Below are 236,346 nucleotides of genomic sequence, written 5' to 3' on the forward strand. Positions count from 1 at the left end.
TATTCATGAGCGACACAGAGAGTGAGAGAGAGGCAGAGACACAGGCAGAGGGAGAAGCAGGGTCCACACAGGAGTGCGACATGGGACTCAATCCAGAGATTCCAGGATCAGGCCTTGGGCTGAAGGCAGGCACTAAACCAATGAGCCACCCAGGCGTTCTGAAAAAAGAAATTTAAATCACCCATAGGCAACTGCTATCAATATTTGGATTTACAGTCCTAGGTTTTGTTAGAAATATATATTACAATGATATATATGATATATAATATCATAAAAACAGGATACAAAAAACCAGGATACACTGTACATAAACTTCAGTTTGTAAAAACTTTAATATGCTGCACATTTTGCCACATTTAAATATCTGTATATAACAATATCATTAATGGCCACTTGAGATTCTATACCATGTGTCAGAAATACTCAATTAAAGGCCTACTATACATTGTTTCTTCAATATTTAGTGAACACCTGTGGTGTGGCACGACTTTGCTTGGAAATTTAGGCTGACTCCAAGATCCTACTATTATCATAGTAATATTATTGTAATATATCTCTATCCTGGGTCTCCAGGATCACACTCCACGCTGTAGGCGGCAATAAACCACTGAGCTACCCAAGCTGCCCTGGATTTCTAGATTTAAGAGGACACTTAAAGGTCACATTCCCCTCCAGTTAGGTTTTACCAATTTACATTCACACCCACTTCCTGTGTTTAACTGCTCGATAGATAATGTCCATTACTTACTTTCTCTACTTCCTTCTTTCATTCTTAAACTCTGCAGGCTGACTTTTGTTTCCCCTACTCCACTGCAATTGTTCTCACTAAGGTCATCAGATATCATCAAGAGTGCCAATTTCAGTGATTGATCTATTTTCTGGCCTTATCTTCATTGACCTGTTTGGGCCATTTAATACCTCCATCCTCTCTTCTCTTCCTGAAATATTTACCTTCCTTGGTCAGGTAAAGCAGATCCAGTCTTACTAGCTTCATTTTACACTTAGGAAACCAAGGCCGGAAGGAGGTACCCAGTCTACTAAAGAGGAGGTAGCACCGTGCTGAGCCTCTTGACTCCCACTGCCTTGAACTTCTTTTTGAGTGTTGTTATTATTATTATTATTATTATTATTATTATTATTATTAGGAATCCTTGGTGATGTTTGCAAAGTCTTTAGTGTTAAGAGGGCCTCACAAAGAGAACTTTTTCTGGTTCTACTTTCTTTCTTTTTATTTATTTATTTATTTTTCTATTTTTTTTTCTACTTTCTTTTTAAAGAGATTTCTTCTTTTTAAACAAAATTTTATCTTATTTATTCATGATAGACAGAGAGAGAGAGAGGCAGAGACACAATCAGGCTCCATGCAGAGAGCCTGACGCGGGACTCGATCCCAGGACTCCAAGACCAGGCCCTGGGCTGAAGGTGGCGCTAAACCACTGAGCCACCGGGGCTGCCCTTTTAAGAGATTTCTATTGCATTTCATAGCCGCCCGTCCCCACTGCTGCTAATCTAATCAGTCTTCACTGCCTTGCCCGGAGCAGGGTCCTAACCAGGGCTCGAGGGCTCGGTTGTGCTGTGGTGCAGATGGGCCCCTAACTGGGCAGGTTTCCATCGCTGAGTTCAGGGCTGGAAAAAAGCAGCCCGGAGGACCTGGTGGGAGGATACCTGCCAAGAAGCCCTCAACCAGGCAGCAACCTGCGGGTTCTTGGGCAAATGTGTTGTGGGCTTTCCTGGGTGACCTGGGCAGTTACTTGTCGGAGCAGTAGCACCCTCATGTGATGTAGAGCAGCTGCTTCTCCCTAGAGTTTTTTTGAGGATTTAATAAGTTCAATATATACATGTCTCTGGGCTCTGCCTGACACGCGATAGGCAATAGCTGGTAGTTATTTAGGCCTTTAGTTTCGATCTAACAAGCATTTTTCTCTATTTGACTTCATTTGGGCCTTCCAATTATCCAACCAAACTCTACCTCCGCATATGGATATTTTAAATCGCCATTCTATAGAGGCGGAGACTGAGAATCAGAGGGCGAGCACTTGGACTAGAGGTGGCTGCAGCTGGGGCCGGCTCTCTTGAGAGCACCCAACTTCTCAGCGGGCTCTGCAACACCCCAGACCCCACAACTCGTCAGCCCGCCGCGGTCCTAGCCTCGCGTCCTGGCAGCCTCTCCTCCTCGTCTCTGCGTCCGGTCGCTCATCGCCATCTTTGAGCCTGGCACGGGGCCGCACTTCCGCACTACGCTCCCCAAACCAGGGGTAGCCGCGCATGCCCAAGCATGCCCCTACTGGGATGACGTATCCAAAACTGGTCATGCTTGTCTCATCCTGGCCAAGAATAATAATTTATCTCGTTCTCCAAAGTCTTGGAGGAGGCGATCTGACCAATTCAAAAATGGTGCGGAGAGCTTCACCTCCCCTCTCTTCCGCTCCGGAGGCGCAGGGACGAAGGTCACGTCGCAATGCGCAGGCGCGGTAGGGCGGAGCTATCTCCATGGCAACCCGCGCTCAGCCCAGGCTGCTTTACCCGGCGGGAAGCGGGGGAGCCGAGGCGCTGGCTACAGGCGGGGCTGCGAGCGCCGAGGGGCCCGGGCGGTCAGGGCCGCTGCAGGACGAGACCCTGGGCGTGGCGTCTGTGCCCTCGCAGTGGAGGGGCGTCCAGGGCATCCGCCGGGAGACGGTGAGGGCCCGGACCCGGCTCGGGGCGTCGCGGGCGGGAGGGCGAGGGTCCGCTCGCGGTCTCCGGGCGGCCAAGTGCTGGCGAGCCACCAGGTTATCTCTGTACTTTCACCCACAGAGGCTAACCCTTGCGGTATCCTCGTGCCAGTTGCCCCAGACTCTGAACAATCACAAAAGCAGTTTTTCTTCAAGACTTCTGAAGACCTCATGTTTCGAAGGATTTAGTGTGAACAGCAATGTTTAGGCATTTCCAACTGACTTTACTTAAGAAAAAGACCAGATTGCATTTCGAGGTCGAGATAATCCGGTTTTCTAGCAGCTTAATCAAAAGCACGCATGGCGGGGTGTTTTGAGGAGGTGAGGGGCAGAGCTCCTGGGCACAGGTCTTCTCCGGAGGTGTCTTCGTGCAGACTTTTTTTTTTTTTTTTTTTTTAAGATTTTATTTATTCATGAGACACACACACACACGCGGAGGGAGAAGCAGGCTCCATGCAGGGAGCCCGCCGTGGGACTCGATCCGGGCTCTCCAGGATCACACCCTGGGCTGAACGCGCCGCTAAACCTCTGAGCCACCCAGGGATCCCCATTTTTTTTAGACTTTTTTTTTTTTTTGTAAAGATTTTATTTATTTATTCATGAGAGACACAGAGAGAGAAAGAGAGAAGCAGAGACAGGCAGAGGGAGAAGCAGTTTGTGCAGACTTTGAGGGCCTCCTGTGTGCCAAGGGCTTTTTTGGCACTGGGACCCCCTTCCTGGAGCTGACATGGGGCCATTTGCAGGGTACAGCCAATAGGCAACTTATGTAATAAGTAAATTATGCTGTGTGCTCCCTAGGAGGTGAATAGTGCCATGGACAAAAGCAAAAGAAGGGTGAGGGATTGAAAGGCTGAATTGGAGAGTGAAGGGGTGGGTGAGCCTCACTGAGAAGGTGACATCTAAGGAGCGAGTTAGTCAACAAGATACCTAAGGTAGAGCGGCCAGGCAGGGCAAACTGCAAGTGCAAAGGCCCTGGGGTTGGAGGGGATCTTGCATGTTTGAGAGGGCAGAGGGACTGGAGAAGAATGAGGGAAGGGGAAGTGGTCCCCACTGAGGTCAGAGAAGATAAACAGAGGCAGGTCAAATAGGGCCTTACAGATCATTGTAAGGATGTTGGCTTTTCCTCAGTGAAAATGGGTGCATTGTAGGGTACGGCATATTTACCAGTAGAGAACTCTTAGCTTGCCACCCAAGTGGCCAAGGAGAGCTGAGATCCTCACCAACACTTGTGAACTGTCCATGAAATCTTACTTGAAGACAGATTTCTTGCCTTAGGCCAAAAGTCTGCATGCAGGATTTGATCTGGCTTCAAAGTATTCCCTACTTAACTGTGCTGCCTAGAAAGGGTTCTAGTGCAAAGCCAAATGGGTATTTTAATTAAATCTGTCCATCCTTATCACAGGTAGATGTATACTTCTTCACATTCGCTTTTAAGAATACTTGAAATAGGGCAGCCCAGGTGGCTCAGCGGTTTAGTGCCGCCTTTGGCCCAGGGCCTGATCTTGGGGGCCTTGGATCGGTCCCACGGAGGGTTCTCTGCCTTTGCCTCTGCCTCTCGCTCTCTTGCTGTGTCTTTCATGAATAAGTGAATAAAATCTTAAAAAAAAAAAAAAAAAAAAAAAAGAATACTTGAAGTAGCTCGTTTGCTGAAGACCCAGATTCTAGAAGACTTTAGGTTGGAAACCCTGATTCCGGCTAACTTTTTTTCTTACAGAGAATGAAATGTAGGCAGGTTCATTTTCTTGTGACTATAGTTTTAGCCTGTAGAGTTCTAAGAAGGAATTCGAACTCTTGAGTTGTAAGAGCTTTTATCTGTGAGGGTTGTTTCCTTGGACTGGCATCTCCGGTCCTATTAGAGATTTTTGATTAAGTTGTAAGAATGTTGCAAGGGTTGGGAGAAGAAGGTAAATTACTTTTTTTTCCAAATTAACTTTTATCTCTTTATAAAAGTTAATGTGTTCAAAATTTAGAAAAAAACTGGATATGCAGAAAAAAGAAAAATCATCCCGTTCCCCGTTCAGTTTATACTTGTTCCAACTGTGTTGTCTGTTTTGCCCCATTAAAAAACAAACAAACCTTCCATGTTAAAATTTTTTTTTGTTGGGAGGGACGCCTGGGTGGCTGAGCAGTTGAGCATCTGCCTTTGGCCCAGGGCATGATCCTGAGGTCCTGGGATCGAGTCCCACATTGGGCTCCCTGCATGGAGGAGCCTGCTTCTCTCTCAGCCTGTGTCTCTGCCCACCCCCCCTCTGTCTTTCATGAATAAATAAAATATTTTAAAAATTATTTTTTTTAAATAATTTCATTTTATTTAGTATCTTTTGATGGGTTGTTAGGCAATTTCGAATTTTTTTTTTAAGGTCATGCTTATTTACTTTTTAAAAAGATTTTATTTATTTATTCATGAGAGACACAGAGAGAGGCAGAGACATAGGGAGAGGGAGAAAGGCACCCCAGAGAAAGGCACCTCAGGCACCCCAGAGAAAGCCCAGTGTCTGGGATCAGGATTCTGATCCTAGGAATCCCTGGGACCTGGGATCATGCCCGGTCCGGACCCTCAACCACTGAGCCACCCAGGTGTCCCTCATACTTATTTATTTGAGAGAGCACGAACAGGGGAGAGGGGGCAGAGAGAGAGAAGGAGCAGTAGACTCCCCACTGAGCAGGGAACCAGATGAAGGGCTTGGTCTCAGGACCCCTGGACCATGACCTGAGCCGAAGGCAGACACTTAACTAACCGAGCCAGGCGACCCTTGAATTTTCCTTTTATCAATAAACCCCATGATGAATGTTTTAGCTAATTTTTATTGAAAACAACTCTTTGAGCTAATTTTATTTTTATTTTTTTAAAAACCCGACAGCCCACAGCAAGGAGCGAAGGTTTTTTTTGTTGTTGTTTTTTTATTTTTTTATTTTTTATTTATGATAGTCACACAGAAAGAGAAAGAGAGAGAGGCAGAGACACAGGCAGAGGGAGAAGCAGGCTCCATGCACCGGGAGCCCGACGTGGGATTCGATCCCGGGCCTCCAGGATCGCGCCCTGGGCCAAAGGCAGGCGCCAAACCGCTGTGCCACCCAGGGATCCCTAAGCTAATTTTAAAATACAGTTCCTTAATTTTCTTAAAAGTCTTTTTGGAAAAGTTGACCATTGGTCTCTGTGTGGCCCATGTAGTGGTGCAATATTCGAATGTGCTTCCATGTTCCAGTGATGGGTTTTTTCTATTTAATTTTTTTGAAATACTTTAATTATTTATTCTACAGAGAGAGGGTGAAGGGTAGAGGGAGAAGGAGAGATAATCTCTAGCAGACTCCTCACTGATCATGGGGTTGTCCTCATGACCCTGAGATCATGACCTGAGCGGAAACCAAGAATCAGACACACCTAACCAACTGAGCCATCCAGTCACTCCTTCTTTTAAAAATTTTTAAAAAGATTTTATTTTTTGGGATCCCTGGGTGGCGCAGAGGTTTAGCGCCTGCCTTTGGCCCAGGGCGTGATCCTGGAGACCCGGGATCGTATCCCACATCAGGCTCCCAGTGCATGGAGCCTGCTTCTCCCTCTGCCTATGTCTCTGCCTCTCTCTCTCTCTCTCTCTCTCTGTGTGTGTGTGACTATCATAAATAAATAAAAAATTTAAAATAAAAAAAAAGAAAAGTAGTATTCTTTAAAAAAAAAAAAAAGATTTTATTTTTTAAGTAATCTCTACACCTGATGTGGGGCTCGAACTTACAAGCCAGGTACCCCTTTTCTTTCTTTCTTTCTTTCTTTCTTTCTTTCTTTCTTTCTTTCTTTCTTTCTTTCTTTCTTTCTTTCTTTCTTTCTTTCTTTCTTTCTTTTTTTCCCCTTTTCTTTCTAAATATTAATCGTCTTTGGCCTGACTTGAGTTTTCTTGTCATATTCTAATCTGTTCACAGAGGGATAGTGTCCTGGACTTGGTTTGAGCCTGGAATGCACAGTCTTTAGAGCTTTGGGCCAGTCAGGTGATCTTCTTCTGTAAAGTGGGTCCATGTGAGAGTACTTGATGAGGGGTTAAATGAGATCATGGGTGAGAAAGCAGTTTGAAAGCCTGGGGTTGCTCAGGTGGATGGTATAGGAGTGTCAGGCACCAGTCCAGCTGCCTGAGATGTAGGGTATGTAATTATCTCCTTGTTCATCCCGCTGTTTCTCAAACTTGGCTGACACTGGAATGTCCTGGAGACTCTTGAAAAATATGGATGTTTGAGTCCTACCTTCAGTGATTCTGGCTTAATTGGCATATGGTGTAACTTAGGAATCTGATTTTATTAATTATCTTATTTTATTTTATTATCTGATTTTTCTCAGGTCATTTTAATGGGTAGCAAAATTTGAGACCGCCAATTAAATGCATCTTTCTTTCCAAGAGCATTACTTTTCTGAAGCCTGATTCTGATCCTAGGAAAATGTGGGTGTGTTTTTTACTAAAAAAAAAAAATGGTGGTGAGGTGCTTGGCTGGCTCAGCTGGTAAAGCACATGACTCTTGATCTCAGGGTTGTGAGTTCGAGCTCCATGCTGGCTATAGAGATTACTTAAAAATAAGTAAAATTGTGATAAGATTCACATAATAGAAATTTTACTATTTTATTTTATTTTTTTAAAAGATTTTATTTATTTATTCGTGAGAGAGAGAGAGAGAGGCAGAGACACAGGCAGAGGGAGAAGCAGGCACCATGCAGGGAGCCCGACGTGGGACTCGATCCTGGGTCTCCAGGATCATGCTCTGGGCCAAAGGCAGGCGCTAAACCACTGAGCCACCCAGGCTGCCCAAATTTTACTATTTTAAGAAAAAGATTTTTATTTATTGGGGAGAGAGAGCGTGTGCATGCACGCACTTGCACGCTTGAGAGCATGAGTCTGAGCAGGAGGAGGGGCAAAGGGAGAAGCAAGTTCCCCACTGAGCAGGGAGCCCAATGCAGGGCTGGATCCCAGGACCCTGGGATCACGCCCTGAGCCAAAGGCAGACGCTTAACTGACTGAGCCACCCAGGTGCCCCAGAAATTTTACTATTTTTACGTATACAATTGTCAAGTACATTCAATTTTCAGTGATCACCACTATCTAGTTCCAGAACTTTTCCATCCATGGAATGCATTTTGGACATTTAGATCTTGTCTTCCGTGGACTGTGAGCTCCCAGAGGGTAGGAGAGTGGGTCTTGTGTACTTTTGCACCTCCCAAAGGCACCTGGGAAATACTGGATTGAATAATTTTCCTGTGTGCTGTCTTGTAGGATACATCTCTCCTCTCCTGCTTTGAATTAAATTAGCTGCCTACCTGCGGGCTCTTCTTCCCAGATGGGCTGCTGCTTTCTCATCTTGGTGGCTTCCGTAGGGTATGTCACCCCCTGCTGGAAGGTGTTTGTTTTAACCTGGAGTCTGGCATCTTACAGATTTTCAAGGAGAATTAAATCTGTGGCTCTCTACCTTTGAGTTTGCTAGAGTGTAGATACTAGATTTTTTTTTTTTTCCCCAAGGAGCATGAGAAAAGAGTACGAGGTTAAGATGACACCAAGATAGTCTGCAGTAATTGCAGCTCCAAGGTGGTCTAGCACGTCGGCAGCTCCCAGCTTCTATGGAAATGTCTGCTCTTTCCCTCCTCACATGGCTGGCTCCTGGCTCCACGTCAGCCTTTGAATAGCTGTTTTCTGCCCTGATATACTCAAGAGGCAAGTTCACCTGGACAGGAGGTTGTGCCTTGATGTTGGTTCCAGGCTCAGTTATTCTACACTCACGGGGAGGCATCCTGGGACAGTTGTCCATACTGCACTACGAAACTCCTTCAGCTCAGCTTTGCATTCCTGCCTCACCTTGTCTGCTCATTTGCCATGAATTGTGCCTCACACTTGGGTCCAGTTGAGGTGGTGCTCACATGTGGGCTTTATAGTGTGTGCATGGAGAGCTGCTGACCTACGCCAGAATCTTCTCTGCTCCTGTCACACCCGCCTTCTCCTTGGGTGTGCAGGACCTGATGGGGAAGGAGGTGGAAGGAAGAAGGCCTTGGGGCTAACAGCAACCTGAAGAAAAGGGAGACTCTGGGGAGGACTAGTGGAAGTGGGCCTGCTGGAAGTGGCAAGGTGACAGCGACAAGCCATTCCCAACACAAGAACCCAGCAGCACCCCTCAGGTGGGCTTGACAGCATTCCTTAGCCTCTGGGGATGAGCCATGTGCTACCCCACCCCAAGTGAAGCCCCAGCCCCCAGAGTAGTGGAGATAGAAAGTGGGGTAGATGTGAGCATGGTCTGTACTGGGTGAGGGTGAAGGGTGATGGATCTTGGGCTGTGGCCCTGGGAAGCATATAAACGGGTGAGGCCAACATGTGGGGGCTGAGTAACAGCAACCCCCCCCACCCACCCCCCGCCACAGCATCAGCATTACCTGGGGGCTTGTTAGCACAGCACTCTCAGCCCCACTCCAGGAGGCTTGTGTTTTAGCAGGCTTCCAGGTGATTTTGGGGCCTGCTCATTGAGAGTGCAGAGCTAGAAAGATCTTGAGGTCTTTTCTACTCTGGAGTCAGATGTGCTGGCTGAGGCTAGTTGGGAGGATGAAATGAGAAGCGGTGTGCTTCTGGTATTTGGTGGCGGTGGTTACTTCCCAGGGGAGTAGCAGGGGCCTCGACCTTCAAACATGTATTTTCTCTGTGGTGATGTATTTCCTCAATTAGAAGACACACCCTGATCCTCAGCCATTTTAACAGATCGTAAGAATTGATGTGTTTCATAAATGACTTGTTTATTTTATTATATTTATTTATTTTTTAAAGATTTATTTATTTATTTATGATAGACATAGAGAGAGAGAGAGAGAGGCAGAGACACAGGAGGAGGGAGAAGCAGGCTCCATGCCTGGAGCCCGATGTGGGACTCGATCCCGGGACTCCAGGATCGCGCCTTGGGCCAACGGCAGGCGCCAAACCGCTGAGCCACCCAGGGATCCCCATGACTTCTATATTTAATATAGTTTCTCCCCTGAAGAGCTACTATAAAATAGTTGGAATGTTTTTTTTTTTTTAAGATTTCATTTATTCATGAGAGAAACAGAGAGGCAGAGACACAGGCAGAGGGAGAAGCAGGCTCCCTGTAAGGAGCCCGATGTGGGACTTGATCCCAGGACCCTGGGATCACGATCTGAGCCAAAAGCAGGCGCCCAACCTCTAAGCTCTAAGGCATCCCAGTTGGAATGTTTTATAATCAATATGTCCTAGAGTCAAGAATATGTATATGTTTTATCCTTTTTCTTGAGAGGGTGGGGGGAGGGGTAGAGGAAGAGAGAAAATCTTTTTTTTTTTTTTTTTTGAAGAGAGAAAATCTTAAGCAGCCTCCACATCCATCTCAGAACTCGCGGGTGGGGTAGAGGGACAGCTTGATCTCACAACCCTGAGATCATGACCTCAGCCGAAATCAACAGTCAGACACTTAATCAACTGAGCCACCCAGGCGCCCCATATCTATTTATCTCTACACCCTACGTGGGGCTTGAACTCATGACCTGGAAATCAGGAGTTGGCATGCTCTATTGACTGAGCCAGCCAGGGGCCCCTAGATGTTTTTATTTTTATTTTTTTAAAATATTTTGCTTATTCATTCATGAGTGACACTGAGAGAGGCAGAGACACAGGCAGAGGGAGAAGCAGGCTCTCTGTGGGGAGCCTGATGTGGGACTCAGTCCCAGGACCCTGGGATCATGACCTGAGCCAAAGGCAGATGCTCAGCCGCTAAGCCACCCAGGTGTCCTGAATGTATGTTTTTAATAAGAAAGTGACTGTTCTACTCATGACTTTGAAGTTGTCCTGCTCCATGTTGGTATCCCCTGGAAGGGTTTCTCTGGCTGGCCGGTTTCTGAATAACCAAGTTGCCAGTGGCACTGGTCAGTCTTTGACCTCAAAGGCAGAGCCCAGTGTTCTGTCGGTGGGTGGTGGCTGGTCTCTAGGCCCAGTGGGGCCATTTCCTCTGTCAATGATGAGTGTTCTGAAACTGATCAGCCAGTCCTAGGTGCCAGCCAGAGACCCCTTATTTCAGAAGTGAGGCCTTGATGGGTGGTGGTCTGGGGGTCAGAGCCTTCCTGGAGGTCAGTGTCGGACTCTGGTGGCAGATGACAGCAGTCAGCCACACCAGGCACTTCTCTTCAGGAGGCAGGGGAGTCTCCTGGGCCTCTACGTGGCAGTGCAGGTGGTCCTGAGGAATCAGGCTTTGGGGGCCCACTTCCTCTCAGCTCTGCTCTTGCCATCCCTGCCCTGAGCCCCCTCTCTGCTTGTCTCCTGGTCACACTGTGGCACTGGCTGAATGTTGGGGCCCAAGTTTCCAGGTTGCAGTTCCAAGCCTGTGCTGTCTAACTCGTAAAATCTTTGTCTCTGTTGTAAGGTTCCCAGAGAGACCTAGGTTAGGTCTCCTTCCCATCCAGTGGGCATGATGTTGGGGCATGTTTTTTGTGGCTTGGGTAGGAGTCCTGACATTCTTGGTGTCTTCAGACTCTCTTGGGGGCAGAAGAGCTGGGCTCCCACCCTGGGCTCTGCTCTCTGAGTCTCATTGCCTCCCTCTCTGAGGGGGGCTTCAGACTCCAAAGCATGGAGGAGCCTGGTCATCTTGGTTTGAGAATTGTTTCCCTGAGCCACGCCTCCCAGTGTGATTAAAGTCTGCCCCCCACCCCCCAATAAAGTCTGGCCCCAGTACCTTTTTCCCTGCAGTACCTCTGCCTGGGAGATGTGGGAGGCAGGCTACAGCCCAGCATCCCTAACACTCTCCTTCCTGGCCTTGCCAAGTCCTAGGAAGCAAGGATTCCCCCTTGGCTACAGCTCCTTTTCTGACATCTCAGATGGGAGTGTTGGTCCAGTCACACACTGCCTGGAATGAGAGGTACCATTGATACAGGGTGGCCTTGGGCAAGCCCTTACCTTCTGGAGGCCTTGGAGCTCCATCCCCAGATAGTCTGGGCTAGATCAGGGTCAGGCCAGATACTTGGGTCTTTTTTTTTTTTAATATTTTATTTATTTATTCACGAGAGACACAGAGAGGCAGAGACACAGGCAGAGGGTAGGAGAAAGAGGCTCCATGCAGAGAGCCCAATGTGGGACTCCCAGGAATCCTGGATCCTGCCCTGAGCCCAAGGCAGATGCTCAACCACTGAGCCACCCAGGCATCCCCAGATACTTGGATCTTGAACCATAGGAACCTACTTCTGTGTCCCAGAACTAAAAGAGTAATGGTGGTTTCCTTCCAGTTCACAGAAAAAAACATTGCTGGTGCAGTTTCATTGGTTTTGAGTTTTCATTTTCTCCCTAATTTTCTCTAGTGTTTTGACATTTGTTACTTGCCTGAGTAAGCAAGCAGCAAAGAAGTATTAGTAGAGATAGCGGGGAACCTGAGTAGCTCAGTCGGTTGAGCATCTATCTGCCTTTGGCTTGGGTCATGATCCCAGGGTCCTGGGATTGAGCCCCATGTGAGGCTCTCTGCTCAGTGGAGAGTCTGTTTCTCCCTCTCCTGCCTGCCCCACCCCACCCCCTTTGTGCTCTCTTACTCTCTGTAAAATAAATAAAATCTTAAAAAAAAAATAATACTAGTAGAGATAGTTGGAGAGGTGACAGCTCGCTGTCTCTTGTAGACATTTTTGCTTTACATTAGGACACTGGGTAACATTCTTTTAGAAACATTTTTTTCCGGGGATCCCTGGGTGGCGCAGCGGTTTGGCACCTGCCTTTGGCCCAGGGCGCGATCCTGGAGACCCGGGATCGAATCCCACGTCAGGCTCCCAGTGCATGGAGCCTGCTTCTCCCTCTGCCTGTGTCTCTGCCTCTCTCTCTCTCTCTGTGACTATCATAAATAAAAATTAAAAAAAAAAAAAAAGAAAAGAAACATTTTTTCCGAGTTCATCTGACATGATTAGTGGCCAGGACGTGGGGCTATTTGGGTGTGAACACCATGACCCAGAGACAGTTTGGTGTTGAGGGGGTCAGAGGACCTGGATCCAAGCCCTGTTTATGTGTTTATGCCATGTGAACTTGGACAAGTTACTTCTGTGTCTCAGTTGTCATGCAAAATAGAATTTCCTTCATGGGTGATTGTGAGCATGAATAAGATAGGTGAGAACTCTGGGGACAGTGCCTGAGTGAGTGCTTAGTGACCAACCATCTTACCATTCTCGTGACTTCTGGAACTTTGATTTTCACCCAGTCTCTTAGAATTTTGGCTCAGCCTGTATACTTTTTTTTTTTTTAAAGATTGATTGATTGATTGATTTATGATAGAGAGAGAGAGAGAGAGGCAGAGACACAGGCAGAGGGAGAAGCAGGCTCCATGCAGGGAGCCCGACGCAGGACTCGATCCTGGGTCTCCAGGACCACACCCCGGGCCAAAGGCAGGCGCCAAACCGCTGAGCCACCCAGGGATCCCCTCAGTCTGTATACTTTCTGATCCCCATGCCCATCCATGAACTCCTCAATGTGCACACTCCACTGATACTGCGGGGCTCCTCCAGTGCTGTGGCTTCAGGTCATGTCTCTGTTGGATGCTCTCCAGAGCCTCATGCCTTCTGACCAGTCTCGGGATCCTTGACGCCTCCACTGCTTTTATGTTCTCTTCTTCCAGAATCTGCCATCACATCCCACTGTGGTCACACCTGCTCTCCGCTCCTCACTCTGCCTGAGCCGCCCAAGAGGCATGGCCCTGCTTTCAGCCACTCTGTGGCTCACACCTAAAGGTGTGGCTCTCAGACACGTCCTGGCCTTGCCTTTGCTCACATGCCGCCCTCCTCACCCCGTGCGGCCGGGCACGCTGCCTGCTCCAGTCTGAGTGTGGGGCCTTTTCTACTGTAAGGTTTTGCTCTGGGCTCCCCACCCTCAGCCCCTGCCCCTGTCTGGGACCCTCTCCTGCAGCTCTCCACTTGTCCTTCACACCTCAGTTCAAGTGCCACTTCCCTAGAGGCCTTGCCAGCTGGTCCCTTCTCTCCCACACCTTCACTGCACTTAGCGCTGTAGGTAGTTGATGGGTTTTTCTTGTTTCTATATCCTAGGCCCCTGTGGAAGCTCCTTGGGCACAGGAATCTTGCATGTTTTTGTTTTCTGCTGTATCGATAGTACCCAGACAGTGCCTGGCAAGTGGATACTCAGTAAATAATTGTGTGTGTGTGTGTGTGTGTGTGTGTGTGTGTGTGTATGTGTAGCATAGTGGAGAAATATATAACATATATATAGTATATATTTATAACATATAGTGTATATAGTATATGTATATTTAAAACATATATAGTATATAGTATATATATGTAGTATATATATATTTATAACATTAATAGTATATATATAACATATAGTATTATGGTTTTTTTTTTTTTTTTTTAGTATTATGGTTTTAATGAAATGAGTTTGTGCCAAATACCACACAAAGTGCAGGGGATATAAAGAGAGATCAGACCAGGTTCTGAAGCTGGAGCAGCTCAGTTTAATGGGAGGTAGATAAGCAAAGAGAATTTTGTGGAATGTGAAGGGGAGCGTGGGGACAGATGTTTCATGTTCTAGCAAGACCTGCTCTCATGTGGGTTCAGCTCCCTTCCTTCAGGCATACTAGCGCTGGCCTAGTGCTCAGCACTGCCCAAGATGGGGGCACAAGGGTCTGGGCCTCATCATTGCCCTGTGTGTTCAGGTGCCTGATGAGGGGCCACATGAGCAGAGCCACTTGTAAGACAGAGATGTGTGGTAGAGGGCCCCTGTTTGGTAAATGATGGGTCGTGTCCGTAAGAGAGAGGCTGATCTGTTGTCTGTCCCTGTGCCCAGCTAAACAGGGGCAAGGGATTGGAGGCGGATGGCAGGGTGGAGAAAAGAGGCAGCCGGGGAGAAGCCTGCCTACTAGCTCATTACAGACATACTCGCTTTTTTTTTTTTTTAATTTTTAAAATTTATTTATGATAGAGAGAGAGAGAGAGAGGGGCAGAGACACAGGCAGAGGGAGAAGCAGGCTCCATGCACCGGGAGCCCGACGTGGGATTCGATCCCGGGTCTCCAGGATCGCGCCCTGGGCCAAAGGCAGGCGCCAAACCGCTGCGCTACCCAGGGATCCCGACATACTCGCTTCTTTTGATCATGGGGGGGTGGGGATCTTGGACAGTGCCTGCCAAGGGAGGGAGATGCCATGGGGTAATTGTGCTGGTCGCCAGGTTTGAGGTGCTTCCATGTGCTGGTTGAGATGACCACTGCTGGCTCTAATGTTACATGATTCTTATTATTGTCAGTATCTTCAAAAGGGTGCTCTTAAAAAAAAAAAAAGGGGGACACTTCTGCATCCTCTCCAAATAGTGTCATAGTGTTAACCAAAAGTCCTGAGTCAGGCTCTTACTGGGTCATGTTGGCTGACCCTGGACCACTCACTGTGACTCAGGGCGCATAGGAGGTTTGGGGAGGTCCTCTCCACCCACAGCACACAGATCGGCTCATCCTTTGGAAGATGGGCCAATTACAAGAGGAAGGGGGCAGACAGGGTGACCAGAGGCCCAGGGCCTGAAGGTAAGTGGCCGCATGGGAGGCAAGTGGGCGGGCGGGTGAGGCTGGGTAGTAACTGCTGGGTTGTGACTTCTGCAGAAAAGTTGCCAGACGGCGAGCATTGCCACCGCGGAGGCGGCTGCCCAGACCTGGAAGCATGTGGATGCCGAGGTGCAGACGGAGGCTCCTGTGCCGGTCGGTGTGCTGCCCGCATCCCAGTACGACGGCCCCCGGCTTGCAGCCTTTCTTCGGAGGGTGGAGGCCATGGTTATTCGAGAGCTGAACAAGAACTGGCAGAGCCACGCTTTTGACGGCTTCGAGGTGAATTGGACTGAGCAGCAGCCGACGGTAGGGAATCGGCCAGTGCGGCCTGGAATAGCCCCTCACCTTTGCTGCTGCTCAATCCTCAGCCCTGTGTTTTTTTTTTTTTTTTTTTTTCAGCCCTGTGTTAAAGTCCTTTTTTTAACCGCCCAGATATTGATAATAGCAATCATAGTAACAGCGTTTACTGAGCTCTTATATTTTGCCAGATGTATAGTTTTTTTGTTGTTGTTGTTTTAAATATTTTATTTATTTCTTTGAGAGAGAGTGAGAGAGGGATCCCTGGGTGGCGCAGTGGTTTAGCGCCTGCCTTTGGCCCAGGGCGCGATCCTGGAGACCCGGGATCGAATCCCACGTCAGGCTCCTGGTGCATGGAGCCTGCTTCTCCCTCTGTCTGTGTCTCTGCCTCTCTTTCTCTCTCTGTGACTATCATAAATAAATAAATAAAAATTAAAAAAAAAAAAAAAGAGAGAGAGTGAGAGAGATCACAGAAGAAAAGTGAGAAGCAGACTCGTCACTAAGGGGAGGGCCTGATGTGGTGTTCAATCCCAGGACCTTGAGATCATGACCTGAGCCAAAGGCAGACACTCAACCCACTGAGCCACCCAGATGCCCCAGCCAGGTGTATAGTTTTATAAGAGTAAGTCATCGAGGGGCACCTGGGTGGCTCAGTCGGTTAAGTGGCTGCCTTTGGCTCAGGTCATGATCCCAGGGTCCTGAGATCAAGGACCTGCATTGGGGTCCCTGCTCATTGGAGAGCCTATGGCTCCCCCAGGTTATGTGCATGCACTCTTTCTCTCTTGCTCTCTCTCTCTCTCTCTTTTTTTTTTTTTTTAAGATTTTTATTTATTCATTCATGAGAGTGACAGAGAGAGAGGCAGAGACACAGGCAGAGGGGGAAGCAGGCTCCATGCAGGGAGCCCCACGCGGAACTTGATCCCAGGACCCCGGGATCATGACCTGAGCTGAAGGCAGACGCTCAACCGCTGAGTCACCTGGGCATCCCTCTCTCTCCCTCTCTTTTAAGATTTTATTTATTTACTTGACACAGAGAGATAGATAGATAGAGAGAGAGAGAGAGAGAGAGAGAGAGAACACAAGCAGGGGAAGCTGCAGGCTCTCCACTGAGCAGGGAGCCCAATGCAGGGCTCAATCCCAGGACCCTGGGGTCATGATCTGAGTCAAAGGCAGATGTTTAACTGACTGAGCCACCAAGGTGTCCCATCACTCTCTCTGTCTCAAATAAATAAATAAATAAAATCTTAAAAAGGTAAGTCATCAAGGCTTCCCTGCTGTCAAGAAGTAAGTGCATGGTTACATTGGTCCACAGCTAGGAGGTACTGGTAGGTACAGGTGGAAGACTGAGCTGAAGTGACTTTTCCAGGATCACACAGAGCTAGTCAGCAGTAGAGGCAAGATTTGAAACCAGGAAGTCTGTGGACCGAAATTTTTTTTTTTTGGACCCAATTTTCTCACCACTACTTGGCTGTGCCTCCCCATGCAGCGTACAGTGAGTGCTCTCTGTGTCATCTCATTCACTCCTCAGCCCTGGGATGATCTCTATTTTATGTCAGGCCCAGAGAGGCTTAGTGACTTGTCTGTGGTCACACCGCTTTCATGGGGCAAGCTGGGATGTGAGCCCTGGTCGGTATCACCACTTTGCTCCAGTGACTTCAGCGTCTCCAAGGCTCCGTTCAGAGCTGTCACCCTGTCTACTCAGGTGTCCAGCCTCACTGACATCCCAGGCTTTGAGATAAGGGAGCCTCTGAATGATTGGGGGGCTCTTGGCCCTGGCTTCATGGGCCTCAGCCTCTCCTGTGGACAGGCTGCTTGCTCAGTGCTACATGCCCTTGACCAACCCCAGAGCCTTAGTGTTCTGGGCCAAACTTTTTTTATACAATGCTTTCTTCCTCGGGAAACAGAGATGAGTAACTATGTATTCAGAGGTCATAAGCCCTGCTCTAGCCCCTCCTCCTCCTCTGCCTTCTTCCCACCAAGTCATAGGAAGGCATGGGAGAGTCAATTTGTTTGAGGGAAATCCTCAACATCATTCTGGAAAGCACTTGCTGAGGCCACACCCCATTGGGCCATCCCTGAATCTTTGTAAAGCTGAGCACAGGAAGGGCTCAGTGACCAGGTAAGATCTCAGCACGTCCTTCATCCTTCGCGCCTTGCCCTCACTGATGCCCCACACTCCCCATTTTACAGTTGCATTTAGAGGTTAAGTTTCTGCTCTTTATTTGTAGCACTTCCCTCATTTCTATGTATTAATTTGGTCCAAGCCTGTATTACTTTCTCCCCCTTTACAAAATATCTGACTACAGAAGCAACATGTGTTCATTATAACAAACCCAGGCATTACAGAGACACAGAGCATATACTGTGTGGACAGAGGGAGGGAACACGGTGTTCCCAGGCCTCAGCTGTTTCCTGTAGTACACGCTACACTAACACAGCATCCCATCATTACTAGTGTTTGTCGTTGAGAACATTTCTTTGTTTTTTTTTTAAGATTTTATTTATTCATGAGAGACACAGAGAGAGAGGCAGAGATACAGGCAGAGGGAGAAGCAGGCCTCCCGTAGGGAGCCTGATGTGGGACTCCATCCCGGAACTCCAGGATCATGCCCTGAACCAGAGGCAAGATACTCAACTGCTGAGCCACCCAGGCGTCCCAAGAACATTTCTTTTTTTAAGATTTTATTTATTATTTATTTGACAGGGAAAGAGAGAAAGAGAAGGGGCAGGGGGAGAGGGAGAAGCAGGCTCCCCATTGAGTAGGGAGCCCGACTTGGGGCTGATCACAGGCCATCATGACCTGAGCCGAAGGGAGACTCTTAACCATCTGAGCCACTCAGGTGCCCCAAGCACATTTTAAACAAAAAATGGAAAGCACTATACGTTTTCTTTATGAGTTTTCTCACTTGCCAGAACTTTCCATGTTAGTTCCTGTGCAGTGGCTGCGCTGTGTCCCACCGCAGACATGCCATCCTTCATCTCAGTCCCCTGTGGGACTCAGCGAGGTATCCTGCAGAAACAGGCGGACTGGTGGGCCATAGGGCAGCACCCTCTGAGTGGCAGCATGGTAGCTGCCTCATGGCCATGCGTCTGAGCGGGTTTTGGAATGCCAGGCAGACCAGAGCCTACAAGTTGGCTATCGTATTAACAACGTCAGCGAATCTCTCTCTCTCGTTGCTTCTTTTGCATCAGTGTTGTATTGATTTCCTCAAAGCAGGGTTATTATTTTGGCCGTTGGGGGTTTTTCTGTGTCTACTTCTGCTGTCACAGTGTTGGTCTTATCATGACTGTCCTTGGCACCACTGCAGTGGCTGCCGAAGGGCCGGCATGCTGCTCTCATAGAGAAACCATGATTTCAGATTTCTCAAAACAATGTAACAACCTTGGAGGGACACTTAGAAATCAAAGATGAGGGAGTGATCACCCCAGGGGCTACCACCAGGACTTCTGAACTCCTGGCTCTGCTGGTTCCTTCCTCTTGTTTTGCACACATGTGTGGACAGCTGTGTGTCACGGTAACTGATCTTGGGGTCTTTTCTGGTTGGAAGCAAAGCCCATTCTGTGTTGTCAGGTAGCTCCAGAGACTTCACACTTGTCTGTCTGTCTGTCTGTTTGTTTATTTATTTATTTATTTATTTTAAAGATTTTATTTTTATTTATTCATGAGAGACACAGAGACATAGGCAGAGGAAGAAGCAGGCTCCGTGCAGGGAGCCTGACGTGGGACTCGATCTCGGGTCTCCAGGATCACACCATGGGCTGCAGGCGGCGCCAAACTGTTGTGCCACCAGGGCTGCCCACGCTTGTCTTTTTAAAATACCACCTCCTGTTTCATCCGCACACTTTATTTTTTTGAGCCAAGTTTATCAAGGTGTGTTCTCTATGCGGGTCAGCTCACCGTTAGTGCTGTTCTGAGTCTTGGCAAACACACAGCCACCGTGTTGAAGGTGCGGAGCATCCCCATCTTCTACCTGCAGTCCCATCTTCAGATTTTCAGTTGTTCTGGTTGTTGCACTTATAAGTAGTGTTATGACAAACACTTTATTGGAACCAGAACCCAGATCAGGAAACCAAAAGTAGGGGATCCCGGTGGCTCAGTGGTTTAGCACCTGCCTTCGGCCCAGGGCATGATCCCTGATAAGGAGTCCTGGAATGGAGTCCCACGATCGAGTCCCACGTCGGGCTCCCCGCATGAAGCGTACTCCTCCCTCTCTCTCTCTGTCTCTCTCATGAATAAATAAATAAAATCTTAAAAAAAAAAAAAAAAAAGGAAACCAAAAGTAGTGAGACCTCAAAGGTTTTCTTGAGTTCCTTCCACTTCCTACCCCACCATACAGCTTTTCTTTTCTTTTCTCTTTTCTTTCTTTTCTTTTCTTTTTCTTTCTGTTTCTTTCTTTCTTTCTTTCTTTCTTTCTTTCTTTCTTTCTTTCTTTCTTTCTTTCTTTTTTCTTCCTTTCTTCCTTTCTTCCTTTCCTTTCCTTCCTTTGCTTCCTTTCTTTTCTTTCTTTCCTTTCTTTCCTTTCTTTCCTTCTTTCCCCTTCCCTTCCCGTACAGTTTGGGGTGCCTTGGTGGCTTGGTTGGTTAAGCATCTGCCTTTGGCTCGGACCATGATCTTGGGGTCCTGGGATTGAGCCCTGCATTGGGCTCCCTGCTCAGCAGGGAGTCTGCTTCTCCCTTTCCCTCTGCCCTGCCTCCTTCCGCATGTGCATGTGTGCTCCCTCTCTCTTTCTCTCAAATATAAATTAAAAATCTTAAAAAAATAAAGTGTACAGTTCAATAAGTGTTTATGTTTCTAGAGTCGTACGACACTGGCACAATTTTAGAACATTTTCATTACCCCCCAAAAGACAGCCCATATCCACTAGCAGTCACTTCTCATTTCCCTCCAGATCCCTGGGTGTCCCTCCTCTCTCTGTCTATAGATTGTCTAATGTGGATGTTTCACATAAATGGAGTTGTATACGAAGCAGTCTTGGTGACTGGCTTTTTCACTTGGCAGAATGTTTGGCGAGGCTGGTTGTGTCCTGGCTCTTTCCTTCCTGTAGCTCAGTAGTCCTTCCCCCACTGAGAGATGCATCGCATTGGTCAGCTGGTGGACATTCTGGCTGGTAGGAATAACACTGTGAACATTTGTGTACAAGTTTCTGCGTGAACAGTGTTTTCAGTTCTCTTGGCTGTGTACATAGGAGCGGAATTGCCGGGTCATATTAGAGATCTGTATTTCAGCTTTTGAAGAAACACCAGATTGTTTTCCCACGGTGGTCATGCCATTCTGTCCTCTTGCTAGCAGTGAGTGACAGTTACCACCATACAGCGTTTTACACTTTTTAGGTTCTTTCTATTGGATACTTTATTTATATGGGGTTATGAGGTCAAGGAGCAGTCAGCTTTTCACACGGGTTTTGATCTGTGCTGCAAATCCTGTCCCAGAAACCTTGGGCTGACCGCTCATGGTGGCCAGCATTGCCAGCCTGCTCTGGGCTGTGAAAGAAGATGCTAGACCTTTGCGTATAAAGGCCTGTGGCACCAAGTATAGTCATTTTGTTGTGAAGCCATCACTACCATCCAGTTCCAGAAGCTAAAGCTTTTATTGTTGTTTTGAATGGGGCGGAGGGGCAGAGGGAGGGGGAGAATCTTAAGCAGGGGTCATCCTTGAGTGCAGACCCCAACATGGCGCTCAGTCTCATAACCCTGAGATCATGTCCAAAGCTGAAAACGAGCCAGACCCTTAACCCACCATGCCACCCACGTGCCTCAGAAGCCAAAGCTTTTGAAATGGTCTGTAGAACAGGGTCTAACTCTGATCCACAACCTGGCATCTACCCTGGTTTATAAGATCCTTTCTTCTGGGTTTTTCGAAGTATCCTGGTGAGGAGTGGTGTTCGTTTTTTATTGTTTTTTTTTTTTTAAGTTTTTTTTAGTATTTTTTTTAAGATTGTATTTATTTATTCATGAGACACACACACAGAGGGAGAGGCAGAGGGAGAAGCAGCCTCCATGCAGGGAGCCTGATGTGGGACCCCATCCCAGGTCTCCAGGACCACACCCTGGGCTGAAGGCGGCGCTAAACTGCTGTGCTACTGGGGCTGCCCGAGGAATGGTGTTTGGATGAAGCCTCCACATTTCCCTCCAGGACTGGGCAGTAGACTTTGATGGCTGGGAGGTCCAAACCTCTGTGTATTTTTTTAGGTGCCTACAAGGTAACCTGTTGGTTGGCTCTGGGCTCAGGGTTGGGGATGGTCTGTCTCTTGCAGGTGACCTGTCTGCACACCCTGGGCTACCCTCCAGCCCAAGGGCAAGGTCTGCATGTGACCAGTGTCTCTTGGAATACCACGGGGTCTGTGGTGGCCTGTGCCTATGGCCGGTGAGTGGCAGCAGGGGAGGCTGCAGGGCAGTGGAAGGTCTGGAGACTGGTCTAAGCCTCTTTCCCTGTCTTTTTGGTGAAGGGTTGACCTGGGGCTTGGCCGTTCTGGAGTCTTTTTTTCTCAAGGCTGCCTAGGCACCAGGTTGGCTGGAAAGAGCCGAGGAGGGAGGGGCTTAGCACCCAGGAGTCCCGGTGCCCACCTGCCAGCACAGGGCAGTGAGCCCTGGGCCTGCCTCCTTTTCTGTATGAGCTCTTTCCTGATGTGCCAGGGCTCCCCCACCCTGCCGTTGTGTAGACCCATCCTTGGTTCCCTGGAACCCTTTTCTTGAGGTCATAGCCTTGAAGTGCCATGGAGATTCCTGTGCCACTTCAGTACCTGGTACAGTCTGGGTGTGGCAGGGACGCAGAGGCTGATTTGTTTGGGGTGGGCTGGGGGATTGTTGGGTCAGGAGATAGGAGTAAGGGGGGGATGAGTCCTGGCCTCGAGGCAGAGCCAGCTCGGGCTCATTCCTGTGCAGGTTGGATGATGGGGACTGGAGCACCCTGAAGTCCTTCGTGTGTGCCTGGAACCTGGACAGGCGAGGCCTGAACCCCCAGCAGCCATCGGCAGTGGTGGAGGTGCCCAGCGCCGTCATGTGCCTGGCCTTCCACCCCACGCAGCCGTCCCATGTTGCAGGTGAGCCTTGAGCCTGCCTCACTCTGCTTCTTTCTGTGCAGAGGGTGGCCAGAGGTGAGCTCTCCACTGCGCCCTGAGCCCCCAGGCACGGCTAGAGCGAGTCCGCTGTGGGGGAGAGAGTGTGGAGAGAGAGTGTAGGTGGCCGTGATCCCTGGGCTCAGGTGAGGATGCTGAGCGGGCTGTGCCAGGTATGGCATTCAGAGGAGGAGCAGGAGGCGGGGAGGCTGCAGAACTGGCAGAGGGTTGTCGTGGAGTCTTGTTGGGGTGTGGGCTGTGTAAGGGTATAGCCCAGTCAGGACCAGAGGCAGGGTGATGTGGGCACCCTCGGGGAGCGTCAGTTGTGATTGGGGCCACACGTGTTGGGAAGAGGGGGTTGTCCTGGAGGGAGGAGTTGGGTACCGGGCCGAGATCAGCCTGGCAGCAGGAGAAGCTTCCTGGGGCGTGTGAGGCTTGCAGGGGGCTGGGGTGTGAGGCTGAGGCCCAAACCAACTTTCCTCAAGGTGGTTTTGGGGAAGTGGTTCCACATCTTGGCTCCGCAAGTGGGAAGAGAAGCCGGGGTGCAGGGTGTGAGTCAGCTCTTGGTCCCACAGGTGGGCTGTACAGTGGCGAGGTGCTGGTGTGGGACATGAGCCATCCTGAGGACCCGCTGCTCTGGCGAACGGGCCTGACAGACGACACACACACGGACCCCGTGTACCAGGTCAGAGCCGTGGGCTGCTGCTTGGGGGGTTGGAGGAGGCCCCATCCCTTTCCCCCCAAGCTGTGCTGTCACAGGCCTGCTTCTCGAGGCCAAGTAGGAGCGAGGGCGCCCGCCTGGCACAGCTGCGGCCGAAGGTCACCGGGGAGTTGGCGGCTGGACAGCTGCTTTCAGTATTCTCAGAGGCCTCAGGGCATGAGTCACATTCCGCCCCCTCTCTTGGCCCACCCCCAGGGCCCTGGGCCGCTCCGGCATGCCCCCCTCACCCCAAGCTGCCACAAGAGGCACCCTGCTGTCCTGGCCTGCCCGCTGTCCTGGCCTGCCCGGGCTCAGGGAGGGACCTCTGCAGCCTGGGGACTGCCGCCTGCCCCGGAGTGTGAGGTGGCTCCAGGCCTACCCCAGAATCCTCCTTGTTTTCCTAGAAGGGGCAGGTGGGGCAGAGGGGGACCGTTGGGTCTGTTGGGAGGTGGGGGGGCAGGCTGGGAACAAGCAGCTTTTCCCCAACCTTGGACCCGCATCCTGTCGCCCCAGGTGGTTTGGCTTCCGGAGCCCCGCCACAGCCACCGCTTCCAGGTGTTGAGCGCGGCCACGGATGGGAAGGTGCTGCTCTGGCAGGGGGTCGGGGCAGGCCAGCTGCAGCTCACGGACGGCTTCGCACTGGTGGTGCAGCAGCTCCCGAGGAACACCAAGCTGAGGAAGGTATGTGAGGCCCCATGAGCAAGCCTCCGGTGGGAGGGGGCAGGCAGCTCCAGCACCGGTGCTACCGGTCGGTTGAGAACTTACTTCTTGACCTCCTTGGGCCACGGCGCCCATTCGAGTGACGGGCTCTTTGGGACTCTGGGCCTGGATTCCCTTGGCTCTTCCCTGCCGTTCATCTCTCCACAGCCTCCCCGGGGAGAGACTGAGGTGGGCGCCACGGCGGTGGCCTTCTCCAGCTTTGACCCCAGCCTTTTCGTTCTGGGCACGGAAGGCGGCTTTCCACTCAAGTGCTCCCTGGCGGCGGAAGAGGCCGCCCTCACGCGGAGGCCTAGCTCCGTGCCCCTGCGGGCGCCGGCACAACTGATCTTCTCTCCTCACGGGGGTCCCATCTACTCTGTGAGCTGTTCCCCCTTCCACAGGTAGAGGAGGCCACCGGGCACCGGGAGGGCGAGGGGGCCCCACAGAATTGCTGAAAGGGCCTGCAGTCTGTCTTGGGCCCAGCTTTTCCCCATTTGAGCTCTTGTGCCCAGAGGGCATTGGGCCCTCATTCCCTAAAAGGGTCCCTGGTTTGGGGGGTCCAGGGAGGCCCAGTGGACCAAGACACCCAGCATTCACCCCCTTGCCTGGCTCTCTGCCTTGCATCCTGTCTAGGAACCTTTTCCTGAGCGCAGGGACGGACGGCCACATCCACCTGTACTCCATGTTGCAGGCCCAGCCCCTGGCATCCCTGCAGCTGTCCCACAAATACCTGTTTGCTGTGCGCTGGTCCCCAGTGCGCCCTTTGGTGTTTGCAGCCGCTTCTGGGGAAGGTAGGAAAGAGGACACCAGACTCTGATCCACTTAAGTGCCATGGGCCCTGCACATATCTGGAATTCTGAGCCGGGAGAGACGCACGGGGCCAGGAGGACTCCCTCGTGTGGGAAGGGTTGCTGAACCAGGCAGTAGCCTTACTTTGTGCTGTGGCCCATAGTTTCTCTTCCCAGGTGCACGGGGAACTTAGAAGAGAGGCAGAGGCTATTGGTTGGGGCCTCTTGGCCCATGAGTCTCTCTCATCTGCAGGTGATGTGCAGCTGTTTGATCTCCAGAAAAGCTCCCAGAAACCCACAGTTTCAATCAAGCAAACCCAGGATGAAAGCCCTGTCTACTGTCTGGAATTTAATCACCAGCAGACTCAGCTTCTGGCTGCTGGCGACGCCAAGGGCACAGTAAAGGTATGGCAGCTGAGCACCGAGTTCACAGAACAAGGACCCCGGGAGACCGAGGATTTGGAGCAGCTGGCAGCTGAGGTGGCCACCTAAGTGACAGCAGGGCTCCGTGGGTGGGGGTGGAATGCCCCCAAATATGGGGGCAGGTGGGGTGAGGCCACACCTGTGCTGAGCTGTGGATTTCTCATAGAAGCTCAATGAAGACAACATGAACTTACGGGGGGAAGAGTCCTTTATTTGTCTTTTACATGAAAACAAAATGGAGGGGGGAGAACAAGAAGGGAAACAGCCAGCTGTTTAGATTTCTCGAGTCGGAATGGGGCAGCTGGCTTCACAACAGGAATCTGGGTCCCCACAACCACAGGGCAAGTGCCACTGGACCAGAAGTGGCTTAGTGAAGCACCATTTCTACTGTCTTATCCCAAGCTAAGCAGACATAAGCTTACAGTGGGAGGTGACACTGGAATACTTGAGCACAGAGAGGAGGTGACATGCAGCAAGGTGACGGTGGGGCAGGCAGCGCAGGCCAGGCTAGGCTGGGAGCAGGATCAGTTCACAAAGAGCGAGCGGGTGAACTCCACGTAGTCGAAGGCAGTGGGGAGTTCGCGGCCCTTGCCATCCACATAGGGCTTCATGTGGGAGACGCAGTAGTCGGCTTGTTCTCGAGTCAGGTTCTGGTAGGAAAGAGGCTGCGGTCAGCCCAGCCCCACTGCCCTGGGGTGTTGGGGGACATGGGGAACACCTGAGCTCGGAGGCTGCAGCTGGTTCTATGAGCTTGGATGGACAGGTCTGGGCTGAGTTTCAGTGGTAAATAGGGATAAGATGCCCCCAACACAGAAGTCAAAAGGGAGGTGCTGTTAATTTAGATTCTGGTCTGGCCCTGGGGCAACCTCAGGTTTTACTAAAGATTTTATTCATTTATTCATGAGAGAGACACAGGCAGAGAGAGAAGCAGGCTCCATGCAGGGAGCCTGATGCAGCAATTGATCCTGGGACTCTAGGATCTCGCCCTGGGCCAAAGGTAGGCACTAAACCGCTGAGCCACCCGGGGATCCCAGGTTTTACTTTTCAAAGGAAACCTCCAGCCCCATCCCCAGGGCAGAGATGTAGAGCCCCAGACCTGATACAGCTCCTCCTTGGTCACGTAGGGCTTTCCCTCGGAGCTCAGGGCCCGGAAGGCGCTCTCAATCTCCTCACTGGATTTAACGTTCTCCGTTTCACGGCTGATCATGAAGGCCATGTACTCTTGCAGGGAGACGTGGCCATCCCTGGAGAGGGGCATGCGCAGTAAGCCAGGAGAATGCGGGAGGAGCTGGAGGCAGAGCCACTTCTACTACCCTCCCCTCTGGCTCACCTGTTTGGATCCACGGTGTCTAGGATTGCCTCAAACTCGGGGTCAGGCTCCCCTTCCTCCACCATGGGCAGGTCATAACCCAGGGAGCGCAGGCAGGACTTGAACTCTTGGTGGTTCAGCCGGCCTGACTTGTCCTTGTCGAAGTGTCTGCCACACAAATGGAGGGCTACTCAGCAGGGGCCCCGGGGCTGAGCCTGCTGAGTCCCCTGCCTTTTGGCCTGGGGAGGCCATACTCACTTAAACATCATGCTGAATTCTTTTAGGGCCTCCTCCGTCACTCCTGTTGTGTTCCTAAAAGAACAGGCAGGAGTCAACAGGTGGCTCATTCTGTTCCATCCCAGGAAAGTGACTGCCAGACCCTGGGGGTACCCGGGGTCAGGCATCTGAGACCTCCTCCTCCATAGCCCGTATTGCTCGACTGGGGCAGGTACCTGGCCTGGATCTGCTGCTCCAGGTTGTGCTGCATGCGCATGCCCAGCTGGTCGAGCTGGTCCCACTGCTGGGCCAGGCCCACGGTGCTGTGCTCTGTATACTTGTTATCCAGAATCAGGGCCTCCTCCATGGCAGCCCCCAGGTCCTCAATCTTTTTGAGCTGACTTCTCATGGCTCGAATCTCCTGGTGCTTGCGCTACAGATGGGGGAGCAAGGATGTAGGCAACAGGGGCTCTTACCTCCGACAGCAGGCCCCAGAGCCTGTTTGAGAGGCCCTCCCAGCCTGTGGGGCTGTGTGGGATGGTGTGAGGTCAAATCCAACAGCCTCCATCACAAACCAGGGGCAGACTGCCAGGAAAACACACTAAACCAAAGGTTCCTCTGTTTGCAAGTAAGACTGGGTGGCAATTGTCTGAGACAAAAGACCTTCTTTAAGATGATGGGGTCCTGTGCTGCTTTATGCTAAGGAGAAAAGGATACCTACCCAGCCTACTTCCTGCCTATCCTTAAACCAGTTAAACCAGGCAGGCTGCTGAGGATGCTAGGATGGAGGGCCTCAGCACACCCGGCAGGGAGCTGTAGGGGCACTTACTTTGGTAGCCTCAAGCTGGGATTCCAGGGTCCCGGATTCTTCCACCATGCAGGACCTAAACACAAGAGGACAGTGAGGCAAGACGGCCTGGTCATGAGCTCAAAATCAACCATCCCCAGATAACCATGACTTTTTATTTTTTAATTTACTAGGAAGCTATCTTTTCCGAAGTGGCCCTGGGAGCAAGGGAGGGCAGGTTGTATTTCTCCTGCTCCACAGACAGGACACTACTGCCCCAGGTGGTGTGCCACCTGTCCAAAGGCCCAACTGGGGGGCCAGGGCCAAGTCCCACACAGCCTCTCCTGGGCTAGGATCCTTTCTCATGTGGCTCCTTAGGCCCAAGCTACGCCCTGAAAGGTGCCTGAGGAACTGAGCTGAGGTTCCTCCATGGGCCTGACAGCATGCCCGCCTGCTGCAGCCACTGGGGAGAAAGCTGCTCTGTACAACTCTGCCACCTGGACACCTTAGGGAGGAGAGGCTGACAAATGGAGAGCCACCCCCCAGAAAATCCCTGGAGTCTCCTGCATGTTCCTGAGGAGGGAAGTCACATTCTAGGGTGGGACAGCCGTGGAGGAGATGCAGTCAGATGACCCCTCAGACAAAAAGCCGGGATGCTAAGAGATTATGACCACCAGATTTGGGTTTTGAAAGTGTTTCTACTGCCCAAAGAAGGGAAGTGACTGCAGTTAGGCCCCAGTTTCAGGCTCCATGAGACAGTCAGGCTCAAGGCTCCCAGGGCCAAGTTCTGAAGAGCAGGGATGCCCCAGGGAGCCATCTTCCCAACGTTACAGTGTGACGTCACAGAAGGCCACCAGTGAACGAAGACAACAAACAAGTTGGGGTTACGTGCAGGGATGAGTCACACTGTGCGCATGTCTTGGGATTTTGGCCCAGCCTCCCCTGCACCCACATGGGCCCCTGCCTACCCCTGCGGCACCCTGCGAGCCAGGGCTAGCTATGAAATGTCCCCAAGTTCAAAGTGCTCGAGCAAGGCAAGGCACCAGCTTCCTCCTACCCCAGCAGATCAGACTCACAGTCACGCCATGTCCCCCCGGGAAAAGCCACACCCCTAGGACCCGGGGGCAGGAGGCTGGGTGCTGGTGCAGTGGGAGGAGGACACACCCCTCCTTCCCAAGCGGCCGAGGGCGGTGGGTTAGTCAGAAAGCGGAGCCGCCTGGGGAAGTCAAGAGTGCATTGGTAAAACCACAGTGAGATAAGAGAGAAATAAGAGGAGAAAAACCTTCCAGACAGATCATCCCCAACTTCATACTGATAGACACGAATGACCCGACGATACGCTATGCTAGTCAAAGAAAAGAAACCAAATGAATACACCGAAGGCACGGGCAGGCAAGAGCAGACCGAGACAGACACGCGCCACAAGGCCCAAGCTGGCAGTGCACAGGCGGGGCAACCTGGCGCCCAGGCAGAGGGACCTGGTGGGGCTGGGCCGCCGGCCGCAGGGACAACAGGTGGCCTCGGGGCAGCTCACACTGGGACCAAGCAAGACGGGACGGGGCTAGGGAGGAGCCATGTGGGAAGGGGAGCATGGCACCCACGGAGACAAGACCAGATGGGCAGACACAGCCATGGGGCTGGGGAGGGGAGCGGAGGCCAGGTGGCTAATGAACTCAAGCTAGAAACTGCGACCCCCCTCAATCCCACCCCCTCTGCCTTCAGCACAGGTGGTGGCGGCAGCAGGCACCTGCTTCTCCCAGTACCGCACTCAGACACCCCAGCTACTGTCTGCAGAACCCCGGGAGCACTGGTCTAAGCCACTGGGGTCGCCCTTTCCCAACCATGGCTTTACATGGGCCTGGCAGAGGCCAAAGACTCTAGGAGAGGCCGCTCCCAGGACTGGACTGGGCAGGGCCGCCCTGCTTCTCCTGGGCTCCTCCAAAGCCTCATCTCTCCATCACTCAAGACCCCAGGCAGTGCTGCCTTCTATTAGGGCAAATGATGCTCTTCCCCTTCCCCTGGAACACTGGGGTGTGGGGCCCTGGGGGAAGGGTCGTGCACAGCTGGAGACTCACTGCACCAGCTGAATCTCCTCCTTCATGACCATGACCTCCTAGGAGCTAAGTATGGCCCCACTGGACACACGGGGGGAAGAGGCAGAAGAGAAGTCCAGAGAAATCCCAACGGCTGAACAAGCATGGGGATTCTCAGAGGCTTTGGACTCCAGCCCTGGCCCTCTGGCTTGGTCACAGTCCCTACCTGAGAGAACCCATTGAATCTGAATAGGCAGGTGGGAGTGGCTCCCTTCCCCAGACCATAGGCTGTCAAGGACCATGTGCTGTGTGCTGTGGGGCAAGGCACGCACTCCTCATAGGGGGGACAGGGACAGAGGTGGGGCAAGAGAGGGACAGGGGAGGTGTGCAGCCCGCCTGGGGCAGGAAGGCCCGTCCTGGGATCCTCTGCAAGCCAGACCATATGGGGACCGAGGGCAGGGGACAAGCACACGAGACACCACCACACCACGAGCCCGGAGAAACAAGAAGACAATATTAACCCATCGAGGAGATATGTTCTGTGCAGATGGGATCCAAGCAGCCGCAAGACAAGGTGGTGTCCAGACAGCAGCAGTCAGGAGGTGGGGGACAGAGAGACACGAGAAAAAAGAAAAACAAAACAAAGAAATCAGTACCCACGCTGAATCCAACTCTGCTCCACGTGTCACCGAGATGCTGAACACGGACCGCCGGCCACACCCAGTCCCCACCCAATCCAGGACACCTAGCACCCTCCACCTTTGGGAAAAGTACTTTTGAGAACTATGCCCACCCTACAGGGCAACCAGGACCAGGGTGCGCCCTAACCCTTCTTTCCCTCTTGCAAGTGTGCCCACCAGTTTCCCGCAGGGCGCCCCACCCCCTGGAGCCACAGTGGACACCTGGTTTCCTGTATCCACTGGTGGAAGGCGTTAGCGTGCTGGGCGAACTCCTGGCGTAGCTTGTCATTCTCCTCCTGTCGCCGCTGCTCCTTTTGCAGCTCCAGCTCCCGCTCCTAGGGCCCAGAGGAGGCAAGGCTGTGTCACTAGGACCTGTCCTTCCCAGATGGATGTGGGAGGGGGACGGTCTGCCGTCGGGATAACGGACCAGTGGCCCTATGACGTCAGTTTCTGGAAGCTAAGCATGACCAGAAACCACCGCTTTGTGGGGCAGGGAGGACCGGGTGTTGATGTCAACCCAGAGGAGGAGCCTGAGAGACCCTCAGGGAGCTCAGAACCCTCTGTTTCCCAGGTGCTCACAACCCCCCCCCCCCCCCCCCCCCCCCGAGAACTCTGGTGAGAGGTGATAGGAAGTGAGTGATGGATAGTTCTGTGTAGGCTGCCAGCTGGCACCCGCTGTCACTTCTGGAAGAGACAATGGACCCCCTGCAGCCCCGCTGGCCCTGAGCTCCCAACAGACAGCCCCGGGCACCTTGATGATCTTCTGCAGGTTCCTCCATGTCTCCTCCAGGGCCTCCATGGTGAACCAGGTGTAGGGGTTAGAGGCCACACGGAAGCTCTTGATCTGGCGGTCCAGCTCAGCCAGCTGGCTGAAGTCGGCCTGGGCAGAGCTGAGGGATGAGCGGAAGGCGTCGTGGGCCTCACGCAGAGCTCTGATCTCCTCCAGGGAGTTGCAACGCACAGGATCAGTCAGATCCTCTTCGGCGTTTTCAAACCAGCTGTTGAAGGCCGATGCCTTTTTGGCAAAGGTCAGGAAGAGGTCTTCCACCTGAAAGCAGAGCAGCCTGAGTTAGGGCAGGCGCCAGTGCTGGAGGCCTGGGGGTGGGGGTGGACAAAGGATGGGAAAGGCAGGGGTAGTTTCTGGGGCATCTGGGTCAAGATGGGGTGCTCCCAATTCCACTTCTCAAAAGGCCTTTCTTCCCTCGCGACCCTTTCTTTCCCCTTGCTATAGATGAGCTCATCTGTCCTGGGTGCTTCAGAATGGCCCTCTGCTGCTTGGTTCAGGCTGACCCCTGCCCCGTGCAGAACCTCCCTGCAGTTGGCCAGGGCGCACAGACAGGAATTGGGTTTGCTGGCCCTGCACAGCGGGCTGGGTGAGCTCTTGCAGGGCCCACCCTTACCTTGCGGAAGTGACTCTGTGCCTCCAGCAGCTTCTTCTTGCGGGTGGCCGAGTTGGCCAGAAGCTGGCTCCATCTCTTCATGAGAGAGGCGTGCCGGGCTTCAATGGCCTTTGACTGAATGTGCTTGGCGGCCAGCAGCTGATCTTTGAGGGCAGTGATGTTGGCAATGCCCTCCTGCTGGAAGGCCTGTAGACCAGCGTCAAAAGTTTCCTGGAACAAAGAGCAGTACACTCATCTGTAGGGTCTCCAGGAAAGGTAGAACTCACCCTTTCTGGGAGCCACAGCTTGATGGCACCAGAGTCTGTTCATCCAGCTGCCCAAGCCAGACAGCCCAGAGTCCCTTCTCCTGACATCCTCCCGCCCCCTGCCCACCACAGACTGAGGTACGGGGCTCCCTACACATGCACACTCTCCCCACTGCCTCTCCCTAGAATGAACTCCTGCCTCCCACCCCCTGACCACCTGCAGTTAGCCCTTCACGATCTAGCTTAGATGCATCTTCTCTGGAAAGACCTTCCCCATCAACCACTGCTTGCTGGAATCCAAGTCAGACAGCTCTGGGTGTTAAGTCCACAGCACGTTCTGCTGCACTCCACCCTCTGAGCACCTATCAAGCTGTAGCACTGGAAGGCTAAGCACAGGCTTAGTCTGGAAGCTGAGGACCAGAACTATCTTTCTCACTGCTGAGTCCTTAGGGCCTTTCTTAATGAAAGATGCCACCCACTGTTCATCTACCAGGAGGTGCTATTTGCATACATTGCAGTCAATCAACAAAGAGACCACAACTGACCTGTTTGGTGAGGAGAGTCTGCACGGAGGACAGGTCTCGGCCATAATCGTCTGTCTTCAGGCTGTTTTCCTTCTCACCTAGGAAACCATGCAGGGGAAGCAAATCAGCCTTCTTGACACAGTGACGTGAATTAAGAAGATAAAAACCGAGGCATGCTATCACCTGGCTGATGTTTACATCCCGGGATTCCTAAGAGTGGGCTCTGACCCCCCCCTAGCTGGCTCCTTCCTCCCTGCAGCCCAGGCCCCGCTTCCAGCTCATCCTAGACATGCTTCAACTACCACTTATGTAACAGCAATCACCAGGGTCACAGGGTGCTGACATCAGAGTCCAGCTCCACCCGCCTTGGGAGCTGGATTGTACCCTGGACCTGGGCTTTTGGGCAGCGGCACCACTGGGGGTCTGCTGCTGTGCCATTTTGTTTGTGCTATGATGCTTATTGCTCCTCCCAGGTATTAATGGTTTTTGTTTTGTTGACACTGGTGCCGGCCCAGTGCCGAGCACAATGGGGGCCCCTGTTCTCAGTCACAGGGACACGGCCTCTTGTTCTGATATGCCCGCATTAGATCCATCTCTTCTCTGGAGAAGAAAACCAACTGCTTAGGAAACAGACAGCTATGGCTCTGGAATAGTCTTCCTGGCCTGGGGAGGCAGAGAGACTGGGGCCAGGCCGGGTGGGGCAGCACTCACCGATCCAGGATTCCACTACATCAGCCTTCCAGTTGAACTGAAGGAAGGCCGAGTTCTCCTCAAGCTTGGCCTTCCTCTGGGCAGCAGCTTTCTCCAAGTCTGACACTTTGCCATTCAAGCCCTTCATCTTTGAAGAGATGTTCTCCTCGTGGTGATTGTTCTAGGCCACAAAGAGAAGGCACACTCTGGTCAGCCCCACCTCCTGCCATGCTAGCTAATCCAAGGCCTGCCTGCCAGGGAAGGTTCTCCAGTGCTAAAAGGCAGGCCCTGCACCCCCCACCCGCTGCCAGGGGGGTGGAGAACAGAGAGTAAAAGCCTTGAAAGGATGAATGCCAACAATTTCACTGACGGGAATGGATCCTAAGGAAGTAACAAGGAACGAGCTGGAATATCATGATGTGCTCATTAATACATCTGATCGCAAAAAAAAAATAGAAAACACATAGCTAAGACTTAATAAATAAATAAAATGCTACGCATTCAAACAATGGCTCCTACATGTAAGCAATAAAAACAGTTCAGAAAAAGTGGACCTGAAAATTCTTAAGCCCCAAACACTTGGATTTTGTCTCAACATAACTGTATTTGAAAATACACACAAGTCAGCTTAGAATTCAGAGAGAAACTCGAGGAAACAGACTGTTCCTGAAGGTAAAGCACTGGGCTCTCTGCTGGAAGGTGCAGAATATTCACAGACTGGTCACCGCACACGTGGAAAAGACAGAGACCGCGAGGCAGGGCTGTGTGTGCGTAGCGGTCATACACAGGCCTCATCTCTACCTGTATGAGGTCTGGACTGGAAATTAGCTTCATGTTATCTTATCTGCCTATAAGGGCAAGGGGAAAAGCTCTCTAGTGAACATGAACTGGAACATACTGTTACCTGTTATGACCAACTCTCTGGTCTTGAAGCTATGCTTATTAGAGCAAATCCTGTGATGAGAATCTTATCTACCAGTTATGTTTGCAACAGAAAATTATAGTGGTTAAAAGTTGCTTGTTCTGCGGTACTGAATATTTGTCACTGCACCTAAGTGATCAGCGGTGACTAACTTGGGGCCAAGGGCAGCACCATGTTTAGTCTGGAATGCCAACGTGCCAGTGACTTGACTTCATTGCTGGGGAGAAAGCCCCAAGACCCCTTCCCATCTGCTTTCTTGGTCAGGGGCCGTTTGAACAAAACGAACCTTGTGATATTATGACATTCATTTCCAAAACATCCTGGACAGCAGCCAGGCTTTGTTGAGCAATGTTGCGGAACGGAAACTATCCTGTGTAGGGGTGGCTCTACATGCAGAGTAGGGAAGGTTAGGCATGAAAGCCTTACTAGGGATCGATCCTTCTGGTGGTATTTTAAATTTTTCCTGTATTTTCAACTACTATTGAGAGCTTATACTACCTGAGAAAGAAACTAAGACAACGGTTTTGTGGGGTTTCGCTGAAGAACAAGCTGGGATGCTTCCCTGCTTTTTTTTTTTTTTTTTTTAATTTTTTTATTTACTTATGATAGGCACACAGTGAGAGAGAGAGAGAGAGAGAGAGAGAGGCAGAGACACAGGCAGAGGGAGAAGCAGGCTCCATGCACTGGGAGCCCGATGTGGGATTCGATCCCGGGTCTCCAGGATCGCGCCCTGGGCCAAAGGCAGGCGCCAAACCGCTGCGCCACCCAGGGATCCCTGCTTCCCTGCTTAAGGCAGAAAATTTAAGTGCTGCAAAGTAACTTTGCTGACTGGCTTTGGAAAGGGGGAGGCATCCAATTAATCACAATCTTTCTCTTCTTCAGACATCTGGGAGTGGAACTGCTCCTGGACTCCATGCAAATCTTTCTTGGGTGACTATTCCAGGAAGATGAATGCCAGCATGGGATGGGAGCACCCTACCAGCAGGCCAGGCTTACCTTCTTGATGAGGTCTTGTCCATTACTGCAGACGTCGTTCACACGATCCTTGTGCACAGTGAAGTCTGTCTCAAAAGCTTCATGTTTCTTCAGTAAGCCCTGGAGTGGAAGCAGAGAGGCCAGCAGCTGAAAGCCTGCATATGCTGGCCAGTCAGGCAGCAGGGACAGAGGGCATTTAGGCTGTAAGGTGCCAGCCTTCAGATGTGCCCCAGTCTAGCCAAGGGCTAGGACCATAGGGGCCAAAGTAGGTAAGTTATGACAAAGGTGGTAAAACCTGGATGCAGCAAGAGTAACTGGCAGGGGCCTGAGCTTGAGAAGGGCCGTCCAGGAAGAAGTTCTGAAGGCGCTAAGCTCTCACTAATCAACCGCTACAGTGCCCTGCTTCCCCTCTCTAGGAGACCATACAGAAAACACCAAGCAAGCTTAAGACAAAGTCTAGCAGGTTTCCCCTGAGTACAGCTTCCAGGGGACCTTCCTAGTGGTCCTCTCCTCAGTACAGGAAGGCCCAGAAATGCTTCCATGTGGGCTTCCCGGGAAAGGGATCATGCAGAGGAGGGGAAATCTCTCCATCTAAGCCACATGAAGCACTTCAACCAGCCGAACAGGACACCCACTCCGAGAACATGGCTCAGAGGCTACCCAGACTCTTGGGAATGCAGACTCTGCCTCCACAGCTGTTGGCCCAGATTTGGGAATATTCTACCACAAGGTGTGGCTCCTCCCAGCAAAAGGGGAGGCTGTTCATCCAGCTGGTGGCCCCTGGCTGCTTGCAATCACTCCAACAGAATGCAGTGCAGATCATGTGGTGTGACATCTGAGGATAGGCCTCGAAGCTTCTGCTTCTGCCATTTTGAATGCTGCCTACGGAAGATGGGCAAGGCTGCTGGAGGCAGGAGGAGGGGAATAGAGTTGTGCTGTGACATCAGTGTGGTTCTCTTGGTCTGCTACTCTGCCTTGGCTCAGCAGGGCAAGTGGCCCTGCTCAAAAGCAGCATAGCCTCGAGGAACAAGACACCTGCTGCCAGAAGGGTCGTCAAGTAACCACAACTACCCTGTGTACTTAGGGCACAAGCTGAGGTGTGTCCCCCAAAATGACATCCTAACCCCTGCCACCTAACAAATGTGGAAGGCGCAGATATAATCAACTTAAGATGTTCAGATGAGGTCACTGGGGTGGGATCTAATCCAGGATGATATGTATCTAAGAGGGAACTCTGGACGCAGACTCGCCCGGAGAAAAAGTCGCAGGCAGACACCCAGAGGGAAGAGCCATGAAAAGCAGAGGCAGAGACCACAATGATGCCGCCACAAGCCAAGGAATGCCAGGGAGAAGCTGGACGAGTCAGGAATGAGCCTTCCCTAGAAGTTTCAGAGAGCGAGGCCCTGCCTGTACCTTGATTACAGACTTGCAGCCTCCAGAACCAAAGGGCAGTAATTCCTGTTGTGGTACCTCCCACCCTCTACCCCCAGCCGAGGGTGCATGGTGGCAGCAGCCCCTAGGCCCCAGGGCTGCTGGCTGCACCATGTTTGGCCAGAGGGGCACCATCTCTAGCCTGAGATCTGGAAGACTGTGACTAACCAGGGAGACCGAGGCTGCCAGCCGGTAAACAAAGCAGCGGGGCTGTGCCAGTTTCTCTGACCTGGATAGCGGCAAGCGTGTCTCCATAATCCTCACTGGCTACCAGGGTCATCTTCTCATTAATCCAGGCTTCTTCTTCTTCCACATTGGCTACAAACTGCTGATACTCCAAGGACTCCTCTAGCCGCTGACCCCTAATTACAGGAGACAGGAAAAAACCAAACCAAAAGACCATTAATATTGTCAAACTTTAATTCCGATAGCTAACATGTGCTTAAAAATACTCCTGACAAGTATGGAAGTGATTGGTTCCATTGAACCTTCTCTGTAATATGAAGCAGAGACAGTGTTGTTCACACATCAAATTCCAGAACCATCTTCTGGGTTCAGATCCACATAACCGGACCAGCCTAACATGGGCCTGTCAGGGTGGCTCTGAAGCAAGCCAACTGTGGTCCCTGCACGCCCAGAAAAAGGGCCCAGGAGGTGACAGGAGGGCCTGGAAGCTGAGCCTGGCCACTCGTGCTACATCCACAAGCAGGACAAGTGCTCCCTCCCCTGGCCAGTCACCGAGCTGCCGCCAGCTGCTTCAGCTCCTTCCAGTGCTCCACGAACTGGGCCAGACGCTGCTGAATCTCCTCCTTGCCAATGGTATTGTCATCAGACAGCTTCTTCCCAGTATCCAGGACACCCTGACAGGCAAGAAGGATTAGATTAACAGCTATCACCTGCTTCTAGACATGTCCAGGAAAAGGCCTCAGCATGGAACCCACAACTTCTCTGGGTTTAGAACGAGGGGTCATAGACACTGCAACTCACAGTGGAATGAATGAGAGCAAAGGGTTTCTCTGTATGTCATGTGGGCCCACTGGGTGCCCACGGCCCTCTCAGCTGGGAAAGACCCCCTCACCTGGATCGCTGGCTCATGGGCAGCCAGTTCCGCCTCCAGCCGCTTGTGTTTCTTCCTCAGGTTCTGAACTCCTGTAAGGTCTCGGCCATAGTCCTCTGAGCTCACCAGCAACTTTTTCTCCCTGGACAACACAGAGAGACACCCTGCACCCCTGTGCTTTCGACTGGACAGGTTTGGTCAAGAGTTGTGATGTCTCCAGACCCCATGACATCCTGCACCTACATCTACCAATCACTCCACAAAAATCCTTGTCAGTCTTCTGGAAAAAAAAAAGCCTTTATTTCCCAAATGAGGAGCATCCACGGATGTATCGAGGAACACCTACCGGTCAGGGTATGCTGAAAAACAAGGAGGCGCTAGTGGTGTTGCCCTACCAACCCTACTTTACCAAACATGCAGGCATCACACGTAAAAACACATAAAGATACATAGAGAATTTTTTACGGAAGTGAGGAATAAGAGACAGGACTTTGGGATCCCTGGGTGGTGCAGCGGTTTAGCGCTTGCCTTTGGCCCAGGGCGCGATCCTGGAGACCCGGGATCGAATCCCACATCGGGCTCCCGGTGCATGGAGCCTGCTTCTCCCTCTGCCTATGTCTCTGCCCCCCTCTCTCTCTCTGTGTGACCATCATAAATAATAAATAAAAAAATTAAAAAAAAAACAAAAGAGAGACAGGACTTTGTCCTTAAAAATGGGGTGTTTAAAAATGCTATGACAACTCTGACTGCAATGGAAGGGACGAAAAACAACTCTTCTTCCCTTGAGGACTGATCCTGCCTAGGACACCAGGCTATCTTTTCCAGATGGGCACTCACTTATCTCCCTGGGGATCCCAGGGCAGGGTCTAGACAAAGTCTAGCTCCATTGTCGTGTACTGCTACCATGTGGAGGCCATCAATGGCCCTATCACTGCAGACTCAGGCATCAGAGGAAGCCAAGGTGTCCCATGGTGAGCATGCGGCAGAGCAGGGACCCAGCCCAGCAGGTTCTGCTACACTTCCCTGTCTTGGAGAGAGCGAAACCTCACGGCCAAGCAGCCAGGGGCTCTGGACTCCCACTCAGCCTGTGGCTGCCAGTGCCTGCCATCAGAGGTTCAACAGGCATCCCAGAGGACCCAGAATGCAGAGTCCCAAGGATACATACTTGATCCAGGACTCCTCATCATCCATGTCCCGGAAGAACTGGTGTAGGCGATGGGATTCATTCAGCCTGGCTCGCCGGGAGGCCGCCATATTCTTGATCTTCTGGAAACGACCATTGATGGTGTCCCGCTTATCCTTCACTTGGGAGGTGTCGAAGGCACTGCTGGTCATCAGGCTGTCTGCTTGGCTATTCAGGTCCTTCAGGCGATCCTGGGGCAGCAGGGGACACAACAGGAGGGATGAGGAACCTGGGTCTTCCCTGAGTATCTGCTTGCAAATAAGAACTTTGAATTCTTCACTGACAGGTTGAATCTGCTGATGTTCTCTCAAAGTATAATATGTGGATCCCCGGGGTTCTGAGAGATCAAAATTATTTTTGTCATGACACATAGATCTTGTCTGCCTTTTTCATTGTATGGACATCTGCTCGTGGTACAACATCTGTGGTGGGGGTGCTGATGCCACAGCTCAAGACAGTGGCACATCATGCCAGCAGGAATCTGATTAATTCACTGGCACCCACCCTCTGTAAAAATGCTCTTTCGCTTAAGGACATCCTTATAAAAGCAGAAGTTGTTAATTTTATTGAATATCCATCCTAAAGTACATGTTGATGTTAATACCCTGTGTGGCAAAATGGGAGATGCACAAAGCACTTCTGCTGCATACTCAAGTTCAGGGACAGTCCCGAGAAGCCTGTGTCATGAGCTGAACTCACAGCTTTTTCACAGGCTGTCCTCACTGAGAGAATAATGAGAAGACAAACTATGGTCATTCAAACTCCAATGTCTGACAATGACTTGCTCAGAATGAATAAAGTGAACCTGTCGCTTTCAGGAGACAGTCTGTTGCTACTGGTAAAACATGAACTTTCAAGCAAAAAAAAAAAAAAAAAAAAAAAAAATCAGATTTCTGGAAGGAACTGCATTCTCCATGAGGGTGACAGCTGCTCAGCTCAGTTTATGAAGATTTTCCTGTTGAGACTGGCTGTGATGTGGGAGCTCACACGTAACAAAGGGTGCTAATGTTTAGAAGTCCCACATAATTCAATGTTTTCCAAATGATTTTGTAACATCATGCGTGGGGGAAAAAAAATCCATGTCTAAGATGGACCAGTAGATTTTAATATTAAATGGTAAGAAAACTGGTAGAGTCTCAGAGTCCACTTTGCAACTAACCTTTAAGTAACTACCATGCATTGAGTCTGGTGTCAGAGTATCCACGATTATCTGAATGAAAATACTGCTCCCTTCTCTAACTCCCTGTGGGAGGCTGGGTTTTCATCACATCTGACACACTCCCACAGCCCAAATTCCGAAGCAGCTATGAGAATCCAGCTGTATTTTATTAAGCTAGATGTTAAAGAAATTTGCAAAATACAGCCAATGCCACTCTTACTATGTATTGTTTTGGTTTTGAAAAAATACAGCTATTGTTCATAAAAAGTGCTACTTTTGTTCATTTATAATGGGCTTACTATTACTTTCAGTAAATACAATTTTTCAGTTTTATTCTTAATTTTTCATTTGAAATAATTACAGACTCACAAGAAGTTGTTAAAATAGTCCAGCTCCTGTGTGCCCTTCATCCAGCCTCTCCCCAACATAGCAGCTTGCATAGCACACCAGCAAGACCAGGACATGGCCACTAGTGCATCTACAGACCTTACACAGATTTCACCAAATTCATGCACATCCCCATCCAGGTCTGCGTGGGTGTATGTAGTTCCACACAATTTTCCCCTACGTGTGGTTCACATAACCCAAATCAAGACACATTGTTCTGCGAGTACAAAGGGACTTGTCTATCCCTTCCTGGCTGTACCCCGCCCCACCACCCAGCCCTGTGCCTGACTCCTGGCTACCACTGTTCTGTTCTCCATGTCTATCATTTTGTCATTTTGAGAATGACAAAAAGTCTTTGAGATTGTCTTTTAAAAATTTAACTTTTAAAATGTGATTTTTTAATAATGGTAAACACTGATAGATGAAACCCACATAAACAAACTCCCTCAGGGACCTTCAATAATAGCACAGGTTATAAAATGGCCCCGAGGCCACTATGTTTGAGAACGTGGCTGGAAGGGTGGGACACCACGCTCCTTCCCCAAATGTAGCAGGTTCCCTTGAGGAGTCAGGCACAGTTGTGTTCCAAGCAGGACCTGGCCACCCCCTCTGATCACCTCATGGGCAGATATGTCCGCCTCTAGCAGTTGATGTTTCTTCAGCAAGTTGTTCACAGAAGCCAGGTCTTTGCCGTAGTCCTCAGATGCCAGAAGGGCCTCCACCTGGCAGTGAAACAGAAAAGGGAGAAGGTCATCACGTGGAGCATAGAGTATACAATGCACATTTGGTATTCTGGAAAATCCAGGAGGCCTGGTTGTTGGGCTGGGTCTTTGGCTAGCTACAAACTTGTCAATCACAGTGACTCAGCCTGGATCAGCCCAGCCTGAGCTCTCCTCCTTTCCTGTCAATCACATGCAGACTTAAAACAACTCAAGGCAGGTCCCAGCACCTTCACGGAGGTACAAACTGCACAGTAATCTGGCTCCGAGGAACCCCCAAGGAAAGAACTGGCAGCAGGGGCAAAGATTAACACATAAAGATGTTCAGTGCAGATGTGCCATGAAAAAGCTGGGATGGGAACACCTGAATGTCCAACAACATGGGAATGGTTAAATCATGGCATGACTACGATGAACTTACGCAGCTATTCAAAGGTTTAGGAAGAATCAGGATAATATGCCCAATACAGACTAATGAAAAATTACATTCTGAGCTCAGCTCTATAAAAATACGGCTACACTACTGTTGATGGAAATATGTGTAGGCTGGAGAGAAATATTAATAGTAGTCTCTAAAAATTTGTTTCTTTATGCTTTCTGTACTCCTGAATTTTCTACTAAATCTACTAAATCTGGTTTCCTGACTTAACTGCTGTTTTGGTTTCTATCTGGGCATAGACTCATTAGAGCTGCCTGCCACACAGACCCTATCATCGTTTCCTATTTGCTTTCCCCATGGAGAGGAGGAAGCTACAGTCTAATCCCCATCTGTATGCTCTCTTCTCAAAACATCCATTCCCTCTACAAATAGACCTCTTACAGCATTAGACTCCTCTGCGGAAAGGAAGATTTCTGTGAAAAGGGGCATCAGGGGTGCCCTGATTTTTTGCATGGTTTGGGGCTTGCTGACTGTCCTGTTATCCCGAAGGACCAGAAATCCTCTGATGGTGAGAAGGAAAATCTGCCATTACCTCAGAAAGCCAGAAGTCAAAGTCCTTGATTCCAGTGTTGAAGTTCTGCTGCTTGTTGGCTTCTTTTAGTTTCTGGCTCTTTTCGGCTGACTTTTGCACCAGGAACTGCCACTGGTCAGCTAAGGCAGCCAGCCGGGCCTGGGGAAGAGAAGAGGGTGATCAGACATGGTGAAATCCATGAAGAGCCCCTTCTCCTAAAGCCAGAGGATTCATGGTGAGAGAGCAAAAAGCCTTATGGGAATGGTTCTCACCAATACTCCCCATCTGTAATGTAGGCAGAAGTCTCCTAATCTGCTTACGTTTTTTAAAGGTTTTATTCACTAACCTGACAGAGAGTAAGAAAGCACAAGCAGGGGAAAGGGCAGAGAAAGAGGGAGAAGCAGACTCCCCACTGAGCAGGGAGCCTGAAGCGGAGCTCAATCCTGGGCCCCCAGGATCATGACCTGAGCTGAAGGCAAACACTTAACCCACTGACCACCCAGACGTCCCAATCTGCTTACGTCCTTACGGCCGTATGTCAAAGTCGTCATTACATTGACCATACCTTGACAGCATCCTCACTGCCAGCACAGGCCCCACGCTCGATGAGGGAGTTGCCCGTGTCGATGACCCCGCGGATCCGGTCAGCATTGGCATGCAGTTCCGCCTCAAAGGCCTGGTGCTTCTGGTGTTTGCTCTAAAATTCCAGAAAGATGACCTTTCAAAACCAGGTTCTGTGAGGTTTCCTCTTTTTAGGAATGAGGGACTCTCAGAAGGAAGGTAAGTGATAGGAAACTCAAAGAACAGGGACAAGTGTCAACACTGCTCATAGAAGGAAGTCACCGAGTTTATGACGTATTTTAGGGATTGGTCCGCTGGGAGAATGAAGATGGACTGGCTCAGGAGCAGGTGAATGGAGTCAATTCTTCAATCTGCAGGACTAGCTACTTGGGAGTGGAGCCCAAGAATTATGTACTTTTTACCATTCTACAGTAAATGCCAGCAGCCAAGTGGAGTGTTTAACCTACTGGGACATCAATTTCTATCCACGACCTTCTCCCCCATGGACAGATGATCTAACAGATACGACCCATCTGGCTCGCTCATCATATGAGGCCTAGATCACTGCAGCTGCAAGCTGACCCTCTGTGGCGGGAGGAGACTTTACGGCTATCGCAGACCTTGGCTTAGGCCACCTTCTCATTTAGTATCGGTCATTAATCAAAACTCATGGATACTGTCAAAATCCAAGCTTGACTGCAGGTAGGAAATTATTTTTGCTAGGAAAAGACAGGCCTGCGAGATTGACAGGCTCCTGACACTAGGGCTGAAGGGGATTTTAAGAAACCACAAAGAAACAGGAGATACGGGAAATGCTACAAGACATGGTGCAAGGACACAGCTATGGCATAATTCTGGGTGAGAAAGGCAGGGTCTTGGGGGAAAGTATTATTTGGTGGAGAAAGAACTAAAGGGAAAAAAAAAAAAAGAAAGAAAAACCAGTATGGTTGGGGAAGGATTCTGCATCAAATGTTTCATTTCAGGGGCAGCAGCTGTCAAAGGATGGAGCCGCTGGGCTTGAGCGTGATGCTCACATCGAGAGTCCTCCTTCTGGGCTCCCCCACTGGAGCCCAAGACAGGTCTCAAATACCCAAGTATCCTGAGCTAAGTCCAATTCCCCTCTTCTGTTTCTTGCTCTGATCACTCTTTGGTTCAAACCCCACTTATTCTGTTTCTTTATTTCTTCCATCTGTGAGCTACATTCTTACTGAAAAGTCCCCTTGACTCCCCCTGGAATAATGACATCCTTTTTCCTTAACCCTGGTTCCCGTCAGATTTGGAACAGATCGTCTGCTTCTCTGAGGCAACTTAACTGTCCCTCTCCAGGGACCATCATCTCTGGATTGGGCACTCTGGGTGCATCATAAAACTCTCACGCCACACTAGACCCCTCCGTCCTCAGCCACCAGGAACTGTGAGCGGAAGTCCACACAGAAAAAGCCGACTGTTTCCATTTTTTAAAAGAAGCACCTCTGGAAAGACAGCAATTAACTACAGCCCCCAAATCAAACATGGTACAGAACTTGCCTAAGTGACACATGGGGAAAGGGAAAGGGGAAGGGGCGCAGGGCTGCAGGCTAATTACGACAGAGAAAGCCAAATCCCACAGGGACACTTGAATGGAGTGTGATGGGTCATTAGAAATGAGAAGCGTGGATGAGGAGACACGAGCTGACCGCATGTGGCCACAACAAGATCTATGCAGAAGAACACAAACACTGGAGCGCATTTAACTAAAACTCTTTAAAAAAATCAGAAACTTACCAGCAGCTTGGAAAGCTACAAAAATAAATTAAAATAACAAGAGTTCAGTACACTGAGGTGAATGCACATATCAGCTATTAAACAGCAGCTCACTCTTCCCCTGGGAAGCTCAGCATATGGGGAGAGCTAATAGAGGGGACTCTAGACTTTTCAGGGCAGACATGGCTTCCATGAAGACCAGTGAGAAAAGTACTTTCTCATGTCTGATCATTTAGTGGTACTTTTCCACAAGCTCAGCTTCTTATAATAATTTTCACTGGCTTCAGCATGGACACAAGGAAATGGTTTTCTACTAGGTAGAGCCCCCTTTAAAGATGCCTTCTTTACCGAATCCTACCCCATAACCGAGGCCGCCTCAGAGATGAGTAGCCAGCCACTCAGTTCAGCTCACCTGGATGTTGGTGGGGTCTTTGTATGACTCATCACTCGCAGTCTGTAATTTCTCACTGATCCAAGCCTCGATCTCATCCACGTCCCGGCTGAACTGCTGGAGGGTTTGTGATTCTCCCAGCTTCGATCTCTTCTCGATCATCTGAGCTTTTAGGCGTCGCCACCTGAGAAAGTGCAGCCAAGCCTGAACGTGACCCTCCCTGAGAACAAGACGGGCTGGGCTCCCACTTGGGGCCATGAGCACACGCAGCACCCACCTGTCCAAAACCTCATTGCGCCGACTGCAGATGTCACCCTTGGCATAGTGGCCGGCAGCAATAAGTTGGTCAGCAAAGGACTGCAAGGCGGCAATCTTCTCCTCCTGTTGGCAAACAGAGGCGAGGGGCCAAGGTGGGCAGGTCAGCTCAGCCTTGCCCGGACCACAGGTCTTGTGAAGAGAGTGGTTATTCTGGGTGCCTGGGACCTAGCTGGTGGTGGGATCAGAATACACTGACACTTTAGAAGGGGGAGAGCAGAAGGCCAGAAGAAAGCTTGATTTCGACCACTGAGAGTAGAGTTTAACTCAAGAAAACTCCAGGTCACACTGGGGACAGGGGCTATGACACCAGGAGTTATCATACACAAAATCAAGCTGAATGGGAAAAAGGGGTTAGATTTTCTCTTTTCTTTTTTTAAAGATTTCATTTATTTATTCATGAGACACACACACAGAGAGGCAGAAACACAGGCAGAGGGAGAAGCAGGCTTCATGCAGGGAGCACAATGTGGGACTCGATCCCGGAACTCCAGGATCACCCCCTGAGCCAAAGGCAGACACTCAACCACTGAGCCACCCAGGTGTCCCGAAGATTAGATTTTCAACAAAATGGGTTATAAATCAAAAAGGTTCCCATCTTCCTAAGTTGTTAGTGTTTATGCACTTTTTTTTTTTTTTTAAGATTTTATTTATTCATGAGACTTACAGAGAAAGAGGCAGAGATACAGGCAGAGGGAGAAGCAGGCTCCATGCAGGGAGCCTGATGTGGGACTCAATCCCTGGACTCTAGGATCATGCCCTGGGCTGAAGGCAGGCGCTAAACTGCTGAGCCACCCAGGGATCCTTGCACTGTCTTTTCTTATCAACATGTTTACATTCTTGCTTTGACCGTAATTTTTTGCCATGTGGCATCCCCATTATTAAAACTCAGAAGTATCAGAACCTAGAATATTTAAAAGGCGTTCATATCCGTATCATTTTCCCTAGTCCACACAGGTACTTGATATGGGGGTGAAGTGGCCGTTCTTCCTTTGCATGATCAATGTCAAGTATTTTCATTTTAGGGAGCAGCGAAAGCTCCCTGAGTGAAGTCAGTGACTAGTTTTTATTCTCATTTCTGAGATAGGAGAAGCAGCCAGAGAGTGTACCGCCCATCTGGACCAATGTACATGGAGACCTGATGGCAAAAGGGCCTCACCTGGACATTGATCGCTTTGTCAAAATCCTCGTGTTTTTTGATCAGAGCCTCCACGCTGTCCAGTGAGTCTCCTTTGTCCTCAGTATTCAGAAAGGCCTCCCGGGCGGCCATCCAGTTCTCAGCTTGTTCACAGTCCCGATGAAACAGCTAGAGAGAGGGAGACAGGTGGGAATATGGGGCCACTGGCCATGACACTCATCAGAAAGCCTGTGGCAAACGGGAAGCAACATCCTCCACACATACCTGCAGTTCAAGGCACTGATCCAACATCATCCTACGCTGGGCCCAGGCCTTCTCCAGACCCGCACGCTCCCGATCTAGAATATCTAGTTTCTCTTTGACCTCTGGGCTGGCGTAGTGCCCATGAGCCAGCAGCTGCTGCCCAAACTGCTCAAAGGCCTGGAAAGTGCCAGCCCTGGCATCGATTTCTGTCCGGTGCTCCTGCCAAGAGGAGGGAAGGGGTTAGGTAACTGGCACTAAATGCCCACTGTCATGTCAACCACTGACTTGCAGCGAAGGGTGGTGCTGGCTGCAGTGGGATGGTGATGGCGGATGAGGTCTTCCCAGCACAGCAGTGCAACTCCCCTTCTGCTGCTCAGCGGGCAGTCTACCCACCTGGTGCCGTTCCAGCAAAGCTTCTGCTCCGGTGACATCTTTGGCTAACTCGTCTGAGGACACCAACCCTCGTATTCCATTGATCCAAGACATGAGGTCCCTGGCAACCAGACCCACAAAGGAATAGTTATTACATTTCCTGGCAAGTAGGCTTTCTGTCCAGGAAAAGAGAACTGCACACTTCTGGTCTCAAAAGATGATTTGGAGTCAGCTAGCTAATCTAAAGGGTCAATTAGTTAATCCATTAACTAGTTAATCTACTAAATGGTTAGCTAGTTATAATCTACATCCCTGGGCAAAGTATTTTAAAGTGTTTTGTTCATCTTAAATGTTTCTTTTCTTTTTTTTTTTTTTTAAAGATTTTATTTATTTATTCATGACAGACACACAGAGAGGGAGAGAGAGAGAGGCAGAGACACAGGCAGAGGGAGAAGTAGCCTCCATGCAGGGAGCCTGACGCAGAACTCGATCCCAGGTCTCCAGGATCCGGCCCTGGGCTGAATGCAGCGCTAAACCGCTGAGCCACCGGGCTGCCCGTGTCTTGTTCATCTTATTGAGAGGTTAAGAAAATTAAAAACAACAAAAACCAAACATTCCTCAGAAGACAACGAACTAGGTTTGTAACTAAGGTCTTCTGACCCTACAGAACAGTAGGTTCTAACACAAACAACCGTGGTTAAGTTTTCCAGAACTTCAGATGAAATCACTCTTCCTTGTGCCTGCAGCTGTCCCAGGCCTCTGTATGCGCTGACCCCAGCTTCTTACTGACGTCTGCACATAAGGGTATAAAAATCAGTGTGTAAGGTCGCAGGCCCTATGCTGCTTTTGATAAAATATACCCGGAACAGGCAAATCCAGAGACAGAAGGCAGACCTGATGAGGAGAGGGGAATGGGCAGTGACTTCACATGGGTTGCAGGGTGTTTTTCTGTGGTGGTGAAAAGTTACACAACTACCACCTTTCTGTAATTAACACTGCAAACGTTCTAATTACAGATGAATCACATACTTTAAATTACGTAACAATTATGTTATTTGACCTTCACCTCAAAAAACGAAAACAAAAACAAAAGAACAAAACCCCACGAAGAACTCCTACTAGAGGCCTGGAAAGGTGAAGCACATCACTTGCCTAGTCTTATCCCACAGAGGAAATGCCAGGATCTCCGCCCCCCCCCCCCGCCCCCAACACGGATCCTTTCTTAGCACAAAAGTGTGATGCAAAGAAACACTGTCCTGAATGGGTGCCCTGGGTACCAAGTTCTAAATCACCCCCCAGTGAAGTGCTATGCAGCCTAAAAAAAAGACTGAGGTCCCAGGTCATGGACATTCTGCCAGAAACCTGGCCTGGACTGTTGAAAACTGTCAATGCTGTAAAAGACAATACACAGAGGATGGAGTGGTACTGTTCTATATATTAAGGAGACAACATTACTTCTGCAATAGGAATTCTTAATTGGATCCTGGACCAAAAACCTGGGCTACTGAACACAATCATAAGACAATTGGAACATCAGGCTCCCTGCATGGAGCCTGCTTCTCCCTCTGCCTGTGTCTCTGTCTCTCATGAATAAATAAATAAAATCTTTAAAAAAAAAAAAAAAGACAACTGGAAGAAACTCAGTGGGGGCTGGATATAATACTGTTGCATTGGTCTTGGATGTGAGGGTGGAGGACAGAAATGCCTGGCACAAGGAGGCACAGGCCCAAGTATTTAGGTAGAGGACCAACTATCTGCAACAGACTGACAGGTGGGTTAGCAACAAAGAAGTGTATCCTTGGAGGTAAAGCCAACTGGTGACTGTGGGTGAAGGTTGTCACTATATTCATTGTTTCATCCTTTCTATTTTTCTACAGCAGTGAAATGTCTCTAACTACAGTAAGTTTGTGAAAGAGACTAAGGTACAGCTCTAATGAGTGAGAGATATGCCTAAGGAAGAAACTGAATGACATCTGGCAGGAAACGGGGGAGATGATGGACACATGCACGCCCATCCATGGACAGGGAAAAGCTGATTTATTTTTGACTAGCTGACATTTGGTAGCTGGGGATTTCACAGTGGCCATCAGTAATGGATGTGAACGACCATGCAAAGGCTTCTGGGTTTCATACCGGAAATCACTAAGGAAGCGTTGCAGGTCGTGGGAATCACCCAGCTTGGCCTTGCGCTGGTCTGCACGCTTCCCCAGGCTGCTCCACGCCTGGTCCAACTCTGTGCACTTTTCCTGCAGGTCCTCGGCTGACTCCGGGTGGGACTGGATCAGGCGCTCGGCTGTTTCCCCCAGGGAGTTGACCTATAGGAGCAAGGCGGCGAGACAGCGAGTAAGGGAGCTGTGCTCTGCCAAGTGGAAGATTCTCTGCCCCAGGGCCAAAACGCCGATGGCACTATCACCTCTCACCTTATCACCAAGAGCCGCGAGGTCCCTCTCAAAGCCCTCGTGCTTGCGCTGCAGAGCTTGTACACTGGCCAGATCGTGGCCATAGTTGTCTGTGTTTAGGGCCTGATTCTTCTCCTCAATCCACTCTTTGGTTTCATCGGCATCTCTGAAGGGAGACACATAGGCAGTTAGCGACTGCTGAGCACAGCTACCCTAAACATAGGGTAAGCACAACAAATATATTTAGCTGGCACTTGTACATTTGTCAGTGGCTACTACTAAAAGCTCCAAAAAGTAAAAGAACACACATTCACTCACTCTTTACTAAGCAATCTAAATCTACCCCATGATAGATATGGTCCCGCTGCCAGAGCACAAATATCAACCAGATCTGAGTCAGCAAATTTAGGGACCGCCAAGGTCACCCCCTCTCCAGCCCCGTGCTCCTCCTTACCTGTGGAACCTCTGTACTTCATGGGCGCTGCCCAAGAGCTGGCTCCGCTCCTCGGCCAGCTGCTGCAGGGACCGCCAGCGCTCGTTCAGCTCCTGCAGGAGGACAGCAGTCAGCTGAGCCGCATCCCTCTTCCACCACACCCATGCCAGACTCCCAACAAGGGGCAAAGGACCAAAGGGCTGATGCTCAGCTTGCAAGGAAAGGCTGGAGAGCACAATTTCCTGTCTCCAGCCTTTCCAGCTGAACAAATTAGTACAGACACTACAGCAGAGGTCCAGAAGATAAGAACCTCGTCAAAGTTAGCCACATCTGATGGTGTGAACGCTCCATGAATACCTACCTGGAATCACCTCGGATGCTGCAGACACATGCAACCGACCTATCCTCACTCTCAACTCCTAGCTTGGTGCACTCCACAGGGCAACTGCTTCGTAAATAACTACTATGTGGAGGCGTCTGACTTTGGCTCAGGTCCAGATCTCAGGGTCCTCGGACTGGCCAGGGTCGGACTCTCTGCTCAGTAGGGAGTCTGACTTTCCTTCTTCCCCTCTCTCTCTCCTGTGCTGGGTTTCTCAAATAAATGGATAAAATCTTAAACCAAACCAAAACAAAATAACTACCAGGTGGAAAAATCCCAGAGTCTACTACCCCAGAGCCCTGAACCCAGCTGCACCCAAGACCATGGTAGGCCAAGCAGGGCCTGGTGCTCAAGGAGACAAAATGCCATGGGGACCAGAAAGAAGCCAAACCTCTCCTGTAAGGAGGCAAGAGAGGCATTCCCTGTCTTTTGGACCCTACACTTCGTGCAGCTCCCGATCCCACCAGAACTAAAGGAAAGGCTAACTTTACTGCTAAGACTTGCTGAGTTCCTGACCAGGAAAGCCAACCTCACCACCCTCCTACAAGAGTAGAGCTGACATTTTCCCCAGGATACCATTGGCCCCAGGAGAGTGACAAGTGCAACAGCTCATGTGACTACTCAGGACAAGAGCTCGGCTATAGAGTCAGGAGAAGGAAAACTGTGAGGGAAACTGGCCACAGTTTCTTACCTTGATGGAATTAAAGGTGGCCACGGTATGAACCATCAGACGAGCAGACTATGTAGGGGAGGGAAGCAGAAGAGCAACACTAATCAAGTGTCTGCCAATTAAAAGACAATTCTGAGAAGCAAGTGCCATTCATTTGGTCCCAATTGTCAACCAAAATTATCTTAGAGGGACACTGTCAAAATTCTGAGCAGAGCCACGAATAAAGGATCAACCACCAGGGGAAAGGCAAGAAACACCCAAGTGTACAATTTAATTAAGTTCACTTGGTGAAGAGTCAAGAGAGAGTAGTGACAACCACAATTAAAACAGCACGCTGTGGGGAGCACCCAGCTGGTTTCATTTGTGAAGCACATGACTCCTGATCTCAGGGTTATATGTTTGAGCCCCACGCTGGGTGTAGAGATTGCTTAAAAATAAAATCTTAAACCCCACCACCCCAAACCCAGCTGGCTGGACACTAAATATTAGTGTCTTCTTCCTATTCATACTATAGAACAGTCCAGAAAATACTCAATTTAACAAATGCTGGCAGCTGAGACTGTTTGAATAAAAATACCAGGAACTTAGCTCTTTTTTAGCTACCAGCCTGCTCTTCTCTTTAACAGTGTCCCCCTTGAACTAAGGGCAACAGCCTCACCAGATGAGGGGGATAATAAACCAACACAAAGACCAGTGAATTAGCTTTCTTCTCATCAATGCGCAAATCAGACATCTCTTGAGATTGCAGAGCCTGCTCAGTTTTATCCAAAAGAAACCCCACATTGCAATACCTATAAATCTTCAAATATGTTAGAAAAAGCAAGGGTCCTGCTGAGATGCAGGGAAATCAGGCTCATCAGATGCTCCTGTGACACGCCCAAGTGACATTTTCAACCGGTATGGGTGCGGACAGGGTTCAAAAACCAAACCCAATCCATATACTTATTAATTTCGTGACACTGGCATTTATGAAGCCATTTGAAATACACTTCTAAAAAGACATTTGTTACCAGAAAAACTCCACCAGGAGGTTAGAGAGGTAAGGATGTTGCCCACTCAAGCTACCAATGATCATAAGTTGCCATATAAGACCAATTAAGATTGAGAAGAAGGGAGAAAGCTGAATCAAGGGGAAAAGGCATGCTCCCCCCAATGAGAAACCTCTTTAATGAGCAGAATAATGAGGGCCAAGGAGGGGTGAGGCCAGAAGCAAAGGACTCTAGTCAAGCACCCTCCCTGTGTCTGTTTGGAATAGTGTCTGCTGTAGTAGGTACATCTCTTTTCGTTCCTCTTTCTGTATCTCTCTGCATGATCTAGTATCTTTGAGGAAACATTTCTTAGGCCACTGGGGAAGTGTCTAGGCAGAGGTCATTTTCTTCCTGTTCTATACTCCGGGACTGCAATTCCATGGGTGGACCACACCTAACTACACAGGGCAAGGTTTATTCTGGCAGTGACGTGGGTATCAAATGCCATCTAATCAAACTCATTCTCAGCATCTGCATGTGAACACCTTACTTCTCTATATTAAGGATCATATTTTAACATGTGACAGAGTCAAAGAATGTAATGCCAGGGTCAAAGAAAGAAACCAGCCCAAACAACTCCAGAAATGACCAAAGACTCCCAACAAGCCTCAACAGTCAGAACAGACACATCAGAAAAACACATGAAATATTTCTATTCCTGAAAACCTTTGGAAACAGTAATTGGCAAAGTAGTTCCTACCTTCCAAGGGGACGCAGTCTTGGAATCCGCTTCATCCTATTCAAAGGAAGAGGCAGAGATTAGAGAGCTATGTAGTTCAAAACAACACAGCCCCCGCCCCACCCTCTCCTGTCTGAGGCTGCGTCCCCAGAGCCATCCATCAGAGTGGCATCCCCTCTGGAATCCATATCTGCTGGCTCAGAGCACACCACAAGGCCACCTGAGGGAAATGAAGCCAACAATCAGGACAGGAAAACTCTAGTTTATGGAGTGGACAAAAAATGAAGAGAATGAGGAAATTTGGTAAGAAAATCACCAATTTTTGTCTCTGTTCTACTCATAGGATTCTTGGAAAAGGATAATAAAACAAACAGCTGTGGAGGGCAGCTCTGGTGGCGCAGTGGTTTAGCGCCGCCTGCAGCCCAGGGCGTGATCCTGGAGACCCTTGATTGAGTCCCACGTCAAGCTCTCTGTATGATGCCTGTTTCTCCCTCTGTGTCTCTGCCCCTCTCTCTTTGACTCTATGAATAAATAAAATTAAAAAAAACAAAAACAAAAAAACAGCTGTGGAAAAAGTTCTAGAAAACTGAAGAGAGGACACCTTTTTTTTTTTTTTTTAAATCTTTTGGAGAATGGCAAATAGAAACCAATTTCTGCTAATTCTTTTCCACAGGTTTTTTTTTTTTTACTAACAAAAGGCATCTCAAGGTTTGGGAAGAGAAATCCTTAATAGGCTTGTGACTTATATTTTTCCCAACACCTACTTCTCCTCACATTCAAGTTCCGCACAGACTTACCCTGGGCATCATGCCATACACCTCCTACGAGGAGAGAGGGAACAAGTTTCATTATTAGAGGAAACACCCACCACTCAGTGACACTCATTAGTGTCAAACCCAGAGACAGAATTACAAAAAGAGAGACCACAGGCTAGGAGAACTTTTCAAGAGTCTAACAGACCAAGTGTTTATATGAAAAACCTTTTATTTACTTAAGAAACGGGTGAGTTTACTATTAATTAAGGGCCAAATAAACAATAACTAACTTTCACAATATTAAATGGACATATGGAGAAGACAGGAGCTTCTTTCCCCTGATATAGGAAGGTAAACAAAATGGAGAGGACTTGACCACACCCAGCCCCCACCCCCAACCCCATGCTACAGGACATGGCATATTGGGCTAGCAAGGACACAGGAAGGAACCAAGTTCCTTTCTGCCAGTCACACAGCTTCAGTGTAAAATCCAGATACTTGCCTGCTGCTGTACTGCCTGCACCTCCTCAGCCATCAGACCTTCAGACTCCAGGTCTTCAGCCACCTTGTTAATGTCTTTCAGCCGTGACTCATTGGCCTTCAGATCCTTTAAAGCAAAGCCCATAATAACTAAGACTCCAAGAATAATTCAAAGAAGGTGGGCAACAGATGGTTTGAACCAATAAATCCTGTCCAACAGGTATCCTATGAACTAGTTTATCTATTCCTCAGCAGTCACCTAAATCAAGAACTCCTGACTGTCACTATCAAGGAAGTAAAAAAATAACAGGGCATTGGAGTCACTCTGTCCCAAACCTGATTAACGACAGTTCATAAACCATTACTCTGTTGGCATGAAAATTTGCTTTCATCTTTCTTTGGAGAAATGTTTTTAAAATTCTGAAATTCTGGGGATCCCTGGGTGGCGCAGCGGTTTAGCGCCTGCCTTTGGCCCACGGCGTGATCCTGGAGACCCGGGATCGAATCCCTCGTCAGGCTCCCGGTGCATGGAGCCTGCTTCTCCCTCTGCCTGTGTTTCTGCCTCTCTCTCTCTGTGTGTAACTATCATAAATAAATAAATTAATTAAAAAAAAAAAAAGGAAGGTAGGTGGTTTCTTTAAAAAAAAAAAAAAAATCTGAAATTCTAATGCCAGCCCCTGTGGAAGAAATAGCCCATCACCCATATTAACTGTTATAAACCTCTTAAAGTAGGAATGATAAACAAGATGTGGTTTATACATGCAATGGAATTCTATTCGGCCATAAAACGTCATGGAGTCCTGAAAACCACCAGGGTAAGAATGAACTGGGAAGAATGTTATGTTCCATGAAAGCAGTCAGTGGTAAAAAGTTACATTAATATAGGATTCCGTTTATATGAAATGTACACAATACATCAGCCCAGGACAAAAGCCGATCTCATGCTGCCAAGGGCTGGGAGTCCTGGGGAAGGACTAGCAGGTATGCAGCTTCCTTGTGACATAGGAAATGTATCAGAACCAGACAGAGATGCACAGCTGTGCTGAATGCTTCCAAACCACACACTTTAAAACGGTTAACTGTGGGTGCCTGGGTGGCTTAGTCAGTTAAGCGTCTGCCTTCAGCTCAGGTCATGATTGGGATTGAGCCCCACATCAGGCTCCCTGCTCAGCGGGGAGCCTGCTTCTCCTCTCCTTCTGCCTGCCGCTCCCCACTTGTGCTCTCTATCAAATAAATCTTTAAAAAAAATTAAAATGGCGAAGTGTATGCCAACTTTACCCCAATTAAAAAAATACCTTTACCTATTTTTGTATTTTAAGTTCAAAAAAGTTCTTCCGGGATCCCTGGGTGGCGCAGCGGTTTGGCGCCTGCCTTTGGCCCAGGGCGCGATCCTGGAGACCCAGGATCGAATCCCACATCGGGCTCCCGGTGCATGGAGCCTGCTTCTCCCTCTGCCTGTGTCTCTGCCTCTCTCTCTCTCTCTCTGTGACTATCATAAATAAAAAAAAATAAAATAAAAAAAAAAAGTTCTTCCAACAAGTAGAGAAAATGGCATCTATTTCCTTGGAGCCAAACTGATCAAAGTTCCAATTCAAGTCATTGAGAAATGGCCACCCAGCAGATGGAACACAATCTGTACCATATTTGTTCTAGTAAAGCACAGTCACAAGTCCAGAAAACCAAGTCTTTGGATGATTTTCCAGCTCAGACCAAGACCTCCCGTACCTTCTGGAAGTCATCGAACTTCTTCTGCAGCACTTCAACCTGCTCCAGGTCAGCGCCCACCTCCTCGCTGGTCAGAGCTGCCTCCTTCTCGTTGATCCACTGCTGCAGCTCGTTCGCCTCACGGAACAACATGAACCGCTTACAGCTCTTCTCCAACATGCCCTTGCGCTTCTCGCCCAGCTCCAGCAGAGAGTGATACCTGAAGTCATTGAAGAGAGTGACAAGAGGAGGCAGGCAGGCAGTTAGCTTCCTACAGGTGCTAACCTAAGGGCAAACCACTGGTGTCTCTGAGATGTGGATCCCATGAATGTGTAATGACAGTGCCCAGGTGACAAGGTGTCAGAACACAGATGAAGATGAAGCTCCTACAGGTCAGCACTACAGCCCCGAGGATAAGTACATGCTTACTGTTCACCACTAGGTGGCTTAGACAGCCAGGCACACTCATCCCCGGGCCAGTTTTGCTCTGAGAACATCACAACCACAAATGACTGGAACCAAGCGTCTAGCATGGGGGTTCATGCGAGCACAGCTGAGAGACGAAATGAGTGTGCTGGGTACAAGGCATACAGAATTCCTCCTCCGCTCTCATAACTCTCTGAGCCAACCTGGGCGGTGGGGGAAGGCATACCCAACTATACAATAGCCTCATCCAGGACATTAGCCTCCCTGAACAGTAGGTAAGTGATATTTATTTCTCAGAGAGTTTTGGCAACTTCAGAAGGAAAATCAGGTCGAGTACAGAGTATCTGCACCACTTCATTAGTTGGAAGGTTTCTCAAGAACAATCAAAGAATTTTCGTGCTCTCAGGAACTAAAACACAGAATGCTGAACTACTTACTATCTTTGGAGATGTGAACATGACAAACTTAGTAAAACTAAGTTAAAGGTTAAAGAAAATCCATCACCATCAAATCTAAGTTTCTCAGAATGAAATAAAGACAGCAACAAGGTACCAAGACTCAAAGCATTTGAAAGGGAGGAATTTCATTTCCTTCCTACCAAGGAACGCCAGGGACCCGGCCATCAGTTGGGGACTAAGAGTGGCTGGCCCACCACCAAAGCCAACAGGAGGGGAACCAACAACATTCTGAACACACAGCTGTGTGTGGAAGAGATAAGTGGCCATTGACTGACACAGCAACACCGACACCTCTTCCCTGGTGAGGGAAGCCAGCTGCACAGCAGCACAGTCCCCGCCCCCTCCCCCACCTCGTCTTTCTGGATGAACAAGTGCTCTCAAGAGAAGTGGCAGAGGGAGAACCGACATGGGCACTTGGCAAGGCCGCCCGCCTACTCACAGTTCCTCCACCTGTTTCATACGCAGAGACACACTGCCGGCCTCCTTAGTTATGCGCGTCCTGCACAGGGGGGGCACAGCAAAAAGCATGCACAAATTAGTGGGATTAATCCATAGGAAAGAAGAGTGCAGCTCCGAGGCCACCAGGAGGCTGGATGCTTCAAGTGGGGGCAACTGAGGAGTCCTTGAAAAGCTCTCAGAAGCAGGCCGGGCCATGAAGGAAATCAGTAAAGAAACAGCCAGGAAAGTAAGTTAGAGTAGTTAGTTCACTTTTGTTTTCCTGAAAAGTCTGCCAGGCTTAAGGCAGGCAATTTTCCTTGTACAGGTGACTCTGGTAACTTTGCAGAGCAAGGCCAGGGAAGGAAAGGCCTGCCCTGAGAGCTAGTATGCCCTTCCAGCCACATACCGGGCCACCTGCTTTGCTCCCCCCGTTACAAGCCAGGCACAAAGCACTCTCCTGTCTCAGCAGTAACACAAAAGATTTGTAAGTGGACAAATAACTGATCTTTTCAGGGATCGCCAGGGTCAGAAAAGTTCCATTACACTAAGGTCTAGTGAGAACATATCTTTTGAGTGTTTTTTCAAGTGTCCAAAACTTTTGAGCTCATTAGCAGAGCAAGACATCCTACAGGAGGGACATAGGTCAATACAGGAGCTTAGCTAGGTAGGGGACAGAGGACAAAGCCATTTCATAAAAAATAACCTCCATCTCAGAGCAGAAAGCAGGAGAGAGCCACTCTCCCAATAGTCCTCTAAAAAGGGCAGAGCTGTAGGGGTGTGGAACCTCTAAAAATCAATCCCAGAGCATCTCCCCAACTGAAGGACAATGGTTCAGAGAGTGATGTCTAGAAAATGCTGAAGAAAAGAAACTCACTTTAGTAGAAGAAACTAAATAAGGAAAATAAGGGTATTAATCCAGAGTTTTAGGTCCAAATGAAACACCATGGGTTAAAAAAAAACTTGGGGAAAGTGTCTGGAAGAGGGTGTTCTGAGTTCACACGGGCACCAGAACAGTCGCTCTGAAGCCTCTGGACACTGCCTAAAGCTTGGCCTACGTGGGATGTGAAGTAAGCCCCAAGAGACACCTAGACCTTTGTGGTCACCAGTATGGCCCTTACTGGTGGTCAATCTGCTCCTGCCGCACAGCTATGCTGCCCTGCTCCTCCAGAAGGTTCTCTCGGGAAGCAGACTGGGCAGGGTCCAGCTTCTTCACATACGCGGCTGGCACGAAACCCTGACGGTCGTTCACTTCCACCTTCCACCAGTCCTGAGAAGACAAAGGGACAAATGAAACACGAGTTCCCTAGAAAGAGAGAAACCAAGGAGGCCTGTGCATGTGCACACATACATGAGAGCTTTGGCCCTGTTAGGAGAATCTCGTGACAGCGTCAAGGTCACTTTGCTCAAGGACTGAAGTGTCAGTCCTCTGTCACCTGCCAAGTAGAGAGCGTGTCACAAGGATGCCATAAGGACACCCAACATGAAGGGCATTCCCTCTCTTCAGCAGACACCCCAGAACTGCACTAATAGTGTGGCCATATGCCTCATGTGGTTATGTAAATTTAAATAAGTTAGAATAAAATTAAATTTAAAAATTCAGTTAACCAGTCACATTTCTAGTGCTTAATAATTACTTGTGGTAACAGCTACTGCAGAGCCAGCACACACATAAAATGTCCACTATCGCAGCAAGTTCCATGAGACAATGCTGTTGAGTAAACCAGAAATAAACTGGAAGGTGGTTTAGAGACAATGGAAAATACAAATCACAGATTTTTCTCAAATGCTAATGATCAGGGTAAACTGTGGGGTATAGAGTATAGGAATAACTGTTTTTAACAAGGCTGTGAACATCTCTCCAGCCTGAACAAGTATCTTTTGCAATCTCTCAGATAACGTGTGGAAAACCATCCACCTCACCTCAAAGCCTCTGTCAAACCAGCATATATATGTCAAGGAAAGGTGGCTGATGAACCGGGAAGCATTTAACTTCCAGAGCCTACGGGGTGACACCGCAGCTATCTTCAACTAGATTAAGAACCAACAGCTTTAAGTTCCAGAAAAGCAGACTCTGGCTCTAGAGAGAAAGAACACCACCTACAGGTGTATAATCATGAAAAAAAGTGACTCTTTAGAGTATGTGCCACCACACCACCTTTGGGTGTTCAGGAAGACGGACTGATTGCCTTCTCCATCACCCACAAAATGAACCTATATCAAGAGGGAGACTGCCTGGGCAACTCAAGTCTCCCCTCAAATTCTAACCCAGGCTCATTTCAGACACAATGGCCCACAGGCACACAACTGAACAAAACTGGTAGTGCTGACGGAAAGAGACACGTGACTGCTTCAGACGCCTTGCCTTGTTGGTGCTGTTGAGTAAAGTGAGAATGTCCCCTTTCTTCATGGTAACCTCTCGAGGGCTCTTCTCCTGATAGTCGTAGAGAGCCAAGACCAGCTCCTTCCCAGTCTCATCATCCATGGGGGCCACTTGTTGCTAAAAATCCCAAGGAAGGGCAAACACAGTTAACGGATGTCCATGGTGTGTCCCGACACAGGACAGACTCCAATTTCAACAGCTGTACCAAATTTACCAAACACACGTTTATGAGAGTCCATCTCTGAAGCAACCAATAAAATTGATTCCCAAACTTTAGCTGTTCAGTCTTTTAAAAAAATCTCATCTTGAACGGTTTATACATCTTGGTGTTACAAGACTTTGGTTTTCTTTTTTTAAAGATTTTATTTATTTTTTTATGAGAGATACAGAGAAAGAGAGAGAGAGGCAGAGACACAGGCAGAGGGAGGAGCAGGCTCCAACCAGGGAGCCTCATGTGGGACTCAATCCCAGGACTCCAGGATCACTCCCTGGGCCAAAGGCAGGCGCTAAACCACTGAACCACCCAGGGATCCCCATGGCGTCACAAGACTTTATAATGAGGCCGCCAGAATATTGCCGATGGCTGTCACACCTGCCAGAAGTGCCTGAGCCTGGCAACTTCCCCCGCCCCTGCTGTGGAACTGCTCAACTAAAGCCCAGCTTACCCGGCAGGACTGAGCCTGGTCCCTCAGGGCCTGGATGCTGCTGCCGTAGGCACTGAGATCTGACATCAAAGCTTCATGTTTCTTCAGTAGAGCCTAAAACCAAAAATCACACACTCTGACGATGGCACAAGGAGCAAGGGCGCCCTAGACATGACGCCTCACTGACCTGCCACCCTCCTAAGATGTGGTTTAGTTACACGCTGATTTTCTCAGCTCCTGTTCCACACACACACACTCTCTCTTTCTAATACTTATTATAGTATCTTTTCTCCCTGCTCTCTGTGCCTCTGCTGGAAACAGAAAAGGAGACAGCACAGTATCACACATACAGCGAATCCACCACCCATCAGAAATAAACATCACCAGCAAACAAAAGCGTGTGGTGGACACTGCCCTCCGTGTGGAAGCTCCCTCCACCCTGCCACATGCAGGGCTTCAGCATTAACTACTGCCACCGCTGCCCAGGCTTTTCAGTTCTCCCCTCCTCCCTCTCTTGGAGAGTCCTAGAAGCTGCATGTCAACACTCAAGTACTCTAGTTTCTGTGAAGACTGGTAAGCTATGAGGTCCAGGAGCTATGCGTTGACCTTTATTGAATAAAACAGAAGAGCTTCACTCAAAAACACTAATTACTAGGGGGGAAAAGAAAAGGTGATCACGTACACAGGCGCACATACGCATGTGGAGAGAACAGGTGGACAAGAATGGCAAAATGCTCACGGTGGAAGGCAGTGACAGCTAGTATCCTCTCTCCTTCTGGCATGACTGCATTTCCACAGCAGGAAGTGAACACCGGGTTCTACAACGCCTTCATCAAACCAACAGTGCAGAGGCTGCACCTCCCACATCCAGGGCTCCAGTGAGAGCCCTGGCAGACTCCCCACGCTCGCTCACCTCAGCGGAGTCCTCGTCCTTTCCGTAGTCAGTGCTGCCCACGATGGGCTCCTTCTCTCGCATCCAGGACTCTGCCTCGTTGGCGTCAGCAAAGTACTGCTGGGCCTGCAAAGAGTCTTCCAGGTCCTGCCGCCGCTGGGAGGCCTTGGACTTGAGGGACTCCCACTTCTGGTTCAGTTCGCTGAGCTTAGCCTTCACATCCTCAGCGGCAAAATGGCCTGGAAGGCGGGTGAGGGAAGGGAGAACAATGTTTAAGGGGGCTGCCTGTCGCCAGACAAAAAGGTCTTCCGTGTGTCCACGGCACCTGTGCTACACCACCGTGGCAAGCCAGGCCCCTTCACGATCCTGTTTTAGGAGGAGCTTGCCCCAGCCTTTTAAGTGATTTGCTCAATTTTTGTCTCCTCAAGCCATGATCTCTACCCAGACTCTACAAAGCAGGTAATTCCAACCAGTACCAGGGACTGAACCATCAAGACATAATAAAAGCTTAACAGTGCCATCCCCAGTCCTCAGTCACTGGGACATGCACCAGGCTGTTCCACACTGTTCTACTTGCTCTCACTTGGCCCTCACAACTATGTTAGAAGTAGGTGTTATTACCCACATCTCACAGGTAAGACACTCAGATCGAGAGAGCAGGGTTAGTCAAGGTTATAAAGTAAAAAAATGGGATCCCTGGGTGGCGCAGCGGTTTGGCGCCTGCCTTTGGCCCAGGGCGCAATCCTGGGGACCCGGGATCGAATCCCACGTCAGGCTCCCGGTGCATGGAGCCTGCTTCTCCCTCTGCCTATATCTCTGCCTCTCTCTCTCTCTCTCTCTCTCTGTGACTATCATAAATAAATAAAAATTAAAAAAAATAAATAAATAAAGTAAAAAAAAGAGAACAGGGAAAACACTCAACCCCACAGCCCAATCTGACTTAAGTCCACACACTTTACCAAAGAAAGGACACAGGAAGAATGATAGCACAGAGCCACTGCCCGATGACAACCGCTCACCTTCCTCCACCATGGCATTCCCCTTCTGTGTAACCGCTTTGATGCGGGGTTCATGCCCAGCAATTTCTGCTTGTAGGGCTTGGTGTTTCTTCAGCAGATTTTGGACTCCAATCAAATCTTTGCCTGAAAGCAGAAACCGCTCCCTGGTCATCCAAACCATCAAGAGAGAAGTCAGCCCTGTCATTCTTAAGATTCTACTGGGGTTCAAGTTTAAGTTAAACTTGACCTTGCTTGTTCTGATATGTACCTCTTTTATGGTCAAGGGTAGAGCCCATTCTCAGATGTGATTCTTATCTGATGAAAATAGACTAACCTCTGTTGGTGGACGCAGCGATGGGCTCTTTCTCCCTAATCCATGTCTCCTCATCCTCAACATCACGGAAGAGCTGCTGTAAGCGTAGAGAATCAGCCAGCTTCTGCTTTCGGGCAATCATGGGTTCCTTGAGAGCCTCATAGCGAGCCACAAGGGCTTCCTGCTTCTTCTTGATGTTTTCAGCATCAAAGTGGCCAGCATCCTGGAACTGGCGGGCCTGAATTGTGATGCCATCGATTCGATCCTGGGAACAGGAAAAGAGAGTCTTGAAAAGCATGGACCAGCCTTGGCAACAAGGTTCTGGACTGATCTTACCTCAAGGGTGGTTTGAGCATATACAAAGAAAAAGTAACACAGTTGTTTTCCCAGCCCAAAGAATATTTTTTCTTGCCATCTCTTTCTCTCATTTTGAGCTTCCAGAAAGCTCTGAGGAAAGAGTTTAATTGGAGAAGAATAGGGAACACACAGGACTACCTAAGAAAATCAACACCTTTTATCCCTCCAAAAATGAGGGATTACTTGCCACTCTTCACTCCTGTTTCCATACCACAAGCCTGACAACAGCCCCCAAGTCACACTCTTACCTGGTGAGCAGCCACATCGGCCTCTAGCAGGGCATGCTTCTTCTGGAGGTTCTGGACATTGGTAAGATCTTTGCCATAATCGTCTGAAGCCAAGTGACCTTCCACTTCATACAGCCATAGCTCAATATCCTCAACATTGCGGTTGAACTGCTGCTGCTGGTTTGCCTCACGAAGCTTTATCCCTGGTCAAAGGAGCAGGTCTGATTTTCTATTTGTTAACACTATCCTTCTGCCAAGATTACTCACTAAACAATGGCATCTTAGTGAAGGACCATGAATCAGGATTGTAGTCCTGCTTCACCTCTATCACAAAAGTAAAGAACACAAGATGCTGACTTGAAAGTTCTACAAGAAGCATTCTAACCCACAGGAGAGGAACACCTAATAATTACTGAATGCCCTCGGCTCTCAACTGAGCTTTTTCAGTGTTGGGGCCCAGTTCAGTCATGGCTGGCTAACTGAATCTCTCCCTTCTCACTCAGGCTCCCCCAGTAACCAGCAATGTCAACCACATTTGCCACATTAGCAAAAGTATTGAGAATGTGAGGCAAGTAACTCCTACATGGGAGATGAGCCTGCTCACCCAAGGTCTCCTGGTCTACCTTACCTAGGTGGTGTATGTCCCTACACTTAACTGGGAAGGGACACGGAATCCCCTAGCATTTCTCTCACAGTCCAGACACCTTCTCTTACCCTTCAGTTCAGTGGCTTCAAGCAATTTCTTCCACAAACTGATGACCTCATTCATACGAGCTGCTACCTCATCTTTGGCATAGTGGTTGACATCAATCAGCTTTTGCCCTGCTTTCTCCAGGGCATCAATGCGGCTCTGGTTGGCCGAGAGCTCAGCCTCAAAAGCCTGATGCTTCTGTACTTTTCCTTGTAGGTTGGATGGGTCCTGTCAATAAAAGGAAGAAGGGAGTTCTACCTCGAACCTCAGTATGTCAAACTACTCTGTGTTATCTTCTTACTTCTCTTTATTGGCGGGGGGGAGGGGTGGAAAACAGCCTACACTAAATAGTGTGATTTTGGAATTTCCTATTTCTTTCTTTAGCTACAATTTATCTGTGAGAACTGCCTTTAGCTTCCTAGCCAAAGGCTACATGGCAATGCTGGCAGAACGTTACTTTATAAGCTTCATCTGTGGCAGTTTTCATCTTCTCATTGACCCAGCTCTTGAGCTCATCAGAGTCACGGAAAAATTGCTGCAGGTGGAAAGAGTCTGCCAGTTGGGCGCGACGACACATGGCTCTTTCATGAAGGGCGTTGCGGCGGCTCAGGAGCTGAAAGACAAGGAGCCACGTGAATCTCTGGCTCCTACTCCCCAGAGATTTCTGAATCAAGAGGCTACATGGCAACATGCATCCCAGAAGGGAGAGCTGGGGACAGAAGGGCAGGAGCATGGAGAACCTGGAAACGTACCGCATCTCGGCGGGTAGCCACGTCTTCCATGGCATAGTGGTTGTTCTGAATCAGCTTGGTTGCAAATTCATCCAGTGCCTACGAGGGAAAGAGGGAAGATTAAGGGTTTCTCCTTGGTAAGCATGTGGCTGCACAGCTTGGCCTCCAGAGCAAAGTAACTGAACAGGTCACCAAACACTCGGAACCATAACACAGTTTTCCCCTTAATTCTTGAGTTTTTGCTTGACGTTATTAGTCAGATACAACACTATCATGCTAGCTCCCTTCAAGACTGTAGATGATTTCATGACACACCTGATATGATCAGACAGGGGTCAAAACAGGTTAGCAGCCTTCCAGTTCCTGCCTCTAAGAACTCTTTTTTTTTTTTAATATATTTTTTTAATTTTTATTTATTTATGATAGTCACACACAGAGAGAGAGAGAGAGAGGCAGAGACACAGGCAGAGGGAGAAGCAGGCTCCATGCACCGGAAGCCCGACGTGGGATTCGATCCCGGGTCTCCAGGATCACGCCCTGGGCCAAAGACAGGCGCTAAACCGCTGCACCACCCAGGGATCCTAAGAACTCTTTTCAAAGGGGAAAATACCTCTTCTATGAGCTCCAACTACTTTTTCAATTTTATTTTTTGAAGATTTTAAATAATCTCCACATCCAAAGTGGGGCTTGAAATTACAACCCCAAGATCAAGAGTTACACGGTCCACTAACTAAGCAAACCAGATGTCCCGAATTCTTTTTTTTTTTTTTTTAATTTTTATTTATCTACAATAGTCACACACACAGAGAGAGAGGCAGACACACAGGCAGAGGGAGAAGCAGGCTCCATGCACCGGGAGCCCGACGTGGGATTTGATCCCGGGTCTCCAGGATCGCGCCCTGGACCAAAAGCAGGCGCCAAACCGCTGCGCCACCCAGAGATCCCTCCTGAATTCTTTAACTACTTTTAGTGAAAGGTAAATATCGTCACGGAGGTTGACGTCAGGAAAAGATCTCATCCTGTAAACTGGGGCAGGCCTCCTACCAGGCCATGCTCCCCCACCACCATGAGATCTGAAGCCCCCACGGAAGTGCCTCTCATGCAGATCCTGTCACATCTGCTCAGAAACCCTTCAGAAGAACAGACTCTGGGCTGAGTCCAAGGATCACCCAAAGGTACAACAAGAAGGGGTCTTACTGTAATTTTTTCCTCCTGGGCGCTGAGGGATTTCTCAAAGTCCTCGTGCTTCTTGAGGAGCGCCTCCACGCTATCCAGAGAGTCTCCCAAGTCCTCATTCAGCAGGAAGGCCTTGAGAAAGAAAGCAAAAGCACTCAGAGGGACACCCTAGTCCTTTCATCTCTTAAGGCTTTCGGCAAGCAAAGCTTATGCTGGCCAAAGTGTGACAAGAAGAAAGGAGCCTCATGTCCTTTAAGATTCACTTACAACTAATCTAACAATAGCATGAAGTATTAAGTTCCAGACCCAAAACCAAACCAAACTCCAAAAACTCCTCTTTGGTAAGAAGTCATTCCACACCAACACACTCATCTCTAAACCGGGGGCCTGTCTTGTGGGTCTTGCAACCCCAGCAGCAGGAGGAAGGCCGGCAGAACTGCCAGAAGCTGCCCCAGCTCTTCACCCGATGCACAGCTGCAATGCTAATAATTTCCTGCCTGAAATAAGCCACCTGAGCAGCAGATGAAAGAGCAAGGAAGATGCGGCAGGTGGGTGAACAATACCTCCTGCTTGCTCATCCAGTTGTCCACCTGCTCCGTGTCGCGGTAGAAGAGCTGCAGGTCCATGCACTGCTCATACTGCTGCCGGCGCAGCTCCCATAGCTCCAGCAGGGCGGCCCTCTCCTCAGTCAGGATGCTCAGCTTGGAGGAGGGGGGAGACGAAGGATGTGAGGGGAGGGGACGTGAGAGGAGGGCAGATCTGACACTCACCCTCAGGCAAACAGAAAGGCTGCCCTGGAATTTCTAATCCTCATGCTAATCTTTGGGCTTGTTTTCTGGTTTGCAAAAGGGGACAAATTACAGTCACTTATGTCAGCCAACTCATGGGAAACCACACAAATCCTGAGCAGCTGGCATGTTTATGCTACGTAGGAGAGGGAACCCTAGTTAACCTGGAATTAATTTACTGCCACGTTATCAAATGATGTTAGGTCAAAATGCTAAGTAAAGTTTAGGTAGAAGAAAAAGTACCTCTTTCTTTTATTTTTATTTTTATTTTTTTAGATAAGTCTTTTTTTATTATTATTTTTTTAAAATTTATTTACGATAGTCACAGAGAGAGAGAGAGAGAGAGAGAGAGAGGCAGAGACATAGGCAGAGGGAGAAGCAGGCTCCATGCACCGGGAGCCCAACGTGGGATTCGATCCCGGGTCTCCAGGATTGCGCCCTGGGCCAAAGGCAGGCACCAAACCACTGCGCCACCCAGGCATCCCAAAAAAGTACCTCTTTCTAAAAGGTGAGGAGCAAAAATGGAGTTAAGGAGTCTCAGCTGAGACTGAGAAACGTCAACTCAGTGGATGTTCCATAAAATACATAACTTTTTAGGTTCCACAGTTGACAATAAAGTACGTCCTTGAAAAGTAGTCAACATGATGCTAAAACATCATTCTCTAACATTACTCAGGTTATCTTCATATTCAGATACTGTGGAACCTGTACACACTTATATACATCATCTAAAAGCCATTTCCTCTTGGCTTCACCTATAATGCAGGACTCAACTCCCCGTGAAGTCCTAAGTAGGAAATGTCACAAACGTCCCAAATGAATGGAACTTTTTTTCTCTGATTAATCACCATACTACACACAGGTCTTCTTTTTCAGTCTCTCAAGAAGCCCCCCCCCCCCCCCCCCCCCATCTTCCCGGCACAAGCTCTGTGTAAGCCGTTCGCACACCAGAGTGAAAACAGCCTGGACGCTTGAGGGTGGATACCAGCTTTCAGAGACTTTCAGTTGAAGAACCTCTCCCCTCTTACCTTCTCCCTCACTTCATCTGAGGCATAATGCCCAGCAGCAAGCAGGGCCTGTCCAGACTCATCTGCAGATTTAAAGCTGTCCTCGTGAGCATCAATCTCACCCTACAGGGAAAAAAGGCACAATTTATGCCTAGCAACTTATATAGACTTAATGTGTTTTTGTGTGGAACTGTACTGATTGTAAAGATCCTGGGGAGAATTCTTCCACCTTTATAAAAGATCATGTGTAAGATAAGACGTTCCCCTTTAGTCTTTCTTCAGTCTTTCAACAAAGCCAGAACGCCTTTTTTACAAATAAATTACTCAACTTTTGTTTAGATGTATTCCCAAGCACATTATACTTTGAAACAATTATAAGTAGCATTTTTTAAAAATTATGTTTGTTACTAGTGTATTTGACATTCTATATTGACTTTTTCACAACTTCCACATTAAAACCTCTCAGAAGACTTACAGCAATAATTACTTCTAAAATCCTGCTTCATGGTGTTTTCCAAAATTACTTAGTCATAAAAAAACCTTTGAAAGGGATTCAAGGGGAAAGGAGAGAAAATGAGTGGGAAATACCAGAGAGGGTGACAGAACATGAGAGACTCCTAATTCTGGAAAACGAACAAGGGGTAGTGGAAGGGGAGGTAGGCAGGAGGATGGGGTGACTGGGTAATGGGCACTGGGGGGGCACTTGCTGGGATGAGCACTGGGTGTTATACTATATGTTGGCAAACTGAACTCCAATAAAAAACATACAAAAAAAGAAAAAGCTCATAAAACCAGTTTTCTGTAGGACATGGTACGGAAAAAACCCAGAATAAGGAAATTACAATAAATATGACATTCAGCATTTCAACAAAGTTATTATTTAAGACAGTACATGACTGATGCGCAGAACTGAAGGGCTTCTCTCTTGCCAGGGCGTGGCCCTTCACTTGTATGGACCACTGTCTCCTGACACTTATCCAGCTTCACCACCTACAAGAAGCAGGCAGAACCAGTCTCCAAAGGCAAAGCCAACAACAATCCTGTGGTAAGAGCCACCTGTAAATGTTTCAGCTACTCTGGCCATAAGGTAGAGTACTCCCCAAATGTGTTACAAGTTACTGCCTTTCCTTTGGGAAGACGTTGGAAACGCTACCTTGTGTTCTTGATGCCTGTCCAGCAAGGCTTCGGCGCCGGCCACATCATTGGCAAGCTCATCTGCATTGATAAGGGCTTTCATCTCAGTTACCCAGCTGGTAAGGTCACGGAAGTCAGCAAGGAAGCGTTGAAGCCTGGGGAAAACCAAGATAAGTCATCAGATGTTGCCAGTGGAGAGCCCAGGATGAAAAATGCCTTCCTAAAGCTCCAAATTCTGTCCTCAGACCATGCCAATTCTATCCTGGGACACAGAGGCTTCTTCAGTTTGATTGTAAAGGAAAGCAAGAGAAGGCTGCAATCAACCCTTTAAAATCTAGGTTGTGGGATCCCTGGGTGGCGCAGCGGTTTGGCGCCTGCCTTTGGCCCAGGGCGCGATCCTGGAAACCCGGGATCGAGTCCCACGTCGGGCTCCCGGTGCATGGAGCCTGCTTCTCCCTCTGCCTGTGTCTCTGCCTCTCTATCTCTCTGTGACTATCATAAATAAATTAAAAAAAAAAAAATTAAAATCTAGGTTGTGTCCATCACCATAATTCTCCAATCTGGTCCCTTCTCTCCAACCTCCTGTTCATTCCCCAGTTCTAGCTCCGGTTAGTAATTAGCATTCTTTCATTTCCCAGTCTTGATTTACTCAATTTTAATAGTATATTCATTGTGCTCTGATTGCTAAGGAGATTTCCACTTCTACTGGCCATAATGCACCAATACAGAATGGAGGAATATTCATAAAGTCATAAATACTATGTACACACACACACACTATAGACTGACCAATCTCCAAACAAATATAACATCGGTAGAAAAAATCACCTGCATTTTCTTTCTTAGTACAGGAACCTGGCAGGTGTACAGCAGTGCTCTCAGTATGTAGAAGTGACCCCTAGGCCCGCCTTCCCTCTTCTCTAAGAGAGGTGCAACAACACAAGTTGCTGAGCTCCAGGAGATTATTCCCCACCTGTAGGAGTCATTGAGGCGGGCATGTCTCTCAGCTGCCAGAGTCCGGATCTGCTCCCAGTTGGCAATCAGCTCCTCTCGCTTCACTTGAATCTGTGCAGCACTCAGAGGGTGGGACTGCTGTAGGCGGTCGGCCTCGGCACATAGGGCTTTGACCTGGAAATGCACTCCATCAGACTGTGCTCATGCCCCTTGCTAACTTACTTATGGCACTGGCTGCTTTCAAAACCCACCTTGTCCTCCAAAGCAGCAAGATCTCTCTCCAAGCCTTCGTGCTTCCGCAGCAGAGCCTGAACACTTGCCAGGTCTCGGCCAAAATCGTCAGAGGCCATTAATTGCTCCTTTTCTTTAATCCAGCTAATGGTTTCATCCACATCCCTGTGGAATGGGAGGCACACCAGTGCAGCCACTTATGGCAACTGTCTGGAGCTGGGGAGCCTGCACTGGGCCAGGCCCCTGGCAGCTCCAGTACCTCCTTGGCATGTGCCATATACTTAACCAGGTCCCTCAGGTATGTGCCCACACCTAGCAGCCCTCTTTGGCTTGGTACCTGTTAAAGCGCTGAACCTCAGCAGCTCCGAAGAGCTTCCCCTGTCTCTGAAGGGCCAGTCCCTTCAGCCGCTGCCAGGCCGCATTTACTTCATCTTGCTTGGTCTTGATGGTCTCCTCCTCAGGGTGCTGCTCCTACATGAGGGAGAGTGGAGACTGGCCTGGATCCTGAGCCCCTGGCTCCTCCAAGTCCCCACTTCAGTAAACCTTTATCTTTCTGAAGAAATACTGGTTTTATGTGTGAAATGAAGCAAAGCTTGTTCAAATCTAGCTTCTGGGGTGCCTGGGTGATTCAGTCAGTTAAGTGTCTGACTCCTGATTTTGGCTCAGGTCATGATCTGGGGTTCATGAGAGTGACCCTGCTTAAGATTCTCTCCCCGCTTGCTCTCACTTCCTCTAAAACAAATAAATAAAACTGGCTTCCATTTCCTCTTAATAAAAAGAGGAGACACATTATCTATCCCTTGGAATAGATGGTGAGGTCATAAAGCAGTGATGGGTATCAATACCAAAAACCTTTGTGCGGGCAGCCCCAGTGGCTCAGCGGTTTAGCGCCGCCTATAGCCCAGAGCTTGATCCTGGAGACCCAGGATCGAATCCCACGTCAGATTCCCTGCATGGAGCCTGCTTCTTCCTCTGTCTCTGTCTCTGTCTCTCTCTCTCTCTCCTCTGTGTATTCTCTTGAATAAATAAATAAAATCTTTAAAGAAAAAAAAAAAAAAAAAAAAACTTTTGTGCTAACACGTCAGGTGCAAGTGTGTGGTAGTCTCACAAATGCACCCATGTCTGTCCCAAGCAGTGGAAAATCCACTATTTCCAACATTCATGAGCCTATCAAGCCATTCCTGCCTATATACTTCATCTTAAAGTTTGCTCCTGACTTCAGACTGGAGCTAGGTCTTTAAAAGCCTCTTACCCCACCAGCCACATTTTGGTTTTAATAAAAATAACATGTAAGTAATAAATGAAGCATTTGAGGGTTCTGGGATCCATCTGTGAGATCTTAGGCTTGGCCTGACTGCTTTTCTCAGCACAACCTCAGGATGCCCCAAGATTCTGGGGCAGGGTGAGGGGGCAGAGCACATCTCTCACTGTGGAAGGGTGAGGCATTTCTGAGGAATGTTGGCTCTTCTTTCATCACTGGCCAGAAAGGGAACCAGTACCAGCCCTGAAGCAGATCCATAAATTTAAGATTTATTTCCCCCAAATCAAATTTCTCTGAAAGCAAAAATGCTAGTTCCTACTGCTTGACATCTCCGGAACCTCTGATCCCTACAGAGGAAGCTAAGGATAAAGAAGCAGAGTATGGAAGCAAGCATGAAGGCAATGGGAAAAGGGTGCACTTGCCCCTCTTAATGGCTCGGAGCCACCATTGGAGAGCCCATTCATTACAAGGTTCCCCAGACACCCAAGAGAGCAGTCAGGCATCAGTGGGTGCCTGCCAACTGTAAGCAGCTCTCAGCACCACACCCTCATCTGGGAACCCCTGACACCTGCCTGTAGCAACCCAATAAAAGCATCGCCAAGCCCTACCCGAAAGTGCATGGAGGAAGCAGATGAAATGAACTCTGCCCTTCCTGCCTGTGGCCACAGGTTAGCAAGCAGTTTCTTTTTTTTTAGTATATGTGCTGCCGAAGCAAGCACTAGCAAGCAGTTTCTACTTTAAGAGTTACCAGCATGGCTGTCAATTCTAAACAAAACTCTTAGACAGGCTTACCAAACCTTGCTCACTCAGAAATTAGGTAATACAATCAAAATCTTCTTCTGAAAACACCAGAAAGTTAATACTATGATCTGGGAAGAAGCACACAGCACACTGCTACGTACCTGAATGAGCTTGGCAGCAAACTGATTAACTTCGTTAACTCTTTCTTCATGGGCAGCCATATCTGTTTGAAACTCTTCAAATTTCTTCTGTAAAACCTCTACATGCTCCAGGTCTTGGCCCAGCTCCTCAGAAGTCACAATTGCTTCCTATTTGGGGACCATTACAGAGCCAGAGTCACCAACAAAACAACAGCTCCCAGAAACTCAGCATGAACAAGACCCACCGGGATGTGCCTTGTTAGCTTTAGTGGATGCAGCTTCCTGTGTCATCTGATCTTAGCTCCCCTCCTTTTAAAAGGCTGAGCTCATGGGATTTTGGGGTGAAGACTCTGGGCTTCAGAATTATAGAAGAGCACACCCCGGAGAGCAGATGGAGCTAGAGCAATTCCACTATGTGCCTTCTGCAGCTCACACTGGCTCAAGGCTGGGCCTCGGTCTCACTAAGGTTTACTCCGCAAACCTTCCCCCTGGAAAGATACCTTGTCGTTGATCCAGTCCATCACATCCTCACACTCTCGCAAATACTGCACCAGCTTCTGGGCCTGCAGCAGTTTGACTCCCTTCTCTCGCATCTTCTCCAAAAGCAGCTCCCACTGGCGGTGCAGCTCCATTAAACGGGTCTGCAGATTAAAAATCAGCCCCCGAGATCACAACCATTTCTATGGGATCTGGCTCCTCCACAGACTTCCCACAAGTCAGAAACCCCACAAATCAGAGCTCAGAACAAGTCTTTTTAAAGATGATCCCCCTTTCCCCAAAGATATGCCCCAAACTGGGAGGAAACCAGAAGTCTGAGAATAGGAAACAGCATACACCTCACAGTAGTTTGGTAGGTCTTAAAGAACAAAATTACTGACCTCTGGCAGGTGGATTTTTTTCCCCAGTCTACTTCAGGAGACTTAAGATCAACTATTACCAATATTATATTATTTATAATTAATGTTCTTAGTAACTGAATCATTGAGTGGGATTCCTGGGTGGAAAGACAAGAGGAACTGACATGAAAACTGAGCAGAAATTACTGAAGGGGGGCAGCCCAGGTGGCTTGGTGGTTTAGTGCCGCCTTCAGCCCAGGGTGTGATCCTGGAGACCTGGGATCGAGTCCCATGTTGGGCTCCCTACATGGAGCCTATTTCTACCTCTGCCTGTGTCTCTGCCTCTCTCTCTGTGTCTCTCATGAATAAATAAATATAATCCTTTAAAAAAAAAAAGGAAATTACTGAAGGGTATGTTCTGAATTTGTGGAGGGAAACAACAAAACAAGAGATCCTACAGGCATCGTGAATGCTAAGAAATAATGATGAGGGCCAAGTCAATAGGAACACCTTTGTATATAAGTAGAAGAGATGGGGTCCTGAAACATATCAGCGATCAGAAAGGATTCTTGGCAGAAAAGGTTTTGGAACTTCAATGAAAAGGCATTTTGCAGGTGGGGGGGGGAAGGTACTTTGTGGTCCAACACATCTCAGGTTGGATTTATTTCAAACTTCATCCAAGTGGCAGCCCCAGACCCAAACATACTTCCCAGCATCTTTGGGTACCCATGGCACAGTCCTAGTAAGGACACGTAAACAACTGGAGGGAACCAATCATCAATTCAAGCTTCTGTAATGCTTTCTGGTATCTAACCCAATCTCAATGTGTTGACTATACCTACCGAAGATACTGGGAGTTTCTGTGTTAACACTGGGAGACAGAAGTAAAACCCACAACGAGGCTGAAGCACTCACAGAAGAGATCCGCCCATGGTTGAGATGCCCCTCCCAGCCAGCTAAAAACTTGAAAGCCACGGGACAGCCAACATGGGTGGATCCTCTTAGAAACAAGGCTGTATGTTCTACTTGAAAGGAGAAAACAGCAGGGGGAAATAAATGCTCACACAATTCACTTCCACCACTGAAGGCTGCAAAAGCAGCCTGTCAATGGGAAGGAAGTGAAAGGCATTCCAAGGCAGGGGGGGGAGGAAGAGGCAAGCAGCAGCAACTCAATACTCCACCTACTCGGATGTGGGACCCAATGTGGGTGGCGGTGACTATGGGGCGCCACGCCGTCCGGTATGGTGTGAAAGTCTAAACCAGCAACAGACAGGTTATCCATGAAATAGAAGCAATCTTCACCTTCCACCCTCCGCCCCCACATTAACCTACCTGCCAAACGCAGTTACTGAGTTATGGGGCCAGATCAAGCACCAGGATCACCATGGGAGCATGACAGTAAAGGTTAAATCAAAGTCCCGTGCTAAAATTAAAAAGACCACCAAAGGCTGACCAAAAACCTCACCCTCGAGTCCATTGTCAGTCTCCCACAAAGTTCATTTTCACACCCTCAGGTAAAGGACTAGGGCAAGGCCCACTCCAGTCCTGAGACAACCCTCTCATTTCTGGTGCATCTGATCTCGTAAACACAGCAGATTAGAGAGTCCAGTTTCCCAAGTGTAGTGCTGTTGGAGAGCATGAGGGAGCAAGCAGGCAGGTGCACTTGGGAAACGCACTGAAAGCTAACAGGGTGGAGATGAAATCCTGGCTCTGACTCAGGTGGATTTCTCAATAGGGGCATGAGCAAACAGCAGGAGTTTTCAGAGAAGCAGCTGGCAAGAAAATAAGGAAAGCCAACAGGAATGAAGTATAGCTTGGAAAAATAAAGTAACTGTCGACAAAGAAAGGCATGGACTGGAATTCCAATTGTCATCTACTAGCTGTGGAATTTGGATAAGTTACTCAAACTCCTCTGAGCTTCAGTTTTTTTCCCTTCCATCCCAATTAGGGGTACCTAGCAAGCTTCCAGTGAAGATCAGACACTACCTTATATCAAAGTGGCAAAGGGTTTGTACATAAATAGCTATTCAACAAACAGTGGCCAACAGTACTTTTAAAAGTTGCTTTAATAAAATCTTCAGGAGGAAGGTCGTTACTAACAGTTGAATGAAGTAAGTATTGGGTCTCCACCTCTTCAGATTAATCACTAAAGTCAAATGCATCATCTATTTCTCATGTTCCCCACCTATAACCTGGTTATACTACGATGGAGAAGCACCAGGCACTCTGGGAAAACAACTTCTATCAAACAAATACTAAGGGATGCTGCTTTCATTTAAGACTATATATAAAATAGGGAGAAATGAGCAGAGAGATATTTATATTTAATCAAAGAGACACATTACATATTTAATTGCAGAGACACGTTACATTACCCAAATGGGTTGACTATAATTAAATAGCTGGTTATGTGGCATTTGAAATTTACTCTTCTTTCCTACTCACAATCATTACTAGTAATAGTTAATTATTAATAATAAGCTTAGGGCTGATTGCAAGTCTTCAATATGAAACTGCGGAGTATCTTAGTACAAAAGAGAGACAACAAATATTTATTGTTGAAAAACACCAGACCAGATCCTACAGGAATGAAAGCCCCACAAGGATGTCAGGGAACAGCAGGGGATGGGAGGGACATTTCTAGCTAGGGCTTATGAATCTAGTTCATCTAACTCTCCACAATTGCGTTGACTGGTAAGGGACTGAAAAGGCCAGTCCCTCAAGGGAACGTGTGACCTTGGATGACAAAGAACAAGATACATAGATAGGTATAAGGTAAATCAAAAATAGGTAAGAGCATCCGGTTGTGAGAAACTAAGTATGCATACTTCATCCTGAAGAGGTTTGCTTTCCCTTGATACTTTGGCACTGGAAATGTTATCAGTGAACTGGCACCAAACAAGCCCAATCAAAGACTGTGAGGACAAGGACGCCTAGGTGCTCAGTGGTTGGACATCTGCCTTCGGCTCAGGGCATGGTCCCGGGTTCTGGGGATCAAGTCCTGCATTGGGCTCCCTGTGAGGAGCCTGCTTCTTGCTCTGCCTATATCTCTGCCTCTCTCTGTGTGTCTCTCATGAATAAATAAATCTTAAAAAAAAAAAAAAAATACCGAAGACGCCTGTTTCAAAGTTGGCTTTATCAATCACTACAGCTGTGCCATAAGTCACTGCTCACAGCTGGACCTTTTTTTTTTTTTTTTTTTTTTAAAGATTTTATTTATTTATTCATGAGAGAGAGAGAGAGAGAGAGAGGCAGAGACATAAGCAGGCTCCATGCAGGGAGCCTGATACGGGACTCGATCCCGGGACTCCAGGATCACGCACTGGCTGAAGGTAGACGCTCAACCACTGAGCCACCCAGGCATCCCTTACACCTGGACCCTTAACTGGCATGGGAACTGGACCTCACCAAACCACCTCCTAGGGCAAGCCACTGAGATCCAGACCTTGAATTTTCAACAGATAATTTTATGGTATCTGTGATTAATCCTACTGATCTTTCTGTCCTGATCCCCAAACTCAGCAATTTCACTAATATGCTCTCCCCTCTACTATTTATGTAATCTTTAAAGTATAATCAAATTCTAATTTGTTCTACAAAAAGAGTATTCACTTCCCCACTGAATAGACACATACTAGCTTATATTCATATTGAATCATCATATTACAAAGGCAAGATGTGGGTAACCCCTTTAGGAGACTTCACAAATTCTTTTAAAAGGCTAAAAAAGTGGAGTGCCTCGATGGCTCAGCTGGTTAAGCAACTGACTAGTAATTTCATCTCAGGTCATGATCTCATGGTTTGTGGGATCAAACCCTGTATCACCCTCCATGCTCGGCAGACAGCCTGCTTGAGGTTCTCTCCCCACCCCCCTCTAAAATAAGTAAAAATCTAAAAAAAAAGAGGCTAGAAAAGTATTTTTTTTAGAAACCCTAACTGGCATTTAATCCACATTGGTTGGCCACCAACCAGATGGCCACACATACCAGATGGCCTCCCATACCAGGCATTACTCCTACTCACCCTTATGGTTTCAGACGCAAAATGCCCTTCTGAGATCATCAGGTTTCCAGTTTCATCCAGTTTAACAATGGCTCCTGAGTTGGCCTGCACTTCAGCTTCGAAGGCCTGATGCTTCTGAAGCTTGCCCTGTTGGTGGACCATGAAGTGAGCCACAGCTGCAACCACACAGAATTCACCATTCAGATCCCCCAGGTCCCTTTATTCTCCCCTCTTGAATTCGCTCCCTCTAATTAGGGACTTTCAGCATCCCTCCCATCCCCCAACCTGCTTAATTATTTAATTACTCTGACCTCATCTATACCAGCTTTTTTTTTTTTTTTTAAGATTTTATTTATTTATTCATGAGAGACACACAGAGAGAGAGAGAGAGGCAGAGACACAGGTAGAGGGAGAAGCACATGCAGGGAGCCTGACGTGGGACTCGATCCCGGGACTCCAGGATCAGGCCATGGGCTGAAGATGGCGCTAAACCGCTGAGCCACCTGGGCTGCCCTATACCAACTTTCTGGAAGTGCAGCCACAGAGGACCAACAATTTTGCATTGTCTTACTTTACTGTGTGTCAAGAAATTAGCCTTTATGTGGACATCCAATCCTCTCTAGAAATACAGAGTCACAGCAACAATTTTCTTAGCATGTACAATTTGGGTAAAAATCTATCCACATCCACTCATTATATGACACTTTTTTCTCTTCCTGGACTCTGGTATAGTAAGAACCATGTGCTCCACCTGCCAAAAAAAGTGTTTCACTAAAATCAATAAGATGGGATGCCTGGGTGGCTCAGCGGTTGAGCACCGCCTTTAGCCCAGGGCCTGATCCTGGAGACCCGGGATCGAGTTCCACGTCAGGCTCCCTGCATGGAGCCTGCTTCTCCCTCTGTGTCTCTGCCTCTCTCTCCCTGTGTCTCTCATGAATAAATAAATAAAATCTTAAAAAAAAAAAAAATCAATAAGAAAAGCTTTGTCTTTAAAAAAAAAAAAAACAGCTTTACTGAGGCATAATTTATACCACAAAATTAACTTCAGTTACAATTCAATGATTTTTATACTTGCTGACTTACCAGTGAGTTGCTTAAAGAGACACCTAAATATAAATTCCCACCAGCAACACTGTTAGCATGCCTTTCTCGAAAACACCTACTCCAAGAGCTCAGCCCAGACCTTCCCTGAATCATGCTGAAGGACCACGAATGGTTGCAAGCCAGTGGTTTGAAAACCATCAGCGTGAAGCATCCAAAAAAGATAAATACCTGCAAGATTTTACATACACCCTTAATATGTATAAAACACACACCAAGGGCTTTTCAGAATAGTGAGTTAGTCCTGCTACTTACGTCTGATCTACGTTCTTCTTGCTCAAGACATAATTAAATGACTGTGTAATTTGGGGGCAAAAACATTTGAACTTGTTCTGGTAGAAATCTCAGGGAGAGGAGACACACCTGCAAGTTGGTTGGGTCTTTATAATTCTCATCTGACGCGATCTGAAGTTTCTCCTGAATCCATTTCTCCAGCTCCTCAGCATCTCTCTGGAAAAACTGGAATCGATAGGAATCTTCAAGCTTCTGGCGCCTAAGGGTTGAGAGCTCCTTGAAGCGGTGGTATCTGTCTAGGACCTGCTGCCGCCTCTCTTGGATGTCCTCTGCTGTTTCCAGTACTTTGACCCCACTTGGGTCCATTTTCTGAAAAGACAGAATGCCCTAAAATAAGCACTGTAAGACCAAAGTGGATTTCATGGAATCAGCCTCTATGAAAGAAAGAATTACCAGATAGCCCTGGCAGACAAATCAAAGAAGGTAGTCCATTCTGAGGCTAGAACAATGAGCCTAGATTCTATTCCTCTGTGAAAAATAGCCATCCACTCAATGCAACACCTGCCTATATGGGTCCCTCAGAGGATGCCTAACCAACACTGCAGCCAAATTCAGCAGAAAAATACAACCAGGAGAACTAGAGTTTACAATTCTACAAGGGCTTTGAGGAGTCAAAGGAAATGCCAAATTGGTACTCAAATGACTGAAAAATCCATTCAAAAGTTCTTTCACCTGGTCTCTGCATTCCATTGCATGGAAATTAGAATTTCCTCGTATTTACATCAGTTTTTTTTTTTTTATCTTTCTAGATCTCAAGCCCATTATTCAATGAAAAAAAGCAAATGATTACAAAATAACAGAGTCCTTAACGTGAATAATCAATAGAATTTACCTAGTCAGAGCCCCTGATTTCTCAGTTACTGGGAAATGTCAATCCTACAAGTATTCCTCAGGCTACTAGAGTGCCTGCGCAAAGAACAGACTGTGTTTCCCGTGAATGTGCACAAAAGAACAATCACAGTGCAACTTAAAAAGTGTGGTGAGGGCAGCCCGGGTGGCTCAGCAGTTTAGTGCCACCTTCAGCCCAGGGTGTGATCCTGGAGACCCGGGATCGAGTCCCACGCCAGGCTCCCTGCATGGAGCCTGCTTCTCCCTCTGCGTCTCTGCATCTCTCTCTCTCTCTCTCTCATGAATAAATAAAATCTTTAAAAAAAAAAAATAAAAGACTCCAAGCTATTTACCCAGGCGTCTTTTGTATAGAATGCTCCGCCCTTCTGCCTAGATAACTATTTATATCTCAATACCCAGCTGAAAGGAGTAAGCTGTACCATCCTGCCTCCTCCCCAAGCCATACTCAATGCTCCTTCCTTCCCTCCTCAGATATAACCACACTTTTCTGCAGATTTACAAAGCACTTGTATATACTTCCCACAGTATAATTAGACTGAGCAACCTAATCTTTGTATCTCCGATTTCTGGCATACATGGACCATTAAGAAATGTGTAAAAAAAAAAAAAATGTGTATTGATCGGTGACCGAGTATAAGCTGAGTGCTGTAGCTGCTATGCAGAAGATCTGAATTCATTTGTAAATGGGGTGGACAGAGCTCCATTATCCACCCAAGGTATATTTTACGTATTGTCAATTTGGAATTCCACCCAGGTAAAAGCCAGATTCGTGACAAGAACTGCAAATGGAGAATGAAGCTCTACAACTAGGTGTCAACCTACTGAACAAATGGGAACTACTAATTAATCCTGGACTGAACACACGGCAGTGCATTTTGAGAAATGAGTTGGCCTTTTCACTTCAATAAGGTAGGCCCTTGGTGAAACAGAGCTCAAGAAGACAGTTCTGTTATCAATAGATAACTGTGTCTGAAAAAAAGTATTTTCTATCCTGAAAACCAAAAACTGAGGGTAACCTTAAAAAATTAAATGTCTGGGAGCACCTGGGTGGCTCAGCCAATTAAGCATCTGATGCTTGGTTTTGGCTCAGGTCATGATCTCAGGGTCATATTGACTCCCAGTCGGGCCCTGAGCTCAGCATGGAGTCTACTTGAGATTCTCTCTCTCTCTCTCTCTCTCTCTCTCCACAACCCCATCCTCCCCCCTGTCCCTCTCAAATAAATAAATCTTTTTTGGGTTGTTTTAGATTTTTAAAGATTAATTTTTTTTAAGATTACTTTTTTTTAAAAACGTAAGCAACTATTCACAATGTAGTGGAGTTTCTGTAATAATACTTCATTACAACAGGGCAGTTCCGGTTCACATTGCTACCTACGAATCTCAGCCTCTTTGGGTGAAGGCTGATTTCTGGCAGGGATTTTGACAAGAATCACTACCACCGCCAGCCATATCTACTAGAATGTAAACGTGACTTCACTCACTAGCCTGCATTGTCTGCTCCAGCCTTATCTCCTATCAAACTTCAACTTCAACCCCAACCCTGGCAGCAACTATTTCCCAGCTCAGAAAGTCCCCTTTGTTTTTTTTTTTTAACAACTTTATTTTTTTTAATTTATGATAGGCACACAGTGAGAGAGAGAGAGAGAGAGGCAGAGACATAGGCAGAGGGAGAAGCAGGCTCCATGTACCGGGAGCCCGACATGAGATTCGATCCTAGGTCTCCAGGATCGCGCCGCCGTGGGCCAAAGGCAGGCGCTAAACGCTGCGCCACCTAGGGATCCCTTTTTTTTTTTTTTTTTTTTTTAAGAAAGTCCCCTTTGGCAAGAATATTCTCTTCTGCTCCAGCTCCACCACTGAATACCATATAAACCCCTCCAAGTCTAAAGCAACTGCCTTGTCCTCTCTGCAGTTCTAACTCAGAAGTCTTCACTCCCTCCATGCTCCTCTTTAGAACACTGTCACATTCTGCCAGGTTTTCTCCCTGCCATTTAAAAAATTCTTTTGTGGGCAGCCCTGGTGGCTCAGCCTTCATCCCAGGGCGTGATCCTGGAGACCTGGGATCGAGTCCCACGTCAGGCTCCCTGCATGGAGCCTGCTTCTCCCTCTGCTTGTGTCTCTGCCTCTCTCTCTCCTCTCTGTGCTTTTCATGAATGAATAAAATCTTTAAAAAAAAAAATTCTTTTGTAAATTTAGAATTCCTAAGGGCCTATATAAAAAAGACCTTATCTTCCTCTTCCTCTCTGACCACAGAACTCAGCACAGTTAGAGTCAATTACATTCTGAACTTAGAGAAACTGCTGTCAGTTCGTTATTAAGTAGGCAGGAGACACAAGGCCATCTAATAACCACGTCACAGAGCCTACCTGGGGCAAGCTGGGATCCTCTGGTTCTTAAACTAGTGTGCCAGAACCAAAGATTCTGGACATGATAGCAGCTAGCATATTCTTTTTTTTTTTTTAAAGATTTTATTTATTTATTCATGAGAGACACAGGGAGAGGGAGAAGCAGGCTCCATGCAGGGAGCCCGACATGGGACTCCATCCCAGGCCTCCAGGATCAGGCCCCAGGTTAAAGGCAGTGGTAAACCAACCACTGAGCCACCCGGGCTGCCCTGGCATATTCTTTATTAAAGGCTGTTTGCTTATTCATTATCTCTTATCTTTTCCATCACCACTTTGAAGGGAAGAAAGGGGGAGATGGATATATTAATTATTCAAAAATTAAAAATTGGGCACCTGGCTGGCTCAGCCAGTGGAGCATGTCACTCTCAGCATCATGAATTTGAGTCCCACACTAGCTGTAGAGATTAAAGAAAACTTAAAAAAAAAAAAGTTTTTTAGTTGATAAATAAAAATTGATTTTGTTTTTGTAAGACTGAGTCTTCTTCAGTTAGTGAACAATCACGGTTAAGAAATTACATACTTCCTTTGTTCTTATCCCTTGGGAAACCATTTAAGATGGAAAAACACCAGGAAATTGTGTCTAATTTGCTCCCTGACAAAATTTTCTTGCAAAGAAATTTGCCAAAGAAGATGCAGTTACATAGGAAACCACCACAGAGCATAGGAGTTTCTTCTACAGGATGCCTAAATCCTTATATTAAATTCTTAGAGTGTCTGCCTCTTCACACACAGGATTCATTGCATTTCTAAAATCCTTTAGCTGCCACGGAGATTTCTAAGAAATCACATTGGGGAGCAGGCCCTTTATGACGAAGCCAAGAATCCCCAACATAATGTGGCGAGGGCACCGCCTCGGCAAGTCCCCCTGCTCGGGTCCTGCTTGTGGATTTGACCCTACCAATCCAGGGAGACAGTCCAGCGAGGCCCTGCTGAAATTAACCAACCTAAAAGGCCCTCTTTGTCACCCCAGTGAAGTAGAACAAGTCAATTCTATACCAAGTGCTTTGGTCAGGCAATAATGGACTTTTCTTTCCTGCAGATCAGCTGACGTCAGTAGGTGGGAGCTCTGCCAAGCCGCCACTGGCTGTCCCTGGGGAGCTGGGCATCTGAAAGTCATCAAAGCTCTCCCACTGCTATGGGCATTCAGGATCCTCATTAGCATGGTTACAGGAGGCTAAGATGATGCGTTAATAATAAGAGTTCCCCACCCCTAAACCTGAGATGGAGCTGTCTCTAAGTTTATCTATAGAGGCTCCAGTTTCTTTGCTCCTAAGTGGGTCATCTCCATTGATTATGTTAAAAACAGGAAAACTGTCCATAGGACCAAGAACTACTGCCATTGAAAGATGTGACAGCCTCTCACCCAAAAGTATGTGAGGCAGTTAGTGGAATTTCTTGGACTCTGCCTGTGTGCGCAACATTTCCCCTGCCTGGGCTGAGGCTACAGGCTCCAAGAACTCCACCCCTGCCCTGAAATATGCAGCTGATAGGGCAGACTCCACAGAGAATGTTCCAGGCTGTTCCTAGCCTTAATGGGATTAATGCCTTTTGAGAGCTAGAAAGGAAGACTTTGGGAAATGTACCATTAAAAATCAATCTCCAACCATGCTAGCCTATCTATTATTTCACTAACTGCCTAAAAACTCACAAAGGAACCAACTTCCTAGGACTGTTTATTTCCAAGTAGCCCATCAACTCTGATTTTGCCAATCAGGTCTCTGTGCAGAATAAAGGAAGGGAAATGAACAGTTAAATATATTCTCTGTATGTTTAAGGACAGCTTCCCATTGAAGATAACAAAGAAAAAGGTCGTATTTTTGCAAATATTTTTCAAGAAGACTAAAGATGCAGGCTATTTATAAATGCTGCAATGCAGCAGCCAAAATGTTAGCCACATCATTCAGCAAGTAACATGAATTGATCTCAGGGGATAAAACAGGAATTACAACTATGTCCTCTATTGTAATAAATAAAAAGAACTTGTCAGCGTTCTTACAATACTGCCAGATCTCTGGGAAGAAAGAGGGGAGGGGGTCTAAAAATATGAATCTTGGATAGAAAGTTCTAGTTTAATCCAAAGACATATCTGAGGGCAGCCCTGGTGGCTCGGTGGTTTAGTGCTGCCTGCAGCCCAGGGTGTGATCCTGGAGACCCGCATCGGGCTCCTTGCATGGAGCCGGCTTCTCCCTCTGCCTGTGTCTCTGCTTCTCTCTCTCCTGTGTATTCTCATGAATAAGTAAATAAAATCTTAAAAAAAAAAAAAAAACCTTAAAAAGACACATCTGATAATGACTCCTCATACATGACACAAATTCACACATATTATCAACTGAAAATGGATTCCTACAGAAAAGCCTAGACACTGATTAATAACCATCTTCTTGCAAATGCCAAGAGACAGCTGTCTGAGGCAGTTCTTGGTATTAAGGGAATTTTTAAATGCCTTGGCCTCACCTACAGAAGCTATCTGCCCTGCTGTGCAAGAGGATCCGTCTCTGAAGGGCGGGAGAGGCAGGAGGTAAGGACTCTGCTGTTAGGCAACAGAAAACACTGCAGATAGAAACCGTTCTCAGACCAAAGGTCAGATGCTTCCAACACTGTGAACCTGGCACCTGCAGTGAGTTGTTTAAGGCCCCCTCGTGCAGATCTTGGGAGAGTGGAGGAATTCAACACAATTTCCCTGTGGAACCCCACAAGAGAACCCATTTGTAGTGAGGATGAAAGGAGTCACTGAGACATAGCACTGGTTCTGCCACGGAATGTGCTGGATGCAAGATGCATCTGGAAAACTACACAATGAACTCCAATTTCACCAGATACACTCTTCTGTGAGAAAAGGGATTTGGCGGGGGGGGGGGGGGGGACTAAGGGGATGAACAGATCATTTGGCTCTATGGAAAAATTCATACACATCGCTCAAAGCAAAAAGTCAGAAAAAACATTCGTCAGACTTACTCTGGTTGCTTAGAGCTCAAAGGTACAGAACTGCCAACGCAGGTTTTTTCTCTGGCTCAGAAAGCCAACCTATTACTAAATTTGACATGTGCAAAGCAGGAGAACTACATGTACAGATGTGGAAGGGCTTCTCTGGAGAACAAATCACCAAAGAATGATTTAGCACCCATTAACATTTTATTTTTTATTTTTTAATCTTTTAATTTTATTTTTAAAATTTATGATAGTCACACAGAGAGAGAGAAAGAGAGAGAGAGGCAGAGACACAGGCAGAGGGAGAAGCAGGCTCCATGCACCGGGAGCCCAATGTGGGATTCGATCCCGGGTCTCCAGGATTGCGCCCTGGGCCAAAGGCAGGCGCCAAACCACTGCACCACCCAGGGATCCCCCGTTAACATTTTATACCAACTGATTCTTAGATCAAGCAAATGAACTCCAAACCAGCTTAGCTGCAGATTTTAGTGGCAGACCTGACGGTAAGTAGAGAGGCAAATAATACATAAGAGTTTTAACCATGAATAAAAAACAAGTATTTTTGCTTATGTGGATCTGCATGTCAGCCTTCAGACTGATTAATTCATTTCAACTCATAAGCACGTTTCTGTAGAGGTGAGCAGGGACTTAGCTTTCAGAAAGCAAAAGATTCATACTGCATTGCATCAAAATCCAGAATTGCAAAGCAATGTTGAGAAAACTTACTTCTGAATGCTTCCCAAATACTATGTTGCTGCTACTTACCTCTTAACCTGTAAAATTCAGATGAGAGGTATTTAAGTGCAAAATATTGTTACTGACATTCAAAACAGGAAAAGGTTATAACATGGCCCATTTTTATAAACCTCGTTTCAACAATTCACCACTCTGATTTATAAAAGGGCTTGCCTTGGATTTATCACCCATAATCGCTAGAAATTTGCAAAGTTTATATTTCTCCTTACAGGATATCAAGACATTAATTTTAAGCATTTTTCTTTTTGAAAAAGTTCCAGTTTGGCAAACATTCAAAAACCGTATACAAATAAAACATACATAGTGAGCTTTTGTTTCATCAAAGAAAATGCAAGCTCCATTTCATTACAAGGATTGTGGCAGAAGAAAATCAATCAGTGGAAATAGGAAACAAACCCAAGTTTATGGTATTTGTCAAATTTAAAAATACTATTTTTATGACACATTTTCAGATTATTTTTTCCAAATAGCTAAGATAATCTGTTTAGTCCCTTGGTTCTTAAGAACCAAGAAACCATCAATAAAAAAAGTCAGCAAACACTACATGCAAACACTAGTAGGGTAAGAAGAAATTAATACATTCATGCCTGAAAGAGAGGAAGTAAAAAACAGGAGGCTTTGGAAATTTTAGAATAAATTTACTAAGACTTCTGTTCATGTAACACCAAAAAGCAATAGAAAAAAAAAAAAAAAACCCAACCCTAGCCAATTGGCTTAAAAGAAAAAGTCATGCAGGCAGGGTTTTTTCCCCCTCTCTTTGGATCATTCCACCTCTCTGCCAGAAATGTGTCTTCACTGCAAGCCAGGCAAAACCAAAAGGCAACCCCGTTTCCTGCATGCTGGTCAAATACCTGGACTCTGCGTTTACGAAACGATGACAACATGATGGAAGAATGTGGAGTCTAAAGAGGGAGGGGGAAGAGCAAGATAACAAGCTTCTAAGGGCAAACTGAACAAAATAATTTCAAAATGAAGAAAACAGACCATTAGGAATATGTGAATACAAGTAAAAACCAAATTCACGGTGTTCTTCTGGAAACTGCCTTGTTCTGTAGAGCTTCTGAATCCCACCAGGGATTTAAAACGTGGAAAGAGAACCAAAGTTCTCTGGTCCCTCAGCGGTTCCTATTCATCTAGATGTGCTGCCTTGGCCAAGTTATACCCTCTTTGGATCTCAGTTTCCCCACTTTTCAAATAAAGAACACTGAATATGCTTTCTAACACTAAACATGCCTTCCCCAGATCCACAGTCCAATAAATTGAGACTCCCAGGACTAGTGGATTCCTAAATCCCCTTCCATTCAGTAATAAAATAGCATGATCCCATGGGGGCGGGGGGGGGGGGGGGCGCTCAGCGGTTTGGCACCGCCTTCAGCCTAGGGTGTGGTCCTGGAGTCCCGGGATCTGGGCCCATGTTGGGCTACCTGCATGGAGCCTTCTTCTCCCTCTGCCTATGTCTCTCTGCCTCTCTCTCTCTCTCTCATGAATGAATAAAATCTTTAAAAAAATAGCATGCTCCCATGACATCATAAGAAACAATAAAGAACTCAAGCCATAAAGATCTGACTTCAGCCTCATTTACTGGTACACTTCCTGTTCAAAACTCATACAAGAGGGATATGCAAAAAAAGGTGGAAGGGAGGTAACAAGCAAAGCTGCTCTGGGGGCTGGACTGGTCCCCGTGGCCCCAAGTGGTGGGCTCTGTGCTCCTGCCTGCATTTCCTCGTCCTCGGGCATTCCCAGAGTCAGCACTTGCCATTAGGGCGGTGCATTCTTCTACCTACTCTGACCACAGCTGCAGCAGCCCAGACCGCATAGCTAGCGGAGTCCTTGCATAGCCCACGGAGGATTGATTACGAGGCCGGCCTCATGCCCACTATCCTTTGTGCGAGTTCAGCAACGACAGGACCGTGAACTACTCCTGCCCTACGCTGCTCAGGATCTGTAGTCGGCCCCTCCCTTTGGGATGAACGCAGGTAAGGAAAAAAATAGAGCAAATTCTAACCCAGGGAACCAAAAGATATATATTTAAAAACCAGCTCTTGCCACCTTAAACCTGTTCATCAGATTATTTGACAAGCCTGTGACATATCCGATTTCTCCATTGCTAGATCGCTATAAAACCCACTGCCAAGACCAAAAGCATCCGAGGATGTTACTCAGCTGATGGATTATTCTAAGAACTGCTTCACACCGGTCCAGCATCAGGCAAATCCTCCTTGCGAGGCTCCTCTCTCCCTCTCTCCGCAGAGGTCCCCAGATAACAGCTAACACACTTTGAGGCTCCCTTTGGAGTAATTACTGGCCCAGATACTAAAAAAGGCTTATTGTTAATCTCCTGCAGAGGCCTTACTGCAACACTTTTTACCCCCCTCTGCCACATTTTTAAACTTTGACTTCAATTTGACCTTTGAAAAATCTAAGACATTAGCTGCGATAAAAGGGAAAAGACTAGTTTAGGAGGTGGAACCTTGGCTCAACAGCTTCATACAGCTGAGTGTTCCCACTGCTATTCTTAAGATTTTCTGTTTCCTGGCTGCAAGACACCCCCACCCTTCCATCTTTGATACATTCTTTTTTACTTAGGTCCAATTGCTATGACTCCGCAATTTCGCCACACATTATTAAAATACTTCAGATGGTCTCACTTCTATTCCTCCCTAACAGCCATGATGGTTAAGTTTTTCTAAAATACCATGATGAAGAAGGAACAAAGGGCCTACGTATTTTAGAATCTATTATATAAAGGAGATTCGACAAGGTGTTGTGTCAATTCAATCGTCTCAACCCAGTTTTCTGGGCTACTGAGGCTTTTAATTTAAAATGTATGCAACCCTTAACCTCAACAAGCCCCTTAATTTAAAATATTTGGTCCCAATCCATCAAAGAGACTCTTAACGGCAATTTTCTGTAGGAAGCATCTTACCAAATTCGCAGGGCTAGCTTTCAAACAAAAGGCTGCTCTATCATCCAACAGCGGCGTGGCTGTAGAATTTTTGACAAATAATATAATGTCCTCGAATCGAAAAGCCCCCGTCTCGGTGGGGCTGGGGTGGGGGTGGGGGGATAACTCGTAAGCTATCAAGTTACTGATTTGAGTCTCCTACAAAGCAAGCGCCGCATCTGTTATTTACAAGCAAATCACAACTGAGTAGGAAAGAAATGTTTATTACGAGGAAGGAAAAGGACACGGCCAGTATCGGATCCTTCTGCGTCTCGACAGAAGAGCAAGAATCGCCACACAGGATGAAATTAAGGTCAAAGAGCCCTCTGCTCTCTGCCCTCGGCTCTTCCTCCCTCGAGGGCTGGGCCGGCACTGCCGGGGGACGGGGACGGGGACGGGGAGCGGCAGAAGCCGCTGCCCGCTGAGGGAGCGCCCTGCAGGGAGGGGGTGGGTACGATCCGGTCGGGGGCCCCCGCCCCACCTGCCGCAGCCGGACGGGGCAGGGCGGGGCCGCAGCCGGGCTCGGGGGTGGGGAGCAGGACGCACCCCGCGGCCCCGCACCCCCCCCCCCACCAGTCAATGACATTCCAGCGGCCGGCGCCCGGGCCGCCCCGCTCCACGGGCGGCCCCCCCCACCGCCCACGCTCCACGGGCTGGTCGCGGCCGGCCGGCTGGGTCCGCGCCCGTGTGAGGAGCGGCGAGGCCGGCCGGGCTCACCTGTCCGCGCGCCGGCCCCGCCCCGCCCCGCGGGCTGCGCGGCTCCCCGCCCAGGGTCGACGGCCCTCGGGCCCCGCTCCCTCCCCGAGCTCCCCTGCTCCCCCTTCTCACCGGCTCCCGTGGGGTGAGGGCAGTGGGTGCTCCGGGCTGGGGGGGGGGGGGGGGTTGCTGAGGACCGACGCGCCTCCGCGGCCTCTCGCCTCGCCGTTCGCTCCGCAGCGGGTAGTGGCGGCGACGCGCGCGCCTCGCTTCTTTTATAGGCGGTCGGGCGCGAGCGCGGGGGAAGTGCCGGGGCGCGGCGCGAGGGGCGGGGGCGAGCGCCGGCCGAGCTGAGGGGGCGGAGCTCCCGCCGCCTCGCTTCCCGAGCGCGCGACGGAGAGGACCGAGCGCTCCCGGAAGGAGCCGAAGCGCGGTTGCGGGGGAAGAGCCGAGTCCCGGGAGCGCGGCGGGAGGATGGGAAAAAAGGGCGCGCGCCGGGGGTTGGGGGGCGATGGTGCAGTAGTCACTGCCTCCGCCCGGGTGGGCCGAGCTGCGGCAGCCGCCCCGCCCTCCCCGCACCTCGGATCCTCCAATCCCGCCCCTCCCCGCCCTGCGGAGAATCTTCTGCACCCACCCCGCCCCTCCGCCCCTGGGAGCCCTTCCAGGACTGCAGCGAAGGGCGGGGCTGGGGCGGACGCCGCAGTCTGGCGGGGGATGCTGCGCACCCAGAGCGGTAAAACGCCCAGTCCTGAAGGGTGAGGTCACCCCCAGGCTTTTCATCCTCCTGCCCTCTTTCCCTAAGAGATGGCTGGCGCCGGGACCCACGTCAGCCTACTCTGCTGGGGGCTGGGGTCTAGAAACCCAGGATGATTTGGGGGTCCAGGTTTGAGGTGGTAGTAACAAAAGGCCAAATCCAATCCCCTCAAAATAAAGACTAATTTGGAGTTGAAATCTATCATTTGGGATTTGGAGAGTTAATTATTTCTTATATTCTTACAGCAAAAGCTTTCTGACAGGGTTGCCGGTGAAATAGGATGCATTTAGTCGTATTTTATAAATAAGACATTAAAGTTCTTCAGGCCGCAATTAATTGAACTTTCCTTGTGTATCACGCGCTGTGCTAAGCATTTCATGTGTAACCCTTTTTTTTTTTAATCTGTGCAATAATTTTACGAGGTAGGTATTATTTCTCCATTTTACAAATGAGCACTCTAACATGGAAGCTGGGTCTCTTGCCCTAGGTTAGGCAGCTAGCAAAAAGAAAAGCTAGGATTTGGATCCAGTCAGAACCTTATCTTAAACAGCATGCTCTGCTGCCTTCCCCTAGGAAGGGAGACACTGCAATGGTGGACTCTGGGATGCTGGGGAAAGAAAAAAAAAAGAGAATTTCTGGAGTTTCTGTACCTTACAGTCTTAGCAGTTTCAGGGCCTGGCTCTAAACTCTGCAGTGTAGCCCAAAGCCCTCTGTCGGGAAGCCCTTTCCCCACCCCCGCTCCTGCGACAGCTGGGCCGCAGCCATTGGGAGTAACACCCAGATCATTCCTGTGCAGTCAGGCAGACCAGGAACTCTGCAGCTCTGAAGGCCTCAGCCTCCTGGTTACCAAGCAGCCCTGGGTACAGTGCACCAGAATTTGGGCCAAGGCCCAGCCCTGGCTTCCTGGTCCTCTGCAGTTTGGCTTCTTCCCCTGTGCCTGGGATCCACAATCTGGTTCCTAAGCTGCCCTGGCTGTAGCTCTGATAAGAAAAATTCTCTTATTCCCCTCAACCCATCAGAGTGCAGAGAACAGAAGAGGAGTGGCCACACCCCAGCTTTGCAGAATCTAGAGGAAAAACGAAGGCATTTCCTACAATCTTCTGTAACTGGGTAACTCCTCCCTGGGATGTGCGTTTCTGGAACAGCTGATGATATCGACAGCCTCTTCTGCACCAGGGAGCAGCAAAATGTGTAATCATATATTCAGCTCTGGATACAAAATGGCTTACACAACCATAGGTCTCCAAAATTTCTAAGATCTGCTCCAGCAGGGAATGGGTCTCAAGGGCCTGGGCAGGGACTGTAAAAAGGGAAGATTTTTCTTTTAAATCACTACTACAGCCTCCTGGTGAAATGGGGGTTTTGTTGCTTTTACCAGATGCAAAACAGATTTGGAGCTTTGGTACTGGTACAGAAACTAAAATCTTATTCGTTGATCCTTTGTCTGATCTGAGACATGGCCAAAACCCATTATCTCTCGCCCTCTACGCTTCCCACTCACTCACCCACCCCATTCTGCACTTGGCACTGGAAATGAGAGGTTGAAAAAGCCCTTCTTCGTGTGTTCTGTTGTGTGCCTACCTCACCTCCCACCAATTTCACTGTATGCCTAACGCTCTGCTAGGTGTAGGGAGCGATGACGAAGCAGATAATGGCCCTCTTTGTTTTGGGAGAGAAACTCAGTCAGGAAAAAAAAAAAAAAAAAAAAGCACAGGACAGTGTTGCAATGAACGCCCAGTTCCCCACGTCTTCCTGAACAGCAGGGGGTGGGACTGAATTCCAAGGTTTTTTCTATTCTCTGGTTCTCTGAAGGTTTGATATGCACCCTAAACTTAGGCATACTTTTTCAAGTTCAAAGAGGTCAACTGATGGAAATACACCAAACTGTAAAGATGTTTTCACTTGTTCCAGCCATGGAAAATTACTTGCCAGCTCTCCCTGGAGAATCTCCCTCTCCTTCTCCCCTTCTCCCTTTCTCCCTCTTGCTCCACTTGCACAGCAGTTAACAAGCACCAAGCTCTTCCACTGTTTTTCTCCCCATAAAGGACTTGATTGAGAAGTTACTCTGGCAAGGGGACTGTACTTCTTCCCAGATGACCTTTTGCAGTGTCAAAGCTGGCAAGGAACACAGTAACTGGATGAACCCCAAGGACGTTATGCTAAGTGAAATAAACTAGACACAAAAGCACAAATATTGCACCATTCCACTTACCTGACATCTCCAGAAGAGTCGAATTTATAGAGACAAAGTAGAGCAGGGCTTGGCAGGGGGGCTGGGGTGAGAGGAGGATGGGCAGTGAGAATTTAATGGGGACAGGGTTTCAGCTTTGCAAGAGGAAAAAGTTCTGGACAATGAATGGTGGTGATGGCTGTACAACGTGAATGTACTTAATGCCGTAGAACCGTATACTTAAAAATGACTGAAATGGTAATATTTGAGTGATGTGTATTTTACCACAATTAATAAACAAAGCATGGGTACCTGGCTGGCTCAGTTGGTGGAGAAGGCATCATGAGTTTGAGCTACCCGTTGAGTGTAGAGATTACTTGAAAATAATTAAATAAATAGGGAACCTGGTTGAGCATCTGCCTTTGGCTCAGGTCATGTCTGGGATGGAGTACTGCATTGGGCTCCCTGCAGGGAGCCTGCTTCTCCCTCTGCCTAGGTCTCTGCCTCTCTCTCTGTGTCTCTCATGAATAAATAAATAAAATCTTAATAAATAATAAAGAAACATTTCCTCCCATAAAAAAAAAAAAAGAATGCTGAGGCACCTGGGTGACTCAGTCGGTTAAGCAGCCAACTTTTGATTTCTCTTTAGTTCATGATCTCTCACTGTGTCAGGCTCCTGTGCTGGTCTCAGAGCCTGCTTGGAGTTCTCTCTCCCTCTGCCTCTCCTTCATTACTCTCTCTTAAAAAAATAAAATAAAATAAAATAAAGGAATGCTAATAAGTGTAAAAAAAAAAAACCTCAACAACTAGCCACCAAGTGAAAAATGGTTATGATTCATAAGTTCTACAGACCATATCAGGGATATAGTTCACAATGATGGACTTGAGAAGTATTGGGGATGTTACCGAGTAACAGCAGGTTACAGAACAACATAAACAAAGACTTGGGTACCTTTAATAACTATGTTTGTGGGGATCCCTGGGTGGCTCAGTGGTTTGGCACTTGCTTTCGGGTCAGGGCGTGATCCTGGGGTCCCAGGATCAAGTCCCACATTGGGCTCCCTGCATGGAGCCTGCTTCTCCCTCTGCCTGTGTTTCTGCCTCTCTCTCTCTGTGTGTGTGTGTCTCTCATGAATAAATAAAATACTTTTTTTAAAAAAGAGCTATGTTTGTGTAAGAGTGTATATAATTGAAGAAATGTTCATACTGGGTTTAGAATAAAGGGATTTTTTGGACATTTTACTCTCATTAAAAAAAAATCTCTGGGGATCCCTGGGTGGCGCAGCGGTTTAGCGCCTGCCTTTGGCCCAGGGCATGATCCTGGAGACCCGGGATCGAATCCCACGTCGGGCTCCCGGTGCATGGAGCCTGCTTCTCCCTCTGCCTATGTCTCTGCCTCTCTCTCTCTCTCTCTCGTGTGACTATCATAAATAAATAAAAATTTAAAAAAATCTCTGAATAGCTTTAAGTATCTGGATCAAATACTATTTCCTTTTTTAAAAAATATTTTATTTATTATTATTTATTTATTTCACACCCCAACTCTTTCTTAGGATCCTGCAGAAAAAACTCTCAGGGAAAGGCTGACCTACATGAAATGGATCTATCTTCCAAGCTCCCATAACTTTTAGCTCAAACCATGGAGCACTCCCAGTATGTAAATTACACTCTCCATGAATTAAAATTCTATCTACTTACCTATTTCACTTTAAGTAGGAAGCATTCTGCAAAAACCATTTAGTCAACTTTCCCTCTTTATAGCTGATGGCTTCAAGGTAACAGGCAGAAGGAGAAGCAGGCTCCATGCAGGGAGCTGGGCGTGGACTCAATCCCAGGTCTCCAGGATCATGCCCTGGACTGAAGGTGGTGCTAAACCACTGAGCCACCCAGGCTGCTCTGTTAACTAGAATTTAAATAAAAGTTCAAAAACAAAACAAAACTAAAAGAATAAGAATATTCATTTTTATGACCACAGTACAATGATAAAAGTCAGGAAGTTAATCTTGAGGAATACTATTACCTTTTTTTAAAGATTTTATTTATCTATTAGAGAGAGAAAAAGAGAGAGCACAAGCAGGGGGAGCGACTGGCAGAGAGAGAGGGAGAAGCAGGCTCCCCGTACAGCAGAGCCTGATGCAGGGCTCGATCCCAAGACCCTGGGATCATGCATGACCTGAGCCAAAGGCAGAAGCTTAACCAACTGAGCTACCCAGGCACCCCTATTATCTGACTTACAAACCTTATTCAAGTTTTAGCAGTTGTCAGGATGCCTGGGTGGGTGGGGCTTGAACTCACAACCCTGAGACCAAGTCACATGCTTTACTGACTGAGCCAGTAGGGTGCCCCTAAATTTCTCTCTCTTTTAAAGATTTTATTTGAGAGAGAGTGACTGGGATGCCTGAGTGGCTCAGTAGTTGAGTGTCTGCCTTCTGCTCAGGGCGTGGTCCCTTGCATGGAGCCTGGTTCTTCTCCCACAGCCTATGTCTCTGCCTCTATCTCTGCCTCTCTCTGTGTCTCTCATGAATAAATAAATAAAATCTTAAAAAAAAAAAAAGTGAGCAAGAGAAAGTGCACAAGCAGGGGGAGGGGCAGAGAGAGAGAGGGAGAAGCAGACTTCCCCACTGAGCAGGGAGCCCAACACAACAGGACAAAACATGACAGGACATGACTCGGGCACAATCTCAGGACCCCAAGATCATGACCAGAGCCGAAGACAGATGCTTAACTCACTGAGCCCCCCAGGTACCCCCTAAATCCCCTAAATTTTCTTTATAATGTATGTTATTGTAAATTCAACACTATTCTTATCTGCTTTCTAGAGGAACACAGGAAGTCTAGTGTCAGGAATTCATTTGGTGGTACAGCACAAGGGGAAGTGATAGGCCAGGCCTGATAAGGAACCTGTATGGAGCTCTGTGGCTCGTCTGTCCTGGCAATGATAGAAGACATCCAAACTTAGTTAGGTCATTGCTTTCATCACAGGAAGCTTGAGGAGTAGGGGAAGGAATGCTCCAAAAACAACTGCATTCTTCTACCCAAGGGATTTTTTGGGTTTCTCTCCTGCTGGAATTTTCAACTCATCATCAAACTTGCTTTCATTACTTTCAAATGATGTAGGACAATGATATAACAATGATATAACAAAAATATGTGCACTCAGCCTGAGAAATGAGGTCAAGCTTGAAAGGAAGCAAGCAGGCAAGTGAGTACTTGAATTTAAAAACTGGATGCAGGGATCCCTGGGTGGCTCAGTGGTTTGGCGCCTGCATTTGGCCCAGGGCGCGATCCTGGAGTCCCGGGATCGAGTCCTGCGTCGGGCTCCCGGCATGGAGCCTGCTTCTCCCTCTGCCTGCGTCTCTGCCTCTCTCTCTATGTCTATCATGAATAAATAAATATTTAAAAAAATAAAAAAAAACTGGATGCAAAACAAAACAAAACTGGATGCAGACCTTAGTATTACACTTTAAGGAATCTGATGCTGCTAGCCATCAGGGGTGCATCTATCTATCAGCCAGCAATCATTAACTCTCAAGGCAACACTATCAGTGAGTATCAAAAACCTGGTTTCCCCAGTGCTCTCTTTTCTTGGTTTACCATTGGAGAACCTATTAGTAATTCTAGGCATCGAGTGACATGTGCAAGACTGTGAAACATGTCCAGGGAAAGAACACTGAAATATCAGGAGAGCTGTTTTTTATGGAGTGGTTCAAAGTCGAACAGATCTCAGGGATCAGTTTGTCCAGTGATTTTTCGCATTTCATTTTTGGAGGGACTTTCTTTTTTTTTAAAGATTTATTTTTATTTATTCATTTATGATAGACATAGAGAGAGAGAGAGGCAGAGACACAGGCAGAGGGAGAAGCAGGCTTCATGCCGGGAGCCTGATGCGGGACTCGATCCCGGGATTCCAGGATCGCGCCCTGGGCCAAAGGCAGGCGCGAAACCGCTGAGCCACCCAGGGATCCCCTTGGAGGGACTTTCTCATAAGTAACCTAACATAGAACCACTATCTAAACGGCAGATAAAGCAAAAAACGCTTTGGGATCCCAGGGTTGCCTTAGTGCCCCAGATAAAGCTCTGCAAATGTAAGCTACAAACTCCAGTAGGCCCTGTGCACCTCAGGTGATCACAGATTTTCATAGTTCCATTCCAGCAGATGGCAGCAGTATCATGAGGGAAGGGATGCTTTTTTTTTTTTTTTTTTTTAAGATTTATTTATTTATGAGAGAGAGAGAGAGAGAGAGGGAGAGAGAGACAGGAGGAGGGAGAAGCAGGCTCCATGCCGGGAGCCTGACACAGAACTCGATCCAGGGACTCCAGGATCACACCCTGGGCCAAAGGCAGGCATTAAACCGCTGAGCCACCGAGGGATCCCCGGAAGGGATGCCTTTTGAAAATCTGCACAAAGCCTCCATCTGTCAACCCTGACTATGGGGCTGGGCACCAAACACTCAGCATCCTAAAGTCAGGACTTCCCAACCTGTTCCTGGTCATAATACATAGAAAATGATGGCATGTGCAAAGCACAGGCAAGAGAGGAAGTGCAAATGGCAACTGGTCTTGAAGGCTATGGCCTCTGCAGGTCCTCAGGCTAAAGGGATCTGTGCTGACACATCTGCTGGGAAGCTCTGCCCTAAGGCATTGCTACAAAGCACCTGAGGCTCAGAGGAGGTGAATGAGCTACCCAAGGCCACAAAACCTAAGTGTGAATTGCACAAGTCTACTGACACCTTCCCCAGAGTTCATTCTGTTGCATCCATATGAAAAGACTTCAGTCCTTTTCCATTGCTGCTAGATAAAACAAGGTCAGTTATTGGTACTTAATTCCAGAAAAGGAATGACAGAAAAACAAGTTTTCCCAAGGCGAAGGTCAAGAAGACAAAATAGGGAGAAATACATACTATTCTAGAGCTAGGTTTGTACACAATTGTAACCCCAGTGATGTACACAGTTCACAGTATAGGAAATTGGTTACATCAGCCAACTAGATACCAGCAATGAGTTTTTAAAAATCATGCTTTATTATTTGTTTTTTTTGGCACCAGAGTCAACAATTCATAGAATGTGTCACTTCAAAACACTCAATAGTACCGGGGAATACCCTTGCCCGCCCCGCCCAAAACACAACCCCGCAGACGACATGTAGTACAGAGTAGATCCATGGCTGTTGCCTATGGTACAAAAGACAATGAGCCTTTCCAAAAACAAATCTCAATTCTTAACTGAACAGCCAAGCTCTGAATTTCTATAGTGGCTTTAGTGAGGCCAATCTATCATCCCTCTTTACTCAGGTCATGTCAACAATTTTAAAGCAGTTCCCAATTCCTCCCAAACACCTTTAACCCCTGAATCATTGCATATAGATTCTTGGCTCATGTGTAATGTGGCAAGCCCGTTCCAGTCCATCTTCATTCAAATTAAAGAATAAACACCCCCCCCCCCCGCCCCACACCTGTCCTGGCTCATGCATCCCTAGTCATCCAGGGACCAAATCCCAAATTAATAGGACCAACAGTGCTTCCTGTTCAACGTAACATGTATTAACAGTCCCAGTCCCAGATGCTAAACTATCTCTGATGCAATTTGGGACTTAATCCTTGTCTGTATCAGGCATTTCCTCTGAATTTATCATTACTTCACAAGCTAAGAAAGGCAAAACCACCATAACCCAGACTTGCGTGTAAGGATTTGAGCCTCAACTATTAACACTTGTACTCTGAACAGGGGGCAGCATGGGCTGAGGGAGAGGATGGAGTACAAGTGGTGGGCTCACTTCAGCTCAGAGGGAAATGGTTAAGGTACTATGTACTTTCTGAAAGACACTAGACACAAAGGAAATGAATGATGAGACCAAACACTAAATCACTCTTCTCACCACATTTGCAGAAATGAGAAGAGCTGATGCCATTTACTCTGCCATGCAGACCCCCTTAAGGAGTATCTGGCCTTCAAAGAGACCCCCTGGATTCTGGGACTCCCGAAAAGTATCCTCTCCTAGTTGCAAGGTACAAACATATAAAAACATATACTGGTGCATTTCTAAATCTGACTTCTCCCAAACACAGCTGTTTTCAGTTGCTTTATTCCTGTCCCTCTGAAACAGCACGGTGATGGTGGGCCATGGAGTGCCATCAGGAACGCCAAAAGGAGGAAGTCAGAAAGCCCTTGGGGACAGGAATCTCCTGGCGCTGCAAACATTTCTAGTCAGGGAAAGATGGAGAAAACAAGAATGATTTTCTGGTAATGCTCCTTCCAGCATTTAACATTTGGAAGAAGCTTTGAGGGACAGCAAGCTGAAGTCATAGGAACCGTGGCTACCATCGGGAAGAGTGGGACCAACCGCAACGCAGGACACTTCTGCCTGCATGTGAACTGCAGTGGTGGACAGAGGCGATGCTGCCTGTGATGTGGGTCCCCTGCCCCATCTCCCACAGCCCGGTCCCATCCTTCACAGCTGCCTTCTGCCCACTTGGGCTCCTGGAAAGTGGAAGTTAGTGGGCTGTCCCAGCAGACCCAGCCCAGCAGACTTCTAGGCTGCTGGTCAACCTCACCTCCCTATAGAGGTTTCCAGCACTGGGAAATAGGGAAGGAGTCTGGCTGTAAGTGGAGTCTGTTCTCACGGAAAAATGGGAGCAAATGTCCCAGTTCCCCTGAGTGGAGACCTAAGAAAGCAGCTCCACCAGCAAGCAAGACATGTATTAGTGACACCAGTCATTAAGTATATTTTATTCACCCCTAGGACAGCTTCCCCTCTGGCAGCATAGACGGCGGTGTGCATGAGGATGAAATGCCACCCCTGACAGCAAAGGGAAATCACAGGCAAAAAAAGTAGGATTGAAAAAAGTCAAGATAGGGGCACCTGGCTGGCTCAGTTGCAAGAGCAGGTGACTCTTGATCTCAGGGATGGGAGTTTGAGCCCCACATCAGGTAGAGATGACTTAAATAAATCAAATTACAAACTCAAGAGGAAGAGATGCAATCTGAGCCCAGAAGTCCACGACTTGTCAGACAAAGGCACCCTTGAGGTCAACCACAACTCAGCACGTGCTGGTCTAAGGACATCTTACCTCTAAGAACTGCTTGAGGCGTATGAAGGAACCCATTTGTCCTGAGCTTGTGATGGCTTCAATCCTGCAGGGAGAGGAAGAAGACACACAAATCACAACTGTGATTCCTACCTCCCTCCTGGAGAGGAGTTCGGGACGCTGCTGATCCAGAGGAAGGGATAGGTGGAATGACTCGCAGAGATGACTTCTGGGCTCAGGATGCTGTCATTCGTCCAAATGATCTCAGCTGCCTACTCAAACCAGGAGATAAAGGAGAACAGAGGACATTCCTTTCCAAGGTCTTTGCGAGCAGGCAGGATGGGTGCTGCTAAAACCTCTCCCTCGGCTGAAATGCCAGTGTGCTGAAAGGAATGAGAAGGGCACCTAAAGGCAAACACCATGGCAGGGTCAAGCCAACTGGTTTGTTTGTAAATCAGTTTCTCCAACTGATTTATTAAGGGAGTTTTTTTTTTTTTTTTTTACCTTTTTTTTTTTTTAAATTAATTTATTTATTTACTTACGATAGTCACAGAGAGAGAGAGAGAGAGGCAGAGACACAGGCAGAGGGAGAAGCAGGCTCCATGCACCGGGAGCCCGATGTGGGATTCGATCCCGGGTCTCCAGGATCGCGCCCCGGGGCAAAGGCAGGCGCCAAACCGCTGCGCCACCCAAGGATCCCTATTAAGGGAGTTTTAACTCCTTGGTTAATTCATGACTGCATGTGGTCACCATTCCAGATCAGCTGAGGGAGTTTGGAAAATAGTTAAATGTCGGGTATCTGAATCCAGGATCTTCCTAATTTAGCTTTTTCATTTAGCTAATAGTATTTAAGACACTCTCACTACAATTCTAAAATCAAAGAGAAGGATGAGAGATGTCACACTTGATATAAGTGCATTTAGCTGAGTCAAACCCAGCATGTAACTGCACCCAAGGGCATCTGACACTGTGTGTTTCACCCACTGAATCCCATGTTGTCTATTCAATAAGCCACATACCTGGGGAAGTAGTCTTCTTTGATGAGAAGGATCATCTTCCAGAACTGTACCTGGTACTGCTTCATGAGGGCATTCCCACACACCTACAGGGAAGGACAGGCATGGTCAGAGCAGAGGATGCACATTTATACTCATGCCAGAAATCTGTAAAGCACATCGGCTCTTTGCTTTTCACTCCTACCGAGAATTTCAGCCACAATACCACTTAGATAGCTAAGCAAGGGAATAAATGGAAAGATCCAACTTTTTTCTGAAGCATTTCTCTGTATATGACAATATCTCCATTAAATCAGACCACCAAGAAACCAAGTATTTTAGCAAACTAGAAAATATGAATCAAACTTTATTATTATTCTTTGATTCTACTGAATGGAAACTTTTCTAAAGTAGTGGTGTTCCTCCCAACCATAGTAAGTAGAGCATATAGAACATCACCATGTTCTCAAATTTATTCATAATCTCTGCTCACATCCTGTGACTTCAGGAACTCTAAGATGAATGGAAATGTTTGGCATTGTAGGCTCAATGGCCCACATCTATTACGGTATGTGCACCAGAGCTTTAATTTTTAAGAAATGTCTCCTTTCCACAGAAACCCTTACCGTCACTCCTATAGTGGTGGCCCCTCATAGGCAGACAGAACTATAAGGAATCTTCTGGATAAGGGAGAAACCTGACCCAAGCTGGCTGATCATATTTGCTCAGGTATGAGGGATCACAAAGATGGGACGGTAGTCCCACTACACTGGGCAACCACACTGAGGCAGAGGGCTATAGCCCAGGATGGCTATCTGCTCCACTGTGCACAGAGAACCAGAGAAAGCTGGCCTATGGAGCAAGAATGAGGCAGCCCTGCAGGAAGGGCACAGGAAGGACTATGTGGCCCCAGAGAGACTCTTGGTGCCTGGTAACATTCTAGTTCCTGATTCCAGGCCCACATGAGAGTCAACTACACATCCTGCCTTTGGTTCTGGGAGTCACTTCTCTATCCCTAAAACAAACGTCCCTTTTTGCTTGTGCTGGTATGTACGGTTTTTTTCTTTGTTACAATGAGAAGACAAGCACACAGAGAAGGAAGGCACAGTGGGAAGAAAAACCAAAAGCTAGGTGTGTCTTTAGCATTTGGGGAAAAAAAATGTGTGACACTGAATCCTAATGCTGTTCACCATCAGCCTGTCTCTATATTGCTTCCTGATTCAGGTCACACCATGGCCAAAGGCTGCTTCAACCACTGTCTCGTGTGATAACTGCATTACTTACCTCCAAGAAGTCAAAGAGGAGGGTGGCTGTCACATCTGACAGGGGCTCCATGTTTAAGATTTGTGCCAACCAGCGCCAACCATGACTTAAGCCATGAGGATGAATCTGGGAGGGGAGACACTTGGTCATGATTTGATCTCATTGGATCTAGGGATCTAAACCCCCAAAGTTAATCTCCAGCCATTACTAAGTGACATGAACTCCTAGATCATCGAAATCAAGCACATACCACAGGGGAGAAAGAGAAACATCACAAGATGAACAAATCCTGTCTTCAAATGTCCCAACATGATGGAACCCACACATTCTTTGTAGGAACCCCTAGTCGACATCTGGCAATTTCGGTTTCAGGGATTCTATCAGTTACCCATATAGACATTTTATTTATTATTCTAGGTACTTTAGCATAGAACCTGGAACATAGCAGGTACATGATAAAAATTTGGATTCAATCAACTTACAATCCCTTCTCTTTAGGTCTCCTCTTTAGGTTAATTTCTCCATGTCTCCAATCTGTATCCTTTGTGAAAAGCACTGGGCTGGTGGCTTTGTTACTGACTGTGTGTCACCATAGCTTACTGAGACTCCATCTGCTCATCTGTGACAGGAGGCACCAACCAGGTCTAAAATGACACTGAGTTGGGGCACCTGGCTGGCTCAATCAATGGAGCATAAGACTCTTGATCTCAGGGTCATGAGCCCCATTCTGGGCCCAGAACTTAAATAATAATAATAATAATAATGTATCATTTAGATCACTCTTCTTTTTTTTTTTTAATTTTTATTTATTTATGATAGTCACAGAGAAATAGAGAGAGGCAGAGACACAGGCAGAGGGAGAAGCAGGCTCCATGCACCGGGAGCCTGATGTGGGATTTGATCCCGGGTCTCTAGGATCGCGCCCTGGGCCAAAGGCAGGCGCCAAACCGCTGCGCCACCCAGGGATCCCTAGATCACTCTTCTAATAGAATCTTCTACTTTTAATGACTGGTTCTCAACAGACTGTCATCTGGTAAACCCTCTTACAAACACACTTCTTTTTTCTTTTTTTTAAAAGATTTTACTTATTTGAGAGAGAGAGCATGAGCAGGGAGGGAGAGGTAGAGGAAGCAGCAGACTCCCCACTGAGCAGGGAGCCCAATGTGGGGCTCGATCCCAAGACCCTAGGATCATGACCTGAGATGAAGGAGACGCTTAACCCACTGAGCCCTCAGGTGCCCCAAACCCACTTCTTTAAAGACTCAACTGAGGGGACCTGGGTGGCTCAGTGGTTGAGTGTCTACTTTTGGCTCAGGTTGTGATCCTGGGGTCCTGGGATCGAGTCTAGCATCAGGCTCCCCATGGGGAGCCTGCTTCTCTTTCTGCCTATGTCTCTGCCTCTCTCTCTGTGTCTCTCGTGAATAAATAAATACAATCTTTTTAAAAAGTAAAAATTTTTTTAAATAATAATTTTTTAAAAAGATTGTATTTATTTATTTACGATAGAGAGAGAAGGGCAAAGACATAGACAGAGGGAGAAGCAGGCTCCATGCAGGAAGCCCAATGTGGGACTTGATCCCAGGGCTTTGGGATCACACCCTGAGCCAAAGGCAGACGCTCAACCACTGAACCACCCAGTGGCTCAAAATAATAATAATAAAGGTTCAACTGGGTCAATCCCTGAACAAATAGCTCTGCTGGTCCAAAAGTTTCCTAATACTCAACATCAACTACTCTAAAGCACACCTACAAAACAGTAATACACACTAAGTTTTCATGTAATGACTGCCTCGGCAGCAAGAAGGGCAATAGTTCTCATGGACAGGATACACAAATATGGTCCGACCTCTCACTATTGATAGCAGGTCTTTTCTACTACCTCTTGTCGGCTTCCATATGGCCATCGAAGCTGGATAATGGCAGCATAGAGTCGGATCATCCCAGACATGCGTTTTAGAAAGTTGTCCTGCTGTTCCACTTTGGAGTCCTTCACTTGGTAGCCAAGCATCCTGTGTGGGAAGAAAAATTCAATGTGACAAGGCCAAAGTGAGCATAACAAATCACTGACTTTTTATGGCTAAAAGGAACAATCTAGTACTATTACATTTAGCATTATTATTATTTTTATAAAGTAGGCTCCATGCCCAATATGGGGCTTGAACTCACCACACCTCATGATTGAGAGTTGCATAATCTACCGACTGAGCCAACCACACGTCTCTATTTTTTCTTTTTAAAGTAAGCTCTAGGGATCCCTGGGTGGCTCAGCAGTTTGGCACCTGCCTTCGGTCCAGGGCATGATCCTGGAGACCCGAGATCAGGTCCCACATCAGGCTCCCTGTGTGGAGCCTGCTTCTCCCTCTGCCTGTGTCTCTGCCTCTCTCTGTGTGTGTGTGTGTCTCTCATTAATAAATGAATAAAATCTTTAAAAAATAAAATAAAATAAAAATAAAGTAGGCTCTAGGGACACCTGGGTGGCTCAGTGGTTGAGCATCTGCCTTCTGGCTCAGGTCGTGATCCTGGAGTCCTGGGATCGAGTCCCACATCGGGCTTCCTGTGTGGAGCCTGCTTCTCCCTCTGCCTGTCTCTGCCTCTCTCTCTGTGTCTCTCATGAATAAATAAATAAAATCTTAAAAAAAAAAAAAGTAGCTTTATGCAGTGGCAGTATCATAGCCAATGAGGTTTATCCGAGGTACGATTATTGCTAATTGAAAAAAAAAAAAAAAGTAAGCTCTAGGCCCAATGTAGGGCTCAAACTCACAACCCTAAGATGAAGAGTCACATGCTCTATCGACTGAGCCAGCCAAGCGCCCCTTTTTAGCATTATTCTTACTACATGATTACATTATCATTATCTCTGCACAATAGTTTACTTACAAAGTACACAAATCAACTATCACATCTGTGCATCATGTAGGCCCTGCAAGGTAAACTCATAGGACTTTTTATTTTTTAATTTTTTAATTTTTTATTTTTTTCATAGGACTTTTTAAAAAAGATTTTGTTTATTTACTCAAGAGAGAAAGAAAAAAAATGAGCAGTGGGAGGGGCAGAAGGAAAGAGAGGAGCAGATTCCCTGCTGAGCAGGAAGCCTGGTGAAGGATTTGATCCCAGGACCCTGAGATCATGACCTGAGCTGAAGGCAGATGTTTAACCAACTGAGCCACTGAGGCACCCATCAAAAGGATTTTTTTCTTAAATATTTTATTTTTAAGCAATCTCTGTACCAATATGGGGCTCAAGCTCCCAATCCCAAAATCAAGAGTCGTACACTCTACTGATGGAGCCAGCCAGGTACCCCAAACTTACAGGACTGATGGATATCATTACCCGCATTGGCAAACAAGGAAAATGATGCTCAAAGAGCTTAAGTGATTGACCCATTTTACAAATCATTAAATGATGAAGCAGGGCAAAATCCTAAAACTCCTGGATTCTAAATCCAGTATTTTTTTCCCTAAATGATATTGATTATTGCACCTGAATCCACAAATTCCCAAAGCAGCGAGTTTGCATGAAAGACATTAGATTCTCTGACAGAACATTCCAGGTACATGAGGAGCTGTGAAAGGAGAGAGAATGAACCCCAGTTCTCCTCCCCCCCTTAAGATTATTTATTTATTTATTTTAGAGAGAGAAACAGAGAGAGAATAATGTTCAAGCAAGAGGGAGGGGAGAGGGAGAGAACCTCAAGCAGACTCGGTGCCCAGTGTAGAGCCCAACGCAGGGCTCAATCCCACAACTGTGAGCTCATGACCTGAGGCAAAACCAAAAATCAGATGCTTAACCAACTGTACCACCCAGATGCCCCCAAACCCCAGTTCTATTTGTAATTCATCCAGCTCCTGAGGAGAGTGAGTGAGGAGAAAAATGACCTCACCTTTGATAGTCTTCCAATGCCATTCCCTCCTTGAAAGCTGGGTAGAAGGGAACGGAGTAGGGACACTTCCTGTGGAGGTGAGCAAGGATGAGGTCGCCCACTCTGGGATGCAGCTCCCAGATTCCGGATGCCACAACCGCTATGGGGAATGCTGCTTCATGGTGAGAGGCCACCTCCTCCTCTCCTTGTTTCTGGGGGGCAGAAACATCACCATTTTAGTTACTATGGAGAGGAGCTTAAAGGCTGCATACCAGCCTCTCCCCATACCTGAAAACGTTTCTCACCACAAATTTCTCTGCCAGCTTGTACTGGACAAAGTCCAGGCCCTGTGGGTTCAGGGTGACTGACACAGAATGCCCACCACATTGAACGGGTTTTCCAGAGAGCAGGCTGTGGATCTTGTCAAAGATCTCCTTCAGCTTTGAGCCTGGGTATGACAGAGATAAAGTCAGTTAAAACACTCAACTGCAGACCACTCTGTTTCTCATCACTGCAATAAAGCCTCTTCAAAAAACCTATGGTGCAATAAACAAAAACAAAAACAAAAACAAAAAACACAAACCTGTGGTGCTATGCAGCACCCACAAGGTCAGAACCTAAAGAAAAATACCATTGTGGAAAATTCTATGACACACCAATAAAATGCATGTAGCCTATGGTGCAGAAGTACATAAGATGTGGTACTATTTCAAAGGAATTCCTTGTTTGGGAATGAATAAACTGACACACCAAACAAGAGGGGAACAGTATAGAGGCAAGTGTATGGCTACAGATGGCATGGGCTGTGGCTGATATCTCTAATAGGAGTCATTTGCATCTCTGGGAAAAACCTCCCAGAGATTTCTTCCCAGCTTTCAGCGACTCCCCCTTCTCTGGGACCTGCCTCTCTCCATCCTCAGACACACAGAAGAGGGCTCCTGGTGACTCTATTTGTATTCCAGATCCTGTGTGCCCCAGCCTTGCGCTGGCAACAGTTTGATGAAGAGTGACCAGCTGAGCCAATCAGCCACCTGACTGAGTCACCTCCTGTAAGTGGCTGGCCTGGCAACACACGTGCTCATAAACACTAGGGCCCTGCACCTGCCAGGTGAACCAAAGAACAGTAGTCTACCTAATAAGATCAGAGATGTGTAGAGGCAAGATGAAAGGAAAGGATCCTAAGGTTTGGGATCCCTGGGTGGCGCAGCAGTTTGATGCCTGCCTTTGGCCCAGGGCGCAATCCTGGAGACCCTGGATCGAATCCCACGTCGGGCTCCCGGTGCATGGAGCCTGCTTCTCCCTCTGCCTATGTCTCTGCCTCTCTCTCTCTCTCCGTGACTATCATAAATAAATAAAAATTTAAAAAAAAATTAAAAAAAAAAAAAAAGGATCCTAAGGTTTTTAGCTCGTTCTACTCTCATACTTGCCAGTGGGTTCTGAAAAATATCCCTTTAGCTTTAGAATAAATGTCTTTTTTTTTTTTTAAGCCTAAGTGGATCTAAATTGGTCTCCATTACTCAAACCTTACTGAGATACCAAAATAGTAGCTCCCACTCCTGCTACGTCACATTTCAGTACTACTTTAACTGATGGTTTCAAATTCCCTATCAGCTCCTTTCTCTGTGCCTTTCTGGTTAGAAAAGTCAGCTCCCAACCCTCTGCCTGGCACGGCCTCCCACATCCCATATGCCACACCAGCACCAGAGAGATTTAGATTCTGCTCCAAATCTAACCACTCATGGATGTCTGCTTTTCAAGAGGCAAGAATTATACCATATCTTTCTCTGTACTCAGTATGTACTGAGCACTGACTCTCGAGCATGTCTGCATCTGGTTCTTCAAAGACTTCACAGTGATGGTATAGACAAAGGGATTAAGGTCAGGAAATATGCAGAAAAGTGAAGAAGAGCAAAACTAGAGCCTGATCAGATGCGAAGAATGAAACAGAGAAAGCAGTCGAGGCGAGGAATCCCAACTTCCAGCAAAGGTGCCTGAGCCAACAGTTGTTCTACTGGTTTCTGAGAGCAAAACAGAGGGAAAAGCAGGCATAAAGACGACAAGGAGCTCCGATCTGCATACCTTCAACACAAGGTAGGAGAGAGATGCTAGGCAGAGGTGCCCCTGGGCAGCCCAAGTGAGGGGCCCTGAAACTCAAAGGAAGAATGCTCCAGAGAGAGACAGGACAGCCAAGGGCACAGAGGCAGCATCTGAAAGCCTGGGGCTAGGTGACCTGGGAATAGATGGTGAAAGCAGACTCCTGGGCAACACCAGGAGTGTTAGGGTGGGAGCGGGGGACCCAGGAACCCACAAAGGAGAATGGAGGGCGTGGGTATCAGGAAAACCTGGAAATTCATGTTGCCATGGAAGCCAAAGGAGAGTTCATCAAGAAAGGAATAATCACCAGCGCCAAAGGGAAATGTGAGGAAGGCTAGAAGAGGCAGATAGAATCAAAGAATATGTATTTTAGGATGTAACTCAAGCATGTTTAAAGGGAAAGAAGCCTGTAAAAGGGAGTCAATTTGCAGAGACCAGGTGATAAGCACTGAAGTCTTTTTTTTTTTTTTTTTTATGATAGTCACACAGAGAGAGAGAGAGAGACAGAGACATAGGCAGAGGGAGAAACAGGCTCCATGCACCGGGAGCCCAATGTGGGACTCGATCCCGGGTCTCCAGGATCGCGCCCTGGGCCAAAGGCAGGCGCTAAACTGCTGCGCCACCCAGGGATCCCGAGGCAAGTTTTGAAGGGGAAAGGAGGGTGGACAGCAAAGGCAGAGGGAGAAGGGGAAGTGTGCCAAGGCCACCTCCTCCCTCCACACACAGAAGAAGAGGTACCACTGTGTATGGCTGGAAGGGGCTGGCACCTAAGGATCCCACCCCCGGCATCTAGATGTTCCCCACAAAAGAGGAAACAAATAAGGCTGTCTGTGGTCAGCAGAGGGGTCAGGACTGGGGACAAGCTGGAGGAGAGCAGTGAAGGAGTGGCATGGCTGTCAGGTCAACCTCACCCCCACTGTCGTTGCTAGCAAAGGAAATGGCACTTTCAAGTCTAAAAGTCTAAAAAGTCAAGTTGCTAAGTATTTATTTATCTATACCTTGCCCTGCTCTAGGGAGAACTTCAGGCAGCAGAATGATATGTAAGTTCTGTCATAGGACCTCTCATGGGCAAGAACTACAACTTGTCTACACTTTCTAGGCAACAAGTGAATCAGGGGAACAGGGACCCATGCTAAGTCTGAGCAGCTTTTCAGATGTTCGTGCTCGCCAGCCACTGGGCAGCACAGCTTGGAACCTGGAGCTCTATAAAAATGAACAACTATTTCTGAAGGAGAGAAAGAAGGGTCTTTCTTCTGTCTGGGTCTCACTCTCTAAAGCTCAGTCTCTGGAGAGAAAAGGAAGATGTTCTAAAGTATTAAAGCAGCGATACCTGGGTGGCTCAGCGGTTGAGTGCCTGCCTTCGGCCCAGGGCGTGATCCTGGAGTCCCGGGATCGAGTCCCACATCGGGCTCCCTGCATGGAGCCTGCTTCTCTCTCTGCCTATGTCTCTGCCTCTCTCTCTGTGTCTCTCATAAATAAATAAATAAAATCTTAAAAAAAAAAAAAATAGAAATCCCTTTCACAATGATGGCGCCAAAGGCAAAGAAGGAAGCCCCTGCCCCTCCCAAAGCCGAAGCCAAAGCAAAGGTTTTGAAAGCTAAGAAAGCGGTGCTGATAGGCGTGCACAGTCACAAAAAAAAGAAGATCCCTAGGTCACCTACATTCTGACGACTCAAGACTCTGCGTCTCCAAAGGCAGCCCAAATATCCTCAAAAGAGTGCCCCCAGGAGAAACAAGCTTATCACTATGCCATCATCAAGTTCCCCAACTACTGAGTCAGCCATGAAGAAAATAGAAGACAACAACACACTTGTGTTCATTCTGGATGTCAAGGCCAATAAGCACCAGATCGAACAGGCTGTGAAGAAGCTCTATGACATTGATGTGGCCAAGGTCAACACCTTGATCAGGCCTAATGGAGAAAAGAAAGCATATGTTCGACTGGCTCCTGACTATGATGCTTTGGATGTTGCCAACAAAATTGGGATCATCTAAACTGAGTCCAGCCGGCTATAAATCTAAATATAAAGTTTTTCACCATAAAAAAAAAATAAACAAACAAATAAAGTAATAAGGTAGATTTTGAGCTCAGACAACCTAATGTTACAGGATGAAAGCAAAAAGTGTGAGTCACATCCCAGGTTCCCTGAGTGATGTTTTCAGCAGTGATTTTCAACATCAGGTAGGAGCCTTCCTAAATAACTGACTGCTAATATGCAGCTTATTTATAAAAGTGAGTCAACAAACACATAAGGATTACCTGTGATGAAGAAGAAACAAAAAGTAAGACATGATTTATACATGCCTGATCCACTGTCACTTGTCTGAACTGACTCTATCTACAGGAACCCTACAGACAGGTGGATTTGGAGCCTTAAAAAAATAACAAAATGAAGCGAAGGGTCATGTTCTTAACTCCTCTGACCAACCTGCAATGGTGGAGATCTGGCTCACTGGGATGGTGGCAGCCTTCTGGAGGTCCATCTTTATCTTTTTGGCCTGCCAGGAGAGAACAGTGGGAGGGCAGGCAGTGTTTGGAAGAGCCAAGTAGGTGCCAGTAGGATTAGGGAATGGGACACACTATTGATGTTCCTTTGGGACAGGAGGCTGTTCAGAGCACTACCAGGCCCAGAGTGTTGCCAATGACCTACAGCGCCCCCTACCTGACTATCTTTGCTGTTGGTCAGTTCCTCAAAGGCCAGCACACACTGATTGGAAGCTTCCTGTAGCTGCTGGTACCACTGCATTGTACTGTCTTGTACCTTCACCTGGAGGTCTGAGGAAGAAAAGAGAGGCTTTTGTAATAGCTAGTATTCAATTAACACTTTCTAAAACTTTATTTATATCTCTTTTTTTAAAGATTTTATTTATTTATTCATGAGAGACACACGGGGGGGTGGGCAGCAGAGGGAGAAGCAGGCTCCATGCAGGGAGCCCGATGTGGCACTTGATCCCAGTTCTCCAGGATCACGCCCCAGGCTGAAGGCGGTACCAAGCCGCTGAGCCACTGGCTGCCCTATTTACTTACTTATTTAAATAATCTCTACCCCCCAAAATGGGCTCGAATCCATGACCTGGAGATCAAGAGCTGCACGCTCTTCCGCTCTTCTGACTGAGCCAGCCTGGTGCTCTTTCACTGAACACTTAACACCAACAGGCACTGTTCTCAACAGCTGATACATATGTAAACAAATTGTTTCCTTTCACCTTCTGGGTCAAAGGATGATATCCCCACCAACATCTACCTTCATTCTGTTTCCCTCCTGGGCCCTGGTTGGGAGCTGGGGTCTCTCTGGGGGCCTCTGGCCCCTGCTGCATCTTTGACTCTTGCTGCTTTTCTTGGGCCGCCTCCTCATCTTGCCTCCTCTTGTTTTCACAGGCCCTGGTGATCTCCTGCTGCAAGCTTGTAAGGAGGTCCCGCATTTCCTGCAGGGCTCTCTCCGCCACAGCCTGGTCCTCTGCTGTGGGAAAGCCATTCTGTGAGGGTGACAGAGGCAGAGCTTAGTGTCTGTTCTCCAGACACCCGTGAAGCCAAATCACAGCTCATATAAGTCAGCAATAAGTCTAGATAAAAATGATACTGTGTTTTTTTTTTAAAGATTATTTTATTTTATTTTATTTTTTATTTTTTTATGATAGTCACAGAGAGAGAGAGAGAGAGAGGCAGAGACACAGGCAGAGGGAGAAGCAGGCTCCATGCACCGGGAGCCCGATGTGGGATTCGATCCTGGGTCTCCAGGATTGCGCCCTGGGCCAAAGGCAGGCGCCAAACCGCTGTGCCACCCAGGGATCCCTAACCTGCATTCTGTATGTTAATAATGATTTTTTTTTAAGATTTTATTTATTTATTCGCAAGAGATACAGAGAGGCAGAGACACAGGCAGAGGGAGAAGCAGGCTCCATGCAGGGAGCCCGATGTGGCACTTGATCCCAGGACTCCAGGATCATGCCATGAGCCCAAAGCAGATGCTCAATCACTGAGCCACCCAGGAGTCCTTGTTAATAATGATTTTAAACTTAGTTTCAAATTTACAAGACAATTATACTTCTCCCTTTACAGCTGCCTGTCCTGTCCTTTGCTCAACTTTCTGTTAGTGGGATGGAGATAGAAAGAGTGATTTATTTATCCTTTTTCCCATAGATTGTAAAAGCTCTCTCTGCACCAGGGACATTAAATTTTGGTCTGCTGTATATGTTACAAATATGTTTCCTAAGTTATAATGTGTCTTTAAGTTTTATGTACTTACATCTATTAAACCTTCCCATTTTGACTTCTGCCTTCATTGTTATGCTGACACAGGGCCTCCACACCTCAACATAATTCAAATATTTGCCTACATTTGTTTTCACTAAACACGATTTATTTCTGTTTGTCTCTTCATTTTTATACATCCAAGATTATGGAATTTGATGAAAGAATGCTACAAATTTAATCTTCACTTTTATGGTTCTAATTAATATTTTTAAGATTTTATTTATTTGACATAGAGAGAGAGAGGGAGAGTGTACACACTGAAGCAGGGGGAGTGAAAAGCAGAGGGAGAGGGAGAAGCACGCTCCCCGCTGAGCAGAGAGCCGGATGTGGAGCTTGATCCCAGGACCTTAGGATCATGACCTGAGCCGAAGACAGATGCCCGAGCAACTGAACCACCTATATGCCCCTAATTCATCTTTTCTCCACTGATCTGACACTTTTTTTTTTTTTTAAGATTTTATTTATTTGAGAGAAATAGAGCACTCATGAGCACCGTGAGGGGCAAGGGGAAAAGCAGACTCCCTACTGAGCAGGGAGACTGATATGGGACTCAATCCCTGGACCCTGAGATCTGCGATCATGACCAGAGCCAAAAGCAGATGCTTAACTGACTGAGCCACCCAGCCCCTGAAATGATACCTTTATAATACATTAAATTATCTACAAAAAACATGTCCCTTTCTGGGCTGGTCATTCTATTCCACTGATCTTGCTGCCTGTACCTAATAAGCAGAAATCACTTTAACTGTAGTGTTAGAAAATGTTTTTATGTTCGATCATACCAGTCCCATCACGAGATTTCTTTGTGAAAAGTCCTTTTTTTTTTTTTTTTTTAAGATTTATTCACGAGAGACAGAGAGAGAGTTACAGAGACACAGGCAGGGGGAGAAGCAGGCTCTATGCAGGAGCCCAATGCGGGACTTGATCCTAGGACCCCAGGATCACACCTTGAGCTGAAAGCTGACGCTCAAACTCCTGAGCCACCCAGGTATCCCTGACAGCTTACTTTAATGAAGCTTCAGAAACACAGTAAATCCTTCCACTTATTCTAGTCTTTTTTTATAAATTCAATAAAATTTTACACTTTTTAAAATGTCAATCACTTCTATTTCATGCTAGTTTATTTCTAAGCATTTTATAGTCCACCATATTTTTAACTTTTTTTGTCAGAATACTTTAAATTTTTGCACTTAAAGAGCACCTGGGTGGCTCATTGGTTGAGCGTCTACCTTTGGCTCAGGTCAGGATCACAGGGTCCCAAGATAGAGTCTCACACTGGGCTTCCCACAGGGAGCCTACTTCTCTGTCTGTTTCTGCCTCTCTCTACTGGGTCTCTCGTGAATAGAAAAATAAAATCTTAAAAAAAAAAACCTTTTGTCATATCACCTAATCTCATTTAAGAAAACCTAATAGTTCCCAGCTTTTCACTCTTGGCTTTCTAGGTAGACAATCATATTGTCATCAGATGACATTTCCTCATTTAAAGATTTCTACTGTAATTTGTTTTGTTACCTTGTATTCGCTAAAACTTCTGTTAACTTTAAACAACAGGAACAATGTAGTATCTTTCTTTCCTTACTTTAACAGCATATCTAAAATGTAGTCTTTTTTATTTTTTAAGATTTTATTTATTTATTCATGAGAGACACACAGAGAGAGACAGAGAGACAGAGACATAGGCAGAGGGAGAAGCAGGCTCCATATAGGGAGCCCGATGTGGGACTCAATCCTGGAACTCCGGGATCACGCCCTGAGCCAAAGGCAGACACTCACCTGCTGAGCCACCCAGGCGTCCCTAAAATGTAGTCTGAAATGGATAAGTACTTTGTCATGTTCATTAGCAACACATTTATATTTTTAATTTACTGTAAGTTTTTTTTTAATCTGGAAAGGATGTTGAATTTCAGCATATACTTTTACAGCATCTGACGAGATAAACACATAACTTGGCTCCATTAATCTATAAGTGAAATGAATTTCATGAAAAGATTTCATAACAACTGAACCACCTGTTCAATATCCTTTCAATAGTACCTCTTTGGTTATAGCACATTACTCTTTGAGGCACTGATAAATTTCATTTACTTATCTTTTATTTAGAACTGCTCTTTTTTTTTTTTTTTAAAGATTTTATTTATTCATGAGAGACACAGAGAGAAAGAGAGGCAGAGACACAGGCAGAAGGAGAAGCAGGCTCCATGCGGGGAGCCTGACGTGGGACTCGATCCCCGGTCTCCAGGATCACGCCCTGGGCCGAAGGCAGGCACTAAACCACTGAGCCTCCCAGGGATCCCCTAGAACTGCTCTTAAATGAGAATGTATATAAGCCAGAGTGATGTGCCCATTTCTTTTAGGTGCTGTTTTGCTAGAATATGATTACAAGGGGCGCCTGGGTAGTGTAATTGGTTAAGCATCCACCTCTTCCTTTAAGCTCAGGTTGTGGACTTGGCGTCGTAAGATTGAGTCCTGTGTCAGGCTGCATGATCAGCAGAGTCTGTTTGAGTTTTTCTCTCCCTCTCTCTCTGCCCCTCCTGTTCATGCTCTCTAAAATAAATAAATCTTAAAACAAACAAACAAAAGAATCTACCAGGATTATAAAATGAATCAAGGAGCTTTGTATCATTTTGTATATTCTGTCCTATAAATTTGTAGTTTTGCCTGTTAAATCAATGAGTCTTCTTGTTGATTTGTGGATTTTATTATTTTAAAAGATTTTATTTTTAAGTAACCTCTACCCCCATCATGGGGCTCAAACTCACAACCCTGACATCAAGAGTAGCACACTCCACCACTGACTCAGTCAGCTGTTCCCACGAGGCCTCCCATTTTATTTTATTTTTAAAGATTTTATTTATTTATTTACGATAGACATAGAGAGAGAGAGGCAGAGACACAGACAGAGGGAGAAGCAGGCTCCATGCAGGGAGCCTGACGCGGAACTCGATCCCGGGACTTCAGGATCGCGCCTTGGGCCAAAGGCAGGCGCTAAACCGCTGAGCCACCCAGGGATCCCCCGAGGCCTCCCATTTTAAACCATCTTGTCCAAGGTAGGAAGGGAACAACAACAAAATTCTTCAGGAAATTCACAATAAATTTCCCCTTTTGTATATTAAAATGTATTATAAAGCTATAGCAATTAAACAGGAATTACTCTGGTAGGAGAATAAAAATTTATATCATGGAAACAGAAAGGAATATTGAGAAAGAGTTTGTAGGGACGCCTGGGTGGCTTGCAGTTGAGCATTTGCCTTCAGCTCAGGGTGTGATCCTGGAGTTCTGGGATGGAGTCCCACATCGGGCTCCCTGTATGGAGCCTGCTTCTCCCTCTGCCTGTGTCTCTGCCTCTCTCTTTCTGTGTCTCTCATGAATAAATAAATAAAATCAAGAAAGAAAGAAAGAAAGAAAAGAAAGAAAGAAAGAAAGAAAGAAAGAAAGAAAGAAAGAAAGAAAGAAAGAAGAAAGAAAGAAGAAAGAAAGAAAGAAAGAAAGAAAGAAAGAAAGAAAGAAAGAAAGAAAGAAAAAGAGCTCCTAGAATCTACTGACTCTACTGAGCCTGCCAGGTGCCCCCCTAGTTGACATTTTTATGAATTGTACGTTCTCACCCTCAGTTCATATTTCTATTCAAGTTGTTTTAAAAAACCAGTTAATACATGTTCTAAATATTAAGAACCTTTTTAAAAATTATTTTTAAGGTTTTTTAAAAAATATTTTATTTATTTATTCATGAGAGACACAGAGAAAGAGGCAGAGACATAGGCAGAGGGAGAAGCAGACTCCATGCAGGGAGCCAAATGTGGGACTTGATCCCAGATCCCGGGATCATGCCCTGAGCTAAAGGCAGACACTCAACTACTGAGTCAGCCAGGCATCCCTAAATATTAAGAACTTCAAACATTTCTCATATTTGAAGCAGAAGTTTATTTTTTTTAAGATTTTTTATTTATTCATTTGAGACACAGAGAGAGAGAGAGCATGAGCACGGGGGAGAGGGAGAGGGAGAAGCAAACTTCCTGTTGAGCTGGGAGCCCAATACGGGGCTCAATCCCAGGACCCTGAGATCATGACCTGAGCCAAAGGTAGATGCTTAACCATCTGAGCCACCAGGTGCCCCAAAAGTTTATTTTTATAGCTGATCATTCCCTTTGAATTTACTTTATAGCTTTTGTTTACCTTTCCTTTTATAAAATCTCAAACCTACACAATTAGAACAGCATAATGAACCTTTATGCAACCATTCTCCAGCTTGAGCAAGAATCAACACATGGCAGTCTTGTTTTATCTCTCCTTCCAGCTGCATGCCCTCCCCCAATGACTTTACAATAGATCTTATATATATTACTTCATCTGGAAAATACTTTATTTATTTTTTTTTTAATTTTTTATTTATTTATGATAGTCACAGAGAGAGAGAGAGAGGCAGAGACACAGGCAGAGGGAGAAGCAGGCTCCATGCACCGGGAGCCCGACGTGGGATTCGATCCCGGGTCTCCAGGATCGCGCCCCGGGCCAAAGGCAGGCGCCAAACCGCTGCGCCACCCAGGGATCCCGTGGAAAATACTTTAATATGGATCTCTAAAGATAAAACTCTTTGCTGACATAACCAGAATACTAATACCACACCTAAAAAACTGATAATATGACCAAATATCCAGTCAGTGCTCAAATTTTTTTAAGATTAATTTGAGAGCAGCCCCGGTGGCTTAGTGGTTTAGTACTGCCTTCAGCCCGGGGCATGATCCTGGGGACCCAGGGATCCCTGGGTGGAGCCTGCTTCTCCCTCTGCCTGTGTCTCTGCCTCTCTCTCTCTCTCTGTGTCTCTCATGAATAAATTAAATCTTAAAAAAAAAAAAAAAAGATTTATTTGAAAGAGAAAGAGAACACTTGCACAATCAGCTAGAGGGGCAGAGAGACAAGCAGACTCACCACTGAGCACATATCCCTGAGATAAAGACCTGAGCTGAAGTCAGACACCTAAGTGACTAAGTCACCCAGGCGCTCTTGTCTAAAAGTTTTTTAACGGCTGGAACATTAACATCTATACAAGGCTCAACCTTTTGGTTTATGTCTTGTAATTAAGTCTTTTAATCTCAAGATTCTACATCCTTTATGTTTTTTTCCTTGCCATTAATTATCAAAGAGTCTGGATCATTTGTTCTATAAAATTTCCTATGTTCTGAAAAACTCCAGAATGCAATTGCTAATCCTAACCCTGTGGTATATTCTACTGGGTTTCTTTATTACCTGTATTTTCTGTGAGCTGTGAAAGGACAGTGCCTTCTAACAGAACTTTCTGTAGTGCTAGAAATGTTCCACATTTATGATCTGCAATATAGTAGCCATTAGCCATATGTAGTTGTTGAGGATTTAAAATATGGCTTCTGTGACTGAAGAACTGAATTTTAATTTCAAAAATTTTTAGGGACACCTGGGTGGTTCAGCGGTTGCGCATCTGCCTTCAGCACAGGGAGTGATCCTGATCTGGGGATTGAGTTCCACATCAGGCTCCCTGTGAGAAGCCTGCTTCTCCCTCTGCCTGTGTCTGCCTCTTTCTCTGTGTCTCTCATGAATAAATAAATAAAAATCTTTTTAAAAATTAAAAATTAAAATTAAAAATTTTTTTTTTTTAATTAGGGGTACTTGGTTGGGTCAGTTGTAGAGCATGACTCTTGATCTCAGGGTCATGAGTTTAAGCCCCATGTTGGGCATGGGGCCTACTGAACTGGTACAAGTTTGGGGTAAGAATCAAGACCTTAGGGATCCCTGGGTGGCGCAGCGGTTTGGCGCCTGCCTTTGGCCCAGGGCGCGATCCTGGAGACCCAGGATCGAATCCCACGTCGGGCTCCCGGTGCATGGAGCCTGCTTCTCCCTCTGCCTGTGTCTCTGCCTCTCTCTCTCTCTCTCTGTGTGTGACTATCATAAATAAATAAAAATTAAAAAAAAAAATTAAAAAAAAAAAAAAAGAATCAAGACCTTAAAGGGGAGACCTGGATGGTTCAGTTGGCTAAGCATCTGCCTTTGGCTCAAATCATCTCAGGGTCCTGGGATTGAGCCCTGCATCGGGCTCACTGCTCTGCAGGGAGTCTATTTCTCCCTCTCCCTCTGCCCCTGCCCCCTGCTCGTCTGCCTGCTCTCTCTATCAAATGAATGAATAAAATCTTTAAAAATAAAATAAAAAGAACCCTAAAATTTTTGGGGCAAGCAATTCTGTTTTTAGGAGTTTTTCTCAAAGAAATACAAGTAAGACATATATAAAATGGTATCACTACAGCATTATGCATGGTAGTGAAAATACAGAAACTTTAATATTCAATGGTAGGTATGTTTTTTTTTCTGATCGATTTTGGTATGATTATATGTGGGAGGTATCCTATTCTGACAAGTTCATCAAATACTTACTAAATATCTACTATGTGTCATGGCAATACTGCTCTAATTAAAAACATCAAAATATTTTTAATGGTTATACTAATTATGTGTTCAAAATATAACATTAACAGAAAAAAAGCAATGTGCATTCCTGTGAGGTTTTAACTTTTACCATAGCATAGCAGGAGTTCAATAAAATATTACTCAATTTCACAATCAGAATAAACAATTATTTGTTTAACCTAAGACTGGAAACTTGATATGTAGGAGTCCAACTTGGGGTGAGGATAACTGCCCCCCACCACTCCTTATCAGGGAAGAAAGATGAAATGCTAACGAATGATTATCTCTTTGAGGTCCCTCCAAAGACTCCTCACCTCAGAAGTGGCCCGAATGATTCCCGAGACAAGGCTGCACAGCTGGTTGCCTCGGGTCCGGAAGGCAGACAGGTCAAACTTCAGCGTGTCTCTGTGCTGCTCAGAGGCGTCCAGCTGCTGGTTGAGGTGCAGCACCTCCTCCTGCAGGGCATAGAGGCTCCGCAGGCGGATCTGGCCTTCTTCCTTCCGCAGCCGCTCCTGCTCCACCTGCTTCAGGCGCTGTTGCTCGGCCTCCCTCAGCTTCAGGTTGAGAATCTGCAGGAAGGGCTGTCCAGTTACCTTTCTCTGAGGCACCTCTCAGCCTTCTCTTTCTGTCTCCCCTGAGCCCTACATGGGCTACATATTTTTACAGATGGACCCCAAGCAGAAAGAGGGCAGCCCAAGGTGAGTCACACAGAGGTGAGATTTGGGCCAGGTCCTCCACACCCGTCTGCCAAAACCCCACTTTGGGAGAGTTAAAACTAGACATGGAAAGGCCCACATGGATTCTCCCAGGCTCTGACCTTTGCTCTGTGACGATGCTCAGCTTTTAGCTTCTCTTGGTGCCCCAGGGCCTCCCTGGAGCTGCACGAAAAATGGCAGGGAAGAGTAGTCAGGCATGCCCCATAAAATTGTCTTACCCTCCCTCTCCTAAAAGCCTCCCTCTCTTTGCGATACATGGGTCGACTTTCCAGGGGTGGTCATTTTTCTAGGTTATAAGTTTCACTGGCTATTTTATTTTGAGATTTAAGGCCTCAGAAGAAGTCCAACCCTTTTTCCCTTCGGGTCTAATGCAGCCAAGCACACTGATGATCCCACTCACCTCTTCTCCATCACTTCCCTTAAGTCCTGGAATTCTTTATGCTGTTTCAGTTCCTTCCGTTCATCGAAGCGCTTCAGTTGTTCAGATGCCATCTCAGAGAGGGCTCGCACCTTCCTCTCCTGCTCCTCTTGCCACTGCCTCAGGCCCTCCTGAAAAGGATCAGCACCTGCTCTCTGGAGCTCCATTAGCACCTTGTTCACTTACCTGTGGAGAATAACCTCCTGGCAGCCTTTAGCTCCAGAGATACCCAAAGACATGTAACCACCTGCTTACTTCTCAGAAACTATGCTCGAGTTGCACCTCCCCTTTGGGTAGATGTTTAAACTCGGCTGTTTTAGGAAGCTCTTCCAATTTGCCCCATTTGGTTCATGTCATTCTAATGTCAGCTGAGAACAGACAGGTATTTACCAACATGGTGTCAAACAGCCCTGTGCTTTTAGGCCTCCATCCTGTGCATTCTAATGAGGGTTTCTGACTAACCAACAGAAATCCTCACTCTAACTCCATAAACATGCTATGCACATTCCCACGTTACTCTTTTCTATACCTTCTCATTTCTGCCTACATCTCCTCCCCACCTCAGCTTAGTCTCCTTCCTATATTCCGAAAGGTATCAGGTTTTCCATTTATTATTCATGAGAGTATTCTCATATGGTTTTTAAGGGCGATGTGACATTTTAACTACCAAAATTTAAGGTATACACATCCTTTGACACTAGTTTAATTTTAGGAATTTATCCTGAGGAAATATTTGCATGGGTATGCAAAGATATATGTATAAGGATGCTCACCGCAGGCCTCTTGATGATGGCAATAAATTTAAAACAATTTCAATTAACTGGAGATTGACTAAACATATTACAGTGAGTCAGACTCAAGAATACCTTGCAACCTTTAAACAGGATGAGATGCTATATATACTGGCATGAAGATATGGCAAAATATATTGTTAAGACATTACATTATTCTATTTTAGAGCTTCCAGTACAAGAAGGCAAAGTGAACACAAGCATATATAACCTCTCCTCCGAGCCTCTGTTTAAATAAGACTTGGGAAGGAAAAAAAGACTCAACCACAGAGAGTCCCTGGGATCATCAGCAAGGGAAAAACTTATAATATGCTTCTGGAAGATAGAAAGTTTCTGTAGAGGAATGTGGACTGACAGAGCAGAACTAAGAAAATGTGATGATGCATGCATGCATGCACGCACACACACACACAAGCAGACTAACCCTCTCAGGGAGAAAGCCAACAACCTACTAGAACCTCAAAGAGGCCCAGGACTGGGAAATGTCACATCTGAAATCAGGTGAGGTTCATGGGGCTGAAAACAGAAACATCAGCTGAATGTTTGTGGACAAAATAGTCAATTCTTACTCCCACCCCCAAATGATGAGATCAGAACAGCCAACAGCCAGGGACGTGTGCTGTAACGATTTTTTTTTTTAATTTTTTATTTATTTATGATAGTCACAGAAAGAGAGAGAGAGAGGCAGAGACACAGGCAGAGGGAGAAGCAGGCTCCCTGCACCAGGAGCCTGATGTGGGATTCAATCCCGGGTCTCCAGGATCGCGCCCTGGGCCAAAGGCAGGCGCCAAACCGCTGCGCCACCCAGGGATCCCACGATTTTTTTTTTAAACATCTTTTCATATGCTTCATTGTCTGTATTGGTAAAGTACCTTTATCTTTTGCCCATTTCATATTTGATTTTTCTTTTCACTGTTGTATACTGGGTAACGATTTGAAAAGAGATCTGCACATTCTCTGACACCTTCCCATCTTCTCCACTTCACCTTGAGTAGGACTTTATGACTGTGTTGACCAAGAAAGTGTGGGAAAGAGAAATTATGTTACGTGACTTCCAAGAGTAGGTTACAAAAGGCCACACTGGTTGGCCATTATTTCTTAAGATGCTTGCTCTTGGAATCCAACCTCCAAGCTACGAGGAAGCCCCACCATGTAGAGAGGGTAGATGTTCCAGCCAGCAGCTAACTTCAATTGCTACCTAGGTGACCAAGGAAGCCTTTGAAAGAACTCCAGCCCCTTCGCCACAACTGCACAGCCCCCAAGTGAGAACCACCTAGTTGAGCACATCGACCTCCAGAAACATGAAAGACAGTAATGAAATGCTAGTAGCGATTGTAAGCAACAAGTTTGGGGGTGATTTGTTACACAGGTCATATATACTCCCAGGCAAAAAACAGAGTTTTTCCCTGTGAGAAAATGAATAAACTGTCCAGAAACAACCCTGGATAAGCTAGCATGGAGTCTGGCATTTCAGAACAATACCCTAGGAATTCTGACACTCAGGGAGTCCAAAAGCATTAATAATCTTGTTCCTGACTATGCACCTTGAAGCTTTGGTCCAACCACTGACAAATAAAGGTCATTAGCTATTTGAGGAAACACTATACCCTAAGAAAATCAAAGTGAACAAGCGGAAAATAATGAATCTAAAGGAGGCAGATATTTCAAGGAACATGATTAAATCTGAAAACAAACAAAACAAAACTCCAGGATGATATGAGAATAAAATGCTCTGAAAAAGAAACAAGTGGAGAATAAAAAAAAGCTTGTGAAAACTAGACATATTTTTAAAGTAGATATATACATACTTTTTCTTTTTTTTTTTTTTATACATACTATTTCAAATAACAATGGAGGGGGATGCCAGTAGAAGCTCCATCATTTGAAATACTGCTAGCGGGCAACCCCAGTGGTGCAGTGGTTTAGCAACGCCTGCAGTCCAGGGCGTGATCCTGGAGACACGGGATCAAGTCCCACGTCAGGCTCCCTGCAAGGAGCCCGCTTCTCCCTCTGCCTGTGTCTCTGCCTCTCTCTCTCTCTTCTCTCTCTCTGAATGAATAAATAAATAAATCTTTAAAAAAAAAAAAAAAAAACACTGCTAGCCTTTAGTAAATAGGCAATAATGATGGCAATAAATTTAAAACAGGTCTCCATCCTGTGCACTCTAATGAGGGTTAATTTATATAACAAAATTACATTGGTTTGTTGTTAAATTTATGAATTAGATGTTCTGATTTCTGTTGTATTAATTGTGCTTTCTCAAAAGACCTAGGAATTAAAATCCTTCTTTTTCAGAAAAGCATGAAAAAATCATAAAGTCAAATATATTATTAAATCTATTCTTTCTTGGGATCCCTGGGTGGCACAGCGGTTTGGCGCCTGCCTTTGGCCCAGGGCACGATCCTGGAGACCCGGGATTGAATCCCACATCGGGCTCCCAGTGCATGGAGCCTGCTTCTCCCTCTGCCTATGTCTCTGCCTCTCTCTCCCTCTCTCTGTGACTATCATAAAAAATATATATATATATATATATATATATATGTATATATGTATATATACATATATTCTTTCTTTAAGAGGCTATTAAGAGGGCAGCCCCGGTAGCCCAGCGGTTTAGCATCACCTTCGGCCCAGGGTGTGATCCTGGAGACCCAGGGTCGGGTCCCACACCAGGTTCCCTGCATGGAGCCTGTTTCTCCCTCTGCCTGTGTCTCTGCCTCTCTCTCTCATGCTCTCATGAATAAATAAGTAAAATCTTAAAAAAAAAAAAAAAAAAAAAAAAAGAGGCTATTAAGATCCATCTTCTCAGTATAAGCTTATTTGACAACCCCAGATCATCTTTAAATTCTGGAAAAGTAAACGGAAGCCAGGAAAGCCTAGGTAATTTTATCAAAATATATGTAAAATAGAAAAGCTAGGATTTGAACCCAGATCTCCCTTCAGAGAGCTCACTTGTGACTGCTACATTACACTATCTCCCCAAATAAATCAGGAGCTACTAGCATGAGGCACACAATGATCAGTGTGAGGTGGGCATCCTTAATGCCCGCAAAACTGCATTTAAATATGGCTCCCTCAGTCAAGCCTGCCTTACTACTTCATGGGTCACTTACTGTTCCTCTCATCCTGTGTACCAGCTCATACATTCGGATGCAGCCTTCCACCTTGATCCCCCGGGAGGACTGAAGTACCATAGGTTCTGTATACTGGAACTTATGTTTCCCCTATATAGGCAAAAAAAAAAAAAGGAAAAATTAAGCATTCACAATGGTAAACTTGGTACTATCCCTTTCAGATGAAAACTACATCCCTACTTACAGACAATAATTATAAGAACAACAACAATTTATTAGAACCAGTGTGCGTTTCATGATGTTGATCTTGTTCTAATTGTTTTCCTTAGTAAAAGAAATAATTAGTAAGTTATATTTATACAACAATATACAAACCAATAAATGCTTTGTTGCTTTGGACAGTTTTTTTGTTTTGCTTTGTGTTTTGGTTTTGTTTTGATTTACCCAGCAAAATTTCCCCGCTGGTAAGTGTCCAGTTGTGCTAAGGTGGTTTGGATGGTGCAATCCCAGTCCAAATCCCCAATTCTTCTACCCTCCTCCATCATGGGTAACATGTGACCAGCCTACCAATCAAAGTACTCTATCCTCCTGTGCCCCAGCATCTACTTCAAGAATGAGGCTTATGATCCAAGGTAGGCCAGACTCCGTCTCTGAACTTTTCTGATGGAGTTACCTGGAAAGGCTTAATACTTCTAGGGATGCTAATCTAAGAAGATGTGTGTCTAGGGTTACTAATGGCCATCATGCCACAAGAAGTCATGTGAAAAATGAAACCAAAAAGAGATAAACAGAATTGAGAGGAGAGGCAAAGCCCTGTATTTGGGTCACTGGATCAAGTCAGAAATAATGTAAAGCAGAGACAAAAAGCAGATTGCCTGGATTAAACCAATTATGAATGCACTCACAGACTTCATGGTTATATGAGCTAATCCTTTTTCTCCTCTTGTTTTGCTTAAGCTAGTTTACTATTATTTTTTAAAGACTTTATCTATTTACTTGACAGAGTGAGACAGCATAAGCAAGGGGGGAGAAGCAGAGGGAGAGGGAGAAGCAGGCTCCTTGCTGAACAGGGAACCCAACACAGAGCTCAATCCCAGCACCCTGGGATCAAGACCTGAGCCAAAAGCAGATACTTAACCAACTGAGCCACTCAGCACTCCTGCTTAAGCTAGTTTAAACTGGGTTACTTCGGCAGCCCCGGTGGCACAGCGGTTTAGCACTGCCTGCAGCCCGGGGTGTGATCCTGGAGGCCTGGGATCGAGTTCTGCATCGGGCTTCCTGCATGGAGCCTACTTCTCCCTCTGCCTGTGTCTCTGCCTCTCTCTTTGCTCTCTCTGAATGAATGAATAAATCTTAAACAAACAAACAAACAAACTGGGTTACTAAAGGGAAGCCTGGGTGGCTCAGGGTTGAATGTCTGCCTTTGACAATGGGAGTGATCCCAGGGTCCCAGGATCAAGTCCCACATCGGGCTTCTGGCATGGGGCCTACTTCTCCCTCTGCCTGTGTCTCTGCCGCCCCCCAGCCTCTCTCTGTGTCTCTCATAAATAAATAAAAAATCTTTAACAAAAAATTGGGTTACTAAAACAATAATTAAAAAATAAACTAGGTTTCTGCTAAACACCAAAAATTCCTAAATGACACAATAATCTATTATATGAATCCATCCAAAACTTTATTTAAACTTCAAGAATGGGTGTGCCTGGGTTAGCTCAGCCAGTTAACTGTTCGACACTTGATTTTAACTCAGATCATGATCTCAGGGTCCTGGGAAGGAGCCAAATGTCAGCTCCACGCTCAATGGGGAGGCTGTTTGAGGAGTCTCTCTCTCTCTCCCTCTCCCTCTGCCTCTCCACCCGCCTCATGCTCGCTCTCTCTCTCTCTCTCTCTCAAATAAATCAATCCTTAAATAATAAAAATAAATAAATAGGGGCTCCTAAGTGGCTCAGTCAGTTAAGAAGTCTGGAGAGGACCTCAGCAGTTTGGCACAGTACCAAATTTCCATATGAAGAAGTTGAGGCCTAAGGAGAGGAAGAGGCCTGCCCACAGGCAGGCCACAATATTGGCAGGATCAGAACCGAGAAGCACTTTTTTAGAAAAAACAAATTTTTCTTATTTTAAAATAATCCAAAAAATAAAATAAAATAAAATAAAATAAAATAAAATAAAATAAAATAAAATAAAATAAAATAAAATAAATAAAATAAAATAAAATAAAATAATCCTAATTCTGGGATGCCTGGGTGGCTCAGTGGTTGAGCATCTGCCTTTGGCTCAGGGTGTGATCCTGGAGTGGTTGGATTGAGTCCCACACTGGGCTCCCTGCATGGAGCCTGCTTCTCCCTCTGCCTGTTGTCTCTGCCTCTCTCTCTCTCTCTCTCTCTCTCTCTGTGTCGGTCATGAATAAATAAATAAAATCTTTAAAAAAATAATAAAATAAAATAACCCTAATTCACAGGAAGTCACAAATACAACATGTACAGGGAAGTTTGTGCACTCTTCACCTAGTCTCCCCAATATTAAAATTCAGGAATACAGTAAAATATTATAAGAACAGAGGTAGCTGTTCTGGGTAGCTCAGGAATACAGTAAAATATTATAAGAACAGAGGTAGCTGTTCTGGGTAGCTCAGTCATTAGGTGTCTGCCTTCAGCTCAGGTCATGATCCCGGGGTCCTGAGATCAAGCCCAGCATCAGGCTCCCTGCTCATCAGGGAGTCTGATTCTCCCTTCTCTCCTCCCGCCCACCTCATATTTTCTCTCTCAAATAAATAAACAAAAATGTTTTAAAAAATATATTAAGTACGGTAAACTGACGTTGCTACAAGCCACAGAACTACTTCAGATTTCACCAGTTGTACGAGAACCCATTTGTGTATGTGTATCGTTCTATGCAAGTTTATTTCATGTGTAGATTTCTGTGACTACCAGCACAATCAAGGTACAGAACTGTCCCATCACCATAAAGCTTCCTAAACCCCACCTATCTTTTTTTTTTTTTTATGATAGTCACAGAGAGAGAGACGCAGAGACACAGGCAGAGAGAGAAGCAAGCTCCATGCAACGGGAGCCCAATGTGGGACTCGATCCCGGGTCTCCAGGATCGCGCCCTGGGTCAAAGGCAGGTGCTAAACCGCTGCGCCACCCAGGGATCCTCAACCCCACCTATCTTCATGCCTCTAATCTATTCTCTTTAACACTCTTATCTTAAGAATGTTAAATAGATGGAATCATACAGTATATTCCTGTATATTTGTAAATACGCAAACTACTTCTGGAAGTATACCCCCTTCCCCACCCCAGAAAAAGAGAAAGAAAAGAACAGAACACCACTGTAACAATTGAACTGTAACAATTTAACTGTTTTTAAGTGGGAGAAAAAAAGGCAGGCACAAAATAGTCAAAAAGAGGGTAAAAATGCTTTTTTTTTTTTTAAACAAATTACAGATTTTGTTTTACAAATTACAGAACCATGATAAGGTACATACATCTTGAGATCAGGTATGAAATTTACTGTAAGCCTCCAGCAGCCAATACAAAAAGGGAAACCTCGTGAGTTAAACTCCTGCAATGTTCATGAGAAAAAAAAAAAACCCAACTGCTCACGACATTAATAATTATTCTTGCTACTAAGAACAGAGGGGAATCTTTCTCTCCACTCTTCGTAAAGAGAACACTGCATGAAAAAAAGAGAGAGAGAGAGAGAACGCTGCATGATGTAGTGAATGGCGTCCCCACAACAGCTATAAGAAAGAGCCACCACTATCTTCCCCAGGGTAAGGTCACTGTCATCTGACAATGTTAAACACTTCAACGTTTTTAAAGATTTTTAAGTAATCACTATGCTCAACATGGGGCTCAAGCTCATGGTTCTGAGAGCAAGAGTTGCATGCTCCACAGCATGAGCCTGCCAGGGGCCCTTTAAACACTTCAACTTTTCAGCCACCACTGACTCCTGTCTTAAGCTGATCACAAACCTTACCTCTGCTCCATCTGGTGTTACTGAGGAGCTTGGTGAGAAGGTGGGGGTTCTGACAGGAGATTTGGGACCAGATGAAGGTTGGCCAAGGGTTAAGGTGGATCCAGAGGATGCTGCGGTCTCAGAGGAAAGTGGGTTCTCTTGCGTGTGGCGTAAGACATGGTCTACCACCCATCCAGAGTAGGAAGACAGCTTGGGAAGAGACATACATTCTTCCAAAACATCCTAGAGAGAAGAGGGTGAAGTTGAACTTATACATCAATTGATCTAAGCAATCAAGAATAATTTTGTCCTTACAATCCACTACCTGCCTTACTCGTAATCTAAGAAGCCCTGAATAAATACATACATACATACCAAAGACCCAATCTAATTGTACTAACAATCAGAGATTAAGAAAAAGCGGTTTCTTGATAATGACCCTGATTACTATCCTTTTAAAGCATCAGACTAAATAACTCTAACCACAGAAAAAGGAACAACGCACAAAGTTGGTCATTAAAGCATATTTGAAAGCAATCTAAAACATCAGAACAGAAAAGGACACAGGAAATTTTGACATAAGCTACAGCATACACAATCAGGGGGACGTTAGTCGATTAAAACTACTGAATGTGAGGGCACCTGGGTGGCTTACTCAGTTAAACATCTGATCCTTGATCTCAGCTCAGATCTTGATCTCAGCCCCATGTTTTAAAAAAAAAGTGGGGGATCCCTGGGTGGCTCAGAGGTTTAGCGCCTGCCTTTGGCAGGGGGCATGATCCTGGAGTCCCGGGATCAAGTCCCACGTCGGGCTCCCTGCATGGAGCCTGCTTCTCCCTCTCTGCCTGTGTCTCTGCCTCTCTCTCTCTCTCTCTCTCTCTCTCTCTCTCTATGTCTATCATGAATAAATAAAAAAATTTTAAAAATAAAATAAATAAAAAATATAAAAAAAAGTGGGGATCCCTGGTGGCTCAGTGGTTTGGTGCCTGCCTTCGGCCCAGGGCGTGACCCTGGAGTCCCAGGATCAAGTCCCGCATCGGGCTCCCGGCATAGAGCCTGCTTCTCCCTCTGCCTGTGTCTCTGCCTCTCTCTCTCTGTCCCTCATGGATAAATAAATAAAATCTTAAAAAAAAAAAAAAAAGTACTGAGTGTGAATTCTATGTAATACCATACTTCAGATTCAATTTTTCTCAGTTTTATTGAAATATAGTTGACATACATCACTGTAAAAGTTTAAAGTGACAGCATGAAAAAAAATAATAAAGTGATAGCATGATGGGTTGATTTACATATATATGTATATATATTTTAAAGGTTTTATTTATTTATTCATGAGAGACACAGAGAGAGAGGCAGAGACATAGGGAGAATCAGGCTCCTCGAGGTGGAGCCCCATGTGGGACTCGATCCCTGGACCGGGAATCGGGAATCACTACCTGAGCCGAAGGCAGACAGCCAACCGCCGAGCCACCCAAGTGTCCCACAAATGGGATTTATAATAGAAAGACTACAAAACAAGTTCTAAGCACTCTTTAATATGTGTGTGGACAACTTATTCAACTCTACCAGTTAATTATTACCTCTGTGTAAATGCCATACAGCGCTTCAAACCAGAAAAGCTTATAACATTTCATTGCAAAGTACACAGCAATTCTGGCTGAGAACTTTAATAAATACCAGGAAAATATTACCAGGAAATACGGAAAAATGGTACAATACTGATTAAGAGCACTATTAAAAGTTAATAGTGAGGGCAGTCCCGGGGGCGCAGCAGTTTAGTGCCACCTGCAGCCTAGGGCGTGATCCTGGAGACCCAGGATCAAGTCCCACGTCAGGCTCTCTGCATGGTGCCTGCTTCTCCCTCTGCCTGTGTCTCTGCCTCTCACTCTCTGTGTGTCTCTATGAATAAATAAACAAACAAACAAACAAATATTAATAGTGATTAAAAGCACTGAATTTGGAACCAGCCTTTCTTAGCTTAACTTCCTTTTTTTTTTTTAAAGACTGTTTTTTTTGTTTTTTTAAAGATTTTTATTTATTTATTTATTCATGAGAGACACAGAGAGAGAGACAGAGATACAGGCAGAGAGAGAAGCAGGCTCCATGCAGGAAACCCGATGTGGGACTCGATCCCAGGACTCTAGGATCATGCCCTGGGCCGAAGGCAGATGCTCAACCGCTGAGCCACCTGGGCTTCCCCTCTTAGCTTAACTTCCATCCTGACGTTCCACTTACCTGTATAACCATGAGCAAGTTTACCTAACTTCATCACTTCCTAAACTTCATCATTTCTTTTATTTTTTAAAGATTTTATTTATTGGGGCACCTGGGTGGCTCAGGCAGTTGAGTGTCTGCCTTTGGCTCAGGTCATGATCTCAGGGTAGTAGGACCAAGCCCCACATCGGGCTCCCTGTTCCACGGGGAGTCTGCTTCTCCCCCTCCCTTTGCCTCTGCCTGCCAGTCCCCATGCTTGTGTGCTCTGTCAAATGAATTTATTTTTTTATTTATTTACTTTTTGTCAAATGAATTTTTAAAAAATTGGGAAAAAAAGATTTTACTTATTTATTTATTTATTTATTTAATTTAAGAGAGAGAGAGAGAGAGAGAGAGATAGCGAGAGAGAACATAAGCAGAGGGGAGAGGGAGAAGCAGGCTCCCCACCGAGCAGGGACCCCAGGGCTTACTCCCAGGACTCTGAGACCATGACCTGAAGCCAAAGGCAGACACTTAACCGACTGAGCCACCCAGGTGCCCTGCTTCATCACTTCTAAAAAGGAATAATAAAGGATCCACCTTGAAACAGTTGAGGAGGATTAAACGATAATAGATATTAAGGGCTTAAAAATCCTAGCACATAATAACTACTCAAAAATTGCAAGTTATGGGGCAGCCTGGGTGGCTCAGCGGTTTAGCGCCGCCTTCGGCCCAGGGCGTAATCCTGGAGACCCGGAATTGAGTCCCACGTCGAGCTCCTTAAGTGGAGCCTGCTTCTGCCTGTGCCTGTGCCTGTGCCTCTGCCTCTCTCTCTCTCTCTCTCTCTCTCTCTCTCTGTCTGTCTCTCATGAATAAATAAATAAAATCTTTTTTTAAAAAGTTGCAAGTTATTATTTTACCTAGATCAGTGGTTCTACAGCAGGATCAATTTTACCCCCCAGGGGAAAGCTGGCAATGTCTGGAGACATTTTTCATTGTCACAACTGGGAGGATGCTATTGGCACCTAGTCAGTGGAGGTCAGAGATGCTGCTAAACATCCTCCAATGCAATACAGCAATAGCAGCCCCTCACAAAAAAGAATTCTTCGACTCACCCCAAAATGTCAATAGTGCTGCAGCGAGAGATACTGATCTAGATCGTAGGTACACATTCCATGTGCAATTAACAGATATTCAAACCAAATCTGGACACAGAAGCATACAGGCTGTATGCATACTTTATAAATGAGACTCATTTTCAAGACACAATAGAAATAACGTTGAGACAACACCCTTTTTGTCATTCCTTACACCAAAATATACTCCAGGGCCAAAGTTTCAAATGTTAAAAATAAAACCATACATCCAAAAAAACACCATAAACAGAAAAAATTTCAACTGACAAACCAGAAAAAATATATGTAATACGTATCACAGATAAAAAGCTATTGTTATCCCTAATACATAGAGAACTTGTAAAATTTTGGGGGAAGAAAAACTTCAATAGAAAAATGAACAGGGCAGCCCTGGTGGCGCAGCGGTTTGGTGCCGCCTGCAGCCTGGGGTGTGATCCTGGAGACCCGGGATCAAGTCCCATGTCGGGCTCCCTGCATGGAGCCTGCTTCTCCCTCTCCCTGTGTCTCTCCCTCTCTCTCTCTGTGTGTGTGTCTATGAATAAATAAATAAAATCTTAAAAAAAAAGAAAAATGAACAAAAGACAAAAACTGTCAATTCACAAAGATATAAAATTGGCTCCCGAATACATGAGAAAAACATTCAATCTGAATAAAAAGAAAGGCATTGTAAAACCATCCTGAGATCTCATTCTCAGCTATTAGAGAAGCAAAAATTAAAAGTATTAAAATACATTCTGTTGACAAGGCTGCGGGCAAGAAGGCACCATCAGCATTGATTGGAAGCCAATTTGACGCATCTATTATGTGGGGAGTCATCTATGTTTACCTGTTGACCCAATAATTTCAATTCTCAGTTTATCCTGAAGACATACTTCCCACACAAATGAAAACACACACACAAGGTTACAAGTAACGGATTAAAATTCACTGAATAAAGCAGGAACTCAGGAGTACATCATGATATAAAATATTCGTTAAACATGGGAGAAAAGAAAGCCCTTCCTCACAGCAAACTAGCAGAACTTTGCCAACTAGCAAATGCAGAAGGAATGGTAGATATTGGGCAGCCCGGGTGGCTCAGAAGTTTAGTGCCACCTTCAGCCCAGGGCGTGAGCCTGGAGACCCCGGATCGAGATCGAGTCCCGCTTCGGGCTCCCTGCATGGAGCCTGCTTCTCTCTCTGCCTGTGTCTCTGCATCTCTCTCTCTCTGCTCTCTCTGTCTCTCATGAATAAATAAATAGAATCTTTAAAAAAAAAAAAAAGGAATGGTAGATATTAAAGAAACATTTATGGGGCCCCTGGGTGGCTCAGTAGGTTAAGTGCCTGCCTTCCGCTTAGGTCAAGATCTCAGGGTGCTGGGATGGAGTCCCACTTGTGGGCTCCTGGCTCAGCCGGGAGCCTGCTTTTCCCTCTCCCTCTGCCGCTGCTACTGCCTGCTGTATCTCAGATAAAAAACAATAAAACCTTTAAAAGAAAGAAAGGCCATTCAGTTACCTGACAGGGGTAGGTGATTCAGGCAGAAATAATGAATGACAATGGTGGAGGTTTGACGAGGAAAAGGATATCGGTGTAATCTTGTATTACCTCCCCACAAGGTACATAATCAGTTACATAAAGAAAAATGATGCATTTTTAGCACAGCTATCTGGGAGGTAACAGTGTGACCAAGTGATCAAGGTTAGCATTCCCGGTGTGGGGACGGGTTGCAACATACGTGTGCTTCCTGATATGACTGAGAACAAAGCATCATTTCTGTGGTATTCAGAATGCAAAAATGCATTGCGTGAGTCTACAGCAGACAGACCCATGTTGGGATTCATCCCACGGAATACAAGGTATGCATTCCCTAAAACGGTCAGAGATATAAGAGACGGGGAAATGCTTTAGAGGCTTTCCATACGTCAGTCTAAAGAGACAGGACAACATCCTATCTGTAACTGATTATCAGCAACTCCGGTACAGCAGCTATGCCTTTACCTTGCCGACAGCCCTGGGATCCAGTGCTTGCCTTTGCAAATCCTAGGTACAATGACTACGCCCCCATTAAACTTCCCAAGTCTGCACAGTGTCATCTAAAATCTTGGTCCTTTCCACAGGTTAGGTCCCATTAATCGTTCATCGCTAAATCTGGATCTCCCAGCACAAAAGACGTGTGGTAAATAACTGACCCTGAGCGGGTTGTTTTGACAACGTAACGGAGGCGCCAAACTCTGGCTGAAGGGGGCACCGCAGCCTTTAGGGAGGAGAGGACCTCTGACATAAGGGGAGCTCCCTGAAAGGGTAGAATAGGCAGGAGAGGGCAGAAACCCTAGGACAGGGAGATGCACACACGGGAGTCAGGAAACAAATGCTGGTTGTTAAAAAGAATGCACGTGTTCCCAGCGCAGGACATGCCAGGGGCTAGGGAACAGCAGGGTCCCGTGGCCAGGAGCCAGAAGGGCACCGCCCACTCCGGGGGCCCCCCGCTCACCTCCCCCCGCAGCAGCCAATCGCGGTGGTAGCACAGGCGACCTTTGTCGGAACTGCGCAGCGCCTGCAGGGTCTCCCAGCAGCGACCCTCGGACGGCATGCCCCACCCTGACGGAGCTCTTCAGAGTCTCCGCTTATGACAAAACAAGACCTCGAATCAGCCGCCCGGAAACGGGCCCTCGCTTCCGCTTCCGGGGCGCGCACACAGCTACGCGGCTCAACCCCGCCCCTAACGGCTGCGTGGCCCCGCCTCCGGCGCCGATCCCGGCTGCCTGCGCGGTTGCGCTTGCGCGCTGGGCGTAGTGCTCAAGGCTAGTTTTCTTGCTTGGAGCTGGGAACCGGATCTTCTGAAGGCTGGAGCGTCCAGATTGCAGAAAACCCAGTGTGTTTTGACGAGGTTGTGGAAAAATTGGAATATTGCTAGTGGGTTCTAAAGTGGGGCAGCTCCTGTGGAAGACAGTCTGACAGTTCCTCAGCTTAGCGTTACCATTGATCCAGCACTAACTGTGTATATACCCTAGAGAAATGAAACATGCATCCACACAAAATGTGCCTAGCAGGATTACTCAGAGTAGCTAAAAAGTGGAAACACAAGTGTCCTAAATAAAATAGGGTGATGAATAAAATAGGGTGTATTCGGACAATGGAGTATTATTTGGCCATAAGATGAAGTGCGAATGCAGACTACAACATGGATGGATCTTGGAAAACATTATTCTAAGTGAAAGCACTGGTATGTGTGAGCTCATTTTTTGCTAAATGTCCAGAATCACAAACATGTCCTTAAAAACTTTGTTAGTATAGGGGAATCCCTGGGTGGCGCAGCGGTTTAGCGTCTGCCTTCAGCCCGAGGTGTGATCCTGGAGACCCGGGATTGAGTCCCACGTCGGGCTCCCTGCATGGGGCTTGCTTCTCCCTCTGCCTGTGCCTCTGCCTCTCTCTCTCTGTCTTTCATGAATAAATAAAATCTTTTTAAAAAATAAAGTCTTTAGGGATCCCTGGGTGGTGCAGCAGTTTGGCGCCTGCCTTTGGCCCGAGGTGTGATCCTGGAGACCCGGGATCGAATCCCACGTCGGGCTCCCGGTGCATGGAGCCTGCTTCTCCCTCTGCCTGTGTCTCTGCCTCTCTCCCTCTCTCTGTGTGACTACCATAAATAAATTTAAAAAATTTTTTTTTATTTTTTTTTAATTTTAAAGGTAATCTCTACATGGGGAGATTACCTTTATTTTTTTAAATTTTTATTTATTTACGATAGGAACACAGTGAGAGAGAGAGGCAGAGACACAGGCAGAGGGAGAAGCAGGCTCCATGCACCGGGAGCCCGACGTGGGATTCGATCCCGGATCTCCAGGATCACGCCCTGGGCCAAAGGCAGGCGCCAAACCGCTGCACCACCCAGGGATCCCAAATAAAAATTTTTTAAAAAATAAAGTATTTAAAAAAGAATTTTAAAAAATAAGATCTTTTTTTTTTTTTTTTTTAATTTTTTATGATAGTCACAGAGAGAGAGAGAGAGGCAGAGACACAGACAGAGGGAGAAGCAGGCTCCATGCACCGGGAGCCTGACGTGGGATTCGATCCCGGGTCTCCAGGATCGCGCCCTGGGCCAAAGGCAGGCGCCAAACCGCTGCGCCACCCAGGGATCCCAAAAAATAAGATCTTTTTAAAGAGAAAAACCAACTAACATTCTAAAAATATTATGTACACATCTTATCTTCCTCCATCCTATCCATCCCACCTGACACTGAGCAGTGTGTTTCCTCCAGGCATCTCACGAGATTATGATGTGAAAAAGGTGCACAGGATGGAAGAACTGACCTGGGCTAAAATGAAATGAGAATGCTTGGTCCCAGGCACCAAGTACTTGTTTACTGGCTCTCCCAAAGCATTTTCTTTGATTATTTTTAGAAAAGGGAAGGGGTGGGTAAAGGAGATCATCCAATGGAGCCTTAAATATTGATTATAAAAGCTTTTTGTAAAACAGCACACAAATTTCCAGAATAAATGCATTCCATAGATACAAACCTGGCAAAGAGAAACAAAAATCATTGAGATTGGGGTTACACTTTTAAAAGGCCACTGGACATGAGCCCTGCAGTGTCTGTTGTGACACGCTGGGGGGAAAGTGGCCTCAAGGAAACTAGCACATGAGGTTTCCGCTGGGCGTGGGGGAGGGCCTTGGCGCAAACACCATACCCATGAAATAAAACAGCAAGTGAACATGCTCACAGCCCAGGAAGGGTGGTAAGGAGCTCTGGCAAATAGCTCCTGCTGGTTCAGGTGAAAGAAAACCCGAGAGAGAGATTCCTCAAAAGGAGAGCTGGGAGGGAACTGGAAGAAAAAGTCCAAATCATTTTCTCAGGAAAGGAAGGAGCAAAGTCACGGTGAATTAAAATCTGGTACCCTAAGATTAGTAGATTTAAGGCATGTCAAGGTAATCAAAAATTTTCCATTAGGTGACTGTCAGGAGAAAACTAAATCATTCTGGTTTCGTTCCTCGCACTCCCCCTCCCCCCACTGTTTTAGGGACTTTGCTGGAGCCAGTAGCTCAGACAAGATCCTGCACACACTTCATCAGTGGAACAGAGGGAAACAACAGGCTTTCCAGCTGTGGCTCAGCCCCTCAGTTCCCATGGCATCAATCCAGGCTCTTGGCCCAAGATCGGCTGCCTTAGGCAGGAGGAGACCGGGAGCGGATGGGAGAGCTGGTCAGGTAGGTAGTGTAGGGACTGTCCCCGAACACGTTGGCATAGGATGACTTGAGGAACTGGACATAGTTCTGCATGCTGCGATTGGTGCTCTCCGACTGTTCCAGGCGATCTTTGAGGTCTTGTAGCCGGCTTTGGTAGCGACGGTCAGCCTGAGAAGAACAAGAGTGTGGGCCAAGTGTGCAAAATGTCCAGAACAGACAGATCCCTACAGACTTGATCCGTGTTTGTTGGGGGCTGAGGGCAAGAGAATGGGAGTAACTGCTTATGGATATGAGATTTCCTTCTGAAACATTCTAAACTTAGATTGTGATGATAGTGGCATACCTCCATGAATATACTAAAAACCATTGAATTGTACAATGTAAATGAGTGAATTTTACAATATGTAAATGATATCTTAATAAAGGGGTTAAAAAAAAAGGGGGATCTGCCTGGAATATCCTGAAGGGATGGGGAAGTGATTTAAGAAAGATAAAACCATGTCATATTCATAAAAACCACCATGAAACACCTTGCCCTACAGGCCCTAGGAAGCTAAAATCTCAATCCACTCCCTTCTCTTCTACCCCCTACCCTCCAGCCTGAACTCACATCGTCCCGGCTCCGACGCAGCTGGCTGAGTTCAGTTTTGGTCCTGCTCAACTGGGTCTCAAGGTCCAGAATTTTGTTCTGGGCAGCTCGCTCCTTGGACACTGCATGCTCCTTGGTTTGCTCCACCTGCCCAGAAGGCACACAGGTGGGGCGGGCTTACTTGACATGGGGAATACCTGGCAGAGAAGCCTGGGCCACTTCCACTCTGGTCTCACAGACAGGACTTGCACATCGCTGTGGATACCTCCCTGGAGCCTCAGGACAGGAACTAACTATGGGGATTTCTGGGATTCACTTTACCTGCCCTTTCTCCACACCCCAGGAGTCATCACCTGAGCTGTGGTAAACCTGGCTGAGTCTCACACAGGCTGCAATTGAATAAGCCATCATGAATAAAGTGCCAAATCCTTTAGTATAATTGCTCATTTGATCCTTAGGACGAATTCATGAGGCAGGTGCCACTACTGTGTGCCCATTTTTTTAGATGGGGATATAGGCTCAGAGAGGTCAAATGATTTGCCCAAGGTCACAGAGCTCGTTAGTAATGGAATCAAGACTGACCTGCCTTCTAGCATCTTCAATGGCGCTCTCCAGCTGCCTGGCCAAAGTCCCACATTCTCGTGTTTTCTCCTCTAGCCGTAGCTGGGACTGGTGGATTGCCTCCTCCCTCTTGGCAATCACCTGTAGGAACTCGATATTCTGGGCACTGGTGGCCTCCAGTTTCCTAGGTGAAAACACTTAATCAGACCCTGCTCATACCCCTGCCTGTCCTGTTCCACCCCACCAGGGGGCTGCCAGTCAGCCCTGGACCACGGCTCTCATCACGCCAAGAGTCTCCAAGGAACCACAGGAATAAGTCAAAGAAACCTGCTGATCATCAAAATGGCAGGGAGCTGAGCAGCCAGAACAGCCGGTTAGAGGCCTGTGTGAAGAGTGGGTGGGCAAACACAGGCCCAGCATGCCTGTTGGCACACGTAACATGGCACCTTGCAGCTGAGGAAGGTGGGTGCCACCATTATCCCCACTTTACAGATGAAGAAACTGAGGCACTAGGAGCAGAAGTCATTGGCCCGAGCTCAGCACAGCTGGCGGTCTGTCACCAAAACCCATGCCCTCAGCTTCTGCTTGCAGTTGCCCCCCTGCCCCCAGCAAAGGGACTTCAGCTGGACCTCTCTACCACTGATGTGACCCACCACAGGGCTGCTGTGAGCATTCCAATATGCACACACAGTCCCCAGTGAGCTTCTAGAATACATTCCAGTTGAAAGCTCTGTAAGTCCTGCTGAGTCTAGCTGCATTAATGGAGCCAAGGAGACCTGCTGGCCCAAGTTCCCATATACAGGCTTGTATGAGCCACCTGGGCAGTCACAGCATTCCAGGGCCCCAGGACTTTAATCTCTGAACTCGAGGCTCTACCCATCATTTTACAGATGCCAAAAGCTCCGGAGAAGGACAGTCAGGAGACTAGGTCACAGCTTTGCCAGTTACCAGCTGTGTCACCTTGAGCAAGTCACTTCACCTCTCCATGCTCAGTTTCCTCATATTTAAAATTAGGATAATAGTAGGGGCGCCTGGCTGACTCAATCAGTAGAGCATCTTGGGGTCATGAGTTCAAGCCCCATGTTCAACATGGAACCTACTTAAAAATTGCAATAATAGCAACTAATATACACTATACAGTGCATTTTTCTTTTCTTTTTTTAATATTTTTATTTATTTATTCATGAGAGAGAGAGAGAGAGAGAGAGAGGCAGAGACACAGCCAGAGGGAGAAGCAGGCTCCATGCAGAGAGCCCAATGTGGGACTTGATCCCGGGTCTCCAGGATCAGGCCCTGGGCTGAAGGCAGCACTAAACCGCTGAGCCAACCGGGCTGCCCCCAGTGCATTTTTCTATACCAGATAATGTGTTAAGGCCTTTGAGGAAGGCCTCATGGAAGACTTACAATAACCTCATGAGCTAGATTGTTAACCCTACCTTGATCCTTTTCTCAAGATGAGTAAAACAGGGGTTCAAAAGGGTTCAAGGATTTGCTCAAGATCACAGTACAGGTTAAGTGGCCAAGTGGAGACCCAAGGCCAGGACCCAAGCCCAGGGCTTCTGACTCCAAAAACTACTCTTGACCTGATTGCCTCCGATAATCCGTAGGTAACAGAAGCATCAGATCAGAAAGGTTCTTAGGGAAGGAGGATCAGAAATGAAAAATGATTTGGGAGGCAGGGATGCCCCCTCACCACCACATCCTGATCCTGCTGGTTTGCTGGGTAAAGTGTGCCTTTCTGGTAGGTGGAGACTGTGGATGGTCTGAACTTGACCAAACTGTTCTGGAGCATCCCCCAGTCAAGAGACTGCCTTCCTCTCTCCCCCAATGCTTACCACTGCGATGGAAACGGCTTTTCCTCTGAGGTCTGCCCTGTACCTTCCAGGACCTTGAGTCCCTCAAACACTTCTGCACAGTAAGCCCAGAGCAGCTAAGTGGCTGAAAGTCTCAGGTCCTAGGAAGAGGACAGAGATGGGACCAAGTGCCTCTAACCTCTCCAGTTCATCCACCTTCAGACTCAGCTGTTTATTTTCCTTCTGTGAAGCCTGATGTTTCTCTCTTGCCATCTCCAGCTTGTCCCCCTGATGTTCGATCTAAAATGACAGGAACACAGACTGGTTTATGAAGGAACTTCCTGGTGCAGCCCTCCCTTCCCCCTAGGACCTGCCATCCACACCCAGGAGACGGGCATGCTGCCCTCAACAGGCATCCAAGTCTCAACGCACAACCTGGAGAGAGGAGAGGAAGGACAGGTTAGGCCCAGCTCCTGTGAAGGCTTTCCCCACACGAAGAGAAGTCAGGTTTCATCCCAATGAACCACGGTGACGATTTCTTGATCAGGAGAGGCCACTCAATAGGATCCAGGGCAGACAGAAGACAGAAGCAGATGGCGGGCTTAACTGGCCCCACATGACCAGGCCACGGAGCTTTACCAACTACATTGTTGACACCGCTGATTTCATTCTCCCTTTGATGAGGGACAAGTGCAGGTGAGGCAACAGGAAACCTAGCAAGTCTTTCAGGCTGGCGAGTTTGAGAAGTTATCCAGAGAGCTGCCATATGCAGAAGTCTCAGATGGCAGCCTCAAAAGGCCCTCAGAATGCTCAGGCTCAAGACAGGGCAGGCAACTTAAGAGGACTGAGAACATGGGCTTGGAAAGCAGATGGAGCTAGCTGGGTTCCAAACCCTGTTCATTAAGTATCAGCTCTGTGACCTCAGGAAATTGTATCTCTATGCCTTGGGCTGCTTTTAGGAAAATGGAGAAAATAGTATCTGTGCCTCACAAAGTTCCTGGGAGAATTACATGAGAGAATACTGGAGTACAAAGTCTGTGCTCACAAAAACCACAGCTACGTTTATTGTTACAAGGCAGTAGGTCAAGAGTGGAGAAGGGCCTGGCCCAAGGTCCCACTATAAAGGAGAGGCATAGACCAGAGGCAGGATTCCAGTAACCAAGAGGCAGTCTGCTTCTAGGGGGAAGGAGCCCTCTTTCAGGTCAGAACCTCAGGCCATGGATCTGGTAAGAGTAGGGAAAGGCAGCTCAAGCAAGAGAAAGTTGGGGAAAAGAACACCTCTGGCTGGGTGTCTCTGCTGGAGGCGTGGCCCAGCACAGCAGGAGAGCCTGAAGAGCAGAGGCAGTTAGAGACTTGGAGCTTCCGGGGGCGGGGCAACACAGCAGAGTGACGACTCCTATAACTACAATCACTTTGTGCAAACACAAGGCATTTGGCACACCAGACTTTTATTTCACAGCACTGATGATAGCTCACTCCTTTCAGAAAGCGGCAGCCAAGAAAAAGGAAGTGGTCCTCCCTTGGGGGGTATGTGCAGCTCATCTTGGTAAGCGGGCCCCTGCTCGCGCCAGTTCGTGGGACCCTTTCTGCCAGTCCCTTACCCGGCTGCGCAGGTCTGATATGATGGCTGTAAGGTCGATGTTCTTCCTCTCATAGCCCTGCAGCTGGTCTTGGCACTCTGCCAGCTTAGCCTCTGTGATCTTCAGGATGTCAGGCAGCTGCTGCAGGTCAGCCAGCTGGGACTGGAACTGCCTACGGGCCTGCAGCAGGAGAGAAAAGCCCACCCTTGGGAAGAGTCCCCCTGCTGGTGGGGCTAGCCAGAGTCCTTTGGAGTTAGGGCAGGGTCACCCTTGGTCCCCAGAAGAGGATCCTGTGAGAATACTGAGGGTGTCCAGCTGTTCTCTGAGGGACACACTTGACCTTAACTTGCCCTCAAGCCTGCCATTTAAGAATAATGACTGTTACATAGCAAACACCAGGACCCAGGCACTATGCTAAGGGCTCTCTCAATTAATTCATGCAACAACCTATAAAGTAGATGCTGTTGTCCCAATATAAGGACTCTAAGGATCATAAGAGCAAAGCCACTTCCCTAAGGTTGCTCAGCTAGAAACTGATAGAGCCAGGATTAAGGTCCAGTCTAACTCCAAAGCCCCTAGGAAGGCAATCTTAATGCTACAGGTCAGAGGAGAAGGTTAGAACTCTCTGACTTAGTCCATCCTGTATTAACAAGGAGGCTAGGGACCGGATGGGGATGGGGGACTTGCCCAAGGCTATGCAACAGATTAGTGACTCAGCCTGGACTCAGCCCTTCTCCTAGGTTAATATTAAGATGAAATGATCCCTTTGCTCTAGAATAAGGCTGTCTGGGGAAAGAGGAAGGGGAGGGGAGGCACATCTTTGGGTTGACCCAGAATGAAATAGGCATGCCTAAGACCTGGCAGATTTGAACATTTGAATTCACTTGGATGCTTGAAGCAGGAGAGATTATTTTAAGGGAACTGAAGAAAGAAGAAAACCAGGAGGAAACGGAATAGAACAGCAGCTCAAGAGAGAGAAGGCACGTACAGGGAAGCGTGGACCAGCCCAGCAATGGGAACTGGGCTGAACTCATTAATCTTTCTGGTCTAAATCAGGGAGGCTCACAGGCAACCAAGGGGGACAGACATGGGCCTGTGTGGGTGAAGAAAGCAAGCAAGGAGAGCGGTACCGCTTCGATCTCTTTGTTCATCTCGTCTTTAAGGATCTTGTTCTCTTTGTCACAGCGTTCTAGCTGGGCAGCCACTTCATCAGCTTCCAATCTGGTCTTCATCACCTAGGGGGCAGCAAAGCACTGAGCTGAGTTTCAGTGAAAAACACCTTTGATGGCCAGCTCACCCTGGGAGAGGCTTCATGATTAACATCCCGGTCCACCACCTACCTGACTCTTATAGTTGTCAATCATCCCTTCATAGTTCTTAACTGATGCCTTCAGCTGCTGTACCTCAATGTGCGCCTGATTGAGCTTGTCCTCCATCGGGGCGAAGCTAGCCTGGAAGGGGTGGCTAGTGAGTAACCTCCAGGAAGGTTCCCAGAGCGGGCAGCCATCCTACTCTCACTCCCAGGGGCCAAAGGAAGCCCTGCTACTCAAACCCACACTAGCAGATTTCCTAAGGGAGGTATCAGGGCAACTAATGAATGGGGAGCTTAGAGCCACCAAACTCCCACACAGTTGAAAATGCACCTGTAACTTCTGACTCCCCCAAAACTACGAACAACTTACTGTTGACCAGAAGCCTTACCAACAACATATATAGTCAATAAACACATATTTTGTATGCTACATATGTATTATATACTGTAATCTTACAATAAAGTAAGATAAAGCAAATAAAATGTTAGGATAATCATAAGAAAAATACATTTAGGGACACCTGGGTGGCTTGGTGGTTGAGCATCTGCCTTTGGCTCAGGTCATGATCCCTGGGTCCTGGGATTGAGTCCCACATCAGGCTCCCTTCAGGGAGCCTGCTTCTCTCCCTGCCTGTGTCTCTGCCTTTCTCTGTGTGTCTCTCATGAATAAATAAATAAAATCTTAAAAAAAAAAAAAAAAGAAAAAGAAAAATACTTACAATACTAAACTGTATTTATCAAAAAAATTCCATATATAAGTGGACCCACACAGTTCAAACCTGTGTGTTCAAGGGTCAACTGTAGATGCAAATAAGCAATTCCTGTGTTTTCTTGTCCTTACTACAAAAGTAATACATAATCGTTAAAGAAAATGGAGGTTGAGCAGCCCCAGTGGCTTAGCAGTTTAGCACTGCCTTCAGCCCGGGGTATGATCTGGGAGACCCGGGATCGAGTCCCACATCAGGTTCCCTGCATGGAGCCTGCTTCTCCCTCTGCCTGTCTCTGCCTGTGTGTGTGTGTGTGTGTATCTCTCGTGAATAAATAAATAAAATCTTAGGGGATCCCGGGGTGGCGCAGCGGTTTGGCGCCTGCCTTTGGCCCAGGGCGCGATCCTGGAGACCCGGGATCGAATCCCACATCGGGCTCCCGGTGCATGGAGCCTGCTTCTCCCTCTGCCTGTGTCTCTGCCTCTCTCTCTATCATAAATAAAAATTAAAAATAAATAAATAAATAAATAAATAAATAAATAAATAAATAAAATCTTAAAAAAAAGAATAAAAGAAAATGGAGGTAAAGGGCCCCTGAGTGGCTCAGTCAGTTAAGTGTCTGGCTCTAGGTTTCAGCTCAGGTCAAAATCTCACAGTTGTGAGATCAAGCCCTGAGTCGGGCTCTGTGGGGAGCCTGCTTGGGATTCTCTCCCTCTCCCTCTGTCCCTCCCCCTGGCTGTTCTAAAATAAATAAATAAATCTTTAAAAAACAGGGTGTGTGTCTGGGTAGCTCAGTCAGTTAAGCATCTGACTCTTGGTTTCAGCTCCGGTCATGGTCTCAGGTTCATGAGATGGAGCCCCATATGGGGCTCCCCATTCATCAGGGAGTCAGTCTGCTTCTCTCTCTCTCTCTCTCTCTGTCCCTCTCCCTGCTCCTGTTCACTCTCTCTCAAATCAATAAATCTTAAAAAAAAAAAAAAAAAAAAAAGAAAATTGAGGTAAGACCACAAACAACCAATCATGATGCATGATGCCTTGCTTTATCGCTGTCTGTAGCTGAGAAGATACTTTATTATTTTTTTCAACAGGAATGAGATTATATTGTATTTACTGCTTTGAAACATGCTTTTTCATGTAACCATTATTGTGACCTACTTCTCAAGTCAACAAATGTTCTCCTACAACCTAAATGTTCACCTTTTGTAGAAGGGACAAAAGGAATCATAGTATCTCAATACAAAAAAAACCCCAATATGCACTCATTTTAAAGAGATAAAGCTATAAAACAAAAACCTGACCTAAAAAAAATAAAACCTGACTTAAAAAGATATCCATGAAAGATGGCTGAATGAGAAAAGCAAGCAAGCTGCAGAATAATGGGTGTGTATGTGTTTGAATATCTTTATTAGTATTGGGGGGGGACTGGAAAAATGTGTATCTACAGTAAACAAAGAACATCACTTCTGTATCAGATTTCTGTAATGCTTTCAACTTTTACTAGAGAACATCATCAACAACATTATAGACAATACATTTCTATAAACATCATTTTTTAAAAGATTTTATTTATTTATTCATGAGAGACATAGAGAGAAAGAGAGAGAGAGAGACAGGCAGACTCCATGCCAGGAGCCTGATGTGGGAGTCAATCCCAGGACTCCAGGGCCGCACCCTGGGCCAAAGGCAGGCGCTAAACCGCTGAGCCACCCAGGGATCCCCAAACATCATTTTTTAAAAACATTTTAATTATCTGTACACTCAACGAGGAGCTTGAATTCACAACCCCAAAAGTTTCATGCTCTCCTGATTGAGCCAGCCAGGCGCCCCTACAAACATCATTTTGCATGGCCACACTATATGACCCTCCACAGACACAATTGCTGTAACTAATCCCCTAAACACCTGTTAGGCTTAGAGGCTGCCTTTCACTTCCCAGCAACCCCACTAAAACAAAATGAGGTGGCACCCCTCCCACCAGAGTGGCTCCATTGAGAAAGACAAATACCAAGTGTCCCTGAGAAGACAGGGAGCAACTGTTGCCTCTTGCACACACCTGATGAGAGTATAAATTTGTATAACTGCCCTATTTTATGGTAACCTCTACCAAAGCTGAACTTATATTCGCCATCCAATGACCAGGCAATTCTACCTCAAGGTATTTAACTTATAAAAATACCCCAAATAGGTGCACTCAAAGATGTACGAAGATGTTATACAACTCAAATGTCGATTGACAGGAGGGATAAATATAGTATGGTTACTCCTACAACGGCTGACCAAACAGCCTGAAGAACGAGACCTGCTACACAGGATGGATCATTCACAGACATAACGCTGAATGAAAGCCAGGCATGAAAGTCAAAAACAGGCAAGCTAATCTGTGGTGACAGAAGTCAAGATAACAGTCACCTCTCCCATGGATATTTGTAAACAGATGAGGTCACTGGGATGCTAGTAAGGTTTGGATCAGGGTGACTGATGGACAAAATGTGTTCACTTTATGAATATTCTAGAATGTGTATACCTTTCCATATGTCATACTTCCCTTAAAAATCAATCTCAATTAACAGATAAATCAGTAAGCAAAGATAAACCTGGGGGCACCCGGCTGGCTCAGTTGGTAGAACATGTAACTCTTGATCTCAGGGTTGGGAGTTCAAGCCCCATGTTGGGTATAGAAATTACTTAAAAATAAAGTATTTTAAAAAATAAACACATAAACCTAGATTTGACGGTCAAGTTCAATTAAAAAGGTCCAACCTGGCTCCTGAAACATGAACCCTGAATCCAGTGCCTCTTGTCCCTATTGTGCTAGGAGGGTACACATCAAGTAGTTAAGAGCTGGAGCTTCAGAATATGACTGGGCTATAAATCCTAACTAGCTCTAACACTTCCAGGGCAAAATCTTGGCAACAAACCTGACCCCCCTCTAAGCCTGTCTCCCCTTATTCTATAAAGTAGAGACAACCATTCCACTATTGGGAGGTTGGGAGGTGAGGGGAATGGATGTTTATGAAGGGGGCGGTAGCTTCCCAGGAGTCAGTGCCCACCTCCAGTCGAGTATGTTTCACCCACATGGGCTGAGTGGGAGTGTTAAGCATGTCACACACATTACCATGTTCTCACCAGAGTCTCCTTTCCTCCCGCTAAGAAAATCACAGTGACAAAGGATAAACCGTCTAGCCAGGGGTCTGTAGCTAGTGAAAGGTAGTCAGAACTTGAATCCAGGCCTTTCTTTTCAAGATTTTATTTATTTACTTGAGAGAGAGAAGCAGACTCCCCACTGAGTAGAGAGCCCAATGTGGAGCTCAATCCCAGGAACCCGAGATCATGACCTGAGCTGAAGACAGACGCCTAACCAGCTGAGCCACCCAGGTGCCCCAAATCCAGGCCTTTCTGACTCTAGTGCACACCATCCTAATCATGTCGCTGCCTCCAGGCCCTCTGAAGAGCCTTTAATCATCTGTGGGGCCCCATCTGGAGTGCCCCACCAGGGATCCTGCTGCCCTCCATTCATGGTGTGGGCCCACTCTCATTACAGACCTTCAGCCTCTCGTTCTCTAACTTGAACGCGGAATACTCGGCAGTCTGCCGGTGTAGTCTCTCCACCAGGCTGTCTCGGTCTTCCCGCATCTTCTCCTCCAATGTTTGTTGTTGGTTTACAAGATCTGTCACCCGGCTAGAAGGTCGCAGAGTGAAAGCAGACAAAGGGAAGCAATTACGTGGGTTCTGAGAAGCCCAGGTCTTTGTGTGGAGTGGGGCCAAGTGTTCCTCCCTAGTGCCCTGTCTGCTCCCCAGTCTCCACTCCCTTGCTCTGCCCTGGCATTGCTGCTGTGGCATTCCCACAAACCCCTCTTCTAACAGCCTCTAGATTTGTCTCCCATACCACTCCCTCCAGAAAGAAGCCTTTTGTTTTCTGATCCTCCTACGAGGCCAAGACACTCCCTGAAGATAAGAACCAGAGACAGGGTCCCTTCCCAACTCTTCATGGCACCCTATGGATCTCTTAGCCCAGCAGGTCTTGAAGTTAGGACAGAACTCCCAGGCTGGGTGGTCAGGGACACCCCCAGACATTCCTCTCCCTTGTTCACATGTGTGAGCATTTACCTAGCACAGGACAGAAAAAATGCAGCGAATGTATACAGCACAGAGGGAAAGACGCTAAGTGTCCACCTGCCCTCACTCCCTTCCTTCCCTACCAGTCACTCAGCAGGGCTGTAATCCAGCAACCGAGACTGTGGCCTCACAGGAACATTTGGGCTCTCAGATGCTTGCTTTATCTTGACCACAGACCCAATACAGAAACTTTACACAGTGTGTGCTCTCAGGAATGATCAATTACAGTTCATTTAGCAAATATTTGCTAAGCACAGAGTAGTAGGCCCAAGCAAACACATCATGTTGTTCTACCCGGCAAACTCCTCCTCACCCTTAAAAAAACCCAGTTCAGATGTCCTTCCTTAGAGCATCCCTTCCCCAATTCCTCTTGTCTGTTCCATGTATCCTTCTGCCCTCATTATCTCCTACCAGACAGAGAACCCCAAGAGGATAGCTCCTGGCAGGGGGCCCAACACATAGCAGGTTCTCAGAATGTTTGCTATATTAAGTAGAATACAGCAAAATCAAGAGACACTTTCTCAGCTAACTCCCCCATGATCAGTACACAGCCCTGGGAGTCCAGATCTCTGTAGCTGGGGTTCTCTCCTGGAGTCCGGGGCTAACTCCAAGAGGGTAGGGGATGCATTTGTCTTGTCACTGCTGTGACCCTGAAGGCCAGCACACAGCCTGGTATAGAACAGATGCTCAATAAATATTTTTCAAATGAACGAATACAGGATTATAGATGACACTGAGAATATCTGGTCACTGGTAGCTAGTGACAAGAAAGGTTTGAGTTCCATCCCCTACAACGAGGCCACTTTTGCCTCCTACTCTGACCTACCAACTGCTAGGCAAAACAGCTGCTGTCACTGGGCAGACAATAGAGAGAAGACATGGCATTTCCAGTGGCTCCCGGACCTCTGTGAGTAGAGAAGCCCAGCCCCTCCACGTTGACGGCCAGGGCTGCCACACCTCAGCCCAACGCAGCCCCTGACGGGTGAGACTACACAACAGCTGTGAGGGTGCTGGGACCCGCCTTGTATGCCCTTTTCCCTCAATAGCCCACGTGCCCTCTTCTAAACACACGTACTCGTTCAGGACGATAATTTCCAACTCGAGGTCTCCCTTGTCTTTCACAACTTGATTGTAGCGGCTCCTCCATGATTCCAGAGTGGATAAAGCTTCAGCGACATAAAGATCCTGGGAACATGGGACCACAGGACCCGTCACCCCCGTGATGGGTCAGCACTGAGGCCGAGGAAGCGGGGGGCTGGGCTCACCTGGATGACTCCTCACCCCCACAGTCCCTTTCCAGAGACACCAAGGGTGACTGAGCCCAGCTGTTAGCTTCTAGATTTCTAGCAATAACATGCACTTTACTTGGAAATCTTTCTTAACTATCATTCCCACACGATATTGACTAAAATGTCCCCTTCAGGGTCTCCAGCCAGCCACCCACCCTGCTTTCATCCTTTTACCCATTTACTCACCCACTGCCGCCCCTCCCCCCAGGACATTCGCCCTTTCCACCATCACCAACCCTCTGATCACAGCCAGCTCACAGCCAGTGGCTACCGCCTAGCCAGCACTGCCTAGCCAGCACTGATACCTCTACCCTCTTCGCCCTCCACCCCCATCCCAACCCCGTGGCCACCCTCAGGGAAGGCCCGCCACCTTGTCAGCAAGTTGCACATGCAGCTGCTCAGCATACTCCTCGCTCTTCTCAGCTCGTTCCTTCTGGGCTCGGATGGCCTTCTTTAAGGTTTCTTTGTCTCGGTCTCCCTTTTGCTTTAATTCCTTCAGCTGCTCCATGATGGCCTCCACTTCTGCCTTGTGCTGGTTCCCACTGCGCTCCAGGTTCTGGGAGGAGAGGGCCGGAAGCAGGGGATGGCGGGGAGAGAAGAGTGGAGGGGAGCGAGGGAAAGAGGACCAGCAAAAAGAGAGGATGGTGGAGAAGGAAAGAGAAAATGGGTCACCAACTGTGTGGGGGCTTAGGGCTCTCCAAATGCAGGCCAGGGATAGGGGCCATTCCCAGCTCCCCATGGCACCTCTCCAGATCACTAAACCCATCGAGTCTTAATGCTAGGACAGGACTCTTCTGGAATCCTTCCTTCAACTTCCAACACTGTGGTCAGAAGAATCTCTCAGTCACTTGGCAGAGCCTGACCTCAGAGGGTCCCTGGCTCACACAGGCAAGCAGCATTTGAGACCATTCCCTCCCCAGGGGTAGGCCTGAGGGCCTAAGGGATTAAGTGATTGGCCCTGGGTCATGACACTGAACCCAGTCACTGCAGGGAAGGGTACCCAGGGCCTCTAGGGTCCACTGCTCTTGCCTCTGTCCCAGAATCTCTCTGAAGCAGGAGCGCATTGGCATCAAGTACCCCATAAACCTTTGGGGCCAAGCCTTCCTGAGTGTGGCTCACGGCCCTGGGACTGCCATGACCTGCCCTTCCTTCCCCACCAGTGGGGCCAGCAGGTACCTTGATCTGCATGCATAGGCGACTGTTCTCGGCCTCTTTGCACCGGAGCTGTGCCTGCAAATGCCCACGCATGGACTCCATGGATTTAGAAAGCTCGGATGCTGTCTTTGCTTGAGCCTTTGTGGAGAGATGGAGAAAGTGACAGAGCCAGCATTTGAACCCCTGTTTCCAATTCCAGTGCACACTCTATACACTAAGCTCTACTGGCTCATTAGGAAGAGTAACTGTCAGGGATGGTACCTTCTCACATTGTATTTCCTGGAGTAGCTCTTCTACCTCCTTGTCCTTGTCTTGCAGTAGTAACAGCAGGCGCTAGAGAGAACATACACTGTCATGAGCCCCCAGGGAAGGGCAAAGAAGCCAGGCCGGGGGTGGGGGTGGGGGTGTTGGGGTGGGGACAGCAACTCCTATGGTGCCTGGCCACCAGGGCCCAAGGTCCCAAATACACTGGCCCATGCCACAAAGATCCTAGCAGGAAGCACTCAACATCTGTATTAAAAATTTTTTTAAGACTTTATTTATTTATTCATGAGAGACAGAGAGAGAGAGAGAGGCAGAGACACAGGCAGAGGGAGAAGCAGGATCCATGCAGGGAGCCTGACATGGGACTCGATCCCAGGTCTCCAGGGTGTGAACTGAAGGCAGTGCTAAACCTCTGAGCCACCCGGGCTTCCCTGTATTAAATATTTAAGACGACAAGCAGGTATTGATTTCGCTATTTATTTATTTATTTATTTATGATAGTCACATAGAGAGAGAGAGAGAGACAGAGACAGAGACATAGGCAGAGGGAGAAGCAGGCTCCACGCACCGGGAGCCTGACGTGGGATTCGATCCCGGGTCTCCAGGATCGCGCCCTGGGCCAAAGGCAGGCGCTAAACCGCTGCGCCACCCAGGGTTCCCTGATTTTGCAATTTAAAATAATGTTAGGGACGCCTGGGTGGCTCAGTCCGTTAAGCGTTCAAGTCTCGATCTCAGCTCAAGTCTTGATCTCAGCGTTGTGAGTTCAAGCCCCATGTTGGGCTCCGTGCTGTGGAGCCTACTTAACAAATAATAATAATTTAAAAATAAATAGATGGAGGCGCCCGGGTGGCTCAGGCAGTTAAACATCTGACTCTTGCTTTCAGCTCAGGTCATGATTTCAGGGTCATGAGAAGGAGACTGGAGTCAGGCTCCCCCCGTCAGTGGGAAGTCTACTTCAAGATTCGCTCCCTCTGCCCTCCCCCAACTCATGCGTGCCCCCTCTCCCCCGTCATAAATAAATAAATAAATCTCCTCCCCTCTCAACCAAATACATCTTAAAAATAAACAAATAAGTAAAATAATGTTAGCTGTGGAAAACAATGAAAAACAAAAAACATGCTAAAGAATCTCTATAATTAATTCCCCAGCCAAAGACAAATGGCTAATATGCATTAAAAAGTCTTATGCATTTTGTTCCATAACCTTCAATCCCACAACATTTACCATACTGTGCTTAAATCTTCTATATCTTTTGAAAAGGCAGCTTAAAGTTTTAACTTACTGATGTTCATAATTTGATTCCCAGCCTCTCAAACTGAGGAGATAGACTTAGGCATCATCCCCTTCACTGCCAAATCTCCCATCATGATGTTCTGAGAGGCATTAAGGACCAAGGGCCAAACCCTTGGAGACTCACGAGGGCATTCATACCTCAAATGCTCCAAAAGGCTTTGGAGTTAACTCAGTGAACTTTTTGTACAGGTCAGCCAGTCACTTCCCAATTTATCTGGCCTCAGATCACTGCCTGCTTTTGTGTCTGGTACCCATTAACATTGTGAGGAACTTAGGGTTCCATGGACCAGACTTTGGAGTATGCCGCCTTGGGAGTGATTTCTAGAAGTGGAACTGTTGAGTCAAAGTCCTTTTTCTAGAAGTAGAACTGTTGAGTCAAAGTCTTTTGAATCCATAATACAAATATGGTTAATTCAAGCAACAGACTCTGATGGTTAGACAATCCAGCAGCAGCAGTTCTTATGTTGTGTTCAGTGTCGTAGTTCAAGCTAGACAAGCCCAGCAGAGCAGGCAGGATAGGGGACATCAGCCCATTTTACAGATCATGAAACTAAGGCGCAAATAATTATCAGAGCCAGGCTCCAGCACTACTGCATTGGGCCAGCCCCTCTGCACACTGTCGCCTATAAGCCACTAGAGCCGGCAGGGGGCGCTGTGTTACCGCTTTCTCTGAGTCCGCCTCCGCCAGCCGTTTTAGTAGAGCTCCTTGTTGCTCCATCAGCCTTTCGGAATCCTTCAAGGAAAGACAGATAGAGCCAAGTGGTTAAGCAATGAACCCAGATGTCTACATCCTCCGGATTCTCTTTCTTTTCCAAAATTTATATTTCCAATTATAGGAGTCATAAATAAATTGCAATCTCATTATAAAATATTCAGTGAACCAGTAATGCTAAAGTTCCCTCATCCACCTCCAAACCCCACTTTACTGTTATTAGTTTGATTAGGGTCCTGCCCATCCTCTCTCTATGCATTTATATATAGATACACCTAGAGAAATAGCACCTTCTACGGGTGGGGGGGGGGGCAGGAGGAGAAGGATCTATGGGTGATCTTACCAAAATGATAACATATTGTATTTCTGTGCTACTACTTGATTTTTTTAAAAAACAGCTCTATTGAGGGGCACCTGGCTGGCTCAGTGTGGGTGGAATGAGTGACTCTTGATCTTGGGGTTGTGAGTTTGAGCCCCACGTTGGGTGTAGATATCACTTAAAATTTTTTTTTAAATCTTAAAAACAAACAAATCAACAGGCATGCCTGGGTGGCTCAGTCAGTTAAGCGTCTGCATTCAGCTCAGGTCATGATCTCAGGGTCCTGGGATGGAGACCCAAGGCAGGCTTCCTGCTCAGCGGGGAGTCTGCTTCTCCCTCTCCTTCTGCCTCTCCCCCCTGCTTATCTTCTCTCTCAAATAAATAAAATCTAAAAAACAAACAAACAAATAAACAAACAAGGGCCCCAGGTGGCTCAGTCGGTTAAGTGTCTGCCTTTGGTTCAGGTCATGATCTCTGGGTTCTGAGATAGAGCCCCATATAGGGCTCCCTTCTCAGTGGGATATCTGTTTCTCCCTCTCCCTCATGTTCTATCTCTCTCCCAAATAAATAAATAAGAATATTTATTTTTATTTTTTTTAAAGATTTTATTTTATTTATTCATAGAGACAGAGAGAGAGAGAGAGAGGCAGAGACACAGGCAGAGGGAGAAGCAGGCACCACACAGAGAGCCTGACGTGGGACTCAATCCCGGGTCTCCAGGATCACGCCCTGGGCCACAGGCGGTGCTAAACCGCTGTGCCACCGGGCCCTAAATAAGAATCTTTAAAAAACAAACAGCTTTATTGAGATAAAAATTCGGATACTATGCACAACTCAATGGTTTTTGGCATATTACATTATTAATTTTTTAAATTGTGGTAAAACATTCATAACATAAACCTTGCCAGGGGTACCTGGAAGGCTGAGTCAGTTAAGTATCTGCCTTTGGCTCAGGTCATGATCCAAGGATCCTGGTATGGAGCCTTACATGGGGCTCCCTGCTTACCAGAGTCTGCCTCTCCCTCTGTCCTCCTCGCTGCCCCCCTGTGCTTGCATGTTTTCTTTCTTTCTCTCTCTCTCTCTTTCTGTCTCTCTCTCTCTCTCTCCTTTTCTCAAATAAATAAATAAAATCATTAAAAAAAAAAAAAAGCAGAACAAAAATCTTGCCATTTGAACCATTTTTAAGTGTAAATCTCAGTGGCATACAGTACATTCACAATATTATGCAACCATCACTACTCGCTCGTTCCAGAGTATTTTCAACATCCCAAAGGAAAGCCTGTAACTGTTAAAGCAATCTCCATGTCCCCCTCCTCCAGCCACCAGTAATCCCTAAATGCCTCCTCTCTAACATGCCATTGCATTTTTAACCTCTCCCTATGCATAACCTCTGGGTGATGAGGCTGTTCCCAGGTTGCACAACTGCAAACACTGTAGCAATGGACAGGCATGTACAGTGTCTCTTTAGGGTTGATACCAAGAGGAGGAATGCCTGGGCCAGGTTTGTGAGCTGAAATGACCTACAAAGTGCCTGCACAGATTTGCATTGCCACAGGCAAGACAGGAGGGCCCTGGACAGCAGGCTAGTCTTTGCCAGCAGGACTCCTGCTGTTTTAGCTTGCATTTTTCTAATTATTCATATGTTTATCAGTCACTGAGTTCCCTCTTCCCCCAAATGTCTACTCATACCCATCTTCCCAGTAGGCCGTGTCTGTGAACCTTCTCTAGTCTTCTCTAGAGTGGGGCTTGCCCTCCCTTTTCTTCCCAGGCTCACAGGTTCCCTTCACAAGCCAGGACAGGACTGGGAGAGGAGACAAGCCAGCATCGTGGTTTCTCCAACAACAGGAAGAGGCACAGAACACAGGATGAAAGCTTAGGACTGACGCTGCTCTCACTGCCCTTTATGCCATGTCTTCTGAACTTCCAGGGGGACACCACACAAACAGTCTCACCAAATTCCCCATTCTAAGGAGCCATGCACCACACCCATTCTACAGAAGAGATGGAGGCTGGGAGAAGTGAGGTGAGCTGTGTGAGATCACCAAGTGGAAATGGCAGAGGTGGGCCCTAAGCCAACTGACTCCACAGCCAGAGCAAACTCCCATCCACTGAGCCTCCCTAGCAAGCACCGAGATTGAGGGGAGGGGGCTCCCATCCCAAGTGGACATGGGCAGGAAGAGACGAGAGTCTGAACAGGGAGCATCTGCTGTGGGTGGGAAGTCCAAACTGGCTGACCCGTCATCTCCAATGAGAGATTCTGGGATCCGAGGACAGTAGACGCTAAGAAGTCAGAAAGGAAAAAACAGGGTAGAAAAAGGTTTCCTGGGGGTCCCAGTCCCAGGACAAACAGCAACAGCACCTACCACTTACCAAGCACCTATCATGTGCCAGGCAGTGTGCCACTCCCTCATCTGTACTCACATGATGCCATGTGGAAGATGATATTCTCCTTTTACAGGTGGGAAAACTGAGGCCCAGAGAGGTTAAAATTGCCCACCCAAGAACATTGAGCCAGACATTAAATAAAGATATTATTAATTTTAAGAGAATAATTTAGCTGTAACTAATAAAACTGAAAGAAATATACTCTAGGAACTCTCAGGTACACCAGGACACTGTACATGAATGCCCAAAATAACACTGCTTATAACAGCAAATAGAGAATATTTCTCCATCAACTGAAGAAAGGATAAATTGCAGTATCATCTTAAAATACAACACAGCAGTGAAAATGAACTACCTTAGTCTTTGGGGATAAAAATGGATGAATCTCAAAAATACTGAGGGTACTGAGTGGGGGTGCCTGGGGTGCTCAGTGGGTTAAGTGTGCAACTCTTGGTTTTGGCTCAGGTCATGATCTCAGGGTCAAGAGATCGAGCCCAGGGTCGGGCTCCACACTCAGTATGGAGTCCACTTGAGATTTTCACTCTCCCTCTCCTTCTGCCCCTCCCCTGCTCCCTCTCTCAAATAAATAAATAAATAGATCTTTCAAAAAAATATTGAGGGCAAAAAGAAAACTCTGAAGAATACATGTGGAACAAAATTATTTATGTAAGATTTAAAAGCAGGCTAAACAATACTATCTGTTACTCAGGGATGTATATGTAAATAATAAAAATGATAAGATTGGAGATAAAGGATCCCTCTGATAAGCTTATCACCAAAGGAGACAACACAAGGAGGATTTAACTACATGGATAAGATTTGTTAAGAAAGCCAGCCAGTGACCACACCACTTTATATTACTCTTATTTTTAAAATATTTTTTTGTTCACTTGAGAGCAAGAGCACGAGCAGGGGGGGAAGGTCAGAGGGACAGGGAGAAGCAGACTCCCTGCTGAGTAGGGAGCCTGACACAGGGCTCAACCCCAGGGTCCTGAGACCATGACCTGAGCCGAAGGCAGACATTTAACCGAGTGGGGCACCCATGTGCCCCACATCTTACTTATTTTAAATACTAATTTCTGGGGAGTCCGTGGCTGGCTCAGTCAGTGGAACATGCGACTTAATCTCAGAGTTGTGAGTTCAAGCCCCAAACTGGGTATAGAGCCCACTTAAAAATTAATTAATTAATTAATTAATTATTAATAATTGAACTGATAAGAATAGATACTATACTTGAGCTTAGCCAAAAGGCCAAGAAACAATTAAATTAAAATATTAAATAATTTTTAAAAATCCAAACCAGATGGGATCCCTGGGTGGCGCAGCGGTTTAGCGCCTGCCTTTGGCCCCGGGGCGCGATCCTGGAGACCGGGGATCGAATCCCACGTCAGGCTCCCGGTGCAGGGAGCCTGCTTCTCCCTCTGCCTATGTCTCTGCCTCTCTCTCTCTCACTGTGTGCCTATCATAAATAAATAAAAATTTAAAAAAAAAAAATCCAAACCAGAAGCTGATAATACTAAAAAAAGTAAAATAAACTGGGGCACCTGGGTGGCTCAGTTGGTGAAGCCTCTGCCTTCAGCTTGGGTCATGATCCTGGGATCAAGCCCTGTATCAGGCTCCCTGGTCAGTGGGGAGTCTGTTTTTCTCTCTCCTTCTGCCCTGCACAATCTCTCTCTCAGTGTCTCTCTCTCTCTAATAAATAAATAAAATCTTAAAAACAAAAACAAAACTGGGATGCCTGGGTGGCTCAGCTGTTGAGCATCTGCCTTTGGCTCACAGCGTGATCCGGGAGTCATGGGATGGAGTCCTGCGTCGGGCTCCCGGCATGGAACCTGCTTCTCCCTCTGCTTGTGTCTCTGCCCCTCCCTCTCTCTCTCTCTCTCTCTCTATATATATATATATATATATATCATGAATAAATAAATAAAATCTCTAAAAAATAATAAAAAACAAAAATAAAAACAAAAAACAACCAAACCATACTACAGTTCCTCTTTTGTTTGAACCCAACAGGGAGACAGCTGTTGATACCCAACATTTTTTCCAGAATCATTTCCTAATATGGAATATTGTTAGGAACCATCTTTAAAGAACACCAAGTGCAATCCTACAGCTGGTGTCCCCTAGCCCCGAACCAAGGACCCGGCGCCTCCCTGACACCTCAGCAACTCCTGATGCCATCAGCTCCAGCTTCAATGACCACAGCAGCACCCATGTGCCAGGTGTCCAGCACTTCCCGGGAAGACTGTAGCACATATTCCCATGGCCCCCACAATGTAGGTGCGGAGCGCACTTTCTTATCACAGATGAGGTCCTGAGGTTATCCAGATGAGGTCAAGTGGACGGGCCTGTGGTGCTGCAGGGGTTCAGAGGGAGGGAGGGCAGGCAGCTGTGGCCAGGAGCTAGGAGCTCACTCACCTCTTTGCAGTGCTGTTCCCGCAGCAGGTCTCGGAGGGTGCGGTTGGTCTCTTCAAATGTGCTCAGCTTCTGCAGGAGAAGTTCCTTCTGCCTCGTCAAGGTGTTGATGTCCGTGCAGGTCATTTGTTTCTCCTGGAAGACAGCAAACAGTCTTACAAGATATAGGGGGAGAAGGGGAGAGGGGGGGGAAGGGGGGAGAAAGGAGGAGGCAGTGGAGGGAGGCCCCTCTTAAGAGGCACGGGTGCCAGGAACCAGGGTAAGAAACCCTGGGCCGTGTTAACAGGGCCAGAGCAGTCGAGGGCAGGCTTTCTGGAGGAGGTAGGACCTGGAAGGATGGGGGCAGGAGCTGGGTGGGCTGAGAGCAGCAAGTGGGGGAATGGCTGGGGAGCTCTGTGTGGGCAAGTACAGTGAGGCAGGCTTCCTGGAGGAAGTGGAGGAGGACAACACCTGGTGGCCAATACTCGCAGGAATCAAACTGTGCCTGACACTTGCAGGAATCAAGACTTATGCCTTGACTCACTGTGATCCCAGGAGACCCATGATGAGGTCTCCTCAGAGACCCTGGCCACCAGAGGTCATCCTCGAGGATCAGGCCCCAGAAGTGAGAGTGGGGGTGGGGGGGCTGAGGAGTTCAGTGTGCCCTCCCCTGGCCCAGAGATGTCATAAAGTCAGCCTGATGACTGCGTAAAGACCCCTCCCCAGCTTGCAACTTGCCCACCTCCGGGCCCAGTCCCAGGCTGGGTGGTTCTGCCCGCCACCTACCGTCTTCAGCTTCCCGATAGTATCCTTCAAAGCCATGACTTGCTTGGCAGCAGCAGCTCCATCCATTTCAGCCTCTACCAGCTTGGACATGAGGCACTCCTTCTCCTGCTGGAGGTGTTTCTTCTGAAGCCTGGGGCCAGAGAGAATAGTGCTCTGTGAGCTCTCCCAGGCCCCGGCCCACCCAGAGCTCTGAAGCTCGCCTCACAATGCCCTGCGAGGCTCATCTCCTGGTCAGGGAACAGTGGGGGAGGGGGAGGGATGGCTCCTAGAGGGCTACCTGGGCACCAGAGCAGGGCCTTCACCTCGGGTGACGTTATGCCATCCGTGGCCTTGCTGGCCTCTTGGCCACTAGCATCACCCCTGTCCCTTGCCATCGCCCCAGTCTCGTACCCACCACCTTCAGATCTGCTTTTGAGCCATCTCATCTGCTCTTCACACTGGAGCCCAATCTGGCCCCACCACTCTTGGCTTTGAAAACCCTTCTCTGGCTGCTCAATGCAAACTTCACAAAGCGACCTCTGAGAGTGGCCCTTGCCAGCCTCCAAGGCCCCCCTGCCTTCTGCCCACCCCTCTCCTGGCACTGGCCTGCTTTCTATCCTTCAATCGCAAACTGCTTCCCTGGGACCTTCACGGGAGATCCCTGAATGCCTCCTTCCCTGGGACTCCCAGCTATCTTCTGACCATCCTGCAGGGCTTTCCTTAAATGTCGCTTTTTCAAGAAAGGCTTCCCCACCCCCACTGTACCCTGTGGGGTCCTTGTCCCCTCCCCCCCAACACCCAGCGTAAATCACGAGCGCCAACAAGTAACTAGCTTGCGACCATTGAACGGCTGCGAGTCTGGGCCACACTGTGACCGGGGGACAGCGCCTGGGCCTGCCTCCATTTCCAGAGCCTGGGACAGGGGCAGGCCAGTGGGAACATCCTCTGGGGCAGGGCCACCTTACATGGTGAAGTCCTTCTCCTCCTTGATGCGCTCGATGTTGTGCCTTAGCACTGTGTTCTCATGCTCAGTCTCGGCCAGCTCATGGGCCACCTCCTCAAGCTCTTCCTTTCGCTCCTCCAGGAATCTTTTGGCCATCTGGCGCTCACCCTTCTGCATCTTGACCTGTGCAGGAGCACGCAGGCAGGGGCCACTGAGGGGAGGCTCCTCCTCTGCCGCATTGCTAGGTGCATTGCTTTGGACCAGATAAGGGCACCTCTGATTGACCAGATACATAGGTATTTAGGTCCTGTTGGGCACAATCGGAGTTAATCATCACAGAGATGAGGGGCAGACACCATTCATCTCATTTCCTTGTTACTGAGAAAACCGAGTACTGAGAGCCTACGTGACTTGCTGACTGGGGCCGGAGCCAGGATACAAACCATGTTTCAGCTGGCACACCACAGGAGAGGTGTCACAAAAAGGCCTGAGTTCTGCAGGCTTTGGAGAAAAGTGCTGTGGCCAGGCAGCCAGCCCTAGGTTCTCCAGGTGGGCCTGGTAGCCCCAAATGCAGGGTGAGGAATTAAAGAAACAGGTCACGTTAGCAGTCAAGACCTGGATTTTGAGCCAGCTCTGCCACACTCCCGGATGGGGGCCACGGACTTCCAGGTTGCTTCTAATACCATTGTTAGATCCTGTCCAAAGACACAGCCTGCCAACTGAGGACAAACTTTCTCCACCTCTTTGGGACTTTGTTCTCCTTCTAAACTATTATGTCAAATGGGAAACAGAGGTCCCAGTGTCCCAGCCACTTCATCTCCAAAATGGGGACAATACCACCACCAGCTTCATTTATTGTTGTGACATGTCAGACCAGGGCATCCATACAGAGCACCAGGAGGGGTCAGGGCCAGGCCCGGGCTAGGTGCTCCCTGGAGAGGGAGCCCGGGTTGCCCGGGGTACCTCCTCAAAGGCATCTAAAGCCCCAGGAGGCTGCTGAGAAGGATGGGAGGACCCGCAGGCAGCAGCCTGAAGGAAGCACTCCACCAGGAACCGAGCTGGGTGGTCCATCACATCCTCAGGGCACTAGCTATTCCAGCCCCCCACCTCCCTCACCTCAGACTTGAGACAACCAACCGCATTCATTAGACTGTCAATCTTCTTATCATAACGGTTCATTTTACAGTGACCCGAGTCGTCATCTTCCGTGGAGAGGTCACTTAACCGCATCACCGAGACCAGCTTTTCTGAAGATGGTGGCGTGATCTCCAGACAATGAGGTGGATTCTGATGCAGAGGAGGGAGAGACATATGAACTCATAAGGCAAGGCCACAAGCTTTGGTTCCAGCATACCTGCTTGTCCGCTGGAGACAGGAAGAACTAAAACACTGAGGGCCAACCACAGGGACCCAGGATGGACAGCACATCGGGCCCTCTTGATGAAATATTACCTTCCCCATCTCTACCAAGAAATAAGCCTGTATTTCAGTGTCAATTTTAAAATAAAGGATAGAACAGACGGGCAAAAGTAGTAATAATACCCCAAGTTGGCAAAGGTTTGGGCAATAGATATTTTCCTATACCAAGGGTAGAAGGGAAATGTGTCAAAAGTTTTTGAAGTGAATATGAATGTGTGACAGTGGATAGTTGAAAGTAACACAAATCTGCTATAAAAGGTATTTTAGGGACAAGTGGGTAAATTTGAATATGTAGCAGATATATAATAATAAGAAAGTTTTTAGGACTAGTCACTGTTATTTTGGTCATGTAGAAAAATATTAGAAATGGGACACCTGGGTGGCTCAGCAGTTGAGTGGTTGGTTGCCTTTGGCTCAGGCCATGATCCTGGGGTCCCAGGACTGAGTCCTGCATTGGACTCCCTGCGTGGAGCCTGCTTCTCCCTCTGCCTGTGTCTCTGCCTCTGTGTGTGTGTCTCTCATGAATAAATAAATAAAAAATCTTAGGGGATCCCTGGGTGGCTCAGAGGGTTAGCGTCTGCCTTTGGCCCAGGGCGCGATCCTGGAGTCCCAGGATCGAGTCCCACGTCAGGATCCCGGCATGGGCCTGCTTCTCCCTCCTCCTGTGTCTCTGCCTCTCTCTCTCTCTCTATGTCTATCATAAATAAATAAATATTTTTTAAAAAAATCTTTAAAAAAAAGAAAAATATTAGAAATGCATCCTGAATAATTTAGGGATCAAAGGGTATGAGGTCTGGAATATGTTTATTTAAATATATCAACATAAAAATACATTTTTTAAATAAAATGCATGTGCTCCAATGAAAAGCTTATGGAAAGCTGTATAACACTTTGCTTGTAAGATTCCAGATAGAAAGTTAATACAGCCTGGGAGCCAGGGTTTCCATCGGTTTTTGATATGTTGAACCTGACTCAGTCTATCCTGTTGCATTAAGTAATTGCTATTTCTCACTTTCTGTACAGTTCTGTGCTCCTTTTAAGCTTAAAAGCCAACCTTTCAGTTTCCAGGGGAAGAAGAATAAAAGAAGTATTCAGTAAAAGAGTAACTCTTATGCCAAACAAGTAGGACATACAGGGTACGATTTTAAAACTGCATGTGCCCTTCGTCCTGGCAATTCTGTTTCTACAGACTTATCAAAAATACCTACGAATATGAATGAATATTTAAAACCAAGGCAAGGATAGATACAGATGACAAGATAGTATTAGTTAAATACATCATAGTACAGGGTCATCTGGGTAGCTGTCAGTTAAGCGTCTACCTGGGCTCAGGTCATGATCCCAGGGTCCTGGGATCAAGTCCCACATTGGACACCCTGCTCAGTGGGGAGTTTGCTTCTCCCTTTTCCTCTGCCTCTCTCCCCTGCTCATGCTTGCTCTCTCTCTCTCAAATAAATAAAATCTTAAAAATAAATAAATACATCACAGTACAAATACACAATGGAATACTGCCTTAAAAAAATAACATGCAGTGTAAATATAGCCAAATATATTTTAAAAGAATATGATGAAAAATAAATAAATAAAATTTAAAAAGAATACAATAAGTAAAATATGATCCCATTGTTACAAAAATCAAAACAAGGAGTCTCTTCACAAGAAAAGATCAGGTAGGCTTCCACCTAGAAGTTCCAGAGCTCTTCTCAGAGTGATGGGATGACAGGTGTCTTTTACTTTCTTCCTTGTGGTTTGGATTTTCTAATTTTTCAACAGTGACTATACACTACTTTTTTAAGACAAAAAGTTTGCAATTTTAAAAGGATGATAATAGAACAAAATATAGTATGATGACAATATTTGAAAACCCAAAACTATGCATAGGAAAAAGTGTGACACTAAATATACCAAAATATTAGCAGTTTCAGGAGGGTGGTTCCCCTGGGGAGTGGCAATGATAGCCATCAGGGGAGCACCTGGGTGGCTCAGTGGTTGAGTGCCTGCCTCCCCAGAGGGGAGCTTCTGGGGAAGCTGGTGATGATGGGGTTTCTTAAGTGAGGTAGTAGTTACACAGGTGTATTCAGTTTGTAAATATTCATCAATCAAGCAATACACTTCTTATGTATATACTTTCCTAGCTTTTCATAAAAAGCTTTTGAAACTTAATAGCAGCCACATTAGAGTGGTAAGGTTACAGGTGATGGTCTACTTGTCTGTATTTTCAACTTTCCATAATAAAAATAGATCACTTTTTTTTTTAAGATTTTATTTATTTATTTATTCATGAGAGACACACACACAGAGAGAGGCAGAGACACAGGCAGAGGGAGAAGTAGGCTCCACACAGGGAGCCCGACACGGGACTCGATCCCAGGTCTCCAGGATCAGGCCTTGGGCTGAAGGCGGCACTAAACCGCTGAGCCATCTGGGCTGCCCTAGATCACTTTTAATAATAGGGTAGAGAGGGGGATCCCTGGGTGGCTCAGCAGTTCAGTGCCTGCCTTTGGCCCAGGGCATGATCCTGGAGTCCCGGGATAGAGTCCCGCATCAGGCTCCTAGCATGGAGCCTGCTTCTCCCTCTGCCTGTGTCTCTGCCTCTCTCTATGTATATCATGAATAAATAAATAAAATCTTTAAAAAATATAATAATAATAATAGGGTAGAGAAAAATCCCAGACCTCTTTTCTCCCCACGATGATCAATCTTCTATACCAGAAGGGGTTTTAAAAAATCAAACAAGAGGGATGCCTGAGTGGCTCGGAGGTTGGGCGGCTGCCTTTGGCCCAGGGCATGATCCCGGATTCCCGGGTTCGTGTCCCACATCAGGCTCACTGCATGGAGCCTGCTTCTCCTTCTGCCTGTGTCTCTGTCTCTCTCTCTGTGTGTCTCTCATGAACAAATAAATAAAAATCTTAAAAAAAAAAATCAAACAAGAATATCCACATGTACATAGCAGCTTCTGGGGTCCATGTCCAGCTCACTCAATATTTCCTCCTTGTAGGGTCTCTCTCCCTTGTCCAAAATGGAAAGGGCCAGGGTAGCCTTTTCCCAGAAACATAAAACACCACTGAGAAGAGGGAAAGGCACTGGCTTAAGAGGGCAGAATGAAATACAGCTGCTATTTGAGAAATAAGTCACTTCTCTGGGCTCCTCCATTTCTAGAATTCTGTGGCTCCAGGACTGAAAGTGGACATTGAGCTTTCCAAGGGGTACCACAGCTCCTAGCAACCTAGGTCAACAGGGACATCAATTTCCATAGTGGTATCTTCAGTGTATACTTCAAAGCTACTAAGTCTTTTCTGTTTTTTTAAAAAGCATATTTTTTAAAGATTTTTTTAATGTAATCTCTACCACTAATGTGGAGCGTGAATTTAAGACCCCAAGATCAAGAGTCACACACTCCACCAACTGAGCCAGCCAAGTGCCCCTCAAAAGCATTTTTAATTGTATGCTTGCTTTAATGAAATTCAAGCAGACCATAAAAAAATAAATCATTAAAGCCCTCTACACCCCAGAAGTAATCACTACTTATTACTTCTTGTATATCTTTCCAGAAAGTGTTATGCATAAACAATCACATGTATATACACATGGATACAGATGTCCTTTTTATTTTATTTCTTTTTTTCTTTTTTTAAAGTAATTTCTATGCCCAAACTCATAATAACTCCAAGATTAAGAGTAGCATGCTTTTCAGACTATGCCAGCCAAATGCCCCACAGATGTTCTTTTTTGCACAAATAGGGCCAAACTCTACATGATGTGTGGCTCCGTGCTTCATTATCATATATAAATATCTACCTTTGGTTGTATGGATGTACATTGTATGGATGTATCATAATTCACCAGTACCCTCCTAATAAACATTTGGGTTTTTCCAGTTTTTCTCTCTTACAAATATCTTTATACATGATCCCTGTACTCTTCTGTGGTTTTTTAAGGATAATTTCCTAAGTATAAAACTACAGAATCAGGGATTCCCTGGGTGGCTCAGCAGTTTAGTAGTGTCTGCCTTTGGCCCAGGGCGTGATCCTGGGGTCCTGGGATCAGGTCCCGCATCGAGCTCCCTGCATGGAGCCTGCTTCTCCCTCTGCCTGTGTCTCTGCCTTTCTCTCTCTCTCTGTATGTCTCTCATGAATAAATAAATAAAATCTTAAAAACAAACAAACAAACAAAAAAACACCCTATGGAATCAATTCCTACACATAAAATGATAGCATCCCTGGGTGCCTGGCTGGTTCGGTCAGGGGAACATATAACTTTTGATCTCAGGGGTTGTGTGCTCAAGCCCCAAGTGGGGTATAGAGATGACTTGAACATTTAAAAATCTGAAAAAAGGGATCCCTGGGTGGCGCAGCGGTTTGGCGCCTGCCTTTGGCCCAGGGCGCGATCCTGGAGACCCGGGATCGAATCCCACATCGGGCTCCTGGTGCATGGAGCCTGCTTCTCCCTCTGCCTGTGTCTCTGCCTCTCTCTCTCTCTCTCTGTGACTATCATAAATAAATAAAAAAATAAAAAAATAAAAAATAAAAATCTGAAAAAAAAAAATTTAAAAACAACTATAGCATCAATGTTTAGATAAATGCTCTAGAGCCATTAAATGGTTTCACCATCTTCTCCAAACGGTCTAATAAGGTTTGCTGATTTTTCATATGCTTGCCAACAGGAGATCCCAATGAGCTTTCCAATTACATTCATTCAACAAAAATTAGGGCTTGTGTTTGTTTTCAAAATATAGCTCTTTTTTGGGCAGCTCGGGTGGCTCAGCAGTTTAGCATCACCTTCGGCCCAGGACGTGATCCTGGGAACCCGGGATCGAGTCCCATGTCGGGCTCCCTGCACGGAGCCTGCTTCTCCCTCTGCCTGTGTCTCTGCCTCTCTCTCTCTCTCTCTGTGTCTCTCATGAATAAATAAAATCTTTTAAAAAATTAAATAAAAATAATAAAAAATAAAATATAGCTATTTTTCATTTATATCTCAGTGATTATTAGGAAGGTACATGTGAAAAATGGAAGACAGCATTTTAATCCCAATCTTTTATGTGTATTTATATATATATGTACGTGTATACATATATATACGTGTGTGTGTACTGTGTCCGTACACACACACACACACACACACACACACACACACTGGTCAGAACACTTTTCACTTATTCCCTAGAATACCCTGTACTCCCTTTGTCTCTTAGGTAAAACTGGTAAATCAGGGAGTCACACTCGTGAAGTAGGACTTCAGAGTAATTATTTTTATTTTTTATTTCTAATTGTAAAAGTAATCAACTATCGGCAAAAGACTGAATGTTTTGGAATGGACCAGGCATCATCATCTCAAAGCAGCCTCAGGTCCTTTTTACTTGTCCCGATAATGAGATCTTTGTCTAAAATGCAGCCAAAACGTCTTGTCTCATCGCTAAGGTTTCTCATTGTAATTGACTAGAAGGTAAGCCTAAGGAAGGTACACCTGCCAGTCTGTAGCTGTCACCCCAGCGCCTGGCAGCATCTGGCACAAGTCTCTAGAAACATAAGCTACAAGAATTACTGCATGGATGGATGGATGGATGGATGGATGGACAAGCAAAACATGTTGAGGCATAGCTAAAAAAAAAAAAGGACAGTTATTCTCTTGGCACTTTGACAACTAATATGGAAGGCAAGAGATTAATTCCAAAAGTGGTTTTGATGACATCTGTGGAATACATGTGTGATCTCTTACAGGGACTACCTCAAAAGAGGTGGTGTTTTCTTAGATATGCACCTGGTCTATATCTGTTTGGTTACACTTCAGATACTATCACAGTTACATGGGAAAAGACATGAGGCTCTGCACATACAGATCAGAGGCCAAGGGTACATCCTCTAGAATGAGACCTCCCTCAGCCCTGACTCCAAATCTGCTACTTTCTCTAGGACTTCATCTCTCTGAACCTTGGTTTCCTCATCTGTCCGTGAGGAGAGCAAGAACCACCACATCACAGTGTTGTAAGGACTCAAAAACATTCGCGTACTTCCCGGGTTGAGCCAGACACTCAGTAAACAGGACCTACTGGGACGTCTCTAAGAGCTACAGCCGACCCTGAATCATACCGAGTTTGAGGCCTGCTAGAACCTGACCAGTCCGAGAAGAAAAGCCTGAACAAGAATGAGCCTACCTCCCACTTGCATCCCACATGCCGGGCGGATGATTTTCCAGGGGGCATCCAAGGTACCTTGGTTTTCACCCGGACACTCCGCCGCACATTCACGGTGTCCCCTTTCATTCCGCGCTTATGAGATTTCTGTGGAAAGGGACAAACCCAGGGTCACTTCCCCACACAGCTGGCCGTGGTCTCACTCCGGTGGCATCCACTTCCAACTCTGCAGGGGAGTCTCTTCTGACTAAGGCTACTGCTGCCATTTCTGGATGACAGTGCTGCCTGCCTTCCAACCAGGCAGCTGACCACTGAAAGCAAGTACATTTGTCTCCCAAACCTTTGGAGTTTGAAGCACGAGGAGGCCGTGCTGGGCAGTGTCACCCTGCTCCACAGCCTTCACCTCGCCCGACCGGCATGCTCCTACCTGGCTGTTGGTTGCTGATGGTTTCGGGAGTTTTTTTATGTGGACGTGGACGGGAGTGTTTTCATCCACATGAACATGTAAGGGGGGAGTTGAAGAGCGGTCCTTCATGGTTCGCTTCTGGCAGGCAGGGAAGGATAACACAAAAAAGGTTGATCTGTGGATGAGTAAACTGGCATGAAAAACAGAGCTCACAGCCTCTGGGGGCCACTGAAAGCCTAGCCACCAAGCGAGCAGGACAGCTACCAACTATGGGCATGCAGGCAGGAATCAAGGCAGCAATGCCATTCAGCAGATGCCCGTAGAGATCCCAGCCGAAGACTACCTGGAAGATCTAGGTCCGCTCAAGAGAGGGGTCTGCAAGACCTGCGGGTTCCACCAAAGAGCCTGAACCCAAGCCCCAGGGTCCTCAGAGCTGACTCTCCTTCCCAGCCTGCTGGAAGGCATAGCTCCTCTGGGGATTTAGTGAGCACAGCTGGAAAGCAGAGGAATCCTTCTGCCCCAGAATCTGAGCTGGGCATGCAGATTAGCAGAGACACACAAAATGGTTAGAGTGCAGACTAAATCAGGCAGTAGGCAGGTAAAAGATGGGGAAAATGGACAGCTAAAGGAAGCACTGAAAAAAAAAAAAAATAAAAAAAAATAAAGGAAGCACTGAGATAAGAAGGTTGTAGAGATTCAGAAGAGAGTACAAGCAGGGCAGAACCCCAGATACACAGCCCTTGCCCACCATCTGCAACTATACCCTCCCCATTCTTTTACTTTTCTCTTATCGTCTTCTTTTTTTGGGAAAATGTGTTCTCAGGACGTCTGGAATTTGGAAGAATTAGGTTAAGACAACTTTCTCACACCCAGCAGCCGTACCGCAGGCAAAAAACAAAATAAAAACAAAAAAACCCAATCAGCAGGATATGCACGAAAGCACCTAGCAGAGCACTGGGCCACAGCGGTGCCAGCAGGGAAAGGCAGCCCCTGGAAAAGGTGTAAAAAAGCATTTCTGGTGGGGCCACAGACCGGAGGGCTGCTCCGTGTGCACGTCACCTACCGTCACAGTCACACTGGGTGCGCCACAAGGTGTCCTCAAGACCTTTTTCTGCGTGAGACTTGTTACTCCGTTCTTCCCACACGATGGAAACCTGCACCCAGGCACAAGAACCAGATTATAAGCAGAAAACTAGGGCTCTTCTATTTCTTAGATCTCCCGAAATTACACACAAGTTCACGGCTAGGAGAACCAGTCTGGAATCACTTGGCTCCCTTTACTGGGCCACCGAACACACATGGTGTGCCCAGCAGGGGGATGGAAACAGGGGGTGATGGGCATTCACAGAGCTGGCCTCTTAACCTCTGCCGTCGCATCACACGTATTGTGACCTTTTGCTGAAAAGCCCAGCAGTCATCTGGTCTGTCAGGTGACAAAAAGCAGGCAGCACAGGAGCAACAGGCAAGGTATTAGTTTGGCCAAGTGTGAAAGTGCCCAGGACTGCACCTGGAGCAGAGGTGGCCCTGGAGAAATGCTCTGTGACAGACATAAAAAGAGCAGCAGGCCCAGGAACAAAGTCCCTATGACTCAAATTCATAAAATTAATAGTCAAATCTTCAAGTCAGATGATGGAAAGTTACTATGTCCCCAAATATTCTACTTGCTACCCTTTAAAATCCTGGGAAGCAGGGTTATTTTTGTTTTGGAGAGTTTTTTGTTTTTTGTTTTAAATACTATGTGTAATTCATCACATTCATACATAAATAGCCCCCATCACCAGATTTGCAAATACAGCAAAAGTTTAATCTCCAATGTTTGGCAGCAAAGCATCCAAGAATTCCATGATGGAAAGGGACTTGGAAAATTCATTTGATCCATCCCGCTACCTCCAGACACCCTCCAAATAGGACTTCACCCTCCCCACAAATCCTTAGGGGAGAATAACGCAACCTAAAAATGCAACCTAAATAAAAATGCTCGAGCACTTTCGCATGCATCCTGCTGTATGTGTATCACACCTTGATGAAAAAATATATTTACTGCTCCCTACTCATCATTTTAGGTGAGGAATACCAAGTCTGAGTAGACAGGTTTTTTGTTTTTGTTCCCTGGCCCCTCACTTAAAAGCCAACAGATCTGGGAAATCTGTCTCCCCTTGTGGGCTTGCCATCAAATCACCTGGACTGCATTAACACCTTGTTAACTGCCACCTCCACCTCCTACATTGGGGTTATATATTTACATGTAGCTTCCTTTCAAAAAGGACCTGGGGAGGGAGGGCTGGGATTGCCAGTGAAAACTTTTTTCCTCCTTCCCTTTAAAAAATGACTTCAACGTTTTGATCCAGACCTTCAATACACAGAATGGGGAACCTGAAATGAGAAGCCTCCAGAGAGCCTGGCCTGGGGGTCCCTGGCCACCTTTCCCTGCCCTTCTGCAGAGGCGCCCCCCACATTGGCAGTACCTGGGGGAGCCGCCTGAGGATGAGGCAGACATGGCTAGGCATCAAAGCCGCAAAGGTGGGCAATTGGGTCAGCAGGCTCTGCTCAGGGGGACCCAGAGGGGCTTGTCAATGAGAATCTCAGGGGCCCGGCATCAAACGTCCTCTCTGAGGGGAGGAGGGTGGAAGCTTTGGGGGTGGCAGTTGGATGAAAACTTGGGAGGTGCTCCTCTACTGTCCAAGTCGCACAGCAACTGTCCTGCCAAAGTGGAGGGAGATAGGAGAGGCTGAGCGACATGCGGGCCGGCGGGCTGGTGGCCGGTGGGTGGGTGGGGAGGGAGCACAGAGGGAGCTCCCCTCCCCGGGGAGGGGCGGAGAGCGGAACCTCGGGGGCCAGGACCACCACGCCCAGGCCCCACCCAGGAGCGAAGGTGGGCGGGCCACCAGAGGGAAAACCTGAGGTGCAGGCTGGCGTGCTGGGAGGGCGGGCACAGCTAGGCCCCCAAGCGGGCCCTGAAGGGCCGAACCCAGCGCAGGGAGCTGGAGGGATATTCGGGGCGGGGCCAGGGCAACAGTCTCCTAGGAGAGGGGCGTTCCCGGGAGAATGGAAACCCGGAGAGGACCAGTAGTATTTGAAGGCGGGAGGGGCGGCGGCTGCAAGGCTAAGGGGCGCGCGGCCGCAACTCGGTACCCCCGACCGCTGCAGGAGAATCCTCGCAGGCGCAGCGGCCGGCGGCCACTGGGGTTTAGTGTCCGGGTGGAGCGGGTCAGACGCGGGGTGGTGCGCGGGCGGGGGGCACCCCCTCACCCCGGCGAGGCCCCCGGGCGGGCGATCCCGCTGCCGGGGTGGGGCGGCCGGCAGGCGGCCGCGGGGTGGGGCAGCGCTGCCTACGAGGCGCGGACGAGCAACTGCCCGGCCGAGGGCCGCCGCGAGGGAGACGCGGCCGGGGCGACGCCCCCCGGCGGGCAGGGGCCGCGGGGCCAGTCTCCGTCGGCGGGGAGGAGGGACGACCACCCACCAGCGGGCAGGAGGAAACCAGGTTCTGCCCATAGAGAGAAGGGTGAGGCCCTGCCGGGGGGCGGCAGAGGAGTGAGTCGAGTCCTGCGGGAGGCCAGGTCAGGGGGAGGGGCCGGCCCGCCCGTTAGCCGGAGGAGGAGGAGGAGGCCCGCGCCGGGGGGCGGGGCGGGGGCCACATTCCGACGGGAACCGGACGAGCGCGCCCGGAGCGGGCGGCGGGGGCGGCGGGGGCGGCGGGGGGTGCCGCCCGTGGGGACCGGGCCCGCCGGTGGTGACCGGGCCCGCCGGTGGCCGCAGAGCGCCCGGAGCGCCCGGGGTCCCGCCTGCCGGCGGCCTCTCACCAGGAGCGACACGGCTGCGCCCAGAAACGTCTCCTTATGAAGTCGTTGAAGTCGGAGGCCAGGGTCGTGCCATGGAGACGCCGCGGCGGATGCAGTCCGGCTCCCGCGGCGACTCCTCCCCGCTTCCGCCTCCTTTTCCGACACCCGGTCGGCAGCTCGCCCATTGGCCAGTTCAAACCCCCCCGGGAGCCTCTCGGGTTTCGCCATTTAGGCCCAGCCCCCGGCGTCACAGAGACGCCCCGCCCCGCCCGGAGCTCCGCCCACGCCCGGGCCACGCGTCCCGTCGCCGTGGAGACGCGCGACGCCACCGGAGGGCCTCGCCTCCGCTGGCCGCGCCGTTCACGGCCCCGCTGACCCTGCGCCACTTTTACCCGAGCGTGGTTCTCCTCGAGTTCCCTAACTCGAAGGAGCGCTAAGACTCTGTCCTGGGCCCACTGACGCGTGTTAGGAACCTGGGTTTCAGACGGGGGACAAGGAACCCTTTTGTGGCTGCAGCTACGCGCTGCCTCTGGAAATCCAGCCCTGTCAATACCTCACCCACCCTCTCCCTCTTCCCCAGCGCCGCCTCGTCCCGCCCCTCCCCGCCCTCCAGCACACCGGGTGCTGCCGTGTGTTACAGACCTACTTTGATGAGGTTCTCGCTGGGCCGCCATCTTCTCAACTATGCTTCTCTGTCGACCAATCAAGGGGCGCTGTCACGTGGCTGCTCCCCGCGCCGCCCTGGATTCTGGGCGCCTTTAACATCCTCAGGCCCACCTGGCCTCAATCCCGCGGCGTCCTCACGTCCATGACTTTCCCCTGCACCTCAGCCATGTGCCCACAGGGCCACACAACTGGTCCACGTGAAATCTCAAATTCCAGCTTCCCACCCACTACCCCCTCCACACAGTACCTGCTTTTCTGGCTTCGCTTTCATCGGCTAAGGCTCACCACATCCATTCCCCCGTGTTAGAGGGCCTTCCCTGTCCGTTCATTTTCTCCCTGAGGTTCTGCAAGGATGATACCCACACATCATTGCCTCCACCTTCACCTGAGCCCTCACCACCACTTAGAAGTGTTCCACTTGTCCCTAGATCCGTCTCCCCAAGTGGCTTTTCCAGACCTCTGCCTCTTACCATATTCCAACTCTTCTTTTTCATAGAGAAAAAAAAAAAAGCCAAGTAGAATTCCCTCTACCTTCTCCCTAGTCACCCCCATCCTTTGATTCTCCCTTCAAAAGAAGAGATATCCTTCTTGCTGCTCAAGGTAATCTTCTTGCTGCCACACCCAGGTTAAATACCTGCGGAAACGTGTCTTGCTACTCCCAGCACAGAACTGATCATTTCTCAGTGCTCCCACATCCAGTGAACCAATATTAAGTTCCTACTATGTGCTAAACCCAGTTCCAGAGGCACTAGACCAACACACACTACCTAGTCTCTGAGGAGCCCACGGCAAATCTCTCTGACCTGACCAGATAACATGGCTAAGGCTTTGCCCCACCCACCCACAAAGGATTTTGCCTATGTAGTTTTGTCCTCTCTTCACCATCTGAAGAGGGTCATTGCCTGCCTATGCAGTTCTTTGGGGATTTTGTGATGGAGAATGTGTGAATGGACAGAATTGAGAGGTCAACACATACACACACACACACACACACACACACACACATAGCGCTGGGTGACAGAAAGAAGCAGGAAAGTTCTTCAGAAAATAGGAGAGGGTGAGGTGGCCGAAGGGACACTTGTAGTGTGTGGAAGATATGGGATGGAGAAGAGAAGGGGAATATTTTAAAGGATCCCAGTGGTCTGGGTATCTATCCCTTGAGAAATGCAAGAAAAGAACTTGAATTATCCTGATATTATTTTGGATTGCTGGATGATATCTTCTGAATGCAAACCACTTTGAGCCTGGCTAGGATTGGCCACTTTTTTAAAAGAGCAATGCCCAGCACTGACAAGGACATTGGGGAAAAAGCAGTCTCATTGTTGCTGGTAGGATTAAAAATTGATGTAATCTGGGTCGCCTGGGTGTCTCAGCCAGTTAGGCATCTGTCTTGGGCTCAGGTCATGATCCCAGGATCTTGGGATCGAGCCCTACATGTGGCTCCCTGCTCTGCAGAGAATTGCTCCCTCTCCCTCTTCAGCTCCCCCTGCTTATACTCTCTCTCTCAAATAAAATCTTTTTTAAAAAATTGATGTATGGGATGCCTGGGTGGCTCAGTGGTTAAGTATCTGCCTTCAGCCCAGGGCGTGATCCTGGAGTCCCAGGATTGAGTCCCACATTAGGCTCCCTGCATAGAGCCTGCTTCTCCCTCTGCCTGTGTCTCTGCTTCTCTCTGTGTGTCTCTCATGAATAAATAAATAAAATCTTTAAAAATTTTTGAGATAATCTTTTGACAGAACAACTGGACATTATATTTTGATAAACCTTTGGGATGCCTGGGTGGCTTAGCAGTGGAGCCTCTGCTCAGCTCAGGGCATGATCCTGGGATGTGGGATCGAGTCCCACATCAGCCTCATTGTGAGAAGCCTGCTTCTCCCTCTTCCTATGTCTCTGCCTCTCTCTGTCTCTCATGAATAAATAAAATCTTAAAAAAAAATCTTAGAAAATAATAAAATGAAAAAATACATAAATAGAAAAGAAAATCTTAAAGACTAATAACTTCTTAGACCAGTTATTTATATATATGTGGGTATGTGTATATATAATTTTTTAAAAGATTTTATTTTGAAGCAATCTCTACACTCAATGTGTAAGAGTAAAGCTCAAAATCACAATCCTCCCGCCCAAAAAATAAAATAAAAAATTCCCAACCCCAAGATCAAGAGTCATGTGCTGTACCAACTGAACCATCAGGCTCCCCTAGAAATGAATTTTAACATAAGAAAGTCGGCAAATATTTAGACATTAAAGAGGAATTTCCTTTCAGCCTTTTTTCCCCCTCAATTGTCTTTAGACTGACCCCTCCTTACCTTCTCAAGAGGTTGAGAAACTCAGGGAAAGGCAAAAGAGGTGTCCCTTGGGCTTGCTTGTAGCCCAGGCAAAATAAAGGGCTCCTCATGGCTCAGGAAGTCTTATTGGGGTTGGAGCAAGAGCCAATTAGTAATACACAATATGCATTTGTACAGTGCACACCCTGTGTATATTATTTCTCTCTAGAGGCTGGTGCAAGGATGAGTAGCACAGTGCAGTTACAAATAGAGTAGTCAGAAGAAAACAATCAGTGATTCCTTTGACATCAGTCTCAGCAACATTTTTCTCAAGATGTCTCCCAAGCAGAGGAAACACAAGTAAAAATTAACTCTTGGAACTACTCCAAAATAAAAAAGCTTTTGCACAGTGGAAAAAAAAGAGAGAGAGAGAGAAGACACCACCACCAACAAAAAAAAGACAAACTAGGGGATCCCTGGGTGGCTCAGAGGTTTAGCGCCTGCCTTCGGCCCAGGGCGTGATCCTGGAGTCCCAGGATTGAGTCCCACATCAGGCTCCCTGCGAGGAGCCTTGCTTCTCCCTCTGCCTATGTCTCTGCCTCTCTGTCTCTGTCTTTCATGAATAAATAAATAAATCTTAAAAAAAAAAAAAAAGACAAACTCTGAATGGGAAAAGATATTTGCAAATGATATACCCAATGAGGGGTTAATATCCAAAAATATAAAGAACTCATACCACTCAACAGCAAAAAATCAAAATAAGCGAATTAAAAGATAGGCAGAGGATCTAAATAGACATTTTCCCAAAGAAGACATACATATGGCCCACAAACACGTGAAAAGATGCTCAACATCACTCATCATCAGGGAAATGTAAATTAAAATATCAGTGAGGGGTGCCTGGGTGGCTCATCGCTCGGCACCCAGTGCAGTCAGCTTGGGATTTTCTCCCTCTGCCCTTCCTACCACCACCCTACCTTGCCCACCTTGACTCACAATAAACAAACAAACAAAATCTCAAAACCTCAATGAGATGTCACATATGTCAGGATGTAGTTACCAAAAAGACAAGAAATAAGTGTTGGTGAGAGTGTGAGAAAAAAGGAACCTTGATACACTGTTGCTGGGAAAGTAAATTGGTGCAGCCACTATAGAAAACAGTGTAGAGGTTCCTTAAAAAATTAAAAATAGGGGCCCATGGTTGGCTCAATTGATAAAGCATGCAGCTCTTAATCTCAGGGTTGTAATTTTAAGCCCTATATTGTGGGTAATTACTTAAAATCTTTTGGGACACTTGGGTGGCTCAGTGATTGAGCATCTACCTTTGGCTCAGGTCATGATCCTGGAATCCCGAGATCGAGTCCTACATCAGGCTCCCTGCGTGGAGCCTGCTTCTCTCTCTGCCTGCGTCTCTGCCTCTCTCTCTGTCTCTTGAATAAATAAATAAAAATCTTTAAAAAAAAAAAAAAAAAACTAATCTCTATACCTAACATGGGGCTTGAACATACAACCCCAAGATCAAGATTTGCATGCTCTTTGGGATCCCTGGGTGGCGCAGCGGTTTGGCGCCTGCCTTTGGCCCAGGGCGCGATCCTGGAGACCCCGGATCGAATCCCACATCGGGCTCCCGGTGCATGGAGCCTGCTTCTTCCTCCGCCTGTGTCTCTGCCTCTCTCTCTCTCTCTGTGACTATCATAAATAAATAAAAATTAAAACAAAAATGGATAAAATTAAAAAAAAAAAAAAAAGATTTGCATGCTCTACTGACAGAGCCAGCCAGGCATCCCGATAATGTGTAAGTATTTTTGCAAAGCAATATGTTTATTGTCAGAAAAAAATTAACAGATTACAAACTTGCTGAAGATAATCATGAGGTATTCGCAGAAAAAAACAGGTTGAGGTTGTAAACTGTAAAGTGTAAGGCTTGTGCAAGTGTTTGGGAGGCTGGGGAGAAATCTATCTAGAAATTCATAGGGAAGGGGTACCTGGGTGGCTCAGTGGTTGAGCATCTCAGGTCGTGATCCCACATCAGGTTCCCAGCAGGGAGCCTGCTTTTCCTTCTGCTTATGTCTCTGCCTCTCTCTGTGCATCTCTCATGAATAAATGAATAAAATCTTAAAAAAAGAAAGAAAGAAAGAAAGAAAGATTAGGGCCCGGCATGGGAGGGAGCGCAGCACCGCGGGCAGCGAGGGAGATGCAGCTCCGAGGCTTCCTCCTCTTCGCCCTCCTCACCCTGCAGGCGCTCCCCGCCGCGGTGGTCAAAAAGAAAGACAAAGTGAAAAAGGGCGGCCCGGGGAGCGAGTGCGCGGAGTGGACCTGGGGGCCCTGCACCCCCAGCAGCAAGGACTGCGGCGTGGGTTTCCGCGAGGGTACCTGCGGGGCCCAGACCCAGCGCATCCAGTGCCGGGTGCCTTGCAACTGGAAGAAGGAGGTCGGAGCCGACTGCAAGTACGAGTTTGAGAACTGGGGGGCGTGTGACAGGGGCTGGGGCACCAAAGCCCGCCAAGGCACCCTCAAGAAGGCGCGGTACAATGCCCAGTGCCAGGAGACCATCCGCGTGACCAAGCCCTGCACCCCCAAGACCAAAGCCAAGGCCAAAGCCAAGAAAGGGAAGGGAAAGGACTAGCAGCCAGGTCTGGATGCCCAGGAGCCGGGGGCCGGTGCCCTCCCTCCCGCAGGCCCAGGATCTAACTACCAGCGCCTTTTGTCTCCTCCTTAGCTTTATCAATCATACCGTGCTTCTTCCCTTTCATTCCTCCACCAGCACCCCCAAGTGTCCCCGATGGGGAGGGACAGGGGATTGTGGACAGCTTGAGCCTCCTGCCCCAGAGGGATGTGATTCCCGGTACCCCCTTTTGTTCTTCCCCACAAAGATGCCATTACTAAGAAATAAATAAACCGTCGTTTTTTGTTTTTCCCAATAAAAGCTTTTCCTTTAATATAAAAAAAAGAAGGAAGATTAGATAGATGACAGATAGATAGATAGATAGATAGATAGATAGATAGATAGATAGATAAATTCTAAGAGAAGGAGTGCTGGGTGGCTCAGTCAGTTAAGTATCTGCCTTTGGCTCAGGTCACCATCTCAGAATCCTAGGATCAAGTCCCATGTCCATCAGGCTCCTTGCTCAGGAGGGAGTCTGCTTCTCCCTCCCCCTGTACCTCTCCCTCCTGCTTGTGCGCTCTCTCTCAAATAAACAAGTAAAATCTTTTAAAAAATGAAATTCATAGGGGATTCCCTGGGTGGCTCAGTGGTTTCATGCCTGCCTTTGGCCCAGGGCCAATCCTGGAGTCCCGGAATCGAGTCCTGGGATCGAGTCCCGTGTCGGGCTCCAGGCATGGAGCCGGCTTCTCCCTCTGCCTGTGTCTCTGTCTCTCTCTCTCTCTATGTCTATCATAAATAAATAAAAATAAATCTTTTTTAAAAAGTGAAATTCATAGAGAAAAGAATGCAAGTTTCTGGTAGAGGGTGTTTCTTAGGTCCCTCTTGTATATTCTCTGTGGTACTTTTGAAAAAAATTCTAATTGTGAACTGTATTTTCAAAAGGGGATATGTGGGATCCCTGGGTGGCGCAACGGTTTGGCGCCTGCCTTTGGCCCAGGGCGCGATCCTTGAGACCCAGGATCGAATCCCACGTCGGACTCCCGGTGCATGGAGCCTGCTTCTCCCTTTGCCTGTGTCTCTGCCTCTCTCTCTCTCTCTCTCTGTGACTATCATAGATAAATAAAAATTAAAAAAAAAGGGGGGGTATGTGATGCATATCTGTTTGCTAAGGCTGCTATAACAAAATACAACAAACTGAGTGACCTGAACAACAGAAATGTACTGTCTGACAATTTTGAGGCGAGACATCTGAGATCTGTGAGTAAAGCACTGCTCCCTCTAAAGGCACTAGGGAAGGATCTGTCCTGAGCCTCTCTGCTGGTTTCTGGTAGGTTCCTCGGTAGCAGAGCTCCCACCCAGATAGGACATTCTCCCTGTGTGCATGTCTGGAGCCAACTTTCCCCTTTTTATAAGGACACCAGTTATACTGAATTAGAGGCCTACTCTACTCTGATATGACCTATCTTTACTACTTACACGTATAATGACCCTATTTCCAAATAAGGTCATATTCTGGGGGGCTAGGAGTTCGGACTTCAACATATGAACTTTTGGGGGACACAATTCAAATCATAACAGAGTGCTCATGTTCAGTTTAAAGATGTAATAAAAAAGATAAAATAAAATAAATAAAGATGTAATAGGGGCACCTGGGTGGCTCAGTGGTTGAGTGTCTGTCTTTGGCTCAGGTCATGATCCTGGGGTCCTGGAATCGAGTCCCATGTTGGGCTCCCTGCATGGAGCCTGCTTCTCCCTCTGCCTGTGTCTCCACCTCTCTCTCTCTCTGTGTGTCCCTCACGAATAAATAAATACAATATTTTTTATTTTATTTTTATTTTTTTAAGGTTTATTTATTTATGATAGAGAGAGAGAGGCCAGGAGGAGGGAGAAGCAGGCTCCATGCAGGGAGCCCAACATGGGACTTGATCCCAGGACTCCAGGATCGCGCCCTGGGCTGAAGGCAGGCGCTAAACCGCTGAGCCACCCAGGGATCCCTAAAATATTTTTTAAAAAGTATAATAAAATAGAGATTAATGGAGCTACCACTCAGCCTAGGAAATAAGAAATAAGGGGACACCTGACTGGCTCAGTCCGTAGAGTGTGTGACTCTTGATCTCAGGGTTGTGAGTTCGAGCCCCGTGTTGGATATAGAGATTACTTCAAAATAAAATGAAAAAATAAAATCTTTTAAAAAAGAAGAGATTGGGGGCACCTGGGTGGCTCAGTGGTTGAGCATCAGCCTTCCGCTCAGGGCATGATCCCAAAGTCTGGGGACCAAGTCCCGCATCAGGCTCCCCTCAGGGAGTCTGCTTCTCCCTCTGCCGATGTCTCTGCCTCTCTCTCTCTCTCTCTCTCTGTGTGGCTATCATAAATAAATAAAAATTAAAGAAGAAAAAGAAAAAAATCCTGAAAAAAGAATCCTGAAAAAAAAACAAAACAAAATAAAATAAAATCTTAAAAAAAAAGAAGATATTAAATTTTTTTCAGGGGTGCCCAGCTGGCTCAGTCAGTAGAGCATGTGACTGATTTTTGATATCAGAGTCATGAGTTCAAGGCCCACGTTGTGTGTGGAGCCTACTTAAACATTTTTTTTTCTTGGGCAGCCTGGGTGGCTCAGCAGTATAAAGCCGCCTTCAGCCCAGGGCGTGATCCTGGAGTCCCAGGTTAGAGTCCCACGTCGGGCTCCCTGCATGGAGCCTGCTTCTCCCTCAGCCTGTGTCTCTGCCTCTCTATCACTCTCTCTCTCTCTCTCTCTGTGTGTGTCATGAATAAATAAATAAAATCTAAAAAAAAGAGTCTCTTTAAACAAATTTTTTTTCTTAAAACCAGAATACACTATCTCAAAATGTTAACACTGACAATTTTATTTTCCTCGTTCTGTTTTCCCAAATTTCAGCAATGAGTGTGGGATTCTGTTGTTAGTTAGAAAGAAGCACAGGTGGAGGAGGAGCTAGCCAGCAGTTCCAGCTCTGAGCCCCAATCTTGTGAGCAGCTAACAGCAGAGTGATGCCCCTCAGTACCCTTGCCCCACCCCCTAGCTCAGGCTCCAGCCTCTCCATTTGCCCAAGGGCCTGATTATCTGTTATTCCCATCCAGGAACACCTCCTCCAGGGCCCTGATGCAACTGCCCCAGCACTGCCCTGGGGAGAAGGAATCTGGGCTCCAGAGTGGGCCTGGCTTTTTCTTTCAAGTTGTGGATGGAACTGGGAAAGAAAATTCTTCCAGGCCTTAGCAAGGCTTGGCTCCTCTTAGACCCTTTGTGCAGACCCTCCCTGGCCCTGGGCATTTGAGACTGGACGGACTCTGCACTCACTGAGAGTCCTGGCTCTGCAGCTGCCCAAACCAGTGGTTCCCAACATGGGGTCCCCGCATCTACAACATCAGCACCACCAGGGAACTTGGTAGAGGTGCAAATCTTTAGACCTCACCCTGGACCTACTGAGCCAGAAACCCTGGGATGGGGCTCAGCAACCTGTGTTTTAGCAAGTTCTCCAGATGATTCAGACATACTTGAAAGTTTGGGAACATCCAAACTTTAGTCCCCAGGCCAACAGGGAGGGGCCTTGGAGGGCAAGTCTAGTCATGCCTAGTTTTGCAGAGGAGAAAACTGAAGGATTTTACTGCAAGGAGAAGCACTTGGCTCACGTGGCACAATTAAGTGATAGAGGTGAAACTGGAAGTTAGATTATCTGTTTCCAGAGCCACCCACTCCCTTCTGACTCAGGCAGACCTCCCAAGTCCACCCTTATCCACTCTGTCACTGTCTGGAGGTCGCTGTGATGCCAGCAACCATCAGCTCAGTGGTCCCTCTGTGCCAGGCAGCAAGCTCACCTGCAGGAGAGAGCTCAGTGAAGCCTAACAATGTCCAGTCAGCTTGGCATCAGTGCTGACCCCATTTTACAGAGCAGAAAACTGAGGCTAGAGAAGGCTCAGGACACTTGCCCAAGGTCATAGAAAGGACAGAGACAACTCAAACCAGCTTTCTCTGCCCGGGGTGGGGGGGTGTCCATGCTGGGGCTAGCAGAAGCACTGGGGTTTGCAGAGACTGCCACCATCCAGGGAGGGCTCTTCCTTAGCATCTACAAGTCAGCTGAGAAACCAGAAGGGAGACAGAAATCCTCCTTGAATAGGCAAAACAGTTGGGAAACAGCCAATGCCCCAAAGCTACTGCCATTTACTCAGAGGAAAGCCCCTTGTCTCTTGGTTTGCAAACAAATGTACCAACCTTGGGGCGTGGGCAGAGCAAATTAGAAGCGTCCGCAAGAGGGAGGTGCAGGAGACACGGTTCCTGCCCACTGGTCCCCATCCTCACTCTCTTCCTTTCTCTGTTACCAGTGTGTCTCCCAAGCAGGGGAGGTGCCTCAGGTGAGGCTTCCCAACAGGGCACACAAAGAAACCCAGAGTATTTGCACAGCATCTGATTAACCCGGAGAGTATTGGGAGATACTTGGAAGACTTGATGAAAACTTTCTAACACCTGCTTCCTAATACATTAGGATTAGAAACCATAGTGTAACATATTAGGGAAGGTATTAAAGTTCAGATTTGTATAAAACCTCCAAATAAAACATTATACCTATTATAAAGCAGACACAAGAGGCCACATACTACATGAGTCCAAATGTTGGACATTTTGAAGCAACACAGCCATGAGGACAGAAAACAGATCTGTGGTTTCCAGGGGCTGGTGTGGGGGAATTCGTGGAATATGTTCCATATCGTCATTGTTGCAGTGGTGACAGGGCTGTTTACGTTTGTCAAAAATCATCAAAGTCCAGGCGCCTGGGTGGCTCAGAGGTTGAGCGGCTGCCTTAGGCTCAGGGCATGATCCTGGGTGGGGAATGGAGTCCTGCATAGGGCTCCCTGCAGGGAGCTTGCTCCTTTCTCCCTCTGCCTGTATCTCTGCCTCTCTCCCTCCCTCCCTCTCTCTCTCTCTCTCTCTCATGAATAAATAAATAAATCTTTAAAAAAGAATCATCAGGGATCCCTGGGTGGCGCAGCGGTTTAGCGCCTGCCTTTGGCCCGGGGCGCAATCCTGGAGACCCGGAATTAAATCCCACATCAGGCTCCTGGTGCCTGGAGCCTGCTTCTCCCTCTGCCTATGTCTCTGCCTCTCTCTCTCTCTCTGTGACTATCATAAATAAATAAAAATTAAAATAAATAAATAGGGATCCCTGGGTGGCGCAGCGGTTTGGCGCCTGCCTTTGGCCCAGGGCGCGATCCTGGAGACCCCGGATCGAATCCCACATCGGGCTCCCGGTGCATGGAGCCTGCTTCTTCCTCCGCCTGTGTCTCTGCCTCTCTCTCTCTCTCTGTGACTATCATAAATAAATAAATAAATTAATTAATTAATTAATTAATTAATTAATTAAAATAAATAAATAAATAAAAAAGAATCATCAAAGCCAATTTCTCTGTGTCTCTGTGTGTTTAATTTAGCGGGAGTTTCCAGAGCTGGCAATTACTCTGAAATGACCTGGGGTGGTTTTGCTCAGAAAGTCAGGCCTCACCCACAACCTACTGAACCAGAACCCAGTTGGGGAGAAGCACGAGGGGGCAGTAATATGTATTTTAACATGCTTGCCAGGTGAGGGAGGGGGTTGTGCGGTGTGTGGTTTGGGGCCAGGGCTCTTAGGTCAGGACAAGATTCTCAGCCTCTGTCTTCAGCCCAGATCTGAACCCTGAATCCCAGGCTCATACATCCAACTACTACCTGACATCTGCACCTGGATCCTGCCCACCTGCCCCCAGCCAGCCCTCACCCCATAGTCTTCTCCATTCCTCCCGGGCCCCAAAATTCGACATCATCCTCATTTCCTCTCTTTCTTTTTCTTGTCTGTTGTTTACTTTTTATGTCACAGCTTAACACTTGTGTCCATCTGGACTGGGAGGGGGATAAGGAAAATGTGGAACCCAAAGATCTATTGTGAGAGAATGAAGACGACAGGACATTCATTGCAGGCAGATGGGGAGATAAAGCACAAGCCAATTTATTAGCATGTCCGCGGACAGCACTGGACACTTTGCTGATCTTGCCATTCTTGGATCTAAAACACTCCATGGCTTCTGTGTCCTCTTTCACTTTGCCCAAGACCATGGGCTCACCCTCCAGCCACTTGGGCTTGGAAGCACAGATGAAAAACTGGGTACCATTTGTGTTGGGCTCAGCATGGGCCATGGATGAGGTGCCAGGACCTGTGTGCTTCAGGATAAAATTCTCATCATCGAACTTCTCCCTGTAGATGCTGCCAGTGCCATCATGGTGTGTGACGTCACTGCCCTGGCACAGAAATTCCCGAATCCTTCTGGGGAGCAGGAGCCAAATCCTTCTGCCCCCAGTTCTCAGAGCATGCAAGTTTTCTGCTGTCTCGGAAAATTTGTATACAAACAGCTGGAAGGAGGAGCCCAACAGCTCAAGAACGTGGTGGGGTTGGGGCATCTGGTGGCTCAGTCAGTTAAGTGTCTGCCTTCGGCTCAGGTCATGATCTCAGAGTCCTGGGGTAGAGCCCTGCGTTGGGCTCCCTGCTCAGCAGGGAGTCTGCTTCTCCCTCTCCCTTTTCCCCTCTCCCTACTCATACACGTGCTCTCTCTCAAATAAATACAATCTAAAAAATAAAATTCAGTGGGGTTGACCATGGCTAGGCAGCACAAGAAAGCTCTGGCTGGTGGTGTCAGCATCTGCAAAACCTCCTATCCTGCTCTAGAAATTTTGCTGGCTCTCCTTCTCACTGCCTCACTGCTAGTGAACACCCTGGTAGGAGGCATCACTGTGTCACACCTGGATTATTACAATGGGCTCCTAACTTGTCTCCTTGTTTCTCCCCGGGCCAACCTACAGTTTAGTCTCAGTACAGTAGCCAGGCTCATCATGTTAAAGTAAGTTCGACCATGTCATTTCTTGGCCTCAAACCCTTTAGGGGTTCCCTGTTCCTGAGTAAAAGCCAGAATGACCTCTAAGGTCCTCCTTGCTCTGGCCCCAACCATGGCTCCATCACCTCCAGGCCCTCCAGGCCTTGCTCACTCTGCTCCAGTCACACTGGCCTCCTTGCCGTCTTTTGAACCTGCCAGTCCTGCTCCTGCCTGAGGACTTTTGCTTTTCTGTTCCCTTGGTCTGGAATGGGCTTCCTTCAGATATCCCCACAGCTTGTCCCCTCACCTCTGAATCTTTGTTCAGATGTTAACTTCTCAGACCATACTTGATGTCTCCTCCCTTGTTTTACTCTACAGCACCTGCCACACTAATATTTACTCATTGGGGCAGCCCCGGGTGGCTCAGTGGTTTAGTGCCGTCTTCAGCCCAGGGTGTGATCCTGGAGACCTGGGATTGAGTCCCACGTCCGGCTCCCTGTATGGAGCCTGCTTCTCCCTCTGCCTGTGTTTCTGCCTCTCTCTCTCTCTCTCTCTCTCTCTCTCTGTGTGTGTGTCTCATGAATAAATAAATAAAATCTTTAAAAAAATATTTACTCATATATTTATGTCTATTTCCTTCCTACAATGTCAACCACACCAGGTCAGGGATCTTTGGGGGCACTCTCATTCAGTACTGTATCCCTGATGCCTAAACCTGGCCCATAGGAGGGGCTCAATAAATGACTGTTTCAATGAACGAAGGTGACACCTGAAGCTTGGAGAGAAGGGACTTGCTCAAGGTCATAGCCATCTGGAATTAATGGCTTTCACTCTCTGAACTAACACAGCACCTCCCCCACCCCCACCCCCTCGCCCCCCAAAAGTTTTGACCCTTCTCACAGCCATGACATGTCCCGGGACCAAAGCCAGGACAACTGACCTCATCCCCAGGACAGAACCAAGGGCTAGCCCAGCCTCAGGGGGTGCCTGTCCAACTCTGCCTGGGCTCAGCCCTGTGCTTATAGAACCAAGTCAAGGGGCTGACATGGCAGAGTGGGCTCCTCTGAAGAAGGAAACCTAGACATGCCAGGGCCACAGTCTTGTGCTGGGGGAAGCCAAGGCAGCCACAGCCAAGGTGAGGAGCCAGCTCCCTACCCCTCCAGCTGCCTGAGTGCAAGCACTGGAGACAATTGCTGGGCTCAGAAGCCTGACCCTATGGAGGGGTGATGGAGAGGAAGGCCAGCAGTTCCCAAGCAGGAGAGCAGAAGATGGTGCAGCTGCTGTAGGTAGTGCAGCAGCACTGGGGGCAGATTCCAAAGGCCCCAGGCTCCCTTCCGCTCCCTTCTGCCTCGAGGGCCCCACACCAGGCAGAGGGTACCCTGGCCCACGAAGACCATGTTCTGCTTTCTTTCGCCCTCTGGTGGCTACATGGGTTAGGGCCAGAGGGGAGCCTTGGATCTATCATCCATCCTCCCCACCCCCCCACCCCCCACCCCCCACCAGGGATGGAGCAGAGCCAGAGGGAAGGAGAGAAGGCAGAGGGATAAGGGAGCAGAGACCTCGACACAGCCTGGAAGGGGAGAGAAAACTGAGGCGCACGGGGCTGGGGCGCTCACCTAGAGCTCATCCCAGGGCTAGGGGTGCAGGCTGTGCTGCGCTTAAGTGAAGATTCAAAGGGGAGGGGGCTTGGCAGCCCTGAGTCTGAGCTCACCCTGCCAGGCAAGGTGAGGCTGGTGATGCCTAGGACAGTCCCAAAGGGTGAGCATTCACTGTGGGCTGGGCTCTGAGCCAGACTATACTATACCCACCCGGCCCATGACATGCTTCTCTCCCACGTCCACATCACCACCAAGCAGACTAAGATCCAGGGAGGGATGGGATCCACCCAAAGTCACTTAGCAAGGAGGTGGTGATGCCAGGCTGCCCGCCCCTCTCTGTCTTGCCAACTGGTTATCCGTAGATCAGGAGCCCTTCCCTCCCAGACCTTGTGACACACACAGAGGCTCATCCAGGAGTTAAAAATATAAAGTGCAGGGCATCCCTGGGTGGCGCAGTGGTTTAGCGCCTGCCTTTGGCCCAGGGCGCGATCCTGGAGACCTGGGATCGAATCCCACGTCAGGCTCCTGGTGCATGGAGCCCGCTTCTACCTCTGCCTATGTCTCTGCCTCTCTCTCTCTGTCTCTCTGTGTGACTATCATAAATAAATTTTAAAAATTAAAAAAAAAAACTTAAAAAAATATAAAGTGCAAATACCAGCTGGCTTTTATTGAGGGCCTATTATGTGCTGGGCATTAGGTCTGCAAGGGTCCTCCTCCCACCTCCCTGCACATCCCACTGGCCAGGGGAGAGGATGGGCCCCAGCAGGTGAGACCCAGGTATTGACTGGGAGGCAGCTGAGGTGGAGGTAGGTAACGGAGAGGCCCCAGCAGTTGGGTCCATGGGGAGGACAGGGATCCAGGTGTCTATCCAGCTTGAAACTGAAGGCTGGGGAGCCCCCCCCTCCCTTGACCCCAGGCCCTGAGTTAGGCTGGGCAGGGTGAGAGGGCCTGAGAGCCCTGCCCTTTCTCTACATGATCTTCAGGGAGGGGAGCCATCTCTGAGTGGTTTCTCCCGATGTGAGACGGGGCCAGAGAGCAGAGTAGCTGTGCCTAAGGTGACAGTTGGGTCTCTATGGGGCCTGTGGCTCCTGGCGGCGGTTCCTAGTGCCATCTCCAACTCGGCTCCCTGGCCAGCTGCAGCCTGCTCCTGGACACTTCTCTGGAGTCACCTGGACCTGGTGGGACAGAAGAGGCAAGAGGACAGGAATAGAAAGAACTAGAGTCGGATATCCAGAGGCAGAGAGAGAAAAAGACACAGAGAAGGTCAGAGACAGAGATAGAGAGAGAGCTTGAGGTAGAGACAATGCAGGGAGCCAGAGACAGGCAGAGCAGAGCCAGAGGGGGGAGGAGAGAAGGCAGGGGGAGAAGGGAACACAGAGACCCCGACACAGCCTGGAAGGGGAGAGAAAACCAAGGCACACGGGGCTTGCGCCCTCACCTAGAGCTCATCCCGGGGCTGAGGGTGGAGGCTGTGCCCACTGCTGCCAGCCAGGTCCAGGCGGGGGCCGCGCAGGGTCTTGTGAGAGCCACTCCAGCTGATGATGCGGCCGCTGTCGTCGTCCCAGGGCGAGGATGTCTCCGTGTCGCTGAGCCACTCAGCGTCCCCTGCGTAGTGGGTGGGCGCCGCGAGCAAGGGCCGTGCGGAGAAGGCACGCAGGTCCCGAGGCCAGAAGTGTGCCTTGTACTGCTCACTGTGAGGCAGAAAGAAGGCTCAGGAGGGCTGAGGTGGGTCTCCTCCAGCCACACTGCACGCCTGCCTGGAGCTGGGCATCTCACCTGCCTGAAGCACCTCCCTGCCTTCCCCCTCAAGACCTCACAGCAAATGCAAGGAGCAGAATTTCTACTCCTCTCATTTAACAGATGGAGAAACTGAGGCTCAGAACATGGAAGTGGCTTGATTAAGAAACACACGGGCAGCACAGAATGGACACCTAGGTTGGTCTGACTCCGGGGCCAGGAGGGCTATGCCTCCATGACCTTGAGGAAGTGACTCAGCCTCCATCTACCCAGCTGCTCAGCAAGGGGACTTAATGCTTGAGACTGGGCTCCTGGGATGAGCTGACCCTGCCCGGCCCCCATCTGACACTCACTTGGGGTGCTGGTCAAACATGATGGGCAGGAACTCGTCCACAGGCAGCATTCGGTGCAGGGGCTGGGAGGCCAGCAACTTGCGAGCACCCGCCAGGCTCAAGACGTATGCCAGGGTCCAGTAGGAGTACCCAGCCACCACCAGGTGTGGCAGCCCCTCCACAGCTGCCTCCTCTTCAGGGTTCACCTGTTTGCGACCGAGGTAGCTACCGTGACACCAAGGGAAACCCAGAGTCACTGCAGGTCCCAGGGTTTCAGAGGACCCCTTCCCCAATCACATCCCACAGGCCAGGCTCAGGGGAAGGACTGGGCAGGGCCCCAGCAGGAGGCAGAGCCCCAGAGGCCTCCCCTCTCTTCCCCCCAACCCCCCAGAGCTGCAGGCTGCCTACATTAGGTCCCATGGCAGTTTTTCTGCCTCCACTTCCTCCATCAGCCGCTCCAGTCGCCCCCTGAAGTTGCTCTCAAAGCGCACGTCATCCTCAAACACCAAGATGCGGGCCAGGCGCCTGGCAACCACCTGTGGTATGGGGACGGGGGTGTGTGGGGGGGGACACAACACAGGGGGATGGCTCTTTATTTTTTTTTTAAGATTTTATTTATTTATTCATGAGAGACACAGAGAGAAAGAGGCAGAGACACAGGCAGAGGGAGAAGCAGGCTCCATGCAGGGAGCCCGATGTGGGACTCAATCCCCGGACTCTGGGATCACACCCTGAGCCAAAGGCAGATGCTCAACCACTGAGCCACCCGGGCATTCCGGATGGCTCTTTAGAACCAGGCTGTCCCCTTCCACCTGCTTGACACTGACAGACTCTCCCTGGCCTCCGTTACATGCCAAAGACAGCCCTGGCCACGTCATGCAGCTGCTTTAAAGCCTGCTGGGGCTCCCACCGCCTGGGGACTGAAATCCCAAAGTTTTGCTCTGGCATTCAAGGTCCTCCAGGTCCCCAGTCTAGCTCTCCAAGTAGACTAGTGATAGCAACTATAACCTCTGCTGCATTCACTGAGCGCTGCTATATCCCTGGGCCCTCGGGAGGCAGGACACACGATGGCCCTGTATTATAGTGAGGAGATGGAGACTCAGGGAGGTGCAACCACCTGTCCAAGGACACAGCCCTCAGTGGAACTGGGATCTGGACCTGCATCTGCTGGAATCCAGGCCTGGATCCTCACTTGCCCTTCTGAGCTTTCCTAAAGGAAGCGGGGCTGGTTAGGGGTGGGGGAAGACCCTTGCCCCTACGATCCCTAAGAAAAAGTATTTTTATAACTCCTGGAGATGTGAAAAGAACATTAAATCAGCTCAGTAGGGCACCTGGGTAGCTCAGTTGGGTAAGCGTCTGCCTTCAGCTTAGGTCATGATCTCAGGGTCCTGGGATCGAGTCCCACATTGGGCTCCCTGCTCATAGGGGAGTCTGCTTCTTCGTCTCTTTCTCCCCTTCCCCTCTGCTCATGCTTTCTCTCTCTCCCTCTCTCTCTCAAATAAATAAATAAAATATTAAAAAAAAAAAAGGGGGGGTGGGATGCCTGGTAGCTCAGCAGTTTAACGCCTGCCTTTGGCCTAGGGCATGATCCCGGAGTCCTGGGATCAAGTCCCACGCCAGGCTCCCTGCATGGAGCCTGCTTCTCCCTCTGCCTATGTCTCTGCCTCTCTCTCTTTCTGTGTCTCATGCATAAATTCATAAAATCTTAAAAAAAAAAAAAAGAAAGAAATCAGCTCAGTAAACTGAAATGAAAGGCATCCTTCTATCTGTTCAAAGACAGTAGAAGATAAACAGCAATATAAGCTCACGTGCATATATTTTAGCTACAGTAGAACATAAAAACAAGGAGTGGGTCTGGGTGCTGCCTCCTGGAGAGGCGCCCCGCCCCTTGGAGGGCCAGTCCCCTGATCCCTCCAGCAGGGTCCAGGCAGTGACCTCTCACAGGTACTCACAACCCCCCAACCCTAAGCTGAGGCTTCTGGGCCAAACCCCAGGCCTCTTCCTCCCACCCCAGAACACACAGCTCCTGTCTGCCCCAGGGCCTTTGCCCCACTGTTTTACTCTGCCCAGAGGCTCTAATTAAGTGTCCCTGATGGTGAGGCCCAGCCTAACCCCACCCCAGGCCAGGAATCCAGGCTAATCCACACTCTAGGATAGCCTGAACATTTCTCCTCTATGGGGAAGCTTGGTTCTTCCCTGGTTTTTGTGACCTGCTCTGGTCCCTGAGCCCCAAAAGAGCCAGAGAGGCCTTTTTATTGTTCACCTCTAGTCTCAGAGCAGAAGATCTCCTAGAGCACAGGATGAGCTCTATAGACACTACAAAATGAATATGGTATAGGGTTGAACACATAGGAAGTTTAAAGCTGCTGGCACTGGTGGCGCAGCGGTTTGGCACCACCTGCAGCCTGGGGTGTGATCCTGGAGACCCGGGATCGAGTCCCATATCGGGCTCCCTGCATGGAGCCTGCTTCTCCCTCTGTCTGTGTCTCTGCCTCTCTCTCTGTGTGTCTATGAATAAATAAATAAATAAATAATTTTTTTTTTTTTTTTTTAAAGAAAAGCTCACATTTAAAAAAAAAATAAAGCTGCTGGCTGGGATGCTCAGGTGGCTCAGATAATTAAGCGTCTGCCTTCGGCTTGGGTCACGATCCCAGAGTCCTGGGATTGAGCCCCACATCGGGCTCCCTGTTTAGTGGGGAGTCTCCTCCCTCCCTCTGCTCCTCCCCCTACTCATGCTCTCTCACTCACTCTCTCGCAGAAGTAAACAGAATCTTTAATATATATATATATATATATATATATATATATATATATATATCACCTGGGTGGCTCAGTGGTTGAGCATCTATCTGCCTTTGGCTCAGGTCCTGATCCCGGGGTTCTGGGATCGAGTCCCACATTGGGCCACAGGGAGCCTACTTCTCCCTCTGCCTATATCTTTGCTTCTCCCTCTGTGTCTCTCATGAATAAATAAAATCTTTTTAAAAAAATTTTAAAAGCTGCTGGCTAGGTCTTCATTAATATATTCATTTACCCATTGGCTCCCTTGGGCACTGAGCACAGAGCAGTGAATGGGGTGGCCTCTGCTCTCCCTCTGGTAGGGGGGTTCTGGGGGCCAAGGGGCGAGGTCCTCACCTCTTCCCAGATGGAGTAGTGGCTGAGGAAGCAGCCCACCTCGCCCTTGGTCAGTGTGCGGCCTGAGTAGGGGTCCTGGTAGCCAGGGAGGAGGTCTACACCGAGGCTCCTCATGAGGCTGCTGTTGAGTGTCCTGAAGGAAACAGGTATCATGGGGCTAGGGGTGACTGCCAGCGACCCACCCAGGGGCTCCAGGCCTATGCCTGTTGGGGGCAGTCACACTGGAGTATAGTTGGAAGGTGTGAGCTTTGTTACGGTTTCATGTGGCCTGAAGACACTGGGGACAACTGGGGGAACCAGAGCCACCGGAGGCAGGGGTGGGTGCCCAGGGAGAGAATAGAAGCATGGGGACATGGGCAGCCGTCTGAGGGGCATGCTCCCCAGAAAGAATGTGGGGGACATGGCACGTGCTTCCAAGAAAAGGATGGACATCCTGCCGTCAACAGGGCTGAGGTCGCAAGCGGCCAACAGCCATGGGCAAGTGTAGGTTGTGACTTCTGGCTCCCCAGGTTTACTTGACTGCCACCCCCACCCATCTGGGACCTAAGTCCAAGACAGAGAAGAGTAAGCCCAATAATAATAAAGAAATAAAGACACCTAACCTCTGGAATGCTTACTATGTGTCAGGCCCTGACTAAATCCTCATGGAGCCCTTCTAAGTCCTAAGAGGAAGGCACAAGTATCTGCCACTCGCACAGCAGGGCTGGGAGGTGGCAGTGACTCATCAGAGGTCACCCAGCTGGTAAGTGGCAGAGCTGGAATGCAAGCCTCAGGGCTTCAGATGCCAGTGGCCTTAACCACTGTGCTCTCCTCCCTCTGGTAGGCCAATGAGGGGCCACCCTGTCCTGTTTCAATCTGCCCTAGGACTCTCTAAGACAGAATTACCCAGGCCCTGTTTGAGCACCTCCTGAGAGCACCAAACTCACTCAACTCATTTGTCTGCTTTCCCCATTCCTAGGGGGCTCCAGTGGACCATGCTGCTCCCCCAGCTGCCCAGGGCCCCGCCCCAGGGAGCCTCACCGGCCATCCACAGCATCCACCACCCGCCCAGACACCTCCATCTCCCAGAGTGAGCTTAGCATGCGCTCACGGCGGTCGGGCCGGCGGGCCAGGCTGATGACGAACACCTGGGGGAGGAGGCAGGGAAGGTAGGTGCAGGAGGAGTGGGCATCTTAGGAGGGGAGAGCCCACCTACCTCCTGACCCCAAACATGTGAGCTGAGGGAACCTACCTCATCAAACCCCATCTTGCTGGGTCTCTTTGGGGGCCGGGACACATGAGCTGAGGCCCACATTGGGGGCCCATCCACTGCAGAGGGAAGTGCCCACCAGTCAGGAATCCCTACTGGCTCTCGTCAGCAGTGACCCTAGAGTCCTAGCATTCCCCTCCAACACCCAGAAGGAAGGGGCCCTCAGAGATCACAGAATCCACCTGCCTCTATCGCAGAGATGGGGACACTGAGGCTCAGTGGGGGGAAAGGACTTGCCCAGTCAGGAAATCAGTTAGAGGTGAGGCTGGGACCCCAAGCCCACTGCCTAGTCAGGTCCGGGGCCTGGGAGAAGGGGCGCAGGGGGCAGCTGGGAACAGTGGCAGCAGGCTAGCACCCTGGCCCTCACCTAGCGCTTCCAAGATCAGGTGGATGAAGTTGACCTTCTCGTCCTCCAGCCCCTGGTGGGGTTTCACAGGCACATTCATGTACCCGTAACGGTGCTCATTGCACACATGGATCGTAACCCCTGTGGAGAGAGGCCCAGGGAGTGCTGGAGTAAGGGGCAGGGCTCTTGGAACCCAAGGAAGGTGTCCTCTCTGGGACTCAGCGTTCCGGCTATGGGGTTGGACAGAGAATGGGCTCGATTCAAACAATATCTAAGGGGCCTTTCTGCCGAGATGGTTTATTCATTCAACAGATGTGCCTAGAGCACCAACTGGGTGCTGGAGGAGGGTGGTGAGTAAGACAGAGCCCCGTCCCTGGAGGATCACGGGAAGGGAGGAGCAAGCAAACTCCCACCTGCCATTCCTGTACCCCCCTCCTGTCTGAACCCAGCACCATCACCCACTGTGAGCAACCCCACACCATCTGCCACCTCTCTGCACTGCCCTCCACCCACCAGCCAGAGTGGCCTTTTCTATTTCTTCAATATTTGTCCCCTTTATTGTCATTAGTTCTCTCCCCTTTATCTCCTATAGACTGTGAACTCTCGAGCAATAGGCATGCAGTATCTACTTAAAAGTCAAGCCCATGCCCAGCATGGAGCACAGGGCCTGATCCAGAGCAGGGCCTCAGTAGCTGGGTGCTTGGAAGCCTGAAAGATGGAGTCGAAACTCCACTGACAAAATTCCTTCAAATTGCTGGCCAGTTTCCAGAGGCTGACACCCAAAGTAGTGGTAGCAATGAAAAAACAACAACAACAACAACAACAACAACAAAAAAAAACCAAGGGAACACTTCTCATGGACTCTCCATGGGTTTGTTTCCCATTCACTCACCTTTTGTACTTGATACGATTTTTTTTTTTTTTTTTTGTCTTGCACATCTGCGGCAGAGTTCACCAATACCTCTTGCACAAAAAAGCTAATTACAACACTTTCCCCTCTGGCCACTGTAGGCACGCTGCTTGCTCAGGTGCGACACTTCTGAAATACATCGTTACTTCTCATTTTCCCTGAATTAGCCTGTTCAGTCCTCCCAAGATCCTCTTCCCAACACTGGGGGTCTCTATCTCACTCTTATCTCTATTCCTCAGGACTTGGATTTAGCCAGCCCCGCCCAGCCCAACCCAAACACTTTCTAGTAATTTTCTTTTCTTATCTTTTTTTTTTTTTTTTAGTAATTTTCATCTTAAAAATAACACCAACACCAGAGTGTTCTTTTCAGTGTGCAAAGCCAATTGCTCTGATGGCTGGCCCAATGTTCTCAGGCTAAAGACCAGAAGCTTGCTGGCCAGCTCCACACAGGCTGGCTCCTGCCTACCTTTCCTGCCTCAGTCTGTGCCACACCTTGCTTCCCTCACTTACTGTGCCCCTATCACTTGCCTTCTTATGTTCCCTGAGACCACAGGGCCTTTGTACCTGCTGGTCCTGTTGCCTAAAATGCTCTTTCTTGCTCTTGTTAGTGCTTTCCCATACTTCAGGTCTCAGCCTCAAAGTTCACACCATCCAAAAAGCCTTCCCTGACAGATCTACTCTGGTCTAAGCTCCCTTAGCATCTGGAATGAAGAAGCATTTCTTCCTATCATGGTTGTGATTGGACACTGATTTGTGTGATCCTTGTACTGACTGGACTGGAAGTTCCAGGAAGGCAGAAACCACCTGAGTTTACTCACCACTGTCTTCTCAGTGCCTGGCACACGGTAGATGTTCCATAAATATTTGCCAAATACATTAAGGAATACATTAAAGTGCCATGACGGAGAGCCAGAAGAAAGGCATTTAGCTTTCCGGGGTAGTAGGCTCAAGAAAAGCTATGACCCAGACAAACAAGAGTTTCACAGGATGGACTGGAAACTGAAGAAAGGTATGCAAAGCAGAGGGAACAGCATGTGCAAAGACCTAGAAACCCTCAGGAATGCTCACGGAGAGCTTGTCCTCACCAACAGCCTGGCAGGCATAAGCGAAGACGATGATATCATCGAAGGGCCAGCTGTAGTTGGGATGCGGGGGGTAGAAGGCGAGCTGGGCTGCCCCCTCAGTCCGCAGGGATACCAAGAAGGTGGAATGGACCATGGGGACTTGGAAGCAGCCCCGGCGCTGGCGATTCTTGGTGGGGAAGTAGTCGGCGGTGCGGCGGTAGTAACCCTGGGGAAAGGGGTTGCTCTGAACTCTGATGGCGCCCCTCTGTCCCCAGAACACTGCTCCCCTGCCATAACCCGCACCCCAAGGCTTCCATCCTCAGCCTTACCTGGGGGGTTATCCCACACCAGAAATTGGAGTAGTAAGTCTGAGAGTCCAGCATTGGGGCCACCACAGGCAGCCCCTGCTCTATCAGAAGCCTCAGTGTCTGGTTGTTGGTCAGAATGTTGTCTGTATCTGCAAACTTTTGGGAAGGAGTTGTCACAGAGGCCAGCCTTGTCTGGGCTGTACCCCCAAGAAGTCACTGAGTGGGATCCCTCTAGATGGTCAGAGATCCCACATGTATCCTGGGATCCAATGGGGTTCTGTTAGAAAGTTCTAACCCATAAGCCAGTAGGTTTGTTTCTGGACCAAGGATCTAGTCTGGAGCACTGGCCCTGCGATCAGGACCAGAGATTAGACTCGAGTTGCTGATTTAAGAGCTTGATTCTAGATCTGACTTAGGGAGTAAAGCCAAAGACCTATTCTGAGTTCTAGTCTGGGGAACCAAGCTCAGTTTATACTCTGTGCTCTAGTCCAGGAACTTAGGCTCAGTATTCAACCTGCAATCTGTCTCAGGGATCCAGGCTTCATAGCTAATCTGAGCTCAAGCATAGGGATCTAAGCTCAATATCAGTCTGGATTCTGACCCAGTTTGCTAGCTGAAGAGTCCAGCCTACAGGCAGTTAAGTCACACTGAGATTTCTGTCAGGGACAGATACCACCACCTATGAGAAACCTCATCCTAGCCAGGCTTTCTTACCAGGATATAATCAGCCCCCCAGTCCCTGGCAAAGGTCAGGGCTTCCTGTTTCAACTCCATCAGAAACTGGTGCCTTTCTTTGGTCCAATGCTTGGGACCCTCTTCATCTGGGTAGGACCTGAGAGGGTAAAGAGATGAGAAGTTCCCAGGGGGCAGGTGCATGTGGTCCCCCTCTCTGCAGGGCAGCAGACAGAGCCCTGGGCTGGAGGTGGTGGTTCAGGGCTGCAGCTGTTGCCCACTTTCCCAAGAACCTTTCCCCTCAATCTCCACCTGGGCTCCCCCTCGGGCCTCCAGACCACAGTTGCATAGTCATCACCCACAGCAGCTAGCCACTCCTGCAGCATCTCCGTGGTGTTGTCTGTGTTGTGGTCTGTGGCACACCTGGGGACATGGGAGGAAGAAGGGTGAGGGGGAGGTGCACAGCCACAAAAGGGCCAAACCCCAAGGTCGCCTTGACCCCTGGAGCACCAACCCCTGTGAGGCTGGACACTTGGGTGCTGCAGGCGAGGGAGGTGTGCTACAGAGTTAGGCAAGCACCGGGGTCCCAGTCACAAGTCCCGTCCATCTCTAGGCTTCACTTTCTCCCTCCGTAAGTATAAGGTGGGCTGAGACAGCAGAACTTGAATGCACGTGAAAGACAAAGTCCCTCAGCTTTGAGGAACACACCAGGCATGCACCCTGGACACCTTCCTTCCTCAGGACTGGACCAAAGAGATGCTGTTTGCCTCTGCCTGAAAGTTGTAATAAGGACCAAACCCTACTCGAAACATCCCTGAGAAATGCTGATGGGCCTGAGCTCTGCTGCCACAGAGCAGACCCGCTCCTCTGCAGAAGGGGCTCCCAAGACAGAGGGCGGGTGCAGAGGGCTTAGCCAAGATCCCAAGTTCTAGGTGATACTGCCCCTTTAAGCCAATTCCCCAGAAGTGAAGACTAACTACGTGTCAAGTCTTGTAGGGGTGGGAACTAACTAACTCCCAAACTGTGGTAATTGTGGGCAGCCTCCCCAGGCCACGGCTCAGGCCACGGCTCCGGCCACGGCTCCGGCCCAACTTTGGTGTGTTGTGGGGGTTAGTTTGTCAATCCTCTCAATTTATCCCCAGCCTCAGCTTGGGACTCCTCCCTGTTCTGGCTCCCACAGACCAGGGCCTCGGATCCCAGCATACCCTGTGGGGACACCCAGCAGGGAGGCTCTAGGGGAGGGGCTCTGCCCTTGGCTGGCAGGACCCAGACCTTCCACAGGGAGGCTGGAAACAGCCCAGAGAAGGAAGAGCAGGTCTGACCCCCTCTGCAGAGAAGCATGGAGCCAGACAGCACACTCACCTGCTCCCCAGAACCCCCAGTTCTGCTGATCTCTGCCATGTGGGGACCCAGAGCCCGCCAGCTGCTCCTGCCTGCTGCCCTCCAGCTAGGTCAAGGCAACCACAGGGCCCACGGGAGAAGGAGGGGGTCTTCGGCTTGGGCTCTGAGGCTAGGGCAAGAGGACCCAACTTAAAGCCAGAGGAGGTCCCCAGAGAAGGAGTAAGAGCCGGGGTGAGTGTTCCGGCGTCAACCTAAGGCCTCAGAGGTCACCCTGCAGGGCCAAGGGGATAAGGGGTCCCATGCAGGGGCCCAGGGCCCTACAGGGCCTGTGTGCCAGGGGAGGCGCCCGTCTGGGTGGTGTCTGGACTGAGCGGATGGGGCCATCGGGAGTGCAGTTCTCTGCGGGGCCGGGGTACACGCCCAGAGGGTGCCAACGCGCGGTCTCTCTCACCAGAGGGCCAGCCTGGCCCGGGGGTAGTCCAGCCGCTCCAGCGCGCCCAGGTAGTGGGGCAGCGAGTGCTCGGCATTGCGGGCCAGGATGGTAAGGACCACGGCGGGCAGCGGCGGCTCCACGGCGCCCGCAGCCAGGAGCCTCGGCCCCAGCAGGAGCAGCAGCCGGAGCAGCCGGGCGGCAGGGGCGACAGGCATGGCGGGCGCTCGGGCGGCGGCCGCGGCTGCCCCCGGGGCTCGGGCCCGGCGGAGGGGAGTGGGTGGTGCGGCCCGGCCGGGGCGGGGCCTGGGGCCGGGGCGGGGCCGAGGCGGCCGGAGACGGCAGGGGCCGCGCGCCCCCGGAGGCTGAGGACCCTCGGCTCCTGTCCCCCCTCCCGCCCGCTCCGCGCGGACTCCCAAGTGTCCGCTCGGCAGAGGGCGGCGGGGGCCGGGGCCCGGAGACCCTCCCGACGCGTGACCCCGGGGCAGTCCCCTCCCGGCTGGGCGCGGGCGGTGGGGAGGGGGGACAGGAGGGTCGGTCGGGGAGACGGCATCCGGGCCGCCGCGGCGGCTGAGGACGCTCGGCTCTGAAGCCCTCAGAGCCCGGTGCATTCATCCCCCGGAACCCGGCTCCACGGAGCGTCCGATGCCCTCGAGTCCGGATCGCCCGGCCGTGCTCCGACCCTCGGGGGGAGCCGCAGCCCCGCGGGGCGGGACTGACCCGCCGCAGCCCTTGCGGGGCTCCCGGCTCCCGCCCCGCCTCCGCCCCGGGGCGCCCTCTGGCGGACCCACGCGAAACTTCGCAGACCTGCGCGGCGACGCCGGGCCTGGGGGGCGGGGCGGGAGTCCCGGGTGCCCCCGACCTGAGTGCTGCCTCCCGCGGCGCCTCGAGCTGGGCGTCCTCCGCGCGTCGACGTCGTCGCCTCTGCCGCCAGCGCCCGCGCGGCTCCGGCCCTTTAAGAGAGCGAATCCAGCCTTCAGGCTGAGTGCGGACCCAGGGGGCACCACAGGGCTCGGGCTCGGGCTCGCAGCTCGAGCCAGCCCGGTCCAAAGCCGGAGGTATGGCCTCCCATGCGGCAGAATCGGGGTCCTGAGGCCCCTGCTGAAATGTGAAAGGCAGGAAAGGGAGGGGCCTACCGGCGGGCTCCAGCTCCGATCTGCTGTGATCACAGGCCACTTTCCCTGAGCCTCTGATGATCCTCATCTGGATGGGTTTGCAGGGATGCCTTGAGAGAATGAAGGCTCTTGAAGCTTCTCTCTGCATGGAGCCTGATCTTGGGAAGAGTTGCTGGGGCTGGAAGATAGGAATGCAGAGGAAGCCAGGCTCCCCTTCCATTCACCCACCCACCGGGAGGCCTACTTTCCTATGGCAGCTTTGGATCTCCCTTCAGGCTCTTCCCAGGGTCAGAGAAGAAGACGGCTAAGCCTGTGCCCACTATCTCTGCTGGGAGGGGAGGGGTGGGGAACCAGCAAGGAATGGACTTGCCTGGTGACGCCACAGCCTGTAGCGCATCAAACCCAGGAATCCTGGTCTTCAGCGTGGCTCCCAAGCTTCCACTGGGCCCCAAAGCTCCTAGGTGGCTAGTGGCCCTGCAATGAAAGGCCTGAGGCCCCATAGAAGAGTCCCTTCCCCTGGCATGGTAGCCTCTTCCCAGAAGGCACTCGCAGCCCCAGAATGGGGATTCCCTTTCTAAAGTGAAGCAGTGTACCCCACCTTACCCATCCCAGAGTCATCCCAGCGCCTCTGCCCATCCTATTGGTGCTTCCAAATTTTTCTCTGGCCTCAAGTCCTCTTCCTCCTCCTTCTCCTTCCCTGAATGCCTCCCACTGTCCCCTTCCTCCTTCCCCATGCCATCCAGTGATCGATCCATCCTGTCACTGCCTCCCTTGCCTGTGGGTTCTCCCATCATCCCTGCCTGGGAAAACCCTATAACCATCTTGGTTTTTGGCACGGTGGGGCTACTGCAGACTCAGAACTTCCACTCTCAGCTGGACTCTCACCAGGCCCCACAGTCCAGTTTTCCTATGCCCCTGCCCCCTCTCCTCTGTGGCATTTCATAGCTTCTGAAGCTCCCATGCTACTTTTTGGAGAAAAGAGAAGCCCTCACCTGGGACCTCTCGTTTCCAGCCTACAAACCTCCATCCCTGGCCCCCAAGTCTGCCCCAGTTCTCCTGCCTGGTACAGTGGAAGAGGCACCACCCTTCCTCACGGTCAAATGGTCCCTAAGCTCCAAATGCCATCCCTTTGCCCTTCCTGGACCATCAGAAGCCCCCTCTCCTCTGGGTGCTCCTTTTAACCTTCCTTTTTTTTTTTTTTTTAAGATTTTATTTATTTATTCATGAGAGACACAGAGAGGCAGAGACACAGGCAGAGGGAGAAGCAGGCTCCAGGCAGGATCATGCCCTGGGCTGAATGCCGTGCTAAACTGCTGAGCCACCCGGGCTGCACTCCTTTTGACCTTCCAAAGGACTTAAATCTCCCCCAGCTTAAAATACGAAAACACCAAGCTGCCTGCTGGCCCCCCAGCTGCAGCCTTATCTGTCTCTCTCTCCAAACATCTGGAATGGGGATGTGTGCTTTGCTTTATTGAGACCTTCCTTCATCTCCCTTCATGGCTTGACACACACCAAGGTTGCTCTAGCCAGACTGCTCCTGCCAACACCAGGATCCTCCTGGTCACCCCCCTCAATGGACATTGCCTCCTCATCCAAGAGGGCTCGCTTTCAGCAGCAGAGCACATGGGCCACTCTCTTTCTAGAAAACTGACATGTGTCTCCACTGCCCATTTGGACGCAGATTCCAACAGTTTTTTTTTTTTTTAAGTAAACTCTCCACCCAGCGGGGGGGGGGGGGGGGGGGGGGGTCAGCCTCATCACCCTCAGATCAGGAGTCACATGCTCTACTGACTGAGCCAGCCAGGTACCCGAAAATTCCACCTGTTCAAAACAGAACCCCAACCTTTCCCCAAAACATGCTCCCCGTCTGGTGGCCTCCCCAATCTAACAAACGGCACCTTGGCCACCTGGCCCCTTGAGCTAGACAGCTGGGGGTCACTGAGGACATGTCCCTCTTTCAACCCACTGCATCACCTTATCCTGGCAGGCCCACCTCCTCCACATCTCTGGCACATGGACACCTCTTTGCTTCTGCACTGCTACTTGCCTGGCTCAGGGCACCAGCTTTGCTCACCGGGCCCACAGGGTCTCCCAGAGACCTGCTCCCCACGCTTTCTCCCTGGAAACCATTCTGCACTCAGCCACCCTTTCTAAATGCCTGGGGTCAATATCCTTCAGGGACTGCCTGCTGCTGTCACTGTAGGGTTCAAACCCCTTCAGGAGCACTGAGGCCCTGCATGGTCTGCATGATGTTTCTCCAATGCCTCTGACTCCCCACCAATCCCAACCAATCTGATGCTCAAGCCGATTTGGGCGAGGTACAGTTTCCTGAACACTCTGTGCTTTATGACTGTCCCATATCCTCGCCCCCACCACCCCTGTTTCTTCCCTCTGCCTGAACTGGTCTTTCTGGCCAACTCCCACAGGCCCTCCAGTCTCAGTCTAAACTTCCTTCTTCTGGAAAGTCTTCTGCATGTCATGTCTGGGGGACATACCCTTGACGTGGCATCCTATATAATCCCATTCATTCAGCAAGTATTTATTGAGCACATGCTCACTAAATGTGCAGCTGGAAGGTGCACAAGACAGTATCTGCTTCTAGGGTGCTCACATCCTGGTGAGGGGACACATACTGATAAATTAATAAATAGCTTCAAAGAAGGGTAAATGCTATGAATGGCATAAAACCAGCTAATAAGAACAGAGAGTAGCTGAGAGTGTGAGGCAACGTTGAGTAGAAGAGTCAGTGAAGGGATCCCTGGGTGGCTCAGCAGTTTGGCGCCTGCCTTTGGCCCAGGGCACGATCCTGGAGTCCCGGGATTGAGTCCCATATCAGGCTCCCTGCATGGAGCCTGCTTCTCCCTCTGCCTATGCCTCTGCCTCTCTCCCTCTCTCTCTCTCTCTCTTTGTGTCTATCATGAATAAATAAATAAATAAATAAATAAATCTTAAGGAAAAAAAAAAAAGAGTCAGTGAAGCTATTTCAGAGCACAAGGGGAGCCAGCCAAGAGTAGTACTGGGGGAAGAATGTTCCACTGGAGGGACCAGGTCAGGCCAAGGTCTCGTGGTGCGTGAGGGGTGGAACAGGCAGGGAGGCCAGTGGTTAGAGCCCAGGGAGCTAGGGGAGTGTGGGAAGAAGTGAGGATCACCTAGGGCCGTGAGGCTGCGACAGGATTTTGGATGTTTTTTAAATGCAATAGGAACACACTAGAGGGGGTAAGCAGAGAAGTGAAGTGATTTGTCCTAAAAGGATTGCTCTGGCTGCCACATGGAGGGTGGACTGTGGGGGCAAGGGTGGAAACAGGAGAGCCCCTTCAGGCTTGTGGGATTACATGTGGGAGACAGAGCAAGGAATCGAGGTGATAGGCTTTGCAGCTAGACTGCCTGGTGGGCTAGTTACTGAGTGGGAAAGATCTGGGAAGAAGCTGGTGGAATGTGACTCAGGGTTTGTCTGGACCTTATTCTGAGCTGCCTTTTAGACTCCCAGGTGGGGGGACACCTGGGTGGCTTAGCGGTTAAGTGCCTGCCTTCAATCGGGGCGTGATCCTGGAGTTCCAGGATCGAGTCCCACGTTGGGCTCCCTACATGGAGCCTGCTCCTTTCTCTGTGTCTCTCATGAATAAATAAATGAAATCTTAAAAAAAAAAAAAAAAAAAAAGACTCCCAGGTGGGAAGATCACATGCCACAGCTGCCTGGCTGTAGCTCTGAGGCAGGGACCCATCCACCTCATTTACCATTTTATCCCCAGTCCTAGAGCAGGGCCAGCAGGACATAGGGTGGGCTCTCAATAGACGTATGGGGGGTGGGAGATAACTATGGTGGACTGATCATACACCTGTACTGCCACTTCCACTCATTTTTTGCTCCAAAACACAAAAATAGGACATCCTCTACAAAGGTAATATTGGGCCAAATTCACAGAAACACTAAAGCAGTGGTTGTCAGAGTATGGTCCCTGGACCAGCCAGCATCAGCTTCACCTGGAAATTGTTAGAAATGCAAATTCCTAAAAATAAAAAATAAAAAAAAAAAAATAAAAAAAGAAATGCAAATTCCTAGTAGGCCCCTCCCCACACCTACTGAATCAGAAACTGGGAGTGGAGGTTAAACCAAGAAGGCTTCCAGGTGATTTTGATGTAGGCTGAAGTTTGAAGCAGCTGTTCTAAGGGGCCTATGGCTTCATTCTCCACATAATGTAGATTATACGCCTGGGAAAAAAATGATGGTCTGGGCCCATCTGGCTGAATAGGTCCAAACCACCCTGAACCAACATCTAACTAGGCTCTAGGTGGGGTCATCCTCACCCCACCCAAAACAGCATCTTCACTCCTGTCCCTCAGTCACTGTGGTTCTAGCCAGAGCCAGGTGGTGGCGCCAGCGCCTCAAGCTTTGGTCTGGCATTGGGACCCAGAGACCCCGGAAGAATTGTCCCCCTCCCCTGCACCTTCTTCCCCGCTGGGAGCCTCTGCTCTGAGGCCTGCTCACTGGCAAAGTCTTTGCGGGATGGCTTTCAATAGGGAGAGAGGCACTGAGGCTGGCACACCCCAGGGAGGGGCCAACCCCCTCTCCCTCGGGGTTAGGAAGGTGGGCTAGAGAAGCCCCCTTGGTCAGAAAGAAATTAGGGGTGTCTGGACTGTGGGGCTTGGGGGTCAGAAGCCCAGGCAGGCGGCTCTGGCCACTGGACTCTGGCTATACCCGTATTAACCCTCTGTCTACCCTACCCAACCTCATATGAGGTCTCAGGTACTGCTTTCCTGCCAATGGGTGGGGGCAGCCTAGAGGTACCCTGGGGCCCAGACAGAGCCCCAAGGTTGGGGGTCCTCACAGCCTGGCAGCCAAGCAAGCTAAGAACAGGGGCGCACAGCGGAGAGAATGCATGGATGGAGCTCTTACCAGCTGCCAGCTTCATGACTCCTGGGTTGGGGGCTCTCTGGGCCCCTGTCCTGCTTTGTGGTCAAGGGAGCCCAGCATCTTGGCCAGAGGAAGAGCCCATGCCCTGCTCCTGGTCCTGGGTGCAGCTCGGCAGATAGGAGTCCAGGATACCCGCCTGGGTTCCTTCCTAGCTCAGATTCCAAGCCCGGTTCCAAGAAGACCCAGGACTGAGTGCAAGCTTGACCCCCATCGGCTCCCCTGCTCCTCATCTTTCCTCTTTGTGGGAAGACTGAGACCCCTTGCCCAGCTGGAATCACTCTGCTCATTCTGCTTAGACCTAGCATACCTTGGCCTTGGCTCTAGGAATCTGCCCACACCCCCTCGCCTCCAGGGGTCCCACCCAATGTCTCCAGAGGACCACCCTCTCCCTCTTGGCCATGCCCTCGTCTCCCAGGACCCCAGATGTAGAGCTACCCTCCTCTGAGGCTCTGCCTCAGTCCTCAGGAAGCTGGGGCCAGGCCAGCTGTTTTCCCCAGGCAGCCAGCTGTTTTGCCCATCAGGAAGAAGTCCTGGCTCCTCTGCTAAAATCCTTGCTGTGGCTGTGGCTGCAGCGTGGCAGCACTGCTGGGCCTGGGCCTGAGAGCTGTTAACTCCTCTGGGCCCAGCTCCTTCCTACATCATGCCCTTGCCTGGCCCCTGGGAGTAGCCTATTTTTTTTTTAAATTTTTAAAAAAGTTTTATTTATTTATGATAATCACAGAGAGAGAGAGAGAGAGAGAGAGAGTCAGAGACATAGGCAGAGGGAGAAGCAGGCTCCATGCACCGGGAGCCTGATGTGGGATTCGATCCCGGGTCTCCAAGATCGCACCCTGGGCCAAAGGCAAGCGCCAAACCACTGTGCCACCCAGGGATTCCCCTGGGAGTAGCCTATTGAGAGACTTCCAGAGACCCCAAGAAGACCAAGCATTGCTCTCCCCAACCCCCCCCTCAACAATTGCTAACCTGACACCCCCTCCCCTCAACAGAGCCTAGTCCTCAGGTGACCCCAGGTGAGAGGGGTTCAAAGGGACAAATGAGAGCCCCCTTCAGAATAATAGTAGTAGTAGCTATCAAGAACATCCTGCTGAGTGCCAGGCATTGTGCTAAGTGCTTTAAATGTGGTATCTGATTTAATTTTGCAACTGTGCCCATGAAGTAGGGAAGATTTTCATTTCATAGATGAGGAAACAGAGGCATGGCAAGTCTAAGTTGCTTGCTCAAGCCCACACAGAATTGGGCTGCCTGCCGTTCCTTGGCAAGCCCTGGTGGTTCCCCAATTCCGAGCTGGTGGTGGTGGTGCTATTTCAGTTTCCCCCAGCTCCTTGCTCCCCACCCCCACTTTCTTTTCCTGGTCTGAGCATCAGTAGTAGGGCCATCTGTGAAATGGAATAACTGGACGCCCGGGTGGCTCAGCGGCTGAGCGTCTGCCTTCAGTCTGGGACATGATCCTGGGGTCCTGGGATCAGGTCCCACATCAGGCTCCCTGCAGGGAGCCTGCTTCTCTCTCTGCCTATGTCTCTGTCTCTCTCTGTGTCTCTCATGAATAAATAAATAAAATATTAAAAAAAAAAAAAAAAGAAACGGGATAACTGATGGGTGGAGTTAATACTACCAGCTCCCGGAGTAGTGCCAGGCTCTGTGTTCTGTACCTTCCAAGTATTCATTAGCAGATCATTCCTCTCGGTGGCTGTGGGTCAACCTGGGCTAAAATCCCGGCTTTGCTGTTTCCAGCAGCCTGGCTTGGGGCAAGTGACTTGACATCCTAGTCTCCATGTCCAAAGCTGGGGAATGGATGTCAGAACAATATTCTGCATCCTTGATTTTGTTGTAAAAAGGATGAGATCATGCAGGTGAGGTGGCTGGCCCAGTACCCAACACGGAGAATTTGGGTGGAATGTTACCCCTTACTAACAGACTACTAACCTCATTCTGGAAGGGTCGAGTGGCCCATCCAGCACCATTCACCCCCACACCCAGCACGGAGCTAGCACACAGGAGGGCTCTGTTGCTACTTGTGAATCAATGAACTCTGGTCCGTGGAACTTCCATGGGGACGGCAGGCCGAAAGAGGGATACAACATGCCCAAGATCACAATAACTAGGGTAGAGCTGTGGGGATCCCAAGGCATCCAGCTCTTAACTCCTGCACCCCTGTGGCCTTCCCTCCTGAGGCAGGAACCTGGTCTGGTGGGAGGGGGAGGAGGGACAAGGAATAGGGACGATCCCAGAGCTGAGACGGCCCAGAAGGTGACTGGGCCATGGCTGGGTGGGATCTCAGGGTCTGGGAACGACCCCTCAGGATGCAGTGACCCGTGCTCTCCCCTTTTGTCCTCTCCCCCCTGCCCACCATGGGTCAGCTCCCTGGTCCCAGCCTAGACATCTGGAACTGGGGCAGACAAAGGACTTCGAAGAGGGACAATAGCCTTCTGTCCATTTTCAGAAGCTGGGCCGGGCCTGGCCAGGGCTGGGGGCCGGAGCCCCGGCGAGGCGGTGCCAGGCCCCCCGCGGGCAGCGGACAATGTTGGCAGTGATGGAGAGGAGGCATTTCAAAGCGTTTTGTTCCCGCTGACCCCCTCCCCTCCACATCTCGCCCGGTTCGGGGTGAGGCCCCAGCCCCACCCCCAGCCACCCAGGCCCCTGCTCCTGGCGGCTTGGGGACCGGCCACATTCTTGACCTCAGGGGAAAAGTTTAGACTCTTTGCGGGCTGGGCAACAATAACGGTGTCACAGAACTGATTTAGGAGCGGCACTTACCATCACAAAGCAGCAGACAAAGAGCCAGGGCTGAGAACGCGCCGGGCTTCTGAGCCTACTCTTCCAAGCAGGGCCACCACTTCTCTCCCTGGCTCTGCCTGGGAGGGACTGGGTGCCAGGGCCTGACCCTGCGCTCACCAGAGGAGGGCCAGAGCTGGGGAGAGGGAGCAAAGGAGAAGTGATGGGGATCCCACTGTGGAGGAGGTGGGGGGTGCTGAGAGCCACTTTCTGCTTAGCCACCAATTTGCCATGTGACCCTGGGCAAATCTTTCTTCACTCTGGGCCTCAGTTTCCTTGTCTTATTACAATAAGGAGGCTAACCCTAAAGGCCCAAAGCATGAGGCTCTGAGCTTGCAAACAGAGGGATTTCCATAATGATGATGATGACAATATAGTGATAGTGAGAAGTATTTACCCCTTTAATTCTGGGCACTTCGCAGGTGCCAGGTACTGTAATCACTAACCTCTTTCTGGCCTTCGTCTTTTTTTTTTTTAAGTAACAGAGACCACTCAGCGCCATCCTCTCCCTCTTGCTCTCCCAAAGGAAGAGAAGGACAATTATCTATGACAAATGGCAGTTGCAGAAGCAACACCACGAGCTGGCATCACACTCAGGAGGGAATACTGCGCCCTCCTCATGGTTTCTGAGGTTCTAGATGTTCAGAAAAACTTCATCAGTAACAAACTATAGAAATGATCCCTGAAAATACAGTCTTGTCATTCCCTTTGATCACTTTGATCATATCACTCTCAGCAACCTCACAAAGCAGGTATATCATGAACTCCAGTTGATAGTTGATAACTGAGGCTCAGAGAAGGTAAGTCACTTGTCCAGGGCCACACAGCTTGGAGTCTGTGGAGCCGAGACAAGACAGGGCTGGCTCACTTCTGATTACACTGCAGTGAGAAGGAGAGAGGCAAAGAGGCAGCTGGACCCTGGGGAGTTCTGGGTGGGAGGGCTTCTCCTCCTGGCCAGAAGGCTATGAATAAATAAATGTCTGATTACCCCCAGGGGGAATTCTACCCTTGGAGCAGGTGCTTTTAAAAAACGAGATTGATTCTTGTCTGTGAACAGAGGTTGGCCTGAGCAGACACCCAGATGCAGGGGATTGGACAAAATGACCTCTAGTGGAGACCTCCTAGGAATTAGAAGCAGGATAGAACATTTAAGGGAGCCAGGCAATGGGTTCTAATCCCCGCTCTGATTTTTCCTGGTAGTATGTCCATGATGGACAAGTTACTGCCTCAGTTTTCCAACCTGTAAAACCGAACTCACCTTGTAGGAGTGTGGTGACCATTCTGTAAGCTACACAGAAGGCCTTAGAACGGCACCTGGCTCAGTGAGGGCTGCTCATTGCTATCATCAAGATCCTTGCAGCCGTGTCCAATGGCCAGGACATCTCTAGGTCAGCCTTCCTTTCCAGGAAATGGTTGTATTTTGATTACAGTATAAGGGACTATGGTCAGACACCGAGAGCAAAGGGGGCCCTGTTCTCTGGGACCTGTAAGGCAAAGACCAACTGTGGCTTCTCAGGGGCAGTCAGGGGCTGCCAGCCCTGGGCATGGTACCCCGCCCTGGGAGAGGACAGGAAAGGAAGGGGGCCCTGCGGGGTGCTGTTCAGAGTCTGTCCCTCTCCACTACTTAACTCCAGAGGGACCAAAGTATATGTGGAATGCAGAGGAGAGGTGGCCAAGTGTGTGGCACCCATAATGTCAACAGTTATTGCCCTCAGCCTGGTAAGGGAGCCTGGTGGGTCTGAGTCCAAGCTCTGCCAACTTGCTGTGTCACACAGGAAGAGTTGCTGCCCCTTTCTGAGTTCATTCCAAGAGTCTTTTAGGATCTAAAGTGTCCAAAGGAGACTATCACAGGAGCCTCTGTGATTCCACAAGTCTAATAAAAAAATTGGTTTGGAGCCCAAGAGACCTGCTCCCCAGACTCCAGCCCGTCATGTCTCCCCTCAACCTCAGACTTCACCTCCAGCTTTTCTAACCATCCTTCCCCTTGGCTCCTTTCACCCAAGTACCAGCGACACATGTACCACAGATGGAGGGTGAGACAGCATAGTGGAAAATGTCATAGATTCCTGGGGGCTGAGGGGTGATACCAGCCTCCCCGTCCCTCACCATCTGGCTGTGGGGCCAGAGGAGAACTCACCTGGGCAGAGCATCTTGGGGTCCCCTCAGCCCTGGGAGGCAGATGGCACTGCTGGGGCTGTCTCTGGCACAAGGTAACTTCTCACGCAGTTCCTGCTGCTGGAAGGGCTGGTCAAGCAGGCCCTCAGGTGCCAGACCTTCTTTCCCAGGCACAGATTTTCCTGGCATCTGCCTGGCAGGAAGGGCACCAGCTGGGGGGTTGGGCAGTGGGGCCAGGAAAGATTCGGGTGAAGGTGTGTCCTGGAGGGCTTGTCCACAGCCCCTAAACCCACTTACTTTCTGGATGCTGGGTGCCAGGGAGCCAGGAAGCCAGGGTCCCTCAGGAGCCAGAAGAGGCAAAGATGAGCCCAGGCCCCTGCCCATCCTGCCCCCCCACCCCCACCCCCAAACAGGCCAGCCTGGCCCAGGCTGAGGTGTTTGCTTTTCCTGTCTCTACACTGACTCCATTCAGAGAGGACTTTCTCCACCCCCGGCCACTGGCCAGCAAGCCAGGGCACCAGGGAGAGAGATCACCACCCCCACCCTCCCTCCTTTGCAACCCCCAAATACCATCTTCATTTCAGGGAAATGGCATCTTCCAGGACTTTCTAGTTTTCAAAGGGGGGTGCTGCTGAAGTAGGGGTGGTGGAGGAGAAGGGGCCCCCCAAAGGAGAAGAGGGAAAGAGGGAAACCACATGGAGGAGTGGGTGGTGGGAAAAGAGGGACATTAAATGAGGCCGGGAAAGAGAAGAGGGACAGAGGACCATGGAAGGGGACTGGCAGAGCAAAGGGCTCCTCAGGGAGGAGGCCCCAGGCAGAGGTGGGGTGGGGAGGGGCACAGTATGGGGAGCCACAGGCAGAGACTGGCCTCAGAAGGCAGGGAGAGCCTTTACAGGCTGAGCCAGGGCCTCATGCCTGGCTCTCTGCCACCAAAGTGGACAGGGCCTGAGGCAGATCATGAAGCTGGGAGCTCCTGACTCCCACCTGAAATTCCCTGTGACAAGAGCCCAGGCAAGGCTGTGACCTGGTCTGGGGACAGGGGAAGGAGGAGGGTGAAAAGTTTCCCCAAGTCAGAAGGCCAGGGGGGAGGCATCTCAGGGGGTCCTGCTCTTTGCTCTCTCTGACTGTCACATTGGTACATAAAGAGGGTAAAAAGGTCAGCTGTGGCCTTTCAGGTCTGTGGGAAAAACTCTGCCCACTTCCCTAATGCATATTTATTGGTGTGAGCGGCTGGGGTGGGAGGAAGCCCCCACCCCACCAGCCTCCCAGCCAGGCCAGGTTAGCACTAAGAACGGCTCCGTGTGTCACCGAAATCCTACTCTTTGTCTCCAGATTGGCTCCAGAGTCCTCCCCCTTCCCTCCTCCCTTTGGCTCCCCCCACCCTCCTTTGGGGTTGCCAAGCAACTGTGGAAGGGTAGCTGAGATATTTTCTTTATTACAAGCAAAAGCAAGACAGCATCATGGCCCCAGGAGGGGAGCAGGGTGGGGGCTGGGGAGAGGGCATCCTGTGCTCTGGGGGGAACCTTACTACCTTGGTGTGCTTTGGGCTTGGACAGTGGGGAGACTCAGAGCCTAGGGAAGGTAGAGGATGGAAGGGAGTGGTGGGGTAGGCAGGCACAAAGACACTGATCGGGTCTACATCATGCTGAAAGAAGCAGTGCCAAGGGGCAACCCCCTGCAAGCTCTTCACCTATCACCCACCAGCTCTACATTCAGGTCAAATCACTTCCCTCCTCTGGGTCTAGTTTTCCTCCTCGACAAAACGGGGATAATGATGTGTACTATTATCTCATTTAATGCTCACGTCAACCCCAAGAGACATTTATTTTTCCCATTTTACTGGTTAGGAAACTGCTCAGAGACAGCAAGTGACTTGCCAAGCAAGCAGGTAAATGACAGGGGAGACAGTTCAGCCCAAACTCCTTTATTTGTTTAATTTTTTTAAAGTAAGCTCTATGCCCAATGTGGGGCTCAAACTCACGACCTCAAGATCGAGTTGTATGATCTACCGACTGAGCCAGTCAGGCACCCCCCTGGCCAACTCTTTTTATAAAAAACATTTCTATTTGTATGTGACACTGTGGCATTAGTTTCAGGTGTACAACATAGTGATTCAACATCTCTATAGTTATACTATGCCTACCACAAACGCAGCTACCACCTGCCACCATCCAATGCTATACAATATCATAGACTGTATTCCCTATCCTGCCTTTTATTCTTGCAACTTACTCATTTGTAACTGGAAGCTCTACTCCTTCACCCATTTTGCCCATCCCCCACCTGCCTCCCCTCTACCCAACTCTTTATTTTTATCTATTTATTTATTTTTAAGATTTATTCACTTTTATTTTGGAAAGAGAGCACAGATGCAAGTGTGGAGAGGGACAACAGAAGGAGGAGAGAGAATCTCAAGCAGACTCCCTACTGAGTGTGAAGCCCCACACAGGGTTCTACCTCATGATCCATGAGATCATGACCTGAGCTGAAACCAAGAGTCAGACACTCAACCGACTGAGCCTACCCAGCTCTTTACTGAGGTGTAATTCACACACCATGCGATAATCCATTTAAAATGTGCAGTTTAATGGTTTTTAGTATGTTCACAGAGTTGCACAACCATCATCATAATCAATTTTGAACATTTTCATCATCTCCAAAAGAATCCCTCTGCCCATTAGCCTTCACTTCCCATTCCTTCCCAACTCCCCTTCACTTCCATCCTGGACAACCACTAATCTGCTTTTTATATCTATAGATTTGCCTAATCTGTATATTTCTTTTTTTTAATTTTTATTTATTTATGATAGTCACACACAGAGAGAGAGACAGAGGCAGAAACACAGGCAGAGGGAGAAGCAGGCTCCATGCACCGGGAGCCCGACGTGGGACTCGATCCCGGGTCTCCAGGATTGCGCCCTGGGCCAAAGGCAGGCACTAAACTGCTGTGCCACCCAGGGTTCCCCCCCTTTTTTTTTTTAATTTTTATTTAATAATCTGGATATTTCTATAAATGGAATCAGACAATATGTCTCAGGTGAACTCTTTACTTCCAATGAATGGCTCCAAGCTCACTGGGTGCTGGGGTGACAGAGAATCAGGTATCATGGTGGCATGATTAACAATGTGGGCTTTGCTGTTAGACGGACTGAAGTCTAAAATCTGGCTCTGCCACTCAGTAGCTCTGTACCTGGGGGAAGTGGCTTCCTCTCTCTGGGCTCCAGGTTCCTGATCTGTAAAATGGGGTGAGGGATGGCATTTCTCACAATGCTGTAGGGATCACGAAAAGTGCTCAGCCCAATGCCAGTACTAACTAGTTGTTGGTAGTTGTTGACTAGATTACATTGATCCATGCATCCATCTATTTATACCTTTACCTGGGGCATTTACTAAAGTTTAGCACCTTCTAAGACTCAGGCATTGTTTTAGGTGCCAGGGATTTAGCAATGAGCAGGACATGATCCTTACCCACATTGAGCTCACATTCTAGTGGACAAGTTAAGACAGCCAGTGAAGGGTGCAGCCTCGGTGGCGCAGGGGTTTGGCGCTGCCTGTAGCCTGGGGTGTGATCCTGGAGACCCGAGATCAAGTCCCACATCGGGCTCCCTGCATGAAGCCTACTTCTCCCTCTGCCTGTGTCTCTGCCTCTCTCTCTCTGTGTCTATGAATTAAAAAAAAAAAAAAAAAGACAGCTGGTGAAGGAGAGGCTTTCAGAGTGATAGTTGTGATGAAGACAAGAGCATAGGGGATGGGATGAAGCACCCCAGGTGGGTGGAGGTGGCTTTTTTTTTGGAAAGCTTCCCTGCCCTGTCATCTCCCGGACAGGAATCTTTTTTTTTTTTTTTTTTCAATGTAGGCACTATGCCCAATGTGGGGCCTGAACTCATGACCCCGGGATCAAAAGTTGCATGCTCTACCTACTGAGCCAACCAGGAACATCATTTTTTCTAAACTGAAACATCCTGTGCAGGGTACGAGCATTCTTAGGGTCCCCTCTGGGTGGGGGAGGTGGCCTGGCTTTGTTATCTTCTGAGAGTGGGGACAGGTCAGGTTGTCAATTCATTTATGAAGGCAAGCCACTTGATCATCACCACTAAGAACCCCGGTTGCTCTTCCAGAACTGTACAGGCAGGGCCTGGCGAACAGGGGACAGGACTCCAGGTTTGGAAATATCCTGCACAGAGGTACAACCTGACTGACCTGTCACCAGGCTGCTCCTTAGGCACTTGCCTGCCCTGCTCCAGGTCTGGGGCCTGCTTCTGAACTAGAGTCCAGGCTGCAGCATGAAGCCTCTTGAAGCCTCCTTCGCTGAGGCCCACCCACAGCAATATGTCCTGTTCTGCATCTAGAACCTCAGCTCATTGGCTCCATTCATATATCCAGGTGATCTTTTCATATCACTTTCTTTTTTTTTTAATTATTATTATTACTTTCATCCAAATGTCCCAACATCTGTTTTATTATCTGTCCATCCACCTATTTAATTATTACTCTAATAAAGCATCCACTCAGTCATTCATTCAACAGTTTACTGAGCAGGTCATTTGTGCTGGGCACAGTGTTTGGTAAAATGACAGTCCTGGGGGCATAGTGCATGCTTAATTGACAGTGTGGCATTCGCTTCGGCAGCACATATACTAAAAATCGACAGTGTGGACAACTTTGGACAGGAGGGACAACCTCCTTCCTGAGTGCTGGTCTAATAAGGGAAAAGGTAGAGCCGAAGTTAGAACACCTGAATGCAAGCATTCAGGGCTGAGCCTGAACATGTATCCTTGTTGTGTTTGTGTTAGAAGGCGATGATAAAATCTTACTGCAAGCAAATGCAAGGTGTGTGTTTGGACCCTTCCAACACCACAGCCATCTGCAGGGAGGCAGGACAGGTATAATGGCCCCATTTCACAGAGGCAATAACTAGTTCAGTTCAGTCTATTGGAAATCACTTGCTCAAGGTAATGCTGCCTCTACCAGAAGATTCCTCAGGTCCTGTTGGAATGAATCGCTTGGTCTTCTATAATCCCCAATAATTCTGCTATTATTTCAGCTAAAGAGTTTTTCTGTGGCTCTGCTCCTTTCTTGGGGTCTGGCTGGCTATTTGTGTGTCTGTCTACTTGTCTACTGGATGGATACTTCTGGAGAGGCAACAGCAGATGGCTCATCTTTCTCTTTGCCCTCTCCCCAGCCTCCAGCACACAGGGTACACCTCAGATACTCATAAATGTTATTCATTGCCAGGGGACCCGCCTGAGGTCACCTGCCTGTAAGAGCAGGTTTGAGACCCTACTCTGCCATCTACTAATCCCAGGCCACCACCAGCTGTCACCTGCAGTAGTAGCTCAATGGATCTCCTGTCATCCAGCTAGTCCCATCCCCTGCCCCACCCCCATTCTCTACACAACAGCCCCAGCAAACCTTTAAAAATGTAAATCTGAACTTGTCAGACCTTCCAGGACCCCCACTGTGTTAAGGATAAAATCACAAATCCTCCCAATGTCCTACAGGGCCCAGCGGGGTCAACCCCAGCTTTATCTGGCACTTCCTCTTCCTCTCCAAGCTCCAGCCACACCAAATCTCTTCCCTTCCCACTCTCCCAGTTCTTTCTTGCCTGTTAGCTTTGGGGTATGCCATTCCCTCTGCCTGGAACAGTGCCTGCCTCAGGGACTGTCCGCCTTCATCTCATGCCCTATTCCCCTAGGACTGGGGTCTCCTCCCCCGCTGGTCTGCCTTTGGGGACACTGCCCACTGCTGAAACCCTGACCAACACACAGTAGGCATTCCAGAAATATCTTTTTAATGACTTGCGTGATAAGACCCTGCTTAGGTCTCAGTTTCCCAGAGGATGAGGATGAGGCCAATTGACCCTTCTCTGTCCAGGACTAATGGCTTTAAATAGCTCTGACATACTCTGGAGGTGGAAAATGTAGATTAGATTGTAGAATGTGGCTTTAGGCCCTGGGAGTTCTGCACGGGAGTTCTGCACGGTGGGTGCAGAGACCACTCTGGCCAGCTTCATCAAGGTTGTGTTCCTGCCAGGCTGGACTGGGGCTGGGACCGGGTGTATAAGAAGACACAGATGTTTCTGGGTCTCACCACTCTGTATGTGCATTTTCACAAGTCCTCTCAGTATCTCTGCTGAATAAAGGATGGAAACCACTGTGCAGTGAGTTCCACAGCCCTGGGTCCCAGCTCTGGCTCCATTGCCTGCCAGCTAGCATCTAGGGACTTCACTGCTACCACTCAGTTTCTTCATCTGTAAAGTGGGGCTGCTACTAGTACCGACTTCTCAGGGTTGCTGTGAGCAGTCCACAGGCTACCTTAAAAATGTTTAGTGCTTGGCACATCAAGCATTTATTGCAGCCATTATTATTAGCAGATGGTTCATTCCCAGGAGTTGGGACCTTGTTAGTTAGCAGTGCTCCCTCTCTATGAAACCTGGATTTCAAGTACTACTTCCCAGAAGCCATATTTTTTCAACTTTTTGTAAGAAACTCCAAGAAGTTTATGTGGTTCATGTTTAAGCCACTGGTGGATGTTAGTGGACATTCAATGATGGGTGGTGGTGGTAGGGCACTGTCCTAGGCTCCAGAGGCAGGAAGATTAGTAGGATCCACTTCTTGTCTGGTGAGAACAGACAAGCTGATAATTACAATCCAGTGGGGGCATGTGTTGAGATGGCCCACAAACTGTGAGGAGAGGATAGGATTTCAGGGTGGGGGCAGCGGTCCTTTGAGTGGAGAGCCCCAGAGTGGATGGAAGAGGGGAGGATGTATGGGTGGAATGGCCACATACTCCCCCACCAGGGTGTGAAATTCACTGGGAAAGACAGGTTGAGCTCTACGGGTGATAAACTGGTATATAATCCCCCAGCTGAGCCAGACCTGGCTGGGCTGGAGGTAGGGGGCACATCAGCCCTCCTGAACCAGTAGCTTTCCAGTGGAAGAGACAAGACAAGCATTAATAGCATCCACGCCCCTCTCACCCTCCCTCTGCTCCCCCCTCCTACACCCTCCCTTGCCAGAGTTGAGGTATCCAGGAACCTGCAGGAGGTACCCTGGGAATCAAGTCCCTGTCCTTGGTCTGGGGAGAGAGCAGTCTCCAGATCTCTAGTGGGGGTGTGGTCTCTGAAGATGGCATCTTCAGCCTTGGGGGTTGGGACTGCGTGCCCTCCTCCTTTATCCTTTAGCAGAGCCTTTTAAGGGGGTGACCCTCTGACCTCCAGACTGTTCCCCCTCACCCTCCAGCCAGAAGTCACTAGGGCAGCAGCTTAAGGAAGGAGGGCTCCGCAGGCCTCAGGTTGAGCTACAGATGGAAGGCCATCGCCGGGCCTGAAAAGACTCTGGGGTCCCCTGGGCGCTCCCGGGGAGCTCGATCAAGGCCAGGGTGCCTGAGTCAGGTCCATGGGAGTGCAGCACGGAGAGGCGGGTGCCTGGCTGGCCCAGGACAAGGGAGGGGGCGAAGGGCGAAGGGTTCAGCCAAGGGAGCAGGCGGGGCATGGGGAGTCTAGGGCTCGGGATGGGGGTGGGAGGGTGAGGGGTCCGGCCGATGCAGGGGAGGGGGCGCCCCTGGGGAGGGGCACGCTATGTCTTTAAGAGCTGCCTGAGCGCAGGTTGCAGCTGCCTGGCCGGCCCGAGAGACAGCGGAGATTCATTACCCGCCGACACAATGACCATTGATGGCCCCGTGGCGTTATTCAAATCCAGTACCAATTGCAGCCGAGCCCCTTTCTCCGCGCCAGGCCCGTATTGTTGGAGCGGCCCACTAAAAGCCCGCCCCGGCCCCGAGCCGCCAGAGGCGCCCGCTCGGGTTCAGCCCTGCGCCTCGCCAGCCTGCCGGCTCCCGGCCCGGCTCCCGGCCCGGCTCCCAGCCCGGCTCCCCGGGCGCTGCAGGTGACCCGGCGGCGCATTCCAGCGCTCCCCGCCGTCCCGGCCACCGCCGCCACAGCCACCGCCACCGCCGGCGCCCCGCTCGCGACTCAGCCACAGGGAAGCGGAGAGCGCCGGAGCCGGTGCGTGCGCGGGGCCGGGCGGGGGCGGGGACCTCACGAGGCCAGCAGCCCGCACCCCGGGCTCGGAAACGCGACCCGGCCTCCGGCCCCTGCTTTCCGGATTCCCGGCGAGCCCGGGGAGCCCAGGCTGGGGGCGGGGAGAGGGGAGTTGGGGTTCCCCGGGCCTGACAGGGGAGATTCCCCCGACTCAGGGCGGCGCAGAGACCCAACGCGGGCTACTCTAGGGACCCCGGGCCGCGATCGAAGGAGACGCACGCCAGGGGCGATGGGGATCCCCACCAGGGTCGGGATCCGCGTGCTTGCTCGTCCACCTTACCGCGGGATGGGCCGCGACCGCTGAGCGTCTGCGAGGTAGTGGGACGCGCAGCTCCGGAGATCTCCTGGTCCGGCGCTTTTAAGGAGCCAAGCGGAACCCCGCACGCAGGAGACTGGGGCCCCGAACTCGGGGGCTTTGCCACTGATTGTCCAAACGCAATTCTTGTACGAGTCTGCGGCCAACCGAGAATTGTGGCTGGACATCTGTGGCTGAGCTCCGGGCGCAACAGGGGCGGAAGCCGCAGGGACAGAGCTCGGCGCAAGCGAGACCCCTCGGGGAGGCGGCTGGTTAGCCCCAGCGCGAGGATCGCTGCCCCAGCCCGGCGCGCAGAGGAGGGACGCCGGTCCCTGCCACCAGCGCCGCCATCCTCATCCTCGTCGTCGTCGTCCTCCTTCTCCTCCTCCTCTGCGGGTGACCAGTCCTGGCTGGCGGGGGGCCTCCAGTTGATCGCGTCGTTTTTCCCTTTTTCAAATTTCGGCCGGGAACGAAGCTGGCACGCCGCGGCTGGCCACGATTGTGGTCCGGGGAGCCCGCCCTCGGCCCGAGCCTCAGCAAGTCAGGGGCGAAAGAAGATGCCGGCGGAATGGGCTCGCTAATTCGTTTTGAATTGGTTTTAACATAGCCCCCACCAATACTCCCCCCCCAAACAAAAAGCCTAAACTGACCCTTAAATCCCAAATAAACCGACCCCTCCCGGCAGCCCCATCCAGGCGGACCGCTGGGCTGAGCCTCCTCCAGCGGCTCCAGGAGTCAGGAAACGGAGAAGCATCGGGAATTATGCGCTCCAGCCGGGCAATCGCCTCGGCTTTGGAAACAACTTGGACAAACGAATCCTTTTCATTAAAGACAAATCTTCGGAGATAGTGGGGTTTACTTATTCGTTTATTTCCTCCAAAGCGAGGGTTCAGGAGTTGCGGGGAGGGGGGGGCAGTTGGGCGTTGTTGAGGCTGAGCCCAAGTCACCTGTTCCTGACCCTTGTCCCACTGGGGACTGAAAATGACCTGAAATGTTGCCAAGCAGGGTTTGGGCTAGTTTCAGCATCCCTCTCCCCAGAGAACCCAGTTTTCTTGGTGTAGCCTCCTGCCCTACCTCTCCGCATTAATTGGGGGTGCCCTGGCAGAAGGGATATCCCACATCTACTTTCCCTCTTCCCACTGCAGGCGGGAAAGGAATCCTATCATCCAGTTTCCAGGACCTGGAATCCCAGGTGGGACAATGGGCCACTCCAGTGGAGCTGGAGGCAGGGAGGGACCTCCAGGCTACAGCAATCAGTGAGATCATAGGGGGCCATTTCAAATCCCTTGCTCTGTTCCCTAACATGGAGACCATGACCTCAGTACTGAGCACGGGCTGGTCATAAGCCTTTCTAGACAGCACTTGGACCCCAACACTGGTCTTAATTTGCACTCAGACCAGCTCCTACCCAGAACCCCAACATGGCTCGCCCCTACCTGCACATACCCAGAAAGTCTCTACCCACACAATGCTGGAGAAAAGCTCAGAAGCCAGAGGTCATGTGTCCTCTAGGCCTTCAGACTGATGTGTACACACATCCCCTCTACCCCCAACACTGCTGAGACAACTATTTGGCACTTTCATCTCCATAGGAGAGAGATTCCACCTTAAATTACTGACATTTAATGGAAAGCAATGTTTGGGGTGGGATAATGCTAATGTCCTAATTTTTTTTTGAGGTTTCCCTCCAGCAACGCGCTTTTTCTCCAGGTCACACAGGAAAGGAGGTTTAAGCAGTCTTCTATGCCATCCCTATTCTGGTTTCTGGGGCTGCTGGCTGCAGCTGGTAGGACAAAGCCTGGCCCTGGACAGACAAGTAGAGAAGTGTCCTGGGACCCAGATTGGTCAGCACGGACTGGCTCTGCCATCCCCTTCTCCAGATGGCCCTATTAGACCATCTCTCCCAGACAGTTTCTGTGGTCTGGTTTTTAACTCCTGCCCTCTTTTTGGGTGAAGGGCAGCTCTGGAAGCTCTAGGCTGAGGGCAGAGAGGTTGGATCGGGAACCTTGGCTCAGGGGATGTGGGGTGCCACTGGTTTCTAAGGATGAAGCTCCAGGCAAAGCTAGTAAACAACCTAGTCTTTTATTTGCCCAAGGCCAGCTGTTGCAGGCACTGAGGCCCCAGGACTTCCAGAAGGATGGAGGGAGGAGGGGCAAACCATCCTGCCTACCAGGTGCTGTCTGCCCCTATTCTGCTTCCTGAAGGAGGTGGAAAGGAGATAAAGTCTATGTTTGTGCCATCAAATATAATGCTTCCTTCAGATACTATAAATATTTAGTTGCTGTTGAGGAGGAAACTGAGGCACTCTGACCCCACCCCACCCTGGCCTCTTATGTGCCAGTCTGAGGTTTTTGCCTGTTCCTCTCTCTCCAGAATGAGCTGCAGGCAGCCTTTTGCTGGGGGAGGGTCTTAGGAGCCCATCTGGTGGCCTGTGGGGGGAGGGGTGGGGGGGCAGGCCAGCCAGGGTCAAGGGCTGGGGATGGGGGAGCAGGAGGAGGGGTGTGGTTGGAAGAGCAGCTGCTGGGAGGGGGGAGTTAACACTGAATAGGGGACCCCAGCTGGGGTTCCATAATGATATCAGTGGGGGACAGCCAGAGCCCTCTGCTGTCTAGATGGGGAAACTGAGGCAGAGAATCCTCTTATCCTTGAGAAGGGAGGGGCCTTCCCCATCAGCTATTCCAGTCCATTCATCTTCCCCAAGAAGACACCACAGCCCAGGAGCTGGAGTGCCTTGTCAGTGGTCACTCAGTGTTCAGCCTGACACACAAGGAGTGGAAGGCAGCTGGGTCACCTGGCCATGGGGTCCCCTCCTGTTGTGACAAACCAGAGGGGCACCCTCCCCCACCTCAGCTGCTGGGGAGGGAGGCAGGGCTGAGCCTGTCCGCCTCTACTCACGTGCCTGAGAAAGGCTCATTTTTAGCACCTGGCCTCTTTTCCCTGCCTGGAGGGAGCTCAGGGGACAGAGCAGGGAAGAAAGCAGCCAAGGGGGACAGGGAGACCTGGAAGCAGGGCCCCAGGGGATGTCTGATTGTGCTCGTCTCCCCACCCCAAGGGAGCCCGAGCACCGAGTGGGGCCCTCAGCCGCCATGCAGTGTGGATATGAAGAGGATGCTGTCCTGGTCCTGCAGCTGGTAGTCCAGCTCGCCCTGGTCCAGGAGAGAAAGGAGGAGATTGTCAGTGGTTTCTCCTCAGCTGTAGGGAGGGGAAGAGGGGGCCTGGCCGCTTTGGAAGAGAAGGAAAAAAATCTACCAGAAACATGGGTGCCCTACACACAAACCTGTAAATCTTCAGGATGGAGGAGAGTGAACCACTTCCTCCAGCTACCCGTTCCTCTCTGGGGTAGAAAACTTGAGTGGCCTCAGTTTGGAGGCCAAGCAGGACAGAAGACTAGCCAGCCACCCCCACTGGGCCTGACGAAAGACCCAAGGCTGTTCTGGGGAAGCAGTGAGGGGAGGGACATCCCCTGAGGTACTGACCAGCAGTTCCCAGTCGGCATCGTTAACCAGCACCAGAATTCCTGGTCGCCTGTGGGAAAGAGGGTGTAAGGAGCAGGGCGTGAAGGGCAGGAGGTGGCAGGGATAAAAAGGCTAAGACACTTGGGCTGGGGAACAGTGTGGTGGGAGCTGTTCCTCCTGAGATTCTGATTAAAGATCATCCAGAAGTGGAGGGGACACTAAGTCTAAAGGAACCCAGGCCAGACATTCGTAGCTTTTAGGATGATAAGGAAAACAGGTGCAAATTCCAGCACCATCTCCCAGACCTCGGGCAACTCATTTTGTTTCTGAGCATCAGTTTTCTCTCTGAAAATGGCACAAATTACACAGCCTTCATCCCAGGTCTGTGCCAGTATGAGACAGGATGATGTGTATCAGGTACCTGCCTGCCTGCATCTATCCTGGTAAGCACTGGTAGCAACACATTTTCCCAGAGGGCTCACCACACTCTCCTAGGCTTTCCACAGGCTCGTCCTGGACAGGCTATCTTGGCTCTTTGGAATCAGGGAAAGCTGCCAGGGGCCTCAAGCACCCACATGCCCAAGAGCAGCTCTGCCTAGTGGTAAGGCAAGGGAGGTTGACATTTGGATGGGTATCTGCCTGGTCCCTGCTGGCAATAGCCCAAAGAGCACTACTGTTCAATGGGGATGGCCTCCATGACCTGAGCCAGAGGTTGGATGGCAACCTTAGCTCCCAGGGTCTGCTGGAGACCTCTACATCAAAGGGGTGATAACTGGGTCCCACAGTGCCTTGTCCACCTCTTTACACATTAGGTTGGCCTTCTTGTAGAAGCAGAGTGACTTCTCGGGCCATGGAATGTGGCTCTTTTCCCAGGAGGCCAGACTAGGTCTGGGACAGGCACAAAAGCTTTGGGCCAGGGGTAGAGCTAGCTTTGGAGTGAGCACAAATATGCACGTGTGTGTGCATGATGTGTGTGTGTACCTGTGTGTGTATACACATGCGCACAGTGACTCCCCAGAATTCTAGACTTGTGCACTCCAACACGGTATCTATGAGCCATATTCACATTTCCAGAGCTCAACAGACTCATATGTTTAGCAGCTACTATATTAGCACAGATACACATTTCCATCGTCATAGAAAGTTCTACGGGACAACAGAAGTCCCATATTGTTGAGGGATGAAAGGGACCATAGGCAACATCTTTTTCTTAGTGCTTCCTGTGTGGAGAGAGTAGCTGGAGCCCAGAGATGGAGGAAGGATAAAGGGGCAAACAGGACCCTGAGAAGGCTGTGAGTGAACCCAAGGATAGGGGCTCAAACCTCCTCCCCACCCCACCCCCTGCCCACCTCAGGGAAGGGAAGAAGGGGACTCACACGCTGTCTCCCTGGATGAACAACTCTGGCCGCTCTTTTAGCAAATTCTTCTTGATCCAGACAAGGAGACTCCGGATGTCCCCTGGAGAGGAAGGCACAGAACAAGCTGCCGTCAGACCCCAATGATGCCTGGCCCCCAGAGCCTTGCCTGGATCAGAAGGAAGGGAACATGGGGCACAGGTGGCCTCTTTCAGACCAGGCTGTCGTCGCCTCTGGACTTGCAGTTTCCCAAAGTGAGGAAGTGGGTTAGGGAGCCGGCACCTTTCCAGAGAGGCCCTTGGAGAAAGTGGCACTGCTCAGGGCTTATAGAGGCAATGGGCCTCCACACAGACTGCAGAAGGAACCCACATATGTGGGAGGATGGGAGACAGATCCCCACCACAGACTCTTGGAGACAGTCTGAAGCTAAAACAGACAGGCTTCTGAAGGACCCTGAAGGACCCCCGCCACACTTCTCTCTTGAGCCCATCCCAGATGATGGGGAGGACTCAGCTTTGCTCTCAGAGGGGTCTGCATATATTTCCCTTTGTGAGGGAAGAAAAACAATTGCTGAGCCGATAACATCAGTTAATTTCCTCTGGCAGAGGGAGAGAAGGATCCTTCACCAGCCAGAGCTGCTGACAGATTGCTGCCCCACTACCCCCACCTTCACAGAGCCCCCCAGGCCGGGGACAGCCACCCTAAAGAGGCAAGAGGTTCGGGATCAAAAGGGCCTCTCCTGCTCAAGCTTAGACACTGGGATCTGCCACTCCATGGTTCTTGGACAGCCACTGAGCTCTGTGCAGACCACATGGAGGCTGAGCCACCTGTCCCTGGGTTACCTCTCCTTTCCTAGATCAGGGTCCCAGGCCACAGCATACTGAAATCTGGCTCTAGAAACTCCTCAAAGCCTATGGCTCCCAACCATCCACTCCTCCAACAGACTATCTCCCAAGGCGGCAGGAGTTCCTACTCTCCCTGAGGCCACTTGAGGACAGAAGGCCCAGGGGAGTCAGTAGGAGCTTGGGGCTGGCTACCTCTATCCTGACTTCATCTCTCAGAGGGGTCCGCTGTCCTGGGCCCACACCTGAGACAAGGCTCAGGGGCAAAGCTGAAGAAAGGCCCAGGCAGTGCTTTGGTTTCTCTGTGCAGTGACAGCCTTGGCATGTAAGTAAGGGAAAGGCTGCTTGGACAAGCAGCTCCGCTCTGCCCCAGTCTCAGTCCAGCAGTGTACCTCAATCACAGAACCAGCTTTGGGCAGGGTTTGAAGGCATTCTCCCTGACCTGTATGCCACCCTCCTGAAAGGCAGGCAGGCTGCACCCGGGATGGACTCGCTCACTATGCTCCATGCCAACTTCCCTGGATCATCCACCAGCAGAGCACAGGCCATGGGCAAAGTGTCCGATATCTGAGGCTGCTGCCTTTCAACTGGAATTCCTGCTTTTAAACAAAGCAGATCGGATCTGCAGATCATGGCTCCTGGAGTAGGCAGGGGATGGGTGTTGCCTCCAACTAGCAGCAGTCCGTTTGGACTTCTGGCTGGGTTCCTCCCTTAGGCCTGGTTTCAGAGGTTCCCCCTTGGCCTCCATCTTGGCACTGTCTGGTGGGCCGCCAGCCCATATATCTTGTGGCCGCTCGATATAGCTGCTGCGGTCTGACACATCCATCAGCCAGCCGTGGCAGGCGGGGTTGTGCCTGTGTGTGTGTGTATGTGTGTGTGTGTGTGTGTGTGTGTAGGAGCTGAGAGGCACTGGGCAGTGCCTGGCCGAGGGCCACCAGCTGCACCTCCACAACCCTGGCTGGCCTGTACAGAACCAGGACCCAGTTGGGTTAACGGTCCGGTGTCTCTCCAAAAGGAGGAGTCTTCTGTTCCACTTTGGATAGGCTGGGGGGTGGGGGGAGGGCTACTGGTCATGTCAGGGTCATCCAAGTGATGGCACCATCATGGAGTCCCAGGGGGGTGGACTAGGGGGTGAGCCTGCTGTTGGTCCAGGCTCATTTATCATGATGCTCCTCTTGGCTGAGGTCACTCCCTCCCTCCTCTGTGCCCCCCAGGCCTGCCCACATTCTTGATAGCCTGTTTCCATGGTGAGGTCGCTGTATTGTTCCCCCATGCCTGGATTTGGGGGTGGGGAGAGGTGGAACTTGCTGCTCCCTTCTCAGGGAGGCCTGCAAGGGCCACTCGGCCTGGCCTGAAACACACCCCCAGGGACATCTTGCTAGGCTTGCTGGGGCCCAGACAATATGCAAATAGCCTCCAAGCCAGATGGTCGGCTTCCAAACACGCCCAGGGGAGGAGAAGGGTTAAGCAGAGTCAGGGACTGGTGGCTCTGGGGAATCACCCGTCCACCTTCCCTCTCTATGTCCTCCTGCCTTCCCACTTTCACTGAGGGTGGTTTCCCTCCTGGGATCCCATGCAGTCATTCACAAGACAAATATTTATTGAGCAACTACTACGTGCCAGGTGCTAGGAAGACAGTGGACACAGAGCCTACCCTCATGGAGTTAACAGGCCGGCAGGGGGGATGGCTGCTATTTATTTCATTAGTTGTGATACATGCTATCTCCTTCATGCAGGGGCAGGAAAATTTTTCTGAAGATGTTCACGTTGATGTCAAGGCCTGAGGTATGAATAGGGCAGAATGGGGAAGCATCCTAGGCAGAAGGAACATACACGAAGGCCTGAGGCAGGATGGAATTGGCAGGTTCAAGGTAAAAGAACAGAGAAGCCAAGAAGATTAGCAGAAGAGGAGGCCAGAGCAGTCGCAAAGGGGCCAGATCATGCAGGGCATGCTGGGGCCTTGAGATGGGTCTGTTCTGGAAGAGGCCTCTCCTTCCTCATGAACCCCAAATGTGCTCCATGGGTACAGAACCCACACTGCCTTGGCCAGTGCTCCATGTTTCTCTGGCCACACACGTTACCAAGAGCCAGCTCAAATGCACGGCATGACCATTATGCATTGGAGTGTGTTCTGAGACCCTGCTGCCGGGCACAGCACACAGCACAGAACCTTCCACCAGAACCCGCCTGAGATGTTTGCTGTACATGTGGACAACTTCAGAAGGGACAAGAGGCTGAGAACAGAGATAGTCCTGGTTCTGAGTTTGAGCCATTACTTTCTGTTCCTATTACCCTGGCTATGGGATTCTCTAAGCCTCAAACATCTTTCTGTGGCAAGAGGGAATGGTAAGAACACTTCACAGGGTTGTTGCGAGGATCAAATACCATGATCCATATGAAGCTCCTGGCACATTTGTGTGTAATTGTTCTGTGACCCACAGGAAAAACCTGCACCCTTTGCTCTGTCCCAATGTTCCGAGCTTCTACATGCTCTGCTCAGGCCCCTGGCACCCTGGGATGTGCTTGGACAGCCTGGCAGGTGGAGTACAGTCAAGTACTTATCAGATAGCGCTGGGACTGGCTGGGGCTTTCTGTGGGATTCATTCCCTTGCCATCAAACGTGAGAGACAATGAGGGAATGTGGGGAGGAGGGCCTTGGGAATGACGAGGCGGCCCTACACACTGGCCTTCCCTCCATTTTATTATTTTAAAAAATAGTTGTTGTTGTTGTTGTTGTTTTTTAAAGTAAACTCTATATCCAATGTGGAGCTTGAACTCACAAACCAAGATCAAGAGTTGCCTGCTCCACAGATAGAAGCAGTCAGTTGCCCCATTTCCCCCATTTTAGATGTTCAGACCCCCAATGTGTTCTCGGGACAAGGCAGGCAGGAAGGAATCACAGTCTGAGGCTGTGGAGGCCAAGAATGCCAGCGCTGGATGAGCATCCAATACAAGGTCTCCAGAGGGAAACGTGGGGAAGAGCAGTAGTGGGAGCCACTGATCTATGGCAGGGTGGTTAAGGAGTTGGAGGTTCTAGAGAGAGACCCTGGACTGCTGCTAGATGCCCTGGGTAGGAAGTCACCTGGCTTCTCAGTGTCAGTGTCAGCCTCTGACAAATGAGGACAGCAATCTAAACCCCAAAGCACTGCCATGAGGGTTCAAGCATAAAGTAGCAGCAGGCCCTGTGGAGTGTCCAACACAGAGGACAATGTCCATTTGCCCACAGGGACTCAGGGCTCCTTATCCTCTGGCTGCCAGATCCCTCTCTTGCAGGCTGCTGGCAAAGGGGCATCATGTACACCACTCAATGATGAGTACCTACAAAAGCTCCCACTAGGACTGCTTGCCCTGGTGGAGTGCCCTTGTCTGGGGACACTAACCAACCCACTTGGCAGGGCCACTGGTGTCCATCCTAGCTTCTTGGGCTGAAAGAGCACAATCATGAGGTCTTATCTGATAATGAACCGCCAAATGCAACAGACCCACATCCAGCCTCTCTTTGATCACCTCTAGGGAGAACTTTTCTCCTAACTAGTAATCTGTCTTCCTGACACCCTCCCCCAGGAGCCTGGTTGGTCCATGGGGACCACACGAACAAAAGTGGCCCTTCTTCCCCACGCCACTAGGATCAGGGAGGGCTGGATCCCCTAAGTCTTCTCCATGAGGTTAAACCGCTCCAGTTCCCACCAAGTCCACCAGGCTCCAGGCTCTTCTGGGAGCCCACCCCAGGCCTTAGTTGAAAAGGGAGAAGAAAGAGCAGGGATGGGGGAGTAAAGGAGAAGAGAGGGTAGAGGGAACATCAGAGGGTCTATTTACAAGTGAATGGGGGTAAGAATGGAGCAGTTTGTGGGCTAAACTGGCCTCAGAAGGAGGTTTACAGATGTGCAGGGGACGCTCCTCATTGTTTAATTAAGCAGAAAGTGGATCTTTTCAAAAGCAATTTTGCACAGGGACTGGGAGGGACTGGGGGAGAGGAGGGCGGTGGGGAGGGGATCAGCAAACAGGCCCCAGAGCAGAGAAAGGAACAGCTGGCCTCAGAGAGGCTGTGAAATGCATGCTAAGCAGTTTAAAGCGCTGGGAGCTCCCTCCAGCTCCCTGGCCCGCCACCCTGTAATACAAAGGCAGGGCAGAGGAAGGGCAGGGAAAGGTGAGGCCTAGTGTCTCCTCCTAGGGACCAGGGCAGGTAAGGCCCTGCCTTTGTATTATGGGGACCGGACAGTCTGTCTTCCCTGACATTTTAAGTTTGCTCCAGGGGACTAACCAACCAAGGGCTGGGAGCCTTGCATTGAAGAGACCCTTGGTGCATAAAAGCCAGCCCCCAGTGACAATATCTGAAACTGATGGCTTCTACCAACCTCTGCCAATCAAGGAGATGGCCTGTTCCATGGAATTGGCTGTTAGAATATTCCCTTCTATAAGCATACCTTCTGGCCAACACATCCTAATGTCTAGAATTGTGTGCTTAACTCTTCCAAACTGCGGATGTCCAATGGATAACCAGCTCCGTAAACACTAAATCTAGCCCAATCTCCCATTTCACAGATGGGAAAAGAAAGGCCCACAGAAGTTAAGTGATCTGCAAACTCACACTGCGAGGGCTCCTCTTACAGGCTCACCCCATTTGGCCTTGCCCATCTTCTTTTCCCAAGTTGGCTGGTTTGGAAGCTCTCCCCTGGCCCAGGACCCAGGGCCTTGGAGTCCCCTTGTTTGTGAGACTTGTCACAATCCATAATCTTATGGTTGCCATTTTCTCCACTGGAGTCTCCAGGACCTGCTTGGCCAAGTGGCAACCCCTGGGCTGGGAAGGCTGCCAGTTGACAGAGCTGGGCACAGGCTGGGGGGAAGAGTAAGACTCTGCCGGCAGCACCCGCTGGGCTCCTGTGTGCCAGGGTAATGTCTGGCAGCTGCCAGCCGGCTCTGAGGCTGCGGTGAGACCTATGCCTCTGGGCGCAGCAGGGCAAAAATAGGAACCAGGAGTGGAGATCTACAGCCAAGGGCACAAAGACTAGGTCAAGGGGCCATTTCAGCTTCTCTCCCCTGTTTGCTTTTCTGTCATCCCAGAGAGGGTAGGGTAGGACCCAACTTACCTGCTAAGCAGTGAATGGAGGCTGAGAGATTGAACACTTGGGTCTTAGCCCCACTCCCTATTTATCTAACTCTGGACAGGTCAACATCTCTCTCTCTCTCTCTCTCTCTGACGTTTGGTTTCCTTGGTCATATATAATATATACTGGGGTCATTACAAAAATCAAAATAAGTAGCTGTTAAAAGCATGAGCGAATGGGATGCCTGCGTGGCTCAGTGGTTGGGCACCTGCCTTCCACTCAAGTCATGATCCTGGAATCGGGGATCAAGTCCCGCATTGGACTCCCTGCAGGGAACCTGCTTATCCCTCTGCCTGTGTCTTTGCCTCTCTCTCATGAATAAATAAAAAATCTTAAAAAAAAAAAAAAAGCATTAGCAAACGAACAAATGAATAAATGAACGAATAAGTGAATGAAAAGTGTAAAACCCAGAAAAAACACTGCAGGTGTGAGAGTCATGTGGGTGACTCAGGGAATTTGTGGCACCATGCAAGGATTTTGGAGACCCTGGAATCTGGTTCTAAATCCCAGCTCTGCCATTTATTTATTTATTTATCTATCTATCTATCTATTTATTAGATTTATTTATTTACTCATGATAGACATAGAGAGAGACAGAGAGAGAGGCAGAGACACAGGCAGAGGGAGAAGCAGGCTCCATGCAGGGAGCCCGACGCAGGACTCAATCCCGGGTCTCCAGGATCACGCCCTGGGCTGAAGGCGGGCACAACCGTTGAGCCACCCAGGGATCCCCAGTTCTGCCATTTAAATAACCATATGGTGTGGACTGAAACCCTTGACACCTCTGAGTTTGGGTTTCCAGTTTTTAAAAAGGGAACAATATTGGGGGTCACCACCTAAGAATCTGTGACAATTATTTGTATGACCAACCAGGGTTGTGCCTACCATGCTCAACTCAGCCTGTGGCTCTCATCACACCGGATTTTCTTCAGTTCCTGGACTTACGTGAGGCTTTTGACCAAGATGCCCTCCCAAGAGCTAGTCCCTCTGCCTGAACTGGACCCCTGCACCTGTGCTCTCCTTCCCAACTTACCAGGCTAGCTGCTGCTGCTGCTTCTTTTTTTTTTTTTTTTTTTTTTTACCCTTCAGGCCTTCACCTCAAACTTAGCTCTGTAGAGGCCTTCCCTCACCATCTGCTCTCCTTCAAAGCACCTGTTTGCTCTCCTTATGCTAATGCCCACCACCCGTGCGGTTTGCATTAGGTTTTTTCCTGGTTTACAACCTGCCTCTGCTTCTGATATGCTACATGTCGGGCAAGAACCACGTGCTTTGCTCACCACCGAATACCCAGCTACTAGTACAGTGCCTGATATAAAGGAGGCACTCAGAACAAGATATGCCAGCCACAAGCACAAAGTACTTACTTCCAGCTCTGGCACATGGTAACTCCTCAGCTAAGGGACAAATGAAGGGGACTGAAATCACTAAACCTGGGGACTTCTGTGCCATGCTAATGCAGGTTAAATGAATCATAACTCATGAGACTTTACTAACTTCCTGGCCAGGTCTTTAAGGCTGAATCTTTGAGAGGCTTCTGAGAGCCCCTTGTTCCCTCCCAAGGCTGTGTGGCCATCTGTCAAACTAAGAAACAGTCACCTTTATTTTCATGGGTCTTCCCTCACCGGGGACACTCTGTTCCCCAGTCCTCATGCCCACTCCCAGTTCAAGGATGGCAGTGTCCTGTACTTTGGTAAGTGTCCCCCAGCCTCTGAAAGTGGCACATAGATCGACCCTGTGCCACTGCTCTCCAACCCAAAGGAGGGTCAGGGACAGCCTTGGCAGACAGTGAACTTGGGCAACTGTTTGATTCCTAGCAAATGTGTGCACACTTCCAGAAAAAACCTGTCAGACCTCATGACCATTTCTCAACTGCCTGCTTCCCTAAACCTCATTCTCCTGCCTCCTCATACAATTGATTTCCCTCACCTCAAGAACTATCTCAGCCCTAGGTGGAGATGGGCTTACATGTCTGTTCTGCCCTTGGGAGGATCCATTGCTAGAGCTGCAGAACAGCTCTAGGGTTGTGATGCCCAGGCCTCTGCCTCTAGGCTATGGGGGATATTTACCCAGCTGGGCTCCTGCAGGCTACCTCTTCAACAACCCCCTCCTCGTGTGAAGGCAGGGCCTGGCTCATATTTGCATGTCTCTCCGGTGCCTGGTACACAGTCTGACACACAAGAGGTGCTCAGTATATACTAGTGAAAGGAAAATGAACCAGTGCTTGAATGGACAAATGGAAAAAAAACCCCACTGTCTCCCTTGGTCAAGTTCCCCCATCCCACCTCCTTTCTGGCTGGATACTTTTCACCTCAGCTAATCCTCTCACAGTGTTAGCCCATCCACACTGTTCCATTCTCGATGAAACCAAACCCCTTCAAGAGGACACCTCTCTGCTGCTATCGGAGAACAATGGAGATGCATGCTATAGCTTTTAGCACATAGGGATTTATGCTTTACCTCACATGTAAGAATGCTAAAGCTCAGAGAGGTGAGACCCCTGGCCTGAGGTTCTTTTTTCTTTTAAGATTTTATTTATTCATTTGACAGAGACAGAGCACAAGCAGGGGGAACAGCAGAGGGAGAGGGAGAACCACTGAGCAAGGAGCCTGACTCAGGGCTTGATCCCAAGACCCTGGGATCATGACCTGAGCCGAAGGGAGATGCTTAACAATTGAACCACAAAGGCGCCCCTGGCTTGAGGTTCTAAGGAGATCCAAACTCAAGTCTGTCTGAATACAGAACCTGCATCTGTAAGGACTAAATTATGCTACCTCCCTCTTGCACAGTTGGCTCATCTCAGGGGAGGGGAAGGGAGAAGAGTACTCTGGTGATGTCTCTTCCTTACTCTCCTCCCTACTACTGGCCAGGGAAATCCTACCCATTCTTGGACAGGACTGAGTGAACCCTTAGACTCCTCTTCCATGGCCCCCCCCAGAGAGGGGCTCAGAAAACTCATACTCACAGGGCTCCTCCTGTCCAGGCAAGGTGACCTGATGTTTCTTTACGCCATCAAACAGGAGCTCTGCACCGCCTCTGCAAAGGAGGGCCAGAGAAAGATAGCCAGGTGAGCTCCTGCAAAAATCTAGCCAAGACTGAAAACTGAAGAGGGAGTTGATATTAGAAGCCCAAGAGAAGCACAGACCAAGGCTCAGGGACATCAGTGGGGTACCAGAGTGACTGATTCTCAAATGTGACTTCCTGACATGGTCAACAAGGATGTAAATAATTTCCACCAATCAAGCGCCCAAATTTGCAGGCTCTCATATTTACTCCTCTGCTTTCTCAAAAGGCAGCTCAGCATATGGGTGCAGAGCACAAGCTTTGGAGCTGATGCCCCATGATGGAAACCACATTTCACCTCTGCCTGATGCCCAGACCATTGGCACGTGACTTCATTTTCTCTAGCCTCAATTTTTCCATCAACAGAAGTGTTGACAAGCCACCATCAGACAGAGACCCTGCACTGTTGAGGGGTTTCCTCTGGCCAGGCAATGGTCTGAAAAGCCCCCTGCTTGTGCCACACACTGCTGGCCTGGTAGGCACACCACAGTGCTAGAGGCTGAGATCCACTGGGCTTAGCAATAACTTTGTCATTTACAAAAACATTCTTCACCTCATTTCACCCACAGGGCATCCCAGGTAAGGAGGAAGGGAGGCAAACGTTATTAGTTCCACCTGATGGAGAAGCAGGCTGAGGCCTGGAGAGGTTAAGTGACTTGTCCAAGGTCACACAGGCAGTGGCTGAAGTAGGATCTAAATTCCAGTTGGTTTCTGCTCAGCCCCAGCAGCCTTGGCAGAAAGAAAGCAAGGCTCCCCAAGGTCAGAAAGCCCCTTGAGGGCAGATCTTGGTTCATTTCTGTGTGCCAGCACCTGGCCAAGGGAAAGCTGGGACAGCAGAGCTACTTGGAGCCACATCCAGAAGCTGGGGCTTATGATGCAGACACCAGGGCTCTTTCAATGCCTCACAATGCTTCTTCCTCTGGGTCTCCTGATTCCCATCTCAGACTTCACATGGATCTTAACTGAGAAGGCCTTAACAGACTTTTGATGGATGTGACTCTTCCCACCCCACCACCCTTTCCCAATTTCAGAGAACAGAGATGTCCTGAGACAGTCCACTGGGAGGCAAAGGCAAGGCAAGCATTGTCATGGGGGAAACATGGGGCGACTGTCATCCAAACAAGGTCACGCTTTGTTGATGCAGAAATGTGGAGGGGGAGAAGAGGCCCATCTGTGGCCGCGCGCACGGCCATTTCAGCTGCAAGCCTGCACAGAGCCTCCATTTATCCCCTTCCAAGAGCTTCGTTCTCTCCTGGGTGGGGGCTGGCACATGCAGCAGCTGGGGTGGGGGAGGGTGACAGGCAAGGGGGCTCAGGAGTTGGGGGTCAGAGAAGAGGGGTGGGAATTGGAGGCCCTGGGGCCCAGGCAAACACCCAAGAACAGCCAAACCTGGTGGTGCCAGGCTCAGAGACCAAGGCTGTTTTTTCCTTTGGAAGCGGATCAAGAGAGAAGCAGTCTGGCTCAGAGTGACCTCTCACCACTGGGTTCACTGGCCCCCAAGAGAGGGGTTGGCACTTCTACTGCCAGCACATCTGGAGGGGAGGAAGGTGAATGCCCAGCCTCTGGAGAGATTCAGGGAGGTGGGCAAGTGGCCTGTGTTGGCCCAGAAGAGAACCAAAGCCAAACTTTCTTATGTCCTGCAGGGTTTGCTGTTCAAACTCAGTTAAGGAGTCACATCTGAAGATACTTCATCTTCCCTTCACCCCCCTAATTCCCAATAGGAATGTTTGTTGGTACCAGTGGCTGCTACAGACGCTCCCCAAACCGCCTGCACTGTTTCCAGCTTATCTCCATCTGTTTGTCTCATACAATTTTTGTTTTATTTCCCTTTTAACTGCTAGAGTATAAGCTCTGCCTAAAACACAGTCTGGCACACAGTAGGCACTCAAGGAATATTTGCCAAATGAATGAAAATGCCCATTTCTCCTTCTTCTCTGAACTCAATGGCACTACCTCCCTTTGCCAACACCTTCTAGACTCAGAAGAAGGAAAAGGGGTGAGGGAGAAGGAATCTCACACCTGGACCGCAGGGACATACAACACATCTCTACTGTTTACTTTGAATCTTGTATGATCTGAGAAAATTAGCTGCTAAGAACGGTTCTGGAGGCAAGACAAAGGATGGCAGGACTGGTTTCTGACAAGAGAGTACAAGATGTGAGAGGTCTTCTAGAGTTTATCAAAGCTGGTGGGACTCACAGGACCACATCTGCTCCAGGGAAAAGAGGCAAAAATCCTACCTGGACTCTTTAAGGACCAGAGTGGCACTCAGGAACAAAAGGGAGAGAATGATGGGTAAGGAGGTTTCTTTGCAAATTTGCTCAGGTTCACAATGAGGGGTGAAGGAGGTCCACTAAGAAATGTAGGTAATGAAAGACAGGCCAGGGGTCAAAACATGCACTGAGACAAAAAGAGAAGGAATCTGGGTTTGGCATCATCTTAGACATTCTTGCTTCCTGAAAAGCCACTATTCTCATTGGATACTGTGGTGATTAGAGGAGGTATTAGGAGATTGGGAGATGGGACAGGAATGTCGTGGGGCTCACTCTTGCTCTGGGGGGCAAAGGAGGCTGAAGCTAGAGATGTTTAGACTAGAAAAGGGGTAATTAAGCTAGTCTGTAAGCTCTGGAAAGCAGGGGCCATATTTTCCTCATATGACTTCCCTACCGCTGCCAGCATAGTACTCGGCAGAGACATTTCTGATGAACAAATACCATGTTTGACTCAGTGAGAATGAAAGGTAAGCTGACTGCAGATAAACCTGTACACCAGCAGCCTGCAGCTTCTCCCTTTTCAGCTCTGCTGAAGCCAGTCAAAGCAGCAGGAATTGGCCTAGAACCTTTAAGCTACAGGGGGTGGGGTAGGGTGGGTGTATAGCTGAGCCAAGGGTCCGTGAAGCAAAATAGTCAGGAGGCCAGACCAGTATTGTTCTAATTGGACCCATGGGGCCAGACAATATTGTCAATTAAAATGCAGTTAACATTCATGAGACTACCCCCTTCTTCTAAGGGACAGAAACACTGAATACTGGAGGACATGGACAGAGTTCTATTTATCTTTGTATCCTCAGTGCCTGGCTCACTGCCTGGCACATGATAGGCACTCAATAAATGGCTACTGAATGGACTAGCCAATGAAGGGAAAACATGAAAGAAACTGAGGGCATCCAATGGAAGGAAAGGCATTTATGGGTAGAGGTTTTAGATGATTATTTCAGACCTTCCCTTTCATATAAGCCTTGGCTTGTTCATCTTCACACACACATCTAGTCCTGGCTCTTCCCATGTGACTGGAAATTATACCACCCATTCTTGGTCTCAGTTCCTTTGCCTTCTCTCCAGGCTCTGCAGTTTCTCTCATCTCTGAAATTACATGACAAATCTGTTTGTAGGGGATGGATAGGAGCTTGAGGAGGCTTCCTCCCTGATCTAGGTTTCTTCAGCTACTGGTGTGTGTGGCCCAATCCTGCTCCCCTTGTCTTGTGCATGCTGTACTGGCAACTTAGCCTCCTCCATTGTGCTTTTTATTTATCCCCGTTACCTCCACCTGACTCAAGACTTGCAGAAGGCAATCAGCAAGTTTACTGAAGGTCCTCAAAGGGCTTCAGGTCTGTTTTAACACCCCCACGTCTTGAAAAGAGAAGGAGTCCCGTCTTGGCTACACATCCCATGAGAAACAAGGCTCCAGGGACCGTATAAGCGGAAACTGCTGCCCGGAGGAAGAAATCTGGGGGTGAAGGATGGTCCTTCTCGGGTTCTAGAAGCTCAGATGCCAGACACACGGCCCTGTCCAAAACGAGATTAGCAAGGAAGGTAAGGAAGTCGCCAGCTAACCGTCACGGCTTTTGGATCCAGCAGGGCACAGGGCGCTGAGGAGTGCCCAGAGAGCACTCCACGCCCGGGCTTGCGCCTCTATTCCCGGACATACGGTCTTGTCGCCGGGAGACCGAACCTCTCACACACTCCGAGGCGGGTGGCGCAGCTCTGGGAAGGCGCTTGTGGGCCTCGGCGACTCGGCCGTGACAGGGCCTAGAGCAGAGGGAGGGGAGCTCCGGGCCCGACGACTTCAATCCATCCCCACGGCGCCCCAGCTCTGTGACTCACCCGAACTCCACCTCCACTGACAAGGGCGCCGCCATGTTGAGGTAGCCGAACTCACAGGAAATTCCCCTCAACTTCCGGCGCTTCCGCCCCACTTCCGGTTGCCGCGGACGGAAGAGGCGGTGCCCAGGGAGCCATCCCTCCTCAGCTATTGGAGGAAGGCCGGGAGCGAGGAGCCGAGGGGAGGTCACGGCGCTGTTGGAGGCTCTAGGCTTGGTCTCCGAGTGCTTTTTAGGGACGGGGCTCCGGGGGCTGGGGGCGGGGGGAGGTGGGGCAGCGGCTCTCGGGCGCTACGGCGCTAGCGCGGGAGGCGGGAGGGCATCCTTGCGCAGTACCTGGGAACCACGTTATTGGTTATCTTGGAAAAAGTTAACAAATCTCTTCGTAAGCCCGCACACCCTTTGGGTGAGCCCGTCGTTTCGTCTTGGCTTGATTTGAATTATAAGTGACTGCAAATCTATTTCCAGCCCAGCAGTCGCTCCTGAGCTTTTGAGCCCCTATCCAGCGGCCCCTTTGGTTATTGATTTGGGTTTTACTCTTTGAACAGATAATTTATCGCACGATCTCTGTGCACCAGGCATCTTGGTCAGTGCTTCACGTGCAGTGGTGAACGGGATTGGTAAGGTTCCTGCCTTTAGGGCGCTCACACAGTCTAGTGGGCCAAGCTAGTTGTAATCAAATAAACAGAACAATCATAAATACAAAATCTGAAACCGAAAGAAGTGACCTGAAGTTACAGGAGCTTCGAAAACAAACTGGGCTGTACCCGAGCTGTGCTCTCAAGCCTGAGTACAGTAGGTGGATGTGATGGGGAGAGAAATCTCCGGGAGCATTCCAGTGAGGAGAACAGAAGATGCAGAGCCTCTGGGTGGGAGACTCTGCGGGAGCACCCCGGGAGAAGGTGGAAGTTGGGGAACAGAGGGCCTGATAAAAGATGAGGGTAGAAAGGGGACAGGGGCCAAATCATACCTTGGGAGCCGGGTAAGAACTTCAGTATGTCCTTCAGTATGTCCTAAGCGTAGGGGGAGACTTTTGCAAGGTTTGCGGAGGGGGGACATTTCAACTGTGTTTCAAAATAACCTTCCAGGCATCTGGGTGGCTCAGTGGTTGAGCATCTGCCTTTGGCTCAGTTTGTAATCCCCAGGTCCTGGGATCAAGTCCTGAATCAGGCTCCCTGCAAGAGCCTGCTTCTCCCTCTGTCTACATCTCTGCCTTTCTCTCTCTCTTTTTTATTTTATTTTATTTTATTTTGTATTTATGATAGTCACAGAGAGAGAGAGAGGCAGAGACATAAGCAGGCTCCATGCACCGTGAGCCCGATGTAGGATTTGATCTCAGGTCTCCAGGATCACACCCTGGGCCAAAGGCAGGCGCCAAACCGCTGCGCCACCCAGGGATCCCCAATCTCTGCCTTTCTCTGTGTCTCTCATGAATAAATAAATCTTTAGAAATAAATAATAAATAGATAGATAAATAAATAAATAAATAAACAAACATCCTTACTGGGGCATCTGGGTGGCTCAGTTGGTTGAGCAACAGGTTAATTTTGGCCCAAGTTGTGACGTCGGGGTCCTGAGATCAGGCTCCAAGCTCAGTGGGTGTCTGCTTGAGATTCTCTCTCCCTCTCCCTGTGCCCTCTCCTCCATTCTTGCACGAACACTCTCAAATAAATAAATCTAAAACAAAACAAAACAAAACAAAACAAAAAACCCTAAAAAGGTAAAGTATCCTTACTTGCTGCAGTGTGAATGATTTGAAGGGGATCAAGGAAGAAAATGGGAGACCACTGGAGCCTGTTACAAAAGCTCCAGAGAAATGGAGTAAAGCAGATGTCCTAGACTTACTTTTTTTTTTTTTTAAGATTTTATATATTCATGAAAGACCAAGGCAGAGAGAGAAGCAGGCTCCACACAGGAAGCCCGATGCTGGACTCAATCCCAGGTCTCCAGGATCACACCCTGGGCCAAAGGCGGCGCTAAACCGCTGAGCCACTCAGGCTGCCCTCCCAGACTGTCTAAACCACACTCCAAATTGAACTCAGCATTGGTAGCGTATGGTGGGGTAGCCTGATAGTTGGTGGTGGAATGCCAGAATGATTGAGAGCTAGTTCAGGGTGCCTGCTTGGCATAGTAGGTTAGGCTCTTGATTTTTTGGCTTGGGCCATGACCTCAGGGTTCTGAGAATGAATTCTGGGTCAGGCTCTGCACTCAGTGAAGAGTCTTCTTGAGGCTCTCCCTTTTCCTCTGCCCCTTCCCCAGCTCATATTCTTTCTCTTTCTAAAACAAGTAAAATCTATGGGATCCCTGGGTGGCTCAGCGGTTTGGCGCCTGCCTTTGGCCCAGGGTGCGATCCTGGAGTCCCGGGATCGAGTCCCACGTCGGGCTCCCGACATGGAGCCTGCTTCTCCCTCCTCCTGTGTCTCTGCCTCTTTCTCTCTCTCTCTGTGTCTATCATAAATAAAAATAAATAAATAAATCTTTAAAATAAATAAATAAAACAAGTAAAATCTAAAAGAAGGAAAAGAAAGAAAAAGAGCCAGGAATTCAACTGCCATCTTTATATCCAGGTCCCACCACTTCCTACTTGTTTAATATAGTTTTCTTTTTTAAATCTTATTTATTTATTTTTTTAAATTTTATTTATTCATGAGAGACAGACAGACAGAGGCAGAGACATAGGCAGAGGGAGAAGCAGGCTCCATGCTGGGAAACCAATGTGGGATTTGGTCCTGGGACTCCAGGATCACACCCTGAGCCAAAAGCAGTTCAACTGCTGAGCCACCTAGGTGTCCCCTAGCTGTTTTCTTTAAGTAAGTCCCTTAAGTTACATGTTTGTGCCTCAGTTTCCTCTGTAAAATGGGGATAACAACAAACCCCTAACTCATAGGGTTGTAGCCAGAATTGAATGAGTTCTTGGCACAGTGCCTCCTTCCCTAAAATGGGCCCTCTCCTATGTTTCCCGTTTCAAGGATACCATTGCCATCCACTGAAACACTCAAGCAAGAAGTTGGACATTGTTCTTCATTCTGTCCCATATTCAAATAGTCACTGATTTGGATTCATCTATCATTTAAGCTAATTTTGCAACCCTCAAAATCTTCCACCACCACCACTACTCTCTGGTCCCCGTACCTGCTTCCTCTCTGCTTGCCTGCCCCCTACATCCCTCACTCTGGCCTTGGCTTCATTGTGCAGTCTGTCTCTGGATAGCCCTGAGCCATTTCAATGTATTAGGCACTGTTCCAGGACCCTGGCAAAGTGAAGACAAATGAGACACAGCCCTGGTCGTCACAGAACACAAAGGAATCCTGGGGCAAATGGAAAGGACCCACATTTACCCTGCTGTGTGGGTTGGTCACTTCCCCTCTCTGGAACTCAGTTTCCCCCATCAATAAAGAAGGTTGGGGACCAAATGATCTATGGTCCTTCCAGCAATATTCTAAAATTCTGCTAGACCCAGCTCCTCCAGGACAGAAATCTTGCCTGATTCATCTTTGATCCTTGGCTTGTAGTAAAGGAGTTTTATTTGCTAAATGCTTGCTGAATGAGTGAGTGAGTGAGTGAGTGAACACATATCACTCCCCTGCTCAAAGTCATTCACTGGCTTCTCTTTGCCAACAAGATAAGGGCTTTCCCAGAAAGTATTCAGAGCCCCTGAACATCTGATCTCAACTGGCCTCTATGAATTGAATATCCTCTCACCTGGGGAACTGCCCCCTCCTGGGGCTGGAACCTGAGAGCAAGGGAGCATGGTTTCCTCCATCTGACATTTAATGAGCATCTATTAAGTGCCAGCCCAGTGCTGGTGCTGGGAACAAAACAGCAAACAAAACCAACAGGTCCCTGCCTTTCTTCTGATACTGTTGGAGAAGACACAGATGTAAAAATGGACCACACAGTGTGATCAGTAATATAAAGGGGGAACATGGGGCCCTGTGGGAGCTGGAGGAGCCCCCTAATCCAGCCCTGGGATTAGGGAAGGCTTCCCAGAAGTCACACCTCAGCCCAAATCCAAAGGAACAGTGGGAGGGAGAGGACACCTAGGCAGCCGGGAGGAGGCATCTTCCCACATCTCAACAGGCAGGGGTTCTTGTCTTCTTGCATAGTCCCAAAGATTGGGAGCTTGCTTCTGGGTAAATCAGCCCGTTCTGTGAATGCCTGGGTCTCAGAACGTCCTTCCTTCTGACCCCAAGCCTACCCCCCACTCAACCTCTTAATTAGTAACAATATTAGTGTAACATATTCAAAGTGTATTTATGGAACGCCCACCTTACACCTGACAGGTGCTTTACATGCACTATCTGATTGCTCACAGGGACTACTGTTATCCCCACCGTCCAAATGAGAAAACGGAGGCTCAGAACCAGTGGTTTGCTCATGGCCCCTAAGTGTTGGGCCTCAACCTCAGGTAGTACCTTCAGCATCACTGACCCTGGTGGCCTCCCATTGGATCAGGCTCACCCAAACACCTTCCCCTGGGATCCACGCAGAAGAGGGGCTTGGGCCCCATCCTCAGTCCCCTCAAGCAGGCCGGTCGGCCCAGGCGTCGGCCTCCAGCCCCTCAGAAGCAACTAGGGAAACAATGGCAGGGTCGGTGGGGGAGGCGAGGGCGCGGGTGCCCCCCTGCCTGCCGCCCTTTGTCTTCCCGCCTGCTCCCCTCGTGCGCCCCGGGAGGCTGGGAGGCGCCTCGCGCAGGCTTCCTCCTCCCATTCTTGTGCTAATTGGGTGTCAAGCTGAGATCAGTGAGAAAGAAATCCGCCCCGGCTCGGGTTAAACTGCCGCCAAAGACGAGGGCTGAGCCCAGAATATCATTAGGCTGGGAGGAAGCAGGGCCCCCCTCCCCGGGGGGAGGGGCCGTCCACGCATTCAGGCCCCTTTGAAAGTCACTTGGTCACCCCCTCCCTTGCTGCCACCACTTCAATGGGCCTCTCGGAGGTATTTAACCTTCTTCCCAGGGATTGAAAGTGATACGCCAAGCACCGGCCTGGTCAGCCACTTGCCTGTCCTGAGGGCGGTAGGACCTCCGGGGATGCTCAAGGCAGGCTCCTTCCATTCCAGCCTTCCCCCGGCACTGTTGCAGATAGGAACACTGAGCCTCTGGGAAGGGGGTTTGCATCCCAGCCCTGCCATTCACAGGCTCTGTGGTCCTCCACAAGACTGCTTCCCTGAGCCTCAGATTTCTCATCTGTGGAGTGGGGATGAAAATAGTAGCAGCTTTGCGTTATGGATTTAATGAACCCAAGTGCTTGGGTTCATTCAGCAAAGCACGTTGCAAAGCTGCAAAGCGCCTGGCACATAGGAGGGGCTCCATCCGTGGTGGCCATTAGCAAGTCTAAGGAAGTGGGTCTGACCCAATGCCGGGACCTCCTAGCATAGCTCCTGGTCTCTGGAAGTGTGCAAGTACAAGTGCTCTCAAAGGACTAATTTTTCATCTGGCTTCAGCTCTCCTCCATCCCCAACCTGCACTCCCTGCAGCCTCACTGCTTGCTGTAATCTGTCCCACTCACCCTGTATTTCC

The 236,346-nt window shown here is 48.9% G+C and overlaps 6 protein-coding genes, 2 non-coding genes and 2 pseudogenes across 74 annotated transcripts; 3 read left to right on the top strand and 7 right to left on the bottom strand.

Moving 5' to 3' along the window:
- Nucleotides 1-2,473: 2,473 nt before the first annotated feature.
- Nucleotides 2,474-25,390, top strand: DYNC2I2 (dynein 2 intermediate chain 2). 2 transcript variants are annotated; one of them, XM_026009443.2, is made up of 9 exons: nt 2,474-2,676; nt 15,293-15,541; nt 21,787-21,896; nt 22,415-22,572; nt 23,163-23,272; nt 23,801-23,968; nt 24,155-24,387; nt 24,620-24,777; nt 25,028-25,390. In XM_026009443.2, exons 1-9 carry the CDS (start codon nt 2,491-2,493, stop codon nt 25,264-25,266), a joined length of 1,611 nt encoding a protein of 536 aa, XP_025865228.1. In that variant the 5' UTR covers nt 2,474-2,490; the 3' UTR covers nt 25,267-25,390. The 2 variants fall into 2 exon arrangements, with proteins under 2 accessions (XP_025865228.1, XP_025865229.1); XM_026009444.2 differs by having other exon boundaries at nt 2,476-2,676; nt 15,293-15,514.
- On the bottom strand, nt 25,388-88,510 carry SPTAN1 (spectrin alpha, non-erythrocytic 1). Of its 39 annotated transcripts, XM_072748426.1 has the most exons (59): nt 88,082-88,199; nt 85,161-85,211; nt 77,444-77,683; nt 76,001-76,126; nt 71,642-71,782; nt 71,163-71,309; nt 69,337-69,470; nt 69,020-69,164; nt 68,788-68,942; nt 67,834-67,969; nt 66,702-66,803; nt 65,449-65,586; nt 64,907-65,017; nt 63,731-63,808; nt 63,436-63,591; nt 63,002-63,206; nt 62,309-62,490; nt 61,725-61,968; nt 61,412-61,534; nt 60,414-60,631; nt 59,522-59,614; nt 58,839-58,973; nt 57,595-57,743; nt 56,478-56,537; nt 55,176-55,374; nt 53,473-53,577; nt 53,013-53,036; nt 52,237-52,272; nt 50,530-50,577; nt 49,481-49,572; nt 49,048-49,192; nt 48,761-48,942; nt 46,649-46,748; nt 46,277-46,474; nt 46,034-46,180; nt 44,837-44,940; nt 44,581-44,743; nt 44,190-44,204; nt 42,430-42,561; nt 41,886-42,023; nt 40,813-40,917; nt 38,632-38,840; nt 37,488-37,608; nt 37,148-37,269; nt 36,639-36,771; nt 35,000-35,098; nt 33,103-33,262; nt 32,413-32,489; nt 31,623-31,832; nt 30,974-31,270; nt 30,445-30,557; nt 30,064-30,081; nt 28,792-28,854; nt 27,552-27,606; nt 26,959-27,155; nt 26,765-26,818; nt 26,528-26,674; nt 26,294-26,441; nt 25,388-25,847 (listed from the first exon to the last, which is right to left on the bottom strand). In XM_072748426.1, the coding sequence occupies exons 2-59, from the start codon at nt 85,191-85,193 to the stop codon at nt 25,722-25,724; spliced, it is 7,533 nt and encodes a 2,510-aa protein (XP_072604527.1). In that variant the 5' UTR covers nt 85,194-85,211; nt 88,082-88,199; the 3' UTR covers nt 25,388-25,721. The 39 variants fall into 39 exon arrangements, 28 of the variants coding, with proteins under 28 accessions (XP_072604527.1, XP_072604530.1, XP_072604531.1 ...); XM_072748429.1 differs by lacking the exon at nt 85,161-85,211 and having other exon boundaries at nt 88,082-88,440; XM_072748430.1 differs by lacking the exon at nt 56,478-56,537.
- A 7,361-nt stretch (nt 88,511-95,871) lies between these two features.
- On the bottom strand, nt 95,872-131,781 carry GLE1 (GLE1 RNA export mediator). The gene is made up of 16 exons (XM_026009434.2): nt 131,552-131,781; nt 125,774-125,995; nt 121,832-121,942; nt 117,910-118,058; nt 117,611-117,671; nt 117,108-117,362; nt 109,355-109,586; nt 108,773-108,885; nt 108,539-108,608; nt 104,321-104,463; nt 104,037-104,227; nt 102,036-102,165; nt 100,178-100,282; nt 98,918-99,000; nt 97,941-98,004; nt 95,872-97,073 (listed from the first exon to the last, which is right to left on the bottom strand). Exons 1-16 carry the CDS (start codon nt 131,648-131,650, stop codon nt 97,005-97,007), a joined length of 2,097 nt encoding a protein of 698 aa, XP_025865219.1. The 5' UTR covers nt 131,651-131,781; the 3' UTR covers nt 95,872-97,004.
- LOC112928047 (U4 spliceosomal RNA) lies at nt 102,804-102,884 on the top strand (annotated as a pseudogene).
- Nucleotides 131,782-133,506: 1,725 nt separating the features above from the next.
- ODF2 (outer dense fiber of sperm tails 2) lies at nt 133,507-169,055 on the bottom strand. Of its 27 annotated transcripts, none has more exons than XM_026009428.2 (22): nt 168,175-168,348; nt 166,840-167,074; nt 165,438-165,528; nt 164,396-164,512; nt 163,990-164,115; nt 157,536-157,706; nt 156,442-156,602; nt 155,498-155,627; nt 154,736-154,867; nt 149,563-149,634; nt 147,606-147,677; nt 147,366-147,482; nt 146,560-146,745; nt 145,976-146,085; nt 144,328-144,463; nt 140,106-140,216; nt 139,896-140,000; nt 138,787-138,945; nt 137,385-137,485; nt 135,414-135,576; nt 134,853-134,978; nt 133,507-134,410 (listed from the first exon to the last, which is right to left on the bottom strand). In XM_026009428.2, the coding sequence occupies exons 2-22, from the start codon at nt 166,869-166,871 to the stop codon at nt 134,222-134,224; spliced, it is 2,607 nt and encodes an 868-aa protein (XP_025865213.1). In that variant the 5' UTR covers nt 166,872-167,074; nt 168,175-168,348; the 3' UTR covers nt 133,507-134,221. The 27 variants fall into 27 exon arrangements, with proteins under 27 accessions (XP_025865213.1, XP_072604559.1, XP_072604572.1 ...); XM_072748458.1 differs by having other exon boundaries at nt 157,557-157,706; nt 168,175-168,339; XM_072748471.1 differs by having other exon boundaries at nt 157,557-157,706; nt 164,396-164,549; nt 168,175-168,324.
- Nucleotides 153,399-153,580, bottom strand: LOC112928033 (U2 spliceosomal RNA). Its single transcript, XR_003236667.1, has one exon. It is a non-coding gene; the product is annotated as a U2 spliceosomal RNA (small nuclear RNA).
- A 4,192-nt stretch (nt 169,056-173,247) lies between the features above and the next one.
- Nucleotides 173,248-173,761, top strand: LOC112928019 (midkine pseudogene; annotated as a pseudogene).
- Nucleotides 173,762-182,779: 9,018 nt separating this feature from the next.
- On the bottom strand, nt 182,780-202,536 carry CERCAM (cerebral endothelial cell adhesion molecule). Of its 2 annotated transcripts, XM_026009423.2 has the most exons (16): nt 202,444-202,536; nt 195,148-195,265; nt 194,799-194,955; nt 193,684-194,615; nt 192,204-192,314; nt 191,934-192,051; nt 191,241-191,375; nt 190,933-191,137; nt 188,959-189,078; nt 188,574-188,650; nt 188,363-188,469; nt 187,343-187,475; nt 184,616-184,743; nt 184,229-184,432; nt 183,577-183,829; nt 182,780-183,313 (listed from the first exon to the last, which is right to left on the bottom strand). In XM_026009423.2, the coding sequence occupies exons 4-15, from the start codon at nt 194,271-194,273 to the stop codon at nt 183,577-183,579; spliced, it is 2,181 nt and encodes a 726-aa protein (XP_025865208.2). In that variant the 5' UTR covers nt 194,274-194,615; nt 194,799-194,955; nt 195,148-195,265; nt 202,444-202,536; the 3' UTR covers nt 182,780-183,313. The 2 variants fall into 2 exon arrangements, with proteins under 2 accessions (XP_025865208.2, XP_072604579.1); XM_072748478.1 differs by lacking the exons at nt 193,684-194,615; nt 194,799-194,955; nt 195,148-195,265; nt 202,444-202,536 and adding an exon at nt 193,254-193,401.
- Nucleotides 202,537-202,948: 412 nt separating this feature from the next.
- On the bottom strand, nt 202,949-203,159 carry LOC112928045 (small nucleolar RNA U3). Its single transcript, XR_003236676.1, has one exon. It is a non-coding gene; the product is annotated as a small nucleolar RNA U3 (small nucleolar RNA).
- A 10,602-nt stretch (nt 203,160-213,761) lies between these two features.
- URM1 (ubiquitin related modifier 1) lies at nt 213,762-230,952 on the bottom strand. The gene is made up of 5 exons (XM_026009422.2): nt 230,833-230,952; nt 226,632-226,702; nt 217,744-217,825; nt 216,389-216,437; nt 213,762-216,058 (listed from the first exon to the last, which is right to left on the bottom strand). Exons 1-5 carry the CDS (start codon nt 230,865-230,867, stop codon nt 215,990-215,992), a joined length of 306 nt encoding a protein of 101 aa, XP_025865207.1. The 5' UTR covers nt 230,868-230,952; the 3' UTR covers nt 213,762-215,989.
- Between the last annotated feature and the right edge of the window lie 5,394 nt (nt 230,953-236,346).

This window comes from Vulpes vulpes, chromosome 2 (genome assembly GCF_048418805.1).
Source record: "Vulpes vulpes isolate BD-2025 chromosome 2, VulVul3, whole genome shotgun sequence".
In the NCBI taxonomy this organism is placed as follows: domain Eukaryota; kingdom Metazoa; phylum Chordata; class Mammalia; order Carnivora; family Canidae; genus Vulpes; species Vulpes vulpes.

Bases quoted from the DNA above. Each gene is read 5' to 3' on its own strand.
- DYNC2I2 (XM_026009443.2), top strand. From the start codon at position 2,491: ATGGCAACCCGCGCTCAGCCCAGGCTGCTTTACCCGGCGGGAAGCGGG. The intron at 2,677-15,292 runs GTGAGGGCCCGG...TGACTTCTGCAG, and splicing joins AGGGCATCCGCCGGGAGACG to AAAAGTTGCCAGACGGCGAG. The intron at 24,388-24,619 runs GTAGAGGAGGCC...CATCCTGTCTAG, and splicing joins AGCTGTTCCCCCTTCCACAG to GAACCTTTTCCTGAGCGCAG.
- URM1 (XM_026009422.2), bottom strand. From the start codon at position 230,867: ATGGCGGCGCCCTTGTCAGTGGAGGTGGAGTTCGG. The intron at 217,826-226,631 runs GTGAGTATGAGT...CTTCCTCTCCAG, and splicing joins GCCTGGACAGGAGGAGCCCT to GGGACATCCGGAGTCTCCTT. The intron at 216,059-216,388 runs GTCAGTACCTCA...CTCCTGGACCAG, and splicing joins ATGCCGACTGGGAACTGCTG to GGCGAGCTGGACTACCAGCT.
- ODF2 (XM_026009424.2), bottom strand. From the start codon at position 168,338: ATGGGCGAGCTGCCGACCGGGTGTCGGAAAAGGAGGCGGAAGCGGGGA. The intron at 155,628-156,441 runs GTAAGGTGGCCC...CTCTGGCCCCAG, and splicing joins GAGGAGAAGGACTTCACCAT to GCTTCAGAAGAAACACCTCC. The intron at 146,746-147,365 runs GTACCTGCTGGC...CTCTCCTCCCAG, and splicing joins GCCTATGCATGCAGATCAAG to AACCTGGAGCGCAGTGGGAA.
- SPTAN1 (XM_072748426.1), bottom strand. From the start codon at position 85,193: ATGTTGTCATCGTTTCGTAAACGCAGAGTCCAG. The intron at 61,535-61,724 runs GTTAGTCTATTT...TTCTGCTTTCAG, and splicing joins CGCTGCGTCCACCAACAGAG to GCAAAGATTTGATTGGAGTC. The intron at 30,558-30,973 runs GTGCCCGGGGCT...TCTGGGCCCTAG, and splicing joins ACCTGCAGAAGATCATCAAG to GAGCGGGAGCTGGAGCTGCA.
- GLE1 (XM_026009434.2), bottom strand. From the start codon at position 131,650: ATGCCGTCCGAGGGTCGCTGCTGGGAGACCCTGCAGGCGCTGCGCAGT. The intron at 108,886-109,354 runs GTAGATGTTGGT...TTTCTTCCTCAG, and splicing joins AGGAGGGAAACAGAATGAAG to ACCTCCAGGTGAAGGTACAA. The intron at 100,283-102,035 runs GTAGTAGAAAAG...CTCCCCTCCCAG, and splicing joins CATATGGAAGCCGACAAGAG to ATTCATCCTCATGGCTTAAG.
- CERCAM (XM_026009423.2), bottom strand. From the start codon at position 194,273: ATGCACCGGGCTCTGAGGGCTTCAGAGCCGAGCGTCCTCAGCCGCCGC. The intron at 191,376-191,933 runs GTAAGAAAGCCT...CCTTCCCAAAAG, and splicing joins GGGGGGCTGATTATATCCTG to TTTGCAGATACAGACAACAT. The intron at 184,744-187,342 runs GTGAGGACCTCG...CCCATACCACAG, and splicing joins ACTACTCCATCTGGGAAGAG to GTGGTTGCCAGGCGCCTGGC.